Source organism: Podarcis filfolensis (genome assembly GCF_964270895.1).
Source record: "Podarcis filfolensis genome assembly, chromosome: 4".
NCBI lineage: Eukaryota > Metazoa > Chordata > Lepidosauria > Squamata > Lacertidae > Podarcis > Podarcis filfolensis.
In genome coordinates this window covers 4,253,377-4,506,472 of record NC_139607.1, presented here as the reverse complement: position 1 = coordinate 4,506,472, position 253,096 = coordinate 4,253,377, and the positions used below count along the sequence as shown (strand labels likewise).

The 253,096-nt window shown below is 41.9% G+C and overlaps 2 long non-coding RNA genes across 3 annotated transcripts; one reads left to right on the top strand and one right to left on the bottom strand.

Annotated features, from left to right (window-relative positions):
- Positions 1–15,563: 15,563 nt before the first annotated feature.
- Positions 15,564–200,392, bottom strand: LOC310761302. Of its 2 annotated transcripts, XR_014547354.1 has the most exons (6): positions 198,326–200,392; positions 196,710–196,741; positions 193,293–193,373; positions 191,899–191,977; positions 190,378–190,782; positions 15,564–15,732 (listed from the first exon to the last, which is right to left on the bottom strand). It is a non-coding gene; the product is annotated as an uncharacterized lncRNA (long non-coding RNA). The 2 variants fall into 2 exon arrangements; XR_014547355.1 differs by lacking the exons at positions 15,564–15,732; positions 193,293–193,373; positions 196,710–196,741 and adding an exon at positions 185,286–186,094 and having other exon boundaries at positions 190,637–190,782.
- On the top strand, positions 34,572–41,174 carry LOC310760384. The gene is made up of 3 exons (XR_014546946.1): positions 34,572–34,670; positions 36,207–36,636; positions 40,519–41,174. It is a non-coding gene; the product is annotated as an uncharacterized lncRNA (long non-coding RNA).
- Positions 200,393–253,096: the final 52,704 nt, after the last annotated feature.

The window sequence follows — 253,096 nt, the reverse complement described above, 5'->3', positions numbered from 1 at the left end:
TAAGAGCTGGAACAGTAAAGATGAGTTGTTTACAGCCTGAGCATTCCCAGATAATTTCAGCCCTGGCTTGCTGGCCTGGATTATATCTCCTCAGAGAGTTTGTTCTAGAGCTGAAAAAGTCTTTGCTCCTAGCAAGCACTACTCTTTTAAGTAAACAGAGGTGGGGCAGGTCCTTTCAGAGAAGCCTCACATGGAAATGAGAAGTACCATAGTATTTTCCATTATTAAGGCATGCATTATTAACCATGCATACAATAACAACACCTGATCCAAAAAAACTGAACAAGATGACCAAGAGAAAGGTTATGAATACATTCCCCTGGGGAAGGCTCAGAAGGCAGGACACTTCTACATTTTGAAGAATTTCCCCCCTGTAATCAGACTGCCAGGAATTTGGGGTTTTGTTTGTTTGCTCGCTTGCTCGCTTAAGTATCTGGAGTTTAATTTACTTTTTCTCTTAAGGCGTTCTTTAATTTCCCCAGCCCTGCAAACTACTTTTGGCACACTATGATCTTGATGGCAGGAGCAAATAGTTTCTGGTTATTTGGTTACTGAAGGTTGATTCACACGGCAGGGAGCTGGACATTCCATTTTGGAAACCTTCCAGGCCTAGAGTTTTACAGCCATGTCGGCACTAGCTGCTTTGTACGATTAGAGGGAAGTTCCAAGCCACACTGCACTTGCTGGGTCTGTAATCGTCTACTTTTATTTGCTTGATTTTGTCTAATTTGCTTATACTGAATCCAAAATATAAAGAAAGGCTATCTATAGAACTCCTTGCATATACAGCCGTACCTTGTTTTGAGGCCAAGATCCATTCTGGAGCCCCAGCCGCTAGCTAAAAAGGACACAGGGCAAAGAGTCACGTCTGCACAGGCGTGCAGAGCAGTTTGCGTTTTTGCGCATGCACGAAGCGTGGTTTAGCGCTTTTGCGCAAGCACGAGTGACAAACCCGGAAGTAACCCATTCTGGTACTTCCGGGTTTGCTGCAGACGTTCGCCAGAATGGATGCTAGATGAGGTGGACATTCATGGAGGTATTACACACACACACACACACACACACACACATACACACACACTTAGACTTAAACATAGAGTACCTATAGGCCTCTCTGCACATATCTCTTCTTAATGTTTATGGTTTAGTCTAAACAAAATCAATCTAAACAAAATCAAGCAGATATCGTATTGGTCTGAATATAAGCCGCACCTTTAAAATTGGAGGCGGGGAAAAGAAAAAATACTCAAATATAAGCCACACCATTCCTCGCTGCTCCTGGCTGCATACTGGGGGTGGGGAGCCACGTTGCCGCATTTCCCCTTCCTCGCCCTCTCCCTTCCTGGCCTTGGGGAAGAGGATGGGGGATTACACGAGGGGCAGGAGCTGCTTCACCGCGCTCACCCCACGCTCCTGGCTGCATACCATAAGGTCGCAAATAGTCACCACTTTAACTTTTCATGGTCGGGATTTGGGGGAAAAGTGAGGCTTATATTCAGGCCAATACAGTAACATGTTACACCTATTGTGGTTTTGCTCCATTACAACCCAGAGCAAGTCACAACAAATAGTTATCAAAGTAAACATGATGCAGGGTTCCAAAAAACAACTCAAGAGGCAACTCAAAGGCAACCAACTTCATCCAGTATTATTTGCTGAAGGCAAATAAGCATGACAGTTTGCAAAACTCTTCAAGATTGGCATAGTCCTTAAGAATCCAGTTGCAGCAAAAAAACTTAGCTTAAACTTAACAATAAGACTAAACCCCTAGCACTTAAACATACAATGTACAGATCACCACACTGGAAATACGTACTGTAGACAGAACCAAGAAGGAAAGAGAAAGTGAAAGGCAGGATCATTCTGGCAGCATGACCTTGGGAGAAAGAGATACAGGACCAGTTTGAACCAACTTAAACCCAAACAACACCTGCTCTCAGCACAAAGGAAACTTACTTGAAGAAGGAAGAAAGGCAGCTTGCACCAGCTAGAGAGTGCTAGCTTCTATCTTGTATCACACAGAGAAGTTTCCAGAACCATCTTGAAGCAAACAGATTTCTACACATTAGATCAATACTTTGTACTGCAAAAATGGAAGCCAGTGCAACACCGTACTCATTATATGTTATATTGCATACCACATCATGTTATATTGCAAGAGTGAACAGCATATTGAAGCAGTCATTCATGCTGACTGATTTATGTATTTATGCATTGGTTGCATTCCAGGCAGCATGGGAGAGTTTTTCTCCTTCCCCCTTCCTCTCTTTCCCCTTGCAGCCCCTTCCATGCCCCCAAATTCTGCTCCAGTGAGCCCCTCAACCTTCTGGAGGGTGATTTTGAGGGTGTGTGGAGACTGTAGAAGGGAGGAGAACAAAGGGAAGTCTCATTGTGCAAGCAGAAATATGTATGTGTGCAACCCATAAATTTTAGGAGTTTTTAAAGCTAACTTCAAGTCCTGCTTAATTAGAAGGGAAGAATCTGACCATACACTAAAAAAACTGCTTTCAGCATAGTCAGAATGTTTCACTGCCTACATCTGTGGTAGCAAAATCTGATCATATGCTAGCTAGATTGCTAGACTTTTATCAAAGTAGATGGTCTCAAAGCATGAGAGAGCACTCATATTCACTGTCACATTATCTGATGTTTCAGAACTGTCATTGACATGACATATTTCACAGAGATCAGACTCACAGGAAGTGTAAAGAAGAATAGACGTCTCAAAATACAGTGGTGCCCTGCAAGATGAATGCCTCTAGACGAAAGGGTTTTCCGTTTTGGAGGTGCTTCGCAAAACGAATTTCCTATGGGCTTGCTTCGCAAGACGAAAATGTCTTGCAAGTTCCTGCGGGGTTTTTTTCCTTCCCCCCCTTTTTCTAAGCCGCTAAGCCGCTTATCCGCTAAGCCGCTAAAAGCCGCTAATAGAATAGCGCTTATCCGCTAATCCGTCAATGGGCTTGCTTCGCAAGACGAAAAAAACCGCTAGACGAAGAGACTCGCAGAACGGATTCTTTTTGTCTTGCGAGGCACCACTGTAGCCCCCGTTTTCTTCCATTAGCATAGGCTCCCATGCATAGGCCACTGCCAAGCTTAGTATGGAAAAGCTATGTACTTTATTCAATTATTCTCCCAAAGAACATCAAAACATGCATGAGACTTGAGAAGTCAAGTATTGACTTCTTGAGAGTTTCCTGAATTTTTTCTTTTGCTGTTTTAATGTCAGGGACTGGCTGGATGAAGAAGGGTGGTGGCAGCCAGGAGTCCAGGAGGCACCTGAAGGGGGACTTTGAACCAGGTTCAGGCTGGGGGACAGGAAGGAATCATCACCAGAGAGTGAGGGGGAAGGAGAGAGGCTTGAGGCTTCCACAGACACTGACAGAGAAGGAGCAGGGACTGTGTTTCCTGCTCTGCAATACAGTCCTGATTCAGCTCCTTCCCCTCTCCCACTCTCAGCAGAGGAACAAAGGGTCGAGAAAAGGCTAGAACAAAATTAAGAAAAGCTGAGTCACAGCAGAAAAATGCAAGGAGGGAGGTATAAATAAGGAGGAGGGAGAACGGAACTTTAGCTTCTGTATCTGACGTGCTTATCTGATGGATGTGCAGTGTGAGGACTCCTTGATTACTGAACAATAAAGTTCATTACTGCAGGTGGTGCTGCGGTCTAAACCACTGAGCCTCTTGGGCTTGACGATCAGAAGGTTAGCCAGCTCCCGTTGCTCTGTCCCAGCTCCTGCCAACCTAGCAGTTCAAAGCACGCCTGTGCAAGTAAATAAATAGGTAGCACTGCGGAGGGAAGATAAACAGTGTTTCTGTGCGCTCTGGTTTCTGTCATGGTGCCCCATTGCGCCAGAAGCGGTTTAGTCATGCTGGCCAAATGACATGGAAAGCTGTCTGTGGACAAATGCTGGCTCCCTCAGCCTGATGAGCACGGCAACCCCATAGTTGCCTTTGACTAGACTTAACCGTCCAGGGGTCCTTTACCTTTACCTAATTACTGCAATCACCGTGCCTGCTTCTGCTTACAGCATTGGCCAACAGACGGAGGGGCTTTTCTGGCAGCCTGACATTTAACTATCGTTTGCTTTTCTTTTTTTACATGGTTTTGTATGTTTTGTGGTATTATATGTGTTGCGATTTGCTGTTATTTTTATTGATTATAGATTGGCAATTCTTTATTGTGGTTGATAAGTGTGAACTGTTTAATTATTATTTGCTGATGTTTAATTTTACTGCTTACTAGTAGATTCTGATGTATTGTTGAATGTAGCTTCGTTGATACAAGTTGTTTATTTTATTGTGACTTTTATATTGGATCAGATTGCTACCATTAATGTTTGATGTTTAATTATGTTTTATGTTTTGGAAGCTGCCCAGAGTCGCTGGCGCAACCTACCCAGATGGGTGGAGTATAAATTATTATTATTATTATTATTACTGCTGCTGCTGCTATTGTTATATCTTTTTTAATATTTGATGTTATTTTCTCCATGTGTGAGGTGAAGGAGGCAGAATGCCTTTATCTAAGCTGCTAAATAGTAAAGAATTGTTTTTCTGAAAATTGGCTGCCCAGCATTGGCCTCCACAGTCACTTACAGACTCGTCGTTAAAACCCTGTTTATGGAAGACAATCTTACTCGACTACGAGTGATCACCAAAGAAGAATGTATAGTAAAGAAAAAGTCCTGAATGCGTCACACAGGTTATATACACGCTCAGTGTGCTCCCACCACTGGTTTGGGGAGTGGTGTACACAGTCTGTATCTATCCTGTATCTATTCTGTTGTTTCTTAAGAAATATTGTGTTTTGAAATGTTGTTCCCCAAACTAGCTTTGATCCAAATTAAGAAAAAGAATGACCTAGCTCAATTTTAGCCGGCAATGTGTACACAGCCTAAGTCAGAATTTAATGGCCAGAGAATCTATTTTTAAAACATTATTTTTATAAAAGTTTCTAGCCCTTATGGCTATGAGGATATGTTTCAAGCATATGGGCAATCAGTGGCTGCTGGGATCTTCAAAGTCAGAAGAAGTGGATTAATAGGATTCCCGCTGATTAGCAGGGAGGACCTATGAAATGTTTTTGCCTTTTCCCTTTACTAGTAAGATGCATTCATTCATTTTATTTGCATGCCAGTTTTCCACACCAAACCAGTGTACAACAAAGAAACATAGTTCAAAACCAAACAGGTAAAAACAATTTTGTAACAACAAATTGTGGCCTGTTAAATGTGTGGGTGAGGACTCTTATTATGATTATTTTATTATTGTACTGTTTATTATTATGCTCTATTTTATGTTTTTATTATTATGCTCTTAATGTTGTACATCACACAGGGATATTTTGATAAAGGGTGGTATACTGCACGTACGCAAAAATCAGTATTATAAATAAAACAGCATTACATAAACTACATTCAGCATCCAATAGCAAAAATAAAAAGGAGCTTTACAGTCTCACCTTGGTCCTAGAAAAACAATGCAATCCTATAGTTCTGCTCAGAAGTAAGTCTCACTGAGTTCAATGTGGCTTAATTCCAGGTAAATTTTGTACAATTGCAGCCTCCATTATGTAAAAAACAAAATACATTATAGGAAATAGAAGAAATTATACAAAGGTACCTGAATTGTATAATTTCTATGGGACTATGCCAGTTCTTCGTGATGCTGAATTTGTATTACCAGGGCACACAAATTTATTTTTTAATTAGCATAGACTCAAAACAGGCTAGAGAGACCTAATGGTATTACTGTGTGTGTGTGCTGTTTGAGCTGGAACAAATTAAATACTTAGTAATCACAGCAGTGTCCAGCCACTGAGAGCTGAGATCCAGTCAGGGTTGATTTCTCTCCACATGAGGTGACCCCAGGTCAGGGAGCAGTGGGTCTATTTTCAGTCCCATAAATGTGATATATAAATAAGCATTTATTTTTTAAAAGCCCTGTTTCAGACCTCTTTTCATCCAACACTTTGCTTGAGTTCTCACCTGTGCAGATGTGACTAAGCAACAACTTGAGAAGTGGCGGGGGGGGGAGCTCTGTTCTCACTTTCAAAATCACACAGAGAATCATAGAATTGTAAAATTGGAAGGCTGCATGGGATAGGAAGTGTGAAGGAAAGCAGGATGCTGTACATGTATCTGCTCTTGTTCCCCTTCCACATCTGCACATTCAGTGAGAATAGGCCCAAGCCCTTGCCAGCAGATTATTTGCCCCTCTTTCAAGCAAATTGGTCCATAGATTAGACCATAGGGACTGTATCAGTACTTTGTATCAGTCACTTTGTGACAGCAAATTGTGCCATCTTTCTTTGAGCTTGGCATGTGATAACCACCTGATTTCCTATCTGGGCCAGAAGAGACATAAACGACAATGAAAAAGTAAGCCTATGTTCACATATCTAGGCATTCTACCCTAAGAAATGCAACGTGTGAATGGGGAGGAGGGTCCATGTCTTTCTTAGTCACGACTTTGAGGCACCACTCAATGCTCTGCCACCATCTGACTGCAAATTAATATGTAAAGCAAAGCATAGGAGTCAACTCCTAGGGGCTGAGGCCCCTTCAGCCCCCCTGTAGTGAAGTTAGGAATTTCAATAGCTCAAACTTTGGTCAAGTGAGGAGCAGAGTATTGTGGGAAGTCAAAAGCCATAAGAGTTATGGGAAAGGGGTCTTGTTGCTTTAACACTGCAGACTAACAGTCTCCAAATGTGTGAACTGTTATCTCGGGAAGGAACTTCTCCAGTTTGATTTGGGGCTTTTTGACACCTGGTGCCTAGCTCATTCACACCCAAATAGCTTGTTATCAACCTTCCAATTACCCTGGGAATGTGCATCTGTGGCGTGTCCACGGAAGGGAGGAACCCTTTGATCCAAAGTCCTGGGAACTAACGAGCTCAGCTGTCACAAGTTAAAATTATTAGCCAACTAGCTGGTCATTGGTGAATTTGAACATAATCAAGAATTTTGATTGGGTCTGAGTTCCGTTTCCACGTGAGATTTAGAAATAAAGATCCCGAGAGAGGGCTGAGAAGGCGTGCTCTGCAATCTGCCCAACAGTCGTCCTGCCTGTGTTCTTTGTGATGAAGATCCCTGCTGTCTTTGTGATGCGGATTTTGCTGAGGACTCTGAAACTATCTTAACTTCTTCTTTGTTCATAGTGTGGGTATCCTAGCTAGTTATACTTTGCAATGTCTTTGTTTTACCTGTTTGAAATATACAAAAGATGTGCCTGCTTTTTAAGCATGTTAACTTTGTTCTTTTTAAAATAAATTTTAAAAAAGAGACCTTCTTCTGTCTTGTGTGCCAATCTGAGGTAAAGTCTAAGTCCAAAAGCTTGACCAATTGGTTACGCACTACCTGTTGAATTTCTGCCTGCAATTTTGTGGAAACAACTTGCAGGGTGGGGCAGCCAGTAACTAGGGAGCATAGCCTTCTCCCTGGGCTGTGTCTCCTGGTGCCCTGAGATAAGGGAGTGGTGGCAGCAATACCATTTTTGATGCGTTTTGTTCTGTAAAAAAGTAAACACTGCCGGCCGCCGTCCAAGAAACCTGATCCAGCTGGAGGGTAAGGACAGGTGAGGGAGGGGCGAGTGGCCGGAGCATTACTACATGGTGTCAGCGTGTGGGATTAAAACTCCCTCCTGACATTACTACACCCCCCAAGAAAATATTAGAGAGGACCCCCGACCCCCCAAAAAAAGTTAATGGGCATTGTCATTCAAATGGTGTGCATGTGCAGTGTTAGTGATCAATATGTGGGGCAGGGCTTATCTGCCCCCCAATATTTTATTCAAGTTGGCATCCCTGAAACAAATAGTGGGATTTCAGGGTGTCCAATGTAAATCAGAAAGTAGAAGTAGACCGTACCACATCAAGCTGCAGCTTGGGGATACAAATTTGAAGGCTTCCACATTTGAAAACAAAGCAAAAACTTGCTAAAGGGAAAGAAGAGTTCTTTCTGTGCTAGTTTCTACAAAGCAGAAATGTTACCTTTAAGAAATGAGAATGTTAAAAAAAGCCCCTGCCTGCATTCTGATGTTACCCTCACATTCTAGTATTCCATTCCCATTTCATTCTCCTGCACGCATGGACCAGGTCTGAGGCTGCGTTTCTTCCTCATATGTGGAAGGAAAGGAAAAATAAAACTGAAGACCCCCTTCTGACAGAAACAGTTAATATTTCATAACATAATTGAAGCATCCATACAGACCTTTTCTACATAGGCCGTCTTGTTTGAAGGTTGCATCCAAACAATTATACTGGTTTTTTTAAAAAGGTTAAAAAATGATGAAGTCATTAAAATTTTAAAAGTTACAAATTATCCTGTGAAGCTTCACTGGCTAGAAATTAGCCTTTGCTATAGCTTTCTGCTAACAATCTATAGATCATTTTATTATTCATGAATTTTAGTAATTTTCAGGACACCATAGGTCATATTGTGCTCATTTATTTGCTAAACACCTTGCTCTAGTATTCCTTTGTTGAAAAATTGCTACTATTTACTTCCTGAGAGACAAGCGAGCAACAAAGTGGCAGTATTTGGCCCCAGACATCCTGCATCCAAGGCAGCATATACATCTTGCTGTCAGTGAAATAAATGAGCCTTTAAATTGGCTGCAAAGCTTTAAGAACTCAAATTTCTGTGTCTAGTTATCAAACAGAAAAGTTCAGAATGCCTGCCAATAGAAGACGTAATTGTGACAAACGGTAACATTTTACCTTTAACTTTTCACTCTCAACACTACAAAGCGTGTTCTCACTAAAGGAGAGCACGTGTTGCGGATGGGGCCTAGCAAGACACCCCATAGTTGCCAGGCAGTATAAGATAGAGGGGCCTGGCAAGGATTGGCTGTTTGAGTTGCTGGGATAAAATTGATGTTGCCAATTTGGGGGTGGGAACAGGCTATTTAAACAAGGTTCACAGCAAGCTGCTTTCTCTTTCAATGTGGGAACCGGATCACATGGAGCACTTGGACTGTCTGGAGGACAGTGATGCAATCTTCTCATTGTCTGGTTACATTTCTTTATTTCCCCCTTCTTTTAATCCTCTTTAGCCCCTTAAATAATTTAATTCCCCTTTTTCCTATTCGATTTCCCACCCCATCCCTTACCCTGCCCTGTTGGAAGATTCTCCCTGTATCTGTGGCTTGCCTTTCCCAATAGGGAGAGAGTCCCCGTTAGGGGCTTTCTTTCGCAAAAAGGTTTCCCCCATTTCTCCTGTTGTAAATTGTGGGGCTAGTCAGGGCTGTTCCCAGCTTAGCTGGAATCACTTTCGTTTATAGCACCCCCGAAGGTTGGCTTTATTTGAGTGTGTGCAGCGCTGTTGGCCAAATTTTAATCTAGCCTTGGGCGGGAGCACTATTTTGAGTTCCTTTAATATTGCTATGAGACTAAGATTCTCAAGAGCAGAGGCAGGGAGGCCTATTTGGCCTGCACATAACTTCCAAGCCTAAGTCTGCTACAGGTAGCAGTTAATTTTTAAGTCTCTGACCTCTCTATAAGAATGTACCTGCTTGCAGGCTCAGTTGCTGCTAATGTATATCTGAGGCAGACAGGGTGGCAGAGGCTCTCTGTGCCTCCAATGTCTATGAGCACTCTGTATATGCTCTTGAACTATGCTGTTTCTGAACAAGTTTATTTTCACTAAGTTTGTTTTGCCCTGATAGTGGCGACTGCCATTTTAGAGACGAGCCATTGTGGGTTAGTGGCTAAAGAGTAGGACTAGGACCTGGAGACAGGGTTCATATCCCCCTCTTAGCCATTGTTATAACAAAACAAAACAAATTGCTCCTTTTGGGCTATTCTCTTGCTGGGTAGTTCGGCCCATTTGTGATAAAAGAACTTTGGGTTTCTTGAAGGGGTGCTTCCCTCTAAAAGGGCAAGCAGGGGTACCTGGACAAGCTGTGGGCTACCTCAACTCTGCTATTTCACTGGAAACATTTATGCCTGGCCTAGCATGTGATCCTAGGGCTTTGCCCTAGAATTTGATGGCCTGGAAGCGTTTCCGGCCTGAATAGTGTCCCCATGTGGTCCATGAAGCATTGGTTTCACCGGTTCCTTACATTGTTTAGTTTTTGCGGACTATGACAGGGCTTTTGCAGATGCCTCAAGAGCTTGCCTCTCCTGCAGGGGATGACTTGTGGACGCCCCAGGTGCCTTCTTCCAGAAGGAAGCATTTTTGAAGGCTGCAATCCAGGAGGAGGGCAAAGAGAAGCAGGGATGATGATTCAGACATCACCTTGGACCTCTACAGGGGTCAGGGTGAGGCTGTCCTGGGTCTTTAGGGATCATCCTGGATAGCTCAGCTGGTCAGCGCATAGTGCCGGTAATGCCTAGGTTGCAGGATTGGTCCCTATATGGGACAGCTGCATGCTCCCCCATTGCTCTACCTGGACACTTAGGTCCAGTGTCGAGGGTCTTTTGGTGGTTCCCTCACTGCGAGGGATGTAACAGGCGCCACGTTTGCAATATGCAAGCGGGAGAAAGCACCTTTGCGTGCCCGCATTGCAGTTTGCTCTGTGCGTTGCAGGGCACAGCGCTGCACGGGCTGCATTTGCATTGCATTGCATGAGAGATTTGCATTTGCATTGCACGGAGGTTGTGTGCATTGTATGGAGGGTGTGTGTGCATTGCACAGAGTGTAGTTGCATTGCACGGAGTGTGTTGTTGCATTGCACGGAGTGTGGGTGTGGGCGCATTGCAAGGAGTGTGTAGTTGCATTGCACAGAGTGTGTGTGCATTGCACAGAGTGTGTGTGCATTGCACGGAGGGTGTAGTTGCATTGCACAGAGTGTCTTTTTTGCATTGCACAGAGTGTATGTGCATTGCACAGAGTGTGTAGTTGCATTGAATGGAGGGTGTGCAGTGCACAGAGTGTGTTGTTGCATTGCACAGAGTGTGTTGTTGCATTGCACAGAGTGTGTGGGTGTGGGCGCATTGCATGGAGTGTGTAGTTGCATTGCACAGAGTGTGTGTGCATTGCACGGAGGGTGTAGTTGCATTGCACAGAGTGTCTTTTTTGCATTGCACAGAGTGTGTTTTTTGCATTGCACAGAGTGTGTGTGCATTGCACGGAGTGTGTAGTTGCATTGAATGGAGGGTGTGCAGTGCACAGAGTGTAATTGCATTGCACGGAGTGTGTAGTTGCATTGCACGGAGTGTGTAGTTGCATTGCACGGAGTGTGTAGTTGCATTGCACGGAGTGTGTAGTTGCATTGAACGGAGTCTGTAGTTCCATTGCACGGAGCGTGTAGTTGCATTGCATGGAGTGTAGTTGCATTGCACGGAGGGTAGTTGCATTGCACAGAGTGCGTTTTTGCATTGCACGGAGCGTGTAGTTGCATTGAACGGAGTGTGTAGTTGCATTGCATGGAGTGTGTAGTTGTGTTGCACAGAGTGTGTGTCTGAAAAGGAAGCTGGCTCGTCAGCAGCTTTGTCGGGACTTCTTTAGGGGTTCTGGCCAGCGTCGGCCCTGTAAATTTACGTATTATGATGGCAGCACAAGATGCCCCCTGCCCAAGCAGGGGCTGGAAGCTGGCAAGCAATACCTCAATACCTTTTGCCCATATTCCCATTTTATTTAGGGATCCAGATGGATATCGTTTGCTAAAACATACCACTTGCCTATGGAGAAGATGTCTGCCTTGAAGGAAGTTATTTTGTAATACTTCCTCTGTAGCAAGTGATGCTTCATCAGATCCGATCTTGCTGGGTCACTTAATTAATCTTGCATGCAGAGTGGTTGCCCCAGGCCGCCCCTTCCCTTTCCACTAGGCCAGGCTGCCTGCGGCCTGAGGTCCCCTTACCTTTCTCATACATGCAATGGGATCTCATGCAATGGTTGCAATTCCTAAATGTATGCAATAGTAGTTGGCCATGGCAGGATACCTGGAACTTGCACAGGGATTTTCAGGTTCATGCTGATGCTGCTGGATCTTTGCCCTTTGGTTTTTTATTTCAGGGGCTGCTGGTGTGCAAAGCCATGGCCTCAAGCCCGGTATGGTGAGGCAATCATGTGACCTAACTTTTCTTGAGTTTTCCCCATTGTAGTAGCAGTTCACATGTGGCCCGAGGAGTTCAGTGAACATCAGATCTGCTTTTGGTCTGATAACCAGGTAGTGGTGAGCGTCTTGGCAAAACAGTCCTCACGCTCCAGCAGAGTCTCCGCCCCTCCGCTCACGCTTTTGAGCTGCGCCGCTTAAGGTTTAATATTGTGCTTTCTGCTCTCCTGATTACGGGATCCTCTAATGATGTCACTGACACTCTATCCCATTTTCAGATGGAGTGCTTCGGATCCTGGGCTCCAGACACTCAGCTACTGCCAGACTTTTCCAGACCACCTGTGGCATTTTGACAACAATTAGTAATTACAGAGAGCAGCAGCTTCCATTTCCCTTTCTGCTTTTAGCTCTTATGGGAAGGCCTGGTTGGATTTCTTAGCCTTAAGCTGGCAGTCCTTGGCCATTCAGATGAACTGGCCCCCATCCTCTGAGCAGATCCTGCAGTATTTGGTCCACCTGCTGCAGATTGGGCATGCTGTTATAACTATAAGAATTCAGTCCGCTGCAATGTCTGTTATACTGAAGCTTTAATTTTCAGAGACCCTTGTATAAAGTTTGTAGTGCGCAGGGCCTTGGAAGGTTGGAATAGGCTCCAACCTCATAGGACAGTGGGCAGGAAGTCGGTCAATTTTACCTATGCAGTATCTGCAACAAGCTAAAGCTTATCTGCTGGTAAAAGATCAAGGCGAGATTCCTTTCAGTATTCCATTGCATTTTGGTGCACTGAGGGTTGGGGAAATGGTTGTTGGAGCCAGCACGGGGCTGAGAGTCTGGAGGCTTATTGCTTCAGGACTTTTCCTTATCTGCTTTGGAGCTTGTCATTAGAGTTGGGAACTCTAAAACAGACTTAGAGGGCAGGAGTGCCACAATCAGGCTTCCCGTTACAGGTGAGGAGGGCCCTTGCCCAGTTATGGATACCAGAAATATTTGGCTTTTCATTCCCCTGGGGGCTGGCCCGCTCCTAGTGCATGAAAATGGGTTCCTGTTAGCCAGGCATCAATGTGCTTACGTCGTGCACCAGTTATTACGGCCTGCGGCTTGCCTACCGCTGAACACGCCTCATTCCTTCTGAATAGGGCTGCTGCAAAGGCTGCACACTGGGGGCCTGTCAGCAGACAGGATTGTGAATACGGGTCATTGGAAGTCTGACGCTGACAAGGGTTATATCAGGAAGTGTCACAATGATGTCTGTGCTGATGCTTGTCTGTTATTTCCTTTTTTCATAGGAGCAGCTGGGCGCACTTGGGCCATAGCATACACTCGGCTGGCAAGCGCGCTGACGAGTCTGGACTGGGGCGCCATCTCAGTCTTCCTGCCCATGTGAACATATACTGGATGTCCAGATGGGGAATGCTTTGGGAGGAGATCCTTCCTTTGGTGCGGTCAAGTGTGACCTGTGCAGGTCCTCCCGCAGTGCTGGTGGTACAGCTAGGCGAGAATGATTTGCCGTCTTCCTCCAGCATAAGTTTGCATTCCTGCATGCAAGAGGGCTTGGTTCGAGTTGATGGCAGCTCTCCCTGGACTCAAAATAGTTTAAGGCATTGGTTCAAGGTGATCTGGAGGGGGGGTTGGAGCACCTGTCCCCTCCAATGTGCAAAGATATTCCATTAAAGGAATCCAAGGATTTGCCATGCTTTTGTCAACCCCTTTCGAGGGGTAGGGCCACGCAAGAGTCCCTGGGAGCATTTGGGGTGAGCTTGAGTCTGATTCTGGTTCATTGCTCCCCAACGATGTTTGCTTGTACTGACGATATGGTGGGGCCCAGTCGTCAGTGCTGCCCTGCTGAGGTCAGGTGCAGCTAGTCGGGAACCAATGCCTAAACAAACTACCACCGAGCAGGCCAGAAAGCATGTTAATATGGCGGTGGAAAATAAAATAAAATAAATAAAGTAAATAAAATAAAATAACAAATAAAATAAAATAGGTCCTTGCTTTAGGTGGCTCTGTGATATTGCACCCTGCTGTTTTCTTCAAGGCTGTTGCCCTCTTTAGGGCAGATGGGGTGCATCTTTCCCCTATGGGGTACAACACCTGGCTGGATGCGGTTGCTTTGGGATTCATTGCTCCCCCACAATGTTTGCTTGTACTGACGATATGGTGGGGCCCAGTCGTCAGTGCTGCCCTGCTGAGGTCAGGTGCAGCTAGTCGGGAACCAATGCCTAGGCAAACTACCACCGAAGAGGCCGGAAAGCATGTTAATAAGGCAGTGGAAAATAAAATAAAATAAAATAAAATAAAATAAAATAAAATAAAATAAAATAAAATAAATAATAAAGTAAAATAAAATAGGTCCTTGCTAGAGGTGGTTCCGTGATTTTGCACCCTGTAATTACCTTCAAGGCTGCTGCCCCCTTTAGGGTACATCTTTCCCCTATAGGGAACGACACCTGGTTGGCTACGGTTGCTTGGGGATTGAAGGAAGGGTTGCATTTGTGAGTGGTTTGGCGGTGAGCTAAGGCTCTGTGGCGGTTAGGCATTGGTTTAAATTGGTTGGTGGAGGGGTATGGATTGGCTGTGCCTGCCCCTCCAATGCTGCTGCTGCATGGGAATTCTGTTAAAGGAATTCAGGGGCTTACCATCCTCTCGTCCAAACCCCTGGAATCGGGTGCGGGCCGCGTAAGCTCCTGGGAGCATGCGGGGAGAAGCTGAGGGTCTGTGTCGCAGCTCCAGTTATCCCTGATCTTGTTCCTCCACACTGGCTCTCGCTGGAATCCGGGAGTCAGTGCTGTCCCCCAAGGCGGGGGGGACAGCTAGTCATAACCAATGCCTAAGCAAGGCGGTTAGGCATTGGTTTAAATTGGTTGGTGGAGGGGTATGGATTGGCTGTGCCTGCCCCTCCAATGCTGCTGCTGCATGGGAATTCTGTTAAAGGAATTCAGGGGCTTACCATCCTCTCGTCCAAACCCTTGGTGCAGGGTGCGGGCCGCGTAAGCTCCTGGGAGCATGCGGGGAGAAGCTGAGGGTCTGTGTCGCAGCTCCAGTTATCCCTGATCTTGTTCCTCCACACTGTCTTTCGGTGGTGCCCGGAAGTCAGTTCTGTCCCCAGGCGGGGGGACAGATAGTCATAACCAATGCCTAAGCAACCACTCACAATTTGTATGTTTAATAAAGTTGTGGCCAAAACTATGCCAAAAACCTTAAACAAAAATTTATGAGTGATGTGTGAGTTATTGGGGTAGGGGTGTTTTGGGGGACCTCAGCACGCAAAGCGTGTTCTCACTAAAGGAGAGCACGTGTTGCGGATGGGGCCTAGCAAGACACCCCATAGTTGCCAGGCAGTATAAGATAGAGGGGCCTGGCAAGGATTGGCTGTTTGAGTTGCTGGGATAAAATTGATGTTGCCAATTTGGGGGTGGGAACAGGCTATTTAAACAAGGTTCACAGCAAGCTGCTTTCTCTTTCAATGTGGGAACCGGATCGCCCGCCCGCCCTCCCTTTTGGGCTTGTGCTTTGACCTTGCTATGCCTATCATGGGGTCGTCCGTCTTGGTGCGGGGGCCTGGTAGGAATTTTTCCATTTGGCTGATTAGTGTGTGCCATTTGGTTTTTGCCTACTGCGTAGCAAATCGTCACAACTTGTAAGGTTGGCGGTTAGGCATTGGTTTAAATTGGTTGGTGGAGGGGTATGGATTGGCTGTGCCTGCCCCTCCAATGCTGCTGCTGCATGGGAATTCTGTTAAAGGAATTCAGGGGCTTACCATCCTCTCGTCCAAACCCTTGGTGCAGGGTGCGGGCCGCGTAAGCTCCTGGGAGCATGCGGGGAGAAGCTGAGGGTCTGTGTCGCAGCTCCAGTTATCCCTGATCTTGTTCCTCCACACTGTCTTTCGGTGGTGCCCGGAAGTCAGTTCTGTCCCCAGGCGGGGGGACAGATAGTCATAACCAATGCCTAAGCAACCACTCACAATTTGTATGTTTAATAAAGTTGTGGCCAAAACTATGCCAAAAACCTTAAACAAAAATTTATGAGTGATGTGTGAGTTATTGGGGTAGGGGTGTTTTGGGGGACCTCAGCACGCAACTCCATTAGAAGAAACCCCTAACAAGTGTCCTTCATGGATTTATGCATGTGTGTGTATATAAATACACAAGGACAAAAGCCTTAGTTTTATGTTGATATATTTCTGTTAGGGGAGATGGAGGAAGAGTTTGCTTAAAATTGTTTTATACATGGAACCCAGCCATTCTGACCCAACTAAGCTTTGGATCAATTAGAAGGCCTCTTTTCTCAAGGGCCTGCTTAGGTCCAAGACTATCATGCATTGTCATATTGCCATTGTTTTGAATGAAAGAGCCCCTTGCTGTATTGTGTTTCTGCTGCATAAGTGATTTTATATAGTTATCAGCATTGTTGCAGGGGTCTGTTTATATGTTTTTTGCTTTAAGAAACCTGTAGTGTATAGGCATATAATATCCATGTAATATCATATGTATAATGATGCATGTAATATGTGAAAAACGTTTGTAGGTTTAACAGAACCAGGAGGAAAATAATTTGCTTCCCATTGACATCAAGGAGAAGGATGGCCCAGTATACCTGAAGGAGCATCTTCACCCCCTTTGTTCAGCCCAGACACGGAGGTCCTCTTCTGAGGGTCTTTTGCTGGTTCCCCCACTGTGAGAAGCGAAGTTATAGGGAACCAGGCAGAGGGCCTTCTTGGTAGTAGCACCCTCCTTTCAGATGTCAAGGAAATACACAACTATCTGGCTTTTAGAAGACATCTAAAGGCAGCCCTGTTTAGGGAAGTTTTTATGTTTGATGTTTTATCGTGTTTTTACTATTCTGCTGGGAGCTGCCCAGAGTGGCTGGGGAATAAATAATGCAATTATTATTATTATTATTATTATTATTATTATTATTACTACTACTACTACTACTACTACTACTACTACTACTGAAATCCATGTGGACAAGTTTGACATCAAGACATCAAGGGGAAAAATCTATGCCTTGTAGTGAGTGGTTAAGCTTTGAATCAGGAATCAGGAAACTCCTTTATCATGTGTGCACTAAGGGGGAAATCCCCCCCCCCCATTGCAGAAATTTGGAGACTGCATTCCATTATACCAATCTCAGTTAGAATACTTCACATGACCAATATTGTCTTCTAAAAACTGTTGCAAGAAGGGAGGAGAGACAAAAACCAGTAATAAAACCAAGACTTGATGTAGGTTGTCCATTACCCCCTCCCCACTCTAAAATAGCTGCTTATTTCTTCACAATTACTGATAAAAGTTCCATTCTCTTAATAACATGCATATTGGATTTGCAGGCTCTCACATTAAGTGTTTTGTGTAATGTAAATGTAGTTGGAAAGCAGTTAACAGAAGTAATAACTATAAAACAGAATGAAATAAAAAGAATAATGCCCAAGCAGCCTTCCTCACTTCGTCTTCTGAAACTCTCATCCTGCAGATATGTGCAAACTAAATCATTTCAGTTGCCAAAAGATGGGGCTATTTTGTGCTCCATTGCTATGGCCAACATTAGTGCAGCAGACATTGCATATTCTCTTGCTATGTGTCTGCATCATATAGGGTGGGCCAAAGTTTGGGTGTGATGCACAATTCTTTTCTAATTCTTTGGGCTATTATTGTCATTGGTTGCCACCCTTGGCAGTTTCTTGCACCCATACAAAGCACTGACATGCATTTCTACCTCATCGTGAAAACACTCCTGGAAAGGTGGGTGTATGTTTTTTGGTGACATGGAATGTTTATTGTGTAGTGTAATGGCTTTCAGGATTGTATAGGAAAAGACTGCACATTCTTCTTTCAGTGTGATATATTTTTGTTGGACAAACTCCCTTTGGAGTTAAAATTTGAGGGTTTGTCAAGCCCTTGCAGATTAGCAGTGTTGCAAGGCAATTTCATTTCTCAGTGGTAAGAAGAATCTCCATTTCAAATATCATTGATTTACATTAACTTTGTGCAAAATAAACAAAAATAAATGGCAAGGGTTTAACAGTACAAATTGATGGCAGGCAGTGGAATTATTATTATTATTATTATTTTATTATTATTATTATTATTATTATTATTATTATTTTATTAATTGAATTACTATTATTAATTGAATTTATATACTGCCCTATACCCAGAGGTCTCAGGGCACACACCCAGGGAACAAAATCAAAATATGAAACAACAAAATATATAATCAAAATAAAAACAACCCAATACCCCCCCCCACAAAAAAACACACATTTAAAAGGGCATAGGATGTCAATCAAATCAACCAAAGGCCTGGTTAAAAAGGAACATTTTTGCCTGGCGCCTAAAGGTGTATAATGAAGAAGCCAGGCAAACTTCCCTGGGGAAGTTCCCATTCCATGGATGGGGAGCCACTGCAGAGAAGGCCCTGTTCTTGTGTTGCCACCCTCTGGACTTCTTGAGGAGGAAGCACATGAAGGGGGGTTCAGAAGAAGATCTCAGGGTCCAGGTAGATTAATATGGAAAGAGGTAGTCCTTCAGGTATTGTGGTCCTGAGCATCAAGCCTATTGACATCAAGCCTATTTCTGTAAATTCCCAATCCTGTGTTTCCCACCTTCAATAAAATGAAATAATAATGGAGGCAGAGGGAGACAAAACTACAACTGATTTTGTGCAACAGGACTTTAGTATCCAGCGCTACCCACCCTTGAGAACTATAGAGCATACTGAGTGATCACATGTTATTAAGAAGTAATAATAACAATTTATAATTTATACAGTGAAATAAACATACACAACATTTTTAGAGCTAAAAAAAAGTTAGATCAATGCCTCAAAGTGTTGGCAGTATAAATTTTGAATGTGGAAGGAGAAGGGAGGAGCTGGAAAGAAAAAGGAAACAATCCCACTGAAAAAAAGAGAGGAAATGGTAGTACGAGATTAATCTGGACAAAAATAGCTAAGCTTTAGCCCTCTTCAAGTGTCCCTCCTCAGGTGAGGAGGAGAGCAGGTCATGTTTCCTAGTCCTGCCTCATCCATCCCCCCCACCCCATCACCATGACCTAAAATCATAGAATTGCAGAGTTGGTAGGGATCCCAAGGGTCATCAAGTCCAACCCCCTGCAATGCAGGAATCTCAACTATGACACTTGGTCACCCAATGAAGCAGAGTCCACCACCTTCCAAGGGAGTCCGTTCCACTGTTGAACAGCTCTTACTGTCAGAAAGTTCTTCCTGATGTTTAGTCAGAATCGCCTTTCTTGTAATTTGAAGCCATTGGTTCAGGTCCCACCCTCCAGAGCAGGAGAAAACAAGCTTGTTCTGCCTTCCATGTGACAGCCCTTGAGATATTTGAAGATGGCTATCATATCTCCTTTCCATCTCCTCTTATCCAGGCTAAACATACCCAGCTTCCTCAACCATTCCTCATAAGGCTTGGTTTCCAGACCTTTGAGCATCTTGCTTGTCCATCTCTGCATATGTTCCAGCTTGACAATAACCTCCTTAAATGGTGCCCAGGATTGGACACAGGTGTGGTCTCACCAAGGCAGAATAGAGCAATACTATGACTTTCACTGATGTGGACATTGCTTCTGTTGATGCAGCGTAGAAGTGCATTAGCTTTTTTACACTGTTGCCTCATGTTAAGCTTTTGGTCTACTAAGACCCCTATATCTTTTTCACATGTACTACTGGCAAGCCAGGTTTCCCCATCTTATATTTGTGCATCTGGTTCTTCTTGCCTAAGTGCACAACCTTACATTTGTCCCTATTGAAATTCAGTTTGTTAGTTTGGGCCCAGTCCTCCAATCTGTTGAGGTCCTCTTTAATCCAGATTCTGTCTTCTGCAAAAATAGCTACCCCTCCCAGTTTGGTGTCATCTGCAAATTGGATGAGCATTCCCTCAATTCAAGTCATTTATAAAGACATTTAACAACTATGAGCCCAGGATGGAACCCTGTGGCCCCCCACTTGTCAGTTTTTCCAGGGTGATGAGGAATCCTTAGTGTGCACACTTTGGGATCTGTCAGTGAACCAGCTACAAATCCAACTACAGTCATACCTCGGCTTAAATATTTTTGGGTTGCGCTCCACTGCGACCCGGAAGTAACAAAGCACGTTACTTCCAGGTTTTGCTGCTCGCGCATGTGCAGTCGCTCAAAATGACATCAATCGCATGCACGGAAGCGGCGAAATGCAGCACACGCAGATGCGAAGTCACGTCTTACGTTCGCTTCAGGATGTGAACGGGGCTCTGGAACGGATCCTGTTCGCATCCAGAGGTACCACTGTAACAGTTACCTTGTCAGGCCCACACTTTACCAGCTTCTCTGCAAGAATATCAGGGGGAACTTTGTCAAAAGCCTTACTGAAATCAATACAAACTACATCCACAGGATTCTCCTGATCCACCAAGCTTGTCACTCTATCAAAAAGAAGAAGAAGAAGAAGAAGAAGAAGAAGAAGAAGAAGAAGAAGAGGAGGAAGAAAAAGGAATGAGATTTGTCTGGCATGACTTGTTTTCAAATCCATTCTGGCCCTTAGTAATTAGAGCACCCTTTTCTAAGTGCTCATGGACTGACTGTTTAATTATAGACCTTTCCTGGTATTGATGTCAAGTTGACTGGCTGGTAACAACCTGGATCTTCTCTCCCTCCCTTTTTGAAGATGGAGGAAACATTTACCTGCTTCCAGTCTGCAGGGACTTCACCTATTCTCCAATATTTCTCAAATATGTGAACATTTTGGTTTTCTTTTGCTTTAGCCTACACGTGCACGCCTTGTTTTTAGTGCATTATGATGCCTCTGGTTCATATGTTGGGGTGGCTTCAGCTGTCTCACATGACACTTTTCTTTGGAGCACCACACCGTAAAAAGAAGTCTATTCTTTTAAAGGGAGGTTGGGGTCAGCAGCAGATTGCAATACTTTACCTGCAACCCAGCTGCTCCCAATGAGCCTAGTTTCACCAGAATTGGACATAGAGTGGTACCTTGGTTTATGAACTTAATCCGTTCTGGAAGTCCATTCTTAAAGCAAAGCATTCTTAAATCACGGTGTGCTTTCCCATAGCAGCGGGGGACTCACTTTACAAATGGAACACACTCAAAAGGAAGTGAAACTTGTTCTGCTTCCAAGGCAAAGTTCACAAACCAAAACACCTACTTCTGGGTTTGCAGCGTTCTTAATCCAAGTTGTTCATAAACTAAGCTGTTCTTAAACCAAGGTACCACTGTACTGATTTTCCCTGAGATCAGATACAATATAATGGAAATTCCCCTTCTGTGACAATGCATGCATAGGATATCAAATGTTTTAAATCAACAGCATCATTAGCTGAGACCTTTAGCAATCAAGCAGCAGCAGCTTACTTTAAAATGTCACACTTTGCAATAAAATAATTTTATTGACAGAATTCTGAAAAAAATGTAGGAAATGTGAGTGATGGATGAGGAACTAACATTTTGATGCACTTCATCACATGTAATTAAACACAGATAATCAGATTTATTCCCCCCACAAGCAACAAAGTGTTGCCTGTGAGTCATGCAGTCCATCAATCAGGAAAAATGGCTAACTTCCCATTTTAATTAAGTACATGATCTAATGATATTTTCCTCTCAAATAGAAAATATATATTTCATAATAATTGCCTCACATTTGCAGGAAAAGAGCAAAACAACCATATAGGGCAATCACTTGTGTTATTTAGATGTAATTTTACCTTTTGGGGAAATATATCAAATGTGTTTCTTACTGAAAGCACCACAGTTAAGTAGAGCATAGCAACCCTTTTGGGAAAAAATATAGAATTAAGCAGAAGAAACAAAGTATTAAACAAATGCAAACACTAACATGAAGTAAATGAGTACTTTTACAAATCTCCAAAGAAAACCACTAGGGGGAGACATTTTAAATGAGAGGTTATCCTGAAACCAAGGAAGGATTGTAGAAAATAATACATCTCTCTCTCTCTCTCTCTCTCTCTCTCTCTCTCTCTCACTCACACACACACACACACACACACACACGGGAAAGGGCGGTCTGAGAGCATTACACTGCAGACACTCTTAAGAGAAAATGTCTTAGAGTGGGAAAATGACTCTCAGAGAAAATTAAATTTCTGCATTGGAATAGGCTCAAATATCAAGCTGCTCCCATGACACCACTAATACACAAATAAGCAACAAACAGAGCAAAACTTTACTCGGATGTAAACCTCACTGAGTGCAATGGGGGCTTGCTTCGAGGTAAATGTGTGCAGGACTACAGCTTAATTAAGCTCCTGTGTTAACTTGCCAGAAAAGTACCAGTTTTAATGTATGCGGATGACGCTGTTCTTCTCTCTCAAACCAAAGTGGGTTTGAAACGTGCCTTAGGAAAGTTTAGTGACCAATGTAACACTGAACTGTTAACAATTAACTTTGCCAAAACCAAAATTGTACATTTTAACCGCTCCTTCAGGAAAGATAATTGGAGTGTAAAGGGAAACGCCATTGAACAGACTAAGACCTTCCAATACTTAGGCATTACTTTCTCTTATAATGCCAAATTGTCAACACACCTGACCACATCAGCTATATCAGCAGGAAGAAGTGCAAATGCCATCCTTAGATTATTCAGAAGGAAAGGAGCTGGCTTCCTCCCGATGGCCCTAAAAGTTTTTCAGGCAAAATCTTTAGCCCAACTCTTGTATGGCTCTCAAATTAGCCCCTCTGCCAACCTTAAGACCCTTGAAACAGTACAATCAAAATTCTTAAGATCATTATTTGCTACCCCAAAGTGTACACCTAATGCAGTCTTAAGGCAAGAGTCAGGACTGCCCAGAGTGGAATTAAAAGTCTGGGAGCAAGCAATATCCCTCTGGCTGAAAATCCATTACAATCCTAAGGGACTGTTACCTTGCTTCCTGGCTGCAGCTCCCTATCCTCCTTGGCTTATGCAAATAACTAATAAGATCAAACAAATTGGCCTAAACCCTGAAAATCTTTTTATTGAAACTCCGAACAAGGCAAAAGCAATTATCACTCAGAGACTTTACGATGTTGAATTACAACAAGAAGACGCCCTACTCCAGGAGACGTATAGATGCTTAAAAGCTTGGCCTAATTTTGCAGCTGCCCCTTACTTAACTAACATCACTAACGAAGCTTATAGATGGGCTTTCTCTAGAGCCCGCTTTGAGACAATGCCCTCAGCAGTGCTGTACGGCAAATTCACGCGGGTACCAATGCATGCGCGTCTCTGCCCCTGTATGTCTAATAAGGTAGAATCTGTCACACACATCCTTCTATTTTGCGAATTTTACAGTGAAGAACGAGTTCAACTTATTTTGCCGCTTTTATCAAAATTTATACCCCTACAACATTATTTGGAATCCTCCCCTGAAATTCTACGAAAATACCTTCTGGAAGATTCCTCAAGCTCAATATCATATGAGGTGGCCAAATTTTGCACTTTAGTAATCAGGAAGCGTAAATCTCCTCTGTTGAATGGCACACTGCAAAGTTCCCTTGTGTAATCTTTTTTTTTTCTTTTCTGATGTTGTTGTTGATTTCTTTTTGTTTGATCTTGTGGTGTTTAGTGTCACTGGCTTTTGCCGCAATAAAACTTGAACTTGAACCTCGTTAACTTGCCAGGTTGCAGCTTTGTTCATTTTCCTCACATCGAGAGTTTCAAACTAGCTCACAATGTTGTCAAACCATATTAAAACATTCAAATGCCTTCTTCAGCAAAATATCATCTTGCTGCTGCATTTCTAAAAGGCATATTCTATTGTAGTTTGCTGTTGAAAACAAATAGTTATACTTGTTTTGATTTAAACGCCAGAAGCTTTGAATGTAGTGAAGCTTCAGCAAGTCCTTTGTTTTGTGAAATATTTACTTCATTATATCTATTACTGGTTTGCAGGGAACATATGTTAATTTTTTAAACAATAATTATTAGGGAGTATCAGAGGTGACACATTTTAATGTAGCCAAACATACTCACTGCATTACACTAACTGAAGGAAACATCGTCCCACATTAACTCTACATCTTTCCCTAAATCCTATGGATTCTGTGTGGTGTTCAAGAATGGATAAGAATGCTTTGCACACCAAGATTTAAATGTATTTCCTAAATACTAGGAAGCATGCAACAGCTTGTTTTGCCAATTAACACTGCGGGTTTTTCAAAGGATATTTGGTAGACAGTATATGAGGGACAAGTTATTTTTATTTGAACAGAATATGAAAACCTCCTCAAACAGTAACAATCTCCCCCTTTAAACAGTAAACTTTCTTAAACGGCAATAAAGATCTCACACCGATAAATAACTGCAAAGGAACAATTCCAAAGAAACAATTCCCCCAGCAGACCTTCACCCACATCCAACACCAGATCTAGCCCTAGGGAGCCTCAGCAGTGTTTGGTCCATCCTCGTCCTCCTTGACTGCGTTGCCCTGCACCATTGGTACCAATTAGGGCTCCCAATCTGGGCAATGCAGCTCCAAGGGCAAGAGTGCTCCTGCGGGGACTCACAGGAAGGGTTGACTTCGCGAGGCCAACCCGACACCTCACTTTTCTTGCGCATTTTCCACTATACAGCTCCCTTTCAAACACAGAGCTTTGGTATAAGTGAGCATAGAGTAGGCTTTTAATCTATTGTGTATTTATATATTCAATTAAATATATTAATTATTTATATTAAATAATATTAACTATCTTGCAGTCACCTGTGGGTTCTGTGTTGAGGTACCCTTGCAGCCTACTTAGTCTGAGAAGTTGGACTGCCCTGTGTTGGAGGTTGATAGACATCGTCCATACTAGAGGGTTCAGGGTGGCCAAATAATTTGTAGGTACTTGCATGCACACCTTATGTAACATAGTTCTATCATTAAAAGTTATTAGGTACACATCCAAAACAATAACAATAACGTGCATGCAAGGGCATCATTTGACCATAGTTCAAAGAGTTTTGAACATACTTTTAAACAACAGGATCAAACAAAGCTGCGTGTTTTCTAAATAGAAATCTCTAGCATTTTTTTAACACCTCTTACTATTTGGCTTTTTTTGGGTGTCTAAATTTCTTGGGCATAAATTCCCTCTGATAGAAAGGATTTCACATTTTGGAGATGATCATGGCAATGGAAGTGTAACAAAGACATGTTTTTGTATGAACTTCTCTGACAGATGTTATACTTCTAAAATTTCAGCTTCAGATAAAAGGATGTAAGCTTTTAAGAAACACAAAGAATTCACTTTTCAGCTGCTCTCCTTTTTACAGACTGGAGTGCAAGAGACAGAAATGAGAGATAAAAACAAAATAGGGATGGCTTCTCCCTGCTATGATCGGTCCCAGTTTCCAGTGCATGTACATTAGAACCTAGAAACACCCATTAGTTTCTACAATATGTCTTCTCTGTCTGTAGAAAATGGAGAGTTCCCTTCTGCTCTGAATGCTTTGCTTCCACTGGAAATGTTTTTCTGATCTCTTTTAAAGTGCTGTATTAAGATTTAGGTAGCAAAGTGGCAGGGGCAGTACTTTCCAATGGGCTTTATGGATATATGTAACACCCAAATCAAGAGCTAAATGTCACATCCTGACTTTTAACTGAGAGTTATAAAAACACCCCATTTCCAGACTTCTCTGGTCACTGACGTTCCTTTCGAAATATATGCTCCAAATTTCAGCTTCCTATCCATTGTGGGTATAACATAACCATTTGAGGGTACACTTTTTACCTAATTTGGGGGGGGGGAGTTGTAGAAATGTCCATTCTGAGCTTTCTTAATTCACACATTGTCTTTAGAGCAAAGAATTTGACAGGGCAAATGTGCTCTATGAAGGTTAAATTGAAAGATTAGGCAAATATGTTGGAAGCAGCACTGACTATCTGCTCCTTGGCTCACAAAGCAGAACTGATCTTCCTGTCTCCCTGCCAATATATAGACAGTGGCATCAGTCTGAGGGAAGGAGTAAGGATGTACTCCATGTAATTCCCAGAAACTGTTTCTATGACATGCAATGAGCACTTGGAAATCCCAGGAACACCCCTTTCTCTAGAAAGAGGAAGGGCAGATCCAGACCATACATTCATGCCACTCCCAACACACATTTCAATATGCATTTTAATGGCATGCATCTGCCTGAAGTGCACCAATGTTGTGTAGGTGTTAGTTTGTTATCGCCCTAAATCTATTTATTATTTTCATTGCATCCTACACTTTGTCCCCACCGGAGTAGAAATCATATATCAAACAGATGGAAACCATTTAATCTGAGCAGGCTGAAAGCAAAGAGTAAGGTTACCGTAACTTCCGTCATGGAGCTTCAGTATGCTGATGACAACATAGTGTGTGCACGCTCAGAGGATGACCTCCAAACCATCATAAATATCTTTGCAGAAGCTTACAAAAAGCTTGGCCTATTGCTCAACATCCAAAAAACCAAAGTGCTGCACCAACAAGCACAAAGCAACCCCTCTGCAATGCCACAAATCCAACTCAATGGTGTAATGTTGGAAAATGTCAATTACTTCTCCTACCTGGTCAGTTACCTTTCCACAAGGGCTGACATTGATGCCAAATTCCAGCATTGCCTGAGCTCTGCGAGTGCAGCTTTCTCCCGACTGAAGTGCAGAGTGTTTGAGATCCGGGACATTCACAGGGAAACCAAAATGCTTGTTTACAAAGCTATTGTACTACTAACCTTACTGTATGCTTGTGAAATGTGGACCACGTATAAATGCCATCTCCTCAACAGATTCCATCAATGGTGTGTCCGAAAATTTTTACACATCACTTGGCAAGACAGGCGAACTGGAAGAAGCAAAGATCACCAGTGTCGAAGCAATGATTCTTCAATTGATTCTTCGTTGGACTGGTTATGTTGTACTGATGCCTGATTATCATTTCCAAAGTAGCTACTCTATTCCAAACTTAAAAGTGGAAGCTGTAATGCTGGTGGTCAACAAAAGAGGTTTAACACTCTCTCAACGCAAATCTTAAAAATGTAGTATAAACACTGACAACTGGGGAACACTGGCCTGCAAGCACTCCAATTGGAGAACAGCCTTTACCAAAGGTGTCATGGACTTTGAAGACACTCGAACTCAGGACGCAAGGGAGAAACGTGCTAAGAGGAAGGCACTCTTGACAAATTCACACTGTGATCAACTCCCACCCAGAAACCTGTGTCCCCACTGTGGAAGGACATGTGGATCCAGAATTGGCCTTCACAGTCACTTACGGACTAACTGTTAAGACCATGTTCATGGAAAATCTTACTCATTGACGAGTGATCACCAAAGAAAGAAGAAGTTTCTCGGCCTGGGAAGGTCGAGGTTCAAATATCTCAGTTCAAATCCCCACATAGTCATCAAGCTAACTGAGTAACCTTGGGCCAGTAACACTCTCTCAGCCTAACCTATGTCACAGGATTATTGTGAAGTAGGAGACACACACACACACCACCTTGAATGTCTTCAAAAGTGGGATATAAATGTAACAAATAAGGCAGTTTACGTTTTGCCTGACTGGGAAAAAGAAAAGAGGGATTGCAGTGGTACCTCGGGTTACATACGCTTCAGGTTACATACGCTTCAGGTTACAGACTCCGCTAACCCAGAAATAGTGCTTCAGGTTAAGAACTTTGCTTCAGGATGAGAACAGAAATCGTGCTCCAGCGGTGCAGCGGCAGCAGGAGGCCCCATTAGCTAAAGTGGTGCTTCAGGTTAAGAACAGTTTCAGGTTAAGAACAGACCTCCAGAACGAATTAAGTACTTAACCCGAAGTACCACTGTCGTAGGCTCTCCCACAATTTCAAAGATAAAACTTTTTCATTTGCTCACAAAAACCATACATTCTGTTATGTATTGTTATGTATTCTGAGACCTCCGGGTATAGGGCGGTATATAAATTCAATAAAATAAAATAGAAAGTCAGTTGAGACAAATTATTATGAAGGAATATGTTTACAATATATCTAATTTTGAGAGTTCAAAGTGTGTATCTAGTTTTATTGTGGAGCAGGGAGGAGAACTATGCAATCTACCCTGTGCCCCAGTTGTCAAAATTCTGGAACTATAATGTTCTAAAGAAAACCTATGTGAAAAAGTACAGAAATGTAACTGGATTGTATCTGAATTGCCTGTGTATGAGAGGAGGGATTGCAGTGTGCAGTACCAGATGGTGAGAGCTGAGGTAGCTTGCCGTAGAATACTATACACAATTCCCAGGCACTCCAGTATGGAGAATCACACATTCCCAACACGGAGAGAATGTGACAGAGGATGCTGTCAAACATCTGACAAACACAACCAAGATTAGAGCTCCAAGCAGGAGTATAAACAATGCTCAAACAAGAACATATTTGAATCAGCTCCTTCCATTCAGTGACTCTCTCTGTTCACCTTTTCCTCTTCTATTGGTAGGGCTGAGTCTCCCCCTCCCCCGGTTGTAATTTGCCTTTATGTTTATTTGCTGAAGTTCACCTAAAGCCAAATTCCAAAGCAAATTTGCAACTTCTGGCAAAACATGCAAGGATTTCAGAGGGAAATGGGAAGAGTTTTGATATTACGAGTGGAATTCCATGGGGAAACTGGACTCCTGATGAGAGGTTTTCAAGTTTGTCAGTCCACAAAGTCTTCTTGAATTAATGCCAGTGCTTTTTGACCTCAAGACAAAATAAAAACTGTAGAGGAAAAAGTCATACAAAATACCTGTACCACTTGGCATTTATGGACGAACCTGCCTAACTTGAACTTTACTAAACGATACAAAAACTGAATTATAGCCATTCTTCATCATTTGTATTTCTCCATATTTTGCAATGCAGTTCTCAAACCAAGTAATGCATACAAAAATGCATACACTGGGGTAAAGTATGCATGAAAATGCTTATCAGAGAATTGTAGCATTGGAAGGGACCCCAAGGGGAATCTAGTTCAATCTCCTACAATGCAGGAATGAAAGCATCCATGACAGACGGCCATCCAACCTCTGCTTAAAAATCTCCAAGGAATGAGAGTCCGCAACCTCCCAAGGGAGTTTGTTCCACTGTCAAACAGCTCTTAAAGCCAGAAAGATCTTTCTGATATATTTGTATAAAATATTGGGGGAAACTGCTACAGAAAGTAATGTATATTGAGCAAAATTGCATACAAACACATATCTGTTAGGAGAAATTCACACAAACACACTAATGCTTTTTCATGAAGGCTCTATATATGAACCCAAACTGATGTTGGAATGTGGAGAACTGAACTTACTCATTTGCCTATCCCTACTTGTGATCAGTTAATCAAAACATAGTCCAACTGCTCATCTATGGCACTACTGGGATATGGTAAACTTCCTAGTAAACTTCCACTCACTATGGATGGACTACAAAAACAGGTGTGAAGGATGGTGATTGCTAAGCATTTAGCAGGCTGTGAACATGGCTGTGGGGTTACATTTAGGTTCGTCACCACTTTTCCAGGCCAGGCCTATTCTAAAGACGTTTATTCCTATAGTGGAACTTTGTTTTCTTTTGGTCACAGCAAACCCTCCATGGCAAATCACAAACTGATTTTGAAAAGTATCCTATATTTGAAAGGTATTTTGCAGGACAATCTCTCTTTATGAACATTCACTATGTGAAAATTCGCTTATCCAAACATTTACCTAAACCTCACTATACACACCACTGATTCATATTTTTGAACAGTGAGCATTTTTTACATCTTTCTTTGCCTTTTGCTGATTGAGAATGGAGGGTGGGGAGTGATCAGACAAATTAGAGAGCATTCTTAAATGAGTTTTCCCGTGTTCCTCTCCCCCCACTTTTATAGAGGTCAAACCGTATGGTCAGGAACAATTTTAAAAAATACCACAGGAATTGATGGAAATTGTTGTTTCATGATACAAACGCTTGCCTAATGAATGATTTCCAGGGAACACACTGTGCTCAATAAGCAGGACCTGTGTGTATGGGGAAGTTCAGGCATCATTAGCAAATGTATCAAGGAATTTATAGAACTAGGTGAACAGATTTTGGATCCTGGCACCTGTGTTTATAGTCTAAAAATATGATTCCCAAATGGCCCTTTGATGCTCTCATTTTGATGCCAGCATGTTGCTGGATTGCCCTCGATTTGCCAGTTTAAAAGTGAGTGGGAATCCTATCCTTGCAATAAGAGTCACCTGTCTAAATGGTTCACTTACATTGTGGGGAATGAAGGGAAAATCTGTAAATCTATAATTCATCTAAAGAGACAACCAAAATCCAAAGCAATGCTATGGGTGGAATTCAGTGTCACACTATTACAAACATTCCATTTGCACACGCATTTCAGCTGGCTAGAGGGAATGATTTACCTCCTCTTCCCTGTGCGCTGTTCTGTGTGCTCTCCTGTGTGACCCTCAACTGTGTGACCCTCACACCAGCCAATTTTGGGGGGACATGCGAAGGGAAGCTTTGTTGCCCAAGCAGAAGCCCCTGCACAGGGCTTAAGCTGGCAGTGTTCATTAGGTGAATCCTGTCTCTTTAAAATTAGTTTTTCTTTTGAAAAGAGACAAATATACCCCGAAGCATTTTGATTCTGCAACAGATAATCCATGAGCAAACTTACAAAACTACATTTTTCTCAATTGGGGATAATTCAGCCTTAAACAGCAGAGTTGTATATACTTCTGCAGATAAAAGAAAAAAAATTACAGCATCACAAAGAGATTATAATGCAGCCAAATGATTAAAATGCTGGCAGTGCATCTTTTTTTTAAAAAAGCAAATCAGATGCTTTATGATATCATATTCAATTTAATCACTGTTTATTTTGCATTCTAGGCTCAATAAAAGCAGAAAACATGCTTTCGTGTAAACAATTAAGAGCTTGTAGTTACACATTTTATTATTCAGGATTATTTAAACAGAGGTTCCTTTGCATAATCACCCATGCTGGGTTCCTAAAGGGGAGGGGGAGTGCCAAAGTGGGTCCCTGCAATGGTGGAGGGAGATGAAGAGAGGCAGGAAAAACCCTGATGCACACATGATAATACAGAGTTTGGGCATATGGTGGTGTAAAGCCTTGTCCACCAGAATCCCACACTCCCCCCATCCAGCTGGGAAATCTTGGTAGCAGAGAGAACATCGTACAACTAGTGCCATTTGTTCAAAGGAGAGAGGCAGGGAACAGGCTTTAGAGGGTCAACACCTTCAGTTATATGAGCCCTCACACCTTGGCTTGGAAGATGGAAATGCATCAACTAAAGCAGGTGTGGGGAACCTGCAGTTCTCCAGATGTGATTGGAACTACCATCTCCATCAGCCCCAGGAAGCATGGCCAGGGAAGATGGGAGTTGTAGTTCAGCAAGACCAGGAAGGCCAAGGCTTCCCCATACCTGTGATAAAGGAATAGCAGTATTCATAACACAAATAGGTTCTTCTTGATGGCCTCATAACTCAGGATGGCTCAGTCAGCAGAGCAAGAGACTCTGAATCTCAGAGTTGGGGTTCAAGCCCCTACATGGGGCAAAAGATTCCTGCATCGCAGAGGGTTGGTCTAGATGTCCCTCCAACTCTACAGTTCTATGATTCTACGAACATGCGGGAGACCCAAAGTTTCCCACCCCTGATCTAAAGCCAATTATAGTCATTAGACATTTCAGCATTCAGCCCAGCACAAGCCTCTGCTACGGTTCTAAGGATTAAAAGGAAGTGAGCAAGAGCATGGCGGCTCAGGTGCCTTGAGCTCAGGGAAGCCCAAGAGCAGAGAGGCTGCAGCCGGTGTCCTCAGAGACTAGGAAAAAGCAGGGCAAATGGATGTAATATATCATCCTCATTGCCATGCCTTGTTATTCATCTCTGTTCAGACATCTTCCTTCAGCCCCATCTGTTTAGTGTGTTTCACTTCCATCCACGTGTTCCTGATAGGTTAGGCTGCATATACAATATGGTGAAGCAAGGAGTAAGGCACACACTAACCCATTTGTAGCACAAAAATGTAGTTTTTCCTCAATCCCAAACAGGCAATACTCATCCTCAACATGCTGCTTGCAATCAAGATAATAATATTTTATTATTTATACCCCGCCCATCTGGCTGGGTTTCCCCAGCCACTCTGGGCGGCTTCCAACAAAACACTAAAATAAGATTGATTTGAGATATACATTTGAAGTGGGTGAGCACCCAAAACCATTTGATTAGGTTACCCATGTTTTTTCCTCCCTGCACATGGTGATTGAAGAAAGATGTACCGATTGTGATCTTAGTAGACACATCTCCACAATGTCACAGGGCAGGTGTGGTTAGACACGCACACATTTCCAGGACTGCCTAGATCTGTTTACAAATGAACATACTGTGAGGAAATGCAGAATCAGCTTGTAATGAGCTTTTATTTTCAGGATGAAACAAATTTCTCAGGAATTTTTTTTCTCATTGGCAAAAATTATGCAATAGATATAGGTTGTGTGTGGACCATGTGGAAAAAGGAATGCCTCCATTGACTCTAGAACAAAATGATAGTGCTATGCAGCCTAAGAAAATAGAACACTATTGATTTTACTAAATATTTTGAAATGTAGGACATCACTTGTAAGAAAGGAAATATAATGTTCAGTGAAGTGAACTTATTATTAAAAATGAGTATTTTTAACCAAGAAGAATTCATTCCTAATTTCAAATGGGTAAATTAATAGTGGCGGGGGCAGGTCAACACCTTTATAACTGTCTAACTGCTGCAATTTGGGCATTTTTTTTTTTTTAAAAGCTTTTAGTCTGCATAATTCCTGGAATGGGTACTTTTGTGAATTGTAGCTTGTATTTGGTTGTTTTGGTCTAGGCTACTCTGAATTTATACAGATCAAAAAAATTATAAATTGCTAACTGCATTGCTGAATGAAACACAGCCGGCCTATAAATCACCACTGATGGCTTTCCTTGCACCAAAAATAGGTCAGTTTCATTATTTATTTGTGATCATCTCTGCTGTGAAATTATATTGACAGAGAGCAAGTTAGATTACATAATGCACAACTAAATCCTTATTCACTTCATTAAATTCTTCAGCTCAAAGAGTTTTTTATAAGTGAAATATTTTGAGATTTTCTTGTTGAGCACTGGATATGGAAAGCCGGTGAAGGCATTAAGGGAGAGACAGCACTGGTTCAGCTTGCAGCATGGGTCTGGTTCACCTTTGCATGCTCCTCATTGTAATACCATTCATGTGTGAATGAAACTAAGTTCATATGTTGGGACTCCACAGAGTGCAGCAGCAGACACCCTGTACTACCCTCAAGTAAGAACAGAAACACTGCCAATCAGTGTCCCCAATTCAATCCATTTTTGACATTCTGGTCATCTATCAGATCAGATGCTACTGAGAGGTCCAGAAGTATGGGCAGAGTGCTACGTCAAGTAAGATTGTCATCTGGGCCATCTACAGAGGCTTCTGTCCCAACCTACAGGTATGGGTTCAGATAATCTCATTCAGGAATTATAGTGCTGTGTATTCTCAGTTTCTTTGTTTGTTTTTTAAGATTGGCATTCACCTTCTTTTAAAAGTATCTGTGCAATCCTGCATTTATGGTAGATTTGTTCAACATTGCTGTTAAAGATATGTAAGTGCCCAGGCAGCGCACTGTGTGACCCATGAAAGCAGCAAAATAACAAGACTGTACAACATTGGTGGGATAAAATCAGGCCAAATGTTTATTGACAGCAGCAGGCAGGGGGAGGGTTGGCATGGCATTGGGTCCCAGGATCAGTTCATCATTCCACAAGCCTGTGAGCTCTCACAGAGCTGTTATGAGGGCCAATTGATGGAAAGGATCTGCTGGGTTTGGACCACTCCAAACCTGTATGACAGGAGTTGGCCAGTGTTGAACCTTGTTGTGGTGCAAGTCAAGCAAGCAAGGTCTCACTGGGCAACCAGGGTGCAGATTCCTACCAGGCAGATACCCTAACACAGAGCTTGGGGGTGTCATGGTCAGTCCTCCCCCCAGAGTCCATATGGGGCCCCCCATACCATGCTGATCCTGCCCAAAACCCTTATACAAACAATGTTCCTTGCCTAACAATGAAGGCCATAAATTCACTGCGGTAAAGGTGAGGAAAAACCCCAACCAAGAGCCCATCAAGTTGAGAGGAAAAAAATCTGTTTCCAGACCTGTCCACCAATGACCCAAAATTGCTCATTGATGGTCCCAGTGCTGCCGGGCAAAGACATACTGCACTTATTGGGCACAGAATGAGGCTTAAATGGTATACAAATGACTTAAATTAAATACATATGCATAAGTCACAGAGATTCTTGATATTTTCTGTGGCTTCCACTAAGAAACAACTTTTTATGACAGACCCTCCAAGTGTCCCTATTTTCCAGGGACAGCCCCAGATTTACAGAAGCCATCCTGGTTTCTGATTTGATCCTGGAAAGTCCCGCTTTTCCCTAGGATGTCCCTGTTTTTATCAGCAAAATGTTGGAGGGTATGGAGTTATGTGACCCCCGAGCCAAGGAGATAAGTAACTATATAACCTTCAGAAGACACCTGAAGGCAGCCTAGTATTGGAAAGTTTTTATCTTTAATATTTTATTATGTTTTTATGTATGTTGGAAGCTGCCCAGAGTGGCTGGGGCAACCCAGTCAGATGATGAATGTTGCTGATGATGGAATACTACATTCTCTTTTCATCAGAGAAATGTTGGAGGGTAAGCTATGAAGCCAGTTAAACTGCTTATTTTTATATTTAGGATAAAAGCATTATAGAGGTTTAGAATCACTGACTTCAGTCAGTCATTTTCAGGGGTGGTATGTCCCATTTCGCTGCCTGAGGTGAAATGAGAAGGTGCCTCCCCACCAAATCCTCATTCCTCCCCTACCAGGGTCGTGTGGCAGTGCCTGTGAAGCAGCAATGACAGTGGGTTTTGGTGAGATCTCACAATATTTTCAAGAGCTCCTGTGAGCTCTCACAGAGCTGTTATGAGGGCTCATGGAGTGCATGAGATCTTGCGAGATTTTGATGAGAAGAAGTCACTGCCACTGCTGCCACCCTGGCCATCTTAACAACAGCAGAAACAAACAAACAAACAAACACAAGAACTTCTTGTGTTCTGGTGAGTGGCAACTGCATTTGAATGGACATGTCACAGACATGCAGGGGGTGGGCGGGTCTTAATAGCAGACCTGAGTGAAGACTTCAGCCCCTTGTCTTCACTCAGGTCTGCTCACTGGGCATATAATAGGGTTTTCATATCTTGAAGAGCAAAAAAGAGGACAGCCCAAGTCGCTGCCAGCCTGCGCCTGGGAAAGAGGCCACCCCCCCACGTGCCTCTTTCCCTGGCTTGAGATGACAGTGGCTGCAGTCTGCAGAGAAGCACAAGCACAAGCTAGTCAAGCCTGAGCCCTGCCAGCCCAAGCGGATGCAAGACCCCAGCACCTGCTTGGTCTTTGATGCAATGACCTCACTCCGCTGTGGCGCTTCTGCTTCCAGGGCGCAGTGCCCTTCTGAGCATGTGCGTGCCCCCCCAGCCCCAAACCCCGGACATTCAGAAAAGTAAAAATGCCCAGATGGGCCTATTGGCCCTGAGTTTTCCCAGACATATGGCAACCCTAGCATATAATTCACCACTCTCCCACCCTGTGTAGCATGTGGTCCTGCCCAAAGGTGGGCAGGCAGATTCAGTGCATGACTATGCTATGGAAATATTATATCACTGCATTCAGGGCCAGGGAGGGATTTACCTGCAGGTAAGTTGGGCCCATCGGGAGGGTTTTGAGTACCTCATAGCAATTGTCACCACTTGTTGGTGGATAAGGCATTGAAATGGATTAAGCCCTGTGCCCGGGCCCACAAACATTATTTTCCCCACAGCCCTGGGGGGGCAGATGGCCTCCACTACAAATAATGATGATGATGATGATGATGATGATGATGATGATGATGATAATTTATACTCCGACCATCTGGCTGGGTTTCCCCAGCCACTCTGGGCGGCTCCCAATAGAATATTAAAAACACGATCAAACATCAAACGTTAAAAACTTCCCTAAACAGGGCTGCCTTCAGATGTCTTCTAAAAGTCAGATAGTTGTTTATTTCCTTGACATCTGGTGGGAGGATGTTCCACAGGACAGGCGCCACTTCCAAGAAGGCCCTCTGCCTTGTTAGTTCTTCATTCACCACAGTACTTTAACAGAACAGGATAAGATTCAATGGCCCATCTAATCTAGAATCTTGTTTTCAGCTGTAACCAGCCAAGTGCTTCTGGGAATCTCACAAAGAGGGTACAAAGGCAGGAAGACTCCATGTTGCTTTCTCCCAGCATCTTGTACTGAAAAGAACTGGTTCCTCTTAACATGGCAGTTCCATTTAGCTATCACAGATAATGTAAATAATGCACTTCTACTCCAAGAAACCCAGAAACAGCCAGAGAAACTTAAGTTGTTCATTTAAAGACGGGAAGGAAATTGGCAGTATGTGAAAATCTGGACCTCCTATATTTGTTGAAAACAAAGTTCTGTGGATGTCACAGTGCTCTGAACAGCAGTTTAGAAATGAAGATAAATACCTGTGTCTGGCTTTTCACACCTGGAAATTCCTGTATTGCCGGATGCCAAGATTCAAGGCTTCAAGCAGACACCCTAATGAGAAGGCACGCTGTGACAATCTGCTAGGTAAGCTACTGTATGCAGAGCAATTTCATTATTTTTAATGTATGTGCATTGCCTATGAATACTGAAGGATCTTTTTTACTCCTAGCTCATCAAATTCCGATGAAAAAACTACCACAAAAAAGCAAGAAAGAGAAACTCTGAAGGACAGAGACTTCTGAGCTTTCAATGTTTTAAACATATTTCCCAGAGTAATTGAATTTGACAATAAACATCAGGGACAGCCTTTTTATCCTCAATATTGCCATCCCTCTCTTACAACTTAAATCTTATCTTTTCTTTCTTTCTTTCTTTCTTTCTTTCTTTCTTTCTTTCTTTCTTTCTGGTCTCCTGGAGCTAGTAATCTGCTAATTTCTGTGACATAACAGTTGGACACTAGAAGTGGTACGAGGAATACTTAACCTCTACCTGGAGTTACACATTAGTTCAATACATGGTTACACCACACCATTTCTGGCATGGCATTTGACAGTGTGATGCCTCAGGGGTGTCACCCATAAGCTCAGGATGTACAGTTATTGGTTAGGAATGACTGATTTTGCCGAGTTCCATTCATTTATTTCCCCTTTGGTTCTCTCAGACCCAGGTTCCACTCTTGAATTCCAGTTTAACTAGGGAAATTTCTAAAATTAAATTATAGAATTGGAAAGTGCACATTTTCTGCAGCTTTCCATTCTGCAGTACCTTCGCTTCCCTTGCTTCTGTCCTTGTATGTAACTGAAGACAGACACTTGCACACTAATAAAACATTGCAAAAACGGAGCAACATTAAAATGTTAATATGTATAATTGCATCCAATTTCACCTAGTTAAGGAGGAGTGCTTGCATTTAGTTGAGTGAAATCCCATTCAACTATATAGACATACTACGTATGGGACGCGGGTGGTGCTGTGGTCTAAACCACAGAGCCTAGGGCTTGCCGATAAGAAGGTTGGCGGTTCGAATCCCCGCGGCGGGGTGAGCTCCCGATGTTCGGTCCCTGTTCCTGCGAACCTAGCAGTTCGAAAGCACGTCAAAGTGCAAGTAGATAAATAGGTACCACTCCGGTACGAAGGTAAACGGTGTTTCCGTGCGCTCTTCTGGTTTGCCAGAAGCGGCTTAGTCATGCTGGCCACGTGACCCGGAAAAACTGTCTGTGGAAAACGTTGGCTCCCTCAACCAGTAAAGCGAGATGAGCGCCGCAATCCTGAGTCGTCGTGACTAGACTTAACTGTCAGGGGTCCTTTACCTTTACCTTTACATATTAAGACTAAATTAGGTTGTTACGTCAGTAGTTAATTTCAAGCAATAGAGCTAGGACAGTGGGTGGCAGCCTATGTGTATTTTCAAGATTTTGAATTCTGACCTCAGTGAAGAGGCTTTTACTGTTGCACATAGTTAAGCACAGGAGTGGCCAAGCCATTTTGCTGCCCAGGGTGAAAGACAAGCTGGTGCATTCCCCATTCTGTGCACGGAATCTGACAAGACTTGTAGCTGAACCATGCTTCAGCACTCATGATAGAATAGAATCCTCCACTGCACCCTAGAACTGCAAGCAGCTAAGACCTCATGGCACACATTCCTAGCCATACAAAATTTGCCACCTGAGGCAGCTGCCTCACTCTGAACCTTGGAAGGGCCAGCTCTGGTTAAGCATAAAGGTAAAGGGACCCCTGACCATTAGGTCCAGTTGTGACCGACTCTGGGGTTGTGGCACTCATCTTGCTTTATTGGCCGAGGGAGCCAGCATACAGCTTCTGGGTCATGTGGCCAGCATGACTAAGCCGCTTCTGGTGAACCAGAGCAGCGCACGGAAATGCCGTTTGCCTTCCCGCCGAAGCGGCACCTATTTATCTACTTGCACTTTGACGTGCTTTCGAACTGCTAGGGTTAAAATCCTATTTTGCACCAGATCATGGTAAAGCTATTCCGAAAATCTATTCCTTCAGACTAAGGGTTTGTGGGTGTTGAGGTGTGGGCGTGAAAGGACCTAGCATGATCTTTTCACTGATTTACTTGGTTTTAGATGTGTAGGGATTTCATTCAAAGATATAACTTGCTGTCTTGAAATGATACATCTAGATTTCAGGTCACAAGCAAACATTTTTTTTCAGGAGAAAACATGTGGAAGAACAGAGAGTTTAATACAGTTTTGAATTTCTGTTAAATTAACTTAATGTTCAGGTACAGTTTTAACTGTACTTATGCTAATGATTGCTAAAATATTTTCATGGGATTTGTGAAGCAGATACGGGGGGAAAGTGTTGAATTCAAAAATCTCTTTTTGAAGTGTTTGAGTGAAAAACACAAGGAAAAAAATACTTTTCTATGTTCAAAGCATCCGTCTTCAAATTACTGCACAGTTGAGGTTGTCATTAATCAGTGTATCTAGATAGCTTGTCATGTTTTATTACTTAAACCATCTGCAATAAATGTCACTCCATTCAACTGTAACATCAAAATTTTATCTGGCACTTTTAAAAGGATGCTGTACCTTTAAAAAATGAGAAGTGAACACATGAAGAAAAAAAACCTGCCAGTTCACTGCAGAGATTTGTGTTCTGTGCAGATCCTTAATGATCTGCATGACTACAGTAGTTGCTTTATATCTAATTCTGCACTAATAAGTGTGAACTCACAGATGGGTCAGAAGATTGCAATGTTAATTCCAAGCAAGATCCTGTCGCATTGCACTGGAATTTAATTTAAGGAAGGATTATACATGGATTAACTGTCCTATTAAGAAGCCCAATCCCAAATTTATGTGTCCTATATCTCTCGTATGAGGTTATATTTCTTCATTAACATCACAAGTGATGAATCAAGAGATACAGATATTAGATACATCACATTTTAATATCATCCAGATGCATCTATATTTGGTTATAGATATTTTATTTTTAAAAAACTTTTATAAATGAATAATATATCAGCTGGATATCAAGAGAAGTATTAGCCTTTTACTTTATACATGTCTGCATTGATTGTGGCACTGTGAGAAGGCAATGGAGAAGCACCTTGAGAAGTGAGAAGAGCTTAATTCACAATGACTAGGAAAAGGGAAGGCTAACAGCAATCGCAGTATCAAGGTGTTTGTTGAGGCTTTCTGGGTAGTCAATAGAGGCTTAAATCAGGTTTATGTTTATAGCAGTGGGACAACCTTGTCTTTAAGACCCAACCTAGATGTGCTAATGGCAGACCTATCACTCTAACCAAGAGTCTCTTGCTATCATGATTCAAGTATGGATTGTTTTTTCTCAGTTCATCATTGTCTTGAGCTCACGGATGGATAAAGATGAGAAATAAATTTAACAAACCATAGAATTGTAGAGTTGGAAGGATCCCTGAGGGTCATCTAGTCCAACCTCCTGCAATGCAGGAAAAATACCAATAAATAGCAGTGTCAAGGGGCATTTCCTAATGTTTTTTTGCTTTAGTTTTGTTGTATTTCTGTATTTATACCCAAACATGACCTTCTGTTATAATTGCTTGTTAGTTTGGTAGCTCATCTGATTTGATCATTTTATCTTTTTGCACTTTTAATAATTAAACTGTGTGTGTTTGTGTACACACATTTAAATGGGGATGTAGCAAAAGCTCACATGGAGGAGATGTTCTTCTGAGGTTTACTTCTCCATAGTTTACCACTTAACCTCTTCCCCTTTCCCCTCAAACTGGATCTGATTCCAAAAGTGAGCCTAGCTAGAGAGAAGTGCCAGGGGGCAGGGTTGTGAAGAGATTTATGTTGGTCACAGAGATGCCCTCCCTGCCCCATTTCTCATCAGACTGACCTCACTTACACCTGTTTTATGCATGATTGGGTAAGGCCCACATTTTAAGAGCTGGATCTGTCAATGTCACAGCTATTTACTGATTGTATTTATAACAACTCATCTTTCCCCCAGGGAGCTGCAATGCCTCATCTAAACACTACACAAACCTGCATAGTTGCTGAATAATGGGCTTCAGACCATGACCTGGGCTCACTGCTATCACATTTAATTTGACTTTGAGATATTTAGAATAGAAAATGAGGTTTAATGGAATCTGCAAGCCGACAAGCAGTCAGAATGTAAGTGATTTTACATTTTACTGCCAATATACATTTTCCCCAGAATTACTGGACTGACCACTGTTGAAAACAGAATGCTGAGCTAGGTGGACTTTGGTCTGCCTAACCATACCTTGCTATATTTTTTATTGTCTTTTGGACCAGATTGTTGGGTAACAATGGGCACAGGATTTCAATAGCAGTTACAGTGATTTCATTTGCCCTTGGAGTGATCTTAGCTTTGAAACTTGCTTTACACGCAGGCATACCAGTAAGTTGAATGTTGATTCACCTATCCTGCCCCCAAAAGTAAACAATAACAACAGGGGGCTCTCTTCCTGTGTGTGTGTTTCCAGAATAGTTATAAAATCAGTGGGAGGCTGGCTGTTGCTGATGTCCCTGGTGCTTGCCAATAGGCAGACTCTACATAAGCATTTTCATGATTTACACTGAACCACAGTGAAAACCAGTAGAGCATGCATTAGGATGGAAATAAATTTATTAACATTTGACTTCAATATTGCATTCAATATTTTCAAAACTTCAACGTTTGTTGGGTTTTGGTATTGTTTATTATTATTTTATTGCATTTTCAGCTGTCTTGAATGCTATTGTATGCTGAAAAGGTGAAATGTAAATTATATTAATATTAAAACAAAGAAACAAGTTGTTATTTTGTCTTTGCCCCGAGTGTCATTCCTAGGGATCTTGAGATGAGTTTCATTGTATAAAATATTCTAACTGGATCAGCTTCCAAAGAGAATTTGAATGTTTTTTTGGCTAGAATAAATAAATAATTTTTTATTTCATTAAAAGAACTTATATATTGTCTTACATTTCAAAAAGTACTACCAAGGCTATTCACAAACAAAACAAGAACAAAATATCAGAATAAAGCCAGATCAATAGAACAAAATGATAAGATCAATTGCAATGAATGGGTATCAATAGTCAGGGAAATAGATATTTTTTGAATTGTTGACTGAAACATCATACATCTGGAATCCACCTGATCTCCATGTCATGTGACTCACCAGACATGAATCATAGACCTCAAGGTGATCAAATAGTCCCAGGTTGGCAGCCAAAACAGTTGATTTATTTAGCTCCTCGAGGGTATTTGCCTGGTTTTGGAAAATACTTCTCCTTCTGACTACATTGCAGTTCTGCACAATTGTTGATTCACCTGTTTGAATGCATCCCACTAGTTCTCTATGGTGGTCTATTAAATGCTTGACAAACCCTCCCACCCATGCCATGCACTTGCGGTTCCAAGGCTGCAACAAGGGAATGAGGTTCTAATGCGCTGGAGGCATGTCTTTGGACTAGGTAAGTTACAAGTTTTGCTGGCCTGCTTTAGCAGAATTGCACTGCTGGCAACTTTAAATCTATTTCTGAATCCCTTCAGACTGCAAAATCAATGCCATTATACATTTTATATATGTTTTTCTATTGGCAAACACTATCAAAGTGGTTGCTATCTTTCAATCTCACAAATTACAGTGTTTCTGGGGACAAGTTAGTAAATGCATTGAATTTTGGGATATTTCTCCTGCTGGGAATCTCAGAATGTTCAGGTCACAAATAGAGCTGTCTTTCCAAATGTGGGAAAGAAAATGGCAGGCTTGTTATTTCCACCACGTTGTATTGTTATTTTTGAAATTGCTAAAGGGTCTGTTATGACATGTCAGCCTCAAGAATACTTTGCATTTAACAGATTTTTCTGACGTGTCTAGCGTGACAAAGAGAATTCAAAAGAGCTCCTGCACAAAATTCTTTCATTTCTTTCCGACATCTCCTAACATATGAGAGGGATTGGTTGTCATGATGACCCTGATTTGCTAGATTAGAGATGAAGGTTCTTTAAATGAGCTGCCACTTTAAGGAAACACAGTAGACGTTGAATAAAGTTGACTTTCTTTATGCTAACTAAGCCCCCCATACCCCATAATTGTAAAGCTATCTTCCAATGAGAATGCAAAGGCATTGCTTCCACACATCTTCCCTCACAGACTAGTGTGATGGGCAACTTTTGTTCCCAACATGTGACATTAACAAGCGGTACATCCATTCCCCCTTAGGAATGAACGACATCCATTCGCACGCATAGGTGAAAGTGAAAGGTGTACTCAGGAAGAGCATTGGGCTGGAAACTAGACTTCTTCTCTGTTCCTAATGAACCCAGTCAAGAACAAGGGCTGCTACTATCTTTGGAGGGTTCTATTTCTCATTCATATGAGTGTGATGAAATACAAAAAGCTTGGCTGCACCAAGTACAAAATAACCCCTCTGCAGCACCACAAATCCAACTCAATGGTGTAATGTTGGAAAATGTGGATCACTTCTCCTACCTGGGCAGTTATCATTCCAGAAGGGCTGACATTAATGCCAAAATCCAGCATCACCTGAGCTCTGTGAGTGCAGTTTCTCCCAACTGAAGTGCAGAGTGTTTGAGGACAAAGACATTCACAGGGAAACTAAAATGCTTGTTTACAAAGCTATTGTACTACCAACCTTAATATATGCTTGTGAAACATGGACCACTTATAAACGCCATCTCCAGCTCCTCGGTGTCTCCAAAATTTTTTACACATCACTTGGGAAGACAGATGAACTAATATCAGTGTACTGGAAGAAGCAAAGATCACCAGCATTGAAGCAATGATTCTTCAACATCAACTTCGTTGGACTGGTCATGTTGTGCGGATGCCTGATGATCGTCTTCTAAAGCAATTACTCTATTCCAAACTTAAAAATAGAAAGCGTAATGCTGGTGGTCAACAAAAGAGGTTTAAAGACTGTCTCAAGGCAAATCTAAAAAAAAAATGTAGTATAAACACTGACAACTGGGAAACACTGGCCTGTGAGCTCTCCAGTTGGAGAACAGCCTTTACCAAAGGTGTCATAGACTTTGAAGACACTCGAACTCAGGACGCAAGGGAGAAACATGCTAAGAGGAAGGCACACTTGACAAATTCACATTGTGATCAACTCCCACCCAGAAACCAATATCCCCACTGTGGAAGGACGTGTGGATCCAGAATTGGCCTCCACAGTCACTTACAGACTCATTGTTAAAACTGTGTTTATGGAAGACAATCTTACTCGGCTATGAGTGATCACCAAAGAAGAAGAAGAAGAATGTACAAATGAGTTTTCAAGGGCAAGTCTTCAACCACCAATCAGATTTGTGGCTCTTCTCTGTTAACCTTTTGCAGTGTTGGTTCAACTGATCTGAAAAGGACATATTTTTAAAACAATGGGGACTAAAGGCCTAAAGCCAGTGGTTTGCCTAAGGGCCGTATATTTGCCACCCATGCTTTAGGTCCTCAATGTATTATGTTTGAAAGGAAAACTGTGAGGTTGGAAAATATATTTATTTTCTACTATTCTAAAGCAAGCTGATACCTTTTATGGATAATCCAAAGAAGGAGCAAAAAGGAGCCCTGAGCAACTAGTGGTTCCTTTTTTCTTTTTCTTTATCCTTATTCTGGTCTTAATAAAATCACTTAATAAAATGGTGTTGTTGTGGTGGTTCCTTTTTCTACACTTCTAGGTCTTCTCCAAAGAAATGGAATTCACTCACCCTGTGTAAGAAGATGCGCATATTCCTGCCTTTGAAAGAGAATTTACAACTGAGTTTGGAGAATGAACATCTCAGTGCTTCAGACAAAATTTCTGTGTTGAGAGAAAATGGGGGTAACTTGCCTACCATTTTCCACAGCTCATGAATATTTTCATCTGACTTCCAAGGAAGTTAACAGAATGGCTATAATGGGAAATAAAATAGCAAATGGGACTTCAAAAGTACTGGTCAGAAGCATAGCAGCCTAGATCTAGTTTTCCAGCAAATAGTTCTGTATTTCGTTTATTTACTCTATACAGAGTTTTAAATTATTTTTAAAAGTGTTTAAAGAGATCAGCTAGTGTTTTGTTCTATACATCAAGCACATAAGTCCTGACCATATGCCAATGGGGCAAGTATGATTACTCTGTCATTTTGATTTGCACTAAATGGTATGTCCAATGTGAAAAATGTAGCAGAAGAATGCTAATCCCTATGATAAGTGTAGCATATAGACCAGGGATGGTGAACTGGTGGACTCCAGATGTTCATACAATCATAGAATCACAGAGTTGGAAGGAACCCTGAGGATCATCTAGCGCAACCCCCACCAATGCAAGAATATGTGACTGTCCTTTTGGGGAGTGAACCTGCAATCCTGGTGTTATCAGCACCACATTCTAACCAACCAAAGTATCCAACAGCAGGACTCCCAGCTCCCCTCAGACCCAGAGAACATGGCTAATGGTTAGGGAGGATGGGAGTTTTAGTCCAAGAGCACCCAGAGGGCCTGGGATAGGCCAATTCCTGTATAAAAGTCCTAAAGAGCAAAGTGTTGAACCTGTTGTCTTTGGAGTGGTGTTATGCTAGTGAGCAGCACATTGGTTTTTGTCTGCACTTTGCAATGCTTACAGTCTGAATTGTAATAAATCTAGCTATTGAGGCAGATTACACAACAGTAAAATATCCATTTGGGCTTCACATATGTAAATGGCTTATTCTCTGATGTTTTGTAATAATTTGACAGTGCTTCAATACACACAAAATATGTTGTAGTGATAAAAGGCTTAGCATATTTTCATCAGAGTTGTAATAGACAGTCAGTAAGAGGAATATGCCACAGATCTATTGATGCACAACATAAAGTTTGAAGTACAGAACAGAGAAACGTTTAGACCGCTCATCAAAGGGGAGGGAGGGCAACAGACTGAAAGGGAAAAATTAAGACCTGTGGATTTAGGACTATCAAATAAGCATTTCCTCAACAGTTAGCCATATCGGCTGTTAAAACAGGCCCCTTTTAGGGGCAGGGCAATTGTCGTGGGCCTCACACATGGGTGAAGCCATATCAAGATTTACTATTGCTGAAGGGAAATGACATTGACACAGAATATGGTGAGAAGGACCCTGCTCCCAGAAATGAAAATTCTTCCCCCAGGCCTCTTATTAGCCTTAAAAAAAAGCATATGGGTTTCCTATGGCAATACTATTGTATACTACAGTCACGGACTGTGATTGTTATATCAAGAAATCACAGTCTGTTTAGACATAAGCTTTTGACCACTAGTTGAAAGAAAGTGATTTTTCTAGTTTTCCTTAAAGAGAGAGAGATTGGATTATTTAGCTCCTTTTCAATATCTTTAAGATTTTTATTTTAAAAGACAATTGAAAAAATATATCCCAGTTGAGAATGTATCAAGTGTCAGCAATTGCCAGAACATCATGTTGTAGATGTTAACTACTGGGGGTGGGGGGAAGCTTACTGTAGAAGAAAATATAATTTTCCAAATAAAAAAATTGCTCATGACATTGCTCACAGAAGAGATTTATTACAAAAAATGTCTATTACTCAAGCACAGTTTACCTCAAGTGGTATTTATGGGGGGAAAGAGCTTTGCCTTGAATTTGTATCCATTTTTGTTTGTTTATACCTTAAAGGGTTGTCTCCCATGGTCATATAAGCCATATCAAGTGTTTCTTCTTGTTGTTATTTCAGATATATATATTTTAACACCCTCCCAATTGGGGGGTTCTGTAATCCTCTGCATTTGCCATCCATCCATAGAGATGAAAGTTTTGTAAATAAAACTGAAGTAGCAGCATTGAGAAGCTATTTCTTCACCCTAGACATCCTGCTGTCTCTCTCAACATGCTTCTCAAACAGCAGTTTCGTTTGCCTGTGTTTTTTAAACTCCAACCACCCACCATTTTCAAAGAAAGGTGAGTGGCTAGCTAGACACATCAGGAGAGCACTGCAAAAAAGAAAAAGGAGGGGGGGGGAACACAACCCCCACACACACTCTACACTGTTAGCACTTCAGTGTAGATTTGATCTAAGATTTTAAAGTTCTCTCACTTTTCCCCTTTTCAAGGTAAAATACATCATCTCCACAGAAGCAAAAAGAGTGTGAAAGGTATGAGGAAAATGAGTCTTCACACCTTCAACATGCATGAAAGCTGTGAAACTGCTGACGTGAGAATGACAGGAGATTAATCTTACTTTATTGTAGCTAGCAGCAGGGAAGGTAAATAACAAAGTATGCATCAAAGAAGCATAGAACAGCAGTTAGCCAAAAATTGTGGGTACTTTGCGCTACAATGAAGCTGCCAATCACATACAAGCAAGTTATAGTAGCAAGCATTATATTGTGCAGGATTTCTGTGGAATTATGATGTACAAGGTAATTTGTTTCTCCAATCAAAACTTTATTTGAGTCCAGGCAAGTGCTCACGTTAACAGAATATTAATAGTATCCTTCCATAGGGACGCTGGAATAAATCAGGCATCAGGCTCATCTCTGTGGATTTCTAAAAGTTACAAGCCCCAGGGGAGAACTGGTGAGAAAATCCTTGCAGGGCTGTTGCGAATAACTTACCTGTATTATTTCCTTACATTTCAGCAAAGCATAAGGAGAAACAACATGATGGTGTTTCAGCATGGATTCATCCATCTAAATGTTACAATAGAGAGGGTTTTGGTTGTTGTTGTTGTTGTTAGGCTGCCTTTCTTATCAAGTGTCATTTCTGCTTTTGTTTTTATTCTACTGCTATGATTAAAAAATGATTTTTCTTTGGCAATCACAGGGCACAAACATTAAGTCTATGGCCTGTAACCTTTCAGAGGGAACCATGCAAGTCAAATTAGATATCCCATTAACCACATTCTAAATAGGAAATTATGTTCTGCAGGCCCCTGACTCTTAAATGTAAAGTTCAGCATTGGCTGTAAATTGAACACTACTGATTTAGGAGCATTGACTACTTGGTTGCCACCACCTACATAGTCAACCTATCTGTCACTCAGAACACATAAAACTTCCAGCCACATAATTCTAAAGTACTTAAATATTATTATATTCTCATAACACATCAGCAACACACATGCCAAGGGGATAGTTGTCATTACTATGTCACACAATCATGCAGCATACCCAAACCATTTGGGTAGAAACTAATTCTAGAAGTGGTCCATGCAACATGTAGAATGACTTAGGTATGATACTGAAGCTATAAGTAGCAGGTATGAATGTTGTCACGAAAGTGTAATCAAAACATTGTGACTGTGATGCTAGGGCAACTTACTTGGAGAAAGGCATATTGATATCAGTGGTATTTGTTTCCTAGCAGGCATTGGTCTTAGGGCTAGGGCTGAGAGCAGAATGCTCTTTTCATTTGGGATAGCCATAGCTCTTTGACAGAGACAATTTCTTGGATGCAAATGCCCCAGGTAGAGTCCTTGGGATTCCAAGGTAGGAAGGATCTTTGGACAGAGCTTCTGCTTGTTGGCCTAGACCCGGGGTGGGTAGCTATTTCGGGAGGGTACTTCCTCTTCCCTAGCCTGCTGCCACTCCATGGTAGTCCCACATTGTGTTACCAACACAGCATGGAGCTGCAAACAATCCAGCCCTTCTTTGTGCCCCAGGTTGGTCTAACCTGGGATCCAATCAGCAGCTCAGGTTGCTTCCTGGGAGATAGGGCTTAGGGTGCAGATTGGAGGGAAGTCTTGCTTCATTATCATAGAATTGTAGAGTTGTAGACCCCGAGGGTCATTGACTCCAACCCCCTGAAATGCAGGAATCTCCATGACAGATACGCATCCAACTTCTGCTAAGACAGATAAGACAAATCATGAGTGTAGACAGGCCTGTACTGTGACCCACTATCCCTGTGCTCACCTCAGAGAGATAATACCACTGCAAGACACAGGAGAGCTGATATGTAGTGAGATTTGTAGTGGCACCTGTATCTTGAGTTGTAATACATTTGCCAACCATGTTGGTCACCGATATAGAATGTGTCACAGTTTTATCAACTTCACATTTATTATAGCAGCTACTATGATTGTCCTAAAGCAATTCAGAAATAAACAAAATTACTTATATGGCTATTTGTATCTGCTGAGCTATCCAGTCTTTGAACAAAACAAACACTAATGGCAAATTAGACAACAGATTTTTAAATTCTTCTATACTGACTTTCCTTACAGAAAAAGTAAACCAAAAGTAATCAGTGCTTTCAAAAATCTATTTTCTTTATAGGCAACACATTTATAGATTTTTAGATGACATTACCTTGGAGATCCGTGAAGCTTTTCTCAGTGGAGGAGGACAGCTAGTTCATTTTTTTCATGTATATGTGTGTGTGTGGGGGGGGTATATTTCTACCTGTGAACTCAACTTCAATGCCAGAAGAGAAAATTTTGAAGGTTGCTTGAATGAGTTTCTTTTTATTAACCCCAATTACAAATTGTTCAGTGAGGACTTAATTGAATATACGGAAATTTGAATAAAACATTAAAAATGGTTGCAGTTTAAATTAAAAGATGGATTGGGGAGCAAAAAAGAAACCACTTCCTGCAAATAATGCAACTAATGAGTACCTTATTAAAAGGGGGACATTTTCAAATGACAGTAATTAAATTATCTCAGTGAATTTAGGACATAAATAGTACAAGAAATACAGTGTAGTTCTGTATGAGTTAATTTCCATGCAGGATATTTGTCAGTAGAATATTTAAACCATGAGAAGAGTTGGAGAGATGTCAACTGAACAGTAAGTAAGCAGGTGTGGAACCTCAAAAGTGCACAGGAACCATCAGTCAGCTCATTAGGGCAAAATGTTGAGCTAAAAGATTCTTCCTCAGAGGTGGAAAACAATGACAGAATTTATTTAAGCTACAATTTACGTCTTACATACCTGGTAGCAAGCCCAACTGAACTCAGTGGGACTTGTTTCTGAGCAGGCAGCCATATGATTGCACTGTTAAGCTGGATGTAAGCCACTTTCAGTTTCCTTGGGCAAGATAAATTGACTAACAAATTTAATAAATAATAATGATTTATTTGTTTACTTCTGAATAGTCATTCTAGGATTCTGCTCTAGGTATATACATTTATAAATATCTGTAAAACACTAAAATCAACACTGACTATTCAAAATAGTAGAGCACTGCCCTGAGATTTTCAGATGTTATTGATGATGATGATGATGATGATAATGAAATGCTGCTCACCTGATCTCTGGTCAGTCACATCACTGATGCTTACTGGGAGGTAGAGCAAGGTGATACAGGAGTTTGGCATGGTGCAAACACACCAGCAGAAGCACCTGATTGGCTCTGCCAGTGTGTTTGTACCATGCTGACCTCACCAGTGTCTCGTCCTACCTGACTAACTGGGGGTCAGGTGAGCATCAGTACCCCACAATGCCATTTGCTACTGCAGGAAATCTATAATGAAAAAAAGTTGTTGTTATGCAACTCATAATTTAAAATGTTTTCCCCTATATCTCTTATTTTGTAAAACAAACTCTTTGAATCATTTCAACATACTTCCAGACAAAGAAAGAAAACAAGTTTTGATCAAAGAAAACTCTTTTGACAAAATGGAGAATCTGGAATCTAATATTCTGCTTGTTAAAGATGTATAACTTCATAAAAAGCAAAAGTCACACATTTCTGTATTAACCAACTGGAGAGAAAAGCAAGGACAATGCTCCGAAAGGAAGCAGGAAAGGAAAAACAAAACCAAAGTTTTTGGAGAGGGGGAAACAAATTTAACTCTTATGGCCCCAATCCAAGTGTGGTAAAGATAAAGGACCCCTGGACAGTTAAGTCCAGTCAAGGATGACTATGGGGTGCGGCGTTCATCTCATTTTTCAGGCCGAGGGAACCGGCATTTGTCCACAGGAAGCTTTCTGGGTCATGTGGCCAGCATGACTAAACTGATACTGGCACACTGAGGACCATTTACCTTCCTACCACAGCAGTATGTATTTAACTACTTGCACTGACTGGTGTGCTTTTGAACTGCTAGTTTGCATGTGTGAGTAGAAATATGAACACATGAGTAGCCTCCAGAAATTGTTGCGAAGTGATTCTGCATTAGTAGTCTACACTAAGAAAACAGCTCTGCAAAATCAAAGAATATCAGCATTTCAGTTTGCATATTGTTTTGGGAGGTGGGAACTAGGGAGTATCACATTAAAATATGAACCAGATTGAATTTCTCCGCCATCCCTATTGTCATTGGTGGAAAATGATAACTCGTATTTGTCTAGTGGAAGCAGCTGTGCCTGCAAAGTGATGTGTGGTACCAGCAGAGGAAGGTATAAACATTTGCCGTGAATGACAATGACTAGGACTGCTCATTACATTCTCTTATACCAGTCAAAGCTCATCTGCCCCAATCTGCCTAATATAATAGGCACCAGATATTGATGTAAATGTCTATTGTTTTTGAAGTTAATCTGTATGTTCATCACAATAAGCTACTTTTTCTTACAGAAGTTAGTGTAACTACAATCTTTCTCTCCTTATGAAACTTTCGCTGTGCTATTATGTTATTAGCTTGCAGTGTTATGGGCTATATATTATAATAAGATATGAGAATTACAACACTGTGGGAGTCTTGGATATAAAGGGTCAAAATTCACATGAACAGTTGGTACTCAGCTAATGGGGGTGTTAGCTAAGGCATTTGTAGTACGTTATAATAAGCAGCAATGTAAGAACATTATATATTGATAATTTCTGACAGCATATAATGATAATGATATTTGCAGAAAAGAAGACGCCAGGAGCAAGAAAATAGGCACCACTTATAATATTTCTCTTCTGTTAAGGATTGCTTGCCCAGCATGTTTATGATCCATGATTTTAAGTTGAAATAATTGTAAGAGGATTTTTTTTTGGTCTTTCAAGTGAAGTTCATGTTAAAACATAATTGATTCCTTCATAGCTTGCTCTTACTTTAGGTGTCGTACAATTATAAACATTTATACATACCTTTAAAAATATAATTTTTCTTATCTTTTGCAGTGCAGATCATCAGACTTTCAATTAAGCTAGAATTATGACACACTTCAGTTATAACTCTATCTAATTGGAAAGTGCAATAAGGGGTCAATGTACAATTGAAAAAAGTCACTCATGTTATGTAATATTAATATGATATTGCTTAGATAGAAGAAACTTTCTTTAACATTGCCAAGGGATCTGGGGCTTCATTCAGGAACATCAAAAAGGTAGAACCAAACCTAATAGCATACACAGAGCTGTCTGTGTCTGAGGCCTGTAGCCCTCTTTGGTCTGGAAGAGAACAAGGGTAGGCAATACTGGGCACTGTGATTGCCTAGTATTATTAAACCTTTGGATAGACCAGGTCTGGCATGAAGAATCTGGTATTCTCCTCTTGTGATAGATTTGGTGCTTGTTGTACTCAAGATATAGGATCTTCAACTCTAGTTCCAAGTTAAGTTCCTGCTGGCTGCAAAGATCACAAACTGGGGGGGGGGTGTTCTTCAGCCTACTGTACAGTGGTCCCTCAGGTTAAGAACTTAATTCATTCTGGAGGTCCGTTCCTAACCTGAAACTGTTCTTAACCTGAGATACCACTTTAGCTAATGGGGCTACCCATTGCTGCCACCACAGGATTTCTGTTCTCATCCTGAAGCAAAGTTCTTAACCCGAGGTACTATTTCTGGGTTAGCAGAGTCTGTATCCTGAAGCGTCTGTAACCTGAAGCGTCTGTAACCCGAGGTACCTCTGTACTTCATGGCACAGCTGTCCATGGTGCTGAAGCATATTTCCTCTTTTGCTATTTTTGTCTGAATTGTTCACACTGTTTTTCAGTCATGCCTAAAGTGTTAAATGAGACCTGTAATAAAAACACACTGAAATTAAAAAATAAAATCATATAACAAGTGATAGTAGTGTATACAATGATGCTATCCTATATCTAAAAGACAGTAACCCTCTTTAGGCATATACTGCGAAACCAGCAAAATTACCTGTAGGTATGTGCAGAGCTGACTTTGCCCGCTCAGAACTGCTGTGCATGCAGTGCTCCCAAACCAATATATATTATCACATGTTTGAAGGAGGCCATCTTCATTGCATGGTTTCCAACACAGGGATGCCCACCTAGACTATGGATGGGGGCAGGAATCTGACAAACTTAGATTCCAATGCAAACTCACCTGATTTAATCTAGGCAGATTGTGACCTGGATCAGATCATGAGTATGCTCCAGTACTTTTCATCTCTTCAGACAGATTTTTTATGGTAGAGACAACTGAGGTTCAAGGTCCTATTGAAGTAGACCAAGATCTCAGCCCAGAATGGTATTATTATGAAGGCACAAGATTTCCTGCTCACTCACACATTAGAAATTAGAGAAGGGCTTTGTTACTAAGGCTACTTGCAGCTATCCCACTGAAGAAGAGTGCTGAGGGCCAAACCACTGTTGAGCCCTTCTGGATGGTGTCCTCAAACTGTTCTCCTGGAATGTCATGTACTTGGTTTCTGTGACTTCTGCCAGGGGTGTATCTGAAGTAGAGGCTCTGTTTGTGTGCAAACAGCTATGCACCATTCAGCCAGACTCCACTAGTTTACTCACAGATCTATCATTCATCCTCAAAGTGATTTTTGTCATCTTTTTGCTCCCAGCTATTTTGTCCAAAAGGAAAAGGAAGGACATACATACTCTCAATGTACTCAATGGGCTGTTCAGATTAGCATCAGGTTCACTAAGGATTTTGTGCCTTTCCAGCTGGCAACAATGAGGTAGAAATTCTCCAATAACATACTTCCCATTTTGTCAAGGCTTGCACCTCTCTCCATGGTCCCACACACTAGGAGTGCTGCAACCTCTGCCACTTTCAGTTCCCATGACCTCTTTAGGGAGGCAACATTGACAGCAATGTCATCCTTTGTTCACCACGACAGGCTGAATACTTATGCTTCAGGCGAGGGGGCTCCAAGAAGTAGTTAGATTTCAGTATGATTGCACCCTGGGGTTACTCTGCTTAGAGACATTCCAGCAGTGGATATCGTCTTCCACCATATGAAAAAGAACATAGGTCCTTTCTGTGGCAAGCTCGATTTCCGTGATGGTAGGAATTAATCCAACCCACCCTGGGTGCTTCAAATTCTGTCCTGGCCATTTTCCCTGATGTTTTTATTTGACCTGTTTGGGGAAAGCATTTTCCCCCCATTCTCAAAGTTTTTTTAAGGAAGCTTAGCAAGTACATTGTCTGGCTTGTATGAGGTTGTTCTCTCCCATACAACTCAACAAACCTGATTGACAATAAATCCTGTCTATTAGAGTGAGTGGGAGGAGCAATCTCCTCCTACCACTCTAGAAAGTGAACTGCTCACATTTAAAACCAATGCTCTTTTACCTCCCTGCCAAGAAAATAAATTGTGGGCTTTTGAGGCTTGGCAAGTCACACGTTTGCAGGCTTTACATACGGTACTCTATAACAAGCGTTCCTCAACTGAGTGCCCTCCAGAGTCATCTTCCCTGAACATTGTCAATGCTATCTAGGGTTGGTGGGAGTTTTTAAAAAGCACCTGGGGAGCACCATGTTGGTTAGCCCTACTATATACTGAAATATATCTCAAAATACTACTTTTTTCTGTACAGCTACGTATAATTTTATATCCCTGTCTCTTATTAAGAAAGAATCCCAAACAGCCTTATTATTGATGAAGTTTTACGGAAACAACTGTTCAAGATTAAAGTAGATAAATATCTGCTGCAACATGGTTGGCCAATTCCTTCTGTTAAAACAATATGTGATGATACTAGAAAAAATATTCCTGAAGGGATCTCATTGTCATCTATTCACTGACCATATAAACACTTTCAGAGATGAAAACCTAAATGAACTACAAGGAAGACATTAGCTTCTGCATCCAAGAGGAATAGTATTGTTACTTGACAACAGGTAGCTAAGATAAATGTGGCAATTACATCCCACAGACATGGCGACAAATGAAGGACTACAGGAATAGTGTCAACAGCCATTTGTGACAGATGTTATGAGGATGGCAATGGACAGCTTGCCAGACAGGTAAAATAGGAAAGACACTGACAAATATACTGCAAAGGATAACCATACAAGGAAGGTCAGAGAAGAGAAAGAAAAATGAGCTTATGTAATGCAAATTTAGCGCATGTGTATGTTCAACACCATAAAGTATTATAATGTAGTACCAAGGTATACAGAGCTAGGATGCTTATTATGAATATGAAAGACAACTTCTTGACACAAATGACTGTTATTTCTAAGACCCCATTTTGTACTGTTACATACAAACCACCATTTGTATATACAAACCTCTCTTTCAGTGATGTTTGCTTCAGACTACTAAGGGGAAAAAGGCCTTTTTGATGTTTCCAAGGACAGATTGCAAAATACAAGCAGATATGAAGAGCCATGTTTCCCCAACCCTGCTCCATGAATCCCTAGATCTCATGTTTCCTTCCTAAAACACTGTACATGTAATATTCCTGGTTCAAGGAGACTCAGGAAAGATAGTTCTATATATTTTCCGAGGAAGAATTTGGTAGAAGCAATTTCCCTTGGGAAAATGGCCTGATAGATTAGGGTGTCTTCCCCCTTCAAATTTCAGCTTAAACATCCTAGAAATTACAACAGAGCTATCCATGATGTTTTATGCCTTGTTGCTGTTGCTGCTACTGGTGGTGGTGTTATGTTGTTTATTTATATCCCGCCTTTTCCCCTGGTGGGCACAAAAATAAGGAACCTATTGTATAAAAACATACACAAATAGAAAAAAACAGAGATTCAGGCCAGCATACACACAATATATGGCAAGCAAGGTACAACATATGTATTAGTCACAATGTACCAGCTATTACAAGGCATGTAGTACATACAAGTAGTACTCCAGAATCATCAAAATAAGTACAGTATTACAGTTAATGATATCTTTTCATTATCTCTGATGCAAGAAAATTATTGGAAGCAGTGGAGAAGCTGTGGCAAACAGGACTGGAGCCTGGTAATCCCAGTTTCAAAGAGAAACTCCTTCTTCAGCTGACAATATAAAAGAAAATGGTAGCAACCCAAGCCAAACAATATAATGAGAACTCTTCCGGACCATGAGCAAGCTGACTCACCCTGTGAAGTTAACAAGGTCCCACAATGGGCACAAGTAGAGGCAATTGTTGCGTACTGGCTAGCAGAGCACAGAGGAAGCCCACTAGTGGATATTTATGAATAGAGACTGTGAAGCACGAAGGGTTTCTGAAAGAGGTATTACAAGAAACACCTCAAATCAAAAGATGTATTCAACCCATGCAGTGTGATTGTACGGAGAAGATGAATAAGTTTAATTTCTAGTCTCAAGAGTACCTTCTCAGTGCTAATTCTGTTGTATGGGTCAGACCTCAGTTGCAAAATGGCAAAAAAAAATGTATGTCAGTGTTACTGTGCTTTTTCTGGAGATAGTGTTCCACTAGAGGGGCACTTGTCACAGCATTCCTAATGTGAGATCTATGTTCCCCTATGCTAGTCTTTAAAGATCTAGAACATTTGCCCACATACAATAAATGACAAGGGCACCGGATCACATAAATAGTATTTTTGATGGCAGAATTCGAAAAATGCTTTAATTGAAACCTAAAGCCAGGGCTGATGTCAGAAAACTCCTTCACAGGCAAAGCGAAGGGTCAGGTCAAACAACTTGAGCAGCGGCTATGTCCCTGGCAGGACTCAAGGCAGCTTACGGATAAAAACAAGAATAGCTAAAAATAAAGAAAAAGAAACAATTCAAAAGCAATTAAACATTGATAGAATTAAAACTATATACCAAATAGAATAACAGGCAGTTATAATAGATGCTCTATCTTGATTGGTGTCCTGGTCAAAGATCCAATTTCTGAGGTCATGTGGACTGAGGGCTAAATATTTCTTCATTTGGAGATTCTAAACTGTTTCTCAGGCCTATCCCTCCAGAAAGTGACAGCCAAACTTTTAGCTGATAAAGATCTTCAAATTACACATCTGGTAGCCAAATTTGCTCTGGCAGCTAAGAAGCTCCTTTCTAGATATGTTAATGCTTCCTAATTTTAAAACCTTGTGTTGGTAAATTTTTATGTTGCAAACTTTTACTGGTTATGTTTTGTGATTTCAGAGGAAAGCTTTATTTTTATTCCCTTCTGCACAGTGTAAAGGCCTTTGGCTACACACAATAAATTGAATAAATTGAACACTCATTGAATAAAGGCTTAATTGCAAGATTCTATGGTTAGACATGGATCAGAACTAGATACATGTATGAGAAAATTAGTGCAAGATTTGGATCAAAGAATAACTAGGATACAATGAAAATGGATTTGGGATTTCAGCAGATTTCGAGGAGAACTGTTTTGAAACCCTCTTTCAATATTATTTAATGCCTTATAAATTGAAGTTAATATATTGGATTGGATAAATGTTGGACATGTGGATTAAATAAGGCAGGTTACAAACAGAACTTTTGAATTGTTCTCTGATAGAAACAGTCTATAAATCTGGTTACAGATAGGTAGCCGTGTTGGTCTGCCATAGTCAAAACAAAAAAAATTTTTTCCCTTCCAGTAGCACCTTAAAGACCAACCAAGTTAGTTCTTGGTATGAGCTTTCATGTGCATGCACACTTCTTCAGATACACTGTCTATAAATCTGTTCCAGCTAAGATCTCTGATATGTTAGGATATCCTATACCATTGGAATCTAAAATATTTCTGCTTGGTTATCTAAAATAAGTTATTATGGAACATGGTAAAGAAATAGTGCTCAACCTTGTAACTGCTGCTAAGATTATAATAGCTAAAAATTGGAAAAAGCCTATCTCCTACTATATTTGAATGGGTTGATAAAATTCGTTCCATAGTAACTATGGTTGAGCTTACTTATTTTAAAAGAATACATATAAACCAGCAAAACATAATTATGGAAAAACTTAAAATTTTGTAATGTTTGAGAACAACAAGGGAAATGATAATGTCCAACTCTGTACAGCTTTCAACCTGCCACAGTAGCATTTCTTTATACTTTTTAATTTGGTTTATATAGTTTAATAATACTAATTAAGTTTAAAAATGGAATGCATCCCTTTACCACAGAAACAGTAGCTAGGCCCCCTGTTCAAAGTATTTTAAAAGGGGTCACACACTTAAAATACAAACTGGGAGATTTTTGTTTTTCCTGGAAAGTAATTCATATTCATTTTAAATCATATTGAACAATAAATAAATATTGTCCATATGTCTTCTGGCTCAATGAGAGGTAGTATATGTTCCACAGTCTGTGGCTGAGTACAAACATGTAAAGTGCATATTGGCCATGCTTATTTGGGGGGAAGCAAATACTCAATAAGTGTTTGGCTCACAGACATGGCAAGAAGTCCAAAAACCTTACAGACCTAATTTATCTCTTGCTCCATCATGTTCAGTGCTTTGTTTATGAACTAGACTAGGGAATAAAATCATAGCTGCCAAGATGTAGCAAAACATAGAGTACAGTGTTCATTTGCCCCCACATCCAGAAAGAAGACTCAGGAGAACCTACCATGTAGTAAAAAAAAGAGTTGCGATAGGTAAAATATAACAAATTGGAGGGTCTGCAATAAGCTAAATAATTATGTGTGGACATGGGGAATCAATGATTACATAAGAGGGAAACATCTCTCATTCCACCCCACCTGCCAGGCATATAAACCAGAAAAATATTTGCTCCTCAGCCAAGGATGGAAAGAGATGTCTTCCTGCTTGCTAAGTGAGCACTGGGTAATTGACCCCACTGTGCAGTGCATTCAGCATGACCAGCATTCATCATGATGTGCAGGTCAGGTTCTAAGGGCACTCCTAAGGGTACTTGCAATCCTCATGCTATGGATGATGACTCAAGAGTCCCGCTCTCCCCATAATGCTTCAGGGTGACACTGAAATAAGTTATTTTCTTTTCCTTACCTGTCCACACTGAGTGGCAAACAGCCAAATAGCACACATCAACACAATCTGTTCAACAGTGTGAAAGTAAGTGAAGTGCCACTCTAGGACTCCCTCAAAATTCCTCTTTGATCCCTGGGATAACCTTTCAACTTTTGGTGGCAGTTTCCTGAGAAATGTGGAGTTTCCTAACTATATCCAGCAAATAAAACAGATCCTTTACAGCTTAAAAACAGGAGCCATTCTAAGGATATCAAGTCCTGCTGGTGTCAGTGTAACAAGGCCTCTAAGGACGTTGCATTTTTGTTATCCCTATTTCATTGAATGCCAGAGAGTGTAACGCTGAAGGCTCATGTTGAAAGCTCATGTATTGCAACTTAGCTTGCACATATAACCTTCATTTAAAAAAAAAAAAAATCCCCTGCTACTTCTGTAGCTTGCTGCTAAATGATTCATGTTATCATGCAATTTTTACACCAGTGAGTGCACTAATGGCTTTCTCTGATGAATCCTGTAAGGATTCTTGGGGAAATCTGTAGCATCAATTGTAGCACTTATATTCCATAACAATGTGTTAGCTGGCTTTTTTAAAAACTCACAAGCATTTCAGGGGAGAAAAGATTTTTTTAAAAACTCATTCTTAAAAAATCTCAAACATTATACTTCCAGGTCAAGCCACGGCTGCATGGAGTTGCTTCTCTGGGACCAGAGAACACTTGGGTGAAGGCAAACGTGCCCCCTGACACACCCACACACCCCAGTGGTACCGGGGGTGAAGGTTAGCCGTGGACGTCATTATTCATCCCTTTCCTGCTTTGGAAGGAGTCAGGGGACGCCTCTCAGGCAGGTTGAGGGTTGAGACACAGGCAATGAAATTGCAGACTCCATTGTTGAGATGCCTCAGAAGCTCCACAGAAGTGGCTGACTTCCTAATAGTCAGGACAATTTGGATTAATTGACTTAAAGTTAAAGGTGCCCTCTCAGAAATGGTGCAAAAGAAGCTGCAAGGTAAAATTCTGGCTGTTTGATTTATGAGTGAGAAAGAATGTTAATTAGTCGCCGTGGAAGAGAAGGGAAGAGGGGCTGAGGGAAGGACTGCGTTTATTGCTCGTAAAGGTTTTAAGGTTTTTCTTTCTTTCCCTCATCCCAGCTGATGAAATAAAAAGTATTAAAACCAAAGAAGGAGTGTTGGGGTATAAACTGGACATAGCCATGTAAAATGGAAACATTTTATAAGAAAAGAAAAACTTGGAAAAACACCAACAATAAAATGGCTCCAAGATGGGAACCTGACTACGTGAAAGATAAATAAGGAGTGTTTAGTCTGGCCAAGAGCTGAAAATGGTTTCAACTTGAGGCTTGTGATTTCATTCTGACAGGACTAAGGGAATCTGGGAAATGATTTATACTGAAATAGGAATGACTGCTCCCAGAAACCCAAAGCCCTTTGCATTGGGACAATAAGCATAACAACAACACACTGTACAAATAAGGATGACAAGGAAGGGCTCTTCATAAAGTCTCCAAGGAAGTTTTACCCATCCCCCACCCCCTTCAATGTTCAGTGTGGGAAAAAGAAGAATAGATTTTTTAAAAAGAAGAAACTTGATCTATGGCTGTACGTAGATCAGCAGGCAGCGTCACATGCATGTAGAATGAAAGCAGAAGGAATAGCAACATGGAAAGTATTTTTAAAACATTTGTGGACATGGCAAAGATGACAGCAAAGAAGAGTTCGTGGGAATGAATTAGATTTGGAAGAAAAAAACCTCCCTATTTGGACATTTGGAAATATTATATGTTAAATGGAATTGCGGGCAGGATTAAATTATGAGCAGTGGATGGAAAATAAAATGCAATAGTAATGAAAGAAATGTGGAATAGATAAACGTAAAATGCAGCATAGAAGGGTGGGAATACCAACACCATGGAAAAAGGGGTGGGAAGTCAATTTTTAAATTATGTATTAAATTTCATATTAAATTTCATATTAATTTGCTTCTAAAAATGAAATTCAATTAAAGTTAATTGGCAAAAAAAACCCCCCTCAAACATTAAAGGTTGAATCCGATGTTGTGCCAGTGGGATTATGATGCCACAGTAAAAATTTGCATTTTACCTTCTTCCCTTCTATCCCCATCTCAATGCTCCAGAGATTATTTTGAGGGCACATAGGAGGCTGGAAGCGGCAGGAAAGGAAGGAGAAGCTCTATTGCTTGTCTGGAAGTCCATTGTAGAAGCAGAGCTGCAGTTTGGGAACAGCCCTCCATCCACTTTGTTCTCACCAACAATTACTAGAGTCGTGTGCTGTGGAATGTAGTATTGATTGACATCAAGTGGAGAAAGCAAGGACACTGGGGAGATGTAAAGTGTTGGAAGGAAATTAATACTGTGCCAAAGGTAAGGAATGTCATCTTGCTATAAATATACTTCCAGGTGTGAAAAGTCCAACATGAAAGTGAAATGTAATAGCTAGAAGTCATCAAGGATAAGAAACTCGGAGCTGCTTCATTGAAAAAGTTTGTTCTTGGATCAAGCATGCACAATTTGTGTGCCACAGAGCCAGTTTCAGGACACTAGCTGCTTATGGTGGCCAGAAGTGCAATAAAAATGTTTTGCTACAAAGCAGAGATGGACAGGGGGTCTGCTGGCTCCCTGCAGACAGCACATAGCAGGCGGCTTGAAGTGGGTTTGGTGGCTCACACAGGCTGATCCAAATGAATAGCTGCCATTCACTTATATGGGATAGTTGAAAAATGTGCTCCCGGGGGATGATCCTTGGGGTAAAAACAAAAGGTTGTGGATTTAATTTTCCTTTCCCCCTTAAGTAAACTTGCTAAATCAAGGCTGGCATTTCTAGACCAAATGTAGAAGAAGAAGAGCCCCACAGGATCAGACCATGGGCCCGCCTTGCCCAGCATTCTGTTTTCAACAGTGTTTTGCCAGAGCCAAACTCCTGCATACCTAGTTCCTTTAAAACACACACAAAGAAAACCTCTTTGAATAAGCTGGCAGGCATTTGACCAAAGCTGTGACATTTCATCAATGCAATGAGAATTGTCCCTGGAATCAAATATGAAGTCACTGTTTTCCTGTATTCTTCTCCAATAGCAATGGGATATTTTAATTTAAATGTTTCATTTTATGCTGGGAAGGTCAACAGTATTGTGGGCTAATGTGACCTTTTCAATATCCCCTGTTTTATTGGTGCATGCAGCCCAGCACAATAAATTAAATCATTGTGAGAACTTTGCCAACTAGTGGCACAGGAAAGGGCTGTAGAATGGAGAGATAAGATAGTCAACAATTTTTTTCCTGAATAATGCATTGGTAAGGGTTCCTAATAGTTCTAAAATCTCAACACAAATATGCTTAACAGCATATTATTTCATAGTGCCATTGTTTAGAAAATGCCAACGTATCATATTATTCCCTTGAGATGCATAGAGAAGCTGGAACGAAGCATGTCCTCACTGTTAGTTGCACTGTTCTGGCTGCTGAGACTTAATTATGCAGGAACAGAGCTGAACCCTTTGGAATTCTTAGCACACTTTTGTCTATGACATCATTATTTTCCATTTTAGGAGTGCTCATGAAGCATCAATGGTGTTTGGGTGAGCAGAATTATGATCCCCTTAGCTAATTACTAGAAGCACCATATCACTTGTACATAACAACAGACACTTTGATTTAGAATTCGTCAAAAGGTAACAGTACATAGTAGTCAAATAATCCAATGGAAATAGGTGCTGGGATAACAGACAATATTAGTAGGGATACAAATGGCTCTCAACTACAGACATTAACCAAACTTGAAGAAGGCAATTGAAATGGTAATGGGTGATGGTGGAGCTAGGTCTGCTTGGTGGAACAATGTAACACTGACAAAAATGTCTCATGGTAATACACCAGTTTCATGGTAACTTGAAAAAAGGTGAAAATGGTACGTTTGTATATCTTGGAGCTTCAAAATAGAGGCAGATTTAAGCTACATAAGAACATTCAAAATGAATAGATGTAGATAGCCACATGGAAATGACTCATTCCCTCTTTAAGAAAGCAGGAAGGCATTTCATCAAATGCAGTGCAAAGTTGCCTGCAAAATAATTATATCAGAATTATATCAGATCTGAATTGCGTCATGATGAACCTGCTTCTTCTGCTGAGTTCTTCCTGCCCAAAGAAAGCTACTGATAAAGGGGAGGCAGCAGAAGCATCTCACAATAGCAGGGCAAAAGCACCCCTCTGTCTTTGCTCAGAGCAGGCTGCACATGGGGCTCTGTTTGATATGACCCTGTTCTCTAGCTTTCAGTCAGGGCTACTCACATTTACAAGCGACTGACTGCTCAAGACATCTTTAGCAAAAACAAGAGGCACATTTCAAAACCAGCTAATTAGTTCTGGCTTAGTCCTAACATACTGTATATGGAGTCCTCATTGAACAATTAATTTGTCAGTATTTAAGGTCTCACAGTTTCAATTGTTTTTATAGCTTCTTCCTGTTGCTCTCCTGTATCATGGGTGAAAGCCTTCACTTCTGCTTTGTGCAGTGATGGAACTCTTCAGACAAATTTCTCCTAGTTCCCTGTTCTATAACTCCATGCTTAGAAGTTTCCCCTGTGACATCCAGTACAAACCAGCAACTTGTCATCCACAAAGAGAGTATTCCCTTGAATTAGGCTCAAAAATGTTAACCACTTGCACTGAACACATACCTGCTGAGCTGCCTCCTTAATGTTATCTTTGATGTTTTCTGACAACGACAAAGATATAGCACTTTCACATGAGGTATTCTGATGGGAGTTATATAGCAAGAAACTGAATTAGAGACCCCAAATTGCCATGACATAAAAAGATATGAGGTGTCATATAGCCATGTGGAAATCTCTGAAGATCCTGAATATATCCGCCTATTTTATTGCACAACCAACTTTCCCCACCAACATTATCTGATCTGTATCATGTGTTGAAAAAATTAAACAAACATACAACAAGCAAGTAGGGTTGCCATATTTCAAAAAGTGAAAATCTGGACACAAAAGCGCCACTGAACAGCAAGGGTGCATGCCTGTTGCGTCTTCCTAATGCAGCCCTGCAGCCCTGCAAAGCAGCCCCTCTGGACCTCCCCATACAGCACCACTGCTTCTGGGCAAAGCCTACTGGGTGTGCTGGCTGTGGGATTGGCTCCCTCACTGTGGGTTGGCTCCAAAAGCAATGCGGTTCTGGCTATATCCAATTTTTTGTGTATATGAATTACCCTTGAAACCAAACCCCCATGTAAGATGCAGGCCAATTGTACTGCGCTTGGAACCCATCTGAAGAAGAATTACAAGGCATCAAGATACAGATAGGTAGCCGTGTTGGTCTGCCATAGTCAAAACAAAAAAAAATTTTTTTCCTTCCAGTAGCACCTTAAAGACCAACTAAGTTAGTTCTTGGTATGAGCTTTCGTGTGAAGAAGTGTGCATGCACACGAAAGCTCATACCAAGAACTAACTTAGTTGGTCTTTAAGGTGCTACTGGAAGGAAAAAAATTTTTTTTTTGTTTTGACTAAGGCATCAAGAATTATCACATCAGATAGTAGGGTTGCCATGTTTCAAGAGGTAAGAATCAGGACACAAAAAGTTGTTGAGCTTTTATAGGGCAATCAACTGATAGCCCCTCTGCCACTACTGGGCCTGAGCCACCTGAACCTGGGTCGCCCATGCCAGAACTAGAGCCTGAACCAGATTTTTATTTTTTTAAAAAACCAATATTCAGGACATTTGCTTTAAAATGTAAAATTCCCACCAGATGGTCATGGAGGATCCCCAAATGAAGACATGTCCAGGAATTCCCGGAAGTATGGCAACCCTAATAGACAGACTTAAGTGCTTTTTTTGGGTTGGTGCACAAAACCATGCAATTTGTGGGCTCAACCCATTACTAGGACAACTGTTCCCAAGGATTTCCCCCCTCAGTGACAAATTTACCAGGGATGGAATTTCAGGACAGCTAGTGCAGGCAGATGCAAAGACATCATTAAAGTTGGAATTAGTTTCTTTGCTAAACCATCAAGTAGTCACATTACAGAAATACTCCCCTTGAACTATTCTTGCCAATGGCCTGTTTGTTTTTGTGTGAAGTTATTCACAATTCCACATTGTGTATTCATCACCCACACTACTGTGCACACATAAAAAGCCTGTGATACTGAATATTACCATGCTGTGTGCTGAACATTCATAATGAACTGGAAGAATGCCTGGTCTACTCATCACCCCCAGAGTTAACAGGGACAAGCTAAATGTTTCATCTCAAGACTTATTGTCTCCTGCCTTAAGGGAAAATTGTAAAATGACTCTAGCAACCTGGCTGAGAATCAGAATGTATAACAGAGCTCAGGCTGCAATCCCATTCTGAGTTTATTAAAATAGAACAGGGGGATAACTTGCTTCTCAGGCATTTCCTCTGTTATACCTTCTATTTTCAATAATGGTGTGAGATTTTGAAGCATATTTCATGGGCCTAAATTTCTGTCTTGTGCAGCCAACTGACCAGAGAAACACCTAGTCTGCTCAGGATATTTGGGGGGGGGGGCAGTGGTTTCTAAGAAAGCAACAGGCAAATATTGAGTCCCCCTGCCCCCAGCTGTTCCTTTTAGCTGTTCATCGTAGTGAATATAGAAAGCTGAGATCCACCCAAGACCACCTTTGGGCCCATACCCTCCAAATACTGAATTCCATGCCTGGAGCAATGATAGGTCCTGCCCAAGTCCCATTTCTTTTATTTCTAAGCTGAGAAAGCCTAATGAAGCCTGTACAACTTGTAACCCTCCAAGACCAATACAGCTCACCACTAGCCATGTGCTTGGGCTTGTCCACCTTGGGCTTCATAAGCCTCCTCTTTGTTTGCCTTTCTAGGGGTGCTTACAAAAATGAAACAGGAAGGGGTTGTGAAGCATGTGGGAGGTCAAATGCATGCCAAAAGGCATGTCAAATGCATGTCAAACACCAGAACTAGAAGTAAAATAAAAATGTAATATGATGAACATCTGGAAGCACAAATGCTGCCTATACATAAACTTAAAGAACCCAGCTTTAATTTCAAATAAAAATACTTTTGTGCAAGAAGTAGTTAAAATGTGTCTTAGTGAAAAATATATAAATAGCCTGCATTTAATGGTTTGGAAATGGAATGACTAATAGGCACAATTATAATGTAATTATTTACAGGAAAGATAATATCAACAAAAGGGCTGCTTCTGTGGGTTGGCGTCTTTACAATTAAACCAACTCGAACTACATATTTCCTCTTACTTGACCCCGATAAATCAGTTTCTATTTTTGTCTTTTGGGATGTATTGCTTAAGGATCAGACTAGATATGACACTAAACGCATCATTAGCAACTATGCTCTAAAAATGTTACATACAATTCCTGGTTTTTGTTGTTTTGTTTTTTGTTTTAAATACAGTTTAAAGACACAAAACACCTGGAACTATTGGTCTGCACTGCAACAGACTTTATCTACTTAGGAGGAACTACTAATTGCAAATTTAACCCAATTCCATGAAAAAGGAAGGGAGGAGTTAGAGTTGTTGTGTTTTAATTCCCCATAATTCTAAATGAGGGAGGCACAAAGCTTCATTTTTTGCAAAACAGAATTTGGATTTGGACCTGAAGACAAATGGAACAGCCTTTGATGCATGTCAGAGTGAAGTGAGCTGTTTTCTAATGCACTTAACTGGGATTTGATCCAAAAATTCTGGTTGGTATAAACCCCAATGCAAAAGCGTCCACGAGAGGACCTGCTATCCCTGTTCTCTGGAAATAGAGCTTCTGGGTTCTCTTCCATTTTGATGTAAATTCAAACATACAGTCATCTCATAAGATTTTGTACTACAATTGCTATCTACTCCAGCCAACATAACCAATTGTTCATGGTGATCTGAGTTCTAGATCAAAACATTTGGTAGGCATCTGGTTGAGGAACAACTATGTTTGAGGATTTATGAAAAGGGTAAACCTCCACATGCATTAAGTGAATGTGTGAGGGGGTAGTAATAAGTTGCCCAATAGCCACACCCTTTCCTTGCCCCTGTTGGTGGCACATTCGGTGTTGATGAGAACAAGCTTTGCCACTTGGAGTACACTGAATAAAAAATGAGGCCACAATAAATTTGAATTTCAAATAGGAATCTATTAAAATAGGAGGCCAAGAATTTGCTTTTGGGGACACGGGTGGCGCTGTGGGTTAAATCACAGAGCCTAGGACTTGCTGATCAGAAGGTCGGCAGTTCGAATCCCCGCAGTGGGGTGAGCTCCCATTGCTCCGTCCCAGCTCCTGCCAACCTAGCAGTTCGAAAGCACGTCAAAGTGCAAGTAGATAAATAGGTACCGCTCCGGTGGGAAGGTAAATGGCATTTCCGTGCGCTGCTCTGGTTCGCCAGAAGCGGCTTAGTCATGCTGGCCACATGACCTAGAAGCTGTACGCCGGCTCCCTCGGCCAATAAAGCAAGATGAGCGCTGCAACCCCAGAGTCGGCCACGACTGGACCTAATGGTCAGGGGTCCCTTTACCTTTACTAATTTGTTTTTAAGGTTTTGAAAGGTAAAGGACCCCTGATAGTTAAGTCCAGTTGCAGACAACTCTGGGGTTGTGGCGTTCTTCTCGCTTTACAGGCTGAGGGAGCTAGTGTTTGTCCGCTCCACAGACAGTTTTTCCGGGTCATGTGGCCACCATGACTAAGCCGCTTCTGGCGTAATGGAACACCGACACCACAGCAGCGCATGGAAATGCAGTTTACTCCTAATGATCTACTTCTATTATTAGTTCAACTAATAAGAATAAATAAGGAATGGTATGGATTTTAAATTGTCAGTAAACTAACATGCAAAGCTGGGAAATATATCTGTTTACCAGCAGGCCTTCACAATGTATGAATGGCAAAGCAGAACACATTCCAACAGCTGGACATTGTAGTCTGCCATGTGTGTGACACCAACCTACATACAGTTTTTAAGTCCTAAGCAAGCAACAAAATCTGGAAATAGATTTATCTTTCATTTGTCGGCCTGGTATAAAACCAGCCTGGTCTCTGTGGACTGACTCAATCAATGTCCTTTTCAATCTATCAGCCAAAATTGTGGCAAATAGTTTATAGTCACAATTCAATAAAGAAATAGGTCTGTAACTTTAAGTCTTTGTTAGGTCACTGTCTTGTTTAGGGATCAAAGTAATAAATGTATCTTTCCAGGAAGTTGGAACGGCGCCAGATACCAAAATTCTATTCTATTCTGTAAGTGCATCCTGAAACTTTTTATAATAAATTGTGGTCAGTCCATCTGGTCCTAGTGCTTTGCCCATCTTCATCTGGTTTATTGCGACGTGCAATTCCAAAATTGATATTGGTGCATTCAAGATTAGCTGGTTTTCTTTAGACACTCAGGGTATATTACAATCACTTACATAAGAGTACATTTTCTTAATGTCCTCATTCTCACAACAATATAAAGAAGTATAAAAAATTTGAAACACTTTTCTTATCTCTTTTGGGCTAGTCAGATACTTATCCTCATCAACAATAATTATTTATTGTCTTTTTCTTTCTTTCTCCTTCGTGTTGCCATGCTAGCAATGTACCAGGTTTGTTGGCAAATTCAAAGTTTTTCTGTTTCATTAATTTAATTTTCCTCTCAATCTCTTGATTAACTAGCATCAAGAATTGAGCTTGCAATAATTAATAGCTTGGCACACATATTTATCCCCTGGTTTTACAATTAGCTCTTTAGTCATTAAAGGATCTAATATCTCCTGCTCCCCTTTCTTTCTTTTTTGAAAAATGTTTTGTTGAATTAGAAAACCTCTCATCACTGCCTTACTGACATCCCAAACCACACTAGATCAGTTTCTTTATTTAGATTGAGGTCAAATAATAACGTTGCCCCTTATTAACAATTTGTTCATTTTGCAGTATCTCATCATTCAACCTCCATCTAAATGAAGAACATTTCTGAAGATGGAATTGTGATCTCCAGTTGGAGATCTGGGAGAGAATGAAGCTCTCCCTGCTAGATAAAATCCCAGTCATTAAAATGAATCTATTGCCTAGAATGCAGTTTTTATTATAATCAATTCCAATTTTAAATAATTCAGGCTGCTTCAAATAATGGAAAAATGATATTTCTAAATTTATCTGCCAGGGGGGAAAGCCAAGCATTAATTATAATATTATGATAGCTATAAAAGAAAGTGGAGTCTTTGCCCTGCCAGACCTGCAAATGTATTATGAGGTAGCCTGCTTATGTTGGTTAAAAGAATGGATTACATTGGATAATGCAGACATCCTGGACTTAAAAGGTCATGACTAGTGAAGAGTGACTAGTGGGGTGCCACAGGGTTCTGTCTTGGGCCCGGTCTTATTCAACATCTTTATCAACGACTTGGATGATGGACTTTCAGTATGTGACAGTGGCTGCCAGAACTCTAATAGCGCAGAATTGGAAGACATAAAAAATCCCAACTATAAACGAATGGCAAACTAAACTATTTGACTATTTAGAACTGGCAAAAATGACACAGAAAATAAGAAATCAAAAAGACATAAAGTTTAATAAAGAATGGAATAAATTTATGACATACATGGAAAAAGAGGTAAAAAATCTAAAAATCACAGTAGGTGTGACGTAACACTTGTGACGTAAAGAGTCTTTTGAGGAAAAGAAACTGCAGATAAAAAATCATATAATATATTCTGAAACCGAGCTGAAGGGAAGTCAATTAATGTTGTGTGTTATTTAGTTATTTAGTTAATGTAAGTTAGTTAGTTGGTGTTTTATGTTAGGTGATGTTTTTCCTGTTGTTCTTTTTATTATTATTATTTCTTTTATTTATGTACTCCTTTTTTGTATGTATGTGTTAATTAAAACCAATAATAAAAAAAAAGACTTGGATGATGGACTCAAGGGCATCCTGATCAAATTTGCAGATGACACCAAACTGGGAGGGGTGGCTAACACCCCAGAGGACAGGATCACACTTCAAAATGACCTTGACAGATTAGAGAACTGGGCCAAAACAAACAAGATGAATTTTAACAGGGAGAAATGTAAAGTATTGCACTTGGGCAAAAAAAATGAGAGGCACAAATACAAGATGGGTGACACCTGGCTTGAGAGCAGTACATGTGAAAAGGATCTAGGAGTCTTGGTTGACCACAAACTTGACATGAGCCAACAGTGTGACGCGGCAGCTAAAAAAGCCAATGCAATTCTGGGCTGCATCAATAGGAGTATAGCATCTAGATCAAGGGAAGTAATAGTGCCACTGTATTCTGCTCTGGTCAGACCTCACCTGGAGTACTGTGTCCAGTTCTGGGCACCACAGTTCAAGAAGGACACTGACAAACTGGAACGTGTCCAGAGGAGGGCAACCAAAATGGTCAAAGGCCTGGAAACGATGCCTTATGAGGAACGGCTAAGGGAGCTGGGCATGTTTAGCCTGGAGAAGAGGAGGTTAAGGGGTGATATGATAGCCATGTTCAAATATATAAAAGGATGTCACATAGAGGAGGGAGAAAGGTTGTTTTCTGCTGCTCCAGAGAAGCAGACACGGAGCAATGGTTCCAAACTACAAGAAAGAAGATTCCACCTAAACATTAGGAAGAACTTCCTGACAGTAAGAGCTGTTCGACAGTGGAATTTGCTGCCAAGGAGTGTGGTGGAGTCTCCTTCTTTGGAGGTCTTTAAGCAGAGGCTTGACAACCATATGTCAGGAGTGCTCTGATGGTGTTTCCTGCTTGGCAGGGGGTTGGACTCGATGGCCCTTGTGGGCTCTTCCAACTCTATGATTCTATGATTCTATGATTCTATGATTTCAAATTTGGCTGGCATGCTTTTCTTTGGGAAGGCAAAAATTTATAAAAGTTTTACAAACCATATCCTTAGGAAGAATCTGTACAGAGTTTGGGAGAAATATAAAAATCTGCTGGAAAGGAAAACGCCTTTATGGCTATCTCCTATCAAGGTGATTACAATTAAGAGAGTTAATATGGATAGATAGTGAGCAACTTATAGGGAATTGCTGCACTTCGGGGGGGGGGGGGGCAGACATCCAAACTGAAATCAATGGAAAACGTAAGGAGCCATGTTATGGACTGGTTGCAATACAATCAGTTACATGAAATGTTTAAATTAGATAGAAAGAATGGTTTCTTGCACCAAAGCTCACAATTCAAAAAAGAATTCCTACAAAACAAAGATAAACTTTTGTTCAAAATGTATAACCTGCTATAAGAATGGGAAACAAGAGACGAGCTATTTAAAGCTCCAGTGACACACTGGGCGATAGATATAGGACACAATATAGATTTTAACCTGGGGAAAATTTTGGAAAAGCGACTAGAAGTTTACAGCATGTTATTCTTTGAAGGAGAACTACTTGAAAATGATTCACAAATGGTATTTAACTCTGAGTAGGCTTGCTAAGATTTACAAGACAGAATCAGATATGTGCTGGAAGTGTAAAGAGGTGGAGGGAACATTCTTTCATATGTGGTGGACATGTAAAAGGGTAAGAGAGTATTGTAAAATGATTTATAATGAATTTTAAAAAATGTTTAAAAGTACTCCCCCCCCCAAAAAAAACAACCCCAGAGTCCTTTCTGTTGGGGATAATTCAGAATGAAATTTCCAGATGTCAGAAAATGTTGTTTATGTATGCAGTGACTGTGGCCAGTGCTTTTTAGTCCAAAAATGGAAAATGAGCAAGGTCCCAATCAAAGAAGACTGGCAACTTAAGTTGACAGAATATGCACAATTTGCAAACTAATATATAGAAATAACAGAACAAGAAGAATATATGTTTAAAGGAGATTGGAAAAAGTTTATTGAGAACAGTGGTACCTCGGATTAAGAACTTAATTCGTTCTGTAAGTCCGTTCTTAACCTGAAACTGTTCTTAACCTGAAGAACCACTTTAGCTAATAGGGCTTCCCGCTGCAGCCGCATGATTTCTGTTCTCATCCTGAAGCAAAGTTCTTAACCCGAGGTACTATTTCTGGGTTAGTGGAGTCTGTAACCTGAAGCGTCTGTAACCCGAGGTACCACTGTATATGAAAAATAACTGTGTACAGCTGAAAATGCTGGCAGCATTAAGATAAATTCAACAGTGTAAATAAGTTTTGATGGATGAAATAATGGAAAACCGATTGGTATAGTTTTTGTAAAATATGCATGGCTTTATGATATGTAAAATGAACCATGGAAAGAGAAGAAGGGAAGTCATTGATACTTCAAGGATGTAAAATGTTTATTTGAAATTGTAAAACACACACACACACACACACACACACACACACACACAAAAACATTTTGATTGGATAAGGTCTTTGGTTGGATCATAACCTTTTTTACCTTTGTTGTTAATTTTTTTGAGGCCCAAAGAAGATTTATTCTGCTTGAAGATTATTAGCATTTGAGAAAAAAGTGAATTCACATTTTAAATGGATACTAAACATGCTGTAAATCAATTAAATCAAAATTTGACACAATGTCAAAAAATCCATTTGGTAATTTCCCTTCTTTGGAATCTATTTTCTGAATAGTTCTGTCTAGATAAGGGGATGTAACCCTATTAAAATCACCCATCATCATTATTTTACTGTCACACAAATCAAACAATTTCTCTACCTTTTTTTAAAAAAAAACAACCAGTTTTTTTATCATTAGGGGCATAAATTCCCACTACAATAATTGATTCTCCATCTAGTCTCACTTCCTTACTCATAATTCTACCTTATTCATCTTTCAAGATTAATTTAGGGTCTAATTTAGGATTAACATACATCACTACCCCTCTCTCTTTTGTTTTATCAGAAGGGATAAACTCTTGTCCCAGACCTTTGCTGATTAATAGTCTTCTATGTTGTCTTTTTATATGTTTCTCTTGCAAATAAATGATATCTAATTTCTGTTTGTTCAATATATGCACTATTTTGTTCCTTTTCGTTTTGTTGCATTTACATTCCATGAAGATAGTCTAAGATCCATTTCTGTTATTTCTTGTTTATCTTTAAGATTATTTCACACAGTTCCCATTTGCTTCTGCTCCCCTCCTACTTTATTGCTTATCCTCTTCTTTCTCCTGTTCCTTCTTCCCTTCCCCCTCTTCTTCTCCATGCTGAATTCCAGAATCTCACCAAAGTCATATATATATATATATATATATATATATATATATATATATCTTCATTGTTTCCACACACCTTTGTTTTTAGCCTTAATAGGTAAAGGAAATTCCTTCAGAGAATTCCCATCTAATGCAGATAATTTTTCTTTTTAAGGGCCTTCGTCAAAAATTTGTAACCCTCCTTCAATAGTCTTACAGGGATCTCTTAAAATTATAATCCTTTCACCATCTATTTCAAGACCTTTCTCGTAATATATCTGAAGCACTCTATCTTTGAGTTAAAAAGAACCAGACAGTCACCTGGACGTTTTTGTGTTTTTTTAGCATATGGAGATTTAACCCATAACACACGATCAATAGCTTTAGGCAGATCCTGTTTTTGCATCTCTAGCATGCTTGCAGGTGCCTCAATTATTTTATCCCATTTTACTTCGTCTGGTTGGTGAGGCATGGATTTAAATCTCAAAAGCATCTCTCTTTGTCTTAATTCAGTTAGAGCCAAATTATCCGCCATCAATTCCTGAGTTGCTCTGTCTGCAGCAGCTTCTCCTTGCATCTTTTCCTGTTCTCTCCTTATTTCTTTACCCCCCCTTTATTTCTTTGCATTGCATATTGAAGGGTTTGCACTGTTTTCTCCAAATTACTTGTTTTACTTGCAAAGGTCTTTATTTCTGTTGATAATTCACCCACCACCTTAGTGCGACTTTGAAGATCTTTCCGCATTTCCATCATTGCTCTCAAACAAGGTCCATCTTGGCTTCCCCCTCTTGAAGGGAACCTTTCCTTGACTGGCTAGGCATCTGTGTCAGATTTTTCTTTCGTGAAGCCATTTATTATTTTATTTCCCAAAAGGGAAAAAGAAAAAGTCAACAAAAATTTTATATTGGATGCAGTAACTTTTTCTGGCCACCGGGTGGGGTGAAATTCTTGAAGTTATTTTTGTTATGTCTAAAAGTGAAGTCACAGGACTTTCCTCAGTCAGTTTTGTTTTCCGATGAGCAATCCTATAAATGAGTTCCAGTCCAATAGAAAGGAAATCCCAAATCCAAAGGAAGGAGAAAACGAAGAAAAAGATTTTTTTTAAAAAATTATAATCCAATGATCAGGAAACGGTAAAAAGCAATTCAGGTTATTGTAATCCACAAACTGTGTGCCAGCCAATGCAACAATTCAAATCTTAGTCGATTAAGCACAGAAGAATTTCCAGTCAAAAGGAAGGAGGGAGAAAGCAAAACAGTCCCAATAAGCATTACGCAGGAGTCTAATAATAATAATAATAATAATAATAATAATAATAATAAATTTAATATGTATTCACAGTCCAACTTTTCCTGTTCAGTCAGCCACAAAGTCCAAGCAGGAAGTTATATTTAAAAGTTAGGTGTACCTCCATGCCGCAAAATAGAAAGAAAAAACCAGAAAGAAAAAGAAAGAAAGCAGATCTCTTCAGGGATCACTTAATGAATTCTTCAAAAGTTCTTATTATAATTCAGGGGGTGTACACCCAGTTACGGTAGGCTTAATAGCAGGAAATAAAAGAGAAAAAAACGTATTGGGGGGAGGATAAAAAGTGCAAATGCAGCAACAATTTACAGTCTTTCCTCTTCCCTCCCCTCTTGAGAGCAAAAAAAGAAAAGAAAAAGAAAAAAGGAGGAAGTTATAACCGCGTGCCTTTTAAAATACAGAGGTGGTTATAGACAGTAAGACACAGGCGGGGGGCGCGGTCTTAAAGATCAGTCACTTAAGCTTTTCAACTTGACCACCCTACCCGCTTCCTTTATTTCCAATGGCAGACTTTCTTGTTACCTTAATTTCTTCCATGCAGGGCAGCAACCATTTCTGGAGAAGACTCCCTTTTTCTGTTCTCCAGTCAATACACCAAATAGATCCAATAATTTAAAACAATTCAAAATTAATCCTTTTGTTCCTTTGGTTAAATTTTGGGAAATTGACCACTCCAGATAGAGGAACGATGAGGCAACCTACTGCTGGAGTGTGTTAGAGTCAATCTACTGAGGTCCAATCGCTGGGCAACCAAGCTCCTGACGGAACCAAGCGAGCCTGTTGGAAGCTCAGTGTGTTGGTCCAGGAACTTCTTTTGGGTGCTCATTGCCTCTGAGCTACCCCCAAACTCCAAAAGGTTAGCAGCCAGGTCACCACGATAGCGGCTCCAGCTTCCTTCTCCCCTCACGGCAAACCAGAAGCCAGCTTCCTCTAACCTACATACAGTTTTTAAGTCCTAAGCAAGCAACAAAATCTGGAAATGCATTTACTCCTGAGGAGCTTCTGAGACACTGCCTTGCTTACCTTTGGATCCAGTGCCTTAGGTAGAAGGGGAAAGGAAGAGGGATAGTTTTGTAGGAAGTAGGAGGGAGGAGGGGAATGGGGTGGTTAATGATGTCAACCTGAAAAATAACGTTGGGAAGGTATCCTAACCACTTTGATCACCAGCTTGTGCAGGCCACATAAACACAAGTGGCATTTAGTTGTATTTTCCCCTGACCTGGCTATGAGATAATCCCACCCATGCCTTTTTATCATGCCCATTCACGTGACTGGATAATAAACACAGCCATATAGAGGTCTACTAAAGCTGCATAATCTATAGTGAACCAGCCTTGGCAGCGTAAGAAGTGAATCACAATAAGAACCTGGATATGATCCTTTTTTAATTTTTCTAATTGCTAGTCTATAGTATATGGGCTCCTGTAAACTACCATTTTCTTTGATTACTTTGAGAAGGATACTGGGACACTGTTGCCATGACAACGTAATCTTTGTCAGGCCAGATAATGGATTATAAAATGGTTTTATTTATTTTTAGATTATATCAGGCAAAGGATACTAAACTTCAACTGAAATTATAGTTTGTGGAAAGCTTTTTCCTTTCTTTTCTAGTATTTTAATGATATATTCTTGACCAATATAATTATATTTATGTAAGCCTTCTCTCATGGCAGGTTCCATAGGAATCAGAAACCAGAAAGTAAACAGAATTATACAGAAAAAAGTCAAGATATTTCTGTAGCAGTTACTGAGGTAAGTTTTTTAAAATAATAATAATAATAGTTTAACAACAACAATTGGAGCAATTAATGGGAAGTATTTGCATTCAAAATTGTTTATGACATTTCCTCAATGAGTGCATGTTTAGCAGTCAACAGAATCTTTAGTTTGGACAATGAAGATATGGGGTGAAAATCCTGTTCGGCCAAGAATCTTGGGCCAGTCACCTCCTCACATTGCATCCTTCCTAGGGTTGCCATATTTCAAACAGTGAAAATCCAGACAGAAGGCGCCTCCCACCGTCCTCTTGTCCACTAGGCACTTGGGGGATATAGGCCGTGTGTGTGAGCCTTCCGTAGTCTCAACATGGGCCTCCTTTTTGGTCAGTCTGCTTCTCAGGGTGTCCAGTCTAACCAAGATTTCCTTTTGGGCTGGCATCTTCAGTGACCAGAACCGATTTATTAGGGCATGTTCTTCTATGGAGAAAAAGTCCTCTCTGTCGTTCAAATGAAGTTGAGTCTCAAAAGGGGCTATGTTTTGCTGCTGGTGCACTAGGCTCTGGTTTTGCTGGTTTTGTTGCATATGCACTCTATCGTTTTGTTCCTCTGTTCCTGGTCTCCCTTCCCCCTTGGCCGCCAGTAGGGAGGTTAGCGGAGCTCTGTTTTCAAAGATTCTTAATAAATCTATTCCTTTCTTTAAAAATAGATTTCTTGTTCTAAAGATGAAGTTGACCAGATTATGATCTGTGAAAGTGATCAGGGCACGGACTGAATGTCCATCTTGATATAGGTAGTCTATACTGTCTATGTCGGTTGCTTTAACTGCCCCAGGTAGAATGTTGTTTATAATAGTCAGCAGGTGCCTCACGCGGTCTGTCCCTGTGCGAGGACCCAGTGGTTTGGGATAGTTCGTGAATACCATCTTTTCCGGGCTTAGGACCAGGATCCATTCTTTCTTTCTACTGGGGGCTTGGAGATCCCGCGGGTTCCCGTCTATATTGAAGATCCCCGACTTACTTCTGTTTGCAGTTGCTACAGGGGTCCTAGGTGGGTTCAAGAAAGGAGCATCCAGCTGTAGTTTGGTTGCTTTTGTCAGGCTGGGCGAACATAGGGGGAGAACAGCCGTGGGGGGGGGGCTTATTTCTTTGAATGTACTTGGGGAATTATTTTCACATATGGGGAGGGGTTTGGTCTATATATATTTTTTATATTGTAGAGGTCTGTGCGTATCTGATCTATTTGATCATGTAACTGGTCACCCCTCTCTTCTATACTGTTGGCATTCGCTGTGGGCTGAGGGTCTTGCTGGTTTTCCCTGAGATTCTGAGGGTCTTGCTGGTTTTCCCTGAGATTCTGAGTTGATTTTTGGTGCTCGAGGACGTTGGGGTTGGGGGAATTGGCCTTTAAATGTGTAGATTTGGAAGACCAATTGCAGCCCCCACTGGTGTATGGTAAGGCAAAACTAAAACAGACTGTCACATCTCCGAGTACCTGGTTCAACTATCTAAAACTCTCCCCAAATGAAATAGCTACTCCCCCAAGTCCAAACCACCCCCTTAAGTCCCCAAGAGTTATGGATAATCATTCCCTTATGCAGCAGATGCCTATTGACAAACTTAATGGGAGTGTTTTTTTAGATGTAAAGGGGTCACTGGACACCGTGGACCCAACGAATCTACACTATGGAGGGACAAAGAATTAAAGCTGCTGTCCTGGAACATTGCAGGATGGCGCGCTAAGAAAAATAATCAACAACTTGCAATGTTTCTTAAGCGATTCGATATCATCCTCCTGCAGGAGACCTGGCACAGCGACCCCATTCTGTTCAATGGGTATTCTTGTCACTCCCTATTTGCTACTCCATCTGTGAGGGGAGGTAGGCCTAGTGGAGGTTTAGCTAGCCTTATCTCCACAGAGCTTGAACATTCCTTAAAAGCCCTCCCAAACTGCAATTCACTAGCCACGGCAGTCCTACTCAAATTTAAGAGAGATGCACTGGTAGTGGTCAATGTCTATCTGCCCCCCTGTCAAAAAAAATCTATAGTGAAAGCTAACTGGGCAGAGTTAGAGGCATTCCTAGAGTCCATAGAATCTTCCCACCCTTCTACACCGATTATAATCGGGGGGGATTTCAATGCCCGTATGGGAATTGATGATAACAATCTTTACAGCCAATATAATCAGATTCAGGACCCTGAAAGTCCAACCGAAGCAGGTGTTTCACGACTTTCTAAAGATAATAAATGCAACTTCTCGGGGCTATGTCTAGCCCAGGTCGCAAAAAGAAGGGAGCTGATGATATTAAACGGTAGTAAGGAAGAGGAATGGGAGTATACCCATTTTTCAAAGATGGGAGGAAGTGTGATAGACTATATTCTGATATCAAGATTTGCCTATAACTCTGTGTCGAAGTTTCAAGTGGGACACAACACCGAAAGCGACCACCTCCCACTAATTTTAGCGCTGAATGGCCCATCGTTTAACAAACCCACGGCTAACCCTTACTACACCCCCATCGTTAATCTGGGATCACTGGCTCCCAGAAGAATTAAATGGACCCCCATGCTCAATACAGAGCTAACTTATCTCCTCCATTCAGAAGACATGAAGACCATCTACTCAGCCATTGTATCAGCTAACACCGGGGGAAAGGCCATGGACTCGTTCAACAAGTTATTAGCAAGACTAAAGACCTTCTTAACAACTGAGATACTTAATTCTGTTACAAAGCGGGCAAAGGATCAAGAGAGATGGTTTGATTTGGAGTGTAGACAAGCAAGGAAACGTCTGAGATCAACCTATCGGAATTATAGAAACACCGGAGCACCCTCGCTATTTATGGCTTACATCTATTTAAGACGAAATTACAAACAGCTATTAAAGGTAAAAAAACAAAAAGCTGAGAGATTGGCCTGGTGTAATTTAGTGAAGGCCTCGAATGAGAAAGACTCAACCTCCTTCTGGCGTACCATTATGGGCCTCCTGGGCCAGGAGGGGATTGGTCCCACATGTACTGTAGAACCCCAGGAGTGGATGAAATATTTTCAAACCCTCTTCTATGACGACAAAGCTCAGCACAATGATCCAAGTGCCTACTCCGAGAATTTACCATATTGGCCTCCTGTCTCCATAGAGGAGGTGGGGAAACTAATTGCCCAACTGAAAAACAACAAAGCCCCGGGCATAGACCACATTCCAGCAGAGCTCATGAAGAACAATATCAGTTGGTGGGCTCCTATAATGGCGTCAATATTTACATACATCGATTCAACAGGCATAATACCTGGTTGCTGGACAGAGGCAGTAATTATTCCAATCTATAAAAAGGGTCCTATGGCAGATCCAGCGAGCTATAGACCCATTAGCCTCCTTACTATCCCCAGCAAACTGTATGCCAAACACCTCCACATCAAACTAATTGACTGGATGGAAACTGAGGCAGTTCTGGCAGAGGAGCAAGCCGGCTTCAGACAGGGCAGAACAACAATAGACCATTGCTTCGTATTAGCACACCTCATTGACAAATACGTCTATAAAACACGTGGGATTCTATACACAGCATTTATTGACCTGAAGGCGGCCTTTGACTCAATCTCACGAGTCAAACTTTGGGCTAAACTCAATGCTACCAACATTGACAAAAGATTACTATTCTTGATAAAAAGCCTATATAAAGACTCCAAGTTATATTTAAGAACCTCAGTAAATGGGCAACTAATTGGCCCTGTACCAGCCACCAAAGCAGGGCTGTATTTTAGCCCCGGCCCTATTCAACTTATATATAAATGACATGGTCAAATACCTAACATCCCCGGAGTTTCATGCCCCCAAATTGGCCGAAAAATCAATTTCAGCGCTCCTCTATGCGGACGACGCGGTTCTCTTATCACGAACTAAAGTAGGCCTCAAAAGGCTACTAAGAGAATTCTCAGCCTACTGCAGGAGAGATCAACTGGTGGTTAATCACCACAAAACCAAAGTCATGGTCTTCGCTAGGAGACACAGACATCACAGATGGGAGATGGACAATCAGCCAAATATCTCGGAGTAGATATCTCAAATATCTCGGAGTAGTTTTCCAGTCAACAGGGGCCTGGGAGGCCCATCATAAATATGCTAGGGAAAAAGCATCTCAAAGCGCCAAAATACTGTCTCACTTTTACTTTACGAAGGGGGGCAGACATATCCCAGCAGCTCTGGAGGTCTTTCAAGCAAAACCCTTGGCGCAGTTACTCAACAGGGCCCAAATCTGGACGGGAAATCATTGCCGCACACTTGAAACGGTCCAGTCTAAATTTTTAAGACAGATTCTAGCCGTTCCACCATGCGCACCAAATGCGGCCCTACGGCTGGAGACTGGCCTCCTCTCCGTCGAAACCCGGACCTGGCTAAGAACATTCAACTATTGGCTTTGCTTAAATTTAAACCCATCCGGACTACTACCTCTAGTAGCACGAGATGCTCATAGAAGTCGGTGGTCCAAAGTAGTGCATCAAAAACTACTTACATGTGGCCTCCAAGCACAGCATCTCCTAAAAATGGGTCTCCCCAAGGCAAAAACCTTTATTGACCAGCGCATGAAGGATATTGAGCAGCAGAATAATCTGGCCTATATTAAGAAATTTAGTGCTTGGTACGCTTATCAAAAAATTTCACTCGAGAACCGGCTCTGCCCCTGTGGAGCTGGCTACGTAGAGACTGTGTCACACGTTCTCTTGTCTTGCTCCCTGTATAAAGATCTCAGGGACGAGACTATCACGCCGCTCCTATCTGCCATCCCGGGCCGCTCTTGTGAAGCCAAATTGTTCTCACTCCTAGCCGACCAGAACAGCTCGACAACAGAGAAGGTTGCCAAATTTATCAAGAGAGCAATGAGACTGAGAGCTGCTGTCTGAATGACATCAGTGTCGTCACCCGGATTCCTCGCCTAGGAGCTTATTATTATTATCATCATTACGTTTTATTATTATTATTTTATTACCTCTGCCAAGTTTTAAGTACTGAGATTATTAATTTATCTGCATCTGGTTATTATTATCTTTCTCCCTGTCCTGACCATCCCTCCGAGGTTATATTTATATTTATAATCTTTCAATTTGGCTGGTCTATTCACTTAACTGACCTGGAACAATCTACCAGAGAAAAGGCCGCCGCCCATGGGACAGAGGGTCATGGATGAATGATAATCCAGCTTCTTCCTAGGGTTTTAATAGGTCATAAGATTTTATGGTAACTATATTCGTAATGTATTTTTGTCGCTGTTTGTCCTTTGATGCTATGGCCTGTCGGCTATGCAAATAAAGTCTATTCATTCATTCATTCAGACAGAAAAGTTGTCCCCCCCCCCAAGCTGTTGAGCAAAATCGCAAAAAAGACATTTTTGAGCTATTTTTATGGGGAAATGGCAAAAATGGCACTGCCGACCTGGGCTGCAACCCCAATCCAACCTTGTACTGTAGGGTTGCTCTGGGGAAAGTCTGATGCCTGCCACCCTGATTTCCTGGGACAGGCTGCTATATGCAAATGTAGTTAAATGCATAGTGATAATTACATTACCCAAACTAATGACCTTAATTTGAGGTAGGGGGGATAGCGGTGAGATGGGTCCTGCATTTAGCAATACAGTGGTACCTCGGGTTAAGTACTTAATTCGTTCTGGAGGTCCGTTCTTAACCTGAAACTGTTCTTAACCTGAAGCACCACTTTAGCTAATGGGGCCTCCTGCTGCCACCGCGCCACCGGAGCATGATTTCTGTTCTCATCCTGAAGCAAAGTTCTTAACCCGAGGTACTATTTCTGGGTTAGCGGAGTCTGTAACCTGAAGCATATGTAACCTGAAGCGTCTTTAACCTGAAGCGTATGTAACCCGAGGTACCACTGTATTCCACATAGTGTTATGATTGTTGCCAATCTTGCTATATTATAGTTATTAGAAGCACAGAGTTGGAAGATGCCTCAAAGGACATCTAGACTAGTTCCCTCCTGATGCATGAAATTTACTTACGGGGGGGTGGGAGCCATGACAAGTAGCCATGGCCCCCATTCATATGTGAGGAGTAGCCCTTCCCTTGGCATCTATGTATGCATTGTGAACATCTGCAAGGAGAGGAAGGCCTTTGTGCATACATTTTCACTCACATGACCCGGAACTCTGTCTGTGCAGCTGCACACATGAAGGCCCCCTCTACACATGGGAGGAGGGGACCATACAGTGCACTTGGGGGAGGTGGGCGATTCAACCCATTCCCTCTCTTGCATGTTAATTTAAGATGTAAGAAGAATGCCTGAAGACAGCTTCATCTGTGGCCTAAATAAACCAATAGTTTATTTCTCATCTCATTGTTCCAGGTGTAGTGTAGCTGCATGTGCGAAACTTTATTGAGATCCTTTAGCAGACTTGCCAAATGCCTTGAATGGTTCTCCTTCCAACATTCAATTTCACACCAGAATTTTGCATAAGGGGCCACATGCAGCACACAAATTTAGCAATCTTCATACCACTGGAATAAAATAGTTATAAAAACTTTACCAGTTTTATTTCTGCAGGACCAGCACCAGTTTTTAAAGTGGAACTCTGCACAATCTTTGTACTGCAGCTTCTGTGTATAGTTTCTTTACTTTTTCTTTACTTTTTAATATAGATTTCAGAATGCCTCTTGTAAATGATTTATCTCTCCCCAACAGTGATTTTAAGGTTTAAAACATTTCTGCTAGTTGCATTCTTAACATGTTTCAGTTTTCTGCTGCCAACCATACTGAATGTCGAAGTTCTTTGTATTTATGATTCATGAGCCCTTTAAGGCATATTATGAAAGGTGAGCATTATTTGGTAGCTGGCGGTAGGCAAACTTGTAAGTTTTCCGTGGCCTCTTGGTCAAGGTTCAAGGCGGGAGTGATAGACTTTTTGTTTCCTGCATGTTTGCTTTAAACAATGATCTGAGGGAAGCAGAGAGGAGAACACAGCCTCATTCAGGGCCGTCCACAGCATCAAGGCAAAAGTGTTCAGACTGTGTGTAGAACAAGGAGGCTACTTAAAAGCAAAGGATATTGCACAAGGAATGCAACCGCTCAGGAATGGGCAGTCAGTATGGTCTCACAGTGACCCCTACAGGCAAGTTAAAGAAGGGAAGATAAGCAAGGGGGAAAACATGTGTTTGAGCTTCACAGGAATGCCATTAATTTGCCAGAAGTGCTTCATGCTGTCGGCAACATTATGCAGAAATATATTTTTTAAAAACAAGGCAAGCAATTGTGAAGATTTTCAAAACAGCAGCATGGTGTTGATGGCAGAAACCTTTTCCTTAACTAATAAGGAAATACACTGTGCACCCATCTGTACAAGGACCAGGAGACCTTCCTTGGGTTTAAATGGCGTAATACCAGGAAATAATGAATCCTAAATCTGTTGAGGATATGTTTACCATGCTTTATCTTTTAGTTCTGTTTGGAAATTGACTCCAGAAATAGATTGCAATTAACTGTACAAAACAAATATTACATATCTATAATTATTCTCATGAAATAATAATATATAGATAAATGTATAACAGTGATAAAAATGATGTTGTAATGAGAACTTAACAATAACTATATGAAAAGAGAGATTTTCAAATAATGAGTACCATTCCATACTTAGATCCTTCTTCTAGTTGAAAAAAAGCTAACTTCTTTCAGTTTAGACTGAGGGTAAAGTCTTACCAAGGAAGCTGCACTTTGAATCTTATAAAGGAGAGGGGAGGGAGAGACTGTAATATTGATGGACATGGCGACAAACTGTCTGCTGGCACAATCCCATAATAATTATCATAATCTTCAAAGTACAATGTTAATAACATTTTACTCAATGCTTTTTTTCCGGGGGGACTCAGGGGTATGCATACCCCTAAACATTTTGTGAATTTAAATTTGGCCTCATTGAGGGGCAGTATTTCAATATGAGTAGGAAAATAAGACACATTGTTGTTGTTGTTGTTTATAGGGGGAAAAAGCACTGGTTTTACTACAGTTTAGGTGCAACTGTCTTGGCAAAAAAAACCAAGTCAATCAATGTTTGACTATTCTTTGACCCTTGTAGCATTTGCCACCCGTTTTAAACTGTGTCACCTCTGCTGTCATTTATTTAGGATGTATTTCCTAAAGCCATTTATTTTATATAATCCTCTATAACCTGAACAATTTATATTAACATATTGTGATTGCCTTTGATGCTTTGACCTCACAGCATCTAATTTGTACATTTAGTAGTACCAGAGAACCTAAATTGACCTAGGTCCTAGGACTTAGCCGAGGGCAGAGACACTCAGGATCAGAGCCCAGGCATGACCTTCCAGGACTTTCCCAAGGCATGTACCCTCTCCAGTCCACGTCCCTCACTAGCACATCTCCTCTCCCTCCTTGTGTGCTTTTGCTTGCTTGCAACGTATCATTGAACTGTGGTAATGCTTTTTGCTTGCCTGGATGGAGAGTGTTTGGGAGATTGGGTGGAGGAGAAACCTCTTGCCTTGGCATCACTGCAGTATAGTCTAGTGTACTAAGACTAAGATAAGAATTGCCCACTTCTATCTCTGTCCCTGTCCCTCTGTCCCTGCCCACTTCTGTCTCTGTCCCTGCCCACCACTGGCATTGTACACCACCTTGTAATCTTTGGTGGTATTATATTATTATTATTATTATTATTATTATCATCATCATCATCATCATCATCGTCGCCCCCCAAAAGAAAGACTTGTCAAAGGAATGTGGCTCTCAGGCTGAAAAAAGTTTGCCACCCGACTTAGCCCAAGGACATGTTAATGAATAAGAAAAAAAAGAGTATCTGTGATCATGTTCAGAAAAAAAATCACATAGCTCCATCGCTGTTCAATTAGAAATGTAAGCAACCTCTGAGCTGTCAAATAGCAGCATCACTTCCTCCTGAGCAGGCTTTTGTGGAAATTAAGCCATTTTTGTGAGATAGCAGCCGACATTTCCATTTCCTATTGAAATTCTGATAGTTATATAACCCTGATGTAAATGTTTTGTGCAAACATGCACTAAATTTATACTATGTTTTGTAAGCATCAGAATAACCATAGACCAGAGGTATAAAGGCTGAAGGTACATCTTTCATGGATAGAGCACAGCGACCTCAAGATGTTGTTGAACTACAACTCTCAACACCCTTGACCATTTCCCATGCTGTAGTCCAGTAACACCTGAAGGCCACTATATTGGCTAAAGATACTATTAGACTAGTACTATTCTGGAAAGTAAAATAAATAAAAGGCACATATCTAGTGATCTAAATAAGCAATTGCTTTATAAAAGCATTATTTGATCTACAATAAATTAATGTAACCATAGGGTGGTATTCAGCTAATCTTCACTTAGAGTAGAGGCTTTGAAATTAATGGACCTAACTTAGTCATGTTCATAAATTTTAATGACTCTACTCTGAGAAAAAGTTAGTGGAATACCAACCAAAGTCTGTGTGAAATAGCTAATTGGGTGTTTCAGTATTTTAAATGAATGAAACAGTTGAATGTCAATCCCACACAAAGTAAAATAGTTGTTTGTTGCTCTGAATATGAAATAATGAGGAATAGCAAAAATCAAATATGTGCAAATATATTGAACATGCAATTGCACTATTTGGGAACACAAAAATACCTGCAACAGATTTGGAAGGCTTTTGCATATCTAATGAATAAGCACATTGTGAAACAGCAATGGAAAGGAGAGTTATCTGGTGCAAGCTCTCTGGAATCGTTAAGTTGCTTTTAGGTAAAAGGAGGCAAACAGTTATTGGCTGCTAGCTATGCTTTGCAAATTTCTATTTTGTTCTTTTCAACTACTGCTGACTGTTTGCCAATACATGTGAACGTTTTTGTCAACAAGAATTAGGCACAGTGATTTCTGCATCCATCTTGTGACATGGTAAATACTGCAAGAATTCTGTGGCTTTATGCTCAGTGCACACATTTCGTGACCTACCGAGTTGCAGCGACAGGTTTGGCAGAAGGTGGCTGGTCTGGGGGCGGGGCAGGAGGGAATAGGGTAGTGTCTTACTTAGCTCTTAATTTGTCTACTCCCCAAGGCCAACTGAAATTGGCCCAATGATAACATTTTAAATGTTCTAATTTTCCTGCAGTGCTCCAGGGCTGATAACAACACTAGCCATTTATGAGATGTTGCTTAGTGCTGGCACATTAGGTACCAAAGAGCTGGTGAGAGCACAGCACACATATTCAAAAGAATATTTCCTTTAGTGCTGACAGTATGAGGACCAAATTGTAAAATCAATACTGCAGTGAGGAGTGGCAGGAGGCTGAGAAATAAGAGCTTGCCTCTGAACTTCTGAACTTCATGGTTCACAGCCTGATCTCTTAGCTGCTATGTTAAAAGAGTGTGCATTACAAGGAGTTACCAGGAGCACAGAGGGAAGCAACGCCGTGGTACACCTGCATCAGCGCAACCAGGCAACATCATCTGCCCCAGTTGCATCAAAGCATGTCTCCCACATTGGTCTCTACAGCCACAGCAGCTGCTGTAACTCTCCAATGGTTTGACTTCACTCCCAAAGGTGCACTCTTCCACTGTCTCCTGAGACAGATGGATGCCAACCAACAACCAGTGGCTGCAGCACTGAGCTGTGAACCAGAAAGTCTCGGGTTCAAATATCTGCTATGAATTCCCTAGTCATTTGAACATTCGTTTATGTAATATGTTATCTTTTATTAATTTTTATTTCTGTACAGTCTAAATGGTACAATAACAAGACTATTTTTGTAGCAAAAGAAACAAAAGCAGGTCTGTTGTCTCGCCATGTTTGTGGAGGAGCAGCTAATACTTTTAGCTTCACCCACACCAGACAATTCTTTCTGCAGCCACTTGTGTTGTGTGTGGTTGGCTGCAGTGAATTCAAGTGCATAAGAAGCTGCTAACAAAAAGGGACATCTGGTTGCACAGGTGTTCTGATCACCTTGAGCTTCCACATCTGTGCAGATGCAAGGTGCAGATACTCACTACCATGCACAACACATAGTTAGTTGCTGCAGACAGGATTAATGATGTTGAAACTAAGAACATAGCCCCACTCCCAGTGGGGGACTTTGGGCTTTCAAATTTCAGCGGCATCCAGTGCAATACCAAAATCCAGCACCCCCTCACTTTTTGCCTTCCATTCTAAGTCATTGTTGCAGCACCCCATGCAGCACCCTCTTGGATGGGTGGGCAAGCCTGTCGCATGCCCCTAATTCTGCCTTTGCCAAGCCTCCATCAATACAGCAAGGTTACACGACTAAAATGTGAATAAGGCTTTAGCTAAGCCACAATCTCTTACTTTCTTTTTTATATATATATAAATTTTTATTAATTTTCCAACATATATTAAAACACAATACAACTGACAATACATAAACAAACAAACATATAAACACGTATAATTTCATAACCTCTTTTTCTTAAACCTTATTTCAACGACTTCCCCATACCTCCCTTTTCTGCATCCCTGTTTTAAACTTTTCCAGCAACCCCTAATTTCAATTACTTATAATTCACTTTCTTTAATCCTTTTTCTCTTACCCAATTATTTGTCACTGCAATTCTGTTTTACATTGCCCATGACATTTTAGCACTCATTAATTTTACAACAGTTCTTAAGATAAACTTTAAATTTCTTCCAATCTTCTTCCACCGTCTCTTTTCCTTGGTCGCGGATTCTGCCAGTCATCTCGGCCAGTCCCATATAGTCTATCACCTTCGTCTGCCACTCTTCCAGCGTGGGTAGTTCTTGTGTCTTCCAATACTTTGCTAAAAGAACTCTTGCTGCTGCTGTAGCATACATAAAGAACGTCCTATCTTTCCTTGACACCAATTGGCCTACCATGCCCAGGAGAAAGGCCTCTGGTTTCTTATGAAAGGTACACTTAAGTACCTTCTTAATTTCATTATAGATCATTTCCCAGAAGACCTTGATCCTTGGGCACGTCCACCAAAGGTGGTAGAAAGTACCTTCAGTTTCATTACATTTCCAGCATTTATTATTGGGCAAATGATAGATTTTTGCAAGCTTGACTGGGGTCATGTACCACCTATAAATCATTTTCATAATATTCTCTCTTAAGGCATTACATGCCGTAAACTTTATTCCGGTGGTCCATAACTGTTCCCAGTCAGCAAACATGATGTCATGACCAATGTCTTGTGCCCATTTAATCATAGCTGATTTAACCGTCTCATCCTGTGTATTCCATTTCAACAGCAGGTTGTACATTCTTGACAAATTCTTAGTCTTGGGTTCCAACAATTCTGTTTCTAATTTTGATCTCTCCACCTGAAAGCCAATTTTCCTGTCCTGTTTGAATACTTCATTTATCTGGTAATAATGAAGCCAGTCTCTTACTTTAGACTTCAATTTCTCATAACTCTGTAGTTTCACTTTTCCCTCCTCTTGTTCTATAATTTCCCAATATTTTGGCCATTTAGATTCCATATTAAGTTTTTTCACTTCCTTAGCTTCCATTGGTGACAGCCACCTAGGGGTTTTGTTTTCCAACAGATCTTTATACCGAATCCAAACATTATATAGTGCTTTCCTAACAATATGGTTTTTGAAACCTTTGTGAATTTTTACCTTGTCATACCATATATATGCATGCCAACCAAACCTATTATTAAACCCTTCCAGATCCAAAATGTCTGTGTTCTCAAGAAGTAGCCAGTTTTTCAGCCAGCAAAAAGCCACTGATTCATAATACAGTTTTAAGTCTGGCAGAGCAAACCCCCCTCTTTCTTTTGCAGCAGTTAATATCTTAAATTTTATTCTGGGCTTTTTGCCCTGCCAGACAAATCTAGATATGTCTTTCTGCCACCTCTTGAAACAGTCCATCTTGTCCACAATCTGCAATGTTTGAAACAAAAACAACATTCTTGGCAAAACATTCATCTTAATAACAGCAATTCGGCCTAACAAGGAAAGTCTCAAATTTGACCATATTTCTAGATCTTTCTTAACTTCTGTCCAACATTTCTCATAATTGTCTTTAAATAAGTTCACATTCTTAGATGTCAAATTAATCCCCAGGTATTTCACTTTCTTTGCTACCATTAATCCGGTTTCACTATGAAACCTCTCTCACAATCTCTTACTTTCATTCCCTTCTAGAATATGAGGATAATAATCCCAACCTGTGTTATAGGATTTATGTATCTAACACAGCTTGAACAATTGAAGAGCACTATCTAAATAAATGCTAAGTGTTTGTATTTAGCTGGGAGCCACTGCCCAGAAGGCTGTCTCTGGAGGAAAGGACTGGAGCAGAAGGGAATGGAAACACCTGCGAGACCTTGGCCTGTATCCTGAGGGCATGATTTCCTCCCACTGCTCAGGTATTTAGCTGGGAGCAGTGGCGTAGTGTGGGTTGTCAGCACCCGGGGCAAGGCAAGTAATTTGCGCCCCCTAACCCGTGGATTTTAGTAGGGGCAGAGAGCTGCGAGTGCGAGCACACACCCCCAGATGTTGCGCCCGGTGCGGCAGGCCCCCCCTGCACCCCCCACGCTACGCCACTGGCTGGGAGCCACCACTCAGAGGTGCAAACTGAAGGACAAGAGCCAGTTCTTTCAGCTAGTGGGTCAGTTGTCAGCTGAGCAATCCCTGCTGACCCTAAACCATCAAGAGCAGATTCCCCTTCCACAAGCAAGACAAAGAACAGCTTTGCTTATTATAGGACCTATGGGATCACCTCTTCTGGTATGCCAGGCCTTTGGTCGGGGCCCAGTCTGACCCCCTCTCCTCCTACAAGACCCTATATATAAGAGGCCTCTCTAATTTGTCTCACTGGCTCATATAAATAGCTGAGCCTGGTGAATACCTAAGGTTCCCAACCCCTATAGTCATAATTTGACGGTTGCCTTCTGATCTTATTTGATTTTAATCCAATTTAAGGCTGTATTTCAGTCGATTGCTGAATTTTATTTTTTAATGTATCTATATTTTGATGTTAGCCGCCCTGAGCCCGGTTATGTCTGGGGAGGGCAGGATATAAATAAAAATTATTATTATTATTATTATTATTAATTATTATTATTACTTCTGGGATCTCTTTTCATCATCAGCAGCAGCACCTTTGAGGTGCTCCTAGAGATACCAATGGTCTTTGATAGAGACATTGAGCAGCAGCACCTTAGCAGCAATGACAGGTGTGCTGAGAACCAGGTTATTAAGGAAACAAACGGAATACAGTAATCTCATGCATGAGACAGTGTTTCTACACAGAACCGGCAAATTGGACTTGAAACACCCTGAGGGTGAATTTCAGGATGAGAGAAGCTGGGTAGGCAGCCCACCCTCCAGCCAATGCCCATAACTTTGGGGCCACTTTGAGTGGGGAGACAACACAGGGAATTATTCCTGAGATGCCTCCCCTTCTGGAATACTAGTTGGGATCAAGGTCTGTACCCACATGAAAGTGGCAGATACAAGATGGGAAGCAGAGAGAGGCAGGAAAGTGAAGATGACCCTGGGTGGGATGGGAAGAGGAGAGGAAAGCTCCCAGGTGAAAGTTGTCTTCCTTTTGAGAACCTGTTTTTTATTATGTATTTCTTATTACATTTTTTTTATTACTGTTTTGATTTTTATGTAGTATATTGACATCTGTGTCCTATGCTGTAAACTGCCCTGTGGTCTTTTGACAAAAGGAGGGTATATAAACTTCACCAACATAATCTCTCAATAGCATTTGCATCTTTGTTGAGTTGGTTTGTCTTCTTTAGCTTTCCCAAATGTTCATAACACACACACATCCTGGGTAGAATCCAGATTCAGTGCTCTCTGCAGTAGGTGGGAATGAGGGGAGTCTGGGGATGGAAGCGAAATACTTGAAAGGGAATAAACTATGCAGTGCTGGAAACTGGCTCCTCCTCTCTGCCTGAGGTGAGGCACGTGGATCAGTAATAGTGAGGAATATGTGAGCATGAGTCTGAAATGCGTAACAGTGGGGGCAAGAAGGAAGCAGGCAGCAGCCATGAATTTCTTATGTCAGAATTCCCCCCCCCCCCCGGTCTTCACTCCTGTGAAGAGAGGTGCACTGTCCACTTGTCCTCTTTCCATGCGTAGGAGACATCTGGCTTGTGCATGCAATATTTTGTATCTGTCCTTAAAAAAAAAAAAGTAAAAATGACCAAGTGCCAAGTTACAATTTTACACACAAAGTTCTATGCATATTTGATGAATTAAGAAATTCTGGTTTCTAGTTTATGTAGTGATGGAAGTCAACACAATACAAGATGCAAATGATTGCTTTTACTGTATCATCAATTCATTTGTCCAAATATTGCTAATGACACAAATTCTATATAGTGATTTGCTAACAGGCAGTGACAGTACCATTTGCTCCACATTTTCCTAATACTAGTTAACTTCTTCTAAATGATCACAGTTTATGAAAAACTCAGTTCTAAATCAATTTCCATACTGTTCAGGAGAATGGTGGAAAGATGTCAACTCATGCTGTCAGAGAATATTAGTTTGTATAACAGTGGAATAATCCCCACAACACTTCTGTGACCATTTCCTTGGCTTACATTTACACTGACCAACATTTGCATTTAATTTCCCTTTTTATGTAAGAAAGGAGTTGATAAAAGGAGCTTTACTTATTTATCAGTAGGTTTCATAAGGCTTTTTTTAAATTGGTGGCCCGAAATTGATTGCAAATCCCCCATCCCAATAGGATCTTATTGCCAAACTGGGCAATACTTGAGGTATCCCGATTATCATTTTGTAGCAACTGGAACTTAGTAAATAATTCATAGCAAATTATTGATTTAATTCAACCTTTTTATTGTTGTCTGTGAATCGTCTTGAATGACTTTCCTCCTGACCTCCACGAGGCTGAATCTTGATCAGAAACATTGTACTCGGATATCTAAGTTGACATTTCTTCTACCTCAGCTACTTAGGGAAGTTATTCACCCCAGATAGAACACCACATCAAAAACACATCAATGCACAGAGAATAATGTGCAAACACAGAATGCAGGATTATTAGCCCTACATTGTTAGTGGCATGTGGTAAGGGAAGCCTGGTGGGGCAGGTCTAGATTCTGGCTGAATGACAAATATTCCAGCTACACACGTAATTTCCTTTTAACAAGTTTCTGTGCATGACTCCTGCGTAGTGAAAACTGACCACGAGGCAGGAACATATACTGACCTGCCAGGTCTTGAAGGAAGAAAAGTGGGTTCCTAGACATTCTTTGGATTCTCAAAGCAATAAAATTTCAGGAACTCTATGAATTCAATATGTAATGGGATTCAAGTTTCCAATGTATTAAACTCATTTATATAGGGTCTTTCCTTTCAAAGAAATGAAACAATAAAACAATCAGCTTTAACAAAATAAAAAAACACCTAAGTTTTACTCAGAGCAGACTCCCTGGAATTAATGGTCGTAAGATAGTTGTGTCTCTTAGCTATCAATGGGTCTGCTCTGAGGATGACTAACATTGGAGACAATCGCATAGCAGTAAAACATCAGTATCAATTATAGTTGCTACAAAGGCCAGGAAGCACAATTAGAAACTAGTCAGGAAAGCCTCAGGTCAAGAGGTATGTTTTTAATTGCTGGTGGAAGCACTCAGCAGTCAGTGCCCACCTGATCTCCATGCAGAATCATTCCACAAGGCAGGTGCTACCATGGAGAAAGTCACAGAAAATTTTGTCTTCCACTTTCTTCCATTTTACACTATAATTAGTGTGGCCAAAGATGTCAGTTAGTGGGGGCACATAGTGAGGTACTCTTTGATATATTCCAGATTTAATTAAGAGTACTGGTTAGGGTATTTTTTTTCCTGCTTCATGATAACCACAGCAGGGCTATTATCACAGAAAAGTCATTTTCTTTCTTGTTTAGCAAATACATTTGCCATTTTGAAATATGCTTAGTACTTAATGCAAAATACTAAATAAACCTATAACTCGATGTACATGCTAGGGATAACCCAAGAATCTGTAGGACTGTCTTTTTTTAAAAAGGAATATATTTGGTTTTTTTGCAGGCAATTAATTTGGAAGCAAGAATGATTCATTATATTGCAGCTTTTAAGGTTTTTATTTTTAAAAAATGTGCATGCTATAATTTACATTACTTTTGAATGGGCAGGAGGTTGTTTTTGTTTAATTTGTATTCAGTTTATTTATACAGTGTAAACAACTGTAAACATGTCTAAAGAGAGAGAGGGGGCTCACCTAACGAACAAAACATATTTTCAGTATATTAGACAGTCTGACTAGTTCTTGCACTATAGTGTCTAGCATATTGAAAATAATTCCCCAAAACCCAGTTCCAAGTGTTTCTGAGGATCACTCTCATGTGATCATAGGCATTTGTGGAGTACTTAAGTTTAGGGCAAAATAGGTTTAGTTAATGTGAGCTGCCACCTAATGAAGTTAGAGTAAATACCATTGTGCTTGGCTTCTTTCTTTTCCCCTTTGCCACTCAAATGTCTACAGAAAAAAAGTTCACCGATGACAGATGGTTAAGTTTTCCATTAAACAAACAAGCAAGCAAAACACCTTTCCCTAAAATGCCACTGTCCACACTCTGTTTATGCTAGTATTGTTGCGCACTGCCAGGTTTCCAAAAGAAAATGTTTCCATTGATGAGTGACATCTGGACTGAGCACAGGAGCAAAATGTCAGTGGAAGCAGTGAAAGTCAGGAGAACTGTAGCAGGAGCAATCTGCATGATGACAGCAGGGCATTCTCGGAAGCTCTGCCCATTCAAAACTATCAGCATGCTGCAGCAATGTTAAAAAGGACCACTTGTATGAAGGAGCAACATGAATTAGCATTCAATGAAAACAAACCGTGTACCACCCCACACATATTTGTTTTATGGTTCTCAGTGGCGTAGCGTGGGGGGTGCAGGGGGTGCCGGCCGCACCGGGCGCAACATCTGGGGTTAGGGCAAATCCATTGGTTAGGGGGCGCAAATCCACAGGTTAGGGGGCGCAAATTACTTGCCTTGCCCCGGGTGCTGACAACCCACACTACGCCACTGATGGTTCTGAGTTATTAGGAGAGGTTTCCTAGGATGTTTCCAATGTAATGTTCAAGCACACAGAGTTCATTAAAAGATGTGGTTTTGCTCTTCTAGAAGAGTGATAGATGTGTTTCATATTGAGTTTCCCATTGCATGCTTTAAACTTATTGGGCAGGCAGAATAGCAAATAACTTTCTTAGTTATTGAATAATGTCCTACATATATAAGAAAAAAGACCTTTAAAATGATAAGAAAATTACATCATCAAGCCCTCAAACCATGTCATAGTCCCAGAGGCACATAATTTAATGGTTGGATCTCATATAATAAAGCAAAACTGGCTTAACTGCAGTCACCTAAGCTCAGATTTCTTATGTCTAACCTAAATTGTTACTCTAAAGTTAATGGGCTTACTTCCAAGTAACTGAGTATAGGATTGCAGCATTATAGCACATTCCTAACCATGTCTTGTTGTTGTTTAGTCGTTTAGTCGTGTCCGACTCTTCGTGACTCCATGGACCAGAGCACCCCAGGCACTCTTGTCTTCCATGGCCTCCCGCAGTTTGGTTAAACTCATGCTGGTAGCTTCGAGAACACTGTCCAGCCATCTCGTCCTCTGTCGTCCCCTTCTCCTTGTGCCCTCCATCTTTCCCAACATCAGGGTCTTTTCCAGGAAGTTTTCTCTTCTCATGAGGTGGCCAAAGTATTGGAGCCTCAGCTTCAGGATCTGTCCTTCCAGTGAGCACTCAGGGCTGATTTCCTTAAGAATGGATAGGTTGATCTTCTTGCAGTCCAGGGGACTCTCAAGAGTCTCCTCCAGCACCAGAATTCAAAAGCATCAGTTCTTCAGCGACCAGCCTTCTTTATGGTCCAGCTCTCACTTCCATGCATCACTACTGGGATGTCTACTCAGAAGTAATTTATACAACTTCTCAATGTTGTTATGAAGCACCCCTAAAAATATGATAGCCTGCACCTCAGAAGGAAGGCTTGATTGTGGCCTGGAGAGGCCTCTGGAGAGACTCCATTACAGAAATCCAGCCTTGCATGTTCCAAGCAAGCTGATCTGACCACCTGGTGAATCGTTTGTCTCTTTTCACTCTTGGCAATCCCTTCCTTATCACTTCTAAATTTAAAAGTAAATGAAAGGGCAACAAACTACATACCCTCCAACATTCTTCAGATGAAAATGGGGACAACTGACCCTCTTCAACCCCTCATTCTTCTCCCGCCGCCCTGAAGAAGGGCGAGTGCCACCCCCACGACACCAACAGGACACAGCACACACACCCTCCACTATCCAGAGAAAACCCCTTAACCCCAATTTTATTCTATTTTATTCTTTGGTAGATTTACCAAAAGACAAACAGACACCAATAAATAAACTTTAGAAAAGGGCAAGATTAGATGCAAGCACACAAAGCGGTTTTTTTTTGTTTTTTTTAAAAAAAGATAATTCAAAACTCCTTGCACTCTGCTCCACTGACTCTTTCTTCCTGCCCAGGAGAAGCACATAATGTGGGGTTGGGCCTTGGCAGCAGCAGCCTCTCTTCCTCCTCACTCTCCAGCAGCTGCTACGAGCTGCCCAAGGGAGGAGGCTGGCAGCAGTGGGCATGGAGAGGCCATGGAGAGGCAACAGGATGTTCCCTTACCACCATTCAGGACCGCTCATCTTCTTTCCTGAGCTTGGCAGTGGTAGCACTGGAGGGGGAAATAGGGATCAAATCAGAACCCACAATGGCTTTTGTAATTCTGACACTATCCGTCAAAAATCAGGACAGTTAGAGCAGGGGTCAGCAACCTAAGGCCCATGGGCCAGAAGCGGCCCACAGAGGCCTTTTAACCGGCCCACAAGCCACCCCTGAACCGAGCTGCCCGCTTGGGGAGTCCCCGCATGCTGTGCTAAACTGGTGCAGCATGGCACAGGGACACTTTTCCGCAGCTCCAGAAATTGTTTCTGCGCATGTCCATGGCACCAAAAATCGCTTCTGTGCAGGCACGATTTTCAGTGTCTGGGTATGCGCAGAAGCAATTTCTGGTGCCGTGGACATGTGCAGATGCTATTTCCAGCGTCGCTCTGCGCCAGTCCAGCCCACAGAGGATCTCCTTGGGAGTGATCTGGCTCATGCCCAGTAAGCCTTGCCGATCCCTGACTTAGAGGGTATGAGACTACCAGAAGTATTCAAAGCTAAATGTAGCTTTGAATGTACTTTGTTGGTTCCTGTTAGGGAGAAAAATTCAAAGAAATTGTTGATAGAACCAAAAGAGCTTTGATAAGACATGCAACATTTTGAGGGGTGTCCACACATCCCTACCATCTGGGAACCATACAAAATATTAATCCAGTGAGGTTGTGACTTGAGCTGTGGATGTGGTCTCCTTAACATCAGCTTCTCTCAGCATATCCTGCTTGGACCTGGAAATGCGAAGTTGAAAGCTTTGGCATGTAAAGCATATGCTCTACCACTTTGCTGTGGGCAAAGTGAATTCATTGCCATTTCAGTGAATCAACATATGCAAATCAAAAATGGCCTTTTATTTCTGGGGGCAACTGTAACTTTCCTGATCAGCTTTGAAATTATTATGAGAAGACAATAATGATGAGTTAGTAAGATTGTTCATTCCACAAAATGTGATCAAATATTAAGTGGGTACACATAGTGACCTAAAATGAATAAGAAAATGCAAGTAGTCGTATGTGGCAACTGGGAGCAAAAAAACCCCCATATCCTCGCTTACCAGTTTGGGGGTAGGTGAACGAATCCATGCAATTCTCTCTTGCAGGATGAGGGCATGTCACTTCCAAAGCTAGACAGGTTCCATGCAAAGTTCCTTCAGTCTCTATTTCAGGTCCCAATTTGTGGTCCTAATTCATTTCTATTTCTGGAAACTAGTGAATACCCACTTTCCAGCAAAGTGTGCTGGGCAGTTTTGAAATACTGGTTAACAGTTTCGTTCTTCAGCCTGGATAAGGGATTACTGGGACATTTATCCAATGAAGAGCTTATCAGCCCTTGGTCTAAAAGTATGGCCCGGAAAGCCTCCTCAATTGGGCTCTCACCATTCTTTTTATCTCATTTGGGTTATGATATCACTCTTAAATCCTTGAGGCAGACAGCAAGCTTCGTTCTCAATCATATGTAACTGGTGGACCGTTTGCGTTCGGAATTCAATGTGGGCATGTTTTTCAATTACCCTCATATCTTACAAATTTGTCAGTACCCAATTTCTGCCGTTTGTTTACCAAAACTAGATTAAATGTATTCCCATCTGAAGTCCTAAACAGCACACTGACCAGTATATCTTACCAGAATAGACTCTGTTTATGTTCTCAGGTTGTGGATCGCATTAAACATATTTTACTATACTGTGGACTCTATATACAAACCAATTAATTAAGCCCTTATTGGCAAATTTACCTGGAAGCTCCAAGATCTTTTATCTTAAGTATCTCCTTGAAAATAAGAAAAATTATATAATTCTGGCCATGGCAAAAGATTTCTCGGAGGTAGAATAGAATAGAAGCATAGAGTTGGAAGAGACCACAAGGGCCATTGAGTCCAACCCCCTGCCAAGCAGGAAACACCATCAGAGCACTCCTGACATATGGTTGTCAAGCCTCTGCTTAAAGACCTCCAAAGAAGGAGACTCCACCACACTCCTTGGCAGCAAATTCCACTGTCAAACAGCTCTTACTGTCAGGAAGTTCTTCCTAATGTTTAGGTGGAATCTTCTTTCTTGTAGTTTGGATCCATTGCTTCGTGTCCGCTTCTCTGGAGCAGCAGAAAACAACCTTTCTCCCTCCTCTATGTGACATCCTTTTATATATTTGAACATGGCTATCATATCACCCCTTAACCTCCTCTTCTCCAGGCTAAACATGCCCAGCTCCCTTAGCCGTTCCTCATAAGGCATCGTTTCCAGGCCTTTGACCATTTTGGTTGCCCTCCTCTGGACACGTTTCAGTTTGTCAGTGTCCTTCTTGAACTGTGGTGCCCAGAACTGGACACAGTACTCCAGGTGAGGTCTGCCCAGAGCAGAATACAGTGGCACTATTACTTCCCTTGATCTAGATGCTATACTCCTATTGATGCAGCCCAGAATTGCATTGGCTTTTTTAGCTGCCGCGTCACACTGTTGGCTCATGTCAAGTTTGTGGTCAACCAAGACTCCTAGATCCTTTTCACATGTACTGCTCTCAAGCCAGGTGTCACCCATCTTGTATTTGTGCCTCTCATTTTTTTTGCCCAAGTGCAATACTTTACATTTCTCCCTGTTAAAATTCATCTTGTTTGCTTTGGCCCAGTTCTCTAATCTGTCAAGGTCGTTTTGAAGTGTGATCCTGTCCTCTGGGGTGTTAGCCACCCCTCCCAGTTTGGTGTCATCTGCAAATTTGATCCGGATGCCCTTGAGTCCATCATCCAAGTCATTGATAAAGATGTTGAATAAGACCGGGCCCAAGACAGAACCCTGTGGCACCCCACTAGTCACTTTTCTCCAGGATGAAGAGGAACCATTGATGAGCACCCTTTGGGTTCGGTCAGTCAGCCAGTTACAAATCCACTGAGTGGTAGCATAGTCAAGACCGCATTTTACCAGCTTCTTTACAAGAATATCATGGGGCACCTTGTCAAATGCCTTGCTGAAATCAAGGTAGGCTACATCCACTGCATTCCCTTCATCTACCAGGCTTGTAATTCTGTCAAAAAACGAGATCAGGTTAGTCTGACATGACTTATTTTTCAGAAATCCATGCTGACTATTGGTGATCACAGCATTCCTTTCTAGGTGCTCACAGACTGTTTGCTTAATGATCTGCTCCAGAATCTTCCCTGGTATTGATGTCAGACTGACTGGGCGGTAATTATTTGGGTCCTCTCTTTTCCCCTTTTTGAAAATAGGGACAACATTTGCCCTCCTCCAGTCTACCGGGACTTCGCCTGTTCTCCAGGAATTCTCAAAGATGACTGCCAGTGGTTCTGAGATCACATCTGCCAGTTCTTTTAATACTCTTGGATGCAGTTCATCTGGCCCTGGAGACTTGAATACATCTAGACTAGCCAAGCATTCTTGTACTATCTCCTTAGTTATTCTGGGCTGTGTTTCCTCTGCTGAATCATTTGCTCCAAATTCTTCAGGTCGGGCATTGTTTTCTTTATCGGAGAAGACTGAGGCAAAGAAGGTAGTAAGAATTAGAAATCAACATGACTTGGGTAAAAGACAGTGACTGCCTAGTAATGTCTTTTCCACATTTCTACTGTACTTCGCTTTTGAAATATTATTTTCAGGTCTTTGGACCGTAATGAAGAATGTGTAAGTGCAATACTCTTAAACAAGTTGTTGCCTCAGTGAAGAATTCAGCAGCACTTAATGCTGTAATATTATTAAAGATATTTAAATGTGGACCTGATCTCTACTGGGAAGAGTGAGGAGCCCCATACTCACTGATCTTTCAAGAGTGGGATGTAAGCATAAAAAATAAAAACCAAAGAGAAGGATTCTAGCCAGTGTTTTTTCTTGGAGGACACAGGATTGCACATACCCCTAAACATTTTATGAATCTAAGTTTGGCCTCATTAAGGGGCAGTATTTCAATATGAGTAGAAAAATGAGAGTGTTCTCGAAGCTACTAGCATGAGTTTGACCAAACTGCGGGAGGCAGCGGAAGATAGGAGTGCCTGGTGTGCTCTGGTCCAGGGGGTCACGAAGAGTTGGACACAACTAAACAGCAACAACAGGAAAATGAGAGCACCCCTAAACATTTTTAGGGGGGAAAGCACTGATTCTAGCAGAAAGATGCTGAAGAACTACTGATATAACTGAAGCAGATATAGCTAAAAGTTTAATAAATCACAAATGGTCAAACTGATATAGAGTGAGACTAACCTATAAAGGAAGACGGCTGAAGCAAGCCAAGGATGTAAAAATATTTACCAAGTTCACATTTAAAAATGAACTGGCCAACGTCATCTATTATTGACCTTGTGCTTACTATCTTGGATTACTTCAAGGTCAGCAAGGTAGAAGTGATAAGTAAACCAGGGCAACTTAAAGCCAATAAATCACTGGGGCTGCACAAGACGTATCCACCTGTGGGAAATAATGCCCAGGGAGAGAACTGAACATGAACAAAGATAGTCAAGCACAATTCTTTAGATGAGAGTTAAATTCGTATTTAACTGGAATTGATAGAAGGCTCAACAGAACAAGGTTGCAATTAAGCTTAATCACCTTAAGAACAAATGATTGTAAGGGATAGTATTGTAAATCGCAAAGCTGGATCATAATCATAATACCCCCCCCCCCCAATTTGCCTGTGGCAACAGAAACTTATAGTGGTGTCACTGCAATGTTGACTTAACAAGTTTTGAGAAATGTTGCTTGTTGTTACAGCCAATAAATGCTTTGAAATGGGGGTTGGCGAAGAGCCACTGGGTGTCACATTAGAGCAGCTGTGATTAGGCATTCACTTGAACATGTGTAGGGGTAAAAACAGGATGGGCCAGGGGTGGGCCTCCTCCCCAATCCCCATTTCAAAGCATTAGAAAAGCGCTTCAGACCTTTGCCCCAAGTACATTCTATTGAATGTGCTTGGATACATCCCATGATATGAAATCCTGCTTCGCCTGGGTTGTTACCAGAAGTCCAAATGGAACCTTGTGTGCATTGTGTTTGGGGTTGAGTTTGAGTGTGCAGCCCTTTCCCAACCCCAGCTTAAGCCCTACATGTTTAGTCAAACTCCCAAAGAGGGCTGAAGCCCTACTTGAATTCCAAAGTGGACTCACCTGATCTGATCTGGGTTGACCATGACCCTGAGCTGATTAATGTCCCACTTTAGAATCCACCTTCTGTTACAAGGCAGAAAACCTTCAAAAATATTGTATCCATCCCCTCAAAGGGGGGCTCCTTGCTCTCTGTCTTCTGTTGATGGGGCATTAGGACATTCCATCACTCTTTGGGGCAATGGTACAAACCCCCCCCCCATGGGTGTGTGTTTACTCCCAGGAGAGCTTGCTCAGGCTGTGGGCAACTGTAGTGTTCTTTAAGGCAGAGGAGATAACATTGTGGAGGGAATGAAAGCAAAGTGCAGTCCTAGAACTGCCTTGTAAGTAGTTTAATTTCTTTTCTTTTTTTACCTGGGGGAGGATTTTAGAGGATTTTTCCTTTAAAATGTGAGCAGGGATGGACTTGCATTTAATGGCTCTGTCCATTCCTGCTTATGAATGAGGCTAATGACATCTCAAATTATGAGATTGTGTGGATATTTCAAAAATGTTGTTCCTAGAATAATTATTTTGGCATATACTGCAGCACTGTTATTTGTTTATTAGTTTATTTGAAAAATTATCTTTCTTCTGTTGGGATTCTAATTTATATTTGAATCGCACAGCCCACAATTCCAGGTATTAGACCGGAAAGCGTAAGGTGTGGAATTGATGACAGCCTCTCACAAGGACAAAAAGAAGTATTGAAATTGAGAAGTTATCCCATTCTTTCAGTTAGTGTACATTAAAAAGTCTCTAGATTCTTAACATGGAGCAGAAATTCAGCAATTCAGTAAAAATAATGAATAACTTCAGAACCCTTAAGAAAATTGTTCCTTGATTTTTGTCACCTGTTATCACTGGTAATTCATCATTGCGTATCTCTTCAGCTGCAAATAGTCAAAGGACCTGAATCACTTTCTGTCAGTGGCTGAAGTATTCCAGCTTTTTATATTATAAAGGTGTCCTCTCCACTATATGCTACAACAATGTTTATATACTGCACAAAGTTTCTGTTGCCTATATTTATGAAAGTACTTTGATTATCTAGAATTGCCACCACATTTCACCAGAAGTGGAATTTGAATTCAGATTTGGAGTTTCCTGTTTGGGTAAATAATCTGAATACTTTGAAGGGGGGGGGAGTTTCAATAATATTAACAAACTTTTAATTAATGGGCAGTGGAGTTTACACAGCTCCTTGATGTGAACTCACAAAATATAAATGCAATCCCTGTCTCTGTCCAAGGCCTAGACTTGAATATCAGCTAAAATGACACTACTACTCAGGATAAACTAAATATGCCCTGATTGATACAATTTGCATATCACACATGTCTACACCATACTGATAGCCTACAGCAGAGCTTTCCAAACTTTTAATGTTGGTGACACACTTTTTAGACCTGCCTCATATCGCGACACAATAATTCAGTTTTACTAGCAAACTGGAGGTTAAAGTAACCCCTTTCCAGCCCTGGGAGGAGCCTGGGGAGCGTTCACACGACACACCTGCACTTCAGCCAACACACTAACGTGTCACAACACACAGTTAGGAAAGCTCTGGCCTACAGTGTTTAAATAGCCAGCCACATAGAGGTTGAGAAGTTCATTTCACAATATTCTTCCTCTTCACAAGGATCATACAAGCTCTGCACAACTTGTCATTCAAATAGACAGCCCAATTTGATTCAGGTTATTACATAGTCACCAATGTTCCTCAGATAAAAATAGGGACATTTTTCATTCAACTGACCCTCCTTGACCCCCCCATTTTTTTCTCCCCCCTCCACAGAGCATTCCCATCACCACTAAGTTAATGGGATACAGCAAACACTCTCCACTATCGTGAGAAAAACCCCTAGTCCTGATTTCGTTTCATTTCATTTTATTCTCTGGTAGATTTACAAAAAGAAAAACACACAGCATTAAATAAATTTTAGAAAGGGGCAAAATTAGATGCGGATGCACATTTTAAAAATTATTATTAAAATTCCTTGCACTCTGCTTTCACCCCTTTCTTCCCACCCAGGGCAGCCCTACCTCAGAGCTGGCTTGTCCTGCAGGGCTGGGGCTCGGTGGTAGTAGTCTCTCCTCCTCCTTGGCCGCTCTTCAGCAACTGCTACAAGCTGCCCAAGGGAGGAGGCCAGCAGCAGCAGCCATGGAGAGGAAATGGGATACTCCCTCTCAGCTACCACTGCTGCTACCACCATCACTCAGGACAAGTGCCGGCTCATCCTCCTCCTCCCCAAGCTCAGCACTGGTGGGGTTAGCAGGGAAAATGGGGAATCAAATCAGAAGCCAGGATGGCTTTCGTAATTCTTGGACTGTCCTTGGAAAACTGGGACACTTGGAGGTTGTGCCAGGGCAGAACCAAATCCATAGGTCAGGATCCAATGAGTTTCTTACTTAAGCTTGAGTAATTATGCTAACCAAGAAGAACAGAGTAGCTCTTCTCTGAGTAGCTGGTCCTTGTGGAAGAAGCACCCTTTAGCTTTAACAACAATTTTATATGTGGTACTCATTTTCATGTGAGATAAGGTTAAACTTCCTTGGGCTCACAGAATAACTCATGGTCATTCTCCAACAGTACAATCTAAGTGTTTTCAGCTTAGGTCAGAAACATAGATAAATATTTCATGTCATCCTTCTCTGGCTTCTTTCTTCTAATAGCTTCCGGGACTATGCTAATGAACCATGTTAGTCATGGTAGTACCTTTCTTGATCTCTGGTATACATTCTAACATATACATAGAATCATAGAATTGTAAAGTTTCAAGGGACCTCATGGTCTCTTCATGGACCTAACCCAACACTCTGCAATGCAGGAATCTCTACTAAAGCACCCTTGACAGATGACCATCCAACCTCTGCTTAAAAACATTTGAGGAAGCAGAGTCCACCATCTTTCAAGCGAGTCCATTCCACTGTCAAACAGCTCTTACCACCAGAAGGTTCTTCCTGATATGTAGTCAGAATATCCTTTGTTGTGACTTGAAGACATTGGTTCAGGTCCTACCCTCTGGAGCAGGAGAAAACAAGCTTCTTCCATCTTCCATGTGACAGCTCTTTAGATATTTGAAGGTGGCTATTATATCTCCTCTCAGTCTTCTCTTATCTAGGTCAAACATACACAGCTCCCTCAGCCATTCCTCATAACACTTTGTTTCCATCAACTGTTCTTCATAAGGCTTGGTTGCTAAACATGCTCAGATCTCCTCAGTGTCAGGAGATGAGAAGCAGTAGAAATGCTTACATTGTACAGATGACATACATAATCACATTTCAATGGAAAGAATTTTAACTTATGCAATTCAACTTTATCTTTTAAGCAACTTTTTAACAAGCATTCACAAGTTATTTTCTAAACATTAAACCAAAGCCATAGCCATATTCGGGACTTCCGGTTAAGATGGCACCAGGTCAGAAACTTGGCACTGGAGACCCCCAGATCACACTATTTTAATCGAGTTTTAATTGGTTCAAACTTGTGTCATAGCCATATTCTTAGATGCAGGACTCTTACACTGCAGGTTGGTATATAAGGGCTGGACCCGATCCCCAAAGAGAGCATGAGTGACTTTCATGAGCTCCCGCAGAATACACAGCACAAATATATTCATCAAGTTGATTAATAATTATGAATTCAAAATGAATGTTAAACCTTGCAGAGAAGGGGGAGACGAGTTACACTGTCAAGGAACATCTTAGTGAATGTTCAAAATAAGGAAGATTGGTTGATATTTTCTTGAAATGAACATTCAGTAAAGCTAAATTAATGGTAATAGTTGCACAATTCCCAGTTCTGTCACATTCAAGAGAGTGTGGGGCAGAAAGAAAGACAATGAGCCATGTGAGCATTGTTAATGTAACCCATGCGCCATCATTGTATTTGTTATCAATCCTACGTCAACTCAAGTTACCTGACAATAATAAAGATAAACAAGGCCAGTGTAGTGCTTTTTCGATACCATTGTAAATGAATGACTTGGACTAGGATTTGTCATACTGTCAGGCACAGAACAGCAAAAGTAATTCAAGGACGGCTGCATTTTGTACGAGCTCTACATCACTTCAATAGTCGGACGCCACAAGGATGGTTTTTAATTGTTTATGTGATGTATCACTTGATCATCTCTTTTACTCCCTGCACTAAGCCAGAACTGGATAAATTAATAATAAGCTCAGACACAGCTGCATAGGTAGTTGCTTTGGGATAAAGATTTAATTCTATCTCATGCGATGAAGTCTGGACTTCAGATGAATAAGTAAAGAGTATCAATTTTCCTAAATATTGGAAATTAAAAATTGTCCCACAAAACTCTATTGATATAGCTAGTTCTGATGAATGGCATGTAGGTAAGAGGACAAACCAATGACGTTCCAAAACTCATTTAGGTGTTCATTTCCATGGGGGCTGCACTGAAGATGTTTCTTTGTGGATTATTTTCTCATTGAATTTACAATGAAAAGCAAAAGAGCAGGTTGCCTGGAAATACCACATGATCCTATTCTCTTTAACCCCATCACCAAAAGCAGCAGGCAAAAAGCTTCTACACAAAAACAATAACAAAGTACAGGGCAGCAGCCCAAGACAGCATGCCTGCAGTGAAACTAATAGCAAGGTTCAATTACATCACTTACAGGGGGAAAAGGTCTCCATGATAAAGTTCACTCAGCCGATTCCAATGCCTCCCCCAATACCTAGTTATAGAGGTAGATCGAAGTTTTGCTGGAAGTTCATATTCCTAGTTGCACAAGAAGGCAGGGAGGCAGATGCAGCTAATGCATTCAGCATTGCAAATTTGAGAAGATAACCTACAATAGGTAATGCATTTTCTTAACTCTTGCTTTATTCAATATATCTTAATGTGAGGTGACATTTTGCAATCATTTCAGGAAAAAGATTAGTATCCGTGATAATTATACCATGTTCACTCAACATCCATTCCTTTACAGAAGTAAACACTAACATGAAACCAATGAACCAAGAGAAGTGAAGAGGGGTGTAGGAGGAGAGAAGGAAATGGCTATGAACACCTTCAGGAGTCTGAGAGAAATTCAATTTTGTTGCATCAATGAGCAAGAAAGTTGCTAATTAGCACAGTGGTAGTTTCATTGGTGGTGACTGAATAATTTTGTGGGTCCTGCAACTGCCTAAGCCCTTTTAATGATTTGTTGAAAAGATTCGTGTATGGTACAACAAACTTGTGTCTGCCAGTGCACAACTTTATGTAATTGTTTTTGCCATGCATAAGAAATCTCTATCGCGCAGAGCTCTTAGAAAGTTGGACTATATGACTGGCAGCCATGCTAAATTTAAAAGCTACAGCACAGAGTTTAGAGTTTATCCAGTGCTGTTTTTCTAGAAAAAAATGGTGCTGGAACTCACCTTGAACACCTCCCTCATTATCTTACAATGGCCAGAGCATCCACCTGAGAGGTGCAGAACTGAGTTCTGGCAAGTTCCAGCTGAAAAAAAGTCCTGAATGCATTAGACATACAGGAACTGTTATACCTGTAGCTCACAGCACCTTCTAGGTTTCTTTCAGATATTTGCAGACGACATCCTTATCTGAACAGAGATCACAAAATTCCTAGCCCCAGTAATGTCCAGATTATACTACTACAACAACAACAACAACAACAACAACAACAACAACAACAACAACAACAATATTGTTGTTGTATATTATTATTATTATTATAAAATATTACTATATTATATTATTTTTGAAGGTGATTCAGAAGCTGCAATTAGTCCAAAATGCAGCTGTAAGGCTATTAAATGGAACTGGGTACTAGGATCAAATTTTCTCTGTGCTTCACCAACTTGCACAGATTTCCACTTCATTCCTGGGCTTGATTCAGTTTAAGTGCTAGGCTTGGAAATCCAGCCTATTCAGTGGTGGGATCCAGACTGTGGTCTGCTTTCCTCAGTGAATTTTGTCTGGTGCCTCCCTGAGCCCTCCTTTCAGACCAGGTGAGGAGTTCCATAAATTGCTCTGTTGTATTTGGTTTTTTATCTTGGTGACTGGTAGTTTGTGTGTGTATACACACACACACACACACACACACACATTTATTGTCATTTTTAACTTTTTATAAGTGGTGGGATATAAATGACTTAAAACAAACAGGCAGGTTTTCCAGTTTCAGTTACATTTACTGCCTCAAGTGGATAATCTTAGGGAAAATCACTTATAAAACATGGCATACACATAATTCACCAAGTATATTTGAATGTGGAGGGTTAATGTGGTAGTCAAAAGTGTTATATTGGACTTAATTTTATTTCAATAGCTTCTGAAATGGATTTTACTTTAATAGTGTTTGAAATGTAGGTTGCTTTTTTTATAATTGTATCGGTTCTTCATTAAAACAATACCAGAGTGGAATTAATTTCCATCAAGAAGCAGCCATAACTCCCCTTTAAGTTATTGAGTTGCTATGGCAGCTGGGGCAGAAGTATAGGACATCCCTGTTTTCATCAGAGAAATGTTAGAGGGTATGGAAGAGGGGCAGACAGATCATTGCTCCGGCCTGGATCTAGCACAGCAATTGGTCACAGGTTGGGCCCAATATCATCAAGAGACAGGAGCAGGATTGTCTCAGCCTGCCCTGCCCCCTGGGAAGCTGCATTCTGGGGCTTTCCTGTAGCTAGCACCAGCAGAGATCCCACCACTGACAGCCCTCCCTGTTTGGTGGAGATCCAGCCAGTGGATTGACCCTGGTGTTGCTCTGCAAAAAAACAGAAACTTTGAGAGTTAACTACAGGGTCCCCACAAGTTCAGGTAGCTCCCCCATGACTCTGTCAGTCTTGTATGGTGATTTCTTCTTTCCCTCAAAGAGAAAAATGAGAATATAACAAATACAGGAGACAGCACAGACACAGAACCCATTCCACCTCAGGCTGTAAGCTCTGTGGAGCAGAGGCTTGGCTTTTTTATGTTTACTGCATGTGAAGTATCATGTTTCCTGATGGGGCTTGAAAGACAGACAAACCAAAAGGCATTACCACATAATTTTTATAGCTTTTTTAATGTAACAAAAGCTATTAAAAATAAAATAAACAAAACCAGCAGTACTTCTCATTTTAGAGCCAACAGAAGTTGGAAAAAAATGCATTCATGCATCTCTCACAAGAAAGGAGGTGCAGCAGAAATACAGAGTGAAAGGATTTCCTCCTTCCTAATTTCTCTCTCTCTCTCTCTCTCTCTCTCTCTCTCTCTCACACACACACACACACACACACATGAACTCAGCAAAAAGACAAAGGAGAGCATCTTGAAGTGTTTCATCTCTTCCATCTCTACAAATTTACATCCATACCTGCTCCACTGAGCTCAAGTCATGATTCCACCATGCTAGCCTAGTTGTTGGCTGGGTGGTAGCAGTGGGAAAAAACACATCAGGCTCTATACCACAACCATGTGGGAAAGTCAGAAGGACTCTTGAAAGCCAGGCCCTACTCTTGCCCATTGCCACTATGTGCCAGCTTATGTTTATATGTCTCACCACAACCCAACCCAATAAGGCATGCCTTGCCTAGCGTAGCTTGACTTGTGAACTGCATTGACACACCCTTGCTACTGCCACCCCTTCAACTCTGGGCAGGCAGAGAGAAGGTGGAGGTGGCAGCAGTGGCAGAACACTGGGCAGAGGCCGTGAGGAGCACATTGCACTAGTTTGTGCATGCCTCTCAACTCCCACAATGCCTGTGCAGGAGCAGTGCAGCCAATGGCTGCAGGCTGATGCAGCTTTGCCTGTGAAGTTTAAGTGGCTGTGACAGCCTCAGGCTCCAGTGGCGTAGCGTGGGTTGTCAGCACCCGGGGCAAGGCAAGTAATTTGCGCCCCCTAACCCGTGGATTTGCGCCCCCTAACCCGTGAATTTGCGCCCCCTAACCCATGGATTTGCCCTAACCCCAGATGTTGCGCCCGGTGTGGCCGGCCCCCCCTGCACCCCCCACGCTACGCCACTGTCAAGCTCAGTACAGCAGCAGCAGCAGCTGCCGGAGAGGGAGTCTAAACCCAGGAGGAACTGACAGTGGGAGCTGGAGATGGGGTGTGGGGGCCCAAGACTTTCACCCTGAAGTCTATAAGTAGCAGCACCTCAGAACATCCAATGAGCTTTATGTTTATTTGGTACTGTGCTGGTTCATAACTCCCTATTTTATACAGTGGTGTAGCGTGGGTTGTCAGAACCCGGGGCAAGGCAAGTAATTTGCACCCCTAACCCGTGGATTTGCGCCCCTAACCCTAACCCCCAGATGTTGCGCCCGGTGCGGCCGGCCCCCCCTGCACCCCCATGCTACGCCACTGATTTTATAGTCCCAGACAAACAGCAAAACTAACTCATCTACTGACACTCTGCAGGGCTGACATCAGAGGCAGATTTAGTAGGGCTGCCATACGTCTGGACATCAGTGGGATTTCAAAGACTGAATTGACGTCCGGGGGTGGGGATCTCTGAAAGGTGGCACTTTGTCCTGGATCTTAGGCAAGTCAATCAAAAAATCACAAGGTTTTCCTTCAAAAAAGTTCAGCAATTTTGGTGGTGTGTCCCCCCCCAAAAAAAAACAGCAAAAAAAAAAAAAAGTTCCACATCTTTCATGGTGTCCAATTCCCCTGCACTGGGTGCCGAGCTGAGGGTGGAGCCAAAGGGCATTGTGCAGAACAGAAGGCAAGTGGCAGTGGGGTGCTAAATTTGGGATTTGCAAAGGGCACTGCTGAAATGTGAAAGACTGAAGTCTGTCCCTGCAGATATACATGTCTTCTCAGCTGAATTCAGCTTTGTGATTTAAATTTATGTTCTGCAAGCCTGTTGTGGAGATTACGCTGAGTTGCACTTAAGTAACAATAGAGAAACACAGAAATTTGACTAGTTAGTAATCCAACCAGCCAAACACTTTCATTGTTTTCAGTACACAGTGAGTTAATTTTCCTCATTGTTCAGTATTACATCCAGTTCTGCTGCTGCTTTCCTTTTATATATATACATTTTATATTTCAGATTTTTTAAAAGGTATTTTGACAAAAGTACAAATCCAATATTTTTCAATAAATATGAATATTTTGACTTTCCCCTCATGCGTTTTGCAGTTTCTTATATTATTTTAATTTGTAACACTGCATTTCCTTCATTGTTCTAATTATTAATTACTCCCTATTTTCCATTAGCATTAATTTTAACTGTTTAAATCAATCCTGCTAATGAATTTATATGTGTACAATAACATTCCAAATAATCCACAAATTGGAGGATACTTAACAATAAGTAAGCTGAGAAAAGTAGTTCAGAAACAAACCACAACCCCAAATTCCAGAAGCTGCAAATCCCAGGATAATGGCTAAAATATATTTGTTGTGTCACCTTTGCCCACACCTCCTTGAAGGTGCCCCTGCAAGTGAAGTGTGTCAATATGTCAATATGTAATGGCAAAACAGAAACTAGGTCTTCTGTTTCATGAAAACTGTTCTAAGGAGGAAAGCCTGTAGAACATATAATGCTTGCATTGGCCAAGTAGTAGTGAAGTAGGCTTGTACCCTGGCTCAAAATAGATAACCAAAATCAATATAAACTATAGCATAGTCCCTGCCCTCGAGCATACAATTGAAAAAGAGATATAAGGTTGTCTCAGTCACTAAACTGGATGGAAACATGCTGATCATAGTTGTCTTTTTTTTAGGAAAGGCTTTAGCAGCCCCTGAGAAAGAGCCTGGTGAAAGAACTTTCCTGAAATTGACTGCGCTGGCACTCACACTTTCATCTCAGTGGCTGAGGCCTTTGCCGTCTGAAGCCTAGCTGGAATCTATCAGCTTCTTCTCATTCCTGTCCTGACAGGTAGGTGAGGACCCAGCTGATATCCTCACCCCCAGAGAAGGATGATTCAACTGCTTTTCATCAGAGGACAGGTGGAACTGATGGCTTAGGTGGCCCCAGCCCAGCTAGTGAGAACAGCAGTGCGTGGATATGACAATGAATGGGTATATCGGGTGCTTCTTCTGTTGCCATGTTGCCATGCTTATTTATATGCATTTGGACATAGAATTCACATCTTATTTCATGGGAACTCAGTCCTACACTTCAAAGCTTGTGCAGGAGTTTATGATCAGTTTATTTCTGATCAGCAATTCATTTCTAGCTACCAACTGCTTATTACACCAATAAGTAGTATAGAAGTTTGCAAATCACACAAGTATGTTATTAGTTCAGAAAGTGATGAAAAGTGTGAGTTTTGAGTTGCCAACAGTTGTTTGACAGTCGGGCTAGCATCTATCAGAATTCACCTTGTTCTCTAGTGCTGGGCAGTTTTATAAACATTTTGCATGTTTTATATGCAATTCATTTTTAGTGGGAAGAAAATCAACAATAGTTCTTTGTAGGAACAAGCAGGAATAAACATTTCAAGGGGAGGGGAGGCAATAGTTCTTATATTGTGCAGATTAATTATATATTAGTTTGTTTTGTTATTTGTTATTTGTTTTTTACCCACAATGATTATAGAAAAGTCTATAATGGATAATCTGTAGCAGCTGCGGTGGAAGCCTTTGAAACATACATCAAGGAAGAATACAAATGCAGAATCAAATTAACAGTTTTATGTGTTCAACTGCTGTGTCTAATCTTTTATGACAGCTGGTAGCTGACAGTGAGTTATTTAACCTAGGATCCACTTCACTAGCTGTTCAATAAGCCTTTCCATGGAAACAAAATCTGCTGAGTAATGCAATTCCCCCCCTCCTAACTCGCCTTCTTATTCCACAGCAGAATTGAGTTGCAAATATTTCCATTTCCATCAAAGCAATACAGATTTCTGAAATGGAATAACTGTGTTGTGGGTGGAAATGTTTGTTCAAGGTCACCCATAGGGTAAAAATAAGTGCAGTCACTCAAACCTCTAGGGGATTAAAAAACAACAACAAACAAACAATTCAGAAGAGATTTGGTTGCATATATGTGTGTTTTTAATGCTCCAGTGTGGATTCTTCAACAGCCATGGAAATAATTTCTTAAACACAGACACTTCATGAAGAGGTCCCACCTGTCCATAGTCATATGTACCTTGGCAACTTTCAGACTGGATTATTAAGATGGGCATCCCTGAAGACGGTTAAAGAATGATTAGATGATTCATAACACCATGGCAAGAGTCCTGATAAGAAATCGTTGAATGGAACAATACTTGTTGAAATACAGCTTTACACCATCTTCACTAGCTTCCAGTTTGTTCTTGACCCCAGTTCAAATTGCTCATGCTGATCTTTTAAAGTCCAAATGGCCTATGACTGAAAAATCTGAGGAAAAACAGGACCTGTGAGGTGTTAAAAGGTGCTGGTGGCAACTAGTGTAGGTGTTTAAAAGGATGTTAGACAAATTTCATGAGAATGAGTCCATTGATGGCTTCTAGTCATAATGGCTCCATACTAGGAATGTGCCCTGGCTGCATCAGAGGCAGATTTCAGTCACACTAGGCACAGAGTCTCGGGAGCGCTGCTGGGGACATGACATTGTATTATTTGTGATGAAGTGTGAGAGGCAGAGGGGCACTGAATTTTGGTGTTGCACTGGGCACCACTGAAATTTGAGATCCCAAGATCCACCACTGGCTGCAAGATTCAACTTGCATCCATATCTGTGGGTGGGGAATCAGATTGATCAGTTTTCAAACAGCTCCATGCCTTTCAAATTCAACTTACCAGTCTTGATCAAATTGGAGCTGTTTAAAAGGCTCTGTTTTCCTGCTTGCTCACCATAAAGTGAAATCGAAAAACAGCTACAGTATAGCTGTTTTCCTTTTCACAGATGTGAATGCCAATTTGAAGCACAGGAGTGCCACCAGAGTGAATTCAGCATGCAGATTTAAGCCAAATACAGTATTTGTGTGCGCACGCCTGTCTCTGTTTGTGCGCATGCACACATGCAGCACACCTTTAAAAATTTGTTTTTTGGAAAAAAAGTTTTATTTTCTACAAGATTTGTATGCAGTTTGTAGGCATAGCTGTACCTTCAGAAGAGATGAAGCTTGTCTGATTTCAGAATGAAATCAGCGGTTCTACCACACTTTACCATTTGGGTATGGTTATAATGGGAATTGGGGGAGAAGTTGAGGAAAAGAGCTTGGATTTAGGTATACAGCTTTGTGGGAATAATTACAGTGGCAGACTTTGGGCTCTCATATTTCAGCATTCTATAGCATTGTGTTCATGCGCCTAAAGCCTCTGATAGAGAAATCTATCCATTGACTTGCATAAGGGAAGGGTTGGTGCTGGAAAAAAGAGCAGTGATCCATGTGAAAAAACAAATACCATTTTAAAACTTTACTTAACCATCCATCTTCCAAACCAGTATGATTGGAGAGCCCTGGAAAAATAATTATTTGTGATTAAAACCTAAAACTGTTAAAATAAAAGACACCCCAGCCACATCTCTCTCCACTCAGATGTTGAGTGTTTCCAAGTCAGCTTGGGGTCATCTTAAGAAGACCATTGTAACCCACAGAGTGACCCAGGACTTTAGGGCATTCCTGATCCAACTCAATATGTCTTGTTAACTGTGCAATCTGACTCAGAAATGTGAAGATCTCACCCGACCCACCATATTCACCACAAAATTTGGCAAATATACAGCCCTAATGCCTGCCCCTACTATACACTATCTCCGGGATTAGAAAATAAGTGTTGCTGATGGAAGACAGTGGCTATTGCCCTCATGACCTGCTGTGGGCTTTCCATAGGCATCTGGGTGGGTATTATGCAAAATAGGATGTTGGACAAGATTGGCACTGTGAGTGAGGTGGCTGCTTCAGGTGGCAGATGCTGAGAGGTTGTTGGAGGGCAGATTTATGTGTGCTACATCCCCTTCCCTACATTAGACCCATTTAGGTGCCCAGGAAGTGGAAGTGAGAGCTGGACCATAAACAAGGCTGATCGCAGAAGAATTGGTGCTTTTGAATTATGGTGCTGGAGGAGACTCTTGAGAGTCCCATGGACTGCATGAAGATCAAACCTATCCATTCTGAAGGAAATCAGCCATGAGTGCTCACTGGAAGGACAGATCCTGAAGCTGAGGCTCCAATACTTTGGCCACCTCATGAGAAGAGAAGACTCCCTGGAAAAGACTGTGATGCTGGGAAAGATGGAGGGCACAAGGAGAAGGGGACGACAGACGATGAGATGGTTGGATGGTGTTCTTGAAGCTACCAGCATGAGTTTGACCAAACTGCGGGAGGCAGTGGAGGACAGAAGTGCCTGGCGTGCTCTGGTCCATTGGGTCACGAAGAGTTGGACACGACTAAACGACTAAACAACAACAACAAGGTGTCCAGGAAAAAACCCCATAGTTCATATATAAACTATAAAACAGAAGTCAGAACCACAGAACCATTGCAATGCATGTACTGTATCATTAAAAAGGCATTCACTCCAGCAGATTGCTGAAATTGAAAGCAAGCTATGAAGATTCTTGAACTCCACACAACTCCTTTCCTAGCTTTGTTGGCAGTATATGACTGCTGACTAGCTGGCTGTTTGCCCATTTCACAAAATCTTAGTTGGATGCAAAATCTGTAAATCGTACTCAATGTGCTGATGTGCCTCAGCCAATGTCCACTACACAGTTTCATGATATGGCTTGCAGGCAGGTAATAGAGTGAGTCTGTGATCACAATACTTCTACAACTTTTTAAAAAATGCATTAAAGAAAGTCTGTAGAGCTCCTCAGTGCATATGTTTTGCAAGAAATTTGTGAGGGTGCAACAAAAGGAATTTAGCAGTGCAGCAAGTCCTGTTGGAAATTAAAAATTCAAAAGGCTCATTAACTCACATATTAAAGATATAAACTCCAAGTAGCAGCAATTATTTCTAAGTTCAATAAAATAAAAGCACATGTTCAGCCTGAAATCAGCAAGAAAGATTAAAGGAAGCTGAGTGGTCCACACGAAACAAGCCCAGCCTCACTCCTGGAGGAAGTTGCAGTTTTAGAGCCCAGATCTGAGAAATCTCATCAACATATTTAAAAACTGATTAGAGGAAAGAAAGATAGCCTTGATATGGTGACATGAATGTAGAAAGTATATACTGCATTAAACCTGCACAACTTGGCAGTAAGTTGGAACCAAAATAAAAATAGGCTAAACTTCCTGGGGCCACAGATCAGCCAGTTGGTTGATCAAGAGGCCTGTAGATTTTCTTTCTTTGTGGCTCAGTGCCTCTGCACCCCTCAGTGGCCTCCTCTTTGGCAGCACAGCAGCCACGGTGTTCATGGCTCCCCGGGGGGAGGGGTCTCTTTGGGTGCCACATTTCTCCCCTGCCCTCCTGATCTGGTTGGTTGGTTTTGACAGGAAAGCATGAGGCACATGAGCTTGCAGCGCCACTGCCTCATGCGCCTCAAGAGCCGCCTGCAATGCAGGAGGAGTAGGGAGGGTGACAGGGAGGTTGGACAAGATGAGTGCTTGGCTTCCCACTAGGGCCAGGCAGGCACGGACAAAGCATTTTTTGCAGGTTGCACGAAATCCTTTGACGGGCCTAATGTTGTGCAGGCCTGTACTACATGTTCTAGCTCAGGGGTGGAGAACCTGTGACCCTCCAGTTCTAGTTGGACTACTACTCCCATCATCCCTGGAGTTCAGAAATAGCTTGAGGTACACCTGGACCCCCACCTCCATTTCAGGAGAGGTGGGATAGGATAACTTGGTAAAAACTGGAAATCCGCAGAGCACTAAATTACATCTGCAAAATTCTTGTCTGTGGAAAACTCAATAAAAGATGGAATACAACAGATTCCATGAAACCAGCATCAGTATGGCGTATTAAATTTGATGGCCATGGTTCCCATGACATTTGCATAGACATGACATATGGCCAACTTCTGTATTCTCCCAAGCTACTCTGTTCTCCAGTTATGAGTCTATGGGCTGGGGGTATATTGTGCTCCCAAGGCAATATATTTGCATTTAGGATGCAGGTGGCACTGTGATCTAAACAACTGAGCGTCTTGGGCTAGCTGATTGGAAGGTTGGCATTTTGAATCCCCTTGATGGAGTGAGCTCCCGTTGCTCTGTCCCAGCTCCTGCCAACCTAGCAGTTCAAATAATAATAATAATAATAATAATAATAATAATAATAATAATAATTTATTATTTATTATTTATACCCCTCCCACCTGGCTGGGTTTCCCCAGCCACACTGGGTGGCTTCCACCAAAATATTAAAATACAATAGTCCGTCAAACATTAAAAGCTTCCCTTAACGGCGGCATGAAGGTAAACGGCATTTCTGTGTGCTCTTGCACTCGGCATGGTCCTCCAGTAGTGCTTTAGTACTCATGGCCACATGAGCCGGAAAGCTGTCTGTGGACAAACGCTGGCTCCCTCAGCCTGAAAGCGAGATGAGCACCACAACCCCAGTCGCCTTTGACTGGACTTAACCATCCAGGGGTCTTTTACCCCTTTTTTACCCCTGTATTTACAATTGGTCGGGTTTGTATTGTCATGCTTATTTCAGCAGGGTTTTGAGTTGCCTGTTAAAGGGTTTTTTTTAATTACTCTGTTTCACCCTGTTTTTAAGATTGCTGTTATTTTGTGATTTCTTTTATTGTTAGCCACTTTGATTAAGGCAAATGTGTTAGAAAGGTGGGATATAAATCCTCATAATAAATCTATACAACCTATCTGGTATTCTCAGTCATGTGCTATAGATATGTCCAGGTTCATGGTTTTGTTTTAATTATGCTGTTTATGCAATGCATGGGAAATGTTTTAAAGCATTTATTTATGAAGTTTTCAATATTTGGTTTTTCAACAATTGGTTGCAAATGTTTGCCTGCCTTCTCCTCTACCTTCCCCATCTGTTGTTCCTTTTGTGCCATGTCTTTTAGTTTGTAAGAGGCTGCCTTGTTGTAATTGCGTATATTTTAGCTGCTCTGGGAGCCTTTCTGACAGAAGAGTGAAGCAAATAAAGCTTGATATAAATAAATCACATTTATTTTGTCTGCTGGTGCCGTGCTCCAAATAACACCCCCCTCTCCCACCTGAAATTGTATGAACTGAACAGACAACCCAAGTGATGACTTTCTTTATACTATCTAGTTTGGGGGTGGGGGGAGAGACATGCAGGAGTATGCATTTCAGCACAGAACCAGTTTGAGTTTTACACTGACCCGACAATGAGAGATTTGTAATATCAAGTTAATTTACAATCTATGTAAATTTAAGCCTCCAGACTGAAACTAATTACTACCATTGCTCATTTCCCTGTTAAATGTGGTGCCCTCCTCTTGTTTTGGGGCTATAAAATATTGAAGCTATTTTCAGCAGCAGGATCATGAAACTGATGCTGAATAAGAATGTTGCTCACATTTCCAAATTAACAGTCTAAACTGCAAACTTTGAGATGCTCTATTATGAAATAGGGAGGTCTTTTGACAAGTGTAGTATGTTCTCTAAACTATATAAGACACCCAGTCACCCCCTGCTTCCATAATCAGCCACAAATCTGCATATTTATTTTCCTTTGTTCCCCTTTTAAACTTTGGTAAATAGCAACTTCTTATTAAGCAAAATAAATATATGGCGTCTGTTTTAATACAAACTATTAGGAAAATGTAGTGAAGTGATTTCACAAGTCAGCTGATGGAACTACCAAACAAATATTTCCTGCTGCTGAACTCCAACTCATACATTGGTACTTGGGCACTTTACATTATATAGCCTTTGTGTCACAAAGCAGAAAGGCTTCTGCTTCCAAGCAAAAGGAAACTGTAGATGGCGCAAGGAACAGCGCAGAAGGATACAGACAAGAATGACTGAAGTGTGTGGCTGAGAGGGTTCAGTCTAGGCAGAGTCCTGAGGGCCAGATAGCTAACCCTGGGAGGTTGCCTTATTCTGGTCTGAGGTTCTCCAATTCCTGCTCTAGTGAGACCACACAAGGTCTGCTATATCAGTAATCCCATTTTATTCATTTCTCAGAGTTGTAGATTATTTAAAGTATTTTTTCTTAAGCAAGTATAATATTGTTACAGCCATAGTTGACTGAAGTACTTTGATAAATAATAAAACAGAACTTGCTGCTTATCTCTCATACACATCATTTTAATAAAAAAAATATTGCCTATTCTTATATTTAAATTTATAACTGTTAACATCTGAATATATTACCATAGCAAAGAGCTCATCAAATTTTGATTTAAAGCTTGCATTTTATTCTCTTTCCTCTGCATTTTTTAAAAGAAAAAATCTTTCAAAATCTCATTTGAAGCAGTGAACACATGGAATAAAACTAAAAGTAAATTTCTTAAATAGAAGTTGATTAAAATCACCTGGGAGACAACCTAAGACCAAGACAGAGCTTCAACAATTCCCATTAAGTTTATTATTTAATATTTTGTTAATTGGTTCATCCATTTTTTAAAAGAATAGCATTCCTTTATATGTGTTTTGAAGTCCTAAATAGCTTGGAGCCAAAAGACCATCTTTGTCTATATGTACCTACCCAAATTTTGAGATCTTTTTCAGGGGCCCTGCTCTAACTGAGCCCACCAAATGAAGTGAGGTGAATAATCACCAGGGAAATTGCCCTTTCAGTGATGGCATTCCAGTTAGGGAACAACCTTTGCAGAGGTTTACCTGGTGCCATCTCAGTGCAAGGTGAATACCTCTTTGTTCACCCAAGACTTTGAAATATCATGTCTTATGGTCAGGTCTTAGTTTTTGCAAACTGGGAAAAATCATACCAAAGTCACATTTTTGTATACCATCTTAATTCAAAATGATGCCCAGCATTCAAATATAGACTAAGATGGACTCTTCCAACTTGGGAACTCCTTTGCCAAATTGGGCGACAATATATTTAGAGATGTCCGAACCCATAGAGAACAGACAAACCAGTTTTCAAAATATATAGTAGATGGAATGGAACAAAAGTTGTCAAAATGCTTAGGAGCAAGGATCAGGAGAATAAGTGAAAAGGGAAGAAAAGAAATACATTGATGATTCCTCAAATACTATTGTTGTTTCTGATTATGGAACATTTCTTAGTTCCCAGGAATTTTGTAGAAATGTAGCCTTTTTTGACCTTAGCTAAGCCTTGTTCCTTTATTTCAATCTTCAATCAGGTATACTAAGACTAAGGTGGAATTATTTCAGCTGACACTATCGTAGACTGTGAAAGTAATTGCAGAAGGTAACCTAGTATTAAAATTAATGCATGTAATAAAAGTGACTGTGTTTTAATCTACCGGTAGGTCATTAAACTTTTGAAACCATTTTCTTTGCAAATCATTTTTATTTTTGCAGGAATAAAAGCGAAGGCATGACACCTTAGTATAAAATACTGTAAAGGAAGTCTCATTTTAACCTACTCTGGGTTTTTTAAAAAGTCACATCACTACAATAGAGAACATCTATTGGAAGAAATAGGGCATTGCTAATTAATTTCTTATCATAGACATTTCTGTCAGTGAAAGCAGTGCCTGCTGTATTATATATATATATATTAAAGTCAGGTATAATTGAAATGAAATACTTCCCTTATAGAGACAAGTTATATACGTAAAGGCATTTTGTCAAATAAATGGAAGCTTTAAGGCTATGTAAAGCCAATAAGAGTTAAAAGGTTTCTATTGGAAGGTGAAACACATTTGAAATATTATTCTGGGCAACAAATGAAAAGAATACACCTAGCAGGAAATAATATACCATCTTTATAGAGACGCGGGTGGAGCTGTGGTCTAAACCACTGAGCCTCTTGGGCTTGCTGATTGGAAGGTCAGCGGTTCAGATCTGTGCAACAAGGTGAGTTCCTATTGCTCTGTCTCAGCTTTGGCCAACCTAGCAGTTCAAAAACACACCAGTGCAAGTAGATAAATAGGTACTGCTGTGGCAGGAAGATAAACAATGTTTCCATGTGCTCTGGCTTCCATCACGGTGTCCCGTTGCGCCAGAAATGGTTTAGTCATGCTGGCCACATGACTCAGAAAGTTGGCCTGAAAGCCAGATGAGTGCCGCAACCCCATAGTTGCCTTTGACTGGACTTAACCGTCCAGGGGTCCTTTACCATTACCTAATTACTGCAAGCACTGTGCCTGCTTCTGCTTACAGCATTGGCCAACAGACAGAGGGGCTTTTCTGGCAGCCTGACATTTAACTATTGTTTGCTTTTGCCCCAGCAGCTGCAAAAGGACATCAGGTGCTGGTGTTCATCCTTTAAATGACTATGCAGAACTTGAAGTAAGCTAAGGGGAATGGAAGGAAGGAGGGACGGGTAAGGAAAAAGGGGAATAAACACATCTTGGAAGAGATGTTGGAGCTGACCCACCCACTGAGCTGTAGCCCATCCTTATGGGTCATGGTTCCAAACTCCTTCGCCAGCATACAGTGAGCATCTCATTGGTTTTACTAATTGTTCTGCAACGGTTGTTCCTTCAATCATGAAAAGGCTACGTACAGAGATGAACTGCATTAATTTCATTGATCATCATATTTTGTCCCCATGTGTGCATTTAGCTGTTTTGAGCATTAAAGGTATAGGTTTGTATAAAAAGGAACATGGAATGGGGAGAGTGATGAATACACAATGTATTAGTGTTCAAATTTTATTCATCCATTTTTTTAAAAAAAGTATGCCTTAACTGAACACCAGAGGGTAAAAGCTTTGACACAGATACAAAAATCCTCAAGACAGCACGCCTGATTTATTGCATGCGTGGAGATTATATATGATAATAACAAAGGCAACCTAGCTTGCTATGACAAAGCAAAACTCCTCTATTTGCAAGGCAGCCTCTAAAATGATGTTATGGCTGAGATTTTCCATTTGCTAAAACTGCTGGATAGAAATTGGGTGGCTTCATTCTGTGCATTCAGACAACTGAAGAGGAAGCCTGGATTGAAGGTGACAATTTGTGACTGACATTTCTTCTTATGTTCAAACTAAGTATTGTGATTTTTCTTTCTCTCCAGGAAAGGGCAAATGTATTGCATTGGTAGTTTGGCTGGCTTGCAGCCACGTCTGCAGCTCTCATCCTGCCATGTACCAGGATTTTATGGTATAATTCTATCCTGTTGGATGAGAATAGGACCTTCTACCACAGTTCTAGATTCAGGTAGGTAGCCGTGTTGGTCTGACGCAGTCGAAATAAATAAATAAAATTGTCCAGTATCACCTTAGAGACCAACTAAGTTTGTTCTGGGTATAAGCTTTCGTGTGCGTGCAGATCTTCAGATCTGAAGAAGTGTGCATGCACATGAAAGCTTATATCCAGAACAAAGTTGGTCTCTAAGGTGATACTGGACAATTTTTTATTAATTTATTTCTACCAGTGTGATTTCATGTCAGAAGAGCATTATTATGTTTAGATAGTGTCATCTTATGCCATCATTCCTTCAAATCATTGTAATTACTATGTCATAACTACAACAGCTGAGGGTAGAGGAGGAGTGAAAGAGTGACTATCTTAATCAGAAGCTTCTAATCCAGAGAGTCTCTTCTTCCCTACTGCTATAAAATTATGACAACATATCCATAGGAGTAAATGGAGGGCCCAAGATTATTGTTTGTCAGGCACATCAGAGGGTATGATGCTGAATAACTCAGGAACTAATTCCAAGAGTTTTGTTTCAACCACAAAATTTGGTTTTGACCACAATTCAGCACATCAGATTTTTCTGGAAGCATTTCAGAGGCTATCCAGTTTAGCTTGGATTCTACATCCAGATTCAGAAAAAAGAAAAGATTTTTAACCCCACCCCCACTCCCCGTTCAATATTATTAGGAATCAAAGATAGATATATATTTTTTCCCCACAGAATTTGGATGAAATATTCAGGCATAGCCATCCCCTTTGAATCAATAAATTATGCCAAATTATGGAAAAAGATAGGTCCAGTGTCACTTATTCTGGACACTTTAAAATCTGAATTTACCCAAAAAGGAATCATATGTAACATTTTATTTTTATTTTTTGCCATAATTAAATGAAATTTGCAGGCTACTTTGCCCCTTCTGAGAGCATGTCTCCTGCTAAATTTCAGAAGGATATCCTGCAAGGAGAGTCTTTATAGTTTTTAGTCAGTTTAGGGTCTACATCAGTTTACACAGAAGTATGGATTAACTACTACGGAGCGTCAGACAGGCTATTAAATGCTTAGCCACAGATCACCCTGGGACAAATCCATTCTAACTGCATGGGGCACTGCTTCCCTTTCAATTTCTGATGTTCAGGGCCTCAGTCCAGCCAAGTTAATGCAACAAATGCTGGAAGGGTGTCTGGTAGCCTGCCAGGATTAAGCATGTTGCCAACCAATTAGCAAACTATCTTGGCTACGAAGTGGAAGAAAATATCAGTTTGGCTGATTTCTTTGAATCTCATTTGTGGGGGGTATTGTACGCTTTTACAATTCTTTTGAATGTTTTGTGCCGTATGTCTAACCTGTTGGCGAGGTGGCAGAAATATTGGTAATTACTTTCATGGTGGGAATGTGTATACAGTGGTACCTCAGGTTAAATACTTAATTCGTTCCGGAGGTCTGTTCTTAACCTGAAACTGTACTTAACCTGAAGCACCACTTTAGCTAATGGGGCCTCCCGCTGCTGCCGTGCCGCTGGAGCACGATTTCTGTTCTCATCCTGAAGCAAAGTTCTTAACCTGAAGCATTATTTCTGGGTTACTGGAGTCTGTAACTTGAAGTGGATGTAACCTGAAGTGTATGTAACCTGAGGTACCACTCTATAACTCTTGGAGTTCATGCAGAAATGTAACTCATCCTCTGAAAACAGGTGCCTCTTACCTTTATGTTAATATTACTTACACAATGGACTTTTTTTAACAAAATCTTTTAAAAGGCACACTAAATCTTTAAAACAATATTTAAAGGTAAAGGTACCCCTGCCCGTACGGGCCAGTCTTGACAGACTCTAGGGTTGTGCGCTCATCTCGCTCAAGAGGCCGGGAGCCGGCGCCGTCCGAAGACACTTCCGGGTCACGTGGCCAGCGTGACGAAGCTGCTCTGGCAAGCCAGCACCAGTGCCGCACACGGAAACGCTGTTTACCTTCCCGCTATAAAGCGGTACCTCTTTATCTACTTGCACTTAAGGGTGCTTTCGAACTGCTAGGTGGGCAGGAGCTGGGACTGAACGACGGGAGCTCACCCCACCGCGGGGATTCGAACCGCCGACCTGATCAGCAAGTCCTAGGCACTGAGGTTTTAAGCACAGCACCACCAGCGTCCCAAAAAACAATATTTAGTATACCTTTTAAAAGAAAAATATTCAAAAATGTCATTATCACATTGCCCATTAGCACAGGACTGGTGAATCTGGCAGAATCTTTCATATATATTTTTAAACATCTTGAGATACCTGGACTTCCTAGTATAAGATGGTGTTTCATGCACATCTCAAAGGTAACATGGACAAAGAAGCAGAACTGCAAGTCACAGCATATTTATGAGACATATTTTTCTTTTATTCTTCAGTTATAGTTTTGTATTTATGCTGGTTTCTAAAGAAAAAATAAAAAACTTTTAAAATGTATGCATTTATTCAGCTGTAAGTATCAATGAAGTCAATAGGTTCCTAGTAAGTAAATTTAGGATTGCTATCTTGAGTGTGCCACACTTGAACCCAATACCAGTAGCTCTGAGCTGCCACCTAGGCATGTGGTGCAACCATGCAGAGATTCTGGTTAAATTCAGGTCAATTTGTCCCCCTCTATGCTGTTATGCAGGTTCAAAGATGGATGACAGTTTCCCCTCACACTTACTTTTCTTGCACATTAATAATTAGAGAAAGAGAGACATAAAAGGAGTGAGATTTAATCTGTTCCCTGCCACTTGTGACCTAGTCACTCAAAAAAACTATTCCTCTGTGCAATGGCCCCATGTGCTCATTTGAATAGTCTCATCTTGAGTGCTTTGATCATACTGGTGGAATGTTGGGAATTGACATCTATATCTCTTTCACACATACACATTCAATCTTAAACTCATGAAAAATAGAGTTAATTGCACCGGAGCAGTTTAAGGAGGTGGGGATTGGAGCACTGCACTTAGGTGGTTCTGCTCCTGCTCCCAGGGCCATTTCCTGAAAGTTCAATTGTTACATCAATTTGCTAGACTAGCAATCTCTGGCCAGGGACTACAGTGGTCCCTCGGGTTAAGAACTTAATTCGTTCCGGAGGTCCGTTCTTAACCTGAAACTGTTCTTAACCTGAGGTACCACTTTAGCTAATGGGGCCTCCCGCTGCCACCGCGCGATTTCTGTTCTCATCCTGAAGCAAAGTTCTTAACCCGAGGTACTATTTCTGGATTAGCGGAGTATGTAACCTGAAGCGTCTGTAACCCGAAGTACCGCTGTACTGGGAAAGAAGGTATGGGCAACAGCAACCAGAAAAGAATTCTACTTTTGACTATATGTGCAGCGTACAACCTCATTATTACCAACACACGCTTTCAACAAAAAATAAATTTAAAACATATTGGAGGCATCCTTGGTGGAACCACTGGCATCTCTTAGACTATGTAATTGTCCAAGCTAAAGACTGCTGTGATGTCCTCCTTACCAGAGATATGATCAGTCCCAACGACTACTGGACAGATCACCGATTAATACGTTGGGTCAGGGTTAGGAGGGGTCAGGTTGTTTTATGTTTTCTTGTGATTTTGATTCATGTGAGATCTGTTTTGTCTCACAGAGAGATAGAAGCACCCAATAAATTTTATCCCACATCTCCTGTTTGAGTGAACTAGGTTTTACTTTGGACACACGAGGAGAGATGAAATGGGTATGTTAAGAAAACTATATTTAAGAAGTGATGTTGATAGCACACAGCAGGAGGAAAAATATTTTCATACAAAAAAGTACTTTTATATTCAGTTTATTTTTTCCTGACACTATTCTATATGATCTTATACTGTAGATAAAATAATTTTTTTCTACTTAAATTGATGCTCTGGTATGATGCCTCTAAAAATAATCATTTGTTAAGTATAGTACTTATATTAATAGAAGTTTTTGTCTAAGAAATGGCTTATACTCTTCAAGAAAAACCTACTATTTTACTACAAATTAGTACTTCTATGAGAGTTGTTGAAAATGTTATGTTTCCAGTTAATAAGGAACTGCAAATTGAAAACTCAGGGGGAAATTCACTCATTTTAAACTGCCTCCCCCCCCCCCTGAAAATCCAAATACAGCAAGAGGAGATACATTTGAGGTTTCTGTGCCTAATGTATTGTCACAAATAATGCTCATACAAGGGGAGATGAATTTGCAGATGTATGTGAAACACACTTCCTGGCTTGGATCTTTCTGCTTCACGAATGGAAGGACTCTTCCTGCTCATGGAAAGCCTCTGTGAGTGCAACTCTCCTTCCAGGAATGGAAGGTCCTTCTAATCATGGAACAAAAAGTTACAGAAAGACTCTTATCAGTTTACTGTTGGTTCTCTCATACACTCAGCCATTCGTAGGAGCCAACTCTTAGGGGCCGAGGCTCCTTTGCCCCCACCCCAATAAAATATTTGAGGAGGCCACTCCCCCCAAAGGTTGATAGGCATTGCCATTCAAATGGTGTGTGCGCACTGGGTCTTGTGATCAGTTATGTGGGGTGAAGCATACCTGTCCTCCCCAATATTTTATTCAAGTTGGCACCCTTGCAGCTATTCATATATTACCTACTTGCTAATCATATGCACATAACATTCACATTTGTAATTCACATACCGTCATAAAACATAAAATTCTCTCACACTGTTTAATAATTAACCAACACTGTAACAGTGCAGATTTCTCTCTCAAATGGTTGGAATATTCATAAATGCTGCATAATACCAGAGAGCTGAGACAATGGATAGAGATGCCTTACTTCAATATGCTAGAGCCAGGTCGTTTACCTGTCAAGGTTTCAGAATCTGCATCCTGGATTTATTTTAAGTATTGGGTTTCAAATATATATATATATATATATATATAAGCATCCACAGAGGTTTTTATTACCCAGTTTAGGGTTATAAGAGGGTAGTCCATTGATAAATATCATGCTTTTTCCCCTCTGCAGAGGAAGAAGGTCACATCTAGTCTCCCAATAATTAACTATCAAATTGTTAAATAAAGCAGAAGCATCCAAACTGGAAATATAATTAAATGAAACATAATAAATACAGCAGACCAATGCAGGCATATGTTAACATATCAAAAGTTACAAAACCAATAAAATAGTAAATAGCTGCTTCATGAAATGCAATAAAACCACAGCCTTTTCTGGATAATTACATTTGAGGCTTATGGGAATAAAGCCAATCAGATTATTCAAGAAAAAACTGAATTCTAGGTTGTCAAATTATATCTAATGCAATTTTTTTTTGTTTTTTTGTTTTAGAGTTTTCTTTCTTTTCTAAGTGAAAACTCTTCTGCTTTTTGCCAGTCCAGCAAATGACAATCGTACGCCTGAGGGTGTTTTGTTTTTTGTTTTGTTTGGTAGATCAGCCTTTTTAGACCATTTCTATCTATCTATCTATGGGACGCGGGTGGCGCTGTGGGTAAAACCTCAGTGCCTAGGGCTTGCCGATCGCATGGTCGGCGGTTCGATTCCCCGCAGCGGGGTGAGCTCCCGTCTTTCGGTCCCAGCTCCTGCCCACCTAGCAGTTCGAAAGCACCCTGAAGTGCAAGTAGATAAATAGGTACCGCTTTATAGCGGGAAGGTAAACGGTGTTTCCGTGTGCTGCGCTGGTGCTGGCTCGCCAGAGCAGCTTCGTCACGCTGGCCACGTGACCCGGAAGTGTCTGCGGACAGCGCTGGCCCCCGGCCTCTTAAGTGAGATGGGCGCACAACCCTAGAGTCGGACACGACTGGCCCGTACGGGCAGGGGTACCTTTATCGATCTATATCTATCTATCTATCTATCTATCTATCATCTATCTATCTATCTATCTATCATCTATCTATCTATTTATTTATTTATGTATTTGGTAGGTTGCCAAGGATCTAATTTCTATGCTACACTTTTACCACTTTTGCTATGGGGAAGAGAAAGAGATATGAAACAGAAACAGATCTGGAGAAGGGCCACAGTTGCATACAAATGGCCCCAAGTTCTCCAGGGACAGCTGGGAGCGAACCCTTTTGAAATCCTGCACGGCTGCTGTTAGCCGCTGCAGGCAATAAAGAGTTTGATGGACCGATGATCTAAATTAGTAGAAGGCAGCTTCCTATGTTCCTATGGTATCTGAGTTTTGCTATCAATTGCAAACTTGCTTCCCTCAAACTTCCCTTGGAAGTTGGTGGCCTCTTCTTCATTGGAAGTTTTAAGCACAAGTTTGAAACCTGTCACCAGTGCTTTAGGTGAGATTCTTGCATTGCAGGGGGTTGGACTAGATGACACTCAGGGTCCCTTCCAACTCTATAATTCTGTGATTCTCAATATATGAGACAACAGCTCAGCCAGGATGGCCACAAAACCAATAGGTTTGATGAATTGCAACCCATACCTCCAATGTGTTATTTCACTTTGTGGGCTAAGTTGAAAACTAAATTTCATATATATATATATATATATATATATATATATATGTGTGTGTGTGTGTGTGTGTGTGTGTGTGTGTGTGTCTTCCATGCAGGTTGTGTGATGGTAATTTTACGGGAATTAGAGATATCAATTCAGAGAAGGCTGAGGCAAGCAGGCAACTCATTACTTCACTGAAATCATTTCACATTTATATCAGGTCAAGTTTAACTTCCCATGCTATGAAACTCCAAAAGAGGGCATGGAAAGGTAGATGAAAAATTGCAAGGCCAAGTGTATGCTTACATCATAAATGTAGTAACTCATTTCAGAAACCATTTACTGCTGTCCCAAGGCAATGATATGTCTGTGTTGACCTAGAATTAGAATAATGTCAAAGCAGGCATCAACTTCTTAGGAATTATCATATAATTAAATGTTCACCTTTCTCATCTCATCAGAATGCCATATTTTTCAAATACACCATGCATTATACAGGCATAATCAAAGCACACCCCTAATGATTCTGGCCTTCCTTGTTGTTGTTTTTAAAAAGACACGTTGCACTGAAACAAAGTCTTCCTGTTGAGTATGCCTGCCAGCCATGCTCATTCCTCCACAACAGTTTTAATCCAGGCAATGTGGGGAGATTGTGTGCTCTGATGCTCTTACAACCTGGGGTGTACACTCTTCTGAAAGCTGGAGCACAGGGGTGCTGGCTCAAACACGTGCTCCCTGAACTCACCTTCATGGTGAACTGAGAGTGACAGGCTTTCATCAGTCAATGGACTAATGCTGGGCTTTGATCCAGAATGGTTATGCCCATGTAAGAAGACCTCTTTGTCTCGGCAGTTAAAGGTGCCCACAGCAGGGAAGTTAAAATGAATTACTGCCAGGTAACTTGACTAAAGCTAGAGAGAGAAAGCTAGAGAGTTCCAGAAAGACATCTACTTCTGCTTCACTGGTTATGCAAAAGCCTTTGACTGTGTCAGCCACAGCAAACTATGGCAAGTTCTTAAAGAAATGGGAGTGCCTGATCACCTCATCTGTCTCCTGAGAAATCTCTATGTGGGACAAGAAGCTACAGTTAGAACTGGATATGGAACAACTGATTGGTTCAAAATTGCGAAAGGAGTACAGCAAGGCTGTATATTGTCTCCCTGCTTATTTAACTTATATGCAGAATTCATTATGCGAAAGGCTGGGCTGGATGAATCCCTAGCCGGAATTAAGATTGCCGGAAGAAATATCAACAACCTCAGATATGCAGATGACACAACCTTGATGGCAGAAAGTGAGGAGGAATTAAAGAACCTTTTATTGAGGGTGAAAGAGGAGAGTGCAAAATATGGTCTGAAGCTCAACATCAAAAAAACGAAGATCATGGCCACTGGGCCCATCACCTCCTGGCAAATAGAAGTGGAAGAAATGGAGGCAGTGAGAGATTTTACTTTTTTGGGCTCCATGATCACTGCAGATGGTGACAGCAACCACGAAATTAAAAGGCGCCTGCTCCTTGGGAGAAAGGCGATGGCAAACCTAGACAGCATCTTAAAAAGCAGAGACATCACCTTGCCAACAAAGGTCCGTATAGTTAAAGTCATGGTTTTCCCGGTAGTGATGTATGGAAGTGAGAGCTGGACCATAAAGAAGGCTGATCGCCGAAGAATTGATGCTTTTGAATTATGGTGCTGGAGGAGACTCTTGAGAGTCCCATGGACTGCAAGAAGATCGAATGCATCCATTCTTAAGGAAATTACCCCTGAGTGCTCACTGGAAGGACAGATCATGAAGCTGAGGCTCCAATACTTTGGCCACCTCATGAGATGAGAAGACTCCCTGGAAAAGACCCTGATGTTGGGAAAGATTGAGGGCACAAGGAGAAGGGGACGACAGAGGATGATATGGTTGGACAGTGTTCTCGAAGCTACAAACATGAGTCTGACCAAACTGCGGGAGGCAGTGGAAGACAGGAGTGCCTGGCGTGCTCTGGTCCATGGGGTCACGAAGAGTCAGACACGACTAAACGACTAAACAACAACAACAACTTGAATAAAATATTGGGTGCGGGGGCGGGTAAGCCCCACCATGCATAATTGACTTGAATGGCAATGGCCATCAACTTTAGGGGGCGCCCCCTCAAATATTTTATTGGAGGGGCCAAAATGACCTAGCCAGGTATTGCTGCAGATCCTCAAGTTCATAGTTAAGAATGCTGTGACCATTTGAGCATGGTTCATGTCTCCTGAGTTTTCATTCTGAGGTGTGCAGGCAAAGGCATAGAATAACAGAGTTGGAGGCATGTTTGTAGCCAATCTCCTATTCTTTTTTTTTTTTTTTTATAGTATTTTTTATTGCGTTTCTTTCCAAATTTTGTACATTGCAAGCAAATGAGGAGTTTACAAGAAACCATTTTTTTTTTTTTTTTTATAACAAAACAATAAAAATCAAAACAAAAATAATCCCAACTTGGACTTCCCCACCCCTTCCGATTCTGCGTTCTTTATATTAACCTTGTCAGCAATTTATTACCTTATGTCCTACCTTATTGTAACTTTTGCATGTTATGTATCTAAATTCAATATATTATATCACAATTTTTATACCTTTAAAATAAACGTAACATGTTCAATTCATATTATCTCCTTTTCTCTTTTATCACTTGATTTACTATTTACTTAATCATGATTGCTAAAGCGTATCATTTCCAAATCATGCACAATCTTAAGATTCATACAGTTTATAATACTTTTGCAAGTAGTCTTTAAACTTTTTCCAGTCCGCCTCAATTGTTTCTACATCCAAATCTCGGATTCTGCCGGTCAGTTCAGCTATCTCCATATAGTCCATCAACTGCGTCTGCCATTCCTCCAGCGTGGGTAAATCTTGTGTCTTCCAGTTCTTTGCAATGAGTATTCTTGCTGCTGTACTAGCATACATAAACAAAGCTCTGTCCTTCTTTAACACTTTCTGGTCCACCATGCCCAACAGGAAGGCCTCTGGTTTCTTGGGAAAGGTATACCTAAATACCTTTTTCAACTCATTATAAATCATTTCCCAGAAAGCCTTAACCTTTGGGCATGTCCACCAGAGGTGAAAGAAAGTCCCCTCTGCTTCCTTACACTTCCAACATTTATTGTCAGACAGGTGATGTATCTTAGCTAACTTGACTGGGGTCATGTACCACCGGTATATCATTTTCATAATGTTTTCCTTCAAGGCAGTACTTGCCGTGAATTTCATTCCGGTGTTCCATAACCTTTCCCAGTCTTCAAACATAATGTTGTGTCCAACATCCTGTGCCCATTTAATCATAGCAGATTTAACTGTCTCATCCTGTAAATTCCACATAAGCAGCAAGTTATACATTCTAGATAACAGCTTTGTCTTTGGTTCTAACAATTCTGTCTCTAGTTTCGACTTTTCCACCTGGAAACCAACTTTTTTATCCATTTTGAAAACCTCTTGAATTTGAGCATAATGTAGCCAATCTCGCACCTTATTTTTTAGTTTATCCTGGCTCTGCAACTTCCAATTGTCTCCAATTTTTTCAGTTAGTTCCCAATATTTCGGCCAGTAGGCCTCCATATTGGGTCTTTTTCGGGCCTTGGCCTCCACTGGTGATAACCACCTCGGAGTTTTACTCTCTAGTAAGTCTTTATATTTCATCCAGACTGCAAAAATTGCTTTTCTGACAATGTGGCTTTTAAACAATTTATGTGCTTTAACCTTGTCGTACCATAAGTATGCGTGCCAACCAAAAGCATTATTAAAACCTTCCAGATCTAGGACATCAGTGTTTTCCAACAAGAACCAATCTTTCAACCAGCAGAAGGCTGCAGCTTCATAGTACAACCTCAGGTCCGGCAGGGCAAACCCCCCTCTTTCTTTTAAATCTGTTAATATTTTGAACTTTATTCGGGGCTTTTTGCCCTGCCAGATAAATCTAGATATATCCTTCTGCCATTTTCCAAAGCAATCCACTCTGTCCACGATCTGTAAGGTTTGAAACAAAAATAACATTTTCGGCAACACATTCATTTTTATAGCTGCGATTCTTCCCAACAAGGAAAGTTTCAATCTTGACCAAATTTCTAAATCCTTTTTAACTTCCAACCAACATTTCTCATAATTATCCTTAAATAAATTCAAATTCTTGGAGGACAAATAGATCCCAAGGTATTTCACTTTTTTAACCACATTCAGCTCTGTTTCTCTCTGAAACCCCTCTATTTCTGTAATTGTTAAATTTTTGGTCAGAACCTTAGTTTTTTGTTTATTCAACCTAAATCCCGCCACCCGACCAAATTCAGATATAAGTTCAAGAACTTTTTTTGTACTGGATTCTGGCTCCTGCAGTGTCAAAACTAGGTCATCTGCAAAAGCTTTCAGTTTATATTGTTTCACTCCGACCTCTATCCCTTGTACCAACCGGTCCTCTCTGATCATATTCAGTAGCACCTCCAGGACTGAAATAAATAACAGAGGGGATAGAGGGCACCCTTGTCGTGTCCCTTTTTCAATTTTAAATTCCTCCGTCACCACATTGTTCACTATTAATTTAGCTTTTTGTTCTGAGTAGATTGCATGTAATCCATTCTCAAACCCCCGTCCTACTCCCATCCCTTCCAAGTTCTTCTTCATAAACATCCAAGATATGTTGTCAAAAGCTTTCTCCGCATCAATAAAAATTAACACCGCCCTTGTGTTCCTGTTAGTCTGCAAAAGTTCTAAAATGTCAATGATGTTTCTAGTATTCTCATATAAATGTCTACCAGGGAGAAAGCCTGCTTGGTCTTTATGAATTACTTCATTTAAAACTTTTTTAAGTCTATTTGCCAAAATGTCTGCAAATATTTTGTAATCCACATTTAGGAGTGAGATGGGACGGTAGTTTTTAAGCTGAGTCTTTTCAGATTCTGACTTAGGTATCAATGTGATGAAGGCTTCTTTCCACGTTTCTGGTGCCCTCTTCCCATCCATGATCTGGTTGCATACCTCCAACAAAGGTTGTATCAAATAGTCCTTCAGAACCTTATAATATTTGGAGGTAAGCCCATCCGGGCCTGGAGATTTGCCTAGTTGCATGTTCTGAATGGCACCTTCAATTTCCTGTGAGGTTATTGTAGAGTTCAAGATTGATCTTTTATCTTGAGTTATTTTTGATAGTCCATTTGTCTTTAAAAATTGATCTATCTCTGATTCTTTCTGGGGCCCCTGTGCATACAGTTCTTTGAAGTATCTGTGGAAACACTTCCTAATTTCTTCTGGTTTCTGTACTATCCTTCCATCAATCTCTAGATTTGTTATCGTATTTAGCTTTTGTCTTTTTTTCAGCTGCCAAGCTAGCAGCTTTCCACATTTATTTGCTGATTCAAAGGATCTTTGCTTCATCTGTTTTATTTTCCATTCAATCTCCTGATTGATCAATTTTGAGTATTCTGCTTGGTGGAATTTAATTTCTCTCAGCACCTCCTTGGACTTTGGTTTGGTTCTCAGTTTTTTCTCTCCTTGGTGTATTTTCTCCAGTATTTTGTCCTTCTTTCCATTCCAGAGTTTTTTCTTAATTATATTCTGTTGTATCAGAAACCCTCTCATAACAGCTTTGCTTGCATCCCAAGTCGTTCTTTTTTCAACTGTAGTATTCAGATTTATCTCAAAATAATCCTTTAATGTTTTTTGGGCCTTTTTCACAATCTCTTGATCTCTTAGTAGTGTGTCATTCATTCTCCATCTGAAGGAACCGGGTTGAGTTAATCTAAGTTCTATTTTCAAGGCGTTGTGGTCGGAGCATGTTTTTGGGCAGATTTCCACCTTTTTAGTCTTAGGTGCCAGCCCCCTGGAAGTCCAGATTTGGTCGATCCTTGACCAGGACAGGTGGGCCTCAGAGAAAAAAGTTCCTTCTTTACCTAGGGGGTTCTTTGTCCTCCATATGTCGATCAAATCCAGATTGTCAGTCAATTCGAAAAAAGTTTTGGGCAGTCTGCCGTCTGATGTTAAGTTCTGGTTGTAAGACTTATCCATATGTGTAGACACCACTCCATTCATATCTCCCATCATTATGATGTTAGCATAATCCAGATAGTCCAGCAGCGTCTCATGCAGCTTCTTGAAAAATTCTAATTTCCCGTCATTTGGGGCATAAATTCCTAATATCAATATTTTTTCTCCTTGGGTTTGAATTTCAATTGCCAAAATTCTTCCTTGTTCATCCTTAAATAAAAATTTAGGTGTCAGGCTCTCCTTAGCATAAATCACCACTCCTCTTTTCTTTACTTTGTCAGACGAAATAAATTCTTGGCCTAGTCTTTTATTAACCAAAACCTTCCTATGGAGCCTGGTCACATGGGTTTCTTGTAAGCAAATAATGTCCAATTGTTCTTTCTTCAATATGTGAAATAACCTCCTTCTTTTCTCCGGGGAATTTCCGCCATTTATATTCCAACTGAGTAGCCGCAGAGACATCCTGAACTATTCTGCCACACCTAGAGCGGTGTGTCTTCTTTCTCCTCTGGTTCCGAAGGTGCAGGTGTTGCTCCACCTGGGTTGAGTATAGGCCAATTAGCTGCTGCTTCTTTTTGGAGATCTTCTCCGTGGTCGTGCAGGAACTTTTGTAGGTCCTCTGGTGATCTTATTTTAACCTTCTTCTGTTTGTAGGTAAATGATAGCCCTTGTGGGAACTCCCACCTATAAGGAATTGTGTTGAGTCTCAGCAACTTAGCCAATTCTGAATAGGTGGCTCTCAAGTCCAATAACTGTTTAGGAATATCTCGGTAAATTTCCACCCTTTTCTCTTGTATCACAATTGAGTTTTTGAAATGTAGGCCTAGTATTTTGTCTCTCTCTTCCCTTGATCTCAAAGCTATTAAGCAGTCTCTGGACCTGTCTTTTCTTACTAATCTTCCCAACCGAAAAGCCGATACAATTTTGAAATCACTTTCTTCTTTTAAGTCCCAGAACTTTGTAAACTCTGTTGTCAAAAGTCCAATCAGATCTTCTTGTTCAATTTCTGGGACTGCCCTTAGCCTGAGGTTGGTCTCGCGATTTTTCAATTCCACCAACGAGAGATAGGTTTGTTGGTCCCCTATCTGTTTATGGAGAGGCTTGACTTCCGCTTTAACTTCCTCGACTTCTTTTTTAGCTGATGTTGCAATTTGAGCGGCTTCCCCTGCCAGTTTACGATTCTCTTCTGTTGCTCCTTGCAATTTTTCAATTGCTAGGTTATGTTGGGAAACCTGATCTGTCAATTTCTGGATCGAGGATGTTGCTTGATCAATTTTTATTGATTGGTTATCAATTTTTTGATTTATTGCTGACAATTGTTCCAAAACTTGTTTCAGTATTCCCTCAGCTCCTCCTGCTGCCATATCTTCCTCTTCAGATCTTTCAGGCTTTTCGGTTTCTACTTTTTGTGTCGCAAGCACAGCTGGAACTGATAATCTACGTCCCTGAGTTAAAGTTGTTTGCAAAAGCTGTGCTTGCTTTTTTGCTTTCTCTTTCTCCTTAGCTTCTTTAGCTTTGGCTGCTCTTGTCTTTCCTGTGCCACTCATCAGTCAATGTTCAAGGTCAGATGTTGTAGTCCCATGGGAGAGGCAAGCCCAAAATTAAAAACAGTCTATTGAGAGAAGATAAACAGAAAAACTTTTCCCAGGCCTCTATATTCCCAATGTCCTCTAGGGGGAGTGCCACCAAAGTTTTAGTAAGAAGAGGATAACTTTTCCGCCATTAAAGTCCCTTTGTTCCAACTTTAAAAACAATTTTAAAGGCAAATTAGTTCCAGCACACTAAGAAAAAAGTCCTGCAGAGCACTTTTAAACATGTAACAAAGTTCCAGCAAGGTGCCTGCAATTGTATCCACTTCAGCTAAGTAAGCTCAAAATTACACTCTCCAGTTACAAAAGTATCTGGAAGTTTGCAACAGTTCCGCAGTTTAAACAACTTTACCCGGCCACCCGGGAATTTGGGGTTAGAATCTTCCCTTGCCCCTTGGGGGACCGCTCCAGGTCAAATTTATGCTGTATTTATTCTTTAAAAGGAAAATTCAAGTGTGCACGAAAGTCCCAGTTTAAAGCTTTAAAGCTTCCCTGTTCACAGCGCTTTCCGCTCTTTAGACCGTCTGCTTTGATCTTGAAAGCAGTGCCGGAAGACGGACTTCCTCTTTCTCGTCTCCCGTTTTTAGCCAAATTTTCCAAATTAATTTGTAGGATCTTGGGTCCTTACTCACGGGTTTGATGTTTCAGCCCGATGTTTCTTGGAAGAAAGGTCAGCGCTCATCCGTGACAGCCACGCGGCTTCGCCTCCGCAGAAAGAGCGATGAACCCACAGCACCGCTCCCCCTCCTTCACTCCGGAGCCCCTTACGGGGTTCCTTTTGTGATTTCGGGGTCGCTCCAGGTGCCCGCCGGGTCCCACGGCCACGGACTCACTCTGCCCGTGGTTTATCTTGATGGGTTGCCGCTGCGCCGTCGCGAACAACCCTTTTCTGCGGTGCCCCTCTTCAGAACTCGAAGAGGTCCGCCATCACGGTTTCGCGCCGCCTCCGGAAGTCGCCAATCTCCTATTCTGGATTCAGAGCTAGAACATCCCCAACACATGACTCTCCCTCCTCTGACTGAAGTCTTCCAATAAGGGAGAATCCATCGCCCCTCTGGATAACTGAAATCTGCCCTCCTGCAACTTAAACTCATTATACCATAAGTGTCTGGAGGCAGTTGGAGGATGGATGGCAGCTGATTGAGGTTGATTGAGAGCGAGGTCAGATTCATGCATTATTCCATGCTGCAGCAAGAACACAGGTAGAAAAAAGGGTACAAAATACAGAAAAATACTTCTGGACACATGGCCTGTGCTTGAAGCATTCAAGCATGGATGTCTTGCCTGGTCAGCTTCACATGGTGGAAGAAAGAGAGAAGAAAAGAAAGAGAAGGCTTCATTTCCTCCCTCACCAATGGAAAGGGTGTGTGACCTGAGTCTAGGATCACAGCTCTCTGATCTTAAACCCTTCATGCACAAACTAATACTCATAAATAGTTGTGTTTGACTGCAATCTCCCACAGTTATAACCTTCTTTCACACAACTGTATACATCCTTGGCTTCCCTGCCACATTTTTCTACTATTGTGGCTTTGGTCATTAAGAGCTTGTTTTGACATTATTGTGAGCAGTGTGGGAGAAATGCTTCACCTTCTCTTGTTTACAACATTATGTGATTAAAGCTAGGGGAAAGCATTCCTAATAGCCCATTGCATTTCTCACCATTTACTCAATATTTCAACAAGCACACAGCATCAAGAGCAGAAGGAAATGCTCACAACTGAAGAAATTGGCAGCAAACCCTACTTCCCATTTCCTACAACAGTGAAGCAAACGTGGCCTTCTTTGATACAGGCCTTTAACCTTATTGTAAAGGCACAGCTTTCAAGCTGGTGAAAAACTACTTAAACCTCAAAACTTGTAAATATCACAAAGGGAAGAGGCACGGTGGGAGGGCAGCAGTCATCAAAACACCACCTTCTTTTCCAGCAGAATTATAGGTCGAGAGCAGAAGGATTAAAGCTGTCTTCATTGCTTATCAGTTCTGTTGTCATCACCATGAAAGCCAAGCTCCATTTTGGATCCCTCAATCAGAAACCATGTTCTGATTTATTTATCTTTAACAATATCTCTTTGATGATAGCAACAGAGAAACTTGGGTTCAGCGTATGAAACTAGAGTTTTAGAATTTTAGGACAGAAACTTCCATTTTGCACAAAATCTCTTGTGTATCTGATGCACTAAAGAGGAAGATTTTACTTTTTGTTATGTAAGAGAGCCATAAGAGGGAGACAAGCAAAGACACCAAACACATGCCTTTTCATGGATCAGCTGGGATCTAATCTGCAGTTGTTCATAGGCTGTTCTTTTTTTAGTTACTTATTTATAAAAGTATTTATATACCACCCTGTCACAAAACGTCAGGGTAGTATATAATATTGCAGAGTGCTACAGACACCAGAAGACTGTGGCTGTCCCTAATAATTAGGGGCATTTAAATGAATGACCTACTCTTTGCAAACTTGTCTGAGGGTGCAGCATTCTCCTCCACTGTGTTTTTATTAGATTATTTCATCAATATAAAATATGAATTTTAGAAAACTTTGTACCATTGTTACTACCCCCAGGGTTTCAGTTGTTTTATACATCTCATTGTAACAGTTCAATTTTCCAGCCAGCAAGCCCCCCGCCCACCAAAAAACAAAACAAAACCCCAGCTGGATGGATGGACTGCTATGTGCATTCTTCTTCCAAGAAAACCTAGATGGATAACTTTAATTTTCATTCATATGATACAATTAAATATGAACAGCTGCATGTAGAAAGATGATGGCATCCATTCTTCATCATAAGAGTTAGAAAATATTTAATATCCATTGCTACAGATAGCCCATTTTGCACTATGTTAGCCTGCAAAAAACCAAATGAAACAAAACTGTGTTTGGCTTATTAGGTGATAATTTAGTAGGTGATCACAGCTATACACAATTAACCAGCTATTTATTGTGGCCCGACACACGCTTGGCAACCCCTTTGTCTTTGCAGTCCCAAACAGGTGGGGGCTGCATTCAATTGTGGGGAGAAACTCATAAACTGGGCAGGCCGTTTCCATATTCTAACTATATTCCTTTTCTAGATGAACTCTGATAATCTGTGGCATTTTGAGTTTCACAGGCGAATTGGACACTGCAATTTACTCTATTAGAACCTGCTGGATTAGTCTGGATTTCATCCCTGTATCTAAATTGAGTCCAGGTATATCATCTCTCTAGCCTTTACATTTCTGATGCATCAGATTACATTACAGTTATTCTGCTACCTCCCGTCATGTTATTCTGTAGCACACAGTATTACGAGCTGACATAACAAGATGATGTGATATAAGGAGATTTGATGCTACGAAATGCAATGAAGCTGATGGCAGCCAATACCTGTTTCCAAAGAAACAAATATCTACCAAGAATGTGGTTAAAATCTGTGAATATTTATTGGAATGCAAAAAAAGAATTAAAAATGCAATACTTAGCTGAATTGTTGTAGTTACGATGTGTCTGTAACTGAGGAGTGATTTGGATCTCTTATAGCTTTATGAAAGTAACCACAGAATCTGTACTTTCGTGTGTTTTCTAACAGCTGTTTTTTATTTTTTATTTTAAGTGTTTTAAAGACTTCAAGCACAATTACAACTTCTTGAGATCCTTTGAAGGCGATGAGGGATAACAGAGCTTTGGTTCTCTCCTCCTCAGCCCTAAATGCAGCTTCTGGTTTGGGAAGTAGCAGTCAGGTTCAGAGAACACAAAGCTGAATCAGATTTCAAAAAGCAGGCCTGGCTTTGTCTGACTTGCCCATGGTAATTATCTAATTCAGAGGTTTTCAACCTTTTTGAGTCCATGGCTCCCTTGACCAACTACATCCTTTGTGTGGCACCCCTGTGGGGCTCAGGAGACCAGTTAGGTCACCCCTTGCCTGGCAGCCTCTCATCCTTTTTCAAACACCCTCCTTTGTGGAGTGTTCCTTCAGTCTCCTCTCCTCTCCCCCCTCCTTGGGAGTCCTCTGGTCAGCCTCTGCTGCCATCCCTGGTCCCCTGCCCCATAGAGAGGTGCCTCCTCACCTCCCCACAGGGGCCTGGGAAACACCCCCTGACCAGCCCCAGAGGCACTATTTGCCTGCAGAGCTTGTAGCCAGGGCTGCTGCAACAAACAGCCGTGCAAGCCTTGGGGAGGCAGAGATGCGAGAGGCCACCAGAAGAGGAGAGAAGGAAAGAAGGACAGGTGTCACTGTTACCTGTGGCACCCCTGACTGTCATTCAAGGCACCGCAGGGTGCCACGGCACACTGGTTGAAAATCACTGATTTACTTGATAGATGGACACACCAGGTTTTTTTATTTACTGTGGTTATGGTCAGTGAAATGAGCAATTCAATTGTTGCCTCATAGGGATGCGAGGGGAATAGAGGGCAGTGGGTGGCTAGAGGAGGAGACTGTAAATTCTCTATATCCCTTGCATCAAACCTGACAGACTTTTCATTTGTGCTGAATAAATATCAGGTTTTTTTCACAAGTATAGAATCATAGAACCATAGAATCATAGAGTTGGAAGAGACCACAAGGGCCATCGAGTCCAACCCCCTGCCAAGCAGGAAACAAGTCAGCTAAACAAGTAGCTAACAAGTCAGTCAGTATCATGCCACCGCATTTATAGTTCAAGCAAACAAGAGATGCAGAGAAGCTTGTTCTGTTTGGTTGCTGCCACTCTAGTAGCTAATGGAGAAAGAGAGGAATTAATTAACAGGAGCAAAAGTATGGTGTCTGTGAACACCTGGATTCTCCATGTTTTGCAAAAGTCAGTATTTAAATTTGAAATAACAATAAATCAATTTCTAAGCATTTGCTTAAATGTGAATTGTTGCCTTTTACATTTGCAGGAAAGCCCTGGCTATTAAAACCCAGCTGCATCAAACAGTTAAAAATATTTTAGCATTTCCTGAAGTCAGTTGCGGTACTAAGAAAAAACTGCATTAATTATGAAGTCGCATTATGACTTGTAAGTCTTGCCAACTGTTTGTAAAGTGACCAGTGTCATCATCATTACTGTAAAAATAGACTGAACTTAACATTAAAATTAAGTCCCTGAGGAAGCGCAGCTGGGCTGCCAATGCCTTTTCCCACATAAAGTCTCCTAAAACTTTAATCTACAAATGTCTACTTTTTTCCATTCATCTTGGGGGATTTTTTAAAAAAGCCTTTGCATATACTTAAATAGTTAATTGGTTGTAAGGCTCATTATCTGAAGATGCAATTTTAATAAGGGGTGCAGAGCAAATAGGGGCCTTTGGATCACTTTCAAGTGAAGGAGTGAGGGTCACCTCTTTGCTAACAATGTCGTTTTGGTGTCTTTTCCAAATCCAGAAATGAAACATTTTAATTCTTTGGTTTGCCCGGTAGCAAAGGGTTCGCAGACAAAATAACTCTGGGTTGTAAATGAGGTCAGGATATTTGTTCTAATTAATGTTATATTTATCTGTATATATTTATATTTAGCTTGCTATGACACTTGTTAAGGGTTTAGCATTTAGGAGAGTCCGCTCACTTTTTCTGGTGGGCGGCATTGTGGCCGGGCATCCAGGACTCTACAGTGATCTGGTGTGGGGGTGGAGAGTTGACACCTCCTTCCATGTCATCCTGGCCACATCGCCGTCACTGGCCAATCAGCACCAGGAGGGGGCGTGGCCACGGGAGATTTAATTGTGGCACAGCTGGGCAGACCCAAACTCCCTGTTCCTCTTCAGAATCCCCACTTTTTGCCCACGGTATTACATAAACCATAATTAAGAAAAAGATCCATTGTGGCATGCAGGCACTGAGTTGTTTTGCTTCGCCTCAATAACTGAAGCATCTGGGAGAGAAGACATAGAAATATCTCCTCAGCTAGAACACTTAAGTCACTAGGAATTCAACAATGTGATATATTGTAATCAACCTGTATTTGAGAACCTTAATGTGTGGCATTTTAGGAGGTGAAACTTAATTTTTGCAAATCTATTCAGTGAGGGTTCTTAAATAGATTGTTTTGGGTATGAAGAATTCAAATATGCTACTATTTTCCGTCATTGGACAACATTTAGCTTGGTAAGTACATTTGATGAAGAAGCACATAAACTATCAGAAAACCAAATAATTTTAATTTTACAACTTCCAACTAAGGAAGGTGGCTTTGGTCTCCCAAATCTTTAACTATATCACTAAGTAAGACTAAAGATTGGAGAGCTAGCAGGAATCCCAATTGGGCTACTCTTGAATATAGTTTCTTTGAACCTCTTGTAGGGTGGACTAAACTCGGCTCCAATTTTATGAAATATCCTATTATCCTGGAGACTATTAAAGCACCTATAAAAATTTGGATGAATATAAATAAAAGTAAGAAGGATGACCCCTATCAGCATGAGAAATTAACAATATGGGCCAACCCAAAATTAAAAATTGGAAATCAAGTAATAATTTGGCAAAATTGGATGAAAAAATGTATTTTGACATTGAATCAATTAATTGATGAAAATTACAAATTTGTGGAAGATAAGATTTTGCAAGTAAAGTATGGATTAACCAGTGAAACACAATGACAATACATCCAATTGAAACATATGTTGGAAAGGCAGTTTGGCCCTGATGCTGTAGCAGCATCGGAAACATCCATGCTGCTACAAGACAGTGGCGTAGCGTGGGGGGTGCAGGGGGGGCCGTATCTGTACCCCTAACTCTTCATTCCAGAGTTAGGGGTACAGATATCAAATGATATATGGGAGACAAGTATAAAATCAACAGAAATAGCCTCTGTGGATCTAAGACTAAGACTTATTCAACAGAAAATATTCAGAGTCCACTGGACTCCTGCAAAACTATACCAGAAGAAAATAACAAGTGCAGACAACTGCTGGAGATGTGGGAGTAAAAATGTGAACTTAGTACATATGATGATTAACTGCCCGATGATAAGATCATTTTGGTGTGAGGTGAGGATATTTATAGCAAGAGTAATAAAAAGAAATTGTTATTTAGGGGAAATGAATTTAATTCTAAACTATATTCCAGAAACGTGGGAGATTACAAGGAGTCAAAAAAATATATGGATGTACCGTGCTATATTAGAAGCAAAAAAAGTTGTTTTGATGAATTGGAAGAGCCACAAAAATATTCCATTGAGCACATGGATTGATAATATGGACAGATTAGCTACATATGCCCACATCCTCAGAGGTAACAGATTGGAACTGATCCCATGTAACTTGACTAGACTAGGCCCTGCTACCACGTCTGGAGTCTACCTCTTTCTGAATCTGAGTGATTTTATCTTTTAAAAAAACAACTTTGAAAAATCATTACAGGACATCTTGGTGTCCTCACAAGGCCTTGATGGCAAAGGCCCTTCGCCAAGCAAATATTTGTTCTCTGAACATAATATTTCATGCACAATGTTTATCTCTCTTTAAAAAAAAAATTCACATGAGAGATTTTTAAAAAGTGTAATCACTAATTTGAACTGCAAGCATGTAATTGATGAAATCTGCTTAAAGGCCCTGAGGAAGATGATTTAAAATGGCAATTTGTTAAAATAATGTCTATTAGTGCTGATTTTCCTATGCTCCTACCAGTTAACCTAGCAGGCTCATTTATCACTGGTCTCAAATTAACTCAGCCATACTCTGCCCTCGCCTTCTGAGAGTTATTTGAAACCACATCTTGTCAAAATGAAATGACTATATACTGTACATAATTTTAAAACTACAGCACAAGTCACTGATTGAATTTCATGTTAGCAAAAGTGGAGTTAAGCTTCTATAACAACTTCTGAAATGTTTAAAAATGATGAATCCCAATAGCCAATTGTAATATTTGAAAGTATTTAGATCTGATAACAAATCCCATCCCATCCTTAGCATGGTCAACCTGCAGGATGGATAACATAAGTGTCAACATATCAGTTTATTTCCATTCCATCCACTTCCCATTCATCTATTCTTGCACATTTCTGCAATGAAGAAATGGGTATTTTCACATTGTTTTATTTTGTTTGTGCCAATGTGTAAATTGATGTATATGTTAGGGTCCCTTCTCAACTGAAATATTTGATGATTTTTTACAACAGTCACAAAGGTTTGTATAAGAGTAGAGAAATGTTGTTTACATTGTGTGCTTTCAATGCTAACTTCAGTGTTATTGACCCCTGCACAACTTTTGACCCACAGGTAAGTCAAGCACAGCCAACTGTGAGCTACGTGGTCTATCAAGACTTCAATAGCTCGAACCCCCATTTTTGCAATTACTGGAGGGCAGCGAAATCAGGAGGTGATCAGCCTCCATTGGAGTCATATGGTATGACTGAGCGCACTCTTATCTCCCTGGCTCCAGCCATACTCCCTACTGACAACTATTCAACTTCTCTACCAATGGAAAACATTGAGGGTAACGTTACCCCAGTTTCACTGCCCATAAATAGGGTGGGTAATTTTAAGAGGTCATTTGCGCACAGTGCTAACTGTACATTCATTTTGCAACAAATTTGCCCTGTGCTGACAAAAAACCAAAGAGTTTTGGTAGAGTCAAAAATAAGTGTTCTGCAATTAGTAATCAGTGTCATATGCACTCTGTGGTGATTTACAGTGTAATCCATTGTGTGCTTTTTGCACGCATCTCTGACCTTAACATTAAGGAATGCTTATTCCCACCACAACTTGCTCATGTGTTGAGATCACTGAGCAGTGGCAGAACGTAATCAAATGGTGCCCAGGGCACATACACCTGCAGCCCCCTGAGGGGGTGGGGCCTGCAGCAGCCGGATGCCTCCCTTCGCCCTTGGGTCAGGCTTGATCCGTGGAGGTGCCGCGGCTGGGCACAGGGCAGCTTACTGGTTGGCCACAGCCCAGGAGAGTGGGCGGCAGCGTTACCACCCATTCTCCTCTCTTCGTCCTGTGTTTAGCTTGACCCATGGATGGAGCTGAAACTGGTGGCATTGGGCTACATGAAGAAGCTGTCTTTGCTGCTCCCTCATGCCTGGTCACGTCCCCTCAAAAAAAATTTGGTAGGGGTCACAGCCCCCACAGCCCCTCATGCTATGTCACTGTCACCAAGGGAGGCTATCCTCCATGTATCACTGCCACCTCAGGTGAGGTGGGTAGCATCTAGGGAGAGGGCCTTCTCAATAGTAGTGCATCTTCTACAGAGATTTGCCTGGCATCTACTTTGCCAACTTCTTGGTGCCAGACAAAAATCTTTTGGCTGCTACAGGCTTTTAAAGCTCCAAGAGTTAAGCTTGTTTAAACCACTGCTTTTAATTGCTGGTCTTTGTTTATATGTGTTATTTTAAAGTGGTTTTATTTTTATTTTACCTAGGGGGGCTATTTAGCTGAAGGACAGTAATATATAGATGTATTAAATTAAATAGGGTATTCCTTGAGGATCCAGAGCCCTTAACTCTGAATTACCTATGTCAATTAATAGTACTTGAAGCATGCCTGACAGATAGCCCAACCCTATGCGTGTTTACTCAGAGCTCCCACAAAACTTCTTTGTGGAACATAATCCACTTGAAATACCAAATGAGAGGTCATTCTTGGCTGTGAATCCTGGAGGACCTGCTCTCTGCCTTGCTGGCCTTTTTCCACCTGGCCCTGACTGATTATTCTAGCTACAACAGCGGAGGCAGCTGAATGGATTCTTGGGCTGGGGTTATGGTTTGGGCAGGAAGGTGTTGCTGCTGTGTTGATGTTAATTTTTTGCATCTTTACTTTGGATTTTATACTTAAATCATAGAGTCCCAAAGCATCAGTGTTGGCACATTGTTTGTTCAGGAACCCTATTCAGTTGTTTGACTCTTATTATTGACAAATGTGTTAGTAGGAAAGGAGAGCTATGACCCCTAGACCCACCGGGCTCTCTGCACCCACACCATTGCCTCCTCACCACCCACTTCCACATGGGGGGGGGATCTAAAGTGGGAGTTCTCTTGCATTTATTAATAATATTTTTTTAGTTATACCCCACTCATCTGGCTGGGTTTCCCCAGCCACTCTTGGCAGCTTCCAATGCACATACAAATAATAATGAAACACTGAATATTAATAGTAACAATCTGAACCAAATAAAAAGTCACAATAACTTTAAAATAAGCAACTTACATCAAATAAAGCAATATTCAATAATCCTTTAGAATCTAATAGTAAACAGTAAAATTAAACATCAGCAAATAGTAAGTGCAGTTTACATTTATCAATTACAATAAAGAATTACTAATCTATAATCAACAAGAGCAAATCAAAATGCAAAAAATACCACAAAACATACAAAACCATGTAAAAAGATCAAATTGAGAAACAAGGACACACAGCGTATAAAATTGCCTGGTGGCTGGCAGAAAGGCTCTCTCTCCCTCCCTTTTCTTTGTCCCTTGGTAGCCATCGAGGTCAGTCATAATGATCACTTCACTCTAAAAGTCTGGTGGAAGGCAGGCAGATAGAAGAGGGAGAGATTGTATCACTCTATTATTCATGCTTTTATTTGTTTCCTCTAAGTCATACAGACCTGGCTTGCTATTATCCAACAGGCATTCTGCATGGATCATTGGCCTGACATATTAAGGCTGTTACTGTGTCCAAGTAGAGAAGTATAAGCAAGAGTCGCTTGGCCAACTTTTAAAAAATATATATTCCTGTGTGAAACTATGCTTAACTATGTGATCCTTTTTGTTTCCCTCTTGCCCCTCTACTGCTGTCTGAAACAGATGATTGAGTTTCCCAGGAGAACTGTGAAGCCATAAACTGATTAAAAGTTTTCTTTTTTTATTAAGAAATAAAACATGTTAAATGGCAACCCTGCATATGAAGTCATGACCGCTAGCAGCACATTGTCACTCACCTACCTCCAGTGAATTAATCTGCCATAAACATTAGAAATATCATCCTTCATGTCAGAAACAAACTCATTACACTTGTATCCAGAGGACAAAAGGGAATTACAGAGGCCATTAAAAACTCTTACACTATTGTAATTATATTCCCCAGTATCTCAATCGTTTGAGAGCCCAATTCTGTGATTTAAATTGATGGGCATCTGTCTACTAAAATTGTTGTCTCTCCTCCCCCCCTTGTTTTTTCAAAATGCCAACAGATGTTAAAGAAGCAAACATAATCAGTAAAGAAAACAAAATATTCAATCTTGGTTGCTGGACAGAAAAGATATGTTATAGATAAAATATAATGGCATTTTAATATTATATATATATAGGTGTGTGTAATGCCATTTTGCTAGAATACGTTCATATAAATCACTTTTTCTTTATCAATCTAGTGGAGTCCTGTATCCTCACAGCTTCTACTTCTCATGCTCAAACGTAGCCCTCTATTTAACTCATGTCTGAATACTCTCCCAAGACACCTGCGACAACGGGCTCGACAGCACTTTTTCCTCTCCCACCGTTGCTCCCACTCTCACTTAGATAAATTGTCCCCACCTCACTGAACAACCCTTTACTCAAAGGTTTCTTTTCCTTTCCTCTTAAACTTTTAGCCCAGAGTGTCTTGCGGGGGACCTTTGTGAGGGGGTATTTAGAAAGCTGGAGTCTCAGACAGGTTTTCTTTAGATAAACAATAAAGATTTATTTAAGGCAAGATAGTATTTAATTTAATTTAGGTTACTTCAGGAATACAGTGCAATTTCACTCTAATGCAGTTGTTTTGAGTTATAGGTCTGGTTCCTTTAACCGGTGATATTTTCTTTCAGTTATCCACCCCTTTAACAATCCTGCTCCTTAAGCAATAGACCCAAGGGCTCTCCAGCCCCCCAGCCCCCTCACTGGGTTTGGGAGTTTCTTCTTCTCCTTAGAAGATTGTCTCTCCTCCTTTGAGTCCCACGTAGGCTGCTCCTTTGCAGCTCCTACTTCTCCTGGCTCAACCTCTGCCTCCCAGTAAAACTCAGGTCTATTCCTCCTACAGGACACCACACTCTGTCCTTCACAATACGCTCAGAGTGGAAGTTGTCTTTTTCCAGAACCAACTCTTTCTCGCATTCACTTTTTCTACCCCAACCTGGCTCCTAACCTGTCTCCCTACCTATCACCTGACCTCTCCAACCTCTATTCCAACCCTCTCCCTCAACTAACTAACTAACTGTCTCTCAAATACTCTCTCAAATCTCTCAAATCCTGCCATTCATTAACCATTTGCTGGCAGGGCAAAAAAGAAAAAAAGAAACACTTTTTGATCCAACTGATCCAGCAAAGCCAACTTTTTCGTCACAACACCACACTCTGTTTTTCTTTCTACCTACCTACCTACCTACCTATCTGACTACAGATATTTTCTTCAGAGTGGATGTTACACCCATAGATCCAAGCCAACTCTCCTCCCTCCCTCCTGCTCTCTCTTAAACCATCTCCCTCTCTGAACACTCTCTTTTATTCTCCCTCCCAATGAGTTGCTCCACCCCCATCTGTCTGGGTAGCCAATCAGAGAGAGGCTCTAGCCCTCTGGTGGGATTCTGAGGCACTGCATCACCAGACTCTGGTTTGGCTTTGCTGTCAGTGACAGCACAACATTTTTATTGCTTGCACAGTCTACAATAGTGGTACACTCACATTTTTACAAGGTCAATTTGAGGAGACACCACCACCTGTTTTTTTCAACCCTTTCTTAAACTTTTGCTTATTAATTTATTTTGTCATCACTCTTAATTATATTGAGTCACATAATCATATAGTCAAATCTGACTGGCTATGTAGCATGGCAACATTATCCTGTTCACAGTGTGACCAGTGACTGGGTGTGAGTTTTACAGAGCAAATAATGGTTCCGCACAGAAAACAAGATGAATATGTGAATTAAGTGAGGGGTGGGTGAGCTTTTTTTGTTTGTCTGTTGTTGTTGCTGTTTTTGAGGAGCTGAAATTACATCCCCAAATTTCTAGTCTTTACCCAAATACTTGCGAAAAAAGAAAAAGAAAGTAGATAATATTTGACACAACTTTATTAAGGACGCAAACATTGCTGTTTCAGAATTAGCAGGAAGGGAATCACATCCAAATAAACAGTTGACATTGAGAATATCATCTCTCAAAAACTCTTTCATTCATACAGTTTCACGCTATAGATCCCATGGTGAAAGCAAAAGCTTACGACTAGAAATATGTTATCTGACTGAAGGCATTTTACAAAGAAAGAATATTATTTTTATTAAGTCTTGTTCCTGGAGGCATGATTCATAAATGGATACATTTTTTTCTTGCTTTCTTCCCCTTACTTATGGGATTGGGTTGTTGAAGTGACATCCACTCGTAGCAGTCTTCTGATTTCTCTTCCCGCTGGGAAGAGCCATTTCAACCCAGTCACCTTAGATGTGTCAAGTCAAATGCTTCTGAGCTGTGTTGCTGAATTCCATGTCAGCCCTATCCTTGAAAAATGGACCCAAGGGAAAGCAAACCTATCACCAGCTTTCTTGTTCTACTGTAAAAACAATCATGACTGTATAATAGGGGTGACATTGGCCAACAGCCTCTTTTTTCTTACCCAAGATGCCAGGAGCAGAAGGGGGATAGTCTATCTCCCTTTTTAGCTTTAGAAAAGCTGAAAGATCAGAGTTTAGTGGTAGTAGTAGTATTTAATAGAAAATAAATTGCACAGCCCTTACAGATTAAGATTTAAATAGGACCATGACAATTTAGAGCAAAAAGGCAAAAAAGCAAGGACACAGTTATGTACACACATTAAAAATGAAACTGTGATGGGCCAGGTTGAGCTGACCTTGATTTACCCTCAAAGCAAATGAGGCCTGGGGCTGGTTAAGTCATAGTATCAGGTGTCCTTGTGAAAGTTTCACAAGGAGCCTTTGGCAACTTTCCCAAAATCAAATACCAATCGGCAGTGCAAGACCTAAAATCTCTAAATTGGAGAGAAAGGTAGATTCTGGATCAAGGATCCAATGACACTAGAGGAAGAGATGGTGACTATATCAAGCTGTTCCGCTTGTACCTTGAAGTTAGTGTTGCAACACCTCAGCCTGCTCTGCAATCAGGGACTTCTGAGGTGGAGAGCTTTCCTGTTATCTTGAAAGCATGGGTCTCCGATTGACTGGACAGCTCCCTGGCCTCAGTAGCCAGGCTGCAATCTGAGCCACACAACAATTGCGGCAGGAATAATAGAAGCACTCTGTCACATGCTAATTGGCTCTGTGTGTCTGGAAGCAGACTGTGGCCTTCAGAGCCTAAACAAAATACCCTGCAGCCCAATAGCAGTAACAGCCCACAAGAGAACCTCTCAAATTCATAAGCCCATCACACCGCTGTCACAGACTTCTTTGGAATTCCTTCCATTTTTCTGAAATGTTTTCTTGTTGGCATTTAGTCAACATTAGTCTTCATTATATCTCCAAGTGTTGACACCAAATCAAAGCTGCTGTCATCAGTGCATCCCTTAAAAGGATATATGACTCCATAAAGCTCATCCTATTGTTCCTCAAGGTGAACATAAATTTTGCAGAAGTAGATATTGTAACAACTATTGGTTCAATTTGAGATAAAGTCTTCCTGGCACATTTTATCACTGCAATGTCATTCAAGCCTAATGATAATAATCAATTTAAAAATATTTATACTTAAGGTTTAAAAATGGTACTGTGTATTATTTCAGAAGAATGGCTATGTATGAATAGACGTAAAAATAGTTCTCTGTGTGTGATGTCTGGAAAGCAAGGTGAGCTTACACAAACGAGAATTTAATTATAAAATTGTAATTGGAAATACGTGTTGTTTTTACCCCCTAGAACTGGCATTTGGATTTCAGGACTTTTGAAATGTATATTAGTTATAAATTTGCTATAGATAGCAAATACACAGGGTTGGCTTTTTAAAAGATAAAAGAAAGTTATTTGGTTTTACATAGTTGAATACATGTGGATTCATAATCAAGGAATATAGGAAGTTTGGTCCCGAGATCTTATGATGAAGGGTGGTATATAAGTCTAATAAATAAAAATAAATCTAGCTCAGGATTGTCTATTCCAGGGTGAACCGCATTCCCTTGTGGTGAGCCTTCGAGCCTTCTGGGTACTATATATGGTGTTGGCGGAGGAGTGCAAGGCAAAAGTAGGTAGAGCAATCAATGTGACTTCTTGAAGCCACAAAACAGTCAGAGGCTCCTACACATACAAAACTCAGGGTTCTTTCTTTGAGTGCCCTCCAACATCTGACTACTGGGGACAGGGCCTACTTGGTGGTAGCACCCTGACTATGAAATGCCCCCGCTCCATAGAGGTTCACCTTGGCACCCACCTAGTATTTTCCAAATCTTTGGAAATTCTCCTTTTACATTACTTTTTGTTTTGCTTTTATTACCGCTGACTCCTCTTTTATACTGTGGTGTTTTAATACATTTGTTTTCATTTGCTTTGTTGTAATTTGAACATATTGTAAGCCACCCTGTGAACCTAGATCAAGCATTAACTGAATAAATATGACCTACAAGCCATTGCCTGTTGTCTTTGTCCATGGAGTTTTCTTGGCAGGGATATTAGAGTGGCTTGCCAGTTCCTGCTCCAGGTGGATCACGTTTAGTCAAAACTCTCCACTCTGACCTGTTCATCTTGGGTGGCCCTTAACGGCACAGCTCATTGCTTCTCTGAATTATTTAAGCCCCTTCGCCATGACAAGGCAGTGACCCATGAAGGAGTCACCTCCTGGCAAATAGAAGGGGAAGAAATGGAGGCAGTGAGAGATTTTACTTTCTCAGGTCCCATGATCACTGTAGATGGTGACAGCAGTCACGACATCAGTCTCCTGCTTCTTGGGAGAAAAGTAATGACAAACCTAGGCAGCATCTTAAAAAGCAGAGACACCACCTTGCCAACAAAGGTCCGTATAGTTAAAGCTATGGTTTTCCCATTGGTGATGTATGGAAGTGAGAGCTGGACCATAAAGAAGGCTGATCGCTGAAGAATTGATGCTTTTGAATTATGGTGCTGGAGAAGACTCTTGAGAGTCCCATGGACTCCAAGAAGATCAAACAGTATCCATCAGCCCTGAATGCTCACTGGAAGGACAGATCCTGAAGTTGAGGCTCCAATACTTTGGCCACCTCATGAGAAGAGAAGACTTCCTGGAAAAGACCCTGATGTTGGGAAAGATTGAGGGCCCAAGGAGAAGGGGACGACAGAGGATGAGATGGTGGGACAGTGTTCTTGAAGCTACCAACATATGTTTGACCAAGCTGCAAGATGCAGTGGAAGACAGGAGTGCCTGGCGTGCTCTGGTTCATGGGGTCACAAAGAGTCGGACACGACTAAGCGACTAAACGACTAAACAACAACAACAACAACAACAACAACAACAACAACAACAACAACAACACAAGCCATTGCACCAATGCAAAAATAACACAGAAACCACACAGCCAAATGCAAGGTTCCTGAAAACATATCTGATTATATGTGTCACTAGAGAAGCAAAGAAATGTTACCAACAGCCTGCAAGTCCAAATGTTTGGCTAATTTCAAATTCATTTGCAAAAGTTGTTCAGTTCCCAAACACACTTTTAGGGTAGCGTTTGGGGTATAACTGTATAACCCCCAATTTCAGATATCTGATGTTCTTCTGTTTCAAAGCTGTGTGTTCTAATCCACAAACAAGATGAGGAGCATTGATCCAGCCCTCTGTGAAAAACAGGACAAATTAATTCTTCCCCCATTCCTAATAAAATGGCATTTTTCATAACATCTGTAGATGCACATACAAAAGTAACTTGTTTTTTCCCCACGCAATCAGCCTTCATCTCCATAAAGTTATGCTTTCTTTCCAAATCTTAATAAGTAGGCAGCCCTAGCAGAATATGAAACATAGGGCAATTTATATCTGACATGGGCAAAGCAGGGTAAAGATTTTTATTTGTTTCCATGCAACACAATCCAGTCAAATGACTCCTCCAATTGAATGCCTAGATTATTTTACAGAGAATTCATAACCTCAATCGTTTAATTTTTTTTCTCTTTACATGTATATCACATGAAAAGAAAGGAGCTCTCAAGAAAGTGAAAGAAGTTCAGCAAACATTGCAGGGTGTCTTAATAGGCAATTTGTTCACATCTAATGTTGTCAAAGATGACACAGTGGAAGGAAAAATCCCTTAATTTCATTTCAGTTGTATTGGGAATTTAGCTTATCACTGGTATGTATACATCAAATAGTCATTTTGGCATCCAAGAATTTCTACACTTTATGTTTATCTCATGAAGAAATATATCACCAGCATAAATTCAGCATTGCTTTAATTTATTTATTTTTGCAACCATCGTTTCTATTCCAGTAAAGGGTTTAAAACTTATTCAGACTAATAATGCATCCTGTTTTCTTGAGACCCTCTGACATTTGAAGAAAGCACTTGGATAAACATTTTATTTGGAACCAAATGGGGCAATTTGTCACTCCTGCTGTTCTTTTTATTACTCTGAATATTTGAATAAAAGTAAATTTTGTTTTCTAAGGAGCTCTGCTGCTTGTGCTATTACAGCTCTACTCACAAATCATAAAATCTTCTTGTAACATCACAGTAGGCTACAAGGAAAATGACTGCGGTTCTGCAAAAGATTATTATGTTCATTGTAATGTTGTATACAGCAGCAGATGACCTCTGAAACAAATATTTGGGCATAGTCTTACTATTTATAAGAAGCAAAGGGAAGGAAATTATGGAGAAAAGAATGATTTTTTTCTGAAGCATCACTGTAGGGTATCCTACAATTTGGATTACACTACATGTTTTATGCCTGATTGCATTTTTTCAAAGGAAACTGACATCAAAACTAACATCAAAGCAATCAAAGTAAGCTAGTTGCTTAAACCAGAGGGTTGGATTGTTGTTGTTTAGAATTAATTTGTCCTATTTTTCACAGAGGGCTGGACCAATGCTCCTCTGCCACCGCCTGTCTCAAGAGATCAGTCAGTTAATTTGGGAGACAGAGAGGGAGCAAGAGGTGGTAAGAGGCACTTTGCAAGCCCCATTGGAACATCTTTTATTTTTTCCTGCTGGCAATGGAAACAAGGCTAGGATCAGCAGGTCCAGAATCCAGCATTCAGCTGAGGCAGAGGTCCAACAGTGGTCTCTGCTGCCACCTTTGTCTGCCCCAAGTTAAGTTACTAGACCTTTGGGAAAGTGGAAGAAGGTGCTATGTGACTGTCAGCTGAGGGCTGTTGTTTTTGCAAGCACTGAACGCTTAGAAAAAGCTCAAACCTTTGCAAGCATCAGTACACTCACAAAGGCTCAACCCTTTAAATTGTGTCCCTCCCTTGTTCTCTTCCTATATGGAGAGCTCCCCTGATCTCTGCCAATAATTCTATGAAGTAGATTAGACAGTAAGATTCAATTAAATATTGCAAACAAAACTCTCCTCAAGTTAAGTCATAGAATATTAAGTGTATGCTTAATACTTCCATTGGAATAAAATGGATTTAAAGCATTTATCTGCCCAAGGGAGGGCTGGCAACTGTTACGAAAAAGGAGCAATGCTGCTGAGTGCTCCAGGTGGCTGGAAAGCCAAACAGGATGTTGATGTTTTGGGACTGTACCGTGGGAACAAGGGACAGTCTATTATGTGCACTGAGCACCGGATGTTAGCTCAGAGTGTCACATGACCCTGTACTGGAAGTACATGGGTGGAGTTTTTCACTCTCTGCTGTTGCTGCTGAGGAGTGCAGACATGTTTTCTCTGCACTGCTGGAAAGACAGAAATAAAGGCATGTAAATACATTTCTGTCTGTCTCTCTCCCCTCCCTGGGAGTGAGGGAGGAGGGATGGTTGTGTTCTTCTCACGTTGGGAAGGATCGGCCGATAGAGATCTGGCCTTGTCTTGCCGGGAGTCGCTGACGGGGGAGATCAACAAGGAACTCAAGCCGGGCACCTGGAGAGTGGCCAATTCCTCTGACTGATATGGCTTGAGATTCCGACATATGGTAGCATACGCCGCTGGTTATCTGATCCATGGGAATCAGCATGAGAGGTGAGAGGTTGATGGATCGTGTGCCATCCTCTGCACCAAGGAAAGTAGATAACGTCTGCATTGCAGCCAGAAGCTGAACAGACGGCTGGACACCGAGTGGGGGTGTTTTCCAAGCAACGGAGCCCCAAAAAGGTATGCTGAATATCGGGCTAAAAGTGTAAACGCAGAAGTGGTTCACAGGAGCTGCGTTTGGAAAAACAGCTCTGAGAGCAAAGGCTTGCATACCAGAAATTCTTGTGGCTAGATAAGAAGAGAGAGGTATGCACAGTTGCTAAGCAACGACGGTCAGTACAGTGGAAAGTTACTGACACGTGGGGCTGGCTCAGTCAGAGCCTGGAAAGCGAAAGAAGTTGTTTAGTCTTCGCTTCTTTGCAAGGACAGTGAGACAGCTTGCAGATTGCCTGCCGGAAAGGCAGAAAAACAGCCCAAAAGAGCTTTTGGATTTTACTAGCTCGAGGGTGAAGAGCTGAGACTTGGATTCAAAATGGATGCCAAGGACAGGGGGAGGGAGGAACAGAGTTCTAATTCCCCCACTGATGTTGCTACTGGAGAGAATGCTGTAGCTTTGAACGTTGTCCGATGTTACAATTGTGGACAGGCTGGGCATCTTCAGCGGAACTGCAAGAAGCCACGCCAGCCGAAAGAAGCGAAGGGCCGCTCAGCAAAGCCTGAGACAGCAGGCAAAGGTCATACCAAGTCTTCGGTGAAACCTGCAAAGGCCCTGATGGCGAAAGGAACCACGCCAGATGTTGGAAACTCGTTTATAATCGATGCGGGCTGTTCTGTTCATATGTCCCCACACAAACAGCTCTTTTCAACGTTTAAGAAGCAAAGCTTCGCTGTGGAACAAGCCAACGGTCAGGAGCTGGAAGCGACCGGGATTGGAACTGTATCTAAAGAGTCTGAACCTGACTATACACAATGTTTACTTGGTTCCTGAATTGAAGTTCAATCTGCTGAGTGTTTCGCAGATTGCAAAGAAAGGACTGAAACTGTCCTATGATGCTGAGAGCTGCAAGATCTTCAAAGATGGAGAGTTGTATCTTTCTGCCAGAGAGAAAGATGGACTGTATTTGTTGACTTTTGACCAAAGTGATTACATGGAATGTAATTCTGAGTCTAACTTGATTTCTCTTGCAGGTGTGACCAAAACAAGCGCCGAGAAGGTGGCCAGGGTCGACAGAGCGTTTCAGCGAGTGTATGCTGATGTGATTGGTCCTCTAGAACCATCTAGAGGCAATGCAAGATTTTATCTTGTGTGTGTGGATCATTTCTCTAACTTTGTCTGGATTTATGTGTTAAAGAAGCCACAGGAAGCCTTGGAAAGGTTTCAGGAGTTTTGTGACAAGGTTGAAAAGATGCATGATGCTAACATTGATTGTCTTTTGACAGATGAGAAGCAAATTTTTCTTTTACAGGATTTCCAGAGGTTCCTGCAGAAGAAAGGGATAAGACACAAGGCTGCTGTTTCAGCGGAAGCGTGGAACAGGGGTGTCTGTGTACGGGTGAACAAAGAATTGCAAAAGGGGATGAATGCGCAATTGCTTAGTTCACATCTGCCACATGAGTTCTGGGCGGAGTCACTCATGTCGTTTTGTTATGCGTGGGTGAGAAAGGTTTCAAGAGAGTTGGGAAGTTCTCCTTTTGAGAAACTGTTCCATAGAAAACCTTCTGTTGCCCATTTCAAGGTTTTTGGGTCTCATGTGAGGACAGAAGCTCCAGGTGGAGTAAAGAATGCCAGAGGCATTTTTGTGGGATATGAAAAGGGTCTCTACAGAGTAATTTTGTCTGAATCTGGTCAAGTGGTTCTCACAAAATTTCTAGAGAGTGCTCCTGAACAGGAGAGAGTGATAGTACACACATTTCCCACAGAGGACAATTCAGATGATGATGATGATTTTACAGATTACAGTGGTACTGAGAGCGACAGTGATAGCTCAGAGAGCTCAGTTGTCACAGTCATTGAGAGGAAATCTCACACAATGGATAGACACAATGGATAGACCTTCACAGGTGAAGGATGAACCACTGTTTTCTATTGGAACTGGTTCTCCTAAGAGTCCTGAGACTGAACCAGTGAGCAGAGAGGATCAGCACCTCATACGCAGGTCTGAGAGATTCCGACAGCAACTGCCTTGGGTGGCAGAATCCCATGGGCTGGGGCCCCCATGGGCACCCCACCTGCACTTCCTGCAAGAGAAGTGAGGAGAAGTGGAGGCAGCTTCTGGTGAGATCTCGTGAGATCTTGCAAGAGTTCTGCAATATGTTGTGATATCTTGGCACTGCATGACCTCAGTAAGTGATGCTTCAGTGTGTGGGGGTGGTAAGGGGGTGGCGGGGAGGCACCTTCCCATTTTGCAACCCCAACCCAAGACCTGCTATTACACCATCTATAACACCACCTTCCAGGGCTGCATGCCAGTGTTGGGTGGGGCAGCTCTGGCCTTAGTGGAGTAGGTTGCTGTGCAGCCAAGCAAAAGCCAGAGCTTTCTACACAGAAATAATGCCAGAGGCATCAGAACAGTTCAGCACATTCTAGACAGGAGGAAGAACTAGAGGAGGGTGCAGAGCTGGTCTGGTGATGGGTGGCCTGGGGAGAATGAGTGTGGATTATAAAGGGAGAACACCAAGGACTAGATTAAGACGACTGCAGGGCTGTATTTGGCTCCAGGATCTGAGGCTTCCCACCATTGGTGGAAAGGCTTTGATTGCACATTTAAATATTGTAATATAATAGTCATCATGGAAAAGAAACACAGTCAGAGGTTCAAGGTCACACAAAAACCTCTATAACTGGGTGAGGATTTGACCTTGTGTCCCTGTGATCTACATTCCAAAACTGTCCCCTAAATCACACTGCCTCACACACTGGGGTGCAACTTGAAAGTGGATGCTTCCATTGGTTTTATGATGTATGGATATGGGTTTGTAGATGCTTTTTAATGTCCTTTTCTCTCCTTCTCTGCCTTCATATTTGGTCTCTGCTGCTTTGTTCCTGCTATATACATAAATGGATTGTTCCTAATCAATCTACTTTAAGGAAAAAATCGGTTGAAGTTGCTTACTAAACGATGATAGAAAGAAAGGAAGACAATATTGGGACTGGTTGGGTTCTAATACAGTGCCCCTGGCCTGGTTTTGATGATGGTCTTGTTTGTACCATTCTTTGCATAATATATCCCATTAATTTCTCCCCTGGGGAGGTAAGCCCTTATATCACTGGTGTTTTAGCTCTGAAACATCTTCTCACAAAGCCATTGAGTTGTCTTTGTGTCAAGCCTATATTATAACACACTGAGAAATTGATGACTGCTTCCTTGGGTTGCCATACGTCTGGGAATTCCTGGACATGTCCTCTTGCGGGGGGGGGGGGTCATACATGCCTGTCTGGGGGGGATTTTACCTTTTAAAGCAAATGTCCTGGATTTGGGATTTTTGAAAAAGTGTGCAGGCAGCCCTGGTTCAGGCTCAGGCTCTGGTGTGGGCAACCCATCAACCAAATCTACCCAAACCAGCACATCTAATTTCTGCACATCTGTGCATATAGTTAGATGTGTACTAGTATGTAGAGAGGGAAAACTTAAGTGTAAGCCTTTGTATATCTATGCTCTGAGATCCACCCCACCCCAAAGTGGAAGAGGCAGGTGAATTTTAGATTTCTTTAGCCTTTAAAAAGCACACACACATTCTCCAATTTATTTCCTATAATGCCTAGGGAAGGCATTATATTATATATATTAAGCATAAAGAAATAGTTTAAAATAAATGATGTTATGTTCTTTGATGGACATTCCAAGAAGTGAAACCAACTAAGTGAAACCACGGAGTGCTAGAGAATGGTTTGAATATACATAATAAAATACAATACAATAATATATATAAAGTCCCCTCCCACCTTTTCTGTGTGGTGCTCTCTCCCTGCACCCCAGGTGAATGGCTGAACCCCCCTCCAAAAAAAATTATCAGAACTACACTACTTAAGATTCTAAAACAAATGGTAAGAAAAAGCTGGCCTGGGCAATTTGGGACCCATGAAACCAAAGGCAATTTATGAAGTGGATTAATATAGGTTGGATTAGCCTAGTGAACTGCTGTTTGCTTTGGACTTCAAAATCAAACTGCTGTCAAGAAGTTCACAGGCTACACTACCTGACTGGTGGACTGCATTCACCTTTGTGGGTCACTAGGTTTGAGAATTCTTCTAATGCAATTAGAAGATAAATCTAATAAATCTATATGTACAAGTCCCATTCCACACTAAACATCTGATGCGCAGTGCAAAGGGACATTGCAGTCCTAAAGCGCAGGCATGTCCCCATCACCTGCACGATGCATCTGTCTACAAAGCATCCTTTATCTGTCAAACACATGAAAGAAAGAATCACAGAATTTTAAAGCTGGAAGTGGCCCTGAAGGTCATCTAGTCCAACCACCTGCAATCCAATCTCAGATTTCAGTGAGCTTGTAAAAGTTCTCTCTGTGAGATCAAGCTATTTGTGCCAGATTTAAGAGAGAACACCATTTTCTCCCATTTCCCAAGCAATCTGCATTTTCCCTGTTTTAAATTATGGAGGAATGTTATTGATGGGTTAATACTGAAAATATTGAAAAACCCTCTTTATTTATATATGCAATAATTCTGGAATTGATTGTGAGAAGCTGGCAGGGAAAATAAACATCCCTAATTACCAGGAGGAAAACACAATCTAATCAGGCAGCCACAATTCTGTTAAGAGCATTTATTCTTGGTTCCCAAGCGCAAAGCTCTGATCTGCTGCACAGCCAACAATATATTTTTTTTATATCAGTCTATCTGATAAGCAGTAGTCCTGCATGTGATAGAGAAGGGTAATATAACACCTTTGGGAAAGGAAAATTAATTTGAGCCATTCTTGTCTATAATTTGTCCTTCCCTGAGCTTCAATACTGTGCTAGGAAGCTTGTGACAAAAGGAAGCACTCAATCTGTTAACTTTCACCAGCTAATGTCCTTATAGACTTTCAAATAAGGTTAGTAGAGGGAGAGCAAAATAAATACATATCAAAGGCATTTTAAGCAGTGTGTCATTATTTAAACTACTCCTGGAACACAGAAACCAAGCAACTAACATATTAGCTACCAGCGTGTGTGTGTGTTTTTTTGGGGGGAGTGTTATAAATGGTACATGAGGATTTGAGTCTTTAAATTTAAATTAGTTGAATTAGAACTAAAAAAGGCTACAAGCCCTGCACATTATAAAAAAAACAACAGAACAATTTCCCCCCACACTAATCAAAGGAAGTTATTTTTTGCTCTACTTCAGATTTGTTATTTGAATAAATGACTGATTCCCCCCTCCCCCGAAAAAAAGAAATAAAGTTGCTTCCATTTAAATTAGGCATATGTATATTAGGGATAAATCCATGTCCAAACCTAGCATTATAAATACCACTATTTTTTTTTAGATTGATCTTTGGTGAGTCATTCATCTGTGTATCATTCATTATCTCTGTTCCTCAAAACATGCACATGGCAGTTCAACTACAGTGCATGTTTAATTTAAGGAAAGAATTCAGGTTATACAAACTGATGTACTTTTGAGTGTAATATGTCTTACAGAAATCAGCACTGCGGCTGAGGCCCTGAGTGACCTCTCTAGGAATGTCCCATTGAACTCAAGTAGTCATGTATAGAGTTGCATTGCATGTCGAGGTCCCCAAGCCACCCAAATAAAACACAATTCACACAGAAATTTTTGTTTAAGGTTTTTGGCATAAATTTTGGGCACAACTTTATTAAAATACAGAAATGTGAGTGGTTGCTTAGGCATTGGTTGCTACTATCTGACCCCCATGGGGTCAGTCTGACTATTCGCACGACTACGAAAGTCAGAAAGGGAGAAACATTTTGGGGAGAGCATTCGGAGGAGGGAACCTCCCCTCCCCTTTCTCCAAATGCTCCCAGGGGCTCTTGCGTGGTCCTATACCCTTGACAGGGGTTCAGACAAAAGCATGGCGAGCCCCTGGATTCCTTTAACGGAATACCCTTGCAGCAGCAGCAGGCACAGCCAATCCATGCCCCTCCACCAACCAATCCAAAAACCAATGCCTAACTGCAACCTTACAAGTTGTGACGATTTGCTACACAGTAGGCAAAAACCAAGTGGCTCCTGCCAAATGGACAAAATTCCTACCAGGCCCCTGCCCCAAAAGCAGACGACCCCATGACAGGCATAGCAAGGTCAACATAAACAACCCTAAATCAAGGGAGGGTGGGCGGGAATTCCGATGCACGCAGCGCAAAGAGGAAGCTCAACGCTGTGTGCAGGGGTTATAAACGCTTCAGGCTGTCAATCACCAATTTGCAACATCCAATTCTCCCCAATGACAAGGGGAGCCCAATCGCAAAGTGGCCAACTAATTTTCCCACCCAGTAACAGTGGGTGTCTTGCCGGCCCCTACCGCAACACGTGCTCTCCATGAAGGAGAATATGCTTTGTAAATGCAACGATTGCAACCTCCCTTCAAATTTCACAATGAAAAAAACTTTTAGATTCCCTTTGGATTTCACCAGGGCCAGATTAATACCTTTAGAGACCCTAAGCATTGAAAAGATTTTGGTACCCCCAATTCAAAATATAAAGAATAATAAACTGTATAATAAACTTTTGTTTTTCGAAATGAAATGAAACCTACCATAAGATGGAAAATAATGTTTATTTTTGTATACTTCCACTTTATTTATATTTGATTTTTTCTCCTACTGTTTGAAATTGTAAAGTCTTTGATCAGATCCTCAAAACTAATCTTATATCACACACCTGCTTCTGTACTTAGTATAGAAAGGCCTTGTTGCATAGTTGTTCTGCTGGAATTTTTAATATACTTCAGCTGAGAAAATGGATGCTCAACTGAGCAATATGTGAATATTAATGTTAAAAATATACAAAAGCAAATGTCTACATTTGGAGTGGGGATGGGGACAAGATGCAAAACAGCTGATTGAAGACTGAGCATGTTCATTGGCTGCATAATGCTAGTGAAAGGTGGAGGGAATAGAGTATCCACAAAGACAGCATGTTGAGGTGCAACCCTGAACAATAACACTTCACAATGCAACATTTTGTTGCATATCCCACTTGTAGACTCACCGAAAGCAAAACTTAAGGCCAAAGTGGAAGATCCTAGTTGGAGAAAGTATTTTTAAATTTAGATTTAAAGATTTAAAATGAAGAAAATGCAACAAAAAGTGTTCAAACATTTAAGGGTTGTTGGACAACTCTAGATCACCACTAAATTTTGGGCAGAGCAAAATTATAATGAATTCATAGGTTCCTGTTCCTGAAACAGAATTTCAATCAGAGTGTGTGTGTGCATGCGTGCCATGATATTTTACAAGAGGGTAATACACAAACATTTTAATGAATAAGTGTGTTGGAAGAGTTTATTTCATCTCCATACTATAAGCAAATGGCACTAGAATTTTGATGGGTTCTTTCTCCACGCCACATGTACACAGTACACAAAGTGATCTTTTGCAAGTAAAAAGTAGGTAGCTGTGGTATACCTGCAAATTTAATAATTTGAGATGCAGCCCAAAGGTAGGTGACTATTTTCAGATGTTCACACATCACCCACACGGATGGCAGGGAGGAAAAGAAACCTCACGATTCTGGTAATAATAGCCTCACAACTGTCACTTAGCTAATGGCTGCCTTAAATGCTACAGTGGCATGTTAGAGCATACTGAAATAGTTTTGTCAGCTGCCTCCATGCTGTTGTCATAAGACGCCATGCTGCCTGCCAGGTGATCATCTCATTTGTGTGACAAGTTTCTATGTCAATGCCAGCCACCCATAAGAATGTCTACATTTGGCCATCCAAACATCAAGATTTGTTACATGTTGTGGCCACCACTTGAAATACATACCAGGCAGAGGTTCTTTCAGCTGTCTTCCATGTGATGACTGCATGTTCTAAAGTAATTATTTTCAGATGAAATCATCACAAACCAATTGTGATGTAGAGCAGCACTGAATCAACCACAGAGAAAGTCTGTTCATCACATATCATAAAGTTTCTCCCAAGGTTGCTTTGAGCTGCCGCTGCATAGAGCTTTTTATAGCACCATTCAGCAAGGTCAGAAATCTGAATTTACACAGGAAGAGACAATGCTGAGACTCCTTTTCTCACTACTGGCCACCCCTTCTGGGAACTGAAGCAATGCTGGTGTGAGCGGGAGCCATGGTTGGGACTCTTCCCATGTGACCTGAGAAGCATGGGAATAAGCCACTGTGTAGTGGATCCCATTTGTTAAAGGTAATGTTGAAGGGGCTTGCGGTTGGTTTGAGTTAAATCCAGATCAAATAAAGGAAAATATGACCTCAAGAGTGAATTATGTAACCACGGAACTTAGTATGGAATTTGCCTTCACAATGGTGCAATCAAAAGATTTAGACCAATGAATCTTCAACATATAACTAAGACTGCAATTAAAACTACACTTATCAGGGAGAAGACATCTGAAGGCAGCCCTGTTTAAGGAAGCTTTTAATGTTTGACGGACTACTGTGTTTTAATACTTTGTTGGAAGCCGCCTAGAGTGGCTGGGGAAACCCAGCCAGATGGGCAGGGTATAAATAAATGATGATGATGATGATGATGATTAAGGATTGGGAAGTGGGAGGTAGTTAAGGCTGGGCTATTAAATGCATTGAAATCAAAACAATGTCCTTAGCAATAGCATTTTTAGAGAGGAGGAATAGTAAACCATAATGCAAGCTGGTACATCTGGACTGGAATACCTATGAAGAGCTGAACAATTTTATTGGTATTTACCTAGTAAATAATGTTGGCCCCTGGAAAGAGGCAGTATTTGTGCTCCTTGGCACAAAGGAATCAAGCAGTTAAGTCCGCTGGTGTGTAGAGCTCCAGCCTCCAGTTTCAAACAGAACAATCCCATCTGACCTATCCATTACAGCTCTGCTAGCTGAGGGAGACTACAGGTCATATCAGGAAATCTTTGAAACAGAGCCCTCTCCCCAAGGTAGCATTTTTGCAAGGACTACAGCAAACCTGCCAGTTAGAGAGCCTTCAGTTCATGTTGTGGAGTGGAATCCTCTCATGAGTAAGCTGCAAATTCCACATTCACAAACCACTGAAATCCATAGGACCTTAGTCAAGTCTCATTTATTTCAATGGGTCTACTCTAGTGTGTCTAAGTTTGGATTCAAACTACTTTTATTTTCCTTTTTAAGCCCCCACCCATTTGTCTCTTTCTCCTTAAATCTTGAGCACCACCTGCTAAAGTAACATCCACAAAATGATTGGAACTTAACTGATACCATCTAAATCACTACTCAAGCCAAATTAGTTTGGGAACGGCATTATCTTTCCATTTCCTCCCCACATCCCAGAAAATTCTGCCACTACTTGAATGACTAAGACTGGATCTGCCCCGATAGGTTCTTTTTGTTGTGGTTGTAACAAAGGGCACTGAGCTTGAGTCGCAGGGAATGCTTTATATTTCCTGAGCTAATAGGGACTTCGATTACAAGGACTGTTATTTTGCCTTGAACTAAATCCTTTCAAGACCCCATTAATTCACATCTATAGCCAAACTGCTTGTACTGGCAAAACATTTCTGCTCATTATTTTCTTGTGTCATCTGAAAAATGTTGATAAAGTTCATATCAAGGCCACCAAAACCCATTTCATTTTTGACCCTATACATCCTTTGGGCTACCAGGATATTTATTCATTCTTCCATTGAAATTGTGAAGGAACATTATATCCATGCGATACCAAAAAGAGAAAAAGATGAAGAATGGTCTCCTTCAAATGGTTCCCTATTGAAATGAAGTATATAATAGCAAAGAGGTCAAAACCATACCTAGCCTGTGCCTTTGTTTTCAATTCTTTATAAATAGCTCAAATACATCGAGATTGCTTCTCATATTGCTAAGAGTTTCCATTTTAATAAAAATGTACATTTTGCAACACAGCAAAAACCAGCTGCTAAAGCATTAATAGTCTGACTGTGCTCCACAGCATATAATTCCCATTAAAAATAGTATTGGTGACATATTTTCAATTAATAAATGCTTTGAAAACTGATGGCATTTCATTCTACTTTGGAATCAAGGTAGCTACGTAGCTATATAGGCAAGATTTCCACAGGCTAAGCAAATATTTTTACAGAGTTACATAAAACAGTTCTTAAGTGATCAAGTCAAGCATCGTGAACAAGACAACAAAATGTACTCAACGCTGCCATTCTGTTCATGCAACCAACTTCCAGTTGCACAATAGAACTTTTCACTCTTCTCCACAAACACAACCCACAAACACCCTCAAAATCCAGTCCAGAACAAATTGTTGGGGGACAGGAAAAGAAGAGAAAGTATTCTTATAGGACTGGAACTCTCCATATGCAACATTGGATACAACCCTGTGGGTTACCCCAACCCTCAGCACCTGCAATTTTGACTTGCACTTGTAGATTTATATAGTTTATTTTCAAACCAACATCAGGCCTGTTTTCAACACTGAATAGCCTGGGTAGCCCTAATGGATGACTTCCAACAGAAGCAGGAAGAACATGACTCTGTTGATTCTCCTTGACCTCATGGAGACTTTTCATACCCCTGATCACCTCTGTGAGTTTAGAATTGGGGGCATGGTCTTGTAATGGTTCCACTCCTAATTTCAGAGTAATTTTTCATGGACTACGCTGGAAGATTCCTGTTCAATCCTTTGGCACTTGTTCTGTGGAGTCCCATGAGGTTTCATCTTCTCCCATCTTTCTTTTTAACATCTGAACAAAGGTTACTGGAAAAGGCCATTCAGATGATTTAGAGCAAAGAAACTCAACTCTATTTCTTTTTGTTATCCAACTCAGGTGATGGGTTCAGCAGCTGGCTGGATGAAGACTAGTAAACTGAAGTGTAAACCTGACAAGATGGAGCTCCTTTGAATAAATGGTTCTCTAGCTCAGGGAAGTATGGTGGCAAGAGATGGACACATTTGAAAAAGTTTCCATTTGTTTCCTTTTCAGTTTTTCTTCCATCCAGGGATCTCCTGCAGTTGCAATTATCAATTACCCATTAAGCCTCATAATGTTCCTGTTGAATGTCATGTCAGTTAATGGGAAAATATTGGTCACCCCAGATTTCATTCTGGATTGGCAAGCTGACCTACCATATTATTACCAAGACCTGACAAGGCAAAGTGTGTGTGCTTGTCTCTCCCAGCTGAGCACATGATGTTTCTCAGTACAGTGCTAAGTCTTTAAGGGCATGATTTCACTGTGATCCCACTGTGATTCCATCTTCATGTTATTGTTGTTGTTGTTGTTGTTATTCAACACAGGATAGTGATTGTATTCAATAGCCTCCCTGCCTGAGCTGGTGGAGATGATCTCATGAGTGGCACTAAAGAGACTTAGAATGTTTTAATCTTTTATTTTTGAATTTTAAATGGACTTACTAGATGCTTTGCAGTTACTTTTCAAGACAGAAAGGGGAAGTCCTAGCAGGCATTATGTAGGATTCCGACTATTACAATACAGAGAAAGTCTATTCAACTCTGCACTGCAGACCTATAGAGGTGACAGGGGCAGCAAGCGGGTAGGAGCTCGTGTGCTTGGCTCCACTCCCCCGCTCTCATGTTCTACTCACTTCATAAAATATAGAGCTATAATTATAAGCCCATTAAATATGTTGTTTTGTGGTAGGCATGAAGGGGCACAAAAAGCAAGGCAAAGGCAGTAAGAGCCAAAAGCGGCTGGCAGTGCATCAAAGGTGGAGCTGCGCTGCTATCCTGGTTTCTCAATGCTGTGTGTCACTGCTGATTACCGAGAAGGGAAGGGGCAAGGTGCTGAGCTCCTGCTAGCTTGCCTCTTACCCCTACTCTCTCTTTTCATGTGTCACTGGGAAACCAGGTTAGCAACACAACCTCATTCATGCCACCCCATTGGCCGCTACTGGTAAGAGTACTTGTGGCTCAACAAAACCTTTATAGGAATTATAATATATATTTGACTTTATCTGGCCTATTGGGGTGTGGACTGAAGTACTCTACTGACTTCACAAAAGTACATTTATTTGTTCATGCTTCAATCACAATCAATTAATTGGTGGTGACAGTATAAAATAGCTAAAAGTTTGAAAAGCACATTTTATACAAAATTGTGATCAAGAGAGTTAAATGCTTCATTAGTACACACAGTGTGACATGGTTAAAAAGTACTATGGGTATCCAGTGTATCACTTATTATCCAAATAGCAATTGCATCTTCTGCAAATAATATAATGCCCTTGGTAAAGTATATTGATTGACCTGACCTCTTGACAAGGAAAGCAAACACAATTTACTGTGGCATTTGATTCATATTCAGACTACTCAAGAGTTCACTCTCCTACAAGATATCTTTAGCAAAGCAGAGATTCATCTTCCAATGAATGTGTTTTGGAGAGCACGGAACTGCTGATCCAGGTTTTTCAGCTAACCGTCTTACCAAGGCTAAATTGAAAGATTTTCTAAGGCATGTTGTGGCTGCAGGATCTCAGCAGCTCTGACCACAGCTGGAAGTCCACTAGCTCCATTGACCACATCAGTAACCATAGCAAGAGTGAGAAAGAAATCAGAAATCCAATATTGCCAACCAGGCCCACCATATATCTCTGCAAGTGCAACAGGGAGAGATTTCAAGTACTTAATACACACAGTTATGTATTCTGTCCTGTTACTGTTTTTGATTAAACAGATTTTGCAGGTTTCTAAATCACTACAAATGCCTATTTGACCAAAGATTATAGTAATTTTGTGTCTGTGTATATAAGACTTTCACCTCTATCATTCTCCCTTTAAATCAATATCGTCTATGTATAGCTTTAGCAGGGAGGGAAGTTTACTCATTTATAGGTTGTACTTGGTCAATGCATTCTTAGTTGTTTCATTTCTACTTTCTAATGATACTGTCCTGCTCTTTGGATATTTGGGGTTTACATTGTAATACACAGGCATAATTCAGGTAATGTTGCTGCCAGAAATTCAACTCCTTCTGGTCAGCAAAATAAGACAGAAAAGGGATTTCATAGAATCATAGAATCATAGAATCATAGAGTTGGAAGAGACCACAAGGGCCATCGAGTCCAACCCCCTGCCAAGCAGGAAACACTATCAGAGCACTCCTGACATATGGTTGTCAAGCCTCTGCTTAAAGACCTCCAAAGAAGGAGACTCCACCACACTCCTTGGCAGCAAATTCCACTGTCGAACAGCTCTTACTGTCAGGAAGTTCTTCCTAATGTTTAGGTGGAATCTTCTTTCTTGTAGTTTGGATCCATTGCTCCGTGTCCGCTTCTCTGGAGCAGCAGAAAACAACCTTTCTCCCTCCTCTATGTGACATCCTTTTATATATTTGAACATGGCTATCATATCACCCCTTAACCTCCTCTTCTCCAGGCTAAACATGCCCAGCTCCCTTAGCCGTTCCTCATAAGGCATCGTTTCCAGGCCTTTGACCATTTTGATTGCCCTCCTCTGGACTCTGATTTGATTGATTGACTTCCTGTTCACAGTGGTTGTCCATCCACTGACATCTATATCCTTTGAGTTTCATTTTAATGAAAGGCGAGAAGTGACCTAGTGATATAGAAGTGACCTCCTTGATTCTGAAGCATATTATGAAGTGAAACACAAGGAAAAGATAATGCCGTGTGCACTGGAGTTTGAAAGTAATACTTACAGTTTCTATAGCAGCTGGTCTTATGAGTTTTTGGTCTATTATTATAAGACCTTATTTGTTCCTCAGTTCTAACAGTTGTAAGTATTTATTTATTTAGACAAATCATTGATTCATTAAGTGTATATTATGTTGCAGTGAGCTCACTTTATAAAGACAAATAACTTCCAAAATGTAGCTTCTCTTGTCCCTCTTTGGCCCATATTGGAATGTTCCATCCCCAAACTTGAAAGCACAAACAGGAAGAAAAGTGGTGTTGGTGGTGGCAAATGTTGTCCCCTCTCACCTGCACACAATCTAGCGCCCTCCATGAATTTTGGGTTGAAGGTCTGAAGCAAGAAGCCTCCTCAACTCTAGAAGGCTCCATACACAATTCAAAATTGTAGGAGTTTAATTCATCATTTAAAACTCTAGATTTAAAACTCATCATTAAAACTAGGTTTCGGGTTTGCATGGGACGAGGCTTCACAAGCACAGAAAGTTTCTAGCTTCACATCTGCACCTTCCATGTTTTAGAGAGCTCTAAACATGATAATGATGACACACTTGGCAGGAAACTATGTCTATGACCTCTTTATGTGAGGGGGTGGGTAGGAATTATATGTATGATATGAGAGATCTGATTTTCTTGCTGCTTTTATATCCACTTAATATTTCTTGTAATCTCTGTTTTGATCCTGTAAGTTACTTTGAATAAAAGTAATAAGTAATAACTAATGCTCACAAAATGTGTACTAGATTGTAATATCCTTGGAGGCAAAGACTGGACTAGCAGCCCAGTTCTGGAACTTGGCCCTCAGAGTTCAGAGTTTGGGATTCAAGGGCTCTGCTTACAACAGGCAGACCTCCCCTTCAACAATACTTATTCTCTCTCTACTTCTCTAAGCAATGAGAAGGTTGAAAGTCAATGAGAAGTCTATGAGACCTCTCTATAAGACTCCCATCTGGTCCAGCCAGCACAGACAGTAGTTATAGATATGGAGCTGCAGTCCACAACCTATGGAGGTCCACATGTTCACTATCCAGTATCTTTGTAATACTTGCTTTATTTACAAATATACAAGCAGGTTCAAAGAAAGGGATAGTTGGTACTCTTACAAGACCACAGATTAATTTAAGATGATCATCCCAGAACAAAGAAACTTCAAAGAAAACTCCATCATGAAACTGCTGAACTGTAACTTATTAAAAAAGTTCAGTTCTGAATAGAGAAAATTGTTTGCTGTGCCACAATGTGTGTTGATTTACTCAGTGATTCTAAAGCAATTGTGTTATCACCAATCACAACTACTGTGGTCACTGTCCTGTTGCATACATGTTAGCAATAATATATTGTCACTTCATTTAGCAATGCTAAGATAACTGCATTATCAAAAGTTACTGCTGCTGTTAAGATAATTTTGCATACATCTAGGGGGAAATTATTTGGCAAGAACCACCAGGATGAGTAGCTTAGGATGCAGTGGATCTCCAGCTCAGCTGGCATTACGTCTCCAACCCTGGCTCAGCCAAATATATATTTGTGTAAGTTGTTCAGCTGGAGCACAGTCAAAGCTGGCTAAGGGAAGGCCTGTGTATGTCTCTGAAAATGGTGGGCGGGACCAGAGAGGGGAAGGATTTAGGCTGGATCCTAAAACCATTCAGTTTGGCCATGTTACCTGGCAACCCAGCACAGGGCACTGTTTTAAAGGCTTCTTTTCCCCCTGCAGGCTTAGGCAGAATAGCAGTAGCAGCCCCACTGCTGAATGGGGTTTAGATCTGGTGTAACTTTACACTGGCTTAACCTAGACTAGATTGTTCCCTTGAGCTCTGACTGAACTGTTGCCAGCTGTACTATTCCGTTCCTTTGCCATTTAACCCCAATCTTTACATCTTTCTCTTTACACATAGGTATATACCTAAGAATCATATTCTATGCATTTGATGATGGCTCTAGACCATGACAGCTTGTGCTATACATAATTTGCAAGTCTTTGAGGTGTCACAGGGCTCTTTGTTGCTTTTGCTGCAACAGCATGGCTACCCCTCTGGCAATTGTCAAAGGGATATTAATATTCTTTTGTCAAATCCCAGGCACTCATGAGTTGAAAGTTTAAGACAAAACCATAATGACAGACCCAGTCACAGTAAATGCAAAGCAAACTCAGAACAATGCCCAGTGGCGTAGCATGGGTTGTCAGCACCCGGGGCAAGGCAAGTAATTTGCGCCCCTAACCCGTGGATTTGCACCCCCTAACCCGTGGATTTGCCCTAACCCCAGATCTTGCGCCCGGTGCGGCCGGCCCCCCTGCACCCCCCACGCTACGCCACTGACAATGCCATATATTGCTTGCATTATTTTTGATGGAGTAGAGAGTTGACTATGAAACCTGATGCCATAATAACCCCTTTATTTGTTTCATTGTCAAAGAGTCCACATAATCCTTTGCTTCCTTACTTATTTAGTATCTCCCATTGTTTTGGAACAATGCTTCTTCGGCCCTCTATGCTGAACCACTAGGCAATTAGACATATTAAATTATGGGACTACCTCCTATTTGCCACAAGGAATTCTCAGTTTTATTCATAGAATCATAGAATTATAGAGTTGGAAGAGACCACAAGGGCCATCGAGTCCAACCCCCTGCCAAGCAGGAAACACCATCAGAGCACTCCTGACATATGGTTGTCAAGCCTCTGCTTAAAGACCTCCAAAGAAGGAGACTCCACCACACTCCTTGGCAGCAAATTCCACTGTCGAACAGCTCTTACTGTCAGGAAGTTCTTCCTAATGTTTAGGTGGAATCTTCTTTCTTGTAGTTTCGATCCATTGCTCCGTGTCCGCTTCTCTGGAGCAGCAGAAAACAACCTTTCTCCCTCCTCTATGTGATATCCTTTTATATATTTGAACATGGCTATCATATCACCCCTTAACCTCCTCTTCTCCAGGCTAAACATGCCCAGCTCCCTTAGCCGTTCCTCATAAGGCATCGTTTCCAGGCCTTTGACCATTTTGGTTGCCCTCCTCTGGACACGTTCCAGTTTGTCAGTGTCCTTCTTGAACTGTGGTGCCCAGAACTGGACACACTACTCCAGGTGAGGTCTGACCAGAGCAGAATACAGTGGCACTATTACTTCCCTTGATCTACATGCTTTACTCCTATTGATGCAGCCCAGAATTGCATTGGCTTTTTTAGCTGCTGCATCACACTGTTGGCTCATGTCAAGTTTGTGGTCAACCAAGACTCATAGATCCTTTTCACATGTACTGCTCTCAAGCCAGGTGTCACCCATCTTGTATTTGTGCCTCTCATTTTTTTTTTTTTTTTTTTTTTGCCCAAGTGCAATACTTTACATTTCTCCCTGTTAAAATTCATCTTGTTTGTTTTGGCCCAGTTCTCTAATCTGTCAAGGTCGTTTTGAAGTGTGATCCTGTCCTCTGGGGTGTTAGCCACCCCTCCCAGTTTGGTGTCATCTGCAAATTTGATCAGGATGCCCTTGAGTCCATTATCCAAGTCGTTGATAAAGATGTTGAATAAGACCGGGCCCAAGACAGAACCCTGTGGCACCCCACTAGTCACTCTTCTCCAGGATGAAGAGGAACCATTGATGAGCACCCTTTGGGTTCGGTCAGTCAGCCAGTTACAAATCCACTGAGTGGTAGCATAGTCAAGACCACATTTTACCAGCTTCTTTACAAGAATATCATGTCAAATGCATTGCTGAAATCAAGGTAGGCTACATCCACTGCGTTCCCTTCATCTACCAGGCTTGTAATTCTGTCAAAAAACGAGATCAGGTTAGTCTGACATGACTTATTTTTCAGAAATCCATGCTGACTATTGGTGATCACAGCATTCCTTTCTAGGTGCTCACAGACTGTTTGCTTAACGATCTGCTCCAGAATCTTCCCTGGTATTGATGTCAGACTGACTGGGCGGTAATTATTTGGGTCCTCTCTTTTCCCCTTTTTGAAAATAGGGACAACATTTGCCCTCCTCCAGTCTGCCGGGACTTCGCCTGTTCTCCAGGAATTCTCAAAGATGACTGCCAGTGGTTCTGAGATCACATCTGCCAGTTCTTTTAATACTCTTGGATGCAGTTCATCTGGCCCTGGAGACTTGAATACATCTAAACTAGCCAAGTATTCTTGTACTATCTCCTTAGTTATTCTGGGCTGTGTTTCCTCTGCTGAATCATTTGCTCCAAATTCTTCAGGTCGGGCATTGTTTTCTTTATCGGAGAAGACTGAGGCAAAGAAGGCATTGAGGAGTTCAGCCCTTTCCTTTCTGTGTCCCCTGTTTGCATTTCACCATCTTCTCCTCTGAGTGACCCCACTGTTTCTTTGTTCTTCCTTTTGCTACGAACATACCCATAAAAGCCTTTTTTGTTGCTTTTAACCTCTCTAGCAAGCCTGAGTTCATTCTGTGCTTTAGCTTTTCTGACTTTGTGCTGACACGTGCTGGCTATTTGTTTGAATTCCTCTTTGGTGGTTTCCCCCCTTTTCCATTTTTTGTACACATCCTTTTTAAATCTTAACTCAGTTAAAAGTTTTTTAGATAGCCACCCTGGCTTCTTTAGGCACCTTCCATGTTTCCGTCTCATTGGTATTGCCTGAAGTTGTGTTTTTACTACCTCCCTCTTAACAAACTCCCAGCCATCATGAACTCCCTTTCCTTTTAGTATTACTGTCCATGGGATCTCACCCAGCACTTCCCTAAGTTTTATGAAGTCGGCTTTCTTAAAGTCGAGAAATTGAGTCCTAGTATGCTTGGCTGCTCCTTTCCGCTGTATAGTAAACTTCAGAAGAGCATGATCACTCGCGCCTAATGATCCTTCCACTTCTACCCCACTAACCAGGTCATCAACATTGGTTAGGACCAGATCTAAAATGGCTGTTCCTCTTGTTGCTTCTCCCACTTTCTGGACAATGAAGTTGTCTGCAAGGCCAGTGAGGAATCTGTTTGACCTTATGCTCTTGGCTGAGTTTGACATCCAACAAATATCCAGGTAATTGAAGTCCCCCATTACTACTATCTCCCTTCCTTTTGCATGCTTGGCCATCTGTTCCAGGAAGGCATCATCTATGTCCTCCATTTGGCTTGGGGATCTATAGTAAACTCCCACAATGAGGTCCCTGTTATTCTTCTCTCCCTTAATTTTGACATTGTGTCCTTTTGTACACAATGTAGAGAACACCAGTGGAGTCTGCTTGTGAATGTTGAGGTGGAAGGCACTTCAATATTACACTGTCAATCAAGTTTGTGTTCTGTTTAGAGACTGTAAGTATACAGACCCCCAAGGGAGCAATTCTGTACACAAGAAGCTGGGGTAAAGCACCCTGGTGTAAGTTAAGCCAGCAAATATAGCACTAGATCCAAACTCTGCTGCTGTTCTGCCTAAGTCTAGCAGATGGAAAATAAGCCTTTAAAATAGTGTTCTGTGGTGGGTTGCTAGGTCACATGAGCAAGCTGAATGGGTTTAGGATCCAGTTACATTCCCTCCGCCTTGGTCCCTCCCCTGCCCTATGTCTGGAATGTCCCTTTTATGGGACTTACAGTCAGTGTTGATTGATCTGGCTGAGTACCAGGTGAGTCAGGATGCACAAATTATGTTGGCATATATTTGGCGTTCCCAAGATTGGGAATTTAGCACCTGTTGAGCCTGAGCTGCTCTTCTCAGCAGATCATGGTATATGGTTGTTCCCTTAGACACCCTTAGGTGAAAAATATTAAGTGATGATCTAAACAGCTGCAGGCAACACAAACATGTATCAGGAGAAGAAAGATGAAAAAAGGGTTGCACAGTCTTTGAGCCCTGGGCTCCTTGGACAATTGCAGAAAACCCACCTTGAAGCAGATCTCAAAAACATAATCTATATTTAGAATAAATACTATGGTTTAATTACGTTTGGTCTAATTTATCATGACTTGCTTCACCTATTGATTTATGACAGGTGGTCATCCAATAACATGAAGACAACAGTACCCACATTACAAAGCCTACATTTTTAAAAGGTTAATAACAGTCACTCCTAACTGCAAATTCTGAACTTTGTCAAGGTGCTAATTAAAGGGGAAAGAATGCTTGTTGCTGCCTCAGATTTATGCATTATAACATACAAATATTGAAAACTCAATGACAAAAGCATCATGTTAGTTAAAGGGTATATCAAATCTGCTTGTATGAATGTCATAAGAATGTTTATTATCACCACACTATGAAGCCTTAAGCTAGAAAGTAATTGTTCTGCAACAATGCAGCTGTTCATGTTTCGTCTGTGTCAGAAACACACATAAGTGCTTTTGCTATCAAGGGAGATTGGCAATAAACAAGTCTGAACAACCACTCTAACCATTTCAAGACAAGGGAGTGTATCAGCTTGCATTAGCCATGATGGGATGAAGAAGCCATGTCAGATTCTATAGAAAGCCAATCCTACTTACATGAAACACTTTTGAAATATTGTACTTTGGTTACTGTGTCCAGTTTTCTAAATCTAGCAAAGAAAATTCAGTGTCTCGAATCACAGCCTGGGTCTAATATGCAGGCCATAAGTCCCATCAGATAGATAATACTGAAGCCTCAATCACAGAAAATGAGCACTCTGTAAAAGCTATGGGCATTCCCTGGATCATGTGGTGGGCTGATTTCAAACCTGCAGGGATCTTCTTTTGTTTTCACAAGAAGCCTGAGATCCACCAACTGAAACCAGGCCCCAATGACATAAACACGAACACTCTTTAGCATTATCCTTCCAACACCCAAGTGTGGCCAGGCTGAGTAGCTCAGTCCCCAATGTTACATGATCCAAGCAACACTCCCTCCTATTTTCCACATTACAGTTCAAATGTATGGGGTGGGGCTTTGTGCCCCTGCAGTTCTTTGCACAAAGGATTCCACATGATTTAGAACACTTTGGCTGTATGGAAGCCTCTGTGCATTCCCTTCTATGTCCAAAAGCCCCCACACTAAAGATGTTAGCAACACAGGACATGTGCATATCAGGGGGAGGGGACATCTTAGCACATGCTACACTCTGGGTGCAGCCTCACATCCTCTTCATGTATGGCACATATGGTGACTGAAGACGGTTTTAGAATTAAATAATATTGAGCCCAAGGATTTGTCTTTAGTACCAGAACTGAACTGAGCCTACTGTCCTTCCACATAAACTTCCACTCCTGGAAATTGTTCCCCAGCACGCTTCATTTCAGTATTCTTCAGGGGGGGGGGGTAGGAGGAGTCTTTCTCTCTGCTTTGTTGCCAAAACAGTTGTCAAACAACTGGGGGTCATAAATCCATCCTGATCTATTCCAAGTCTCTCAGAGTTCTACCCGGGGATACAAATAACTCTGGCCATCCCTTCTCTAGATGGCTCTCTTGGATGAAGCTATTCAGTCTACTGGTCTTGGCTGTGGTATAACTGGAAAGCCACAAATGGGAGAATAGAGGACAAAAATCGGAAGAACAGGCTCAGTGCTAACCTTTCTTTCTGTCAATGCCGACACCAGCTACAAGTTCTTTACTTCAGGGACTTTTGGTTGTGATATAGAGGTTCCAGCTAGCTGTGTGTCAAACACTGATAATGCAGTTAGGGCATGTACTAAGGCTATAGCTAGATATACAGAAATACTAGCCCTTTGTCACCTCCTCTATCCCCTGGAGACATCATAATTATAGAAAATAGATGAGCTGATCTCACTGAACCATGAAAATGCTTCCACACAGCGGTTTACTGTGGACTCACTGTTGCTTGTGAATGTTAAGTTTTCGCGCACATCCTCATCACAATGCCATCACATATGACTTTCATTTAATCTGGATTTACTGTTGCCACAGAAATACCTTTTTCTCTCTCTCTCCTTGCAGAAAGACTAATTCTGGATTAAATGGTGGGTGTGGCATGTGATTCTGATGAGGACAGCCTCATAGAGGCACTGTGAAAAACATCCATGAAAAACATTCATGCATGAGCAGCACCAAGCTCACAATATACTGTTGTGTGGAAGCACCCAAATTATTTCCACCCCTGCAAGTAGATGCATACAAAATGGAGCCAAGACTCACAGACCAACAAAGTAATGCATTTTGTATTGCTACACATTGGGGGTGAGGAGAGAGAAAGGAGAAGCAGCAGAGATGCTCTTTATGGTGGCCACCACAAAGACTAGTTTCTTTCTTTTTTAATATTTGTTTTTCATTAATTTTCCAATATTTACCCAATATCACCAGTTTTACCAATTATACAGATTCCAATTAATATTTTAAAAATTTCAATTATTTCCAAATTTATACAATTTAATCAAAGTGGTTTCACACACTCCTTGATCAGTGTTTTTCGTGCAGTTCTTATATTGCTGAGGTTCAGATTTTTTTTATTAACATCTGATTACATTTCAGTTGGTATATTAACCATTAAGATAACAGCTGAATTTTTAGCAATTATGGTGCTGGAGGAGACTCTTGAGAGTCCCATGGACTGCAAGAAGATCAAACCTCTCCATTCTGAAGGAAATCAGCCCTGAGTGCTCACTGGAAGGACAGATTGTGAAGCTGAGGCTCCAATACTTCGGCCACCTCATGAGAAGAGAAGACTCCCTGGAAAAGACCCTGATGCTGGGAAAGATGGAGGGCACAAGGAGAAGGGGACGACAGAGGACAAGATGGTTGGACAGTGTTCTCGAAGCTACCAGCATGAGTTTGACCAAACTGCGGGAGGCAGTGGAGGACAGAGGTGCCTGGCGTTCTCTGGTCCATGGGGTCACAAAGAGTCGGACACGACTAAACGACTAAACAACAACAACAACAACAACAAATTCATGTTAATACCTTATCTAACTTTCCATAGGATTTCAAATGATGTGCTCCAATTATTTTCCTTTTCCCTGCTTATGTCAGTCTGAATATGCCCAATTATAAAAGTCCTTGGCCTTTGTCTGCTGTCCAATTCTTTAAATTCCTCCAGTTGCTGTTGTCTCTCAACGTAGCTGGGATGGGGCTATAATCCTTGAGAATTCTCAAAATATCTCATTAGCTCCCTCCCATTGTGCTGTCATGTTGCTTGGTGTTTCCGGACAACATCATACTACAACAGTCCACTCTTTCTCACTACTCAGTCAACATCTAGAAATCTAGCCTGAGAAATCTAGCCAAAGAAACATATAGCCCAAGAAAGAGGGATCCAGCTTCCACCGCAGGGGATTTCATTTTAGTACTTTCATTTTAATTAATCACCATCAAAGTCTTCATGCCTCTCTGATCCATGGCTCCAAATTCCTTTCATTTCACAACTGCATTTTGGCCAAAGTCCACTTAAGTTGTATCTCTTCTCTGTTGTGTGTGTTGTTGTTGGGTTTTTTTCGGGGGGGGGGGTAGAGATGGTATCCACTCTAATTTTCCAAAACAACCCATTCCAACATTAGAGCTCTCCCCCCATTTCTTTAAACCACGCACAGATAACTGTTCTTTTAACCACAAGTTTTATTCCATACTGCAATCCAACCTCATTTTGGATCTTTAAAATTTTGCATCTGGAACAGGTTGCTGAATTATTAATTAATAAAGAAACTCAAAGTATACAGGAAGCCAGAGGCTCCCCTCTCCACCATCCACTGCCCACACCAAATAAAATATTTTTCTCAGTTCCAAACCTCAGCTCAATGCAGCTGGGTAATTCCATAGTTCTGATGACAACATCTTCTTTCAGAGCATGCCTGACTTTAAAGCCAAAAAAAAAAAAAACCATTTAACAGGAGAACCTCTGCTTCTTAATGGCAGTGTAGGAGGGTTTTCGCCAGGCAAAGTGCTTTTGCACTCAGTTCCTCCCTGCCCTTCGCATTCCATGCCGGAGCGAGCACCATGGACTGTGAGTGAAGCCCATTCCTTCCTTCCTTTGGGGGGAATTTCTAAAAATGATTTACCCTCTATTTCTCTCCACCTTCGATCCCCGTGACGTCGTGGGGGCTGCCTCCATTAAGGCAGATAGGAACCAGAAACTCCACAAGGACTAGTTTCAACACCTTAGCTTTTTGTAGTTATCTAGTACTACAATTTCTAATGATGATCTCAGACATCTTTAAAAATGATCAAGGAGAATATTTGGAAGGTTGATACTTTACTCTAGGGGATACTTCAGGGCCACCTTACGTAGGTCTAGCTTCAGTAACAGTGTAGATAGAAGAACAGTATTAAAGTCCTTTGCGAGAATGTAATAGAACTTGTACCATGACAGCATTTTAAAGATGAATGGATTTTGAACTGAAGTGAGTGAAAATGATAACATGTGGCTCCTTGCAGCGCAGAGATTTGAAAATCTCTTTAAGCTCATGGCTCCATGATGAATATGGCTGTGGCTTGTTCAGCTCTCTGCTTCAAGCAAGAAACCAGGAGTGTAAGGAGAGCTCTCTTTGAAGAAACCTATATACATTGTGAAAAGCATAACAGGAAAAGGGAGTCAGACTGTGACCAGGATCATGCTTCCAGCTCTATTCTGTTTTTTTAATATATAATTTTAATTAAATTTTCTGTTTTACAATTTAAAATACTCATTTTACATCCTTAAGATATCAATGACTTCCCTTCTTCTTTTTCCATGGTTCATTTTACATATCATAAAACCCTGCATATTTTACCAAAATTATTTCAATCAGTTTTCCATTATTGCATCCATCAAAACTTATTTACACTATTGAATTTATCTTATTGCTGCCAGCATTTTCAGCTGTACACAGTTATTTCCCATATATTCAATAAGTGTTTTACAATCTTCTTGTTCTCTTATTCTATATGTTAAGTCTGCAAGTTGTACATATTCTGTCAACTTAAGTTGCAATTTTTGGTTGGAACCTTGCTCGTCTTCCATTTTTGACCTAACAAAACACGGGCCACAGTTGTAGCATACATAAATAACCTTTTCTGACACCTGGGAATTTCGGTCTGAATTATCCCCAACAGAAAGGACTCTGGGTTGTTGTGGGGAGGTTTTTTTGGGGGGGGAGTACTTTTAAACATTTTTTTCAATTCATTATGGATCATTTCCCAATACTCTTTCCCAATACCCTTTTACAAGTCCATCACTTATGAAAAAACATTCCCTCCACCTCTTTGCATCTTCAGCATTTATCTGATTCTGTCTTGTACATTATAGCAAGCCTACTCAGAGTTAAATACCGTATGTGAATCATTTCCAGGTAGTTCTCCTTCAAAGAATAACATGTTATAAATTTCAAGGCAATTAGACTTAAAATCAATTAGATCAAAATTGGACACCATGTCAAAAAATGCAGTTGGTAGTTTCCCTTCTTTTGACTCTGTTTTCCTCATAGTTCTATCTACATCAAGGGAAACAACACCATTGAAGTCACTAATAATAATAATAATAATAATAATAATAATAATGCTTCCAGCTCCATTCTGCTGCCACAAAAATACAATTAATCAAGTTGCCTGCTCCCAAGACTGCAGCCTTTAGAAATATGAGCCACATTATTGAAAAATCTCTAATGGCTACCTTCACTTTTTCCTCTCTCTACTAATACGTTAGAAAGCAAACAAGAACTACTGTCAAGAGATCCTAATACAGTAGTTTTGTGGACTATCTGGTGGTAGCCTTGACACCAAGATTCACTTTCAAATAAAGATTAGTGAATCTATTAACAATTCAGGTAATGATGAGGAAGCTCTGCCCTTGATTCAGTCACAGGCTTCCTCTTACTTTCTTACTGGTTTGCTCCCTAAATTCACAGTATCGTCACCAGCCAGATTTTGTCCTGTCCTTAATCTCAAGGCCTTTCCTGATTAGCATTTAACTTCCTATTTGTTGCTGAAGTCAATACCACATGGCAGATATAAACATTACTACATAGTCTACCTCATCTAATAATGTCATGAATTGTATTCAAAACCAAATTTCACCACACCTTTCATTTGAGTTGTTCTCCAGTGTGTGGATCAAGGTTTTTACTCGGCCCAGTATACGTGAAGAAGCATCTCCACCCCCATCGTTCTGCCCGGACGCTAAGGTCCAGCGCTGAGGGCCTTCTGATGGTTCCCTCACTACGAGAAGCAAAGCCACAGGGAACCAGGCAGAGGGCCTTCTCGGTAGTGGGGCCTGCCCTGTGCAATGCCCTCCCATCAGATGTCAAAGAGATAAACAACTACCTGACATTTAGAAGACATCTGAAGGCAGCCCTGTTCAGGGAAGTTTTGAATGTGTGACATTTTAATGTATTTTTAATCTTTGTTGGAAGCCACCCAGAGTGGCTGGGGAAACCCAGCCAGATGGGCGGGGTACAAATAATAAATTATTATTATTATTATTATTATTATTATTATTATTATTATTAAATGGAAGTTTTAAGATCTCCATTTGCACACATCTACCTTTCAGCAAACTAACTAAGCACCTAATTTTCAACTTCTCTTTTCACCCTTCACCTCCCCAATCTCAGAGAAGTCATATATTTCATTGTCCCCCATTTTGAAAGTTTGGTAAGGTAAAGAAAGGTAAAGGGACCCCTGAATATTAGGTCCAGTCCTGGACGACTCTGGGGTTGCGGCACTTATCTCACTTTACTGGCTGAGTACAGCTTCTGGGTCATGTGGCCAGCATGACTAAGCCGCTTCTGGCGAACCAGAGCAGCGCATGGAAACGCCGTTTACATTCCCGCTGGAGTGGTACCTATTTATCTACTTGCACTTTGACGTGCTTTCGAATTGCTAGGTTGGCAGGAGCAGGGACCGAGCAATGGGAGCTCACCCTGTCGTGGGGATTTGAACTGCTGAACTTCTGATTGGCAAGCCCTAGGCTCTGTGGTTTAGACCAGCGCCACCCGTGCTGTCAAATGTTGACCTTGGCCCCCTCCCTTCATGGCATGGCTATGGTTGACTCTCATGGAATATCAACTATGTTTAAAGTTCTGTATTATGCCAGTTGCCAAGATGGCGTGGACACCATTAATTCTAAGCAGGTCTCATTTTGATCTCTGCCTACATGAAAGACAGCCTAGGACTTTCAAGAAAGGAACAGAACAAGGCACAGATGAACCAGAAACAACCATCCATAGTGCAGAACAGCTTGGAAAAGTTTGATTGCTCTGTTTCCCCCCGCCTCCCACAATAAACACACCAAGGAACAAAATTAGTTTTTAGAGTTGGATGTAGAACATCACCTAAAATGTTTGCTGGAAACAGTTGAGAGAATTGACTCAATTAGAGAAGATACTCAAACAAAGAAAGGCTGCCTGACTGTGAGGTCTGGTCACATTGTTTCCAGCAATCAACAAGGAGAGTTTTTTAAAAACAAAAAAACTTTATTTATCATTTTCAGTTTTGTAAATCGACACACATCAAATAATCCATCCATACATTAACAACTGACTTCCCTTCCTGCCCTCCATGGTTCATTACAGTTCTCCTTCATTGCTGCATACTCTAATTACTCCCTATTTTAATTCATCCATATTTTAATTCATCATTTGTTTATATTTTCACTGCTAGATTTATTCTATTCCTGCTAACATTTTTAGATGTTTACAGTAATCTTTCAAATATTCAACAAATATTTTCCAATCATCCTTAAAAATTCTCCCTTCCTGTTCTCTTAATTTGCCAGTTCAACCATTCAATGTGGAATTGAAAGGTTGAACTGGCAAACATACTCCATTAGTTTAGCCTGCCATTAGTCATTATTGTACCTTCCTGCCATCAACAAGGAGAGTTTAATCCAAAGCAAGGAGTTAAACACAGGGGTGTCTGCAGGATTTTTTCCAGGGGGAACAACAAAGTAAATGCTGAAACCTGAGAAAGCAGACTAGTTTCTGACAAGACAGAAATAAAAAGAGAAGAATAGTGCCTGTATATTTTGCCTCATGTCTCAGGTTCTATAATGTTTCAAGACTGCATTTTCATCCAGCACTTGATTTATATTACAACTGAGAATTACAAAGTGGACAAATTAATATACTGAACCAATTATTACAAGCTTCAGCATCACCTTAATAAAGAAGGCTGAATTTTTCTCTCTTAATCCCCAGCGCACTATGAACTTTTGCTGAGAATCCATTGGTGCAATGGGAGCTTTAAAACCCCCTACCAGAAACCAACTCTAAGTGGTTAGGGTTGGAGTTCCTTGTCCCTCACATGACTTGCAAAACAAGTGTGAATCATGCAAAATAATGTAACATGCAGAATAAATTGTTTACAACAAGAAACTCTTATCACAGAGTACGCAGAACCCTGTATAAAGCATGTTAACTGAATCAAATTCATTTTATGCCTTTCTTGTGTCAGGCTAGTGCATGTAGACTATTAAAAAGCACTAGGGAAAGGAATGAGGTGTTTGGTTTTGTAAGAGCAAATGATGTTTTTCTGTGTTACTGTTCTGTGTTCCACTGCACATTGTTACAATGGAAGCAACCTATTGTGAGTTTAGATGAGTACTATAAAAATTAACAAATTATCAGAGTGAAACACCCTCAAACAAAGCTCATAATATTGTCAAGGTCAGAGTCATATTTAAACGAATTGTGGAGAAAGAGCCAGAATAAAGATCACAATTTCAGTGTCATCAACAGAACCTTCTTCAGAGCAACAAATATTGTTTTGTGTTTTTACTGTTCCCTCTCTTCTACCATTGCACCTGTTCTTACTATATTACAGAAAACAGAAAGGCAAAATCATTAAATGTGCAGCTCTGAGAAGAACCCTGCAGGATCTGCTCAAAGGCTCATCCAGTCCAGTATCTGTTCTCATAGTCACCAACCAGAAGCCTCTGGTAACCCATCAAGGCCCCCTGCATCACAGGGAGTCCCCGGCCTGCGTCACGCCCACAGTCAGTCAATCTGGCTGGCTGGGGGGCATGGTTTACCGCATTTAAGCAGCCGCAAATCTGGGGCTCCTTCTGTTTGCTTCCTGCTTGCACGGATCACCCTCCCTCCCTCCCTCCCTCTAGGTTTTGCTTCTGCACATGACCTTGCTATGGACTTCGGTTGGTCACCTGTTCAAGGGGCCTGGTAGGATTTTTTTCCACTTGGCAGATTGGCACCAGCCACTTGGTTTTTTGCTTACCTCGTAGCAAATCATCACAACTTCGAAAGGTTTGGCGGTTAGGCATTGGAAAACGTGTTGTGTGTTGGAGGGGGAGTTGTGGCAATCACCGTCCCCTCCCCTTGAAGGGTATTCTGCTAAAGGAATCCGGTGGCCATGGTTCCTATCCGAAGCCCAGGTGGTGGGTAGGGCCATGGCTTGACCCCCGGTGACTCTAGGGGAAAGCTTCCAGTTGATTTGCATCAACAAGCTCACCCTACTGGTTGTTAACCCTTGTGTGACTCCCTGCAGAGCGGGCAGGAGTCAAGTATAATCGGTTCGGATCCATTGCCTAAGCCAATACCACTCACATTCTGTAACCAATAAAGTTGTGACCTTTTTTAGCCCATTAACTTAAAATACTGGTGTCCATGTGTTTTATTTCTTCAGTTTTGCAGGGAGCGGGGCCTTGACTCACAAGCAGGAAGGCTTCTGCAGATGGAACAATTAGAAGAGTGTGATGTTGAATTCTACCCCATGTTTCTCTGTTCCAGTCAGTGAACAGAAAAATCTAGGACTTTGGCCCACCATTCTGCCAGTGAAAGCTATCTAGCCACAAGGTAGTGCTGAAGCTGGAACTAGCCATAGAATAGGATTTTGTACAATATCAATATTGCCCAGATAATGCATATGTTACATTTAAGAGATGTATTTTCCTTGCATTTTGGAGCTTGAGTGCACAAGGGAAACTCTTAATATAACAAGTTAAACTGAGAGGGTTTTTAATCAATTGAATTTGAGTAAGTTTGGAAAGGGCTTTGCCAATAGCTCTCTCATTGTGAAAACTGGAAAATGGAAATTCTATTTTCAAATGCAATGGAAAAAGAAAGGAAGAAATATCCACATTAGTTTGTTTGTTTGTTTGTTTGTTTGTTTGCTTTTGCTTGTTAAAAATCACACACCGTTTAGAAGGGTAAGAATTCATATGCTACTTGCCTTATGCCATTTAGGTGCTGATTTATTATGTGAAATAAGATTAGAAATAAAGGTTGCCAGCTTCTTCCCCTGACAAACCACCTCTCTCTTTAATAAAGTTGCCAAATTTTAATAGCTACAGCTGCTTCTCTGTATTCAACAATTAGTCCATTGGGTGACGTGAGAATGAGATCATATTGGTCCCCATGCCCTACAAACACCCCACCTGATTTCTGCAGATTGTATGGTTCCTGAAGGGGCAGGGCCAGCCACAGCTAGGGGTTTTCAGGTCAGCTGGCAAGCTTAGCCTTTAAAGGTTGCAAAGGAAAAATAAGAAATCCAGCAAATAAAGCACACACAGCCACATTGTTGCCTCCTAAATCTCCCTACCCCAAAATCTCACCTGTGCCTCCTGTGCCTTTAATGTGGTTGCCTAACTTTACTGGTGGCTTCTGCTTCTTTGCCTGTAACATCTGGTTCATTGGAAGACAATATCAGGGGGTCATGTCAGTTCCCTACAATCTCTCTGACTTTCCCTCACGTTATACAGTTGTTGAGATTCAACTAGGAGTTTTCAGGTCATTTGAAAAGCCGAGCCTTTAAGTTGCATTGTAGAAAAATTCAGCAGATAAAGGATAAAAAAGCCTCCTAAATTTCCCTCAACTATATTCCCTGAAGGTGCTTCTACCATAAATGGAAGTACATATCCCTTGTGCTACACCTGTGCCAGCAATCCAGTGCCAACTCTGAAGTGACATGAGATAATGTAGAGTGGTACCTTGGGATGTGAACGGGATTCGTTCCAGAGCCCCATTCGCATTCTGAACGCAACGTAAGACGTGATGGCACGTCTGTGCGTGCGCGGGTCGCGTTTTGCTGCTTCCGCGCATGCACGTGACGTCATTTTGAGCGTCTGCGCATGCACGAGTGATGAAATCCAGAAGTAACGCACTCCGCTACTTCTGGGTTGCTGCAGAGCGCAACTCGAATGTGCTCAACCCAAAACACATTCAACCCGAGGTCTGACTGTACTTGTGTACAGTACGACCTATGTGGTATCTTTAAAGAGCTTTCCATCACATAAGCAGACACCATTTTGTATGGCTTAGAGCAGGGGTCAGCAACCTTTTTCAGCCGTGGGCCAGTCCACCGTCCCTCAGACCATGTGGTGGGCTGGACTATATTTTTTGGGGGGGAATGAATGAATTCCTATGCCCCACAAATAACCCAGAGATGCACTTTAAATAAAAGGACACATTCTACTCATGTAAAAACACGCTGATTCCTGGACCGTCTGCAGGCCAGATTGAGAAGGCGATTGGGCCGCATCCGGCCCCTGGGCCTTAGGTTGCCTACCCCTGGTTTAGAGGACCATAAGTTGTCCCATTTAGCATAGTTTATAACTGTATCACTGACAATATCTATATTAGCCACAGTTTTAAGACCTGAAAGAGGTCCATTTGAGATATCTAACAATCTTTTGAAAGCCAACTCTAATCCCTTTCCTGCGTTAAGTCATTTCTTAGCCCAAATTTGGCACACACAATCCCCACACTGACTTCTACACTGCGAAGTGTTTAATCAGTCCATTTTCTAGCTATAAGTCATCTACTCCTATTCTCATTATAATGATGTCATGTAATTCGGTCATCTCATCCTTAACATAGGGCCACAACTATGCTATAACACATACCCATATGTACAGATATATACATACTTAGATACATGATAGCATAAACTTTCACTTAGTTCGAATTATGTTTGCTTTATCTGAATAACTCAACTTGCCCTTCAAGACTAAAGGTTGCCTACCAAAAGATTAGGGCTGTCAAATCTCCTGGTGCTTATTATGTACTGTTTCTTTTGAAGTTGCCCGTAAAACTATTAGAATGTCCCTTTGACATGCCTGGTTCTGCATAGCTGAGCATGTTTGTATTACTGAAAACCCCATATTGCTTTGAAGGCAGCAGCAACTGCACAGGTTAAATTATTTGCTAACTACTTTTATTTATTGACTCTCCTTTGTTAGTACCCCAGAAAGAAACCATTTTCCTCAGTAGTTTTAAACATTTCCTTTCAAGTTCTAGACATGTTTAATCTTGTTTATTTCACAACCAATAGAGACATTAAAATATTGTAATCTAAAAGCAACCAATGAAGCAAATGGCCTATAGTTTCAAAAAAAGTATCATATTACTTATTTTTGCATAATTAATCCTTGGAAGTTATTTCAAAGTGAAATCATATCAAATATTCTCTGGAAAAATGCTTTTAGAAGACTAATAGATCTTGATTGTCAGCAAATTAGGAACAAAAGGAAAGAAGAAACAATGAATCTCATTAAACATAGAAATTTCGAATGAATGTTCCACAGCTGTACTGAAATGGCTCTTGAATATTGTTGCTCCATTTACAGGCACTGAATGTAGGAGCTGTTTCTTATAAAGTGGAACCTCATGTTATGTACCGTCCTCCTTACGAATGCTTCGGGTTATGAGCTCTGCTAACCCAGAAGTAGATGCTCCCAGTTGTGAACTTTGCCCTGGGATGCGAGTGGAAGTCGCGCTCCGGCGGTGCAGCAGCAGTGGGAGGCGCCATGTTAAGAACGGTTTCCGGTCACGAACGGCTCTCCGGAACGAATTAAGTTCGTAACCGGAGGTACCACTACACTATATAGTTTGTAGCAGCAGGCAGTTTCTTAATGCTTTAAAAAAAAAATCTTTTTAAAAAGGTTAGGCTGACTTCAGCTGTGGCCCAGACATAGCATTGTTTCAGTCCATTTGGGGTGTGTGGATGTGGGGCAGAAACATGGCTGCTCCTATTTGGAAAACAAAACAAAACAAAAACAAAATGGAAGCAGAGTTCAGAATGCCACTCCACTCCCCACAAGCTCTCCTCTCTGGGAAAAAAAAAAACCTATTGAATTTTCACACACCAGTTGTTTGGAAGTCTGAATTCACCGCTTACCATCACCTTTCAGGATTGCATGAAGACTGTTTGAATAATCACACTCCTAAAATGTACTCATTTGTGCTAGCATTGTGGTTATGCTTAAAATAGTTGAAGAAAAATATCTGCCTTGTAAGCTATGCTATGGAACGAACTCTTGCAATACGCTGGCAATGTTTAAATAAGTGCTGGAAACTACTCTAGAACAAAGCAATTTGTCCACCCAATCCAAAAGGGTTCAGGCAGGGTTGGATTTGCATGTTGATGGAGCCTGGCCTTGAGTGAGGTAGAAGAGCTAAATCTGCCCCACCTTCTTTTTCATTTCTCGGCAACGGCATGGCCACCCCTGAGTCACAGGGTAGAACTGGCTGGTCACATATTGGCTTCAGTTTTGCAATCTTTCTCACTTTCCCATTACAATTAATGCTGGGTGGGCAGGGTAAACAAGAAGTGCTAACTGGTCACAACACTGTGGCATACAGGAAAATGAAACATATGAGGGAAAACACAGACAACTTCAAGGTGATGTAGGATTCATGAAACTCATCTCCCCTGCTCTGCAGGGGCAGCCTGTCTTGTTTTGCCACCTGAGGCAAAACAGCTGCTCCACCACTGCCTCCTTGCTTACTGGGATTGTGTGACAGCTTCCGGTCAGATCTCATGGAGTTCTTGTGAGGTGGGGCACCAATGTGCCACTGGAGAAGTGAAAATAAGTGGTCTGGTTTCCAGCAAGATCTTGCTGGAGCCCTGCAAGATCTCTCTGGAACCTGGAAGCTGCTTCTCCTTGCTTCTCTGGTGGTGGTGCTGGTTTGGGGGGGGGGATAAGCAAGGCAGCTGCAGCAGCACCAGAAAAGAGAGGGAAAACAGCTGTGACTTCTGGTGAGATCTCATGAGAGCCGCAGTGGCAGGTGGTCAGATTTGCCACCCCTGTTGGCCTGCTGCCAAAGCAGACTGCTACATGCTGCCTCATTAAAGTCAGCCCTGCTGGTCTGTTGTAACCCAAGGGTGACGTACAGGCCACCTTCATGGCTAACCTGTCTCACCCACGCAGGGCTATGAGCCCTCAATAGAGAGATTCAGGAAGAAAAAAAGTCCTATTCCCCTCAGCCACCATTTTAAGTTGGAGAGCATGGGGTTATAGTTTTGACTCTAGAATCAATTCAGGAAGCAAAGTACAGATCCCATGATTCCCAGCAGAAAATTATGTCCTGAGCTAGTGAGTCCTTTCACCTGCTAGTTACACCCTCCCTTGTTCATTTTGTTTTCCGGGGTTGGTGGGAAACTGGAAGAGACCATATTTCACTCATTTAGGTGTTGCTGTTGTTTTGTTAGTGTTTCCATCAAACAGTAAAAGATGTGATGCAGAAGGCAGGGCTCCCTGACCTGAATTGTAAATTGTGTGAGAGAGACTGTTCCATTAGGGCTATAATTGCAGCAAGATTATAATTCTGCATCATTTTACCAAAGTGCATGTGAACAACAATAAAACACTGCACAAAGTGGGTGTGAGTATATATATATATATATATATATATATATATATATATATATATATATATATACAGAGAGAGAGAGAGAGAGCACCTTCCCATAACATTGTGTTTGCGTTTCCCGGCAAGCTAAAAATGTATTTGTTTGTTCAAGCCTTTGGGGAGGGTTAGTGGATCTAACCTTATATTATCACTTGTCACTGGGATGTACTGTTTGTTTGGTTTTGTTTAGTTTTTTGCTTAGTTTTTATGTGGTTGTTTAAAATGTTTTAATTTTGTAATGTGTTGGATTGTGTGTATGCCAGCCTGGGCTCCTTTAGAAGGAAGGTTGAGGTTAAAATATAACAAACGAAACAACAATCAAATAATACATTGCTTTACAAAATCCATGCACATAGGGACACTGGTAACATGGAGGGTAGAGAAGCCTGGATAATGAAGAGAAGCAATGAAATAGTCTCATTCTTCTCTGGGGCCTCAAATACCTAGTTTCATATTAAAAACCCCAACTGCTTTTAATTGGGATTTTGAAATGCCACTTCTAAAATGTGCACAGAATGAATTTCCACTCTAGTTGTAACTATGTTACATTGCTGGGTTACATTACAGCAAAGTTGCTATTTGTGATTGATGCTCTTTCAGTAGCGTTATTGAAGAATGCTATAGGGACTACAGAGGATTTTTTTTTAATCCAGTAGCTTGGAAACTCTGTAAGGCAAAAGGCCCATTATCACCTGACTGCTTTGTGTTATAAATGACAGAAATATTCCAGAAGGCAGAATACTGAATTAGTAGTGTGTCAGAGCAAACCTACATTGTCACCAGTCATTATATTGATAGTGCTACTATCTTTATCATGACATAAAGATACGGTATTTTTAAACAAGATTATTTCTTATTTGGGTATTCAGAAAAAAGAGGCTCCGCTCGAGTGAGAGAGTTATATTGCGCAGCAGTAAGTCTTGAGCTGCAATCCTCCTTTTTATGTGAAAATTGACACTATGCTATATATTTCAGATAACTTCTAGGAAGCTATTTTATTCTGAGTCAGGGTACTGTTCCATTTGGCTCAGTATAGTCTACGGAAAGAGTGGAGAACCTGGGACCTCCAGGTGTGGTCTCTGATCATTGGTCATCTGGCTGGGGCTGATGGGAGTTGGAGTCCAACAGCATCTGAATGTTGAAATTGAATGTTGGAAGATTCACAACAGATAAAGTAATGCATTTCTTTACACAAGAAACAGTGATAGCCACAAACTTGGATGGCTTTAAAAGAGCAGAGAATTGTTAAATTAGAAACAGGAATAGAATTGTAATTGTAATTCTGAGCCAACTACTTTAAAACTATTCAGATAAAAACAAATTAAAACTAGACAAGACTGCAGAGCTCAGGGACAAGCAGCCTTCATCGTTGCCATCTTCACCTGGAAGTCAGTATCACCTTATTCATAATCTTCCCTCCCCTAGGGGGAGGTCAGTCGACATTGGAATCCCCCAGGAACTGGCATCAGTTAGGTACAGTTCCTTTGATGAAATAGTCTAGTTGATCCACCTGGATGGCAAGGGTGCATGAAGTCCACTTTTTGCTTACATCCTGTCCATCCCCTGGATGTGGATCTTCTTGGATTCATTTTTAGGGTTAGTAATATGTAGACAGGGCTATATCTTTGCAAAGGTATTCCATCTCTTGCTTTGTTTTTGAGGAATGTAGCTCCTAACTGTCTAGTCTAGATGCAAATTTGTGAATATCTGTTATATTCAACTTCAAATGAGACCAGAATCAGATTTCTCCCTCATCTCTAGTTCTGCACTAGAAGCAAGCATACCTTTTCATAATATACAGGCATATTTTCCTCTTTGCATAATATCTAGAACTGTGAGGAAAGCAAGTGTGAGCATCTTGTCTGGACCTCAAGTAAAGAGAGGTCACACAACAAACTGTTGTGTCTGCAACGGGGTGGGAAAAAGATAGTTTGAGATCTACTAAAAGATCTCTGGGTACTTGCAGGCAAAAGTTTCTAACTTGTTTAGATTGTTTAATAATAGCAACAACAACAACAACAACAACAACAACAACAACAACAACAACAACAAAAATTCACCTAAATTAAGGCTGCTGAAATGAAGAACACTAACCAGGAGTGGACTTTTGTGTGGAAAGATTTTGAACTTAGATCAGCTCTTGTCCTGAAAACAAATTCTTAAACTCAGAATTTGCTCAGAGGCATCCTGTTCTTTAATCCTAACTTTTGCTCTGGGTGGTAGATCTTGGGGTTCTAGTGGAAAAAAGGAGACCCAAAAGGTCTAGGGGGTGCAAAGTAAGCTTTCCATAATGACATGTTATCACTATAGTAGAACCAAGAAACTTCCCTCAGTGGTGTTGAGTTTCAAGAAAGGCGTAGGTAAGATCTGAAAGATGTAACAGGCGGTAGATTCTCAAATCAGTTCCCTAATGGATGCTTGTACTGGCATATTTCTGCTTTTCATATCCAGGCTTTGATGCCTACATCAAAGGAAAGAGGCTTACAGAAGAAACACATCCATGAAATTCCCTTTTACCTGGTTACATTTGAATTGCTGAAGAAACGCACCACCATTCTACATAATATTCTGAATGAGTGCTTGGCTACATGTTGCACCAGTCTTCTACTGCCTTTTGATATTTTGGACTGTAACTCCCATCATCTCTGCCCTTTGGCCACATTGTCCAGGACTGATGGGAGGGCACCAGGTTGGAGAACACTGTGCTAGGAATTCTGAAGCTTCCCAGGGAGATGCTGGGCAGGACAAGAGAATGGATGGAGAAAGGTGGCCAGCAGGCACACGAGTCTCTCCAGATTTTTTCTTCTCTCTCTCTCTCTCTCTGTATGTGTGTGTGTGTATGTGTTTCTGGAGAATATCTCAAAATTCTCAACAGATGCGGCCACTCTTCACGTGAGAGCTCTAATCTTTAGTCAGGATCTCAGGGTAGACTGAGGTAATAGAATTCTGGACTGTACTACCTGAGACTATATGTAGAAGACTGTAATTTCTGTCTCCACGGTGGTGGTTTGTTGTTGTTGTTGTTGTTGTTGTTGTTGTTGTTGTTGTTGTTGTTAACCCAACAGGCTTCTCTCATGTGCAGTTTTGCTATATGAAGGTGCTTCTCCTGTAGGGAAATACTCAAAAATATGGCAACCACATGCAATCTGAAGTATCACAATCATGAACTTTACTACCTCATAGTATTGCATTCTGCATAATTCAGAAGTTACCCACAATAACTTACAAGCACAGATAATACACAATATGAAAAAAAGACACTACTTGCTTTTATGTATTTATATATTTACAGCTAACCACTGTCCTTTAGTGAGTGACTTGAATGGCTTTGTCCCCTCCCCTCCCCTCCCCATTTCTGAATTACTTTTTTGCCCTTGCCAACCTTATGATTCTTTCCATGGCAAGTGACATTGGCTTTGACTGTCCTTTAAATACCCTGACTTGAAGTCTGCCTGTTCCCAGAGATTTGCTGCTTTCAAGTCTTCCCAATTAACTTAATCCCTCTGCCACACAGATCCTGCAGTCATCCAGGATAAAAATATATTTACTGTCGATGCCACGAGTAATCTGTTAGTGTGTTCCCTTGTAAATAAACTTAGAAGCATTCCATAGATAGGCTGGTTCCAGCTTTGTGTTTGCATTTCATAATTCATTCCATGTTGTTGTTTAAAAAATCTCCCCAATGACTGATTTATTGTTTTGTTGATCCTGATAATGCAGTGTTGGCCTATTCATTGTATTAGTGTCATTTCCAATGTTTCCCATGTTTTCTACTGGATACCCTAACAGTCCTTCCCTCTGGCTTCCATGGTTCAGCATTCCCTGAACTGCATTTTCTCTTATTCTCTTAGATTGTGGATTTCTTAAGGTACACAAGCAAATACAGTGTACAGTGTTTCTCAAGGTGCATTTAATGCTCACTAGGAAAATAAAATGGGAGGCTTGCTTATATGTCACCAAAAGCTAGAAATGTAGAGTTCAATTTCTACAGTGACTTTCTCTGTGGCTTTGGGCAAGGTCTTTCATTCTGTTTACCAGTAAATCCCCCTATATTATTGATTGTACACATTCATGAGCTGTCATTAATAACTTTGCAAACAAGAGCTATATAATTCATTATGATTTTATAAATGACAGGCATAATTCAAAGAGCTACTTTTGGTACACCCATGGGGATTGCTCCACTCAGCTCGATTTTTTATTGTATTTTGGAGCAGCATACTTCTCCATGGTGTAATCTGCACATGAAATTCTCATTCAGTTCAAAAGTGGTTTGTCTTCAAGCCTGGAGAAAGCAGGAGCTTCAGTTGGGGAGAAAAAGTCAAAAGCACTTTATTGTCCACAGAACTGGTTACACATTACTTCAAATCTCGGTCTTTTAATACTCCTTTTAGCAGGTATGTAAGTGTATGCCAACCTAGAAGTTTGAAAGCACATCAAAGTGCAAGTAGATAAATAGGTACCGCTCCGGCGGGAAGGTAAACGGCGTTTCCGTGCGCTGCTCTGGTTTGCCAGAAGTGGCTTAGTCATGCTGGCCACATGACCTGTACGCCGGCTCCCTTGGCCAATAAAGCGAGATGAGCACCACAACCCCAGAGTCGGTTGCGACTGGACCTAATGGTCAGGGGTCCCTTTACCTTTTTAAGTGTATTTAGGACTGCAGTCAAAGGTATGCTTACAGTGGATTAAACATCTTTGCATAGAATTGAGCTTCTGAGCTTCACAAACTCAGGGTTCACCCAACTTACCTTTGCTCTGCATTTTTAGGCACAGGTCCAGGCTTTCCAGGTCTGTGTCTGCGTGCTCCCCTTCCCCGGGATTTTCACTCACTACCGCTGAATCAGAGCAAACAGCAATCTGTGGAACACCCAAATTGCCATTTGTTCCGAGTTTGTGCTTCCCTGGGGTGGGGATAGGGGGAAGTGCTTTGACACAAACCGGAAAAGTGTGAGCCTGTGCCTAGAGATTACAGGGCAAAAAGTCAATGAGACCTCAGTTTCATTATTTTGCTCTGGTGAGCTCAGTAAAGCAATAAGGTTTCCCCAAGAAATGTGAGGAGTTACATGACAGAGAAACCAAAGGCATAATTTCCACTAAATGTTTATCTTAAAGTGAAATATCAAGTAAATGTAAGGCTTCCTCCTTGCATGCAATATCTTAGGATTTCAAAGGAAGATGAAGGAATTTTAATAAGCTTAGTAGAATTTCTATGGTAGCTCAGTTTCACTTGAGTGTCTAGTATGGCCTAAAGAGAAATGGCAAGAAAATACTCAAGTAAAAAAATCTGAGAAACTCTGAAGAACTCAAAAAGAGTTTCAGAAAGACTACAACTGACACTTGTTGTTCTGGGTCAGCCCTATTTTCGCTTCATTATTCTTTTTGTTAAGAAAAACAAAAGGTAAAACCAAAGAATTGAAGAGAAAATTAGAGCAATAATTGCTAGATTAAAACTGAATGAGTTGATGAGACAGAACCATTTATAAACCCATAAATGATTCAAGTGTTAAAAACATAAATTTAAATACAATGATATTCTGTAGTATGATTGCTTGGGTAACCTTGAATCAGGGATGTAAGCAGTGCTATTTTTCTAGAAAAAGAGGTGCTGGAACTCACCACGAAGGCCTCCCTTGTTCTCTTATAATGGCAGTAGCCCCCACCTGAGAGGGGCCAGAACTGAGTTCCAGCAAATTCCAGCTGAAAAAAAGTCCTGGATGTAAGTTTAAAGTGGCACAAGATTTGGGGTCACAAGAATGATAAGAGTAGATCACCTGAGTTCGGGAGATAACTTCTGTCCCAAACTAGGTATCAGCAGAGCAGGAGAAATCAATGAATTATATTTAGCAGAAGATATATTATGTGAATTAGCTTCTACAATTAAAAAACACACAATTAGAACCATTTTTCATGACACTCAGTATCTGTCATGATAATGAACATGTGCTTTGATTATGACAGGTTGCATATTCTGGCTTGTCTGCAAGCAGCTTACGCTATCATGTGTCAAAAAGACAAAAAAAACCCCTCTAAATTTAAGCTGCAGAAAAAAAACTTGTAATATAATTGACACACAAGCCCTCACATAATGCACATATAAACATGTTTTTATTGCAACACCCCAGGTTCATAGCATGGATTATTGTCCTCACCCCTACCTAATCACCAACCACTCACTGTCCACTACATGTTGTAGATGCTAATACACAACCTGCTGCGTTCATGTACTCTACGATAGCAATTGCCAGTCTTTCACTGATGTAAAAAGCCATAGTTATTTGTTGCTGTCAAAGATATACCAAAACTATATAAATATCCTAAAAGATGTTATCAATGGTTCACAGCAGCTGCAGTGTGCGAAATTGCATGCTGTGCTGGCATGATGTCACAATGTCCGCATGCACACATTTGCATGCTCATGCACTGCAGATGAGGGGTCTTCTTCTGCCTCTACTCCAATGATTAACTTCTGTTTGGGGGGGGGATGCTGAACGACAGCCCTAGCATCTTATACTAAACATTTTTAACAGGATAGGACCAAAAGGCAAATATATAAATACATAGAATATGAAGGCAGTCTTAAGAAAGAGTGATTTACTAGGCATGGCCCTCAAAAATCTGTAAATATTTGTCACAGCTTTTCACAGCTAGATAGTACATACATTTTTGACAGATGGATAATGAATTACTTCAGCAGCAAGTACAGTGGTACCTTACAACCATAATCCGTTCCAGAGGTCCATTTGTAAACCAAAACAGGTTGTAACCCAAGGCACACTTTCGCCAATGGGGCCTCCAAATTTTTTTTTGTTCATAATCCCCCCAAAAATAATTATGGGTTGTAATCCAAAATAAAGTTTGCAAACCAGGACATGCACTTCCGGGTTTGACGTGTTTGTAATCCAAAACTTATGCAAACCAGACTGTTTGCAAACCAAGGTACCACTGTAGTGGTTTGAGTAGGATCGTTCTTTTTACAGCTCTACAGGGTCACCTCTTGCCAGCCTGAACCATCCTCTACCACCATTCCATGCCCAATATGCAAAGGGAACTGCCCCACTTCACCCAGCAATCCAAAGGGTGACGACATTCTCTGGCAGGACCATCAGAGAAGCCTTATTGATGAGCATTGGGCACATGTGGATGAGCATTCCCCTCTAAATCCCTCCGTTGCTGGGAGGCCTTCGCAATTAGGGTTCCCATATTTCAAGAGGTAAAAATCTGGACACAAAAGGTGTTGAGCTTCTGATAGCATCTCCGCTGCCGCCGAGCCCAAGCCACCCAAGCCAGAGCCTCAACCAGAGCTGCCTACAAATACTTTTTTTAACCCAAAATCCAGGACATTTGCTTTAAAATGTAAAATTCCCCATGAGTGGGCATGTAGGGCCGTCAAAAGAAGACATATCCAAGAATTCCCGGATTCATGTCAACCCTATCTCAATGTCTTTCTTGCCCTTCCTTCCTTGATGTTTGAATATTGACTCTAACTGAATCTAAAACAATATTTTCAAGCTGAAATTGTTGGGTTGGGTTTAGTGTCAAAAGATTTTTTTTAAAAAAATTTCCCTTTTCCTTTTAAAGAATTTATATATGGTTGATGTAAATACCAGAAAAATAATATAAATAAAAAGTTTTACATAAATGCATTTAACAGAAATACAGAAAATATTAGGGACGCAGGTGGTGCTGTGGCTAAACCACAGAGCCTAGGACTTGCCGATCAGAAGGTCAGCGGTTTGAATCCCCGCGATGGGGTGAGCTCCCGTTGCTCAGTCCCAGCTCCTGCCAACCTAGCAGTTCGAAAGCACATCAAAGTGCAAGTAGATAAATAGGTACCACTCCAGTGGGAAGGTAAACGGCGTTTCCGTGCACTGCTCCGATTCGCCAGAAGTGGCTTAGTCATGCTGGCCACATGACCCGGAAGCTGTATGCTGGCTCCCTCGGCCAGTAAAGCGAGATGAGCGCCGCAACCCCAGAGTCGTCTGTGACTGGACTTAACGGTCAGGGGTACCTTTACCTTTACCCTTTTTACAGAAAATATTACATTGTCTATCAATTTAAAATACTATAGAGTTAACTAATGAACCTAGTGATCTAATAACTTCCCCAAACTTTTCATTCCAAAGGGCAATAAAATCACAAATTTCCCCAATAAATCTGTTTCCAGATCTTATATTTTCTCTCACACAGTTATGTATGCTTATACAAAACTGATGGATCCCATATTCTATAGAGCCACTAAGAGAAGAGGGGAGGCATAAAGGTAAAGGTAAAGGTACCCCTGCCCGTACGGGCCAGTCTTGACAGACTCTAGGGTTGTGCGCTCATCTCACTCTAGAGGCCGGGAGCCAGCGCTGTCCGCAGACACTTCCGGGTCACGTGGCCAGCGTGACGAAGCTGCTCTGGCGAACCGGCACCAGAGCAGCACACGGAAACGCCGTTTACCTTGCTGCTAGAAAGCGGTACCTATTTATCTACTTGCACTTAATTGTGCTTTCGAACTGCTAGGTGGGCAGGAGCTGGGACCGAACGACACGACGGGAGCTCACCCCGCCGCGGGGATTCAAACCGCCGACCATACGATAGGCAAGTCCTCCACCCGTGTCCCTCCAGGTGGAGGGGAGGCATAGTTACCCCCAAAACAAAATATTTAGACATTTTAGCTGATGTTTAAAATATTGTAACCATTGCTTTATTCCCTTCCTCCACATACCCTTCTAAATAATTCAAAAGTGTGATTAATGGATTTTTATTTAGCACTATTCTAGTGAGATTTAATCATCATCAGAATAAACTCTATTACCAGTATCAACTACTGTTGTTATTTTTATTATTGCTGACAAAATCCAATGCGGCATTCTTCAAACGTGGGTCCCCAGGTGCTGTTGGTCTAATTTACTGGTTACATGACGTCAAACAAAATAAATGTAAAATCCAAGTAGGAAATCTAATTTTGTCAATGCACACTATTTAAAGAAGGCATTTATTTATTTATTTATTTATTTATTTATTTATTTATTTATTTAATTAATTTACAAGCAACAGTTGTCAGCTAATAAAAATCCAATCTGTAGCAACAGACAAGTCAAGAATTATGTTAGAGCCTTCTATTACAAAAGGGAATCAATAGAAGACATTGGATTCTTCTTTGGTCTTTGCATCTTTTTAAAAATATTCCAGGGAAACTGTGAGTACATGGAAATTGGGAAACTCTTTTTCTGAGTTTATATAAACTGGTATAAGTTGAGCAAAGCTGTTCACACTGCAGTGAAAGGGAATGTGCCAAACTGAATTCAAAGATATTGAATAAAGCCCTGTGTGATGTAGTGTTGGATAAATTCCCTAGGAAAATAGATCACAGCTGGATCTTCGCGACCTGGGCTAATTTGCCACTTCTGCTACGGCGTCATTTTGTGGCCTTGGGCAAGTCATTACTTTTCAAAATCAATTCCGCGTCTTTACAGGAGGATTAATAGTGCCTCTACTCACAAACATATTATGAGAACAGACAAAACAAGAGTGTAAAATACATTATAAAGTTAAAGTCATATAGGTAAGTCATGAATAGCAGAGCTGAAATGGATAATCATTTTTTTTTAAAAATTTAGTATAGCTTCAATCTTTGCCATTCACATTTCATATTTGAAATATGAAATGTTTACTTCACAATGCTTTTGCTCGGTTACAGGAATAAATGGTCCCTAAATGGGACAGAGACATCTATGTATAGTTTACAGCAAGGAAACAACTATCCTGTCCACCCAATCAAGTACTGATTGATGACTAGAGAAAAGGGTTGTCAAGTCAGGAGTATCCCAGACCCTGATATTTCAGGGCCCAAACCTGAGGGAGTCCCCTGGCGACATCATGGTGATGTCATGGATTTCACAGGGGCATGACATCATATGACACATTAAACTTTAACTACAGTCAGTGTGAGCATGTCATTCAAATAAAAAACATGAAGTCTAACAAATGAGCAAATATGTCACTGGTTGGAAATTTAGATAGAAACCTTAACTATAAGTGGTATTCCTAAGTTTGTTGTGAACTGCACTTTTGAACAGCCAGTGTTAATGATGCAATTATTCACATGTCACATGAAAGAGGGAATAAGCTTGTTTTCTCCTGCTCTGGAGGGTGGGACTCGAACTAATGGCTTCAAGTTACAAGAAAGGAGATTCTGACTAAATGTCAAGAAGAACTTTCTGACAGAAAGTGCTCCCTTGGAAGGTGGTGGACTCTCCTTCCTTGGAGGTTTTTCAGCAGAGGTTGGATAGCCATCTTTAGCTGAGATTCCTGCACTGCAGGGGGTTGGACTAGATGACCCTCAGGGTCCCTTCCAATTCTACAGATCTATGATTCTTTGATTCCATAGTTGCCAGTCAGTACTGCATTTATAAATGCCTTCTGACTTCATTGTCTATACCACCACCAATGCTTATACCAATATGCATATTGTTATTCTTTACTAAAAACAAGATAACAGGGGGAAAACAGGGAAAAACAAGAAAAGACAAATGTTCATAGGAACACATAATGTAACATGATCAGCTGTGCAGGTCTACCTGTCTGACACATAAACAAACCTGGTAGAAGAGGAAATGAAGAGCAGAAGGGTTAGCTATTTTTGATAAAAATATGTGTCTTACACAAACAGTCTTTTTACTTGTCAAGCTGGCAACATTTGAAGTATAATTTACAAAGCCTTCCAGACAGTGTCTGCATGAAGTCCCCACACCTCTCACCTTCACAGTCAAGACAGAACTAACAGGAGTAACAAGCAACTCCCAACTGCCAATTTCCAACTTCCAGTTGTCAACTACCACCTCCTTTCTCCAGTACCACCTATTCTTTGTGAAATACATTCACAATGAAATTGCATTACAAATACTAACATTTAAGGCAGCACAACTGCTCCCCCCCCCAACTGGGCTCTGAGCCAAAGGGGGTGGCACACGGCGCCACAGCTGTGATGCATTTAATTCAGAACAATGGAAGGTGCGAGGCAACGGTGGGTGGGCGCCAAATGTTGGTCTTGCACAGGGCACCACAGAAGTTTGAAAGGCCAAGGTCCACCCCCTTTCATAGCATTTGCTTTAAACAGAAACATACACACAGTTTATTCCTCAAGCTCTGTGTTTTAAGACATGGGATGTGGTGAGAGTGGAAAATTGCAAGGATCCTCATTTCACACCAAAAACAGACCTTTCCAAACTTCTACTTTACATACACACACAATTCCCCAAAATCTGTGTTTAAGGGTGGAGCCAAAAATATCACTCGGCCAGCAGAAGCTCTTTTGTGAATCTATATTACATTATTTTCAATCCAGAATTTCATTTAGAAAAAAAAGAATCTCTTCCCTCCCATCACTCCATTCTTTTCCATACCAAAAGTGATTTCCTATGCACATCCCTATAGTTCTCAAGTGGATTATTTCTGGGAGAGCAGTAGGGCAGCTATCCTGGAAGTGTGGAGGGAGAAAACTCAGGAATGGGGTTCAGAATTTCCAGCATTTTATTTTCTTCTACCTCCAAGGCAGCCCCCGACCTGCCAGCTCCCCCCTAAGTGATCCATCTAGTCTCAACTTCAAATGAAAATATATAACAACTATCTCATCCAGCCCAGCCCCTACAGTCTTCTCTCCTTCTCTCAGCACTCCATTCTCCCTTGGTAATTTTTTGTCCTTGCCTCCTTGGATTCACTCAAGAGGACCAAAAGGCCTCCAGGAGTTGTTGTGGACAGCAAAGGCAGCAGTGCTCAATTCCTCCTCCTCCTCCTCCTGCTCTTTGCATGGTGCCCCTGCTTCTGCAGCCCTACCCCTTGCGCCCAGTGCACATGTGCACTCATAGCCCTCTTCTTCTACAATGTCTATGTAGCATGGGAACTCCCAGCAACTTGCCCAGCCAGCTTTCCCTTGCCAACAGCTGCTGACCATACCCACTCAGGCCCTGGGACACCCACAGAGTTACATTCCAGTACATTCAACCTACCTACAAATTCCTGTAACAAAACGAAAAACAGGCATCATATCAGTCATAGCCTTAGGTTTCTCTAGAGCAGAGGAAGAAGACAAATCTGGAGGCAAATTATGGCCAACCTCAAGTGTGGAACACACAACCAAAAGGCATTCCTCTAGTCTCCCTTTGGGCCCAACCAAAGCTTCAACTGCTTCACAGTAGGGTCATGAAAATCAGCATCAATGTCCTTTCCCATACACACTTCAAGTGCTTCTGGGATGCCTTCATCCAACCACCTAAACTCACATGGCAATTAACCCTAACAAAGCAAGCAGTATCAAGCTCACATTCAGGTGGGTTATGTCCAAAATGAACCTTTTAGTAGGAATAACACCCTGCAAACCTCTTTCAGTGGGTCAAAGCAAAAGGGAGGGCAGTGAAAATGCCTGCAAGTCTGGCTGTACTTGTTAGGAATGGCAAAACAGACCCTCCAAGTGTCCCTATTTTCCAGGGACAGTCGCAGATTTACAGAAACCATCCAGGTTTTTGATTTGATCCCAGAACGTCCCAAATAGGATGTAAGGAGTATGTGACCCCTGAGCCAAAGAGAAAGGTAACTTGACAACTACACAACTATTCAACATCTGAAGGTAGTCCTGTGTAGGGAAGTTTTTAAATATTTCATGTTTTTATATATGTTGGAAGCTGCCCAGCATGGCTGGGGCAACCCAGTCAGATGGGCAGGGAATAATAATAATAATAATAATAATAATAATAATAGAATAGGCTGTCCCTATTTTCATTAGAGAAATGTTGGAGGGGATGGCAAAATAGGCTTCAGATGAGTTCAAATAGGGAAAGGAAGATCACATGATTGGCTACTTCAAAAGAAGACCTTGCTTCCTCATCACTCTGAAGACCCTAGAGGCACTAGTTGCCGTAATTAAGGTTCTCTTGTATCATGGCTGCATTAGTGTTTTCTCCCTGAAGTTCTGAACCAACTAGCATAATCTCAAGGCATGGACATTATTATATAGGCCTGATTCCCACCTCTCACCCAGAGTCATAAGATTCAAGCTAAGTCCTAATTTATCCTAAGAGATTCTGAGGGACCAGGCTTTATTAAACCCTTCCAGGTATTGCAAGGTAAATTGCCAGTGGCCAGCCTCTAATGCCAGGCCTTACAAACATGTCCACCACCTTCTGAAGGTAAGGTCTCTCAGGACAGGTGAGTTTATCAGGAGGGTTTCTTCTCATCCTTAATTAGATATCAATTGAATTTGAATTTCACATGCAGTACGTAGGACTTATTAGAAAGATATTTCGTAGTGCTGATATAATTTCCCCAAGAAGCCAATGATCATATTGATTTATACAATGTGTTTCAACAGTTCTACAAATTTAGTATATAACCTTGAATGAAAACACAATTACTCAATGTGCAGAATTGTTGCCCTTTGCTGGTTAAGGGTCAGATTTTGAACACCCATTTAATTTATAAGGCAGCCCAAACATTTTTTTAAAAAAAGAACCAGGAAATAGTTGGGTACTTCTTTTGCAGTTTATATGAAACTTTTAATCTGTGAAAGTGGCAATAACAGATCTATCCAAAGTATGTACTTTACAAATAAATTCTGTTGAGCTCAGTGGAAACTATTCTCAGGTACAAGCGCATTAAAAAAAAAACCACCTGACCATTTCAAGCTGATCAGGATCCAGCACAAGAAATCCACCCATGTGCATGTGAAAGATTATTTTCCTGTTCAGCTGTGCCCCCTTGTTAGTCCATCTAGATATGACAATTAATTTCTTTCTGAGCAGCACAGGCTAGAATTTGTCTCGGTATTCTTTTTATATTTTCAATTTAGTATGTATTGATTTCTCTTGTCTCTTTCTCTTTCTACTGTTCTATTTTTAGCTTAGTCTCACAAAGTTTATGACCCCTAAGAATATCACCTATTCTATTAGCCCTCTCATCCTGAGCAAATGGACAGTCTCTCCACCTCTGGCACACGTGGTCAACAGGTCCTTTTTGTTTTCTTTGTCGGCATGTATCATGAATTCCATGTAGGATATAGAATTGCCATACGCCCGGATTTTCCCGGACATGCTCTCTTTTTGTGTTTGTGGGGGGGATTTTGGTGGGGGTGAGACCTTTAAAACTTGTCAAAACGTCCGGAATTTTTTTGTTTTGGCTCCTAAAGAGAACTACATTTCCCATGAGGCCTCGGGGATTCTGCAGCGAAACCGGCCCTGTGATTGGATGCAGGCAGTTCCGATCTAGCTGCCCACTGGCTGTCCCGGGTGCCGTGTCCGATGCCGGGAGGGGGTGGGAAGCGAGGCGGCGGCTGAGAGGGAGCGGGGGGCGCGCGGGCGGGAGAGGGCGGAGGGTCCCCTGGAGCAGAGCAGCCAAGAGGAGCCGGGCGGGCTGGGCGGGAGCGGGCGCCCGGGAAGGGGCTGGGCGGCGGGGCGCCTCCTCCTCCTCCGGAGCTGGACCAGAGGGAGGGGAGGAGGAGGAGGGAGGCGAGTGCGCGGCGGGGAAGGAGCCTCCTCCGCCAGGTGCGGCCCCCGCAGGAAGATCTGGGAGGCACCTCCTTGTTTTGCCTTTCCAGGGGAAAAGAAACCCATCAGTTGGTTTCCCCTCTTTTCTTTCGCTTCCTTTGGTGTCGTGTCTCTGTCTCCTTTTCCTCTGCCGGCTGCAGTGAGCCACCAAGAGGCAGCGAACTCGAGCGCTTCTGCCTGGCAGCCCCTCGCCAGACTCCGATCGAAGAAGAGGAAGAAGCTTCAGCCGCCAAACAAAATCTCCAGCCGATCTGTGTTGGGAGACAGGCTGGGCCTCCCTCCCCTAGGTCATTTTCACCCAACGCATGGTCAAATCCGCCTCTTTCAAAGAGCGTTCTTCTGCTTTAAACGTCCCGTTCAAACCTCAGTTTGCAGAATTTAGGGATCGATCGCCTCTCCCTTCTCTCCCATCTGCTTCCTCCTCCTTTCCGCCTAGATCTCTCAGCTAGCGTTTATTTATATGGAGATCAGCTCTTCTCCTTCCCTCCCTCCCTCCCCGCACCTTGGATCGTCATGATGCAAACCCAGTATGTATTTGTATTATTTAATATTCTTATTGGGAGCACACTTCCTTGGGTGGGGGATCAAGTTTTGCAAGGACAGGTAACAGAAAGCACCCTACCTATCAAGTTTTTGCTGGAGAGAAAATGTGTCTGAAGATCTGCATATGACCTCCTCCACCTGACCCCCTTTTCTAAGATAAAATGGACCAGCCCTCTGGATAGATAATAAAAGTGTGTGTGTGTGTGTGTGAGAGAGAGAGAGAGAGAACAATTGGGATTTTACAGCACCTTTTTCAGCAGTTATAAATGAGATCTAGTTTCCATTCCTGCTAAATCACATTAAAAAATGTTTCCCAGTTCTCATGATCGAGACATGTCTCATGACAGGCTAGGCTTCCTTTGCTCCAGCAGAATCTGATGCCGATGGGGAAGAGTCCCCCCCCCCCCGGGGTGTGTACTTGATTAATCATTTATTCAGTAAGGTGGGTGGCATCGCAGTGTGTTGGGTGAAGTTTTACTAGCGAAAGCAGAAACTCTGTAGTGGGTGATTCCCCCTAACAATGGCCTTGGAATGATGTACGTGGTGATGAGGAAGCAGTGTCCGTGCAGACAAACATTCTGACTGATTTTTGCATTTGTTTTCTCTTTAAAAACAAAAGCACCCATCAGTTGCTACATCGAAGTAAAAACTGCTTTGCTGAACATTTCAAATTGTAGGGATCTGTGGTGGCGGAGCAATGCAAAACTCTTACTTCAGTGGAGTAAAACTGGAAGAAGGATTTCTCCTGGGGAGTGGAAGACAGAAAGCGTGTGCTGTGAGATGTTTCATTAGGCTGGAGGTTTGAAGGGGAAGGAAGACATTCCCTTCTACTTTCTGCAGAGGAGGAGGAGGAGGAGGAGGAGGAGGAGAAGGAGAAGGAGAAGGAGAATTATTTATTATTTATACCCCGCCCATCTGGGTGGGTTTCCCCAGCCACTCTGGGTGGCTTCCAACAAAATATTAAAAATACAATAAAACATCAGACATTAAAAACTTCCTTAAACAGGGCTGCCTTCAGAAACTACAATAGGGTAGTTTCATCTGCTTGTCCTGTGCATGCAGCCAGTCCTCATGGAGGGATATGCCTTCAACTAGCTTTTGTTTAGGGTGCTACTTAAGGTTGTAATAATTCCACCTTTTTGCCTATTGAGTGGTGCGGCATATTAATCTCCTGAGATTTGATGCACATATTTTACAACACAAGGTACTGTATTGTCTCAAAGATAAGCCACACTCCCCCCCCTAAATTCTGACTGTGTAAAGTTATTTGTGACCTTACAAAAAGCCAGATATTACTGCTGAAACAGATATACAGTGAACCCCCCCTTAACTCCTTAACTCCTGCTGGACCCCGGGTGAGCGGGGGTGGCAGGTGGCTGGTGGGTGGCCGTTGGTGCCGCCTCTTTGCCCTTCCTGCAGTTCACCTCCACTGTCATTGGGGAGGGTGCGCCCCGCCCGGTGCCAGGAGTGGTGGGTGATGGGATGGCAAGTGTTGGTGGGGGCTGCCGCAGCACTGCCACTGTGCGATCCTGGCGCTGTTAATGGAGGGGGGCGAGCTGCATGTCCCCTGCAGAATGTCTTCTTGCCCAGCCAGCCCCCGCCGTTAGGGAGTGGGGTGGTGCCTGCCCAGCACGAGGGGGGGCAGCTGGCAGCGGGTCGTGGGTGCCTAGGCAGGCCTCCACCTCTGCCCTACGTAAACCTCCCCCCAGCTGCACCGTGTAGGGCTGCTGCTTCGGGGGAGTGTTGGGGCGCCTTTGGCAGCTCCCCCCCCATCATTTCCCAGTGTGCTGTGCAAGTCCTCTAGGGCTGCAGCTTATTTGCTCGGACCATGTGGTTGCCACCAATTTTAAGGAAGCGGCTTATATTCTTTTTATATATATATATATATAATATTTATTAAAGGTTTTTTTTAAAAAAAAGTACAAAAAGAAACGTAAAAAAAACATCCTTTTAAACAAGACAAGATGAAATACAAAAAAGAAAAATCACAAAGAAAAAAAACAGAGAATTAACATCCATTAGACAAAAAGAAAAGTCAAGAGAAAAAAAATACACCAACTCTTCCCATTTGTTTTCTTTCATTAGCCTATTTCCTTGACCTCCTCACACCTCCCTTTTTTGTATTCTTGGTCACTTTTCCATTTCAGCAAATCCTTTCCCTCCTTTCAAATTTTTGTCCTGTAAATTTATCTTGATATTAATATAAATTTACTTTCCCTCCTTTCACCAATTAACAGTCTGTTTTTTCCTAAACCTTTATAACATTTCTGCTAAAGTCACATAAATTCATTCCAACATCATTCTAACATTCATTAATTTTGCAGTGTTTCTGTAAATAGTCTTTAAATTTCTTCCAGTCTTCTTCCACCGACTCTTCTCCCTGGTCTCGGATTCTGCCAGTCATTTCCGCCAGTTCCATATAGTCCATCACCTTCATCTGCCATTCTTCCAGGGTGGGTAGATCTTGTGTCTTCCAATACTTTGCAATAAGTATTCTTGCTGCTGTTGTAGCATACATAAAGAAAGTTCTATCCTTCTTTGGCGCCAATTGGCCGACCATGCCCAGGAGAAAGGCCTCTGGTTTCTTCAGAAAGGTATATTTAAATACCTTTTTCATTTCATTATAGATCGTCTCCCAGAAAGCCTTAATCCTTGGGCATGTCCACCAGAGGTGAATGAATGTACCTTCAGTTTCTTTACATTTCCAACATTTATTATCGGGCAAATGATAAATTTTTGCAAGCTTGACTGTTTTCATGTACCACCTGTATATCATTTTCATTATATTCTCTCTTAAGGCATTGCATGCCGTAAACTTCTGGAAGCGGCTTATATTCAGGTATTGTCTCTTTTTCTCTCTCCCCCCCCACCCCAAATTTTTAAAGTGCGGCTTATATTCGGGGGCGGGTTATATTTGGGCCAATACAGTAATTTGTGTTGCCGGAGTAGTGGATATCTGGCAGAAATTTGCATTACCCTGCTTCTGGAAACAGATTTTAGTTCACACCATAAAGGGACATTATTTTAAAACACCAGTATCAAGTGACAGGAGGCGAGAGGATCAGGGGTGGGCAAAAGTTCTTGTTTTTTACATTTCAAGGCCCTCTGTCAAATATTTTTGAGATAAAATTGCAAAACAGAATGTATTTTAAGAGCATTTGCTGTGACTATTTTTAGCTGAGATTCCTGCATTGCTGGAAGTTGGGTTCCATGAGTCTATTTTATAATACATCATCATCATCATCATCATCATCATCATCATCATAGCAGCATTATCAGTGACCTTCAAATCGCCAGTCTTTTGTAAAGCAAATTAATCTGTGCTTGTCCATGCTGAAGGCCTAAATACCTATAAAAATACTTTAAAGGGTGTCATTCTATGGTAATATCACCGCAGATGTGTGTAAGGTAACTAAATGCTCTTATATTTCCATTCTTGTAATTTAACCTCGACCTTATCCCAAAGTGGGTATTTTGATGTCACTAAGGCAGCAATCCTATGCACATATACTTGGATAAGCACCACTAAACAGTGAGGCTTACTTCTGAGTAAACACATGTAAGATTACATTGTACATATCTTTCATACCCGGTAAAATATTTCCATCTGTCTCACAATGAAATCTCAAATAGTGCTCCTGTTTGAATATTCTGAAAGGTTTGTCACAGTGCAGCGAGATCTCAAAGAATATTATCTTTATATACATCTCCTGGTTTGGTTTCGTTATCCAATTATTCTGAATTATCTTTTATGACAGCCAAATAGTTTTCTGCTGCCCAGTACCATTTTACCTTTCTGGGTGCACTGGTATACCACTTGTGGTATGTTAGTGAAAGCTTTTTGAAAAATTTCTTTTGGAAAGACCAACAGTGCCATCTATGTTAGAAGCTAAGGAACAACCAGATAATCTTTCAATTCATGCTTTGGTTTTTCATTTAAAGAAACAACGTAACATAACAAAGGTTTCTCTGTCCTTTTCTCCCAATAACAGCAATAAAAGATTATTTTTTAAAAAATGATTTCTGTGGAGTCTGATGCAAAGGAACCTGATCCACACTTCCGTAATCATCCTTTGAATTTCCAAATTTTTCAATTCACTTATCGGATTAAAAATGCTTCTAAAACTGTGCTTTATGATAAAATATCTTCAGAAATTCATAATGTATTTTTTAGCTATTTAAATACAAATGTTAATGTGTTTTCTCCTGCTTTGGAGGGTAGGACACAATCCAAAGGATTCAAGTTACAAGAAAGGAGATTCTGACTCAACACCAGGAAGAACTTTCTGACAGTAAGAGCTGTTTGACAGTGGACTTCCTTGGGAGGTTGTGGAGTCTCCTTCATTTGAGGTTTTTCATCAGAGGGTGCTTTAGTTGAGCTGCATTGCAGGGGGCTGGACTAGATACCCCCAGGATACCTTCTAACTCTATAATTCCATGATTCTATTATTTTTTTCCATTTAAAAAATGGAATTAAGACAAACAGACTTTTGAATAAATACATTAAAACTTTGCATGGGTAAGAAATAGACTGATCCTAAAATGTACAAAATGCTATTAGAATGGGAAACAAAAGATGAACAGGTGAGGGCATCAATGATACACTGGGCAATAGATATAGGATATAATATTCGAAATGTCAACATGAGAAAGACTGTGGAATGTAGATTTGAAATTTACAACTTGTTCTGCGATAACAGATTATTTGAAAATTATGTATAGATGGTATCTGACTCCTAGTAAACTTGCAAAAAATGTCAGAATCAAATACCTGCTGGAAATGTAAAGAAAAAGGGTACGTTTTTCCATATGTGGTGGAATGGGGGAGGGGGGAATTATTGATTATTTGAGAACATACTGTATTTTTCGCTCCGTAAGACACACCTGACCATAAGATGCACCTACTTTTTAGAGGAGGAAAGGGGGAAAGTCCCGGTTTTTTGGCGGGGGGTCATCTCAAAGTTGTGCAGCATCTTTTGCAAAGGGGAAAAATCCTGTTTTTATGGGGTTCAACTCACAGCTTCTTTAGGAAAGGAAAGGGAGCCGTTTCTACAGTTTCCAGACAGATAATCTAATCAGCCAGTCACATGTCGCTGGGGAAACAAACAGCCTCTGTCTGTAAAATATTCAACAATGGAGGCCTGGGCAAGGGGGCAGGGCCAGAAAGGGAGCCAGCAATCAACCACACATTCGCTCGATAAGACGCACAGACATTTTCCCTTACTTTTTAGGAGGAAAAAAGTGTGTCTTATGGAGCAAAAAATACGGTAAAACATTAGCAGGATTGATATTAAAACGTGCAGTAAATAATAATTAAGGGGAGGATAAAGGAATGCTTATAAATATATTGGAATTGGATATGCAGGAATAAAATGATGTGAAATAAATAATCGCTGAAGGGAGGGAAGTTGGGGGGAAGGTAAATGAAATTTGTAATGATTTTGTTCTTTTTGGCTAAAATATTTATAAAAGTTGAAAGTGTGTGTATACACACACACACACACACACACATATGGATCCACCGTTACGTTAAGGGAGCTGTTTGGTGTCTTCCTATTTTGCAGTCAGAAATGAGTCAGAATTTGAAATACGGACACTCCTGCCAGAAGTTCTATCACACTTTAATGGTGATGAGAAAACTGAACCAGGAAAACGCCTTCGCAGGCAGGGACTATTTTGTTTTTAAATGATTTTACGATTAAAACGAGGAAGGGAAAACAAAACCTCCCCCCACAGCTCATGCTTCTCTCTTCAGACACAGACTGGTGGCAGCTGGTGATTTGGGGCAGAATGTAGCCTGAAACTATTCCTGCTGAGTGGTAACCAAGGGGGGTGGGTTCCCTATCTTTCTCGGGATTTGTCATGGGACAGCAGCAGAGGCATGGGGGGCTAGAAACAGATGTATGGTTACTGGTTCTCTAGCAGCATTCACAATGGACTGGTGGTGTTAACAGCCCATAACCATCCTGGGGGCTGCTATCTACTCAACAACCAACTGGAATATTCTGCTCTGCCATCAACAACTCTCCTGCTGCTGATGTGGCCACCTCAAGGTAATTCCTCCAGGTCCTTGCCATGGAGGTAGCCTCTTACATGTCTTGTTTGTGGGCTTCCCATAGGCATCTGGGAACCAAAAATTGGACTAGATGACCCTTTGGTTTGATCTTGCAGAGTTCTTAAAGTTTTATACCCTCACCCTTTCTCACCAGTTGCCACCGCCCTGGGATCATCAGTAAGAGGTCCCTCCCTCATCCCTTTACTTTGCCTCATACAGGATGACTGGCTGCCATTCCCTCTTAAAACTTAAAACAAAAGCCCTGAACTTGTGGAGACCACTGTAGCAAGGGCAGAGCTTTTTGCTGAAGTGAAGTATACCCAAGGCTATTGGGCTCAGACTTGCCATGAAAGTAAAGGTAAAGAGGTAAAGGACCCCTGGACGGTTAAGTCCAGTCAAAGGCGACTATGGGGTTGTGGCTCTCATTTTGCTTTTCAGGCCAAGGGAGCTGATGTTTGTCCACAGACAGCTTTCTGGGTCGTGGCCAGCATGACTAAACCACAATGGGACCTACCATTAGGCAGAAGATTCTACCATTAGGCAGAAGAAATGGGCTGTCTCTGAAGCTGCTAAAGACAGAAGATAATGGGGGTGCAGGAATTAGTTTCCCCTCCCAAACGTATTTCATTGTTCTGAGTCAGCACCAGTGTTTGCTTATTTCTGGCCTGGGCTGGCTTTCTTGCCTGGTCACCTTTCTTCTCCAGTGCACTGCAGTTAGCTCTGTTAGTGGTCAGTTCAAATTATGCTTTGCTCCTGTGACAAGTGCTGGGACTGCTGCTGCTGCTTTGCAGGACTTTTTTGAGCAGGCAGCAAGTAGGTGACTGACCAAATAGTGAGCTGGCAGTGGTGAGGTGCTGGAAGACAGGTCCGCGTGTGCCATGTGCCCAGACCTATAGCCTACTGTTCTCAAGTGCATCAGAGAGTTCTGATCCAATGTCAGTGTGATGAATGTGCCTCAAAGACTGGGGGGGGGGTCATATTGTCCTTTGCCATGTGTCTTTGGCCAGGCCTGCTTTTAGACAAATATTTAGTCACCATCTGAAATGCGTCTCAAATGTTGTCATTAAAATATACCGAAGCCTTTATCTTATCTTTTCCTTTTTTCTTCTGGTTGACCTTGCTATATTTACCCAATCTAGTATACAGCAGTTCACCTGTCAGGCATTCTTGAATAATTCTCCTGAATCTGTCACTGAATGCGATTCATGGCTTGCTTACCTTGCAATGACACAGTAAGCTTTCTGTTGTTAATCTTTGAAACATGACTGGCAGTTGTAAGATGAAAAGAATTATATATAACACATTATTGGATATATGTGTCTTACCATTTAAGTGTGTCAGCTAATTAGGACCCACTAGCAGAGAATTTGCACAATTTTGTTTCTCAGTAGCAACTTTGGTGACGAAATGAGTGGTGACTTTACAGCCCAATAAATCTTCTGGAATGGTCCTCCCCTTGTCCCCATGCTTTGAAAGAACAGGAAGGCAGGCAAAAGCAATCAGAAAGCATGTCCCAGTTCATGCTGGGATTTTGTTTCATGTCTGTGCCATTTAAGCCCACCCTCCCTGCAGTAAAGTCAGTTTCTCAGATCAGACTTTAGCATTCCTGCCACCAAAGCTAAATAAAACAATAGCCCAACATACTGGTTGTTAATGAAATAATCACACAGTACTTCAGTGTGCTGCAATGTGGCCTAATTAACTCAGATTCATTTTGAATGAAACAAAATAAATGGTTGGGTGTCAATAAAAACACAACACCTCTGGAGGAAGTGCAAACAACTTCTAATGGGGTCCTAATGGGAGCTGCATAGAAATAGTAATTAGATGTTGAATTTCGCTAAAGCGATGTTTCATGCATTTAGAGCGCTGCTTAGGCAAATATATGTGTATGAGTTTCAAGGAAAGTGAACAGAATTTCAGTGGGGTTTGTGGTAGGGTTGAAAGAATTTCAGTAAAGTTATAAAAAAATGTTGGAAGTGGTGTAGAGTGCACATTTCTAAGTTGCCACTGAATTTCAGTCAAGGTCAAGTATGAAGCAAGTTCCTAGGAAGGAATAAGAATAAGAACAGAGCGCAAACAATTTGAGTTGGATCCTAAAGATAAAACAGCTTAAGGAAGTTGACAGAAGGAAAGTCCCAGGTCTCCTTCTGCTGACAGGAACTCCCCCTGTGGCCAACCCACATGATTCAGGACAGCTCCCTAACTGCCTGGATAAGTTTCCTAAGGAGTGCTGTTGACTGTGAAGGGGCAGGATAGAACAGGAAACACTACTTTTGTGAATTTACTAAGTAACTTATTTTAGGATCCATTATCATCCACATTCATAATTCAGCCTCTGGGGGGGAATTGCACCTCAGCTTTGCACTTGATCACTGGAGCACCAATCGCTACTCTTCATCCGGACTTGCTGGGTCAGCAAAATCTTAGGATCAAGTGATAAGGCAGCACTTCAGAATCATTTCATACTTAATATTTCATTCTATTTCATTCTTTCTATTGTCTATGACAATATATTTCTGCTATCGGTATTTCAGTTGACTACATGTTCGCCTGCTCTTTTCAAGGTGACAGTATCAACCTTACAGGACTGTTGTTAGGACTTATAAGATAATTTGTGTGACATGCTTTGAAAGCAAAATATAAATACTAAGTTTTGTGTTGTTGTTTTAAAAGATCAGTAGCATTAACTTAAAAGGATAATAATTATCATCTACAAAATTGATGTTATTTGACTTTTTACATGGAAAGAAATTGTTTATTAAATGTTAGCATAAAGATTGCTAAATATTTTTGAACTTTAATAAAATTGTTTTCTTTTAAGGAAAGATTTATGACTGTGATGCACAGAAGTGGTTTCAGAATATTGTCTCACTGAGAGCTGGAGTGTACCTTTTTTGGTATCTCTAAAGGCAATTTCTATGGGACGCGGGTGCTGCTGTGGGTTAAACCACAGAGCCTAGGACTTGCCGATCAGAAGGTCGGCAGTTCAAATCCCCGCGACGGGGTGAGCTCCCGTTGTTCAGTCCCAGCTCCTGCCAACCTAGCAGTTCGAAAGCACGTCAAAGTAAGATAGATAAATAGGTACCGTTCCAGCGGGAAGGTAAACAGCGTTTCCATGTGCTGCTCTGGTTCGCCAGAAGCGGCTTAGTCATGCTGGCCACATGATCTGGAAGCTGTACGCCAGCTCCCTCGGCCAATAAAGTGAGATGAGCGCCGCAACCCCAGAGTCGGTCACGACTGGACCTAATGGTCAGGGGTCCCTTTACCTTTTAAAGGCATTTTCTAAAAGTATAAATGCTATGGCTTAGGGCAGTGGTTTTCAACCAGTGTGCCATGGCACCCTGGGGTTCCTTGAATGATGTTCAGGGGTGCTGCAGGCAGCACTTGCCTCTGTCCCTCTTTTCCTCCCTCCTCTGATGCCCTCTTGTATCTCTACCTCCCAAAAGCTTTACAGGTGCCTCTGGGGGTGGCCAGGGGGTGCTGGTAGCCAGGTGCTAAGGCAGCCTCGGAGCAAGCAAGCAAGCGGGCGAGAGAGGGAGCCCAGCCAGGCGGTGCCAGCCCTTGCTGTTGGGAATGGATGGACAAATCCCAGGCCCCTTAGGATTTCCAAGAAGAGGGGAGAGGAGAGGAGGCTGAGGGAACACTCTATAAGGGATCATGTTCAAAAAAGGGTGAGAGGCTGCCAGCTCTGCAGTCAGGGGGTGACATAACTGGGCTCCTGAATCCCATGGGGTACCGCAGAAAGAAGGTAGTTGGTCAAGGGACTCAATGAACTCAAAAACCTCTGGCTTCTGGAGACTATGGGCAGATCCACACCATACATTTAAAGCACATCTAATGCACATTTAAAGCACCGTATTTTCCCCAAAGAATTTTGAGAAATGTAGTTTGCTAAAGGTGCTGAGAATTCTCTGTGAGGGAGAAAGTGCAGTTGCCAGGATTCTCTGAGGGAATCCATGTCTTTTAAATGTGTGCTGGATGTGCTTTATAAACATGGTGTGGATCTGCCCAGGGATTTTCGCAGTCGCTGCAGGTGTTCAGCAGCCATTTATGCCTGTTGGGACCATTTAAGTTTGTTATTTTTTCTCAAGTAGGTCTCAAGGTTATAGAACAAAGTTTAAGGAAAACTCTGCTTGATATGTTTGGCTTTATCTAAAAAATAAAAATCTCGCAGGTAGGCTAATGTTAGCCAATTTTAAGCTAACTTGTCTTTTTCTGTGTAACTCACTTTTCTGTGTAGCTCACACAAAAGGTGTAAAAGATGGCAACCTTTCTGAGACTATTTTTCCCTCAGAGACAAAGATGTAGCTAAGAGTTGAGGGACTCACCTAGGCCTTAGGTGCTTATCTGCACTGAACCCAGGAGCTATTTTTCAGTTTGCCAATGCTAATACTAACTTTCATGCCTCGGGGTTTCAGCTGATTGATTGCTGGGAATTAAAGGGACTTCTCCCCTCCTTTCCTAATATATCATTGCTCTGGTGCATAGCGGCACTTTACCTTTCTGTGATGCATCAAGTATTGCTAAATGCCTAAGGCAGTGTAACAGTGGACCAACGGGCTATAGGAGAACGGCAATTCCTTTGCTCCTAGAAAGAAAGCCTGAGTGAAAAGAGAAATCCGGAATTAGGGCAGAGCAGGCTGGTGCTTAAAACTCCTGATATAACACACATCAAGCTGTGACCTTGAGGAGACACTTCATATACCGGGAGATAAAACACTGTTTATCCTTCCTTTTGCTTTCTATTTGAACTAAGTATGTCTTTTAGATAATGGTTCATCCTCAGACTAACTTTGATAAAATATTGAACCATTGAGTTTCCTCATACTTAATCTGCTGTGGCTGCTATGGAAGAATGAAAGGAAATTGGAACAAAGGTACAAGGATTAAGCAATAAAGGATTGATTGGTCAACTCCTGAAAACCTGAAATCTCCACTCTTCATGAATTTCAACCTTCCAAAATTCTTCTCCTTTAAATGTGGACTGTTCTCCAATGAAAGAAAGTTAGGACTAGGTTAAACCGAAAGAAAACTTATATGAAAACTAGATTTAGGTTTCCACAAAACATGTTCTCCCTAAAGGAATGTGTAACACTTCCGACCATTTTGAAACCAATGGCAAAAGTGTAGGGCTTTAATATTTGAACTTAGATAGAAGGGAGATTATAGCATTGAATTTTTACATATTGAATGAAGATTAGTATTTTGTGACATCTTTTAATTTTGTTGACATACAAAATGGCTATACAGTGGGAGCTCAGTTTACGAACAGCCCTGCTAATGAACTATTCGGTTTATAAACTCCGCAAAACTGGAAGTAGTGTTCCAGTTTGCGAACTTTATCTTGGTCTATGAACAGAAGCTGAATGGTAGAAGGGCAGCAGCAGCGGGAGGCCTCATTAGGAAAAATGCACCTCGGTTTAAGAATGGATTTGGTTTAAAAACGGACTTCAGGAACAGATTCAGTTCGTAAACCGAGGTACCACTGTAGTTCATTTAGTTCTCACCTTACTCTATATAATTCAACCTTGGCAAAAGAGACACATTCTACATTATACACCTGCAATGCAATCCTATGTATAGTATGTTCACTAAGAAGTAAGTCACTTACTGTTGTCTCTGCTAAGGAAGCAAACTTACACAAGATAACATAAAGCAAGCTGGTGTATGTTAAGGTGGTGTAAAGTTACATCAGATCCAAACTCCATTTAAATGTTCACATAGGCAGTACTTCAGCTCTGTCCTAATTTTAACTGAGACACACATCCACAAGCACAGACCAATAAGAGAGATTTACAGGTGGCTATGTATTTACTCAAAATGCTATTTCTTTTGATTATAACTGAGAGCTGCATATAGGGTGTTCCTAGCAGGGCTGATGCCTATATTTGATTGAGTGTGGTGGGCTCCTTACACCACTGAAGGAATTTTATATGGAAGGAATTTTATAAGCAGATAGTATTTTAATACTATTTTGGGAAGATGATATTGGAATTATACTGTTGTTAGAATTATATCACATTCATTTTATCTGCAAGGTTGTATATTGTCTCCCTGCTTATTTAACTTATATGCAGAATTCATCATGCGAAAGGCTGGGCTGGATGAATCCCTAGCCGGAATTAAGATTGCCGGAAGAAATATCAACAACCTCAGATATGCAGATGACACAACCTTGATGGCAGAAAGTGAGGAGGAATTAAAGAACCTTTTATTGAGGGTGAAAGAGGAGAGTGCAAAATATGGTCTGAAGCTCAACATCAAAAAAACGAAGATCATGGCCACTGGTCCCATCACCTCCTGGCAAATAGAAGGGGAAGAAATGGAGGCAGTGAGAGATTTTACTTTCTTGGGCTCCATGATCACTGCAGATGGTGACAGCTGTCATGAAATTAAAAGACGCCTGCTTCTTGGGAGAAAAGCAATGACAAACCTAGACAGCATCTTAAAAAGTAGAGACATCACCTTGCCAACAAAGGACCGTATAGTTAAAGCTATGGTTTTCCCAGTAGTGATGTATTGAAGTGAAAGCTGGACCATGAAGAAGGCTGATTGCCGAAGAATTGATGCTTTTGAATTATGGAGCTGGAGGAGACTCTTGAGAGTCCCATGGACTGCAAGAAGATCAAACCTCTCCATTCTGAAGGAAATCAGCCCTGAGTGCTCACTGGAAGGACAGATTGTGAAGCTGAGGCTCCAATACTTTGGCCACCTTATGAGAAGAGAAGACTCCCTGGAAAAGACCCTGATGTTGGGAAGGATTGAGGGCCCAAGGAGAAGGGGACAACGGAGGATGAGATGGTGGGACAGTGTTCTTGAAGCTACCAGCATGAGTTTGACTAAACTGTGGGAGGCAGTGGAAGACAGGAGTGCCTGGCGTGCTCTGGTCCAGCTGGACTTGAGGCATTCAGCATGAATATTCAAGTAATCTAGAACCAACATCCTAGGTTTATTCAACATCAAATGCACAATGACATCAGCCAATGGTCCAACATCAGGTAGAGAGCATCCCATCTTGCTCTAATGATAAGGGGTTCCTGTTGAGCTGGACCAAGGCCCTACTCACTATGATGACGCCCCTTCGCCAGCCTTCTAACTCACTTTGATGCTGCATCAAGCAAGTGAGTGGGCTGAGCTGGGTAAAATTCCACTCCTTTCTGCTACTCACGTCTCAGTTATGCTTCACTTCCTAGTAAGTGTTATGCGTGTCAGTGATGTGTCTCACTTCCTAATACGTGTGCTTAGGATTACAGCCTTTTACTGAGTAAGTCTCCCTGATTCACCTCTGGCGAGAAATGCAAGGAATTGCACTCAGTGGGATTTCCCCATCTTCTGACTGGAAACATCTCTGTTTAAAAAAGGAGGGGGGAAATAGTCACTTTCAGCCTATTACAGATACATAGCAGTGATGGTTTGTTGTGGCTAAAACAAACAAGAGTGTTGTGGCAAACAGATTTATTGCATGACCAGGCGGCAACAGCCCCAGCTCCCAGAGATCATAAGGAAGGAATAAAGACTCTGGCGATGTTATATGGAATTAAAATTAGGCCACAACTTTATTAAACTTCCGGATGTAGGAAGACCTTGGCTTAGGCCTTGGGAGTGTATCCCTCCCAGCCCCCCAACCGGGGGGAACGGGGGCTCATCAGGGCAAATGGGATATTGGGGTGCTCTTCAAGACATAAGTGTAGCAGACAGCCAAGCCCATATCCCTGCACGCAGGGTAGTTCACTGATGACCTTTCAGTGTGTGGCCAGTGACACCCATATATATAACCCTTTTAAGAGGGGGATCCTGGAATCGCCACTGCAGGGGGTGAGTCACCACTTCGTGCCCCACCCCCCATAGGGAAGAAAAGACAAAAGGATTCCACCCCAGGCCAAAACTGCCAAAGTTGTAATTAATTGTTATGGGGAAGACAAAACCTGCCAATGCAGAAAAATTTCTTCCCAGTCAAAGACCGTAGCAGTGCCCACTAAAGAGGAAGAAAAAGTTATCCTGCAAACAAGAAACATTAAACAAAGGGAGGGTAGGGATGGTGAATCTCCAGAGCCAACTGCCTGGCTGTTGTTGGCTCCACCCCCTATTTATAAATGGGGCTGGCCCCACCTCCCAGCAAGAAACTTGATTACTGAGGCTGGGCGTGAACCTCCAAAAATTAACACTGTCAGACCCTGTTTGCCAGTAAGCTCCCTGGGAACTGTAGCACCACGCACAATCCCACAAAGGGCACCCACAATGTAAAGTGTGAGTGCTTATTGTGACATAAGTCTATAAAAGTGTATGCCACCATAAATCTCTTAGCTTTTCAGGCACCACAAAACTCTTGGTTACTTTTCAGCTGTGGCATGCTAATTCGTTCATTCACTGGTGAAAAATAAGTTTATTGTAGTAAAAATTCTTTTCGTCTATCAGAAGCAAAAATTGCAAAATCACAGGAGAGGGGAATGCTCATTAAAGCATAAAATGTTGCTTGCTGTAACAAATTTTTATTTGCCTTTTAGGCTGGTTCTTACAGGTGTTTTCATCACATTCATAGAGGGAAGAAATGGCATACAAAGTATATTTGTAAGAGTGCCTCAGCTTTTGGAATGTTAAAGCAATGAAGGAACAGCTATTTACAATCCTTCTGACTGATGACTGAATATTCTGATATTCTCGTGAATGAAATGATGTGAACAAGACAAAAGTGCTTTAACAAACATACCAAAGTATCATCCTGCATTCAGTTTCTCATGCCATAATGAAAAAAAGAAAGTTCAGTTCCTGCTGCTGCTGCTCTGCCAGTGAGTCTTGGGGAGAACCGTTTCCCCTTGAAGCCCATTTTCCATCTTGGGGCTGGGGGCGGGCCCCATACTCACCACCACAGCTTATAAGGCTCCAAGGAGGCCTCGGGGTGGGGGGTGGATGAATGTCTATTCAGGTGTGGGAATTTGTTTGATTTTGGGGTGTTTGTAACTTTTACTGTTTGGGGTTTTTATTGTTTTATTGTTTATTTTTTTTGCATAGGTTTTAATTTGATTTTACAGGGAGGGTTCAGGGCTGCCTGGGAGTGGGTCCCAGCCAAGAAAAAGGCTGTGGGAAGTTCCACGGGGGCAGGGTGCACTGGGACAACCGATCTCCATGATCACGGGTAGGAGGAGGAGTTACGCTAAGACCAGACCATGTCATTACCGAGAAGGCAGGTTTAGTCATTGTTTGAGGACTATCCCTGCCTCCAGGTCTGGTCTTGACTGGACGGATACAGGAATCAGCAAGGGATACCCACATGACCTGAAGGTGCTGCTATGCAATGCCATGTCAATGATCCATAAGACCACTGCTATCCATGACTTGATTGTGGATGGAGGACTTGACCTGACATGTGTAACAGAGACTTGGTTGGATGAAGCAGATGGGCCTGTCCTTGTCACTGCTTGTCCACCAGGTTTCTCTTACACACAACAACCCAGGCCTTGCAGGCAGGGAGGGGTGGGTTCCAGTGATTTTTAGGAAGTCATTGGTTTGCACCAGGTGTCCTATTGGGAAGACCCAGTTTTCTGAGTGCATGTTCTGGAAGGTGGGCAATAGGGGCAGTACAGGATTCCTTTTGCTGTACCAACCTCCCCGCTGCACCAAGGATTCCCTGCCCGAGCTGCTTCAAGTCATGGCGGATGTTCTCCTGGAGACATCTAGTTTGGTTGTCTTAGGGGATTTTAACATCCACTCCAACACAACCTTACAAGGGGCTGCTTGGGACTTCGTGGAAAGCATGGCCTCCATGGGGCTGTCCCTGCATAAGTCTGGCCCAACTCATGTGCCTTAGACCTGGTGTTCACCTCTATGGATGTTGGTGATGTGACATTAAATAAAAGTGAAACTAATGAAGTGCCATGGTCAGTTCCTGGGGCAACTGGACTTCTCCGTGAGCCTTCTCCTCTGCAGGGAGGTGGGACTAATTCGGATGAACCGCCCCACTTAATGGATCCAAATTGTTTCCAGAGAGTGATAGGGGATGTTTTATCCCATGTTGATGGCCTTTCAGCTGATTCCCTGGTGGCCTGCTGGAATGTGGGGTTAACCAAGGCTATTGACTGTTTGGCTCCGAAGCACGGATTGCATGGAGCCCAGACAGCCCCGTGGCTCTCAACAGATCTGAGGGCAATGAAACAATCGTTGAGATGGCTAGAGCGCCGGTGGTGGATAACTCACTCTGAATCAGACCGGACACGGGCTAGAGCTCAATGTTGAGCCTACCAAGTGGCAATAGCGACGGCGAAGAAGACCTTCTTCACCGCCTCTATTGCATCTGCGGAAAACAGCAGCAGAGACTCAGGTGGTTCACAATTTAGCAGAACCACCTGCTCCATCAGGGCCTAGTGCAGGCCACATGATCTCCTGCAATGATTTTGCAAAGGTTTTGCAGATAAAGTCGCTCAGATTCAGGAAGAGGTAAACTCCACCATGGGAGCAGGGCCGGGGCAGGAGAGTGCTAGAGTCCTGTCTAGTCAAGTTGTGTGGGATCAATTCCAATCTGTTACCTCCGATGATGTGGAAGGTTGCTTGGACGAGTGAAACCAACCACCTGTCTCCTTGATTCTTGCCCATCCTGGCTTAGCTAGCCAGGAAGGGCTGGGTGATGGGCTTCGTGGAGTGGTGAATGCTTCTCTCTGTGAGGGAGCCTTCCAGACCCGCTGAAAGAGGTGGTTATCAAACCGCTTCTTAAAAAAACATCTTTAGATGCAGCCAATATGGCCAACTATCGCCCAGTCTCAAATCTTCAATTCTTGGGCAAGGTGATTGAGCTGAACTACTCCAGGCATGCCTGGAAGAAGTGGACCATTTGGATCCCTTCCAGTCGGGATTCAGGCCTCATCATGGGACTGAAACTGCCTTGGTCGCGCTGGTCGGTGATCTCCAGCAGGCTAGGGACAAAGGTGAGAGCTGTTTCCTAGTTCTGCTGGATCATTGAGCGGCTTTTGATACCATTGACCATAACATCCTCTGGACCATCTAGAGGGGCTGGGAGCTGGGGGCACTGTTACACAGTGGTTCCGCTCCTTCCTCCTGGGCTGCATTCAGAAAGTGGGGGGGGGTGAGTGTTTAGACCCCTGGGCTCTCACTTGTGGGGTGCCTCAGGGTTCTGTTCTCTCCCCCATGCTTTTCAACATCTACATGCTGCCGCTGGGAGAAATCATCAGGGGATTTGGGCTGGGTGTTCATCAGTATGCGGATGATACCCAGCTCTACCTCTCTTTCAAATCAGAACCAGTGAAGACGGTGAAGGTCCTGTGTGAGTGCCTGGAGGCGGTTGGAGGTTGGATGGCGGCTAACAGATTGAGGTTGAATCCTGACAAGACAGAAGTACTGTTTTTGGGGGACAGGAGGTGTGTGTGTGCGGAGGACTCCTTGGTCCTGAATGGGGTAACTGTGCCCCTGAAGAACCAGGTGTGCAGCCTGGGAGTCATTTTGGACTTGCAGCTGTCCATGGAGGTGCAGGTCAATTCTGTGTCCAGGGCAGCTGTTTACCAGCTCCATCTTGATGGGGTGAGAATTGGCTGTGAGAAGCCAAGTTACAAGGAACCAGGCAGAGGGCCTTCTCGGTGGTGGCACCCACCCTGTGGAACGCCTTCCCACCAGATGTCAAAGAGAACAATTACCAGACTTTTAGAAGACATCTGAAGGCAGTCCTGTTTAGGGAAGCTTTTAATGTTTGATGGATTACTGTAGTTTAGTATTTTGTTGTAAGCCGCCCAGAGAGGCTGGGGAAGCCCAGCCAGATGGGCGGGGTATAAATAAATTATTATTATTATTATTATTATTATTATTATTATTATTATTCAGTCATCAACAAACTGATCACTAGCTGGCCCTTAATGAAATGACTTCCACGGCTGACAGAACCATGGCCAATGCCTGCACAATAAAAGGTAAAGGTAAAGGAACCCCTGACCATTAGGTCCAGTCGTGGCTGACTCTGGGATTGAGGCGCTCATCTCACTTTACTGGCCGAGGGAGCCACGTGCCAAATTTATCTCAGGTCTAATGCACACATGAACCAGCCATAGCTAAACACTTGTAAGTCCCATTAAATTTCACGCTAGAGGTTGGAGCATATGCTGACGTCTCCTATTAAGATCGATACAACAACAATGCTTAGGACTATTTTCCTAGAAAAAGAGGTCCCAGAAGTCACCATGAACGCCTCCCTTGTTCTCCTTTAAGGACAATGGCACCCACCTGAGAGGTGCCAGAATTGAGTTCCCCCTGAAAAAAGCCCCAGAGGTTTCACATGTTTAGTTGTTGTATGAGTACAATCCTTAGAAAGCCCTGCTTATAATGATCAAGAAAACATCTTTCAGTTTTCTATGGTATTTTAATATTCAATTGATGTTCCTTACCATTGCTCCTATGTTTCCTCCAGCTCATCTTTGAAAAGTCCTGTCCCAATTAGTCAAATATTAAGGTTCTGGGAATTTAATTGAGATTAGGATTTGGTTTTATTAATTTGAGGCTTTATCCTCCCAAATTAATATATGTAAAACATGATTTTAAAGTAACATAACATAAAACATAGTAAAATAAAGCCCCTACAGCGGCTGAACTGCTCCCTAAATTTGTTTTTTTTTGGGGGGGGTAATCTATACATTTTCGGATACATGCTCAAGTTAATGCTCTGGTGAACCTCCAGGGGAAAGCAAATGCATACAATTAGAACAGCTATCAAAAATATTTTGTTCTGTTTGCTCTTCAAGTTCACATTTTTACTGCTACTGCTGTTAACAGTTTGCTGTAAAGGCTAATTTTGTACATAACAGGAATGACATGGCTGCTGCTTTGGAAATGTTATAACAAAAAAGATACACTGGGGAAGTGCCCCCCCCCCATAGCCTCATCCTCGTGAGGCAACATTAGGACATGGGAAGGCGTCATATCTTTGATCTAGGTATCCTATAAGCAAGTGCCAGATCATAAGAACATAAGAAGATCCTACCAGGTCAGGCCAATGACCCATACTCTTTTCACAGTTGGCAACCACACACCTGGGGCAAGCATGGAACAGAACCTTGGAGCAACAGCCTTCTCCTCTCCTGCAGTTTTCAGCAACTGGTATTCAGAAGCACACTGCCTCCAACTGTGGAGGTAGAACATACTGAGTTAGTAGCCATTAATAGCCTTATTCTCTATGAAGTTCTCTCTCTCTCTCTCTCTCTTGTGTGTACACAAATATATATACACGCGCACACACCTAGCAGAGGCAAAATCAACTTATGTAATTAAAATGCAGGTGTACATTATGGAAAATTCCATAATGCAGAGGGTCAAGCTACCTGTTACATGAAGCAACAGAGTCATGCGGGACATGGATCCAGATGGGTCTGTGCTGAGTAGGGAGACCCTTGGCATCTCTGTGCTGGTTTCCTGCCAACCTCCCTCCCAGCTCCTGTTTGCCTCTCAAAGGAACTGCTTACAGTCAGCAGAACAGTTAAGAGAAAATAATATTTGGGAGGGTGGAGTTTTCAAGAGGAAACCAACAGGGAAGAAAATGTTAAATGTATTCAGATCTGTGTCCTGTTCAGCTACCTTTTTTTTCTAGAAAAAGAAAGTGGTCAGCATTATTATTATTAAGATGTTTTTAATCTCATACTGTATAGTTTAATCTAATTAGCTAAAATCACACCCAATTATGAGTTGGATGAGAAACTAAAGGAACATTTTAAGGTTCTTATTTGTACATCATTTAATCTTCCTCCCCCCCCACCTGCCTTTTAATCAGAGCCTTTAGAAGAATATGTGAATTGAAACAAGTATGGGATTTCATTTCATTAAAGGGTTGTTTTGTCTTGTTTTGTTTGCAAGACTTTAGCCACAACAATAAAACATTATACAGAGAAATCATCCTGGTAACTTAAACTGTAGAGAAAGCAAAATTCTCTATTCCATATTTGATGCAGCAAAAATGTTTGCTAAGCCCCCTGTTGTGACATTCACACAGCCAGCAGTTTCAGAAAAGAACTTAAGAGAAAGCTGACGCATCACTGCCCTGACTTTCCCGGCTTATAGGGAGGGATATTGCACTTTGGAAGGGAGTTTCAGAAAGTTTAACTGAATTTGTCAAACTTTAATCATAATGATCAATCTCCTAAGTTCAGGTGGATATGCTCCATTTCGACAGACTCGATTCTGTTGGATGCTAAAAACCTGTGGATGTGACCTGTAAATGTTATCAGAAACACTAGCAGTGTTTGACAAATGGCCTAATCACTGTTGTGGGGATCAACACATTTTTCTTGTTATAATGAAGTGTCTCTTTTAAGACTGCATATGGATTTTTTTTAAAAGAATGTATATAAAAATTATAGAAGTGCAAAAATTGTTTTACATCAAGTGTGCTTTTGTAAGTTTTCCAAACCCAAGGAGAAGTATCCTTTGTCCAGCTTCAGCTACTGTTTGATAGTCTCCACTTGCCAAGTGGTAGGGAATTCCAGATGAAGGCATTGCTGGGTCAATTTCCTGTGAGAAAAGACGGCTGGAGGTGGATTCAAGAGCTTTTGCAATATTTGTTTACCAGGTTCAATTTGCTCTTCCTGGAATGCTGGAGGGCCTCTGGCACAGCAAGGGGGAGGTGGTGATGCCACAATATTAGTGACTTATAACCATGCAAAGGAGGTATAACCAAACATAAAAGATCCCCACAAAAACCGTACAGAGAGGCCAAGCAACAGATTCCTGAATCCACTCTGCAGTTTGGGAGGACTGAAATGAAACTATTTTTGGCTTCATGGAAAGGTGTGATTAGCCAAACAGCAATTTCAGATTCTATTGTCCAAACACTAAGGCAATATCAGAATTGGCTAATGAGCATCAAACTTTTGCATGGGATTAAAAATATGAGTATACAAGAAATGGTATTATGATTTGGGGGGGGGAAATGTGAAGGCAGATTTGATATGGGCATGCCATATATTTGCAATGTATTTATTTATCTAATGAGGATGCTATCGATGTGGAAAATATTTTTATTTGCATTAAAAGCAGCTGCACTGATGCAAAATTTAAATGAGACTCTCTCTATGCTATTTTGCCAACTTAAATTGCTCCCTTGAAGGTCTACATTTCAAGTAGAGAGCTTCCCCCAAAGAATCATGGGAACTGTAGTTTCATCTCACACAGACACAATTTCCAGCACTCTTGGCAATTCCTAGGATTAATTAAAGGGGGGGGGAGAGAATTTTACCCACAACTCATTACAGTGATTGCAAGTAGAAACACTGTCCTTACCCTAATTTTGTTTAGGGAAGTTTTTAATGTCTGCTGTTGTCAGAGCTACCCTAGGTCCCAGCTCACAAAGGACCAACGCTGCTTCGTTGTTAAGTATAAAAGTCTTTATTGAAGTTCAGTTTCACTTCCAGAGCCGCAGCGCGCAGCCCCACGTCTAAAGTGTCAGACCACTGATGCTCCGTCTGAGTCTCCTCCCCCTTGACACCAATTTAAGATTCTAGCCTTGCTCCACCTTCTCCGCTGCTCCTTCCTCCTCTGGGTCCGCCTGCCCGCCGGGGTTCCGCCCTTTCTAGCCTCTTCTCCCGCTGATTCCCCTGAGCCTTCTCCCTCCCTCCGGCGGGCTTTAGGAGCTGGTTCCCCATCCGGGTCTCCTGCTGTTCCGCGCGCCTGCACATTTGAACTTGGCGCGCGCGCCCAGCCAGCAGCTTTCCTCCTGACCGTTCCACTGCTGCTGTCACTGCTTCCCCCATCGGGGGGGCTAGCTGCAACTGACCTCCCCTCCGTTGGAGGCGTGGTCAGCCCTGACTCCCTCTCTGGAGGAGACACTGCCCCTGACACATGTGACTCCTCCCCCCCACTGTGCTCTGGTGGGGAAACTGGTCCCGATCCTCCACTGCTGCTTTGGGGTTCCCCTCTGGCTCCTTGTTTCTGGTGCGTCCCCCCTGGGACCCCCCTTGCCCTGACCATCGGCGCCCCCTTCTGGGAATCTTCTGATTCGCTGGAGAAGCTCATGGAATCTCTCGGGCCACTGTCATACTCCCCTACGCTGCCCTCGGATTCTTCCCCTTCGCTCTCCCAATCCTCTCTCCCCAGTGCTCCTGCTCCTGATTCCCTGACATCCATCCCCCCCTCGAAGCCCCCCCTTCCCCCTCCCCCTCTTCGGGAGTGGGTTCCGGGTGCTCCAGTCCAGTGGGTGTGAGTGCGGGATACCATTCTTCCCCCCTGGTGTGTAGCCGGTCCACTGGATCCGGCCCAACCGCAACGGGCTCGTCGACGTCGATTTCCTCTGCTTCCATCTCTCTGCTGATGTGCTCGAATCCAGGATCCTCCCCCAACACGTCCATGTCCTCCCCTCCCCCGGGTACCTCTGGTGAGACTGCTTGCAAAGGTCCCCACAGCAACTCCCTGCGCCACCCCACCTCCGGTTGAGTGTCCCACCAATAGGAGCGGTCTGTGGCAAACCCCAAGAGAGACCCCTCCGAGGAGCTAGTGTCCGGTGTCGTCTCTTCAGCTGATGAAAAACCCTGGAACGTACTGGCTGACAGTGTGGGTGTGAAGAGCCAGTCGTCGAAATACTCTGCCGGCATAGGTCTGTGTGGGAAGAGTGCATGGAACTCGTCTTTAAGATAGTGCTCCTCCACAGCATAGCACGGTACCCACCTGTTGGCGCTGGCTGGGGTACCTTCCCTGGCGAGGAGGTATTCCACCCCCTCTTCCCCCCACCTCGAGTCCAAAATCTCCGTGACCTCGTTGAGTGGCGTCGCCCTCCGTGACCCCTCCCTCTTCGGAGATTCGTTAAGTGGGTCTGGCGCGTTCCCTGTCGCCTGAAACCTGTGGGGTTCCCTGTAGGGTGTGAGCACTGACCTATGAAAGACTGGGTGCATTCTGGAGCCCTCCGGGAGTGTCAACCGGAAGGCCACTGGATTGATTTGCGCCGCGACCTGGTAAGATCCCAGCTGCTTGTGCTTGAGCTTCCTCTTAGCTAGCGTCCTGGCCGGCACTGCCTGGGCTGCTAACCAGACCCAGTCCCCCACCTGGATGTCCTCCCCAACCCTCCTGTGCTTGTCTGCCTGCATTTTGTAGGCGTGTTTTGCCAGTTCCAATTGCCTGCGGAGTTGCTCGTGGACCTCCTGTAACTCTGCTGCTAAGTGCTCTGCTCCCCTTGGCTCCCCCTCCCCCTTCGTCTCTAACCCCGGGAAAGTTCTGGGATGCCGCCCATTATTGGCGAAGAACGGTGTCACTCCTGTAGACCCGTGCTTCGTGTTGTTGTAGGCAAACTCGGCCAGCGGTAGGTAGTCCACCCAGGTCGAGGGTTGTTGATTGGCGTAGCATCGCAGGTACTGCTGCATGATGGCGTTGACCCTCTCCGCTTGTCCGTTGGTCTGCGGGTGTCGTGCCGACGCTAAGTTGATCTTGACGTTCAGGATGCCCAGCAGCTTCTGCCAGAAGCTCGAGATGAATTGGCGACCCCGGTCGGACAGGATGGACCGCGGCAGGCCGTGAGCTTTGAACACGTGGTCTATGAACAGCTTGGCGGTCTGTTCCGCTGTGGCCACCTTCGCGCACGGAATAAAGTGCACCATCTTGGTGAACATGTCTACGACCACGAGCACCGCTGTTTTGCCTCGCGAGCTGGGCAGATCTGTGACAAAGTCCAGGGCCACTTTCTCCCACGGTTCGAGCGGCGTCTGTAGGGGTTCTAGTAGACCCGCCGGCTTCCTGTGTACTGGCTTGGCCCTTTGGCAGGTGTCACACCTGGAGACGTAATCCGCGACTTCTCCCCTCACCTTGGGCCACCAAAAGTCTCTGGTTACTAATTCCGCCGTCTTGTCCTTGCCGAAGTGCCCAGCGCTGGGCGCGTCGTGTAGCTGCTGCAAGACTTTCGCGCGGAGGTCGTCTCCGGGCACGTAGAGAGCCCCTCTGCGGAAGAGCAGTCCGTCTCGTATCTGGAACTCGTCGTCCTTCGCTGTGCCTTTTCGCACCTCCTCCATCATGGATTGTGCGAACGAATCCGTCTGCAGCGCTCGACGCACCGCGTCCAGGTCCACGGCAGCTGAAGCGCACGCCCACGCTTTCGGTGCGAAAATGTGCTTGGCCGCCACCGGCGCCGCTTCCTCGAGATACTGCGGCTTCCGGGATAGTGCATCCGCCATGACGTTGTTGTCTCCCGGGATGTATTCTATCCGGAAATCGAAATCCGCAAAGAACTCCGCCCAGCGAATGTGTCTCTGGTTCAGGAACCGCGCCGTGCGCCAGTACTCCAGGTTCTTATGGTCCGTGCGGACTTGCACTGTGTGTCTGGCTCCGCCACGCCTTGAAAGCTGCATGAATGGCCAGCAACTCCCTGTCCCAGATGGTGTAGTTCTGTTCCGCCTTGCTGAGTTTCCTGGAGTAGAATGCGCACGGCCTCCATTCCCCTTGCGGATCTTGCTGCAACAGGACGGCCCCCACCGCTCTGTCCGAGGCGTCCGTCTCAACCCTCATTGGTCTGCTGGGGTTTACATGTAGCAGCTGTTCTTCGGACGCGAAGAGACGCTTGGTTCTCCGAAAGGACTGCTCCACCTGGTCCGTCCAGGTGAGCTTCTTCTTCTTGGAGCTGAGGGTGTCCGTGATGGCCGCCGTCTCCTTCGCGAACCCTTTGATGAACTTGCGATAAAAGTTGGCGAAGCCGACGAACTTCTGGACCTCCTTCCGATTGCGCGGGCTCTTCCAGTCCAACACCGCGCGGACCTTGGTGCTGTCCATGGCGAGTCCCTTGTCGGACAGCTTGTAGCCCAGGAAATCCACCTCCGTCATGTCGAACTGGCACTTCTCTAATTTGGCGTAAAGTCTGTGCTCCCGTAGCCTCTGCAGGACCTCCTTGACGTCCCTCTCGTGAGCCTCCTGCGATTCCGAGAAGACCAGGATGTCGTCCAGGAAGCAAACGCACTTCTTGTAGAGGAGTCCCGCTAACACGTGATGCATGAAAGCTTGGAAGGTATGGGAGCCATTTTGCAGACCAAAAGGCATTACGCGATATTCATAGGTGCCTAAAGGCGTAAACATGGCTGTCTTCCACTCATCGCCCTCCCGCATGCGTATAAGGTTGTACGCCCCTCGTAGATCCAACTTGGTGAAGATCCGTCCCTTCCTCACCGTCGCGAGCAGGTCGTCGATCTTGGGCATGGGGAATGCTGCGGGCTTTGTTTTGGAATTTATGATCCTATAATCAACTATGAGCCTGCGTTGGGGCGTGTCCTTCTTCTTCACGAAAAACACGGGACTGCCCCCCACTGCTTTAGATTCTTGGATGAACCCCCGCTTCAAGTTGTGATCTATGAACTCCCTGAGTTCTTGCAGTTCGTCTTCAGACATGGAATACAGTTTCCCAGTCGGCAGCGTCGCTCCCGGCAGGAGGTCAATCTTGCAGTCGTAAGGCCTGTGGGGAGGCAGCTTATCCGCTTCCCTCTCGCAGAAGACCTCCAAAAACTCCTTGTACTTGTTGGGTACCGCTTGCACCATGCCTAGGTGTAACTGCGGTTCATCCTCTTGCTCCTCCTCCTCCTGGCGGGTCTGGATGCAGTGTTCTGCGCAGTAGGAGGAGCAGAAGGTCAATTGCCGCTGGTACCATGCTAATGCCGGGCTGTGCCTATCCAGCCAACTCATACCCAACACTATGGGCGTGTCTGACAGGTGGGTGACGTTGAAGCTGATGACTTCGCGGTGGTTTCCAATATGCATCACCATCGGTGGTGTTTGCTGTACCACCTCTCCTCCAAGTAGCTTCCTGCCATTGACCGTGACGACGTTTAGGAGCATCGTGGCTGGCATGAGTGCTATGCGATGTTGCTTGATAAAGTCCACTCCTATAAAGTCTGCGTTGCTCCCAGAGTCAATGGTTATTGGTACTTGCATGGTGTGCCCAGTGGGCAACTGGAGCGATGCGGTGAGTTGCACCACTGGTTTGGGTGGGAGGGGGTCTGTGGGCTGTAAAATCTCTGGGGACTGCTTCACTGACTTGCCTGGTTGGGCCCCAGTGGCTCTGTTTCCAACCAGGCGTCTTCTTCCCCCTGCGGCTGTTTCGGCTGCTGACTTGTTCCCTTTACTGTTGCTGAGGCTGCAGTGTGCTTCTGGAGCCTCTGGGGACACTCTTTGGCCATGTGCTGAGCACTGTCGCAGATGTAGCACTTCCTGGTCCCTCTAGGAGCCTTCGCCTTGACTGCTCCCGGTGTTTGGGCTCTGCTGGCAGTCTGAGCCCTGGCACCACCAATCTCCATCGGCTCTTCTCCCCTTCCCAAAGGAGGCATGGACAGCGCCCGCCCCGCCTCTCTGGGAAAGAAAGGGGTTGTCCTGGCTGGGCTGCTTGCCTTACGTCCTTCCTCCCTGCTCCAAGGGCGTCCTTCCAGGCGCACACCAATCGCCAACGCTCTTTGGGCAACTTCTTGGGTACTTTGCGGTCGTTCCCCTCTTGCCAGCTCATCTTTCACCTCTCCACTTAGCCCCTCCCAGAACAGGTCTCTGACAGCAATAGAGTCCTTCTCCCAGCCCAGCACGTTCAATAAGGCAAAAAAGCGTGAGTGATATTGCCTCACCGTCGCTTTCCCTTGCTGTAGTCCATGCATTTCCCTCCGAGCAACATCTACATCTACCGTAGATTTAAAGCAAGCGTCCATAGCTTTGATAAATGCATCGGAATCTTTGAGGGCGGGGTCTTCTTCGCGCCACAAATTCCGCAGCCACGCTTTTGCTTCCCCATGCAAATGAGTGATTATGAAGCCCACTTTCTCTTCCTCATCTCTAAAGTCCTTTCGAAGCAAATTGAGCGCGTAAACCACGTCAGCTCTGAAGTTAGGGTATTGCTGCAGGTTCCCATCGAAGTGGGCTACTAGGCTGCCCCCCCTCTTCCCGAGGCCAACTCCCTCCGGTTTGGGTCCTGGCAGTCCCTCTTTCCCCCAACGGTCCCACCTTGCCTGCAGATCCCGGCAGAGCGCTACTGCTTCTTCTTCTCTTTTCCTGGATGCTGCTACTTCTGCGTAAAGCGTCGTCACTGCTTCTTGCAGTTCTTTCACCTGGCTCTCTGTAGCCATCTTTGCCTATCTTCGTGAGCTTGCAAAACACCAAGTCTTGCCCCTCGCTGCACCAACTCACGCTGCGAGGTTTTTATAGGGGACGGAGCATACTGTCAGAGCTACCCTAGGTCCCAGCTCACAAAGGACCAACGCTGCTTCGTTGTTAAGTATAAAAGTCTTTATTGAAGTTCAGTTTCACTTCCAGAGCCGCAGCGCGCAGCCCCACGTCTAAAGTGTCAGACCACTGATGCTCCGTCTGAGTCTCCTCCCCCTTGACACCAATTTAAGATTCTAGCCTTGCTCCACCTTCTCCGCTGCTCCTTCCTCCTCTGGGTCCGCCTGCCCGCCGGGGTTCCGCCCTTTCTAGCCTCTTCTCCCGCTGATTCCCCTGAGCCTTCTCCCTCCCTCCGGCGGGCTTTAGGAGCTGGTTCCCCATCCGGGTCTCCTGCTGTTCCGCGCGCCTGCACATTTGAACTTGGCGCGCGCGCCCAGCCAGCAGCTTTCCTCCTGACCGTTCCACTGCTGCTGTCACTGCTTCCCCCATCGGGGGGGCTAGCTGCAACTGACCTCCCCTCCGTTGGAGGCGTGGTCAGCCCTGACTCCCTCTCTGGAGGAGACACTGCCCCTGACACATGTGACTCCTCCTCCCCACTGTGCTCTGGTGGGGAAACTGGTCCCGATCCTCCACTGCTGCTTTGGGGTTCCCCTCTGGCTCCTTGTTTCTGGTGCGTCCCCCCTGGGACCCCCCTTGCCCTGACCATCGGCGCCCCCTTCTGGGAATCTTCTGATTTGCTGGAGAAGCTCATGGAATCTCTCGGGCCACTGTCATACTCCCCTACGCTGCCCTCGGATTCTTCCCCTTCGCTCTCCCAATCCTCTCTCCCCAGTGCTCCTGCTCCTGATTCCCTGACAGCTGTTTTATTGTATTTTTAATATTTTGTTAGAAGCCGCCCAGAGTGGCTGGGAAACCCAGCCAGATGGGTGAGGTATAAACAATAATAACAATAAAAAAATGTTGTTGTTATTTCAATGTCTTTCTGTAACCAAATTTCATTGGCTACAATACTGGTGCATGCTCATTGAGCAAGGGAAAAAGAAAAAAGAAGCACTGTTGACTTGTGGGTAAAAATGTAGTTTTAAAAAGCAAATAAAACAGCAACAGTCAAGGTGTGTGTTCATCTCTATTATGTGTTCACTTCAGCAATAAATTGTAGGTATTCCTGGGGAAAGTGGTGGGAAAAGAGAAGTCTGGATGAGTCCTAAGTTTACCCCAGTCTATGTTGCCACTAGCACTGCCTTCTGTTGTTGTTCTTTAAACCCATATACCCTGCAACTGTTGGCTACTCGTGATTTCCTCTTTCTTCCAGTTCTTATACAGGCCCTTCTTAACTCTCTTCTCATCTCTAAGCTCCTTAGGCAGCCACACTGGATTCATTAGATGCCTCCCACTTTAATTCCTTGTTGGAATTATCTGCATTTGGGCCTTCACTATTTCTCCTTTAAGAAACTCCCATCCATTTTGGACTCCCTTCTCTTTGAGTATATATGACCATGGGATCTCACCCAGCAGCTCCTTAAGCTTTTTAAAATTGACCTTCAAGTCCAGAGCGCACGTCTGACTACACTCAGCTTTCCTTTGCCTCTGTATCATGAAACCCAGGAGCACATGATAACTTCCACCCAGGTTTCTGAGTACTTCCACTTTATTGATCAGTTCCTCCCTGTTGGTGAGGACCAGGTCCAAGATAGATGATCCCCTTGTTGGTTCTTCCACCTTCTGGGAAATGAAATTGTTAGCGAAGCAATGGGGGAATTTGTCAGACCTTACGTTCTTGGTAGAGTTTGAGTTCCAAGAGATATCTGGGAAATTGAAGTCTCTCATGACTACCAAATCTTTCCTTTTTGAATGTTTGGTAATCTGCTCTAGGAAGGCATCATTCAAGTCTTCAGTCTGGCTTGGTGGTCTATAGCAGACACCCACAGGAAGCTCACTGTTGTTTCTCTCTCCTACAATTTTTACTTTTATACTCTGAGTCTGTTTCTCATGCTCCAGGTCATGGATTTCTTCACAAGTGTACACATCCTTTATATATAATGCTACTCCTCCCCCCCCTTCCTGGTTGGTCTATTCCTTTTGAACAGGTTATACCCCTCAATTCCTACATTCCAATCATGGGTCTCATCCCACCAGGTTTCAATAATACCTACCAGGTCCTAATTGCCATCCTGCATTAAAAGTTCCAGTTCATCTTGCTTGTTTCCCATACTCTGTGCATTTGTGTACAGACAACTGAAACTATGAGTCATTCCCTCCAGCTGCTTCCTTCTTGTAGTTTCTTGTTTTTTAGCAGGTTTGTGGAGCCCTACCTCAGCGTCCTGTGCATTAGTGAAACTTTTATCCCCAGTACCAGGTATTCTTTTGTTGTCTGTAATGTTGTCTCCCTCCTCCTCAAGTTCTAGGTTAAAGTTTTCCTGATCAGGTTCATGAGACTCTTAGCAAACACATTATTGCCAACCACTGTGAGGTGCAGCCCATCTATTGCCAGAAGTCCTTCCTCAAGGAAGCAGAAAGTATGATCCAACTATTTATAACCTCCCAAATTTGATAACTGGCTGGTTGAAATACTCCTTATTTTCTTTGAAATGGAAGAGAAAAGGGGAAAGAAAAGTATTGCAGTAGATGCTGAAATGCCAGGAGTTTATTACAATGCAATTCAATTGCTCACTAGAAAATTAATTGTCAGCAAAGTTATGTTAATTTTGAGTGTTTACTGTACAAAAATCAATAATGTTTCAAATTCCTTTTTGTTTGTTTCAAAATATTGGCCCTCATTTGTAAGAAGGTCAGGTATTTGGGGAGAATCATACTTCTTCCTGTTGCCACAGTTAATGAGGCACAAGAAACCATTGACTGTTGCTTGATCATGCATACTGAATGAGTCATTGACAGGAGCTAAATTCTTCTTCCAAAAATGAAGCCCAGCTGCAGCCAATCCCAGCAGATTTTCTTCCATGCCTGGAGGTGAATGGAAAGAATACAGATACTTGCCAGTTTCTACATCATTATAACATAAGTATCAGACAAACACAAGAGGGAATAGCCAGATGCAACTTTCTTTTCAAGGGGTATATTTGTATGTCTTTGTGCAGCAATAGAGAGATAGAGATAGAGGTGTATTTGGGACAAGGGGTGGAGAATCAGTCATTAAAGTTAATAGCTTTATGAGCTAGTGTGCATGAGAGAAAAGGGAGTCATTTGGGGAAAGATGCACATCTGCCAATATTTGATTTTAATTATTTATTTGCTGGGTATCTCTGAACAAACAGATTCTGCTTCTACCAGATACAAGGCATCTCTTTTAATAAGCTGAACTAACTGAGGCTCCATTTTGCCACTTGCCAATTATCTATGGATCCAGATTAATTATCTCCCCACCCCCGGCATACTTTTTAAAAAAAAGATCTCAACAAGGTAAAAATCAAATAAACCAAAATGATTAAGAAGGCTATGGAATGTCAATATAGGCAAAACCAGCGCTTTCCCTTTGTGAGGATGGAACACAGCACGATTTTGCAAACTTTAGCTGGTTTACATTGTTGCAGGTGCCCTTGTGTACCTCCTGGAAAGGATCCACTAGGTGCCCAGGGTTACTCTGGGTGACCCCAGAAGGGTTAACATCCAGCAATTCCCATGCTTTGGAAGTTCCCTTTCTAAGAAAGGAAGGCTTGTACCATGGGGAGGCAAACTAAGGCCAGATCTGGCCCAATCGCCTTCTAAATCTGGCCCATGGACGGTCCGGGAATCAGCATGTTTTTACATGAGTAGAATGTGTCCTTTTATTTAAAATGCATCTCTGGGTTATTTGTGGGGCCTGCCTGGTGTTTTCACATGAGTAGAATGTCTGCTTTTATTTAAAATGCATCTCTGGGTTATTTCTGGGGCATAGGAATTTGTTCACTTTCCCCCCAATAATATAGTCCAGCCCCCCACAAGGTTTGAGGGACAGTGGACCGGCCCCCTGCTGAAAAAATTTGCCAACCCCTGGTACTGTCCTCCTGCCCCAGGGTGCTGTCAAGTATTTCTTTTAAAAGTGTAAGCATTTGCCCCCTCAGTTCCTCTGTCGGAGGCGCACTGGACACCTAGTCCTAAAGGCAGACGAAGCAGTGCAGCTCCCCATATATAGTCAGGGAAAAGATCTATTCTTGGCATCAGTCTGTATTGTGGGACAATGGAGTGCACCTTTGGGGATGAAGTCAAACCACTGGAGAGTCACAGCGGCTGCTGCAGCTGCAGCGAGTGGTAACTTTTAACAGCTGTCACCCCCGTTATGTTAGCAGCACCAAAGTGACCTCCCTGGGGTGGAAGCCTGGGCAGTGTGTATGAAGGACCTATAGTGCCCAGTTGAAAAGACCCCCCTCTCAGCCTCACTGCTGTGGTCCAAAGGAAAGGAAAGCAATACGTTTGGCACCAGCTTGGCTACAGGAGTTGTCGGAAGGAGGCGTACAAGGCGCCATCCAACCATCTTAGGACTCCACTCTGGATTTGTCCTTAGCCTTTTCTTTTCCTGACAGTGTCCCTCAATAAATAAAGCATCAAAAAGATACACAGCCAAAATGCACAATTTCCACATAAATCATAATATACAAAATAAAGACACAAAAATAATATCAGTAATAGCTACAACACCCCACCCCAATGAAACTTCCTAAGCAATACCCCTCAGCTTTTGTAGCTGGTCAGTCCAGGCCCTGCCCTCCCAGGCCAGGTGGGAAAAGTCCTGCAAGGCAGAGAGCAGGTCTTCCAGGACTCACAGCCAAGATGGGGCTAACATGTAAACTGGGCACAATCTGAAAGTTAGAATGAGGCAAGGCCATGGCGAACTTTAAATATGAGATGCAGACAGAGAGTTTTAAAAATAAGATATGAAAGTTGTAAATGGAGGAGAATCATGACTTGGAAGCTGTAAATTTAATGTGAGGAGCAAAGGAGAGGGAGAAATCAAAGATAAATTCAAGTCTGTATGTCTCATCAATAGGGTGCTGTCAACAGATATAAAGATGATCAAGGAGAGCACTGAGGAAAATAAGTATTTCAGTGTTGGACATTATGAATTTCAAATCTTGGATGGGTTCAATACATGAGAGAGGTGTGAATCAGGACAGAAGCAGAAAGCTCTTGGGTTTATTTGAAAGAATATTTTTGTTATTATTCTATGATACTGGTAATTAACACACACCACTAGCTTACAAATCTGCTTCTAATGGCTCAATTTTCAGTCTAGGAAATGAATTCCATGAGCAAAATGGCATGATGCTTCAATTCTTAGATGATCTTAATAATTTCTAGCAATCTAAGGAGGAAGATGTCAGTAGCCTGGATGTCTGTTAAAAAATAGAAATTGCACTGATGACCTGCACAAATATTTTTAATATCAAAGCATAGAAGTAACATACCATCTCTCTCTCTCTCTCTCTCTCTCTCTGTGTGTGTGTGTGTGTGTGTGTGTGTGTTTTATTCACCACAATGCTCACTGAAGAAATGAGAAAACTGTGGTCCTCCAGAGGTTCTTAGACTCCAACTCCCATCAGCTTTCACCATTGGCCATGCTGACTAGTGCTGATAGGAGCTGTAATCCATAATAGCTGCAGGGTTATAGGTTCCCTAAGCATGCTTAAAATGAAACCTAGTCCTGGCTTTATATAAACCATATCATGTCAACACAATTTTGAAAGAATTTAGCATCTATCTCTACATTTTGATTTTTTTAAAAATTACATTTGTATTGCATCTTTCCTCCAAGGTGCTCAGGTGACATACACGTGGGTACATTTCATACTCAGAACATCCTTGTGATTGGTATGTGATTGGCCTGAGGTTAACACAGAATTCTATTTGCTAAGAATCAAATCACAGATGACATGGAAAAATCTGTGACTCAGTCTCCAAGTCCATCGTGTTGTTTATGTGAGAAATGCTTGATTATGTGAGAATAGTGCCTTCATTATTTTAAATTTTACCACACTAGGCACCTAATTTTGGCTGGCAACTGATTCCAGAGAGCTGGAGCTACAAGTCCTGTTTCTGGTAGAGGTAGTAACCAAAGCCTGGGTGGCTTCTGGAATCAGTGTAGGCACTGTTATTTAAGAGGTTGTACAATGTCCAGGGACAGGAAGGAAAGGCGTAGAATAACCAACAGGCAAGATACAAACTCTAGGATGGAGCTGGATATAGGTTCAATAAAATAGGTCAACACATTTATACACATTTATGGTATCTGAAGAAGTGTGCATGCACATGAAAACTCATACCAATAACAAACTTAGTTGGTCTCTAAGGTGCTACTGGAAGGAATTTTTTAATTTTAATTTTATTTTGTTTGGACATGTATACCAACAACTGGGATTTATCCAATCTATTCATATAATCAACGGTTCTTTCGGAAGCACAGAACAATGGTAGTGGGATTTAGTGTAGAAAGTTTAGGCTGAAATATGGGTTCAGAAGTAAATGAGGAACTGCTGAACCACACCCTGGTTTGGGAGGGTGAGGAACACAACACCTAGTGCTACCTTGTAAGTGGCATGCGTCCTTCTTATTTCCCATAAAGCTGTCTTGTGCCTTGTAAAGTGCAGGCAGGAACTGGAATGCAGATGAGAGATTCACAGCAAGTGTTCCCTTACCATGCCCATGTTTATGTTGAGGGGGCTCAGAACTAACAGGGTTAAGAGTTCTGAGTGGTGACGCCTCACATTCTGAGGGCGGGCAGAGAACACGGAAGGGGCGTGGATCTCTGTGTGTTTTGCCAGTCTGTGTGTTACGCTCCACGGAGAAAGGAGCCATGAGCTGCGTCTCACCGGGAAGATTTACGATGTGTTGAACTGTACAGCAATAAAGTCTTTAAGATAAGGATTGCTGTGTTTCAAGCCTGAGTTATTGCCACACGACAGAACGTCCAAGCTTCTACTTCTTGCTGTGTTTACTCTGCTGGAGTCAAAGGTTCCAGGGGGCAAAAGCAAAGCTGCGCAGCGGAAGCGCGCCGGACCCCCTGGTCAAATTTGACCCCCCCCGCAACAGGTTATGGGTGTCAGCAATAAAGATAAGCAACGTTCGTGCGTGTGAGGAGCCTGCAGGCAAAGAGGCCAGCAGCTAAAGGCCAGCTGATGAGACGCTGGAAGAGAATCTGCTGGGAAAGAGAATCGGCTGAGGAGCTAAGGAGTAGCTGGAGCCAGCCGGGAGGAGCTGAGATCTACCGGACCGGGAGGTACCTGTAAGTAAGCTGGGCCCCCGGGGAGAGATGGCAGACAGCCATGAATCGCGTGCAATCCCTTTTGAAGAGGCAGACGGCAAGGAGCCCTGGGGAGAGTGGCAGGCACTGAGAAGAGTGGGAGCCACATCAGAGGGGGCCAGATGCTGCACAGAAGCGGGGCAACGCCCAGGAAGTCCAGGAGGGGCTGTGGGACGCCCTGGAAGCCCAAAGTGGGCCGAAGCCGTGTCTAAAAGCTGCTGCGATGCTTTGACACGCCAGAGAGACAGGCAGCTGTGTGCTGGAAAGCTGCTGGAAGCTGGGAAGAGGAAAGCAGAGGCAAGCTGTTCCTCTGGAGGCTATGCATCCAAGTTTGGGGGTGCAGGCCAGAAAGGCCATTCCAAGGGTCTTGGGAGTGCCCAGGCTGTTTGGCAGGAGCTGGAAGGGGTTTGCAGAGAAACCACAGCAGAAGCCAAAAGCCATTTTCCCAACGGCAGAAAAGCCTCAAGGAGGAGTGCTGCTGGAAAGGTTGGGGGGGCAGACAAGACCAAAGGCCAGTTTGCAAAGTTTTCCACTCGGAGATGTTTTGCTTGCGGTTCTCCGGAGCACCTGCGCAGAAGCTGTCCACAGCGAGACAAAGGGCAGGAAGGTCCCAAGGACATTTCCCATGGGAACCAGGCGGGTTTCCATGGCAACTGGGCCTGCAGAGGGAGCAGGCGTGAGAAACAAGAGACGTTGACTGCTTCGATGGCTATTGTGGAAAACACCACCTGCATCGAGAGCTCCAAGGTCAGGAGGAGCAGGAAGTCAGTTGCTAAGGCAACAAAGAAGGACAACTCCAGAGGGGGGAGGGTCCTACGTTGGGTTGTTGACTCAGCTGCGAATGCCCATTTGGTAACAGCGCCACCTGATGGACAAATGTGGAACTGCAAGGCTGTTTCCACTGAGAAAACAGTTAGATTTGCTACAGGTGCACAGGGCCGTGTAACACATATTTCTAACTTGTTTGTCTCTTTTTTACAGGCTGAATTGAAGGTTTATGTTCTCCCTGAGATAAAGCATTGCTTGCTGTCTGTACCTTCTCTTTTACAGGAGGGATATTCTGTGAGTTTTGAAAAAAATGTTTGTACAATTACCAAGGGGTGGAGATTCGCATACCCAGAAGGTGACCAGACCAAGCTTCTGGTCAGCAAGCATGCTGAGTTCAAAGAGCAGCAGGGAAATAGGTCAAGGCGCAAAGTCAGCCATGACGCTGTCTCAGATTGTCTGTCTGAATCCGAATCTGAGCAGGAGGGAGAGCCAGGTAATGGTGATCTGGTCGATGATCAGGATCAGGACCAGGGGGAGGCGTCTCCACAGGTTGTTAAGGGAGTGTCCAAGAGTGAGCCCTCATCTCCTGTGCGCATAATGGAGAAAGCTCACAGACGTGTCAAGTCAGAGGGGGAGTCTTCTGATGAGGAAGACGCCCAAGCTGGCCCCAGTGGGTCAGGAGAGGAACCCCAGTTTGTGCCCAGACGGTCTTCAAGGGCAACAAAGGGGATTCCACCTGAGAGGTTTCAGGTCTCAAATGCGTGGGTTGGTTTCGCACAGTGCGAACCTGAGGTTTGTGAGGTTCAACAGGTGCCTAACAACGATGCCAGGAAGGGGCGGAAGGCAACGGGGAAGGTGTTGAACACTCAGAGGTCCCCTCAGAACGTGATTCGAGAGGGGGTGTTGAGGGGGCTCAGAACTTACAGGGTTAAGAGTTCTGAGTGGTGACGCCTCACATTCTGAGGGCGGGCAGAGAACACGGAAGGGGCGTGGATCTCTGTGTGTTTTGCCAGTCTGTGTGTTACGCTCCACGGAGAAAGGAGCCATGAGCTGCGTCTCACCGGGAAGATTTACGATGTGTTGAACTGTACAGCAATAAAGTCTTTAAGATAAGGATTGCTGTGTTTCAAGCCTGAGTTATTGCCACACGACAGAACGTCCAAGCTTCTACTTCTTGCTGTGTTTACTCTGCTGGAGTCAAAGGTTCCAGGGGGCAAAAGCAAAGCTGCGCAGCGGAAGCGCGCCGGACCCCCTGGTCAAATTTGACCCCCCCCCCGCAACAGTTTACTGATCTTGGCTCCAGCACAGACCCTCTTCGGACCCAGACAGGCAAGCTGTCCTCACGTCACACAGCATAGGTTGCTGCCACCTGCCAGGACGGAGTAGGATTCTTTTGGAGGCTTCCCATAATTGATTACAGGACCATTTGCCCATCTTTTTTACTTTTTTGTCTACTCCATCCACATCATGGACATTCAGCTGATTGGTTGGGAATGCGCTGTGGCATCTTTATGGTGAAGGGATGGTTGCTGAACCTACCTTTCATTGCCAGATGGCTCAGGTAAACTTGGGAGGACACAGAGGCTTCATTATTCCAAATATGGCTGAGCAGGAGAGGGGTGAAGCCATTAGGTCTCCCCTCAGTTCATCTCTGAATGAGTGGCCCATAGAAGGCATGAGACAGTTATCTTATGGATTTATTGCTTATAGCCAGGGTGCTTTTGCCCACAGGCTGCTTTTGCCAACAGAAGATACCCCTAGCTGTCTCCTCCAGCCAGTGAGGCCCACATTTGATTGAGTTAATCAAAGCTTTCTCTCACTGAAGACCCAAATAAGGTTTGGGTTTTTAAACCTGCTTATCATCTCATGTCTTTCATTTGGTACACACACACTGACCAATCTCTCCCCCCCCCCCCAATCATAAATGACATACATGGGAAGCCTTTTTTCCCCCAGCAGCACTAAAGTTTTTAACAATTGTTTGAACCAAGTTTTAGCACTCACTACTTAAAATTTCATGTAGTCATAAAAGTTTAATATTGTGCTAGCAGAAGTGATTCATGACCTTTAAGAAATTAACATATCCCACAATGAGAAAGTAAGGGGAAAAGTGAAAACAAAGAATAAAAGGGAGAAGATCCAAATCATCAGAGAACATGAATACCACCTGGATGCGGGCCTGAGGCTGATGCCTGAGTCAGTTTTATGTTATTTATCTTTATATGAGGTTTTGCGCCCCAAATATATTGTTCAGTAGGAACAACAACAACAAAATGCAGCAATGTATCTAAGACTGCATTCCTTTGCATACTTACCTGGGAATAAGGCCTGCTGAACTCCATGGTTTTTACTTGTGATTAGACATAGAATTGCACCGTAAATGACTTCTCTCCTTGTGGCTCTGGCCTGGATGAGGGAGCCTGTGGTGATTGTGCCTCCTCAAAAAATGCACCTGGGGCAGTGACCCCCCCCAGCCCCACCCACACTACACCCCTGCATCCTTGCCAACCCCACTTGCCTGCTATAAACAAAGTTTTGACCTGTTTTGACCCATAACAGTGTTTGGCCGCGTTTATTCCTGCCTCCCCAAGGAGACACATCCTGAGCTTGCCACACAACTGGCCACGGAGCAATCAGGATAACGACTAAGGCCTAAATAAAAGGAGGTTATATTGTTATATCTCCATCCTCAACCAGATCATAGATGCAAAGCAAGCATGGATAAGCCATGGAAACCAAATGGAAAACATCCTGTTTCAATAGCTCATCATGGGCAGATAGACAAAAGACTGCCCTGGAAGAGTAAACAATCAAATTCCATGAAAGTTTAAACTGAGAAAAAAAGCCTCCAAATGTTGAAAATTTTCAAAATTATAATTTCTCTCATTTTGAATAATTACAATAAATGAATCAGAAACCATTTCTGATCTAAAATGTGGTGCAAAGAGTGGCAAATTCTCCCAAGATTAACCTTTGTAAAAAGTGTGGAATATAAAGTTGCCATATGCCTGGACATGACCTCTTTTTGGGGGGGCGACATGCCTATCCGAGCGGATTTATACATTTTAAAGGAAATGTCCCAGGTTTGGGAGTTTTGGGGGGCTCAGGCTCAGGCTGCTTTGCACGCCACAGCTGCTGCCAGCCTGAGCAGGGGAAAGAGGCCCATGGATGCAGCAGTGGCCCTGTTTGCCCACGCATCTCTTTCCCCGGCTTCGGGTGGCAGCGGCTCAAGTTGCCCTCTTTTATGCTCTTCAAGATATGGCAACCTTGGTGGAAGAGTGGAAGAAGAGTTTGTATACTGCAGTTTGTATATTGCATATTGCCTGTTTAGTATAGGGCAGGGTTTCCCAAACTTGAGTGGTCCCCAGCTGTTTTTGGATTACAACTCCCATCTACCCTAGCTAGCAGGACCAGTGGTCAGGGATGATGGGAACTGTAGTCCAAAAACAGCTGGGGACCACCCAAGTTTGGGGAAACCTGGTCTAGGTTGTGTGCACAAGGGATGCCCACTTTGTTGCCCCTCTGTATGAATCCATTTACTTACGGTACGTGGAATATAATAAGGCAGATACCACTGAGGGGGAAGCCCAGCACCTGTTTTTCTCCATTCCAGTCCATCAACTGTATCTCAGAAAATAGGCTGTTTGTTCTGAGCTGCCTGAGATGGGTGCAACTGGGAACAGAACCAGCTCTTTTCTGCATACTTTGTATCGTTTAAGATTATGCTATTCATGTAATTAATTAGAATTATTTTAATGACCTAGGTTATTGTGCATTATGCTTTTACGTTACCTTGTTTGCTTATTTTGCAAACCACTCTGTGACCATTCTTGATAACATGCAATATAGGAATATCTAAAAAACTAATCCAACCACTCATATTTCCACCTGGGTTTATTTCTTGGTATGCCTCTGGAGTGAGGTGTATTCTTAGGGAACACTGGCTTTTATCTGTGTTCATTGCTTCTGCTTACCTGTTATTTCCCTTGTATTAAAATTGTCAGTACATTAATCAGCAGAAATATTGAATAAATTCAGCTGTCAGTTATGGAGCTTCTGTAGAAAAAAAAGATTTTTCAAAAGCTGTCAAAGTTCAGCTCATTGAAAAATAAGCATGTTGTGCCGATTTGAAGCAGGAAAACTGACAGGTATAAAACATATGTTCAAGTGAGTAATGAACTTCCCCTGCATTCTTTCTTTCTCTGAACAGGCATGCATTCCTCAGAGCTGAATCTCCACATCGTTGATTCATGCAACACCTGAATAGCCAAGCAATTTAGCACAGCCAGGCAGGAGCTCTAAAGACAGACAGAGCAAAGAGATTACAACTGGCCCAACTTTTGGGAGAGAGGAGAAAACCCTGCCCCCCGCCTCACATACTTGGGCAGAGGGCATTTTTAGCCTTTCCTTATTCCACCAGTGTCACTGAGTATATACAGCTGTACTTTTATCCCAAATAAATGAACGGCTATCATTCATTCATTCTGGCTGGGACATAGGGAAAGTGTAATTTGGGATCGTATTATGGTGGGGACAAAGACTGAATGCTCTACCTTCATTGGAAATGAACCCCGCATCAGGTGCAATATGTTCACAGTGCCACATAGGACCCGAACACACACCTCATAATGTCTTTCATTTGGATAGTCCTAAGAAACTGTCCAGACATTTTATCTGAATTTCAAAAATTCTGCCCAAACACCATTTTCAACGGACAAATCCTGCCTATGTCCGGGATTTTTAGACGTATGGCAGCCCTAGGTAAGCTTGAGCAGAGCTCTGCTGAGAAATTTTGGTGGCTTTATGAAAGCACTTTTTGTTTCCCTCAACATTCATTGTTTACTTCAAGAATGTCCATTTTCAGTGGTAACTCAAACTTTCCTATCCTCCTCTTTCTTACTCTTATGGCAAGCTTCTGTTAGATTGTGAGAGATGGTGGCTCCCGAAAGCTGTCCACTTGACTTCCTGAAACACTGGGGATATGAACCTAAATGACCCCCACCCTCATGCAAATTAGAAATCTTTCCTGGCTCTCTGTGGAGAGTTGCCTGAAGGCTTAAACGTACTTTGGCTGAGGCTCAAGTGTTCAGATTCACTGCTCAGGGACACAGTCTTAAGTACACTTAGATGCCTGTAAATCATAAGTAATTTATAGATACCAGCCTTGGGTAACTAGTATCTGACCTTTTAAAAATTCCACACATGAACCAGCTCTTGAAATTAAATCAATGCAACACGATTAGCTTCTTTCACTATAATAAAAACAAGGAGGGTTCAATGTAAAGTTTTCATGGCAATTTTTTTTTAAAAAAATCTCTAAAAGTGCTGCTTATAGATTTTGTTTTCGCTTCTTTTTATAAGCTCAGCTGTGTCTTACGCAGAAGCTTTCTGAGTTCTTATATGTGATTCATAGGTTTTGCACATGCATCCATCAGCACTTAAGGAATTGTGTGCAAAGTCCTAGTCTATCTGTTAGATTGAAAGTTGATGATAGCTCCAGCTGATGATAAATCAGGCCAATGATAAGCCAGACCTAACCATTCCGCAGTTTTGGGGGAAGGGGAGAACAGTTTGTTTCTAAACTAACCCAAGTGGCTTGCTCATCTCTACACATGAATAGAGATGCTGTCATGAGCCTCTTCCATGTGAGAAATCCTCTGCTCTGTAGTGGCAGCAGCTAGACCAGCTTGCCACATGCACTGTTGCCGTAATGCAGAGGATCTGGTGTCAGCTCCTGCCATTGCTCATTGTGTGTGGCAGCACATGGGGAGCTCTGTACATGACTGCAGACCTACTTGCCATAAACCACTCTAGCTATACCATGGAGGCCTCGCCTCAATGAGGCTTTGTAAGTGCAGTTTTCTTTTCATTTGGGAGCACTGGACTAAAGTGGAATTCATGAAAGTTCTGTAACACTTGTGTGTGATACAGGGCTGGCTCACATGTGCATCACTCCAAATCTGAAACTGACATTCCAGGCTGGATTTTATCACCAAGGCTGACTCGATACATTTTGCTGCCTGAAGTGAAGGTGCCCTGCCCCAAGGCACATACACAAGCCAACTTGACTGGCAGTTTGATCTTAGTCCAATGCTGATGAAAGGGCAGTGTCCTCCACTGTACTAGAAGTCAGTCGACTAGCTTATGGGGTACAGGGCAGACCACATGGCCCTCACAGCTCTGGCCCCTCCTTGCACCTCAGCATCTGCTGCCTGTCACTTCTTTTTACTGATTTTGGCAGCCCACAGACACCCAGCACTGTCTTTTTATTCTTATTATTTTAATTTTTTTATTAATGCACAATAAATAAGTCTTAAATCAAAACTGGACAAAAACAAGTGGAAATAATAATATGCAAAGTAAAAGAAAATACCAAAAAACCCCACAAAACATTATGACAAAAAGGGAGAGAGAAAAAAGGTCTTTTGACAATAGACCTGCCCTCCCGTCTACTCCTTAGTTCATTTACATATCACTTATTGCCGATAAAAACTATTATCATGGTTTAACTAATTCTTAATTTTTCTTTGATCTCACATCATTCTTGAAACTAATACTGAAATTAGTCAAAAGCTGCAACAGAGTTTAAACTACCGTCATTATTTTTCAAATATATTTTAAAGACTTTCCATTTTGAGACAAATACCTGTTTTGGTTTATTTTTAATTTTTTCAGACAAGTTATCTAGCTCCACATATTCAGTCAGTTTTTGGATCCAATCTTGCGTAGGTGGAAGTTTGTCAGATTTCCAATTTGCAGCAATTAGAACTCTTGCTGCAACCGTAGCGTATATACCATACGACACCAAGCACTGTCAAGGCTGAGGGAAATGGAAGGGAATTTCTGGCTACCGATAGCAGCTACCACAACTGGCAGCTCCTCCAGGAACTCAGATGCTTCTGTAAACATTGAAATTCTCAATGTGAACCAGCCCTCAGTTTAAAGGTCTACTCTTATAATAAATATTCCAGGGTAGACATGTATGGTGGCAGATTTCTTGAAATGAGCTTCAGTGTTTGGATGTTGACCTTGATCCACATTCAAAAACAGATCTCTTCCTTAAATTAGCATCAGAAGAGTTTATTTTCCCTTCTAAGAAGCTGCAGCAGGCCATGAATTATTCAAGGGTATTAAGAGCACAATCCTAATCACTACATTGGCCCAGTAATGACTAAATGTAAGTTGATTGAGCTATTCTAATCAAGAAAGTGGTTCCTTTTCTGCAACTTGGTATAATGTGGTGGTAGGGAGCTCAACAATTCAGTTTTAGGAAGTTGAGCTGCTTTGGCTCTCTGGCAACTCCAGGGTGCAACTAGGCTAGCCAGAAAGAAAGAAAGAAAGAGAGGGCCAGATATCACTGGCATTTAGGCTCAGGTGTTAGCCAGTGTGGTGTAGACTCGTAATCTGGTGAACCGGGTTCGCTTCCCTGCTCCTCCACATGCAGCTGCTGGGTGACCTTGGGCTAGTCACACTTCTCTGAAGTCTCTCAGCCTCACTCACCCCACAGAGTGTTTGTGGTGGGGGAGGAAGGGAAAGGAGATTATTAGCTGCTTTGAGACTCCTTCGGGTAGTGATAAAGCAGGATATCAAATCCAAACTTCTCTTCTTCTTCTTCTTCTTCTTCTTCTTCTTCTTCTTCTTCTTCTTCTTCTTCTTCTCCTCCTCCTCCTCCTCCTCCTCCTCCTCCTCCTCCTCCTCCTGATGTCACCCCAAGCACTACAAAAGCTACAAGAGCACAAACAGGTAGAGCTGATGCAGAGGCACTTCCTGAGGCATAAGGAAAGGAAGTAAAACTTCTCAGTGCAGCTGTTATTAGGGAAGGGGTCTTGGAGATGGGGGGGGGACTGGAAAAGCAGCACAAAACCAAGCCATGGATGCAATCTGTGGAGCAATCCCTCATTATTGAAGGGGGCAGTGATCCGAATTGCAGCTCACTCTCCTGCGGAGTAGAGCAATTAAAAGAGCCACACTGAGGAGGGAAATGGAGTCAGGACCTGAGGCCAGACCAGCTGGTGATGGAGACACTGATGCCAAGGCAAGGTTAAAAGGAACTGGAATTCTTGCATGATGCAAGCAAGGATTATTTTCCAAGGTTCCATTTCTATGGGGGCATTTTAAAGTCTCATTCATGCCAAGCAGAGAGAATTAAGCATGTCAATGCAGTGGAAATAAATAGCAGAATGAGAATTATATACTCAGTAAGAATTGCCATTGATGTCTTCGTGTCAGACTAATCTGAGCACTTATAAAGTTCCTTCAAGCTATTGCTTCTCTCATTATTATGAATGCTGGCACAATACATACACCTGTGATATTATACACATACACACACGCACACACACACATATATATATATCGCTAAGCAAAAATCTATTTTGCACTGGTGGAGTTAATTAGCAATTGATTCAGATTAGCTGCAAACACATATTTGCTCTTAATGATTTTGAATAGTATCCTGTTGGGATCTCGTCTGAAAATGTAAATTAAACAGAGGAAAATATCAGAGCAGAAACTGACAAATCTGTTAGTTGTTGTTTTGAAACTTTTGAAACTTCTATTTTGAAACTTTTAATGATAATATAATAGGCAACACAAGAATACAAGTAAACCCAAATAAGCTCTAACGTTATCTAGGTTCACTAAATGCCATGTGGCATGGATTTATAGTGCAATTTATCATAAGATACAGATAAGAAACTGGAGTGGGTAAACTGACAGGTTTAACTGATTACACCAGGTAAAAATACAAGCAGTGTATTTGTTTTTGAGGCATGCTGAAATAAGAATGTGTGTGTCTTTTTTTAAAAAAACACGGGGTAACAGGAATAGAGAAAGTTACTGCAAGGCTAGTGTTGCAAAAAATTTTTCTCATGTCTAGAAAGCACTATAAAGCTTAAAGCTTGTCTGGTTATGAAAGTAACAAAGAAGCACAGACTGTTTCGCAATATAGAATGGAGTTGTTCTAGGAATTCATCTTTACAGTACACAGTTTGTTATCTTGTTTTCATCTGTATGAATGCCTGTTTCTGACACAATGCATTCCAGTTTACTCTGCTTCTAATGTGCTCCTACAATTGGTTTGGGAAGTGGAGCACACACAACATTCTCCACAATTCATATCTATTCTGGTTTTTTAAAATGAAATACTGCATTTTGATGTGTTTCTCCCCAAACTGGCTTCCATCTGAATGGAGAAAAAAGCAACCTAGGACTCAGCTATACAGCTGCAAATATGTTTGAAGTGTGTTATATAAATGTGACACTAGATGGCGATGGTGAGCTTATGGGAAATTCAATATACCATATTTTTCCATGTATAAGTCTAGGTTTTTTCCCTTAAAAATAATGTCAAAAATTAGGTGGCGTCTTATGCATGGATACATCTCTCCCCCCCATTTTCTTAAAACTGAGTCCCTTATACATGGGGGAGTCTTATAGATGGAAAAATACGGTATTTTAAAAAATGCTTTTTAAAAAGCATTTTCACAGAGGGTTTTTTTTACAGTGGTACCTCAGCTTAAAAACTTAATTCGTTCTGGAGGTCCGTTCTTAACCTGAAACTGTTCTTAACCTGAGCAGCTAATGGGGCCTCCTGCTGCCGCTGTGCCACCACACCACGATTTCTGTTCTCATCCTGAACTAAGTTCTTAACCCGAGGTACTATTTCAGGGATAGCGCAGTCTGTAACCTGAAGCGTCTGTAACCCGAGGTACCACTGTATATGTTGCTTGATTCCACCTTAGTTGCATTTTAGCCAGTAATGTGTACACAGCTAGAGAAATAGATCTGCAGTTGTGGGACGGTGTTTAAGTTGTGTGCAACTTGCAGCCACTGAGGGTTGAGTAAAAGATGCTGGGGCAATTTATTTTTGATGTAGAATGTTGTAACTACATATGTGGTTAGTTTTATTTATATGCTGGGTTGTATTCTGAGAAGCTAATGTGACTTGAGAGAAGATTTTTGTCATAGGATTTGTGGAACAAAAAACATGTGTCACTTGATTTTAATGGCATTGTAAGTACATATTTTACATTTTGGTATTAAGGGAGGGGGGCTTCAAAACTTTGTTCCCTAACCTTTACTTGCAAATAATTTACACTGGTTAGGGATTCTCTCTACTTTGTGTGCATCTTCTCACAACATTTTGGTTCACCTTTACATAGATTTCTCTCATGAATTGCAGTCTGAAAATACACTTGCTAGATTTTTTTTTATCGTCTTATGTCTCCTCTCCAAAGCAGCAGAATGTCAGGCAACCTTTCTGCCATTTTGTGCTTGGGAATAATTTTCTCTGTGGCTGATTTTAATATCAGTGTAGGGAGCTTTCATCAAATGCCTAAACACCACATCATTTCTGTTTAGCTGTAATATATTTCTCTCCATGAGGCTTCATTTCACCTTCTCTGATTATAAATATATTTGTCTTCATTGTACTTAATGCACAATCAAACAACAATCACACCATTCTGTACTAATGCAGCTGCTCTGGCTTTGTTTTCAAATGGTGCAATAATTTATTTGAATTGTACGTTTTAAAGTCCATTTAGGTTACTGTTGGTAGCTTCCCACCCAAATAATGTCTGTGAAAGAGCAGGTAAGAAACATACTTTACACCAGTGCTTGCTGCCAATTTATTTCTGCAGCTTTAATAAATTGCAGCAGAATGAAACTGTAGTCAATTTAATACACCAAATGAGAGTGAAGCAACATCTGCTGCAAATATATCCATCATGCAAGTCTCCAGTATTCAGTACCTTCTGCAAGCTGGTAATAAGAGGAGGGGAAATCGCTTGGCTCGGCCAATTTTTAGTTGTGCAATCAGTGTGAAATACAAGACAGATAAAAAGTCTTTCAATCACATATTTTAGTAATGACTAGAGTAGCAAGTGAAATTTGTGATTTTATTCATAAAGCTTTCAGTTAATAACAATAACTGTAAAATGAATATTGTCTTTCTGTATATTTGCCATGATTCATCATGGACCATGAGAAATGAGGCACCAAATATCTGTCCCTCTGCTATAACGAAAGCTCCTGTTTTAAAGTAGAATATTATTGCCCAGTGTTGTTCCTACTTAAAAGCATTAGTCAGACATTATACAATAATGAATAATTCCAATCAAGGGAAATTTGTGAAACAAGATACAGTGGTACCTCTGGTTACAGATTTTCGTTTCAATCCGTAACTAGAGGCACCGCTTCTGCACACACACACGGTGTGCAGAGTGCTTCTGCACATGTGCAAGTGGCAAAAACCGGAGGTATACACTTCTGGGTTTGCCGTGGCCATAACCCGAAGAGGTACCACTGTATAAATTAAGGTTCCTTTGCTCTACAGCAAACAGGGACCATGGATGGTGATGATTACTTTTATTGAGTGATGTGCCAGACACTTTAGAAATATAGGGCTTAATATAGATACCTGCTTCCACAGAGAGGGAGAGGCAGGAAGGAGTGGGAAAGAGAGGTAAGGGCTGGGGAAGTCTATAGAGCATTTTGAAGATAAGGACATGGAATTTGTGCTAGATACAGAATGAATTAGAAGCCAGTGCAGGCACTGAAGGAAGATCATATACCAAATAGCTTGAGCAAGAAGAGTGGTGAATGACTGGGGGCAGAGTTTGGGAGAGAAACAAGAGGAAGAGCAGAGGAACAGAGAGAAGCAGCTCACAGCAGCTGAGATGAAAGTTACCAGAGCAGAAACTATAGTTTGGGCCAAGGCAACAGAGAAGTTAGATTGGATTTTGCAATGTTGTACAAATTGTTTTGATTCCATGCGGCTGTCAATACACTTTAAAGATCACAAATATTACTTTTCGGCAGTGGCGTAGCGTGGGGGGTGCAGGGGGGCCAGCCGCACCGGGCGCAACATCTGGGGTTAGGGCAAATCCATAGGTTAGGGGGCGCAAATCCACGGGTTAGGGGGCGCAAATTACTTGCCTTGCCCCGGGTGCTGACAACCCACGCTACGCCACTGCTTTTCGGGGAGCACTTTGAGCTTAATTGGGAGTTATACAGCTGGCTGATCCAGTGGCATAGCTGGGGCTTTTGCCGTCCCTGAATTTGCCGCCCCTCTGGCTGTTCCTCATGCAGGAACCTCGCTGACTTGCCACGGTTCTCCCATCCTCTTCAGCTATCCTCCCCTTCTCTTCCCTACCCCCAGTCAAGGGCCGAGAAGGAACTTGGCTCCCAAACTCAACCTCTTTTTTCCTTTGTTTTTTTAAAAATCTTTTTTATTGAGTTTTACATTGCAAATTTAAATTAAAAAAACAATAAACAACAACATCATCATTTAGGATTCCCCAAATACTTTGACTCCCCTCCACCCTTCCATGGTTACCATTTTTATTATTTTTCCACTGCTTCCCTTATTTTATCTATTTTTCTTAAATAATCCATTTTTACCTTATTTTTTAGTACATTACAAATCCTGTACAAATCCGTTACTCAAATCCTGCCAAAGCTTTTAGTTGTTTACAGTGTTCTCTTAAGTACAATGTGAATTTTCCCCATGGTTTCTTAAAATTCTTCTCTTCCTGGTTTCTGATTTTCCCAGTCAATTTCACCAATTTGGAGTAGTCCATCATCTTCATCGGCTATTTGTCTCTATCCGGGACTTTATCCTCTTTCCATCTCTGGGCCAGTAGTATCCGCACTGCTGCCATTGCATACATGAATAACCGTCTCTGCTCCTTTGGTATCTCCACACCTAAAATTCCTAATAAAAAAGCCTCTGGTTTTTCCACAAACATTATTTTAAACATTTTTTTCAACTCATTATATATCATTTCCCAGCATGCTTTTGTTATCTTGCACGTCCACCACATGTGGTAGAACGTGCCTCCTTCTCCTTACATTTCCAACATACATTTGAAGCAGTTCTATACATCTTTCCAAATTTTATAGGTCTTAAGTACCACTGGTACATCATTTTAATATAATTCTTCTTTAGCGCACAGCATGCTGTAAATTTTAGGTCTTCCTTCCACAACTTTTCCCAAGATGAAAATTGAATATTATGTCCAATATCTTGTGCCCATTGCATCATTACAGATTTAACTTCTTCATCCTTAGTATGCCACTCTAGCAACAACTTATCCATTTTAGAAAGCAACTTCACATTATTTTCCAATATATCTTTTTCAAATCTTGAGATTTCCTTACTAAACCCATTTTTCTTATCACTTTTAAACACATCATTTAATTGGTGATATTGCAACCAATCTGTTACTAAGTGTCTTATATCCTCAAATCTTTTCAACTTTAATTGCTGTTCCACTTCCAATAATCTCTTTATATGTTGCCCATTCACTTTTTGCATTAGTCTTTTTCAAGGATATCACTTCCAATGGGAAAAGCCACTTCCGTTCTAATAGGTTTTTATATTTTTCCCATACTCCATAAATTCATTTTCTCACCAAATGATTTAAAAACCCTTTAGGCACTTTAGTCTTCTCGTACCATAAATATGCATGCCATCCAAATCTGTTATCATGACCCTCAAGGTCTAAAATATCTGTATTTTTTAAAGTTATCCATTCCCGCAGCCAGCAGAGGCAGCACGCTTCATAATATAATTTCAAATCCGACAGTGAAAATGCACCTCTTTCTTTAACATCTGTTCATAACTTATACTTAATCCTTGGTTTCCCCACCTGTCAAATAAATCTTGAAACATCTTTTTGCCATTGTTTGAAGCATCCTGCTCTGCTGACTATGGGTATTGTTTGAAATAAAAATAACATTATTGGCAATACATTCATTTTTATTAGTGAAATTCTTCCCCATAGTGATAAATTAATCCTTCTCCAAACATCCATGTTTTTCTTTATCTCTTTTCAAGTTGTTATATAATTATCCTTAAATATATTTATATTCTTAGCTGTCAACCAAACCCCCAAATATTTCACCTTTTTTCTGATTGTCAATTGTGTTGCTAACTGTAGCTCATTTTTATATTGTCCTGTCATGTTTTTAAACCAATACTTTCATTTTGTTTTTCTTTAACTTAAAACCCACTACCTGGCCAAACTCAGATATCTTATCCAATTCCCTTGGTATTGTCACCAATGGGTCTTCTACTGTTATTACAAGGTCATCTGCAAATGCTCTCAGCTTGTATGCTTTGCACCCAACTGTTATACCTTTTATTTGTTCATCTGATCTTATATTCCTCACCAGGGTCTCTAATACTAAAATAAACAATAACAGGGGGCAGCCCTGTCTTGTCCCTTTTGTAATTTTACATTTTTCTGATATTACATTATTCACTATCATCATTGCCTTCTGGCCTGTATAGATTGCATCACTTACTTTTAGAAATAATTCTTCAAAATTCATCATCGCCATAGTTTTTTTCATAAAGGTCCATGACACATTATCAAAGGCCTTCTCTGCAACCACAAACATCAAGTCTGCTTGCTTTTCATTCCTGACTTCCAGATATTCTATTACAGTAACTCAGGTGGTTAGGAAGGCCCAACAGAGACTCTATTTTCTCAGGGTCTTGCAAAAGAACAATGTTAAACAACAATTGATGACCTCCTTCTACCGGTCTACAACAGAAAGTGTCCTCTTATATTGTATCACAGTGTGGTACGTTGGCTTGACAGCCATGGACAGAAAGTCTTTACAGAGGGTGGTGAACACAGCACATGATATCATGGGCTGTCCCCTGAGCCTGCTAGATGACATCGCAAGAGATCGTTGCCTTAGGAGAGCGAGAAAAATTCTCAGGGATGATTCACACCCCAGCCAGCACCTCTTTAATCTCCTACCCTCTGGCAGGAGATATAGAAGTATAATCCATCGTACCAACAGGCTAAAAAACAGTTTCTATCCATGGGCTGTTAGGCTACTGAACGGAAAATAATATAGTGCAACTGACTTTCAGGGTTGGTGTGTTGTGCGACAAGCACACAGAGTGCAATGAGATTGAGTGTTTTTTTGGGGTGAGGCTTGGTTAATTTCATTGTACACAGGTTGTACATTGACAATAAAGGTATTATTATTATTATTATTATTATTATTATTATTATTACTACCGCAGCTGCTTTCAAATTTACACTTGACAGTTTATTTTCTTATCTTTCAGCTCGCAGAAGATAAGCAGAAAATGTGAACTAGGAACTGAAAGAATAACCTGCTAGCAACCTTCATGGTCACATTTTTATCTTCAAATGAAATGGAGAATATGTCTTGAGCACTCATATCT